At 38.2% G+C, this 284616-nt stretch overlaps 24 protein-coding genes across 56 annotated transcripts in view; 14 read left to right on the top strand and 10 right to left on the bottom strand.

Annotated features, from left to right (window-relative positions):
- ssrp1b (structure specific recognition protein 1b) overlaps positions 1-6080 on the top strand; it is a 12284-nt gene extending 6204 nt beyond the window's left edge. Inside the window, exons 11-18 of the mRNA XM_079847371.1 lie at positions 1260-1332; positions 2019-2151; positions 2533-2578; positions 2843-2966; positions 3110-3277; positions 3712-3809; positions 3971-4145; positions 5426-6080. Coding sequence (XP_079703497.1) covers positions 1260-1332; positions 2019-2151; positions 2533-2578; positions 2843-2966; positions 3110-3277; positions 3712-3809; positions 3971-4145; positions 5426-5491 — 883 coding nt within the window. The 3' untranslated portion in view covers positions 5492-6080. The remainder of the gene's footprint in view (positions 1-1259; positions 1333-2018; positions 2152-2532; positions 2579-2842; positions 2967-3109; positions 3278-3711; positions 3810-3970; positions 4146-5425) is intronic.
- Positions 6081-13443: 7363 nt separating this feature from the next.
- On the top strand, positions 13444-27197 carry p2rx3b (purinergic receptor P2X, ligand-gated ion channel, 3b). The gene is made up of 12 exons (XM_079860291.1): positions 13444-13757; positions 14304-14439; positions 20106-20177; positions 20312-20381; positions 22189-22282; positions 22366-22443; positions 22598-22739; positions 23398-23534; positions 23780-23873; positions 23959-24024; positions 25663-25740; positions 25833-27197. The coding sequence occupies exons 1-12, from the start codon at positions 13615-13617 to the stop codon at positions 25959-25961; spliced, it is 1239 nt and encodes a 412-aa protein (XP_079716417.1). The 5' UTR covers positions 13444-13614; the 3' UTR covers positions 25962-27197.
- A 1675-nt stretch (positions 27198-28872) lies between these two features.
- LOC307144842 (galactose-specific lectin nattectin-like) lies at positions 28873-30713 on the top strand. The gene is made up of 6 exons (XM_079847468.1): positions 28873-28911; positions 29049-29130; positions 29239-29381; positions 29517-29657; positions 29747-29861; positions 30090-30713. The coding sequence occupies exons 1-6, from the start codon at positions 28879-28881 to the stop codon at positions 30170-30172; spliced, it is 597 nt and encodes a 198-aa protein (XP_079703594.1). The 5' UTR covers positions 28873-28878; the 3' UTR covers positions 30173-30713.
- Positions 30714-35856: 5143 nt separating this feature from the next.
- Positions 35857-46647, bottom strand: LOC307144830 (uncharacterized protein). Of its 4 annotated transcripts, none has more exons than XR_013818836.1 (9): positions 46167-46647; positions 44952-45941; positions 44730-44803; positions 39812-40313; positions 39591-39675; positions 39302-39484; positions 39043-39146; positions 38202-38340; positions 35857-36759 (listed from the first exon to the last, which is right to left on the bottom strand). XR_013818836.1 is itself a non-coding variant. In XM_079847413.1 (7 exons), exons 1-6 carry the CDS (start codon positions 46185-46187, stop codon positions 39327-39329), a joined length of 1830 nt encoding a protein of 609 aa, XP_079703539.1. In that variant the 5' UTR covers positions 46188-46647; the 3' UTR covers positions 38471-39143; positions 39302-39326. The 4 variants fall into 4 exon arrangements, 2 of the variants coding, with proteins under 2 accessions (XP_079703539.1, XP_079703538.1); XR_013818837.1 differs by having other exon boundaries at positions 36136-36759; positions 39043-39143; XM_079847413.1 differs by lacking the exons at positions 35857-36759; positions 38202-38340 and having other exon boundaries at positions 38471-39143.
- Positions 46648-48572: 1925 nt separating this feature from the next.
- Positions 48573-49972, top strand: tmem187 (transmembrane protein 187). Its single transcript, XM_079864248.1, has one exon. The coding sequence runs from the start codon at positions 48636-48638 to the stop codon at positions 49404-49406; it is 771 nt and encodes a 256-aa protein (XP_079720374.1). The 5' UTR covers positions 48573-48635; the 3' UTR covers positions 49407-49972.
- A 205-nt stretch (positions 49973-50177) lies between these two features.
- LOC307154359 (type-1 angiotensin II receptor A) lies at positions 50178-54619 on the bottom strand. The gene is made up of 7 exons (XM_079864247.1): positions 54268-54619; positions 52252-52391; positions 51963-52152; positions 50939-51077; positions 50691-50855; positions 50524-50602; positions 50178-50433 (listed from the first exon to the last, which is right to left on the bottom strand). Coding segments are annotated over exons 1-7 (927 nt in total). The 5' UTR covers positions 54269-54619; the 3' UTR covers positions 50178-50220.
- Positions 54620-54897: 278 nt separating this feature from the next.
- On the top strand, positions 54898-58738 carry ndufs8a (NADH:ubiquinone oxidoreductase core subunit S8a). Its single transcript, XM_079849194.1, has 7 exons — positions 54898-54990; positions 55684-55740; positions 55858-55923; positions 56116-56205; positions 56308-56480; positions 56648-56776; positions 57920-58738. The coding sequence occupies exons 2-7, from the start codon at positions 55698-55700 to the stop codon at positions 58049-58051; spliced, it is 633 nt and encodes a 210-aa protein (XP_079705320.1). The 5' UTR covers positions 54898-54990; positions 55684-55697; the 3' UTR covers positions 58052-58738.
- A 1420-nt stretch (positions 58739-60158) lies between these two features.
- On the top strand, positions 60159-65489 carry stx3a (syntaxin 3a). 2 transcript variants are annotated; one of them, XM_079847466.1, is made up of 11 exons: positions 60159-60552; positions 61149-61223; positions 61311-61410; positions 61524-61598; positions 61699-61769; positions 61856-61964; positions 62077-62150; positions 63483-63617; positions 63759-63869; positions 64242-64327; positions 64399-65489. In XM_079847466.1, exons 1-10 carry the CDS (start codon positions 60523-60525, stop codon positions 64317-64319), a joined length of 858 nt encoding a protein of 285 aa, XP_079703592.1. In that variant the 5' UTR covers positions 60159-60522; the 3' UTR covers positions 64320-64327; positions 64399-65489. The 2 variants fall into 2 exon arrangements, with proteins under 2 accessions (XP_079703592.1, XP_079703593.1); XM_079847467.1 differs by lacking the exons at positions 64242-64327; positions 64399-65489 and adding an exon at positions 64030-64115 and having other exon boundaries at positions 60198-60552.
- A 65-nt stretch (positions 65490-65554) lies between these two features.
- Positions 65555-94432, top strand: kdm2aa (lysine (K)-specific demethylase 2Aa). 18 transcript variants are annotated; one of them, XM_079898489.1, is made up of 23 exons: positions 65563-65855; positions 76064-76202; positions 76310-76388; positions 76582-76628; positions 76737-76915; positions 77002-77108; positions 79953-80046; positions 81524-81677; positions 84439-84554; positions 84899-84922; positions 85038-85164; positions 85260-85492; positions 86715-86792; positions 87357-87608; positions 87705-87821; positions 88018-88104; positions 88309-88467; positions 88803-88829; positions 89875-91019; positions 91352-91515; positions 91645-91791; positions 91887-92102; positions 93234-94432. In XM_079898489.1, exons 1-23 carry the CDS (start codon positions 65805-65807, stop codon positions 93413-93415), a joined length of 3924 nt encoding a protein of 1307 aa, XP_079754615.1. In that variant the 5' UTR covers positions 65563-65804; the 3' UTR covers positions 93416-94432. The 18 variants fall into 18 exon arrangements, with proteins under 18 accessions (XP_079754618.1, XP_079754615.1, XP_079754607.1 ...); XM_079898490.1 differs by having other exon boundaries at positions 65724-65843; XM_079898491.1 differs by lacking the exon at positions 65563-65855 and adding an exon at positions 66206-67059.
- Positions 94433-94762: 330 nt separating this feature from the next.
- tcirg1a (T cell immune regulator 1, ATPase H+ transporting V0 subunit a3a) lies at positions 94763-108228 on the bottom strand. Of its 4 annotated transcripts, none has more exons than XM_079898656.1 (21): positions 108051-108228; positions 106893-107015; positions 106658-106736; positions 106327-106475; positions 106130-106225; positions 105977-106038; positions 104750-104876; positions 104575-104657; positions 104327-104420; positions 102508-102720; positions 102170-102320; positions 101853-101992; positions 101050-101207; positions 100087-100177; positions 99883-100001; positions 99552-99765; positions 99342-99449; positions 97206-97298; positions 96581-96701; positions 96316-96487; positions 94763-95578 (listed from the first exon to the last, which is right to left on the bottom strand). In XM_079898656.1, exons 2-21 carry the CDS (start codon positions 107007-107009, stop codon positions 95488-95490), a joined length of 2478 nt encoding a protein of 825 aa, XP_079754782.1. In that variant the 5' UTR covers positions 107010-107015; positions 108051-108228; the 3' UTR covers positions 94763-95487. The 4 variants fall into 4 exon arrangements, with proteins under 4 accessions (XP_079754782.1, XP_079754784.1, XP_079754785.1 ...); XM_079898658.1 differs by having other exon boundaries at positions 95186-95578; positions 106658-106709; positions 108051-108224; XM_079898659.1 differs by having other exon boundaries at positions 95186-95578; positions 106327-106427; positions 108051-108189.
- Positions 108229-115173: 6945 nt separating this feature from the next.
- On the top strand, positions 115174-116894 carry LOC307151908 (lectin-like). Its single transcript, XM_079860155.1, has 6 exons — positions 115174-115250; positions 115324-115402; positions 115762-115904; positions 116077-116217; positions 116408-116522; positions 116664-116894. Exons 1-6 carry the CDS (start codon positions 115248-115250, stop codon positions 116753-116755), a joined length of 573 nt encoding a protein of 190 aa, XP_079716281.1. The 5' UTR covers positions 115174-115247; the 3' UTR covers positions 116756-116894.
- Positions 116895-119996: 3102 nt separating this feature from the next.
- On the top strand, positions 119997-132841 carry LOC307174035 (uncharacterized protein). 2 transcript variants are annotated; one of them, XM_079897683.1, is made up of 10 exons: positions 119997-120227; positions 121442-121484; positions 121735-122031; positions 122118-122402; positions 127779-127999; positions 128443-128541; positions 129713-129838; positions 130124-130228; positions 130520-130656; positions 131057-131135. In XM_079897683.1, exons 1-9 carry the CDS (start codon positions 120093-120095, stop codon positions 130628-130630), a joined length of 1422 nt encoding a protein of 473 aa, XP_079753809.1. In that variant the 5' UTR covers positions 119997-120092; the 3' UTR covers positions 130631-130656; positions 131057-131135. The 2 variants fall into 2 exon arrangements, with proteins under 2 accessions (XP_079753809.1, XP_079753808.1); XM_079897682.1 differs by having other exon boundaries at positions 130520-132841.
- A 1005-nt stretch (positions 132842-133846) lies between these two features.
- tmem109 (transmembrane protein 109) lies at positions 133847-136210 on the bottom strand. Its single transcript, XM_079897722.1, has 3 exons — positions 135656-136210; positions 134900-135002; positions 133847-134811 (listed from the first exon to the last, which is right to left on the bottom strand). The coding sequence occupies exons 1-3, from the start codon at positions 135851-135853 to the stop codon at positions 134456-134458; spliced, it is 657 nt and encodes a 218-aa protein (XP_079753848.1). The 5' UTR covers positions 135854-136210; the 3' UTR covers positions 133847-134455.
- A 276-nt stretch (positions 136211-136486) lies between these two features.
- On the bottom strand, positions 136487-140712 carry LOC307174047 (L-asparaginase-like; the record flags this gene model as incomplete). 2 transcript variants are annotated; one of them, XM_079897702.1, is made up of 7 exons in its annotated part: positions 140600-140712; positions 139862-140004; positions 138167-138262; positions 137899-138059; positions 137165-137248; positions 136881-137043; positions 136487-136789 (listed from the first exon to the last, which is right to left on the bottom strand). In XM_079897702.1, the coding sequence occupies exons 2-7, from the start codon at positions 139994-139996 to the stop codon at positions 136688-136690; spliced, it is 741 nt and encodes a 246-aa protein (XP_079753828.1). In that variant the 5' UTR covers positions 139997-140004; positions 140600-140712. The 2 variants fall into 2 exon arrangements, with proteins under 2 accessions (XP_079753828.1, XP_079753829.1); XM_079897703.1 differs by lacking the exons at positions 139862-140004; positions 140600-140712 and adding an exon at positions 138583-138632 and having other exon boundaries at positions 136688-136789; positions 138167-138330.
- Positions 140713-141924: 1212 nt separating this feature from the next.
- tmem176 (transmembrane protein 176) lies at positions 141925-149093 on the bottom strand. Its single transcript, XM_079862287.1, has 7 exons — positions 148965-149093; positions 148688-148814; positions 143450-143560; positions 143237-143293; positions 142865-143011; positions 142643-142759; positions 141925-142245 (listed from the first exon to the last, which is right to left on the bottom strand). Exons 2-7 carry the CDS (start codon positions 148811-148813, stop codon positions 142219-142221), a joined length of 585 nt encoding a protein of 194 aa, XP_079718413.1. The 5' UTR covers position 148814; positions 148965-149093; the 3' UTR covers positions 141925-142218.
- On the top strand, positions 149072-152273 carry LOC307153124 (uncharacterized protein). Its single transcript, XM_079862297.1, has 6 exons — positions 149072-149294; positions 149879-149997; positions 150807-150917; positions 151160-151216; positions 151304-151444; positions 151672-152273. Exons 2-6 carry the CDS (start codon positions 149911-149913, stop codon positions 151777-151779), a joined length of 504 nt encoding a protein of 167 aa, XP_079718423.1. The 5' UTR covers positions 149072-149294; positions 149879-149910; the 3' UTR covers positions 151780-152273.
- Positions 152274-152589: 316 nt separating this feature from the next.
- On the top strand, positions 152590-161420 carry vps37c (VPS37C subunit of ESCRT-I). The gene is made up of 5 exons (XM_079862278.1): positions 152590-153088; positions 153500-153608; positions 155764-155935; positions 158170-158252; positions 159009-161420. Exons 2-5 carry the CDS (start codon positions 153516-153518, stop codon positions 159633-159635), a joined length of 975 nt encoding a protein of 324 aa, XP_079718404.1. The 5' UTR covers positions 152590-153088; positions 153500-153515; the 3' UTR covers positions 159636-161420.
- Positions 161421-161748: 328 nt separating this feature from the next.
- cd5 (CD5 molecule) lies at positions 161749-168770 on the top strand. Of its 2 annotated transcripts, none has more exons than XM_079862308.1 (8): positions 161749-161791; positions 162676-162871; positions 163414-163515; positions 165934-166323; positions 166687-166806; positions 167657-167707; positions 167785-167847; positions 168542-168770. In XM_079862308.1, exons 3-8 carry the CDS (start codon positions 163440-163442, stop codon positions 168622-168624), a joined length of 783 nt encoding a protein of 260 aa, XP_079718434.1. In that variant the 5' UTR covers positions 161749-161791; positions 162676-162871; positions 163414-163439; the 3' UTR covers positions 168625-168770. The 2 variants fall into 2 exon arrangements, with proteins under 2 accessions (XP_079718434.1, XP_079718435.1); XM_079862309.1 differs by having other exon boundaries at positions 163464-163515.
- A 3008-nt stretch (positions 168771-171778) lies between these two features.
- On the top strand, positions 171779-181856 carry tmem132a (transmembrane protein 132A). 2 transcript variants are annotated; one of them, XM_079848867.1, is made up of 12 exons: positions 171779-172239; positions 172745-172804; positions 173197-173411; positions 173510-173719; positions 174575-175071; positions 175169-175321; positions 176282-176477; positions 178246-178389; positions 178462-178664; positions 179787-180012; positions 180429-180620; positions 180712-181856. In XM_079848867.1, exons 3-12 carry the CDS (start codon positions 173343-173345, stop codon positions 181516-181518), a joined length of 2697 nt encoding a protein of 898 aa, XP_079704993.1. In that variant the 5' UTR covers positions 171779-172239; positions 172745-172804; positions 173197-173342; the 3' UTR covers positions 181519-181856. The 2 variants fall into 2 exon arrangements, with proteins under 2 accessions (XP_079704993.1, XP_079704992.1); XM_079848866.1 differs by having other exon boundaries at positions 171971-172239; positions 172745-172832.
- Positions 181857-192662: 10806 nt separating this feature from the next.
- On the bottom strand, positions 192663-200371 carry LOC307145577 (uncharacterized protein). Of its 5 annotated transcripts, none has more exons than XM_079848891.1 (8): positions 199900-200371; positions 199677-199771; positions 199290-199389; positions 199082-199185; positions 196263-196365; positions 195517-195590; positions 195312-195402; positions 192663-195026 (listed from the first exon to the last, which is right to left on the bottom strand). In XM_079848891.1, the coding sequence occupies exons 1-8, from the start codon at positions 200183-200185 to the stop codon at positions 194128-194130; spliced, it is 1752 nt and encodes a 583-aa protein (XP_079705017.1). In that variant the 5' UTR covers positions 200186-200371; the 3' UTR covers positions 192663-194127. The 5 variants fall into 5 exon arrangements, with proteins under 5 accessions (XP_079705017.1, XP_079705014.1, XP_079705013.1 ...); XM_079848888.1 differs by having other exon boundaries at positions 196263-196368; XM_079848887.1 differs by having other exon boundaries at positions 195517-195593; positions 196263-196368.
- A 2682-nt stretch (positions 200372-203053) lies between these two features.
- dok1a (docking protein 1a) lies at positions 203054-207154 on the bottom strand. Its single transcript, XM_079862858.1, has 5 exons — positions 206993-207154; positions 205987-206286; positions 205406-205478; positions 205026-205198; positions 203054-204159 (listed from the first exon to the last, which is right to left on the bottom strand). The coding sequence occupies exons 1-5, from the start codon at positions 207047-207049 to the stop codon at positions 203224-203226; spliced, it is 1539 nt and encodes a 512-aa protein (XP_079718984.1). The 5' UTR covers positions 207050-207154; the 3' UTR covers positions 203054-203223.
- Positions 207155-209217: 2063 nt separating this feature from the next.
- On the bottom strand, positions 209218-217640 carry paip2b (poly(A) binding protein interacting protein 2B). Its single transcript, XM_079853565.1, has 4 exons — positions 217490-217640; positions 216175-216332; positions 210015-210188; positions 209218-209916 (listed from the first exon to the last, which is right to left on the bottom strand). The coding sequence occupies exons 1-4, from the start codon at positions 217494-217496 to the stop codon at positions 209860-209862; spliced, it is 396 nt and encodes a 131-aa protein (XP_079709691.1). The 5' UTR covers positions 217497-217640; the 3' UTR covers positions 209218-209859.
- Positions 217641-219423: 1783 nt separating this feature from the next.
- LOC307145323 (uncharacterized protein) lies at positions 219424-232888 on the bottom strand. The gene is made up of 8 exons (XM_079848366.1): positions 232573-232888; positions 222897-223921; positions 221565-221887; positions 221031-221171; positions 220262-220387; positions 220112-220153; positions 219866-219997; positions 219424-219687 (listed from the first exon to the last, which is right to left on the bottom strand). Exons 1-8 carry the CDS (start codon positions 232629-232631, stop codon positions 219475-219477), a joined length of 2061 nt encoding a protein of 686 aa, XP_079704492.1. The 5' UTR covers positions 232632-232888; the 3' UTR covers positions 219424-219474.
- Positions 232889-277172: 44284 nt separating this feature from the next.
- LOC307149739 (uncharacterized protein) lies at positions 277173-279507 on the top strand. Its single transcript, XM_079856283.1, has 3 exons — positions 277173-277953; positions 278256-278538; positions 278758-279507. The coding sequence occupies exons 1-3, from the start codon at positions 277271-277273 to the stop codon at positions 279400-279402; spliced, it is 1611 nt and encodes a 536-aa protein (XP_079712409.1). The 5' UTR covers positions 277173-277270; the 3' UTR covers positions 279403-279507.
- The last annotated feature ends 5109 nt before the right edge of the window (positions 279508-284616 follow it).

Consider the following 284616-nt stretch of genomic DNA (forward strand, 5'->3'; position numbering starts at 1 on the left):
TCAAATTTTCAAACGATCTTCTTCCATGTTCCACAGAAGAAAGTCATACAGGTTTGGACTGACATGAGAGTGAGTAAATGATGGCAGAAATGTCATTGTTTGAGTGAACTATCCCATTAACACATTCTTCAACCATTCTGGTACGTTCTTTTTGTAAAAACGATACACACAACAAACATACTGCGCCTCAAATCTAAAACACATCACATTGAGCTAAAATAGAAAAACATATCTCGCTAAACAAGCTTTCCCTATTTAACATACTAAAGATACTTTTTCAACTGACAAATACTGCACCAGCCCATTTACACCAATGACAATAACTAACTGTAACTATAAAGTTTTCATTTTCGCTCTAATTTTATATGAATAGGTAAGTCCACACCACGGCTACAATGATAATGACACAGAGGAATGATTATTTCCAGCTGATGAATGATAAAAACATCGACATCCAATCAGAATCCACCCAGCTTTAAAGAGCTTGAGCATTTAAAGGTGTAGTAAGCAATTTCTGAGAAACACTGTTGATATTTGAAATTGACACCCAAACAAACACACTCCTACCCTCATTTCTCCACCCCCAAAATAACAAACGCGCTGTGCAACACATGCAATGACTAGCAGCTGGCGCATCAGATTGTCACATTACTATAGCTAATATTACAAAAACAGCATATCTTGGAAAAATATCAAAACCAATGTTGCTCAAGTATCGAGCAGGAAAAATGCGACCTCTGTGTCTGTTTTCAGGCTCCCTAACGTAACTCCAGCGCTGGGAAGCTTTTCCAATATTAACTTGGGTGACTAATTGTAACCTTTCTTCAATTATATTCCTCTGCCTTTTTCCTCTTTGGTAATATATCAGCCTTCTCTTTCTCTACAGTCTTTCTACAAATGTCCCGCTTGCTCACTCTCTCTCCTCCCCCATCACGAGCGTATACACCCCCTACTGCTGATTGGCTACAAGAGTATTGTGGTGCTCAGTCTGATCGGTCCGATCCACTTCTTTCTCCTATTTACACAACCAGGACTATGTACAAACACAATTTTATGTTTCTCAGAAATTGCTTCACCTATAAAGCAGCAGACGACATAACAAAAGTGCTCTTAGGAAAAAAATCGTCCATTGTTGTGGACGCTAATACAGTTATTGTTGTAGTTATCGTTTTTGGTGTGAACAGACCTTAACTCACTAAAAGAGCCTTCATCCTCTCTTTGTTTTTATATGTTCAATCTATCTCTACCTTCTTCTTCAGGGAAGAATATGGGAAACTATTTGACTTCGTCAATGCTAAGAAGTTAAGCATCAAGAACAGAGGCTTTAAAGAGGTACACCTACAGTCCTTTTTCTGTCCTATCAAGCACCACATAATTTTTATCTGCATAGACATGTCCATATAGACCCCTCACACAGTGGACGGACACTTATTCTACTCTTTGTGTTTGTTGTATGTCTGTATTGTGTTCATGTAGAAAAAGGTTGGTATTGTCCTGCGGTTTGGTGTCGGTGCTCCAATAACTTGCTTGCATGGTGTTTGTTTGCGTGTCACAATCACAACCCGAGTGTCGAAAGCATTCTCTCTTATCTTAGAAGGCTTAAAGCAGATGTCTCATCCACCAAAAGGTGGCAAGGCTCACTGGTTTATGATTTGACCAGGTGAACGCTGTGTTAAGATCACTCAGACGTCATTATAAGACTGCAACAGTATTTCATCTGAAATCTGTATTTAATGTTGTGGTCGCTTTACAAAAAAAACATGTGTACTAAACAATTCTGTGTGCTATGAACACAGCGTTGCTCAAGGGCGTGCTTTTGAATGAGTTAACACTGATTGCTTATATGAAAGTTCTGTATGTGTGTGTGAGAGAGAGAGGCCGGTGAGGATGGGAACATGAATGGGTTTGAAATCTGTGCTTGGAGAGGGTTTCCTGTGTCCGCTTTGTTACAAATACTAACTTTGCAATGACATGATGTTGATATTGCATTGATATCATTTTGATTTGTATTCTATCAGGGTATGAAAGGTAATGACAACATGTACAGCGACTCGGACGACGACCAGCATGATGCGTACCTGGAGCGCATGAAAGAAGAGGGCAAGATCCGTGAGGAGGCCAATGACAGTGACGACTCAGAGGGCGAGAGTGGTGAGTGGCCACTCAATCATTCTTATTTTATTAATGACTGTTTACTTGTTTTCTATAAGCTTGATGACTTATGCTAGTTAGGCTAGAATTGTTTTTTGCTGTGACATCGAAATTGGTGTAGAAACTTGTGAAATGTCAGTAGTATCTAAAATGTTGGTATCAAAACAACCTTATTTCCATGAAAAATAACTATATTGCGATGTATATATTGTTCTCATGAAATAAAATTACTCACATTGAGATGAGAATTTGTTTATATTTATTAGCCACACCTAGTTGCAACTGTATTTGGGTGTCATAAATTACAGCTGGCTTGGCTGAACAGAATATGTGTTGTGTGAGATAAATTAACATTTGAATTGACTTTTTTTCTCCCCCCAGATGAATCTTTTAATCCTGGAGAAGAAGATGATGATATTGCAGAGGAGTAAGAGGCTTTGCGTTGATCTGTTTGTGACTGCTTCAATTAGTGGTGCTTGCTGAGGAAAACATCACTATTACTATTGCTCATACTTGAACAAACTCATAACTTTAAGTATTAACAAACAAATTAGTAAAAAGTACCTTAGTATCAATGACATTTGATGCTAAAAACCACACGTAACACCCTAGTGTTAAGGGGGCAAACACACTTTCTTCATAAAATGAAAAAATCTGATACCTAATAAAGTCATATTTGTGTGTGTGTCAGGTACGACAGTAAGGCCTCTGCCAGTGAAAGCAGCGCTGATGGCGGGGACAGTGATGAAGACCGAAAGAAGAAACCAGCCAAGAAAGCTAAATTTGTAAAAGAAAGAAAACCACGCAAGAAAGAGGTGAGAAAAGAGAGAAGAGTGAATGATAAAATTTGTTGGTGACCGTTAGGGTTTCTATAAACTCTTTACCTAGCATTTATTGTAAGTACAAGCATTACAAGTACTTACAAATTCAGTGCTACTTTGTGTGTTCTTGTGTGTAGAAAAAGGCAAAGGATGTTAACGCCCCCAAGAGGCCAATGAGTGCCTACATGCTCTGGTTGAACTCTAGCAGAGACCGCATTAAATCAGAGAACCCAGGCATCTCTGTCACAGAGATCTCGAAAAAAGCTGGGGAAATGTGGAAACAAATCAGCAAAGACAAGAAAGAGGTGACTCTCTACCACATTCACTTGGACCTTCCACAATGTTAAAAGGATAGTTCATCCAAAAATGAAAATTAGCCCATGATTTACTCGCCCTCAAGTCATCCTTGGTGTATATGACTTTCTTCTTTAAGACGAATACAATCAGAGTTATATTAAAAAATGGATAGTTAGATAGATGCACTTTTATGGACTTCAAAACAGAAACTGCCATTATAAAGCTTGGAAGAGCCAGATTTTTTGAAAATATAACTCTGATTGTATTCGTCTGAAAGAAGAATGTCACATACACTTAGGATGACTTGAGGGTGAGTAAATCATGAGCTAATTTTCATTTTTGGGTGAACTATCCCTTTAATGCCTCAGATTGTTTTCTCCGTCTAACTGTCTTGGTATACTTTAAACTTGAACTGATACCTGTGTCTTGTTCTTTCCACCAGGAGTGGGAAGGAAAAGCAGAGGAAGCAAAGAAAGACTATGAGCGAGCGATGAGAGAGTACAAGGAGAGTGGTGGAGGATCCTCAAGCACCTCAAAAAAGTACTCAAAATATTCAAATAGCCTAGTCCTGCGGCTTACTACTTCAGCCAAAAATGAACATTCTGTCATTTACTATCTCGCAATCACCATTGTTCCAAACTATCATGTCAGCATTAATAATTGGCTATGTCTCACTCTTTTCCCACATTTTATTCCTGAAGGGAGAGGAAAAAGAAAGGAGGGAAGAATGAAGAAAAGAAGAAAAAGAAATCAGGTGGTGGGAAGGAGAAAGAGAAGGAACGAGCAACAGGCAACGACAGCTTTAAGAGTCGAGAGTTCATATCCAGTGAAGAGAGCTCATCAGAGTCAGAAAGAGGGAAGGGACGGAAGCGCAAGGTAACACTAACACACACTTAACAAAACTGTCTATGCAATGGAAACAGTTTCACTCAACAACGTAGTTACAGCAACAGCGTAACATAGTACATAGTTTAGAAGGTGGGTAACTTTATAGTTCAGAAATGTACGTTTTTAAAACTATATCATATTATGTACATCACATCTTGAGAAGTAAGGTTGTCAAACAACATCAAAGTATTGCCCAAATGTCAGGATTATGTAATATATATATATAAATTTTTTTTTTTTTTCAACAGACCTCAAAAACTACAAACTAAAAAAAGTCCTACAAACAGCAAATAACAAAGTATCGAGCCATAAAAACAATTTCAGTCATGTTTCAAAGTTACTATGAGCTGTTGAATAAAAAATAAAGCAAAGCAAATTCTGTCCAATTTTTAGCAAGAAAACTAATGAATTATTTAGATTTACCTCAAGAAGAATAAAAAAAATAGAGCAGTATGACTTTTAATAGTAAAACTTTACAATGAGGTTCCATTAGTTAGCATTGGTTAATGTAGTAGCTAACATTAACTAACAATGAGCTATGGTATAGTATTTATTCATCTTTGTTAACTTTAGTTCATAAAAATGCAAATGTTATATACAATATTAGTTCATGTTAGCTCAGATACCTTAAATAATATAAACAGATAATACTTTTGACTTTAATAATGTATTAGTAAATGTTAAAATGAACAAACTTAAATTAATAAATGCTTTAGAAGTGTTCTTCATTACTTCATAACTAGTTAACTAATGGTAACAAATGGAACATTATTGTAAAGCGTTACCAATTTAATAAAAAAAAAATATATTTTTAAATTCTAAATTCATTCATTGTTAATTCTAAATTTAGCAAGCTATTAAAATAAAATGATTAATTTACATTTTGATTTAAACTTTTACATTGAAAATTTAGATTAATATTTAATCATTAAAATTAGTTTTAGTCTTAATATGAAACATATATGTGTCTCTCTGCGTCCAATTGTACAGTTTGTTTTGATTTATCTGTGACACTGATTTTTTGTTGTTGTCATTTGTTTTTGATGACTGCTTTGATGCTCTCTTCTCAATTCTAAATTTGGTCCCATCCATATTCTGATTTATGCTGTGCCTGGTTTATGCATCCACAATTCCTGACACTTTTCTGAATTTATAATTTTATAGATTTTTTTAGATTTGATCTTATACCAGTGGGTATTAGGGGGGAAGTGTATTCACTGTATTAATTGTCTCCCTGTCATTCTCTGTTCCTACTACTTTTTATACAGGGGTCTGATGATGAAGAGGAAGCGGTCAGCACACCGCCAAGCTCTGAGGAGTCTGGCTCAGACTGAAAGACACTAATGAAAGACATAAACAGGGGGAGTGGAAAAAAACCCTTTCTTATACTTTTCAGTGTACATGACCTGATGAAATCCTGATAGTACATGCATTCAAAAACACTTGTGTATTTAGGGGCCAAGCACTGAAAGTGCATCGGCACCTCTTGAAATCATTGGCGTTCTTCTTCTTCTTCTTCCGTATGGAAGTATATGGCAGGCTCAGCTCATAGAACCGCTTGCGGGAAAGTTATGAAATTTGGCACACTGATAGAGGACAGTCTGAACAGTCACCATAGTAAATTTGGAGTCTCTAACTCAATCCCTCTAGCGCCACCAACTGGCCAAAGTTTCACTCATGTTTATGCTAATAAGTTTTGAACCGTAAGGGCTAGTAGCAAAATATATTTATGCCGAAAACATAGATACCAATTTTGCCATAGTCAGCTAAACTTCCTGTCCGCCATTTTTATTTTATTTTAAAACCTAGTTTTTCTAACTTCTCCTAGACCGTTTGTCTGATTTTCACCAAAATCGAATCATATCATCTCCAGACCATGCCGACAAAATGTTAATTTTTCGGATTTCATGCCAATAGACGAAACCGTTTTTGTATACCGCAGCAGCAAAGTTAAGGGCATGATGCCAAAATGACTATTCAGGCTTTATCTCTGCATTGCCTTGACATATTGACACCAGACTTTGTATGTGTCATTGTCACCTCACTCTGACCACACCACATCAATTTCGGAATTTCGCGCCACCTATTGATCGAAAGTCATAAACTGCTAAATCGTATTATTAGTGACTGTATATATTCAGCTATTTGCCTAAAATCATCTTAAAATGTCTTTAATTGCTCCTTGCTGCTGTTTGTCTGACACTCCCAGCCATGTTGACATGTCTTTTCGTCTTCTTTGAGCTTGGCTCCGATAATTGCTGCTTGCAGCTATCTTTACCTTTGGTATTGTTGACTTCAGTGGAATAGCTCACCAAAAAATTAAAATGCTGTTATTTACTGACCCTTATGTCATTTTAAACCTGTATGACTTTTTCTTCCTGAATGAAGACTGGAGCTTTCAAAGATGCAAAGACGCCATAAAAGCATAATAAAAGTCGCCCATACAACCAGAACATTATATTCCAAGTCTTGCAGAGCTATACAATAGTTTTGTGTGAGGAACAGAGAAAATGTTCACTGAATTCACCCTAGCTTTGGCTCATTCAGGAGAGAAGAAATAATGTCTTATTTATGAACAAATCATTCTTTTGAGCTATTTTCAATAAATCGGTTGATCCAGTTCATAAATAGGTTTCCGTGAATCGGAATTGGCATTTCATACATGTTTGGAACAACACAAGGGTAAACTATTCCTTTAAATGAGAGTGTATTCATTTTATCTTGTCCTGTACTTGTTCTGATCACTATGTTTATCTGTTTGTACAGAGATATTTTACAGTGCTGCTTTCCAAACAGAATAGAAACTGCATCTTTGACACATCTATTGAGCTTGCTCTATATGTATTTGCATTCAATGACAGTTATGAAAGACAAAAAATACCTTAAATGTAAAATATTTTTTTTACATTTGTATTCACCTTGAAACATATTTGATTTTGATCCGAGCTCAACATTTATTTTATACAGTATTTTGAAATGTTGTTTAGCGCACACATTACTAATTGTGCACGTTTGTTGATGCATTAAATAATCTACATTTGAAAAATATTGAATTGTTAAGAAATTTTTCTAATAATTATCTAAGTAATCATATTCATTTATGACATATCATGAAAACAACAACCATTTTCTCATCCACGTGCTCATGCTCATCATCCTCTGAAATGTAAGCGGAAATATTGTGGTTTGTAAGATAATGTGTTTGTAGAGCCAGTAAGGATTTAATTTCATTCTGGGAAGTGTATTGTATGTTACTGAGTAAAAAGAAAACAACAAATTGATTAATGGTCAGACAGCCCATTAGGCGACTACCAAGGGCGGCACCTTTTTGTGGGAGCAAATTTCCAAACTAATTTCACTTGGGAATCATTAAATCAGTGCCTTTTTTCAACATTTACTCACAACGTTTCTATCATTATGACACGTATCGCATTTTATGTTGTTTAGAAAGGATTAGAAGTGATGTCTGAGGCCTATTGCATGCATAAATTGCTTAAACTATTAAATGTATATATTTTGTTATTATTATTAAGAATACACATAGTGCCTCACCTTTACCAATCCAGTTCTATGAATCAAATTCTTCCAGAATTCACACACAAACACATACACACACCCATTAATGTTTCCTTCCTGTCTGTCTCTCTCCTCCTCTCCTATATGAAACCGAAATCGGTCAGATCCACGAACCTGTGTCGTGGTGTAAGAAGGCCGAATCGCCGAGTTATCCAGAGTTATCTTTAAATTAATATTAGTATTATTTGAAGTTAACATTATAAAATACATAGACCTACACCACAAAACTAGTTGAGGATAAATTCTTTACAAATTCCAGCGTTATGGACGTTACGTCTGCAGTCAAAACTTGAAATATAATTATATTTATAAATATAAACTTGAATAATTCTCAGGAAATGCATTTAATACCAATATATTGAAACGTCTGTTTATATATCCATACTCCCTTAAAGGTGCTCTAAGTCATGTTGGGTGACGTCTTCTTGTTGACGTTCGAAGTATTGTCAAACAAAACGGAGGCTAGCTCGACCCTCCCTCCTCCTCATATCCTCCACAGAAGATAAAATATTCATTTTATTTTATTTTTTGTGTTCGCATTTATGAGGAAAAAACAATGTTACGTGACAGTTCTCCGTTACGGACATGACCGCTCTGAAAGCGGCACTAAAAGTCTGCGTTAAAACTTTCACAGAGACCTCAAACAGAAAGCACAAAGCCTTTCTTTAAAGGAACACTCCACCATTTTTTGAAATAGGGCTTATTCATCATCTTTCCTACATTTAGATAGGTGGGCAAACACATTTTTATCTCAGTGCATGCATTGTTTTAGTTTGGCAGCGCCGCCGATAGCTTAGCTTAGCATAATGAATGGAATCCTTTGTTGCCAGCTAGCATGTCATGAGTAAAAGTGATGAAAAAAAAAAAAACAAAAAAAAACAAATTACTTCTTGTGGCCTGCATATTCACAACGAGTACAAATAGCAATGCAGATTAAGACTAGGCGATTTCCTAGGCAGATATTGACTTGGGACTATATTGTCATACCCCCACCCACCGAAAACAAATGCAACAATTTTTATAGAATAAGGGGTATGGCAAAATGACATGATAATTTGATGGGTTTTCATAGACAAAGCCTTCTGTTACCAGGTAGAACCAAACTCTGTTTTTGGTTTCAAGTTTAGACACCTGTCTAGTTTCATTTCCCATATTTGTTATTTTTACACGCACAACCAAAGTCATGAGTTTTCGCCAAAAGGCACACATACATTCAGCCAAAGTACAGAACGTCTTAGTACATTGTTGTTTCTGCAAGAAAAACGAATGTTAGTTAGCCTATGATTAATTAAAAAATCCATCACACTTTTATTTAATCAGTTGCATAAAAACTTTGGATTGAGTTTGGTCTTTTTTGAGAACGAAAAGTAAGACTGAATATCTCTTTGCTATCTGCTGTTTGATCAGACTACTACAGTCTGTGTTTATATAACTGGACCCTAATTCTTGAATGAATCACCTGAGTCAGTTCTTTTCCATGAATTGGTCAAAAAGGATAGCAAAAAGGTCTTATTTACTCACAACGGTGAATCGTTTAGGGCGGTTTCTAACTCGTACAACAAAACAAAACAGAAAGAACGCTGAAATAAGCGAATATGAACATACAGCCAAATCAAACATGCGAAAATGCACTAGCACAAGCAACTTGTGAACGAGACTAGGCTACTGCAGGTAAAGATATTTTCTGAATCTGTGATAAAACATGAAAACACTAAAACTACCGAAGTAGGGGTGCGTCTCATCAGGGATTCTTAGATTTATTTATTTGGCAGACATGTTTAAATCCAAATAACTCCTCGGCGGGTCTCCCTTGGAGATTCTGCTGTCTCAGGCGGGAGGAGCTAATTTTCACCCCCGCCCGGAAATATGGAACCTGTGGATTTGACCTCTGAGGGGGCCCAACTCATAGATGCTGGTCTCTCAACCGAGGTTGAAAGGAAACTTTACGCCCCGAAGTGGAAAGTCTTCACTTCTTGGTGCAGTATGCGACAATAGGATCCAGTTACCTGCCCTGTTGGTTTCTACAAGATCGCTTTAAAGCAGGGCTATCCCCTTCCACTTTAAAGGTTTATTTGGCAGCCATAGCGGCTTACCTTGCCCCTGTGGATAAGGCATCTTAGGGGAGGAACCCTCTAATAACTTGTTTCCTTTGTGGTACTTTGAAGCTGAAGCCTGCAATTTGAACCAGGGTTCCTGCTTGGGACCTGGCTTTTGTTTTAGAAGGCTTATCTGTGGCTCCATTCGAGCCCCTTGATACGGTTTCAGAAGACGTTAAAAACAGTTTTCCTTCTAGCTATTTCTTCTCTTAAAAGAGTAGGAGATCTTCAGGCCTTATCCCCCACTTGCCTTGACTTCAGGATGGTCAAGGCATTTCTTTACCCAAAACTGGGCTATGCCCCTATGGTGCTGACCAATGTACCACGGCTTATGGTTTTGCAAGTCTTCTGCCGTCCTCCTTTCAGAGATCAGGACCAGTAAAAGCTGAACCTTCTCTGTCCAGTAAGAGCGCTGGATACAAAAATCCACAAAGCTGCCCCTGTGGCGGAATTCGGATCAACTGTTTGTCTGTTTTGGATCACCTAAGAAAGGTCTTCCTGCTTCCAAGCAGACAGTCAACAAGTGGATAGTCGAGGCTATCTCTCTTGCTTACAAGGTCTCTGGTCACCTTTGGCTGTCAGAGCTCATTCTACCAGGAGTAGGACGGGCTCCAAGGCCTTAATTTCGGGTGTATCCCTTCAAGAGGTTTGTGATGTGGCGGATTGGTTTTCCTCACTCACATTCGTGAGGTTTTATAGCCTGGACCTGGATGCTGCCCCAGGTTCTCAGGTGCTTATGTCTTAGTTGTGCCACAGTTTCACACAGACAGGCACTTGTAAGTACAGTGTTTGGGTATTATCGTTCCCAAAGCGTCATAGATGCAGCGCGAGTTCCCTCGAAAGGGAACGTTTCAGGTTACGACTATAACCCTAGTTCCCTGAGAAGGGAACGAGATCATGCGTCGCCCTGCCATACTTCCTTCATCCCTGTGATAGACAGATGCTGCGTTCCAGTCCTCTTTTAGACACGCACTTGCGAACTTCCCTAAGCACTTCCCCTCGGGGGAATCCCTGCCGCCATTTTGAAGTGCGTTCCACTTGTGAAGTGGACGAGGGAAGTTTATATGGACAGACCCTCGTTCCCTCGATTTTGACCGAGGGAGCGAGTCTACTTCAAAAGTACACTTCAGGCACCTATATGTCCCACAATGCATGATTGTGACGTCCCCACAGATCTCATCTAATCATCACCACAACAAACAACTCTATGATATATTAATTATATATTTTTTTAATTTAAAACAACCCAAACACACCTATAAACATTTGTATGCTGCATTACACAAATTCTTAAAGGAAAAAAAAATGCAAATAATAAATCAACTCCATAGCTGATTCCAAGTGATCAAGGGCTTAGGACGTTCCAGTTCAGCCCGCCGCAGTTTCCGCCAGTAGTGGGCACTCGTGCAACGTAAGCAATGACGTACATCCGAGTGAACGAGACGGAGGGAAGTTAGCGAGTGAAGGGCATGACAATTTTGGACTGGAACGCAGCCTTGCTTCGGCTAATGGAAACTAACGCCTGTCATCCCTGATGTGCTTTAATCCTTTTCTGGTCGTGACGTCACCCGCCCGTGACGTTCCCTCTCGCCATTGGATTAGTGGACATACGTACTTCAGTTGCAATCACGCGGAGGTTCCCTTATCAGGGAACTAGGGTTACAGTCGTAACCTGACAATTTGTGTTACTTATCCAGTTATTTTGATCTTGTTTCTCCCTTACAAAAATTAACCATGGTTTTACTACAAATAAAAACAAAACACCATATTCTAGTTAAACCATGGTAACCCCAATTTATCCATGGTTTTGTTACAGTAACCACAGTTTAATAATGGTTTTTGTAAAACTGTGGTTATACAAATGGTAATCAATCTGCCAAAAAACATGGTTACTACACTTTTACTATAATAAAACTATGGTTAATTTTCGTAAGGGCTGGTTTCTGGTTTATGCATGTAACGTTAATTCCAATATCTCTCCCCTCCTCTGGTGCTATCCTTTCCCTTTAGTTTGCTTTTTTTTTTTCCATCACTCCCCCTATTCATATCTGTTACGTTTCTGTGAATTTTGTCTCTCTCTCAATCATGGCTCTCAAACCACTTTGCTCATTATTGCATTTGGCGCATTGATGACTTTGTTCATCAATTTGTATTGAGTCCCATCCATTTCCTCACTCTCTCTCCCCCCTTTTCACTCTGTACCTTCCCTTCATCTCAAGATCCTGTTTCAAGACAATCAAATCAGCATGAGACATCTAACACTTAACATTATCCTTGACTGATAGACATCTTCATATACTCCAACAGTGCATGAGCATAGCCCCACTCTGCTCCCTCTTATTCGATTTGGTCCTCTGTCATGCGTTACTCCTTCATTGTGTGTGTTTTTGTGGGGAAGCAAGTCCCAGATGTATTGTACTTATAGAGAGAGAGAGAGAACCACAGGTTAATGTTTCCACTCTCGGCCCTTTCAAGAAATGTTGCCTCTTAGTTGTGGTTAAAGTGTTTATGTGTTAGTGCCGGTTGTGGGATGCAGCCTAAATTTTGCATAATTGAGACTGAAGTTAGTCTGGCACTCTCATCCACCTGGACGCTTCAGTGTTAATGACTGATCTTTAAATTGAAGTATAAATTATAATATAAAATAAATAAATATAAATTTCAACTTGCCAAAGGTTTGTTTTTGTTTTGCTTTAATTTTGGGAAATAAATAAATACTTTTATTCAGCAATCAAAAGTGACTTTAATGATGTTACATGGGGGGGGGTGGGAGGGGGGTTAACGCATCATGTTTTCCACAAAAATATTAAGTGGCACAACTGTTTTCATGTGACACTATGGCTGCTGAAAATTCAGCTTTGCCATCGCAGGAATAAATTGCATTTTAAAATTGTAAAACAGTTACGAAAGTTATTTAATTTTCTTATATAAATATTATTAATTGTCATTGCTGTTTTTATTGTTATTTTGATTAAATAAATGCAATATTTGTGAGCAGATGTTACAACGTTTAAAACTACTAATAACTTTTTAATGGTAAAAGCGTAAAGGTTAATAAAAACATTTATATAACATTAGTAAAAAAAAGAAACTAATATTATTGCTACTAATATTATAAAATATTATTTTAAATTAATACAACTAATATTATTTCTGATAATATTATTCATATTATTTTTTACACAAACAACATTAGGGATTCTTGGGCCTCCAAGCATAAAATTGTCAATGCATAAATGTAAAAACCATACAGTCAATCTCATTAGAACATGAGAGTTTAGATAACACTGATATTGCAAATGACTATACGGTCCATCATCTCGGAAAAGATCGCAAAGATGTAATCTTTAATGCTACTCTAATGAGACGCTTTTTACTACTGCATAGAGCTTTCATGGTGACATGATGTGCGTCAGTCATCAAGATTCAGCTATTCCAGACCTCTCTGACACTAAACATCTAGCCTATACCTATACTTATAACATCTACTAAGAATGTCAAATGTACATTTTATATAACGGATAGAATAATTGAAGGACGAAGAAAAAGTAAAGAGGGAGGAGAGAGGGAGGGACTTGGAGGAAGAGAGATATTCTGTGAAAGCATCTGATCTCAAGATGTGGAGACTTTTTATCAGGGAAACAAATAAGGAAGATTACTGAAGAGATTTTTTGACTTTTATTGACAAAACGCAGGATAAAGCATTTGGACAGAATTATTGTCCACCAGGATTAACTAAACATTCATGCAAATACGTTGATACACTTGAAGTGTATTTTTTGTGAATGCAGCAGTGTTCTGGAAAAATGTGGAGCTGCATAACAGATTTCTTTACCTATGAGACGACCAAGTCCGTGGTGGTAAAGAGCTTGACCATCGGCATCATCAACCGTGTTGTCCAACTCCTCATCATAACGTACTTCATTGGGTGAGTGTTCCGACTCATTTGTAGCGAGATTTAAACTTGTGCCCAAATAAATAAAAAAACAAAACATTTTTGTGTTTTTAAAATTATTTAAAAATGTATTAAGCATTTATTCGCCTTAATGTTAATTTCAACATTTACGAATAGCCTACATTATTAAAATCAAAAGTTGCATCTGTTCTTATTTAACGGACCTGTGCTAATATGAACTAACAACGAACAGGTGTATTATAATTAACTAACATTAACAAAGATTAATATATTTCAATCAGCAATTTTATTTGTTACAGTTAATTTGAATAATTATTTTTGGACAATTAAATTACTTGTTTTTTCGTCTTTCGACTTGGTGACATAATTGATGTACAACGCAGTTGTATGAGACTAAAAAATGTTCTTAGTATATAAGTGCATGAAAATCTTACATTTTACATGCAGTTTTTTATATATATATTTGTGAGCATTTAACATTAAAGAAAGCAAAAATTGCTCTGTATTTCCGGTTTTCTTAACCCTCTATCTCCCCCTCTCCCCCTCCCCCTCCCTCAGCTGGGTGTTTTTGTATGAGAAAGCATATCAAGTGCGAGACACATCTATCGAGTCATCAGTGATGACTAAAGTGAAAGGTTTCGGAGAGTATAACAACCGGATCATGGATGTAGCCGATTATGTCACACCAACTCAAGTAAATCTCAAGTTTTAGAATACTTAAAATCATTTTGTGACCAATTTGTATTACAAGTGTGTGTGTCTATAACATCATGTTATGTGTGAGTTTGATGTCAAAATTGTAAACATAATTAAATCTAACAAAATCTCCCTTAGACATGTGAGGACCCAGAAAAAAAAAAAAAAAAAAAAGTTCTAAGAAAGTTTTGCTAATGTTCTCATTAAGTTATGAAAACATTATTTGTAAATGTTCTCTGAGCGTTCAAAATGTCCTGTTTTTTAAGCATTTTAAAAACCTTTTTCTTTTTTTGCGAACATTTGATCATTTTCCAAACATTAAAGGGATTGTTCACTCAAAAATGAAAATTCGGTCATTAATTACTTACCCTCCTGTCATTCCAAACCTGTAAGACTTGTTCATCTTCAGAACACCAATTAAGATCTTTTATAGGAAATCTGAGACCTTTGTGGCCCTCTTTAGACAGCTACAACTACCACTTTAACGCTTCAAAACGTTTATAAAGATATCGTAAAACTAATCCATATTAATTGAGCGGGTTTAGTCCAAATTTTCTGAAGAGACCAGATTACTTTATATGATGAACAGATTGAGTTTAGTCTTCTATTCAGATACACATTCATCAACTCACATTTTGGTTGTGGTAAACGGAAGATCAAGCATGTTTGCTTGATGTGCGAGAACCAATGAGGTTCATTCTCGTGTTACGCAACATGTTTGAGCTTCAACAAGAACCAATGAGGTTCATTCTCGTGTTACGCAACATGTTTGAACTTCTGCAAGAACCAATGAGGTTAATTCTCGTGTTACGCAACATGTTTGAACTTCTGCAAGAACCAATAAGGTTCATCTCATGTTACGCAGCACGTTTGAGCTTCTGCAAGAACCAATGAGGTTCATTCTCATGTTACGCAGCACGTTTGAGCTTCTGCAAGAACCAATAAGGTTCATCTCATGTTACGCAGCACGTTTGAGCTTCTGCAAGAACCAATGAGGTTCATTCTCGTGTTACGCAACGTTTGAACTTCTGCAAGAACCAATCAGGTTCATTCTCGTGTTACGCAGCACGTTTGAGCTTCTGCAAGAACCAATGAGGTTCATTCTCGTGTTACGCAACGTTTGAGCTTCTGCAAGAACCAATGAGGTTCATTCTCGTGTTACGCAGCACGTTTGAGCTTCTGCAAGAACCAATAAGGTTCATCTCATGTTACGCAGCACGTTTGAGCTTCTGCAAGAACCAATGAGGTTCATTCTCGTGTTACGCAACGTTTGAACTTCTGCAAGAACCAATCAGGTTCATCTCATGTTACGCAGCACGTTTGAGCTTCTGCAAGAACCAATGAGGTTCATTCTCGTGTTACGCAACGTTTGAGCTTCTGCAAGAACCAATGAGGTTCATTCTCGTGTTACGCAGCACGTTTGAGCTTCTGCAAGAACCAATGAGGTTCATTCTCGTGTTACGCAACGTTTGAGCTTCTGCAAGAACCAATGAGGTTCATTCTCGTGTTACGCAACATTTGAGCTTCTGCAAGAACCAATGAGGTTCATTCTCGTGTTACGCAACGTTTGAGCTTCTGCAAGAACCAATGAGGTTCATTCTCGTGTTACGCAGCACGTTTGAGCTTCTGCAAGAACCAATGAGGTTCATTCTCGTGTTACGCAACGTTTGAACTTCTGCAAGAACCAATCAGGTTCATTCTCGTGTTACGCAGCACGTTTGAGCTTCTGCAAGAACCAATGAGGTTCATTCTCATGTTACGCAACGTTTGAGCTTCTGCAAGAACCAATCAGGTTCATCTCATGTTACGCAGCACGTTTGAGCTTCTGCAAGAACCAATGAGGTTCATTCTCGTGTTACGCAACGTTTGAGCTTCTGCAAGAACCAATGAGGTTCATTCTCGTGTTACGCAGCACGTTTGAGCTTCTGCAAGAACCAATGAGGTTCATTCTCGTGTTACGCAACGTTTGAGCTTCTGCAAGAACCAATGAGGTTCATTCTCGTGTTACGCAACATTTGAGCTTCTGCAAGAACCAATGAGGTTCATTCTCGTGTTACGCAACGTTTGAGCTTCTGCAAGAACCAATGAGGTTCATTCTCGTGTTACGCAGCACGTTTGAGCTTCTGCAAGAACCAATGAGGTTCATTCTCGTGTTACGCAACGTTTGAACTTCTGCAAGAACCAATCAGGTTCATTCTCGTGTTACGCAGCACGTTTGAGCTTCTGCAAGAACCAATGAGGTTCATTCTCATGTTACGCAACGTTTGAGCTTCTGCAAGAACCAATAAGGTTCATCTCATGTTACGCAGCACGTTTGAGCTTCTGCAAGAACCAATGAGGTTCATTCTCGTGTTACGCAACGTTTGAGCTTCTGCAAGAACCAATGAGGTTCATTCTCGTGTTACGCAGCACGTTTGAGCTTCTGCAAGAACCAATGAGGTTCATTCTCGTGTTACGCAACGTTTGAGCTTCTGCAAGAACCAATGAGGTTCATTCTCGTGTTACGCAGCACGTTTGAGCTTCTGTAAGAACCAATGAGGTTCATTCTCGTGTTACGCAGCACGTTTGAGCTTCTGCAAGAACCAATAAGGTTCATCTCATGTTACGCAGCACGTTTGAGCTTCTGCAAGAACCAATAAGGTTCATCTCATGTTACGCAGCACGTTTGAGCTTCTGCAAGAACCAATGAGGTTCATTCTCGTGTTACGCAACGTTTGAACTTCTGCAAGAACCAATCAGGTTCATTCTCGTGTTACGCAGCACGTTTGAGCTTCTGCAAGAACCAATGAGGTTCATTCTCGTGTTACGCAACGTTTGAGCTTCTGCAAGAACCAATGAGGTTCATTCTCGTGTTACGCAACGTTTGAGCTTCTGCAAGAACCAATGAGGTTCATTCTCATGTTACGCAGCACGTTTGAGCTTCTGCAAGAACCAATGAGGTTCATTCTCGTGTTATGCAACGTTTGAACTTCTGCAAGAACCAATCAGGTTCATTCTCGTGTTACGCAGCACGTTTGAGCTTCTGCAAGAACCAATGAGGTTCATTCTCGTGTTACGCATCACATTTGAGCTTCAGCAAGCGGTTTATTCTCGCAGGTTCAGTTGAGCTTTTATGTTTGCTGATCAATGTTTATATGTGAATAAAAGCCTAAATTTAATCTGTTCATTGTGAAGCGATCGAGTCTCTTCAGAAAATTTGTACTAAACCGCACAATAGGTATCTTTTTGAAGCATTAAGGTGGTAGTTGTGTAGCTGTCAATGGAAGGACAGAAATCTCTCAGATTTAAATAAAAAAGATCTTGATTTGTGTTAGAAGATTAACAAAAGTCTTAGGGGTTTGGAACGACATGCAGGCAATTAATGATGGAATTTAAATTGGGTGAACTATCCCTTTAAGGGAATATTATTTAATGTTCTCTGAATATTCTGAAACAAATACTAAGATTTTAAAATGCTAAAATGTCAAAACTAAAATGTTTCAGAAAAAAAATGATTTGTAAATAATGTTTTTGTGTTAATGTTTTGAGAAAACAAAAAAAAGTCATAATTTACTCACTCTGGTGTTGTTCTAATGCTGTATGCCCTTCTTTCTTTTCGGGCCACAAAGAAATTAAATAAAAAACTTGTCCCGGTTGCGCGCGTATATATATTGGCAGTGAATAGAGTGGCGCAGGGATGACTTCAGAACCCGAAAGACTGATTCTCCACTGGTTCCCTCTAGATTTTCCTAAGGGTTTTCAATTTATGAGTAAAATAAAGCCTGTGGTAAACATAACTTGATACCATGAGACCATTGTTTACCATGCAAACTGCACACATTCACATTCCAAACTGTCTAATCTTAGACCCCTTAAACCTTAAATCTCACTATAAAAGCCCAAAGGAGCATCTTTTTTTGATGTCACCCCTGCACCACTTGACCACCATTAAACTTTAAAAAATATGCAAAATTATCACAGAATGGTCCAGTGAAGTCTTGTTTAGTCTTGATTTCTCACAACTTTGCACTTTTTCTGGCCGAGTCGGAGTGAACTGCAGCACAGAGTCACAGGCACAGAAGACCAATGGCCAAGGTCAGGATTTTGGTTAAATACTACATTACCTCCAGAACACTTGGAATATACGACACGTTACGCATTTGACCATTCTGTGATATGTTTGCATCTTTTTTCAAAACTGGATCCTGGACACTATTCACTTTGGAAGCTTGTTTCTGCCACAGAATAAAAACCTTTTAAAAGATAATTGCGACTTTTTATCTCACCATTGCGAGTTTAGGCCTACATCTCGCAATTCTGAGCTTTATTTTTCAGAATTGCAAGATATAGTCAGAATTACATGATATAATGTCGCAATTGTGTGTTATAAAGTCAGAATTGTGAGAAATAAACATGAAATTCTGAGAAAAAAAGTCAGAATTGCGAGTTTATTTCTGTCACAGGTCTGGTTGCAGCAAAGGGGAAACAGGATCTATATGCAGCAGTCTTTATTAATCATAAACTCAAACTTACAGAAATACTCACGAAAGCTAGGACAACCATGCTAACAGCAATGACGCAAGAACAAGCAACCAGCACGAAACTCAGACTTAAATACACAGAAAAACAAGAGGAACTAATTAGACTGATTAACAAAACACACCTGAACTCAACTAACACAATCAGTCCATAGAAACAAACAGGGAATGAAGGAGAGCTGAAGTAATTAACAGATTAGAAGACTTATGAGAAACTTAAACATTAACAGAACTCAAAATGTGACAATATATCACAATTCTGACTTTATAACTCGCAATTGCGACTTTAGGCCTATATCACGCATGCAATTATGAGATAAAAGTCTGAATTTTGAGATAAAAATGTTTATTCTGTGGCGGAAAACAAGCTTTCATAATTCACTCCCATTATACACTGTAAAAAAAATATTTTGAAAATTGTGGAAGCTGACAATTACATATTGGCTCAATAAATGACTTCCAAATAATTATCCCCATGCAAAAAGATGCATTGTACTAGCTTGAGGTCTTCACTTAAAATTAAAAATGTATATTCACAAACATATTTAATTGTGCTGTCAATCTATCAAGTCAAAGTGAAAAACTGTGTTGGCTGAATAAGTCCTACGTCCAAAAAACTGTAGGCCTATACGCAGAATTCAAATATGGATGTGGGAACCAGCCAGTGCCAAATAATACAGCCATTTCATTCCCAAGATAATACAAATATTCATTGTCACAAGTTTCAAGACGTTATGGACAAGCGCAGGTGGGTCATTTTAAAAACAAAATTGCCTTTTGTGGTCCGAAAAAGAAAGAAGGGCATACTGCATTAGATCAACGTTAGGGTGAGTAAATGATGACTCAATTTTCGTTTTAGGGTGACAGGTTAGCTCTGAAAGCACATTCTATTAACATTACTGAAAGAATACTTTCTCATAACTTTGAGAGAACCTTGGACAAAGTTCTGAGAACTTTCCTTGTTGGGGATGTTCTTACATGGAAAATCTATTCATAAATACAGTAAATACTTTATACTATTTTACATTCTAAAAAAGCTCATTAAGGGTGTTGGTTAGTTTATAGTAATTGTAAATAAAAACAATAGCAGTTAATTACACAGCATGTCTTTTTTTACACAATGTCTGTGTGTGCATGTGTCCACCAGGGGGCGTCGGTTTTCTGCGTCATAACAAAGCTCATCACGACAGAGAACCAAGTTCAAGGAAACTGTCCAGAGGTGAGTGAGGAAACTGCTTTGAACTACCGTTTTTTGAAGTAGCCTATACTGAAATCTGTCACGGTTAATGTACACTAATTTAATTGATTCTTGTCTGTGTGTGTGTTCATGTGTTTGTCTATGTAACTCTTCAGAGTGAGATGAAATTCAAATGTGACAATGACAGTACTTGTAAGAAGCTGATGTCAAAACCACCAAGCAATGGTAAAATTCTATTTTTTTTTTTTTTTTTTTTTCTATGAATAATAAAAATAAAGGAAATTCATTTTAAATTGGTTAGACCCCCTGTGGTGAAAATCAAGTTTTTAATATTTATATGTCTATGTGGTGTTTTTAATATGCTTTAAGACAAACCATGCGCAAATTCATCAGTCAACACCAATGCTGAGTATTTTAAAACGGCAGTGTACCAAAGACAGTCTAAAGAATGCAGTATTAGTGTGTGGGTGTGTGCTAATTGACTCTGTGCTGCAGACCGATCGCCGGTCTATGACATCAAAGTACCGCGAGAGTGATTAGAGAGCAGACGCCACCGTATGCTTTCGAATAGCTCTCGCGGTACTTTGATCACATCGTTTTGCACAGTATGGAAGCTTGTTTCCACCACAGAATAAAAAAATTGTGATAGATAATTGTGACTTGTTATGATGTCAGAATTACAAGATATAAGCTCACAATTGCTAGGAAAAAGTCAGAATTGTGAGTTTCTCACAATTGCGAGTTAAAAAGTCAGAATTGAGGGATATAAACTTGCTATTCTGACTTTTTTTCTCGCAATTGCGAGATATAAACTCACATATTGTGAGTTAGAAAGTCCAATTCTGAGGGGAAAAAGACTGACTTTTTTTTCTCAGATTTGCCAGTTTATATCTCACAATTCTGAATTTATAACTTGCAATTGTGAGGAAAAAAAGTCAGAATTGCAAGATTTATTGTCGTAATTGCAAGAAAAAAGTCAGAATTGTGAGATAAAAACTCGCAATTACCTTTTTTAATTTTTATTCCACTTTTTTTCTCAGAATTACAAGTTCATATCTCACAATTCGGACTTTATAACTCGCAATTGCGGCTTTATACCACTCAATTGTGAGAAAAAAAAAGTCAAAATTGGTTTAATCTCATAATTTCGAGAAAAAGTCAGAATTGTGAGATAAAAAGTCACAATTACCTTTTTTTATTTTTTATTCAGTGGCTGAAACGAGCTTCCATAGCGCAGCGCTGCTTCAAGTCGAACACACCTATTATTTTGCTGATTGTTAGAAGTCAGCTGTCTGACTCTGAGAGGGCGAACGGGAACATGGTTCGTGTTAGCAACACATTATTAGCTGTTTGATAACTGTAACGAGGTCAGTAATCGGCATACATTTAAACAGTTTAAACAATAACCAAACACGAAACGAAAGTAAAAGCGACAGCCCCTCACAGACACTCATTATAAATCACGTCATTCTCTCATGGCTCTCGGCTCTGCCCTGCTTGATACAAAAACGTAGTTAAGCCAAAGGCTAAACATATCAGTTACCGTTATGTGTCAACTTTTATTAAAATTCTGAATGGATTATATAGTCTAGAAAGCACGCAAAGACCCCCTTATAATCCCTTTAGAATCACTAAAATGATCGGGGGTTTATGTAAATTTTAGGGTTAGTGATGTCACTAACCCGGGAGGAATGTCGTGTAGTCCCTACCAGCCGTTTGTTGTAGTCCTTAAAAAGCAATTTCTTTAAAAGCAAATATCTCCCTTTGCTTTGAACTTTGAGAGTTGTAACTTTGCAGATGTTGTTTATGCTCAAACAGCAACATTACACACTAACTAAAGTTAGAAAAGTCAAATCATATTCAACCAAGGGATACAAATTTTTACTGCAGGGGAACTTTAACAGTTTGAGTGTTTCATTGTGGATTGTTTTGTTATATTGAAATGATCAAGGAAAAAACAATAACCTACTAACATTCTAGCAAATTTTACAGTCTATATGGTATGTTTTGATCTACTGGTTGTATCTCGAAGGGTTGCTGACAGGACGATGTGTGAACTTCAATAAGACCCACAAAACCTGTGAGATCAAAGGATGGTGTCCTGCAGAGATTGATGAAATTCAACCGTGAGTCCACTTTTAAATAAACAAACTAATATATGTGTGAATGTTGAATAAAAAAGGACTGATGGAGTTTTTTTCTTATTAAGAAACCCCATGATGGAGGTGGAGAACTTTACCATTTTCATCAAGAACAGCATTCGCTTCCCACGTTTTAACTTCACAAAGTAAATGCAATCAAACACAAAGACTGAAAAAATCTCATCATTATCATTCTTTTTTTTTTTTTTTACATAATCTACCAGTAAACCTTTTTGGATTATTTATTTTTTAAATAATGACCTTCATTGTTTCCATTAAATATTTCTCTTTTCCTTTCAGGGGAAACTTTTTGCCCAACATCAATAGTAGCTATATAAAGAACTGTCACTTCGACTTTGAGAGTAACATGTATTGTCCAATATTCAAAGTGGGTGATGTGATCCGATTTGCACAACAAAACTTCACCACTCTTGCTAAAAAAGTGAGTGTTTATTTAATTATTTTTAATATTTGGCTTTTTTGTTACTACCTTGCTTTCTTCCTTTCCTCATCTAATTTTATATATGTAAGAAATATTTCACAAGCACGACTTTTATACAACAGTTTTATATACAAGTATAAATATATAAACTAATGCAATTAACTCATATTAATATAAATGTGTTACCAATAAGTCAATAAACAGAAGTTTGGCCACGTAGTTCAAATGTTTTCATCCACCAATGGAAATAGTTTCAAAAGAGGCCAAATAAATACCTGTTTCATAAAAGTATCTAATAACTGTTAGCAAACATTACATTAGTCAACATTACATTTCAGACTATTTGTTTTTAAATTCTCAACACTGTAAAAAGTGATCAGTTGACTTAAAAAAGTGAGGAAACCCATTGCCGTAAAAAATATTAAACAAATAAATTTCATGCATAATTGAAAAAATTAAGTTATGTGGAATTGTCAAGTTCACATAACTTATTTTTTTCAATTACGCATTAAGTTTATTACTTTTATTTTAAGGAACGGGGTTTAGTTAAGTCAACTGATCACTTTTTACAGTGAAAAAAATTGCACCATCGTTATTTCTCTTTAAGTGCAAAAGTCAAATTGGATTTGTGTAAGTAATCTCTGTCTCTTTCTCTCAGGGAGGAGTGATAGGGATAAAAATAGCGTGGGTATGTGATTTAGACAAGGCAGATGATGAGTGTAAGCCCGCCTACTCCTTCACTCGTCTGGACGCCATGTCAGAGAAGACCACTGTGTCTCCGGGATACAACTTCAGGTTCTAGAAACTTTTCTTTCCACCTTAAAGTTTAATCAAGAATGTTGCAGTCTGCAGGCCTCTAATGATACTGCACAAACAAATGCCTCCAATCTCTCCACATACTTCCACATGTTTATCACACTTTTTGTAGTGGCCACATACTATAAAATATTACAAAAAGGCACCAAATCATTTGAAGTTGATAGCTTGGATAATCCTGTTTGAAACTGTATCCGCTAACATGTCTAAATCTTTGTCCTTAGGTACGCAAAGTATTTTCAAATGGAGAACGGAACTGAGTATCGCACTCTGCTGAAAGCCTACGCCATCAGATTCGATGTGCTGGTTAATGGAGATGTGAGTTCATTTTAAATTGTTTGTGTGTTTTTTCGAGCATTTTCTGCATCTGGGCATAGTTGCTCATTACATTTTCTCTTTGAAGGCTGGGAAATTTGACATGATACCAACTCTAATCAACATGGTTGCTGCCTTCACCTCTGTTGGTGTGGTATGTGTCTTCATTAATCTGCATAAACATAAAATAGCTCGTTTTCACAAAATGGATAATATAAATGGGTCACTTTTTTGGTAATTCTTAGAAAGTCAACTCCAAAATGTCAGCTAAAACATAATAAAATCAACAACAAACTAGAAAATAGTCAAATGGTGCAACCATAATAATTAGAGATCCGTTATTTTGTGTAGCACCAAAGACATAAAGAGTAGCTTACTCAAATTCACCATTTGCTTTAACTATTTAAGATGTAATTTGTAATTTCATATTAATGAGATGGTCACTTCACATTGCACTGCTGGCTTGCAGCATAGCATTAGTCAAAAACATTAATTCCATATTGTCTTAAAGTTTAGTAGATTATACTCAATAGTTATATCTGTGAACTTTATTAAAATCTGCAAATACATGTAAATATGTTTACAACATTTTTTTTATGTTGAATCAATACACGACTCATTGTAAATATAATGAACAAGCCAAAGTAATATATAAGTATCAGTTAGATCTTTGATTTCTACTTGCATGAATCAAGTACAAATGTAATATTTGTTTCATATTTTTAAGTTCACGTTTAGGCAAGGCAAGGCGAGTTTATTTATATAACACATTTCATACACTATGGCAATTCACAGTGCTTTACACAGAAATGAATTAAAATAATCACAAAATAAAAGGAAAAAGGAAAATTAAAACAGTTATAAAAGGAATTAAAAGAGTAAAAAGGTGATACATTGATAAACTTCTCATCTGGAAAAACACCGGTGTATCATATTTTTCAGAACTCCCAGTTTTACTCTGAGATTTTAAGATTTTGGTTACTCTGAACTTATTCAATGTATAAAAAAAAGTCCTTTTTTACTTTATTTACTATAATACTGTAATATACTATAATTTTGCTATATATACTATATATTTATACAAAATAAATTGTGTACAACATTCTAAAAAATCATTCAAATGATTCAAATAAATTCAAGCAAAACGCTTTCACTCATTGTCTGTCCTGCCACTAAGCACAAAACTGGCTTTTACCATAGTTCTGGCCAGTGCAAGTCAAATAATGAAGATTTGTTTATTTTAAGTATGTGAAATATGACCCAAGTGAGAAGTGAGCAAACCGCCCGGCTGGCCCTAGACCTTTAAGAACGATCGATCAGTATAGACATAATATACCACTGTAAAAAAAAAAAAGTTGCTGACTTTGAAGTATAATCAACTTGTATATTTAAGTTGTTTCAACTTAAATTACATTAAACTGACTTAAAAAATGAGTTGAATCTTGTATAACTTAAGATTTATTGTTATCAACTTATTTTGATGAGTTAAAGCAATGTAAACACATTTGTTAACTTATTGATCACATAATTTTAAAACTGCATACCCATTTTTTGTGTAATATATATTTACCTTTGTATATACATGTAACTATAATATTCATGACATGAATTTTGTCTCCATCCTCATCTTGAACTTGGACTGTTTTATCATTAATCAGTGCCAGACAGCCACTTGCTTCTTAATACAATATTTTAAAGCGTGTTTAATAATGAAATTAATTCATAATAGAAAATATTTCATACCTGTTAACCTCTTTAAGTAGACAAAACTGAGACTTTTCCTTTATTTTAGGGTACAGTGCTTTGTGATATAATTCTGCTGAACTTCTTGAAAGGAGCTGACCAGTACAAGGCCAAGAAATTTGAAGAGGTTTGCATTTTAGCAAGTCGCCAACATTACTACTTCTATCCAGTTATGATGACAATGAATGCCTCACTGCCTCTCTCTTGCTCTGTTTCTAGGTATCAGATTCACATAGTCAGAGCACTAGTTCATTCTACAGGTCCAGAGACCACAGCCAGCATTCAATCAAACCTGATGAGAAGTTCTCAACTGACTCCGGAGCATTTTCCATTGAACGCTATAGTTAATAGTGCCCACCACAGCGCTTGGGAAGGATTGCAAAAAAGCACTCATATTTGTTTCATTAATTCAGTAATTTACATACATACATACATACATATACATATTAAAGTTTTCCCCCATTAGCCATTACGAATATTTTAGAATCATCTTCAAATCAAATTAAACTTAAAAATGTGCCTGACTGATCAAATATCAAAAAAACATTCCTATTTTTTTGTAAATAATAGTATTAAGTAAATACTCAAATTCTGTTATGTATTCTCACAGTGTTAGCATGGCCTTTACACAACTTAAACATGGCCTTTACACAAGTTAAAAATATTTAATAATTCATGTGATTTAGTAGACTCCCAAAATGTAGCTATGCAACTGTATGTGTTTTTTATTTTGTGAATATAAAGGTATTGTAAAAGAGTATCACCCTCTCTTTTGGCCAAGTGTAGATGAAAATGTTTTTGCTTGATAAAAATTTTCTGAACTTTTCTAACACTGTCAGGAGTATTTTTGGTTCATTCTGTTCCCTGTTCAGCCGTTTGCACGACACTTTCAATAAAAAACTGAAAACTTTAAGCGTTTTGGCTGATCCATTTCCATGGCAACAGTGTTTTGGGGGCCTGAAAATACATTTGAAAACGGATTTTAAAGTGCAAGTTTTTGAAAACAATACCGTTATCATCTCCGTGTAAACTACAAAAATGCGAAATTGTGAAAAAGGTGAAGTCATGTGTATTACTTGTTCAGTTTATAGGCGCGTAGTTTTTCTTTACAAGGTGACCTCGCCAACTACTGGCCAGTCATGAATAATACACCATTTTTTAAATCATTTTTCGCGAATCCATATGAATGGGTATAGTTTTGACAACATTGTCGTCTGTACGCAAAAAAATGCAAAGGAAAAACGTTTCCATTTTTAGTTCACCATTGTTGTGTAGATGTACCCTGATTTCGTTCTGCTAGTTTGTTTCCATGGTTAATCATTAGCACACCTGTTCTTAGTTCTGTAAATGTTTCTGTATATTTTAGCCCTTAGTTCCCCTCAGTTCTTTGTTCGGTCTCGTTTTTGTATTATATGGTTGTTTTCTATGGGAGTTCTCCTCCATTTTCCGAGTTAATTTTTTTCTGTTATTTCCATATCGTTATGCAAACATTGTTAATACTTTATTTATACTACCAATTCTAATTTGATTGTAAATATTGATGCTCATGGGGAGGCTCAGGGCAATAAAAAACATGTATATGTCATTTCTGATATAAATTGTCTTATTTGAACTAATGGTTTACGACAGAGAAATGAGACTGACAAGATATCACTATCAACGACTGAAAATCGGATTTAGAAGTAAAATAAGGTCCCTGGTTAACTTTACTAGAAGGTACCTTAACATTTTTTTGTTACCAAGCAAATGTTCTTAAGAGTGTGTTTGTTTTTTGCATGTGAAGACTGCTGAATAAGTATTACAGTTTAAAAGCAGCAAGAAAAAGTGAGAAGTAGTAGTTGTCAAAAAAAAAAGTGTTATACCACTAGCACTTTATTTTACAGTCCTGTTCCTCGTGTACATACTATGTACTTATTATTGTGATGACAATAACTGTACTAAACCTGAACTTACCTAACCTTAACCAATGTATATTTGTATTATATTACCCAGTACTTTAGGTAAGAACTCTGTAAGTGCTTGTACTGTAAAATAAAGTGTAACCATTATACTAATATTGTCATGTGTGGCTGTACAAAGCGCACGACAACAAAGGAGATCAGCAAAAACCATCTTTAATCAGGCAAGGAAAACTCAGGAACCACGTAAAACACTGACAAGACAGGACAAAGAATTGAACAAAACAGGGAGAATATATACCAGACAAAATGAGGGAACTAATGAGCTAATCAATTGAATAAAAAGTGAATAATGATTGATCAAGGAAACAAACTGGAAACTAGTTCACACAGGAAAAGAGAACTAAAACACAAAGAACATAATCCTGACATAAGGAGAAATATAGGCAACATTTACTAAGCTAAAAAATCATATAATATGCTCTGCAGTCATTTTCTGAAAAATAATCAGTCTTTTATAAGTCAGACTAACAGTACAGCCATTCAGCATATGATTTCCATCATCGTGTAGTTGCAATGTGAAATGTAGAAGTTCAAATTTAAAGAGATCAGCAACAGTGTCAGTAACCACACGGCACAGTGGTATAACGGTCTAAAGGAGCAAGCTTGTTAGTAGATCAGAAGCATTAGGCCCATTCATGCTGGGATCAGATGTTTGAGCCAACTGCATTTTGATTGCAACTTCAACAACAACAAATTGTGAAATCTTTCACAATTATGTTGCATATTATATGTTAAAGGTGTTTTCCAAACCAAAATAATGCATCCACATCTTAATTTGGTCAATCTGCTCCACAGGTAATTTGTATTTATGTTGGCATGAAACGGAAGTTGCGACAGTCTTATCTTCCCTATTGTGACTTGTATTTGAGTGAAACGGCTTCTCAAACAAGAAAAAATGTAGGGTGGGACTTGATTTTGTCCATCGGGAATTGGTTGGATGTTTGGATGGTTGTGGTTTTCTATTGCTGTGACCTCTGACAGGTTGTCCTGCCCTTAAACTAAAGTAAAATCATCAGAGAGGGAAAGTTATTCTGATTAAAGATTTGGAGGGAACATACGTTATTTTTCAAAAAATATGATGTACACAGATAAATCATTTATAATAAATACTGCAGTATTCCATAAAAAGGAAGTGGATTTCATGGTGACAAATCATTCAACTTTTTTTTAATTTATTTTTTATTCAACGAAAACTCATGCTATGAGCTTTCATGTGGAACTCCATATAGACACACTGAATGCTGAGTAAGAGAAAGGGAGGAGTTGTGAAAAAAAAGTGACGGATTTAAGACAGACTAAATGTTATGAGGAGACACGGAAGACGAGTGGAAGGAGTGGTAAGTCCATTTTAGTACCATTTGGTAACCATTTAAATTATTTAAAAAAATAAGAAAAATAAGAAATTTTTCTTTTAAATGACTATTTTATAAAACGATATTGTAAGCTTCCACCGATCATGTTCTCTCCTTCACAGTGTGCAGCAGGAATGGAGATTTTTAGCTTTTTGTTGATGACGTTCCTTTTTGGAAGTGGTAGCTTCTTAACCATGGAGAGAGGTGCTGATTAAAATTAGGCTATTTCATTTATTTAAATATTTCATGTTATATTTTTAAAGAAAGTTTTTAACCCCCAAGGGCAAATTTTGGTGTGATGTTCACATTTAGATGAGGCTGCTGGCCCTATGAATCCCTCATTAGGCTGTATTTTGCCTAAAGCCTGTCCAATGACTGGCTATGAGAGTTGGTTCAGAGTGGGATCACACTGTGTCAAATACTTTGGCAATAGTCTCAACTTCACTGCAGCTGAGGTAAGTAGTGTCAGTGTGGGACAAAATAGACAACACATATTAAAAAGAAACTGACTTAATTATCTCCAAATGATTCATTCCTCATTTTCTATAAAGATGTTTCTTATTGATGTTGTTGCTCTTTCCCGCACACAGTTCAGCTGCAGAAGCAAAGCCCCTGGAGGACACCTGGTGTCAATGCACAACACAAAGGCTAATGGTGACGTGCTCTGCATTGTGATCAAGTATAGTCCACATAACCTGCGCATCTGGATTGGAGCCTTTGAGTTTTTTCAGGCAAATGAGACAGAAGTGATTTAAAAAGTACATTTTTCATTTACCTATAACCTTTACCCTAAAATGTTTGATCTTTGTCACTCTCTCAGTCTGGTAGATTTGTCTGGACTGACGGTTCCTCTTGGAACTATCAAATCTGGACACCTGGTGAGCCCAACCACAGATTCAGTTACAGGGAGGACTGCGTGGAAATGAACTGGAACCGTAAGCAAAAGTGTTTCTTTTTTAAAATATGCAGTTGTTAAACTTTTCATATTTCAAGTAGTTGACTTAGTGACAGGAAGATAGCCTACCACTGTCCCAATAATTGTTACTATTTATTGGTAAAATCACATAAGTTGCATGATTGGTATAAAATGTAACCTAGAATCTATCATGATTATTTTATTCTCACATTCTATGTTGGTTTGACCTTTTTCTGCTTTCTTTTAGATGTTGGCAAGTGGAATGACGATGCTTGTTATGTGCAGAAAAACTACGTATGCGCCTTCAAAGTGATGACAGCTTTGACTTAGACTTGCAGTAGGCTTAGACTGAACTGTTTTATCTGTCAATGAACCTTAAACATAACTTTGTGTTCAAAATTGTGAAAACAACATATTTTAAAATATGAATAAAAAACTGTTTTATAATATAATTGAGTTATTTCGAGTTTTTAAATGGTATTGCAATGGCTGTACCAGTGGATATTGTCTTCAAATACAGTATAAATTGGGGTACATATTCATTGGTGCAGGGATTATGTCAAAACCTTGAAGACAAATTCGCAACTGGTCTCCCTTGAGATTTTCCTATGGGGTTTTTCAATTTATTCGTAAAATAAGGTCTGTGGTAAACATAACATGAAACTAGGACGTTTTGTTCTACAATGTAAACAGCACACACTAACACCTCAAACTTTCTTTTGTTTTGTTTTTAATAAAAATAGCTTCAAAATTCATGTTTTCGATATGGGTGTGTGTAAGCTATGTTGTATGTTTATGTTTGCATTAGGGCTGTCAAACGATTAATCGCGATCAATCGCATCCAAAATAAAAGTTTGTGTTTACATAATTTATGTCTGTGTATGGAGTATAATTATTTTCTATATATAAATACACACATGCATATATATATATTTAAGAAAATGTGTTATTTATATATAAAATATTTATATATAATATAAATTATATATAATATAAATTATATATAATATAAATATATATATACACAGTATATACATGCAAATATTTCTTAAATATATACATGCATGTGTGCATATTTATATAGGCTATAGAAAATAATTATACACAGTACACACACATGTATTATATAAAAACAAACTTTTATTTTGGATGCGATTAATCGCGATAGTAACAGCCCTAGTTTGCATACAATACAGTTTAGCACAGACCTTATTTTATTTTACATTGAAAAAAAACACATTATAAAACCCCAAAGGAAAATCACAAGTCTTCCGGGTTTTGATGTCACCCCTGCATCACTCTTTTCTTGTCCCAATAGCCTACCTTTTTCTTTTAAAGGGGTGGTATGCCCTTTTCACAAGATGTAAAATAAGTCTTTGATGTCCCCAGAGTGTGTATGTGAAGTTTTAGCTCAAAATACCCCACAGATATTTTATATAGCATGTTAAAATTGTCAATTTTTGAGTGTGAGCAAAAACGCACCGTTTTGTGTCTGTTCCTTTAAATGCAAATGAGCTGCTGCTCCCGGCACAGAGGGTGGAGCTACAAGAGCTCATGTCCTTTTACCTCACACAGACATGCACTGAACATTTCAAAAACTTTTAGCCTTTTATGTTCAAACCGGATTCAGACAATGATGGAGAGACTCAAGAAGAGGTGACAACATAAGCAACAGGACGTTTCTGAATGGTTAGTTGGTGAATTTATGTAGCTTATGTGTTGTTATCTTCTAGTCATTGATTAGCATATTCTGTCATGATAATCTATAAATCGTGTTCTGGGGGCGGGGTTTATGTAAATTTTAGGGTTTGTGATCTCACTAACCCGGGAGGAATGTCGTGTAGTCCCCATAGACTGTAAAAAAATAGTCCCTAACAGCCGTTTCTTGTAGTCCTTAAAAAGCAATTTCTTTAAAAGAAAATATCTCCCTATGCTTTGAACTTTGAGCATTGTAGCTTTGCAGATGTTGTTTATTCTCAAACAGCAACATTACACACTAACTAAAGTTAAAAAAAGTGAAATCATAATCAACCACCCCTTTAAAAGTATTGTCATAACAGTGCACTGGCATTATCCCAGTTCTCTCATCAGCCACTAGAAGGGGCCATAGAAACTTATTTTGTTTCTCAAGATCATAATTGTAGTGGTTTTGGTGAGCTGAAATGCCATCTGTCTGTGCAAGTGCACCTACGCGATTCAATCAGGCTTCAGTATTTTGGAGAAATTTTTGTTTAGAATGCTGTTCGTGTGCGAGACGCTTAAAAGACACGAGAGCAATGGTTACAGGCTTCCGTTTAGCGTAGCGTGTGTTTACATTGAAAAACAATGGGAAAGTAGCGAAGTGGAATGGAAAAAGGTGTTCTATGTAAAGGGCCACCACATTCACACAGCAGCAGAATACAGTCCTGTCCTTAATATGCTTACGTCCGGTCCACACACAGTGTCAGACTCAGTATACGGTTATTTACGGGACTGATCACCGCATTCTATAAGCGAACTCACACCCGTAAATTTTCAGGACTCACAACAAGATGAGCTGTGCATCATCTGAACGTTCTAGATCCAGTCACTGTTCTCCACCGGAGCGGCTCCTGTCAGTTTTGTGGTCTATGCCGTGTCATGCCATGCGCTAGCAGTGGCGGTTCTAGGATTTTTCTGTAACAGGGGCCACATGTTACATTCAGGGGCCAAATACAGGGTACATTCAAGCACACAAAATAATTTATTCAGTACAGTGCAAATACATTTCGGCAGTCATTCCTTTTTCAAACGCTCTAATAAAAAATGATGAGCCAGTAAAGTTCTTAATGATTTTTTTCATTTATTTATACTGTGCATAAATGACACAATGCACTTCTTTCTGAATTCCACCTTTTAAGTTTCATATTCATGTCGTCGCTTATAAACAAATTATTGTTAATTGTTTGGGGGTGGAATTGCATCTGTGATCGTTGTGAAGAATTCTCCGGTTCCTCTTCTCGTCGACTATTGATGGGTGGGAATCTCTAGGCACCTCACGATTCGATTCGATTCAGAGGGTAACGATTATCGATTATTAACGATTTTTTTTTTTTTTTATACTACTTGGTACTTTTAAAGCAAAGTATTTATGATGACCCATAACGAACTTACTTCCTATATTAAAGGTGCATTGCGCAAGTCTCTGAGTTTTTGCAGAACTATGCCCCCTTCTGGCGACACACGAAACTGCAACCAGAGTTGAGCACGCGGTTACATGGAGTTTGCGTTGGGGTTTGTTTGGGATGAACTAGAAGCCGGTCTCTTTGAATCCATCTTCTACTTTTGCAAAAGTCGCTCGAGTTGTCTTCGCTGATGCGGATAATGGCGGCGAATACACAAACCTGCCAGACATAGCCAGGTGAGCGTGAACGCGCATGACGTCACGCCCAGTCGATTCCGTCCCGAACCCCTTTTATTTATTTTACTGTACAGGATTATAGAGGCAATCGCAGTGATCATAGAAGGGCTCATTCAGCCCATCAGGCAATTGTTTAAGTATGTATGGGTTAGAAAAACGGGTATTTTTAACATGAAAAGTTGCTTAATGCACCTTTAACTTTATTAATAAAACAAATGGAAGTGATTTGGCAAGTCAACTGTAAGGTTACATTTGCCAGCATTTGTCCCAACATTGCAAAGAACCAACAGGAAAATAAATGTGTGCCTGTACTAGCAGCATACTTGTAGTAAATTATTACAAACTTATTCTGAATCTCTGGCATTTAATAATAGACTTCTAACCAACATCCTCCTGTTATTTCCAATGAGCAATATAATCCTTCAGACAAAAAAAAAACAAAAACATTTTGCTGTAGCAAATTCACAAACAGTTTTCGTTCAAAAATATAGAATGATGTACCAGCAGCTCTCATACAAACATAATGCTTGTGGACTTACGCGCATATTCTGAATAATTAGTAACATACAAAGCCGCTCTTATTCACAACTAAATAATAAAGAGTTATGACTTGACATGTTTGCTGTATACCACAATCAAAAACAGCTTATATAAAAAAAGTGAATGAACATCTGCAGAGAGCACAGTCAAAATGTAACTTTTTGAGACTGGCATTGCACATATTGCAGGGCAGTATAGTAGGCCTACGTATCCAGTGTTCGAATTGAGGGGGGGCTGGGGGGGTCCGGGACCCCCCATAAGCATCAAGGGACCCCCCATAAGGCCCAAAAAAATTACCTCGGGGGGTCCCCTGGTTTTTCATTAAAACTAAAATAATAGAAACATAATTTATTAGGTAATATATTTTTTTTTAATCAAAGTATTGTGCTGCCGCTCCCATTAGAAAGTAATTCAAATTAGATTTGCGTCTGAAAAGACGCTCAAGTGCGCCACACCACACGCTGTTTTCTGAAGGAATTTACAGACTGTTGAATTTATAAACAGATACATTTTATTTATCATGGCATTTATACGCCAAAAATAGTTTTTTTTTTTTTTCGTGTTAATGATACGCACTGCAAACCCCTTGGGTAGGATTAGGGGTGTGGAGTACGTGCGTATTACACGCCATAAAGTGCGTATCATATGCACGCAAAAACTATTTTTGGCGAATAAATGGTACGAGAAATAAATTTCGTGCTATAGCCTAGATAAGCATTTTCTGACAGAGTCTGACAGAGTGGATTCTCATTTTCACCTCACGATGACGGTAAGATAATATTTCTCTCTTTTATGATTGTTTGGTAATTTACTGATCTGAATAGAATTTCGACATTAACGCTTATCCGGGACACGTGCGTGTGTTTTTTAAGGGACAAGTGAAAGAGAATTGTACTTGCCCAACCGGACAATTGCCCTGATTAAAACAATTTTCAATATCAAAAAAATAAAATAAGAAATAACGTATTCGGTTACTAACGTAACCTCAGATCCCTGAGAGTAGGGAAAGAGTATAGACTAGAGAGTAAAAATTAGGGAAAGAAATGCCCTTTATAAAGCTAAAAAAAATTATTCTGATAAGAGTGTTTTCCAACAGTGATGTAGTGAAACATTGACAATTTAAGTTTGAAGGGAGTAAAGTCTCTGTTTAGGCTGGAAATGTAATTTTTACAAAAGAAGAACTTTTATTTTAAATAAATCTTAATTTTAAATCAGCCTACTTCAGTGTGATATTTTATCATATTATCATGCTTAACACTGAGAATTTGAATAATTGAAATGAGATGATCAGATGCAGATAGCCTATCTAAATCAGAGAATATCATATAGGTTCGGGAGGTTGGCGGGTGGATTATTTATTTTTAACAGCAGATTCGGGGAACTCAAAGTGCACCAATTAATGAATTTATCTTTAAAATGTACAAAATTTTCTTCCGGGGGGGCATGCCCCCGGACCCCCCTAGATGTACCGAGCTCAACCCACACAAATACTCTGAACACTAAAAGTTAAGTAAATGAAATTATAGTATTATATGAAATAAATAAATGACAATATGTATATCATTACGTTTTTTTTTTTTTTTTTGGGGGGGGGGGACCCCCCAAGAGCTTTGACACAATTCGAACACTGTACGTATCTACGTGCAGATCGGTTTACAGCATATTGATGTTAAAACTAAACAATACAGAAAGCAGCTCTCATACAAAAAATACTAAATAGGTAATAATGAAATTGCCAATTTTCCATACGTAAGCTTTTAACGAAGAGAGTGCCGTTCGAATTTGGCGCTCAGCCATCATGCGTCTGTTATGTGCACGGGACAGACTGTCCGCGCACTGCACGTGCACGTCCGCTTTAGAGTTCCGCCTTTTGCGTTCCGTCAATATTACGTTATTAGAAAAAAAAAATATATATTTTTTTAGAAAATCGATTTTTGACATTTGTGAATCGATTCAAAATCGTCCACGTCCGCATCGCGATGCATCTAAGAATCGATTTTTTTCCCCCACCCCTAGGAACGGGGGCCAATCAGGGGCCAATCAGATTTCAGCAGGAGCCAGGGCCCCTGTGGCCCCGCCTCTAGAACCGCCCCTGGTGTAGGTCCAAAGCCCCTGGTGCACATCTGGTGTCAGTGCATAGTAAAGAGGATAATAATTACTTGCTCTGCCTTGTGAAAAAATTTAACCCAAGAAACTTTCTTGGAGGCTTTGAATTCTTAAAAAGACAGAAGTCTGAAGAGGTTCACAAATGGGGAGACCAAAGAGAAATGACTGAGTTGTTATTTTCTGTTTTTCATTGACATGCATCCACTTGCTTCATCCACTACCCAAACAAACTTTCTTTCTTCAGTTTTTATTTTTATTTTTATTTTTTAACTTCTTTCTCCCTTTTCAGTCTGGTAATGTTTTTTGGCTTGATGGTTCCTGGAATTATCACATTTGGACAAGTGGTGAACCCAACTGTCATAGATCGCACCTCTGTGGCTCTCTCCGATCACCGAAGGACACCATCACCGGAGTATTGAACTACATTTCCCATCAGCCCCGTACCTAGGTCTAATCACCTGCACAGATGCATCCACTTCTCCCCTCTATATAAACTGCCTCCGAATTCTTACACATTGCAAAGTCTTGTTCTGCCCCGGCTAACATTTCTGAGCGTTTACTCTACATTGATTGATTCCCTGTTATCTGACCCTTGACTGTTTATTGATTCTAGTTTCTTCGTCTGCCCCGACCTCTGCCTGGTATTGTTTATGATTCTGGATATCCTTTGACATTCTTAACACTGTTCTCCGAGTACTGCTTGTCTGACCATTCTCTATTAAATAATACTGCAAATGGATCCGAACGTCTCTGACTCTGCATCACACCAACCACATGTACACCAGCACGGAGGAATGCGTGAGAGGAACTGCAAAGGTAAGTATGGAAAGACAGAGGAATCCTATAATGGGTTATAGGATAATCACATTAAATTTAAACTTGATGTTATCAGCTGCGTTCGATACTATAGATCACATAATACTCTTAGATCGACTACAAAATTATACTGGTGTTCAAGGACAAGCATTAAGCTGGTTCAGATCATACCTATCTGACCGATACCATTTTGTCTATTTAAATGGAGAAAAATCGATCATAACTCCAGAAAACTATGGAGTGCCGCAGGGATCTGTGTTAGGCCCTCTGTTATTCTCAATATATATGCTGCCACTTGGAAATATTATAAGGAAACATGGAATTAGTTTCCATTGTTATGCTGATGACACTCAAATATATATTTCATCACGGCCGGATGAAAACGCTAAATTATCCAAATTGACAGTGTGTTAAAGATATAAAAGATTGGATGACGCGCAATTTTCTTTTATTAAATCCAGACAAGACAGAGGTAATACTTATCGGTTCAAAAAACCGCCCACAAAACCTCTCACAATACAACTTTAACATCGTAGGATGTCCTGTTACATTATCCTCTACAGTAAAAGACCTGGGTGTTACATTAGACTGCAACCTGTCTTTTGAAAATCATATTTCATATGTTACAAAAACAGCCTTTTTCCACCTTAGAAACATTGCTAAGCTACGTAATATGCTATCAGTTTCTGATGCAGAAAAGTTAGTTCATGCGTTCATGACCTCGAGACTAGATTACTGTAATGCTTTATTAGCCGGTTGTCCTGCATCCTCAATAAACAAGCTACAGTTAGTCCAAAATGCCACCGCTAGAGTTCTTACTAGATCAAGAAAATTTGACCATAACACCGATTTTATCATCACTACATTGGTTACCTATAAAGTTACGTATTAATTACAAGGTATTGCTACTGACTTATAAAGCCCTAAACGGCTTAGCTCCAGTTTATTTAACGGATCTTCTATCGCCCTATAATCCATCGCGCTCTTTAAGATCACTAAATTCGAGGCTTTTGGTCATACCTAGGATATCCAGATCCACCAAAGGAGGGAGAGCATTTTCACATTTAGCTCCAAAACTCTGGAATAGTCTTCCTGATACTGTTCGTTGCTCAGACTCGCTCTCCCAGTTTAAAACTAGATTAAAGACGCATCTCTTCAGCCAGGCATTCATATAATACTTTTAATCTTACAGTTAAATCCGGTCTCTAGTTCATAAACGCCAGAGGAGAACTGGCCCCCGACTGAGCCTGGGTTCTCCCAAGGTTTTTTTTTTCTCCATTAGGTCACCTGATGGAGTTTTTCGGTTCCTTGCCACTGTTGCCTTTGGCTTGCTCAGTTGGGGATACTTAATTTAATTAATCAATCATCAATACTATTGATGAGCATTACCAAACGTGGATGTTTTACACTAGAAACAAACACTGATGTACTATTTTATTTAATACTGTGAAGCTGCTTTGATACAATCTGTATTGTGAAAAGCGCTATATAAACAAAGTTGACTTGACTTGACTTGACTTTGGCTAAATTATTTATTATAGTGATATTGATATTGTACATGTCACTTTCCCTCACATTTTCAGAGGCTGGCAGGTGGAACGACGACTCTTGTGATGTCAAGAAAAACTACATCTGCGCCTTCAAACGACATGACACGCTGAAAGAAGACCATGAGTAGATGGAGCAGTTTTATCATCCCATAAAACTTTCTGAATTAAAGGATTTTCTATGCATCAACAAAAAAATATATAAAAACTGATTAAAATGATAATAAAGAACTTTTGCAATCAAAACAAGCACTTGATTTTATTTATTAAGTGTTTGCCTGATTTAGAACCACTAATTAAGAATACTTTAATACTTCAAAGTCATCGCCTTTAGCCAGGTTTTAAATACTGCAGAATTTCATAGGTTTCTCACAGAATTCTCACATTAAGCACAAAACTGAATTCAGGAAGTAGTATAAAAGGGAAAGGGATGGAAAGGAAAAAAACAATAATTAATAGCTTGTTGATTTACAGTTCATGAGCAAAATCGAAAAGCAAGCAAAGGACGCACACACACAATCTAAAATTATTTTACATAATAAATCTCATTATAATATGAAAAAAGACTATGATTTAATGTGCTTTACAGTTCATCAGCAGTTATAAATGAACAAGTGTATTATTAACTTCAATAACACAAAATTCCATTTTGCCTACATTAACATGATAAATCATCATATTTATGACATTTGTTATAAAAAGAATTGTTAGGGTGAATAAAAAAAGGTGAGTTATTTCCTAGCAAATAGGAAAATAGAACATGATCACCATTATCCACTGTAACATCTTAAATCAGTGCAATCCAAACTTACAGTCATTTCAGTAGTTTTTCAGTAAAACTTTTTCCACCAATAAATGTCCTTTAGCTTCAGTTTTGAATTTTCTAGTCTTTACAGTCAAGGTGTCCTTTAATCTGCTAAAAAAAAATGGAAAATCAGACATAACATTAATACAATGATCACATTACTTGATTAAATAATGGAATTGTTTTAGTACAAAATGGTCTTTCTCTATTTGTACCTTGCTGTGTTTTTTTATAGATTATTGTCTACTGTATGTGATTTTACTGACCTGACAACTGCAGATGATAGAGCAGTCATGGAGTGACGGCATGATCTAGAAACAGTGGTGAATGATGAGGAGGAGACTTGGAAAAGGGGATGCTGTTAAATGGTAGAGATGCACGGACAGGGGATTCATTCAGGATGTTTTCAGGAATCTCGTAGAATTTGGCATTTGACTTTTCTTTTTTTACTGAGAGAAAAAAACGAGAGTAACAAATCTGTCAGAGGTTTGCACATGTTCATTTCTCTCATTTAGTACATTCACTCCACCAAACCCTCCAGAGCGTTTTTCTCACCTTTTTTGGGTGGTTTGTTGTGGGGTCTCTTTTTGCTGAGACCAATTCGACTTTTGAGAGCAGAGTTGTCCAGCAATTCAAATGACTGAGAGAGAAAAAAAATAATATTTGTCATATATTCCACTTTATATCAAGTTACAGTTAAAATCAAGGTAAAATAATTAAGTCTCTCACATATTACATAGTTACTTTAACGACAGAAATACAGAAGTATTCCCCACCTTGACTGCTGAAAAGTTCATCGGCGGAGCATCCGATGACTTTCTTTTCATTAATTTAAAATCATTTTTGGGTATAATATACATATCCAAACAGTCATAGATGTCATCTGATTTCTTTGACTTGCAGTCTATCCCAGATGCCATTTGTTTTATTGCATTAGTTGTTAGCAGTGCCTTAGGAATAGCAAAAGTATTTGCATCCTGTCTTAAATGCAAGTCACTGTTTACTTTTGCTACATTGTCCTGTTGAGCATCATTAACATCATCTTGACTGTTCTTTATGTCCTCTGACTGGTCCTGCTGTGGTGTCAAAAGTGGAATATCGAGCTGAGTATCTTTTTCTGTTTGGAGAACATCATATGTCATTGGTTGATCACTGGTGTCTTTCTCTGCTGGACTGGTTTTGCTGGGCAGGTAATTGAGCCATTCTTTTCCTGTGAATATCTCCTCCATTAAGTTGATCGGTTCAAGATCGAGTTTGAAGTCCTTTAAGGTAAATGTTCTGTTCAGAAAGACAAGATATATTAGACAAAAGGAATCGCCGGTGCAGCACAGATGTCTACTGATTAAAATATTTATTTAAGGTGCATAACAATGAATGACTAACGTTTCGATGTAAAGTTACATCTTCATCAGAGTCCTGGATTACAGAAGCGCAGAGAACCTTCTTTTCAACAAGATATATTAGATTGTACACTCACCTAAAGGATTATTAGGAACACCATACTAATACTGTGTTTGACCCCCTTTCGCCTTCAGAACTGCCTTAATTCTACGTGGCATTGATTCAACAAGGTGCTGAAAGCATTCTTTAGAAATGTTGGCCCATATTGATAGGATAGCATCCTGCAGTTGATGGAGATTTGTGGGATGCACATCCAGGGCACGAAGCTCCCGTTCCACCACATCCCAAAGATGCTCTATTGGGTTGAGATCTGGTGACTGTTTTAGTACAGTGAACTCATTGTCATGTTCAAGAAACCAATTTGAAATGATTCGAGCTTTGTGACATGGTGCATTATCCTGCTGGAAGTAGCCATCAGAGGATGGGTACATGGTGGTCATAAAGGGATGGACATGGTCAGAAACAATGCTCAGGTAGGCCGTGGCATTTAAACGATGCCCAATTGGCACTAAGGGGCCTAAAGTGTGCCAAGAAAACATCCCCCACACCATTACACCACCACCACCAGCCTGCACAGTGGTAACAAGGCATGATGGATCCATGTTCTCATTCTGTTTATGCCAAATTCTGACTCTACCATCTGAATGTCTCAACAGAAATCGAGACTCATCAGACCAGGCAACATTTTTCCAGTCTTCAACTGTCCAATTTTGGTGAGCTCGTGCAAATTGTAGCCTCTTTTTCCTATTTGTAGTGGAGATGAGTGGTACCCGGTGGGGTCTTCTGCTGTTGTAGCCCATCCGCCTCAAGGCTGTGCGTGTTGTGGCTTCACAAATGCTTTGCTGCATACCTCGGTTGTAACGAGTGGTTATTTCAGTCAAAGTTGCTCTTCTATCAGCTTGAATCAGTCGGCCCATTCTCCTCTGACCTCTAGCATCAACAAGGCATTTTCGACTGCCGCATACGGGATGTTTTTCCCTTTTCACACCATTCTTTGTAAACCCTAGAAATGGTTGTGCGTGAAAATCCCAGTAACTGAGCAGATTGTGAAATACTCAGACCGGCCCGTCTGGCACCAACAACCATGCCACGCTCAAAATTGCTTAAATCACCTTTCTTTCCCATTCTGACATTCAGTTTGGAGTTCAGGAGATTGTCTTGACCAGGACCACACCCCTAAATACATTGAAGCAACTGCCATGTGATTGGTTGATTAGATAATTGCATTAATGAGAAATTGAACAGGTGTTCCTAATAATCCTTTAGGTGAGTGTATTTGTATTAACTAAAGTAAACAAAGATTAATGCAACAAATATATTGTTCATTGCATGTTAGTTAATGCATTAACTACAACATTAACAAATGGGACCTCATTGAAAAGTGTTACCATAGATTCAAACCTTTGTTGGGTTACACTTTATTTTGATAGTCCACTTTAGACATTCTGTTAACTAAGTAACTTTTCAACTACATGTCAATTAACTCTCATTCATTTGCAACTCCATGTCAACTCTCATTAGTATTAGTAGACTTTTACATAACTCTTATGTAAAAGTCTACTAATACTAATGAGAGTTGACATGGAGTTGCAAATGAATGAGAGTTAAGGTTTAGGTTAGTAGAATAAGTTGACATGTACTTGCAAATATAGTCAGTTACAAAGTATACAGTCAGCAGATATTAAGCATATCTACTCTAATGACCTCTAGTTGCCATGTAGTTGCAGTGTTTCTCAACCCTGTTCCTGGAGGAACGCCAACAGTACACATTTTGAATGTCCCTTAGGTCTTCCTTATCTGACCCATTTATTTCAGGTCTTGGAGTCTCTTCTAATGAGCTGATGAGTTGAATCAGGCGTGTTTGTTAAGGAGAGTTTGAAAATGTGTAGTGTTGGGATGCGTCTCAATCGGCTCCCCAGCCTCGTATTTCGTGAATCTCATTCGGGCACTGGTAAGGACAGTAAGGACCCTGCGCTCACGACACATGGCACTGATGACTCTATTTCCGGTGACATGACAACGTCCTCATTGTACAACATCACTACTGGTATTTATGAACAACTGCAGAACTGATATGAAATTATTTTCTTATTGTTACATATAAGTGCAAGTGCAGCCATAAATATTTCAGCCATAAATAATTTATAAATGTTAGCTATTATGTTCATTACTTTTGATGCATGTTTATGCTGAAATATAATTAAATAATGGTTCTTAAAAACATCGATTGCGTGTCATTATGTGTAGTGAGTTGGCTCACCTGTGTGATTTATGTTTTGTACTTCAGAACTTCCGTGAAGGGAACATAGTGAGCATCGATGCTCCCTGGTTTTCACGGTGCATTTTGGGACTTTTAAGGCAGCAAACATTTCAGTGCACTGGAAGAAATTTGTGATTGAGACAGACAGCACTTAAAATGGCAGACTCCCTGAACATTACCCTGACTACTGAACTAGGGAGCTGATTGAGATGTTGGTGTGCCTCCAGGAACAGAGTTGGGAAACACTGGTCTATAGTGGATTATCGAAATAAAGTGTTACCTGTCGTTGCCTCAAAATATGATACAGTGTTTTTAACAGTGGACTTTGTGTGCAACTTGAGATATTACCAGAGGCTATGTATTTCCACCATTTATCCATATTTTTTCCAGTTTTTAAGGGCCAGCCGTAGCAGATCTCTATTACAACATACATGTTTGTGTTTGATTTGTTCCATCACTTCACATAAAAGGAATGTCACAGAACTAGAAATGAGTTATAAATAGTTGGACTTCATAATACAAATAAGGAAGTGCTCTTAAAAAAAAAAAAGTTTCAATTGGAAAAAAAGTAATGTGCATATAACATTTAAACAAGTGGGGTTCTCAACTCTGGCCCTTGAGGTCCACTTTCCTGCAGAGTTTATGCAGTATTCACTCCATGTTGTAATTACAATAGTCTCAAGATGACAACATGCAACGTTATATTCTGGGCTGGGAATTATGCATTTCTATGGCACCACTATCAATGCCTAAATTAATATGCAGGGGTCACGTAGTATAAGTAGGAACTCTCGAACAATTCCCATCTTACAAGAAGTAATTATGAGCTCTACGAGGACGTGAACGCTTTTTACAAGTTGAAATCATGTAATTTAAGTAATTACGACATGGCGTGAGTTAAACTGTAATCAAAAACACGTGAACAAGCTAATCAATGTTTTCAGGATTACTAGAAAGATACGGCAGGTGAGTTTGATGAAGGTTGGAGCTAAACTCTGCAGGAAGGTGGACCTCGAGAGCCAGAGTTGAGAACCCCTGGTCTATATCACATGTGTCAAACTCAGCTCCTGGAGGATCACTGTCATTCAGAGTTTAGCTCCAAAATACCTGGATGTTTCTAGTAATCCTTTAGTCCTTGATTACCTGGTTCAGGTGTGTTTAATTAGGGTTAGAGCTCAACTCTGCAGGACAGTAGCCCGAGGTTGAGACCCTTACACTGAAAAAAGGTGTGTTGGATTTACACGATTTAATCATGTACATCGGCCCCACATGAATCATTTAAAGGGTTCACCCAAAAATGAAAATTCTGACATTAATTACCCTTATGTCGTTCCAAACCCGTAAGACTTTCGTTCATCTTTGGAAAACAAATGAAGATCTTTTTGATGAAATCTGAGAGATTCCTGTCCCTCCGTTGACAGCTACACAACTGACACTTTAACGCTTCAAAAAGTTCATAAAGAGATCGTAAAACTAATCCATATGAATTGAGGGGTTTAATCCAAATTTTCAGAAAATTTTACTTTATGATGAACAGATTGAATTTAGGCTTTTATTTGCATATTAATCAACTCACACATCAGATCTGGTAATGGAAGCTCAAGTATGTTCCTTCTCGTGTTACACAGCACGTTCGAGCTTCTGCAAGAACCAATGAGGTTCATTCTCGTGTTACGCAGCATGTTAAATTAAATCTGTTCATCACATAAAGCGATTGAGTCTCGTCAAAGTGGTTGTTGGTAAGGCTGTCAATAGAGAGTACAGAAATCTCTCAGATTTAATCAAAAAGATATTCATTTGTGTTCCGAAGATGAACGAAAGTCTTACGGGTTTGGAACGACAAGAGTAATTAATAACAGAATTTTCATTTTTGGGTAAACTATCCCTTTAAGATAAAAAAAAATAAATTAAGATAAAAATTCAAACTTAAATATCAATAAAAGTGAATTCACAAAATATGAATAAATACAACAATAGTAGGCTATATAAACAATATAAAAATAACACTGGTAAATATGTTTAGCATATCCCACCTGTTTAAGAAAACATATCTCCCCTTTTTTGGTGGAAGTGGTGGAACCTCAACTTCCATCTCCATGGAATTTATCTGCATGGTGATTCGTTGAGCACAGGGAAAAGTTAAATAGTTAAAACGCAGCTAACAAAAAAGTTTATCAGTTCCAACATTCATTGAAATTAAAGATCTGTCATACTTTAAGATGTATGAGAATAGAAGTATGATAAAGTAAACATACGGATTGTGCCTCTTCTTCCCCACTGTCTTGGATGCTCTTGCTGTCGGCGTTCTCACAATCATGTTTTTCTTTCAACTTTTCCATTAATTTATGAGTAAGATTCTTCATCTTGTTTTTCACTCCCTTCTTTTGCATTTTGACAAGAGAGTTCTCCTGTTCCACCCCCCCGAAACTCATATCTGAATCCTCCCATCCCAAAATCGCAGCAGCTTTGCTGAACCTTTTCACTGTATCTGCAATGTTTTCATATTCCTGGAGGTTTGACATGCTTGGAGCTGAGAGGGTTCTCTCCTCCCTACGCTTCTGGGCTAATGGATCTGAAGCGGATCTTGCTGTCCTGCTTGTGACGTTCACAGCAGTTTGATAGGTTACAACACTGCTTGTGTCCATACCAACTGCTTTTGAGGGACCACCACAAGCCTCATCTAGTTGTTCATGCTTAAACTCCATCTGTGCAGTGTCACATCTCTCTGAGGACATCGAGAGGAGAGGCATGTATGCAGATGATTGTTGAGACGGATTATATGCAGCTCCAGCCATGTGCTCCTCCACGCTTGGCTCTTTGTTGTTTTTGTCCTCCAACAGCTCACCTTCTTTTGGTCCCTGACTTGATTCTGCTGCTTGTGTTTGTATGGATAAAGAGATAGGAGGAAAACTCTTTCTCTCACATTCATGCAACTCATCTGGAGGCCCTCTGAACTCTTCAACCCCTTCATTTCCATCTTCTGTTGTAGAACTCCTTGTTGGTTGTTTCTCATCACCATCAGATCTGACTGTGGTATCCAAATCGTTCCTGTCTTCATTTGCTATACGTTCTTCAGACTCCAGAGATTGGTAAAACACACTTTGGGAGGTTGTATCTAGAAGTGCATCTGATTTGAAAGTACTTCTATTTGGACGGTGAACACGTTTTCTTGGACTCGTGTTAAGTTTCAGCAGCATAGACTGCAGCAATGAGATGTTATTCTCATGACCTTCCCTCACATCACTCTGCATGAAAAAAGACAATTAATGCTTTTATGTAACTATTTACCTTTTATTTCTTCAAACTTAGTTCTAGTATACTTTATAAGATTGTACAATAGCGACAGAGCATATTTAGCCTACTCTAATATATTATACAAACCATATATCATTTTAGATCTTTGTGTGCTCTTTAAGAACTTAAATGCGTTCTTGCAGATCTATATCTTGTCTTTAACAATCTTTTCATACCTTTGCTGTTTGTTCCTCCATAGTCTCTCATTTTCGGTTATCCTTTACATATCCTGCATTGCTTAATTATTTTGAAGAGCGCTAAAACTTAATCTGTCTTTTCTTTAATCCATAGAATAGCTCTTGCAAAACAGTTGTGCAACCAGTGTGGAGCACCTTGTTTCTGTGCTTCCCTCTTAGTCACTGCCTTCTCTCTGTCTTTGAACGTCCTTTTATAGTCTAGCATTTCTGTACTGCCAAAACCTGTTTTCTAAATCTTATCTCACAATCCATCTCCTCCTCTATAAATCATTTCAAAATGTGCAGTTTGTGCAGAAATGTAAAACATGGAGGAAGGAAACTGTAAAATATTAAGAATTAACTTACAGAATGTGTCTTGATGTTATGTTATTTTTCATAATCAAACATATCTCTAGTCTTTACTGGACTGCACGGAAGCAGGAAACATTTAACGATTTCTTCAAGAAATAAAATCCTGACTGGAAATGTTAAAGAATCTTTCTGTATTTGGATCTTGCCAGAAGGAAGCACATTGGTCTGACAAACTTGACAAACAGGAAAGTCTAGTGATCTGAGAAATTCCTTCCAGGACTTTCCACTTAATCTTTGAACTGCATTCTTGATTGTAAATGATGTCATGACTTCCACACATAGATATGTGCTCACACACACCCACACCAGTGAAAACACATGCTTACTGCATACACAACACTGCAGTGGGTTCTCAACCTTTTTGACACCAAGGTCCCCCATTGTCCACAACAATATTCAAAGGCCCCATGACTTTTGTTGTGATTTATAAGGATTTAAAAAATATTTTGTATTTTTGTACATTTCAACTCCATTAAATATTTATGAGTTTGTCAATATTATAAAAATGTATATTCATCACAATTTTAAAATTGGCTTCCATGTTCAAGACTGTTTTTGTAGTTTTGACAGTTTTAATTAAAATAAGAAATATATATATTTTTAGTTGTATTGTCTAAGTTATTATTATTATTAATTCATCTTGAGACCCCTGGGGGAGAACTACTGGCATACTGAATGAATGAATGAATGAATGAATGAATGAATGAATGAATGAATGAAAAACTGTTCTATGACCACATCAACTGGCATGTGTAATTTCAGAGATAAACATGATTTCACCAAGTACAAGGTTCTGGATCCATTCAGAGAATACTGGAACAACATTCCAATCAACCAATCAGATTTGAGGGCCAGGTTTACAGTTAATGTCAAGTTTAGGCTTACAACAAGGGTTAGGGGCTTCTACACATATTTTTTTCTCTAAGTTTAGGTTTAGGGCTAGGGATAGCATATTACTTGCCAAAATCACGGCGACCGTATTTAGAGTAGCATAGTTAGCCTATAATCTCAAAAATAAAGATGATAGACGCTCATTTCCATTTTCAATCCAAATTTCTGTAAATGTCTAATCATCTTTTTGGAAGTGATGAAAGTATACCTGGAATAGCCTCAGTGTGGCTGCATATTTTGGCAAATTCAGACTCATCAGGGTAAAGGCTATTCCATATAGAAAATGTGCATACTGTACAGTGTAGCCTACACAGTATAGCCCATGGACATAATAAATACATTTATTTATTATGTGTCTATGGTATAGGCTAGCCTACATGAAAAAATCATAGGGAAAAAATAGTAGAATGGTTGTATGCTAATTCAGAGAGTTCCAAGGTCACTGTGGCAACCAATGAAAGCCTACAGTGGTCGTCACGTGATCTAGATTGCGGAACACAACCACTGTTTTGTACTTTGTACCAGAGAATGTCTAAAAGGAAGAGAATTGGCACTCTCTGCTTACTTCCGGTTTCTGGACTGGCTGCAGTAACACGTCTCTGTCCATGCGGGGGCGCTCGCAGGCGAGTGCAGAATGAATGGAGGTCTATGGCGAAAAACCCTCAAAATCCACTTTTCTCAGGATATAATTTTTTGTCTAGTAATTTGAATGTTGTATTCGAAAGGAGATGCAAAGAAATTACACATTGCTGGGTGTTAGATTTTTTAGAGTCACTTATTTGGTTTAAAAAGTCTTTTAAAATGTCAATGACGTCAGAATGCTGACGTCATTAGCAGAATGCTAGCGTGTTATGGGCAACAACAACTCAACCTGTAAGAAATCGAAAAGAAATAAGTACTCGTTCATTCAACTTTCGACCTATAACCCATGTTGAACTTGCAAAACCTACAATAAAATCTGAGATTTCTCAACGGCAATCGGGTGAAAGAGACACATTTAGCCGTCTAGCCCCATTGACTCCCATTCATTCTGCACTCGCCCGCGATCACCTCCAGTGGAATTCTAATGGAACTGCAACCAAGATCGATACAATGGGGCTAATAGGAAGTGCCAAGGCTCTCCGTAGACGGGCTCTGTTTGTACACAATATCCCACATGTTTTCTTGCTGTCGCTTTAAACGGAATTGTATTTCTTTTTAAAAAAAATGACGATGTCAGCGGTCGCCCACGTTCTCGTGCCCTTCCTGCTTTGCATAGCGCTTGCAAACACTCACATTTTCGACAAAGTTTTGGTGGATGTCACTTATGATCACTATGCGGAGAAGAAAGTAGACGATCTCCCTGCCTTCTTGGCCATGCCGTTTAACTGTCTGATAAATTCAGGATACGTATTATTGGGAATCTATTGGATCTTGCAACGGATGTCAGACAGTAAAAACAGCAGTGGAGCCGCTTACACCAAAGACGTGTTTGCGCTCATGGCAGTCGCATATGGACCGGTGCAGTGGGTCCGCTTGGCCACCTTGGGGCGCGCGCCCGCTGTTTTGGACCAGTGGTTCACTTTACCTATTTTTGCGTGGGTGCTGGTGTGGTGTAATGTCATTGACCAAGGCTGGTCATCTCGTTACGCTTTAATGGTCGAATCGTGCTCCATCCTCAGCTATGGCCTGGCGCTCTTCCACGACCGAGGGTTTGAGGTAGCTCTGGGTTTTCACGTCTCCTGCGCCGTGTTCAAAGGCGTCCGAGCGCAGATGAGCCACGGAGATACGCAGTCCATGCGCTACCTGTGGTTGGCGGTGCTGTCCTGCGCTGGTTTCGTGGTTCTGAAGCTTCTGGATCATTCTCTTGCAGAGTACTGGGTGTTTCAAAATCTCACGGGACATTTCTGGTCCAAAGTTTGCGACATTCTGCAGTTTCATTACAGTTTTTGTTTTCTCACTCGCCTTAGTGAAAATGCACAAAAACGCTCTTCATAAATGCTCATACATGTCATTTAATAAGTAGCCTACGTACTGTGAACACAATACAACCGAATAATAAGGCAATGAACATATGCTATATTTTGTATTATTTGTCAGTAACATCATGTCACACTGACAGCCTACAGATTGTACAAATGTCTAATGATTTTAATGTGATCAACGAGTTTGTAAATACACACTGATCTGATGATCTTCTTTATCTTCCTGATTCATTTTAGCAATCCTTTTTTTTTTTTTTAAGGGGGCATATTTTTCCTAACATATAAAAACATGAGCCATTTATGTATTGGCTATTTGGACTGAATCCCTATAATACAGTATTTTATTACCTCTCTCTCTCTCTCTCTCTCTCTCTCTCTCTCTCTCTCTCTCTCTCTCTCTCTCTCTCTATATATATATATATATGCTATATATTTTGGTAACACTTTACTAAGGTTGAACTATCCATGAGCAATACATTTGTTACTGTATTGTTCATCTTTCTTTGTTAACGTTAGTTAATACAAATACAGCTGTTCATTATTTGTTGGTTACTTAACTACCTAACTTACTCTCTCTTTATATATATATATAGTTCCTAATAGTCTCATTTTCCAGTTTTTAAGTTGAAGACTAAAAATGAATGTAAATGCACAATATACAAATTAACAGCCTATTATTCTTGCCTTAACTTGACTCATTAAAACAACTAGCAAAAACACACTGCAATATTGTATCATTTGTTACAATTAAAAATCATAATATGATGCATTACAAAGTGTTTCACAGAAGAAAAAAACTTTCTTATCTTTTTGCTTGTAAATAATCTTCATATTTCAAGCTTTGTAATCCCAGTCAGCACTGGCTCTGAAAAAGTCGATCTCCTTTTTTTCCAGAACAGTATGAATACTGCTTCTCGGAAGTCTTTATTTGTGCAGTAGATGAATGGGTTTAAACAACAGTCCAGATACGCCATTACTGATGATAGTGATCTCAGCCATTCAGGAGAAGGGGACAGATCAAGCCTTCCAAGGAGAACCAACTAGGACAACAAGAATGAGCAGAATTTTTATGGACCAGAGAGGCCACTGAAAAACACACAGAACAGAAGATTTTTCCATTCTTTTCTCACCTCAGATACAGCAAATGGAGCATAGCAGAACAGATACAAGATCACCAGTAGTGGCGTGACAGAGGACAGATCATCCTTGCTATACAAACAGATAAAACGTGCAAACTGATATCACAGGAAATGACCTTATGAAAACCTCTGTGTTCACCACTTCCAACTCTACAAACCTGGAATACTCTTTCCCAAACCCTACACAAGTCAGGATGGAGCAGCAGAGTATGAGGAGAAATGGGATGAAGATGGAGATGGAGAACGCACAGAGGATGTAAACCAGCATGTCAGAGTAACTGCTCTCCCAGAACACTGCACACAGCATTTCAGCTGGATCATACCTGAACATGGGACGCAGAGTACAGTGAGAAGTTATGTAGATGCATATACAGTATTTGGAGTATCTCTGAGCATCTTTACCCACCTTATCCAGTCATAGACTACTGGCACTGCTCCAAATATAGCTCCAATGCACCATGATGCCACACATGCAACTGCCATGACAATAGACAGTATTTTACCTTTGGAAGGAATGCCCATAAATCTCTGAACACAGAGAACAGCTGAGGACAAAGAAGAAAAGAATGCTGTAATTGTGACATAACACTTTTTTATAGATAACTTGGAGGAGTTTAGTTCTCAGAATATTCACCTTAAATTAAATGTTTTTTTTTTTATGAAAACTTTGAAATTTAAAGTCAAAAGACTTGCTTCAATCATATTAAGAATTGTACCCCTTTTAAATAACTAAATATTTAAATAATAATAATTTAAAAACTTTTTTTATAATTAATTATAACGAATGAAGAAAAATCCAAAGCTAGGACAAAGAACTGTTGTAATTGTGACATAACTTTTTTTATAGAACATTTAGATTTTTTTAAGGCTAAAACTATAAGTTTAGATCTCTGAATAACTTCGCTTTCTAATTCAATTTTATTTAAAAAATACTTGAAAATAAAGTTAAAAGACTTGCCTTAATCATTTAAGAATTTTACCCTTTTTAAATAACCAAATGAAAATTAAATAACCAAATAAATAATAATGAAAGAAGAAAAAAATCCCAAGCCGAGGAGGAGGACAGAGGAAAAGAATTGTATAAATGTAACAATTGTTTTATATATAGATCATTTAGATTTGTTTAAAGTCTCAAACAAGGAGTTTAGCTCTAAGAATTTTACCCTTTTAACCTTTTAAATAATAATAATAAACATTTTATTAATTATAATGAAAGAAGAAAAATCTCAAACACTGGTATTGCTTGTAAGAAGTATTATTTAATCTTTCCTCGTAATATATCCTGTGTCCAACGCACCTGTCTGCACCCATTCAGTACAAAGGACTGTTTATATATTGTCCTTTATTACAAATGACAATGAAAGCAGTATTTGTAAAGATATCCCATAGAGCTATAATTAACTCTATAAATTGTTCAATGTCAGCCATACCTATACTTCCAATGGAAGAGGTGATGAAGGTGAACTTTAGCAGGCTCACCACCTCACACCAAGGTGAAATCTGACCATCACTCAGTACAGCTAAGAGGGAGCCACAGATTACGAGGAAGGAGCAGAAGAAATCTGAGAGCGTGAGACTGAAAAGTGGCAGCCAGTAAAGACACTGAAAATGGTCTTTACACTGTGAGAAAGCAGAAAATAAAATAAATCAAGGCATGAGGTAGTTCATTGTATTTGAAAACATTCTCTAAGGGGAAGAGAGAATATACATTATTCTTACCACTATTTTAACTATCAAAACCAGTCCATTTCCCAAAACACCCACTACCATCTCAGTTGTGAGAATGGGAGCGAGAACAGACTTCTCAATTCTGGACCAATAATTCTCCTCTGATTCCGTTATATTATTTGAAGTGTTCACTGAAAGGAATAAGATACATATTTTCACACATCGGAATCAAGAATCAATTTAGCAATGCAATTTACATACTTACAGCCAGGGCTTGACATTAACTTTTTTGCTCATCAGCGACTGTGGCTATAGTTGTTTTCCAAAGTTATTAGCCACTCTGCATTTTCACTGGCCACAATTTTGACATTGAAACAATGTGGGGAAACTGCCATAGCCTAGATATTTTTAATATTATCTCATAATTTGGCAGCAGGTTACTTATATATATATTAGGCTGCTGTCATTTTAAGACCTGATACCCATTGTACTGTTACACATGCATTTTCTTTCTCAACGGTTTACATTCACTTGAAAGTTAAAGCAACACTAAGTAACATTTTTTACCTTAAAATAATGTTTCCAAAATGGTTTCAGTGGTTCATCAAGTCGTAACAGGGTGAAAGGCACTTCTGGATTCGCTTTGCGGCCCTATATCTGCTAGAACCGCACTATGCAAGTTTGCCAAACCGGGTCGCGTTTCTGTAGTTCGAATGAGACATAAGAAAACTACAAATTTGACTTGCTTTATGTCAAGCGTTACAATAGTCATTATTTAGTTTTTCTTCGTTTCTGATGTCGCAATACGTCATACTTTCATAAAATCATGCAACATACTCTACCTTGTCTGAAGGCTGCGGTAGGCTAAATTATTTACGACAGCGGTAATGGACAATTCCGTTTCCAACCTGTAGGGCGACCGAAGAGGAAAAGTTCCTTAGTGTTGCTTTAAAACACAACTGACTGTGTCTACATGAATACTCGCATTTTGTTGTTCTTTTGTGAGTATTGGACTGTTTAAGCGCAATTAAATTACTCAGAAGGCGCCTTTATGTGCGCACATGAAATCTGCTAAAATTATTTAAAATGATGCGCAACCCAACGCAGAAATTCAAGCCATGTAACACCAGCAATATTCATCCGGAGCAAATTAAACGAGTGAGTAAAGGGACACGGGGTTTGTGTGTCAACTCATTGTCGGAGAGATGAGAGAGTATCTTTTCTGCGGAAAACTAGTATTGGAAGTGTTTCAGATATTTCAGTATGGATATGTATAGATATTTATATTTATGCATCTAATATTTTTGACAGCACTATACATTGCACTTAGTTTATTATTTCAGATGCCTTTTTAAGACTTGAAAAATATATATTATATATAAAATTCAACCTGCCAAAGTGACTAGTAGGAATGACTGCAGTCCCACTTTGGCTGAGTGTGTTATAGTTACGCGAAGATGAAGATAAAAGTGAACAGACTTTATTAAACGAAAGAGAACTACACCAAACTGAACATAAGCATTAATGAGAACCGTGAGAACTAAAACACAGGCATATATATGCTAAGTGAAAACAAAGATGATTGATTAACACAGGTGATTCCAATGAGGGAACTGATGAATAACCATATAAATAAACTAGAATGCAATGAGTAACCAAGGAGACAAACTGAGAACAAATGAGACATGTGATTGAAGGATACAAACTAAAAGTCCATGAGGGTGAAACTAAGAATAATCATGACAACTATGTTACTGCTGAAATCCACCCTCATTTTGCAGATGTTGTTGTTGTTAAAGTCAAGCCCTGCTTATAGTCTACATCAACCTGAGTAGGCTAAATAATTCAAAAGGAGACTTTCACAGTGATTTTGAGTTTGCCAAATAAACTTAAAAACCTCTTTAAAAAGAAGGTTATCCACGATAACCTTTTGTGCAATAGGTGAATGTTAAAGGTTCTTTAAGGAACAATCAATGCTTTAATTTTAAGTGTAAAACAGCATATTACATTTAATCCTTCACAGAATATTAGGGTACAGAGAATTTTGTTTAAAGGAGGTTAACTTACTTTGTCACCGAAGCAGAGACCTACAGATAAACCCAACGATTAGCATAGAAAAAGGAAAGCTTCACACTCGGCTGTTTTCTGGATATGTGATACGAGAGCACTGAACACCTTGATTACACGAGGAAATATAAGACGTCACAGCTTTCTTTAATTAAACTTAACCTGCTTCATTAAGCTTTAACCTTTGAACACTTATTCAGCCGTTTTCACAGTGACGGCACTAATGGTTGTGTGCAACAAAGCATTATAAGAGAAATCGTTTAATCCAGAAATCTTCATTTTAGGACTTTAAACACCAGCAGAACCCAAAAATGTAGTGTATAACACTCGTGTCTGTCTGAACTCTGAACATATTTTCAAAACTATGTTGTCATTATCATTGTACAATGCTGAAACAATGTTGACCAAAAAAAAAAAATCCAATGTTTGAGTGAAGGATCTGTTAATTTTAATAAAATGTCATATTATACAATTTCTCAAATAATATGATAAAACTACATTATTGAATACTTTTATGATAGTGGAACAATCCAAATCTATTTATAGAGGCCGTTTTATTAAATTTATTATTTTTAATTTAATATAATATTTTAATTTTGTATCCTTATTTGTAATTCTGTTCTGTCTTATATTTTGTAAGAGAATCTCACTTCCGGCGTTCTCCGTGTGCATTTCCACAATCGTCCGCTGTTCTGGTTGAGAAGGCCAAATAGCGACTGTCCGGTGAGTACGAATTGATTATTAAACTCAACTGTATTTTTTGTCTCTTTTTTTTTTTTTGTGAGCACGCAACGCATTTTGTGCAACCGATATAATTAATTAAATATTAAGAGGTCAAATATTGGTTTAAAGGTTATACGAATAATAGCAGTATAGTCATTGAAAGTCCTTGAGAAATCTGCCTGTGGTTAAGCTACTACAAACACTGCACGGGCAACATTTGCCTTCGAATAAATAACACTGAGTTACAGATAAGATTAAATATGTAAATACACATTGATGTCTTAATGAAACTGTGTAGTAAATGTGTCGAAAGCTAGTCTGCTTTACATGCTTGAGTTCGTGTCCTAAGTCAATTGCTGCAGTCCAAACAGTGCTTAATGCATTATTATGGACGTATTACATTCTGTCTAAAGATTAATTGATGTGTGGTTCTCAAATTAACCACATTTATGTAACTTATCTGCTACCTCGCGATATGAGCGGAACTAATGGTTTGGGGTTTTTGTTTACGTTCTGTAAGGGGAAGTAATTCATGGCACACTTTTGTGTAACTGCCAAATTGTTATTTTATTTTATTCATTCGATGTTTAAAAATTGTCAGTAGATGTCCATTAGAATGTTCAGTGTTGTAACTTGAGCAAAATACACATGAAGACCCCCATTCTACCTTATTATTGTCCCTTTTACCTACAGTGCACCTCACTGAGATGTCTGCTGCGTTACGTGTGGTCTACACCGTATCAAGGCCAGGTGGGGTTATGAAATAGAAGCATACGAATACAGTGGCATTTATGTATATCTTAATATGTGGTGATCAAAATAAAGACTTGGCTCACAGATGCGTGATGTTATGCATTTATTCCTTAGGGTCATTTCTGGCCAGTCAATGTCTTGCACGGCCTCTCAGCCTGTCTGCACACAGAGCAGGGATAAGTAAGTATTTCATAGTACAAAAACAGGATCCACTCTAATATACATTCTTAATAATAAAACCTTTTCCTATCACATCCCGGTTTTATGGAACCACGTTTCCGCATAAAATAAAAAAGATAATAGTGACTTTTAATTTCACAATTTTCTTCTCACAGTTGTTTTAAATTTTATACTCACTTTTTCTATATGCAGAGTATGTCAATAATCAGGAAGATGCCACAGATATGAAGTCCATCACGGACCGTGCAGCACAGACTCTTCTGTGGACAGAGCTGTTCAGAGGTCAGTAACAACATAAGCCTTTTATCTTCCATAAAGTCTTCACATAAATAATCCCGATTACTCAGAAAAGGTAGGAACCACCGGATATTTGTGTTGATGCAGGTTTGGGAATGACCATGAGCTATCTTTTCCGTGAACCTGCCACAATCAACTACCCATTTGAGAAGGGCCCTCTGTCTCCCCGTTTCCGTGGCGAACATGCTCTGCGCAGGTACCCCTCTGGAGAGGAGCGATGCATTGCATGTAAACTTTGTGAGGCCATTTGCCCAGCCCAGGTACACTCTTTTTCTAACTGCCCTTGTTCATCCTGATATATCATGACACTGTAATGACCAGCAGTAATTGCATGTATGTTTATTTATTTGCACATGTGAATAGGAAGAGTAATTACAAGAAAATAAAAGTAATGTATGCAAAGGGACACCCTAATTCTCTCACTCAGGCTATTACAATTGAGGCAGAACCTCGCGCTGACGGCAGCAGGAGAACAACGCGCTATGACATAGACATGACCAAATGCATCTACTGTGGCTTTTGCCAGGAGGCCTGTCCTGTGGATGCTATTGTAGAGGTGAGCATCTAGCAGCACACATTTCAACTGCTCATCCCGTCACTTAGTAGGTTGTTTAATGGGTTTTAAGACAACATGCCTTAAAGCAGAGGTGTTCGAACTGGTTTCTAGGAGATCTGTGGAAAAAAGTTTACAAAATTTATTTTTAGAGCTGTCAGAAAGATACTACAGCACAATATAAAAAATAAAGTAAGAAAAACCTAATAGGATATACATTACCATTCAAAAGTTTAGGGTCAGTAAGATTTTTGTAATGTGATCTCTTATGTTCACCAAGGGCGAATGATCAAAAATACAGTGAAAACGGTATTGTGAAATACTATTACAATTTAAAATGACTTTCTTTATATAAAAATTTAATTATATATTTTTTAAATATATTTTAAAATGTCATTTATTCCTGTGGTGTTAATCATTTCTCCAGTCTTCAGTGTCACATGATCCTTCAGAAATCATTCTAATATGCTAATTTGGATAACATTTATTATTATTATCAAAGATGAAAACAGTTGTGCTGCTTAATATTTTTGTGGAAACAGTGATACTTTTTTTTTTTTAGGATTCATTGATGAATAGAAATCGAAATCTTTTGTAATTTTCTGTATCTTTACTGATCAATTTAATGCATCCTTGCTTAAAGCTGCAGTCCATAACTTTTTGTGTGTTCAAAATTTATAAGCGAGTACATCATGAATCCATTTTCCAAACTGTGTTTTTTGACTTATCCTGAATTCCCTACGGAACACCTATAATAAGCGTTTATATTCGGACTATTTTAGACTGTGGAGTAGCCCATTACCTGTGTGACTCGTCATAGACATAAACAGAGAGAAGTAGCTCCGGTTCTTCCGCAAGACGCATGCAGTTCTGTTTATTAACCGCTAGAGCACCAAAAGTTATGGACTGCAGCTTTAATAAGAGTTAATTTGTTGTAAACAATCTTACCCCAAACTTTTGAACATTAGTGTATATATTATACAATGTGCATTAAATTAGTATTGTGATATTGTACAGCATGCAAATATTGCAGAAAATAAGCAGTGTACATGCTTAGGATGAAGCATGAATAAATTTGCCATATTGCATTGTACATGACCAGATTCCCTGAAGTTAATGTTTATCTCTACTCCTCTGTCTTTTCAGGGCCCCAACTTTGAGTTCTCCACAGAGACTCACGAGGAACTGCTTTATAATAAGGAGAAGCTCCTCAACAATGGAGATAAGTGGGAGGCTGAGATCGCTGCCAACATTCAAGCTGACTATCTCTATAGATAAACATGCTTCATGGACTGTCTACTCTCAACACAGTGACAATATAGTCTTCAACATGCTCTCTTACCAATAATCACAGTTTCAATTGCATAAGGAAGAATTGGTTTTAGACAGTTACAGTTGTGCTGATTGTACCTTTTCAATGCCCAGGGACTGAATTCTTTTCTGAAGATGCACATACTTTTTTCAACTTGGGCATACATATAGATGCTCAGTTCTGATATTAAGTTCACACATTCAAATAATAATAAAAAATACAGCAGCCTTGAAGTGGTGCCTCTCATTAAAACATTTCTCTGTAAATCTACAGCCGTCATTTGACTTTGAACATTCAGCACAACCTCACACAGAAACTGAGGTCAGTTGTGTAATAAGTGTCTAATGGCAGGAGAACCAAGTTGTTCTCGAAAACCACAAAGGATGACGCACTACTTTGAGGCCAATGTTATATTCTCATTTTGCAGCAGTCAATCCATCCTCCCCGTATTCTTCCTTCTTCCTTTCATATTTTGACCATCCAGTGGGTTTAAATGAAGAAAGAGTTGTAACAAACAAAAGCACTTCAGCAAGTGTTGAGTTTCTCACATTGTATCCTTGCAGGTAAAACATTTTATTTGTCCTTGTGAGAACTGTACAAAGACTAAATACTTGTGTACCGTATATAATAAATTAATGCTCTGTCCAAATCTTTCACAATCTCCTGCCTCTTCTTTTTAAATTGAAATATTTTGGACAGCTTCATAAAAATTATGTATATTTAAGATGAAGTTTTCATATTTTACTTCTTTGAATGTCTTTTTAAAGGGATGTGAAATCTTGGTTATCTTATAAAACCATAAATAAATGGTTATTTACACGTAGTAACAGTTCTATTTAGAGCCGTGTCTTCTTGAAGGACCGTTTTATTATAAATAGAGTTTAGGGATCTTTAATCCCGCCTTTTTGTTTTCAAATCTGTAACTGTCAAAGCCACCTCCTCATTACTGGGTTTCTGCTCAACGATCCAACTACACATATTGTCAACACACTCTCAACAGGTAAATGAAATGTCTATAGATTTTAACTTTCAAATTGTAACTTGTTTCCAATAATGACTTTTTCTCTTTTTAGTTTAACAGAACATGTGGCCAGCTCTGGAGAGAAGTGTCATTAAGTAACATAGATATTGAGTTTATCATCCATATTGTTAGATTTTCTTTATTACTTGGGTTTATGTATAAACATACCCAGTCACAAAAAATATATATATATTTTTTTTCCTTTTAACATTGTGAAGGACTTTCATACTGTCCATTTTTGCTACTTTTCTCCTTCATGAACATAATTATTTTTACATAAACAAATGAAAGGGACACACTGCAACTCTAAACTCAATTGTATAGGCTATTTCTTCCCAGATGCCGACACATCCCAGAGAAACTGCAACTCAATCACAAGACACAGAGGACTGTGAAGATATTTCACTGCATGGAACTTGGTCTCCATTACATTATGTTTATAGTTTGTGTTTTACTTCTAAAACTTTTTTTGAAATACATTCACACAGACACAGTGTTGTGGATATTATCAATCAGAGCCACAAATGAATGTCAGAGTGGTGGGTCCATGCAGAGACTGCATAAGGCTCATTTTACCCACACTTTCTTTTGCCTTTATTTACCAAATGTCTCCATACAGACATTCAGTAGGCCTACTTCAAAAGCAGATACATGGTGTGCCTTTGTTACAACTATTGTTGTAACACGTGTGCGCTTGTTTTTCTATCCCGGTGGGCACTTCAACCTGAATGACACTTTTTGCCTTTATTTACCAAATGTCTCCATACAGACATTCAGTAGGCCTACTTCAAAAGTCCCTCAATTTGCCCCAACCCACCTCGACTGTTGGATGGAAATAAATAGTTTTATTAAGTTTTTGTTTAATCATTTTTTATTTATTTATTTAACTACATTTATTCGTGTAAAACACGAATTAAACAGTTTATGTATAATAATTTGTTTAAAAAAGTATTCATTTATTTCCATTTTTATGTTTGAATTGATAACTCCTTCATTTTATTTTTAAGTGTCACTCCCGAGTCCTCCAGTCTGCGTGCGATCAAGCGCTGTTTGCATCGTTCTGTGTAATGGAGAAACTGAAGCACCTCAGCAGAGGAAGATTAGCTACCCGGCATACAACTGTTGCTCTAATCCGCTTTGAGAGGATAGACTTAGGACAACTACAAGACAGAAGCTATACTGCCATATTGTTTGTTTTTTTGCAATAAAAAAAAGAATATTTTTGAGTTAAAATAGGATATTTTTGTCTAAATCAATAATCCTTAACGACTCTATTGGAACTCTTAACTGGGAGTATTCATGCTGTAGTTAACATGTTTACTTGTTGTCCAGTCTGAAAACAGCGTCGCTGGAATTTTTTAGCTTCTATATTGACCATTACAGCTATTTGAAGTCTCATATTACATTGAACCGAAGATGAAGGATCGACTGGAACAACTAAAATCGGTAAGAGGATTTTTCTTATGAGTTATGATTTCAAACGGCGGCCTGGGGACTGAATTGCTACTGTTTGACCGTTACCTGGGAGGTCCTGAGCTCAATATTGACTAACTGGGTCTTTGTAGGGAGAGTTATGGTTAATTACGCGTAGATTATCTAGCTGCCAGTAATTACACTCATGATGATACACATAGTTTAAAAGGGTATTAACTGCCATCACGATTAATTTAAAACGCGTCTGACATTGATAGTTGAGATTCGCTAGCATCCACATCATCCTGACTTGTCATAGGTGCCAAATCTGTTTAAAATATCACATTTTGTAATGTTCTAAATTTTGAACATAAACTGCAATGGATTCTAATCTATAAATTTACTAACAAAAGCAAGTAATGGTTGCTGAAAAAAAAAAAAAAAAACTTAAACCAGACTAATGTAGTTTGCTAATCTTAGTTGGTCTCCCATCTGACTTGACCAGCCTGGAAGACCAGCTTAAACCAGTTAAGACCATCTTAAACTGGTTTAATATGTTTTTACACAGAGAAAACACTGTTTCTGCCAAGTTAATAAACTTTCTGCTTTGTTCCTGTATGTCAAAATAGAAGTCGGACCAAGCTCCCGATGATGTGGAAATTCCAATGGAAAATAAAGAATTTATGGATGAGTTCTTCACTCAGGTATATGTGAATTAACTACATTGTAAGAAAATGAAAGCGGACATTTGAAGGTCACAATTGGGTCATTTCTCTGTATGTGTTCAACAGATTGAGGAAATCCGCAGCAGTTTAGACAAGATTGATGAAAATATAGGCGAGATAAAGCGACTGTATTCTGTCATCCTCTCTGCACCTACATCAGACCAGAGTTAGTCTAATCATTTTTTTTTTACCTTTATTTTTAAGATATTTATCATTTTTCTCTGTCGTCTCCCCACCATGTTCAGGTTTTAAATATCTCTCATCTTATTTCTCAACTAGAGACGCAGGACGAATTGGAGGCAGTTACTAATGAGATAAAGAAACTGGCCAACAATGCTCGCAACAAACTCAAAAGTCAGTTTTCAGCTCTTGCATTGCTTGTTCATGAAAATATATCAATAATTGGACAATTTGCTACAGCACTCTTGTCTATAAATTTGGATTTTTTTGACAGGCATTGAGCAGAACTTGGCATCTAACACCGAGGAGAGGGTTTCAGCAGATGTACGGATAAAGAAATCTCAGGTAACCACTAGCTCTACCACAAGCCCAAAAGGATTTAAACTAGTTCGTTTTTTTTATTCATACAGTGTTTATCTCCTACATTTTAGCATGCCATTCTTGCTAAGAAGTTTGTAGAGGTGATGACCAAATACAATGAAGCTCAAATGGAGTTTAAAGAGAAGAGCAAAGGGCGCATCCAAAGACAGCTGGAGATCAGTGAGTGACAAGCAGATACACCAATCTTATTTAGGGTTTGATTTAAAACAAAATATCAGTATTCACAATGTTATATGCATGTTTAAGGCTAATGTTGGCTTCTGTCTTACAGCTGGCAAAGTCACTACTGATGACGAACTGGAGGAAATGCTGGAAGGAGGTAACGCTGCAGTATTCACAGCAGGAGTGAGTACTATTCTATATACTTCTCTCTGTGTGATGTTTTGTTGAAAGAACATAACTTGTCTGTATGTTTTTGAGCTAAAGGATACTTGTCTTACACTGCCGTTTAAAAGGTTGGGGTCAGTAAATTCATATATATATATTTTTTTTTTTAAAGAAATTAATACTTTTATTCAGCAAGTACACATTAAAGGGGTGGTATAATGTCCTTTTCACAAGATGTAAAATAAATCTCTGATGTCCCCAGAGTGTGTATGTGAAGTTTTAGCTCAAAATACCCCACAGATATTTTATATAGCATGTTAAAATTGTCACTTTTTGAGGGTGAGCAAAAACGCACCGTTTTTATGTCTGTCACTTTAAATGCAAATGAGCTGCTGCTCCCGGCACAAAGGGTGGAGCTACAAGAGCTTGTGTCCTTTTAACTCACACAGACATGCACTGAAAATTTCAAAAACTTTTAGCCTTTTATGTTCAAACCGGAGTCAGACAAAGATGGAGAGACTCCAGAAGAGGTGACAACATGTAGACAACATTTCTGAATGGTTAGTTGATGAATTTATGTAGCTTATGAGTAGTTATCTTCTAGTCACTGATTAGCATATTCTGTCATGATAATCTATAAATCGTGTTCCCGGGGGCGGGGTTTATGTAAATTTTAGGGTTTTACCCGGGAGGAAGCTTGTGTAGTCCCTACCAGCCGTTTGTTGTAGTCCTTAAAAAAAGTGATTTCTGTAAAAGCAAATGTCTCCCTTTGATTTGAACTTTGAGCATTGTAGCTTTGCAGATGTTGGTTATGCTCAAACAACATTACACACTAACTAAAGTTAGAAAAGTGAAATCATAATCAACCACCCCTTTAAATTGGTCAAAAGTGGCAGTTAAGACTTTTACATTGTTACAAGAAATATCTTTTTCAAATAAATGTTGTTCTTTTGAACTTTCCATTCATAAAATAATCCTGAAAAACTATATTACGGTTTCCAAAAAACCATTAAGCAGCACAACTGTTTTCAAAATTTAAAATAATAAGAAATGTTTCTTGAGCACCAAATCAGCATATTAGGATGATTTCTGAAGGATCATGTGACACTGAAGACTGGAGTAATGATGCTGTAAATTCAACTTTGCCATCACAGGAATAAATTACATTTTAAAATATAGAAATAGTAATAATATTTCACAATATTACATTTTTTACTGTATTCTGTTCAAATAAATGCTGCCTTGATGAGCATAAGAGACTAAATAAAAACATAAAAAAATCATACCGATCCTAAACTTTTGAACACTAGTGTGTGTTTATTATTTAAACAACTTTCTCCTTTTCTATAGATTATGGACTCTGGAATATCAAAACAGGCACTAAGTGAGATTGAGGCACGACACAAAGATATTATGCGACTGGAGAGCAGCATAAAAGAGTTGCATGACATGTTCGTGGACATTGCAATGCTGGTGGAGAATCAGGTACATGTGTTTGTCTTTTCTGGAGAATAAAGCAGAGATACAGCCCCATTTCGGAGGCCTTATGATTACAGCTGCTGTTTGATTCAGGTTGAACACCGGCCTATTATATATCCTCAGCATTTTATTCTAATCTGTCAACAGGGAACCATGATTGACAGAATTGAGAGCAACATGGACCAGTCCGTGGGTTTTGTGGAAAGAGCTGTGGCTGACACTAAAAAGGCTGCCAAGTTCCAACAGGAAGCACGCAGGGTGAGCTTGGAAATTATGAGGAGTAAAACAATTGTGTCATATAATAAACAACACTTTCACTTTATAGTTTATTTTCATTTATAAAATGCAGACTACCATTTGTAGGATTCTCAAATAGTGTTTTATGTTTCTTGCAGCAATTTTTTTTAATGTTTAACAGGTTTTATTTTTCATCATGCTTTGAGTTTCTTCTGTTTTCCTTCTCTCTATATTTCGGTTTCATCCCCATCTCTATATGTCTGTTCGCTACACCTTCTAAACTCTCCTTACTCTTCCTACTCTCTCCTTCCCAATCATCCTTTCCCCTGCTTTCCTCTGCTATTATTATATCATTATCATGCTGTCACTGTCCACTCACTTCCAACTTTGTAGAAAAAGATGATGATCATGCTGTGTTGCACAATTCTTGCGGTCATCGGTGGTTCTCTGGTGTATAGCTGGCTGACATAAGCTTCAAGGTAAGCATTCATAAAGCTAAATTCATAAACTCTATGTTGACTGTTTGTGAGTAACATCCTGTCTTTTTCAGGTGAAGACGTTGTCTAATCTACCAAGTCCAGAGTCTCTATCAAGAATCAAGAGAAGCGTCTTAGTGCCAGTGAAACATAAGCATCCCTACTGACACAACATGTTTTCCCGTGCTGGCTTATCTTATTTGGTCTTTTACATTCTTCCTGTCTTATCAGTTGGCCTTGCATTGTTAGAGGCATCATAGTATAATGTGATGTAAAAGCTAGCTGTCAATTTTAGGGCTGTGGTATGAAAAATAGCTTTAAAGGGACAGTGCACCCAAAAATGTAATTATTTACTCACCCTCATGTTGTTCCAAACCTGTATGAATTTCTCTCTGCTGTTGAGCACAAAAGAAGAAGATATTTTGAAGAATGTTGGTAACAAGACAGTTGATGGTAGCCAATGACTTCCATAGTATTTTTCCTACTATGGAAGTCAACTGTCTTGTTACCAACATTCTTCAAAATATCTTCCTTCTTTTGTGTTCAAAGAAATTCATACAGGTTTGGAACAACACAAGGGTGAGTAAATGACACATTTTTCATTTTTGGGCAAACCAACCCTTTAATTTATTGAATTGTTTTATGGGAATTTATGATAAAGCCCATGTATGATGATAAAAGATAAATAAGAGGTTACGTTTTGTTTTTGAAGCCTCAATTTTTTTTAACTGACAGGTGAAACATTTTACACTACCAATGTCAAATATTTTGTGCCCACTTAGTCCTTACTGGAAAAAAACAACAACAAAAAAACTTTAGATCATGTTTAAATCATGTTTTTAATTTAGTATTTGTCAAAATATTTGTGAGATTTTCAATGAGAGTGGTTCTGTTGTTACTGACCATTTACTTATTTAATGCAGATGAGTAGCACTTTTAGCACTGGTATTTTTCTCTTATGTAAGTGATAATAGTAGTATTGTATATTTTGGAGACACCTGAGTTTAATTATACAGTAGTCTGACTTGAGTTATTGTCTAGACTGAGTAGTCGTGATTAAAAGACCGAGGTGTCTAAAAATCTGTGTTATCCGTTCTTTCATCAAGGCTTAAAAACAATAAATGATTTGTAATATTTATTTATGTGATAAACTTTTCTGGAGTTGATTGTGACGTTGTGGTTATCGACAGATGTTTAGTCCAATGAGTTGCTGCGCGTTAGGTGACTGCTGACCAATCAGCAACTACTTCCTGATCGATTGGGTTAAACGAAAAGTTTTACCATGCGGAGTTACCTGGGGTCGATTACGGATGAAAATTCAATTTGTACAATTATTCAGAGTATTTCAAAACAGTTTATTGGACTCGAAGGAATGTCGAGGACTTCGTGATTACCTTATGTGAAGTTACACTGGGCTAATTCGAAAGAAAATGTAGATTTATTTCACCAGACGCCACAAGCCAGAGCTTTATATGCAGTCATGGACTGGACGTCCGCCGGCGATGGGACGCCAAGCCACGTAAGAGCTAAGGTACCTAAAAGCTATGTTTAACTAATCACTTATGAAATAAATGTAAAAAAAAACAATTTGGTTGCAGACATTTTGCCAAAACTGAATGAGTGTGTTGATATTTTCCATTTGATTGGTTGGCAACGCGAAGCTTACAGCACATGTAAGCCAATCTTTGTGTAGCTGTTTTGATCGACGTGCAACTCCAGCCAATGAGAGCATGGCTCGTCTAGTTTCTTGTACTATTATTTGTCTCTTAGTACCGCCTCCCTGTGAAGTGACAGCAGCATTAACCAATGGGAGTCAAATCGATGGCGTCGCATGTGTCTGTGATTGGATGCCAAGTCTGTAGCGGGCGGGGCTTACTTCGTGGTGTTTTTGTGACGATGTGAAAATGGCGGCGAATGATCTATTCTACTATATTAACTTTGTCGTGAATTCACACAGTGGAGCTGTCTGAATAAGGCTTACTTTCACTTAACGTTAGAATATGAAAGTTACCAGACGAGTCTAGACGGAGTGCACATTTTATTAGTAAACAGTACACGAGGACTATTTTGACCGCTGGATTTTCCCCACTGTGAGCCTGAGTTTAAGTCTTGTGGAAATGTTTTTATTTTAAACTTGAACCGAGATTAACGTTAGCGTATGTTGCTCGATAAATATACGCTCTTCATTTCTCGCCTCACTCTTCATGGGTGACTGCAATATTATACGTTGTACATATAAGCCGTATGTATAAGCAAAACCCACTATCTCTTTGTATTTTTTTTTTTTTTTTTTTTACCACTCGCGTAATATTTGTAGGCTGGTTAACGTTAGCTGGTGCTGATGCTCGTTCACTCTCCCCTCAGCAGCGCTTAGCTTGACAACCTAGCTTTCATGATTTTTATTCTTTTTGGTGTGAAATATAATACAAGAATTTTGTAGCGCGATGGTCCGTTTTTATGTGAAAAAAGCTGCGGACGAGTTTTCAACTATTCGAAAACAGCGATTCTTTTATCTAGGCAGTATCCATGTAAAGTGACGATATTTCGATTAGACAGACACTAATAAAGTGTCCAATGTCCATCGAGAACAGTTGAACTTGTGGCGGTTAATTCTGACGGGATAAGCTGACAGAGGCGCGTTCGCTGGCTCGCGACTTGCCCGTTCGCTGGCGGGCTGCGCGTGAGTCTTTATCCTGACAATGGACGATCCCAAACCGCGTTACAGCAAGCGACTGGTAAGTACAGCACAGTAGACACTTGGAAAATAAAACGTTTTGCTCTGGATGGTAGTCTGCAATGGAGTTTCTGAATTGAGAGCAGTTCGCTGATAAATTCCATTGCTGTTGAAATGTTTGCAGCGCAAGGTGTGACTGAAGAAGACTTATTTTCATTTTATGTTCTCCGTACCGGTTTAATGCGTCCAGATGTTTAAAAAAATTTGACATAGCAGATGTCATAACGTCATTTAAAGATTTCTTGAAAGCTTTGACAAGTTTTGCACTTTCATTGGAAAGGATAAATACAGTAGATGTTGAATTCGTGGCTGGCTTCTGACAGAAGGTCCACGTGACCAGCAAATGTGCAAGCAACCACTGACCATCACAGGTGCATGATCTGAAAACATTTCCATTTTCACATAACAAAATCTGTAAAATTATCAGAGTAATCCGAGTAAATTCACAAAGCGTACTTGCAATAAATTATGGTGATTAAAAACACCTAGAGATTTTCTAGTTGACACGGCTATTTCGTTGAAGATCTTGCAGATATCTAAATTCCCTTTGCCTCATCAAGAAGTTAAAGGATTAGTTCACTTTTAAAAAAAACTTTTGCTGATAATTTACTCACCCCCATGTCATCCAAGATGTCCATGTCTTTCTTTCTTCAGTCGAAAAGAAATTAAGGTTTTTGATGAAAACATTCCAGGATTTTTCCCCATATTATGGACTTCAATGGGACCCAAACGGTTCAAGGTCCAAATGACAGTTTCAGTGCAGCTTCAAAGGGCTTTAAACGATACCAGACGATGAATAAGGGTCTTATCTAGCGAAACGATCGGTTATTTCAAAAATAAATTAAAAAGTTTAAGTTTTATAAGGACAAATGCTCGCCTTGCTCTGTTCTGTGATGCGCGTTCGTGACGTCACGTAATACGCAATTACGTTGAAAAGGTCACGCTTGAAAAATTTCTGTCCTGAAGAAAATTTTCTTTTAGGCTTTTTAATATTAAAGCACCCAGGATACGCACACGAAATGGCCATTTTAAACGATAAACTGACACAAATACATTTGAATATGTGTATATGGTCCTCCTTCCGCACATTTGTAAACACGTCAAACGTGACCTTTTCAACGTAATTGCGTTTTACGTGACGTCACGAACAGAGCAAGGCGAGCATTTGTGCTTATAAAACTTAAACTTTTTTATTTATTTTTTAAATGACCGATCGTTTCGCTAGATAAGACCCTTATTCATCGTCTGGTATCGTTTAAAGCCCTTTGAAGCTGCACTGAAACTGTCATTTGGACCTTGAACCGTTTGGGTCCCATTGAAGTCCATTATATGGGGGGAAATCCATGTTTTCATCAAAAACCTTAATTTCTTTTCGACTGAAGAAAGAAAGACATGGACATCTTGGATGACATGGGGGTGAGTAAATTATCAGCAAAAGTTTTTTTAAAAGTGAACTAATCCTTTAAATACATTAGGGCTGCAACAACTAATCGATAAAATCGATAATAATCGATTATGAAAATCGTTGTCAACGAATGTCATTGTCGATTAGTTGGTCTGCTCACGTGACGGGGAGCGTTACTGATGACGTCACTTTCATGACAACGCAGTCACGCGAAATGGCAGAGAGTAATCGGAGAGAAATATCAGCACGGCAAGCAAAAACTGTATATTCTCATTATATGAAGATGTGAAAATGGTATAGTCTAGTTTAATTCAATGCTACTGTGTAAACAGCTTTGTTTACTAACTTCGGGACAGTCACACTAGATCTATTTTGTATCGAGCATCAGGTTGCGCAATCAGGTCGCTCGCAACATAAGTGATGGATTAAAATAGCGCTACCGCAGAAATGGGTTAAATTAAATGGTGTTTACAAAGTGAAGCACTAAATATAAAGGCAGTTAATAACAGCAGCAGTAAAATATTGTTTTTTAGTCACTGTAGTAGTCAGTGGTTTTCAGCGAATGCTTGTGCAGTAATACATAATTTTTCCTGTACTTTTAATCAAGCCTGTTGTCAGCTGCTCCATTCCGCTCTCTTTTTATAGCATTTGTCTACTATGTAAGGGATAATCCCGCTTATTACATGGCTACCCACCAAATAAATCAATAATTTTACACAAAATATTGATTTAAAAAGGAGTTTATTGATTTAAAAATGATTGTATTGCTTCCGCTAAAGAAAATAGTCCGTTCCGTCTCTACGGTTAGAATCCTGCGTCCATAGCAACGCTCTGTTTTTCTGGTGTGTTATACTTCGCAGCGGTCTGTTATCAAGAAATAACAGATCGCATTCTACATTGGAATTCAAAATCTGCTGCTTAATATCTTATTACAAACATGTTTGTGTCCTAATTTCATAATGTGAAGTTTATATGAGCAGCGCGACTCAATATTTTGTTTTGTTTATTTATATTTTGGATATTTAAAGAAGTTTTACTGTTTAAAAACTGGACACACTTTTGTGTTTGGGGTTTAAAATGTAAAAATTAAAGATTATATTAGTAAAACTCAATGTGTGGCTTTTGCACTTTTTAAAGTACACTTTTACACATAAATACCCTGATTTAGGGTTTTATTTAGTTATAAACAAAAATCAAATTGAATAAAAAAAAAAACCCTATCCGATTAATCGATTAATCGAAAAAATAATCGTCCGATTAATCGATTATCAAAATAATCGTTAGTTGCAGCCCTAAAATACATTTATTCTCTAGACTATATTATTATGCATTAAAGTCCTTATGGAGTTTACTTGCGATGAAACCTGCCAGTTATGAATGCCAGCAGCTTGCAGTGCATCATCACGATTGTGTAAAACTTGTGATTTTTTTTTTCCCCCCATCTTCTACACCACAAAATTCAATAAATAATTTATTAAGTCTATGTTCTTATATATAGTCCCCCCCCCCCCATCTTATTTTCGATTAAATGGTTTAATTCTCTTGATCCAAACTGACATGTCGCTTTAGCGCCATACACTTTTAATATTCATTTATGTTTTGGATTACCCCAACAACACCTCAGTCGTAAAGATTCTGAATGTTAGTCGTTGACACAATGGCTGTGTCCAAAATCGCATACTTTCTTGAGTAGGTACTTATTTTACTGCTAAAAAGTGCGTTCTTTACAGTATGAGTGTGTGAATGTAATCTGGACGTACTACATTCGCCATGTTGTCATTCTCATGTGACTTACCAACGCTTCACTGCCATTCACAAATCCCCTCCCGTGGCCTCATGGGATAGTAAAGTGTTCATCGAATGCATGCACACTTCAGATTCTAGCCGAAAGTAGGTCATCCAGGTATTTTTCGCCTACTCTTTTATGAGTACTGTGAATTCGGACATACTTATTTTATCACATACTGGTTTTTGCCTACTAGCCAATATATAGTAGGGAAGGATGTGATTTCGGATGCAGCCTGACACTTGTGCATACAGAAAATTATTAATTTGCAGTTGGTGCTATTGTTTAAGGTTGGGTTTTAGAGAATTTGTTGCACATAAATTAAAAGATCTCGATCAATGCGTTAGAATTTATCTCTAAAATGGTCTGAAATCATATTGGTGGTTTGGTTGTAACATTTGCCCACGGTAGTTCTCTGAAGAGCAGGATGGAGAAGTGAGCAGGATTTGAGAGATTGTTGTGTGCATGCTGTTTTTGTAGAGACTGGTGAAGTGGAGGATGAATGATTAGATTGGTTTAGCAGACCATGTGATCAGACATGCGGAAACGGGGGGAGGAGTGGGCGGGGGCACTGCAGAGGCGAAAGGATGACAGAGGAGAACAGACAGCAGATTTTCCCATTTTGAAAGAAGGGAAGAAATGCAGGGATGGAGAACGGACAGGAGATCCTTACGCTTGTTGACGGGGGGATGTTGTTGATGAGACGGAGAGGCAGGAAGAGGAAAAGCCAGCAGGAAGATGTGACACTGAAGGTGCGAGGTGTGTAGTGTCTCATTGCCCTCCACAAGGGCTTCCTCCTAGCGCACTGCGGTCTAGGGCCTCGCTTGGAGAGAGGGCGATCGAAAGCTGCATGTGGAAGGGCACAGAGAAGGTTTTAGTCCTGCCATCAGTTGCATTTTTTTTTTTTTTTTTTTCATTTCTCTCCTTTCATACTCCACTTCATCTTGATTGATTTCATCTCCCTCCAGTGTGGGGACACGTTGCTGTACAGGTTGTACTGTTTCACCGTGAATTCATATTTTTAGATCTTTGTTGTGAATGGAAGAGATTGAAAGATGCAATGATACAGCATAAGAGAGTGACAGATTGGCAGGGTTTGCCCTCAGGCCCAGGAATTTGGGAAGACTGCAGCATCATTGACTAGGGATGGGCACAAGTGCCTACGTACTCGGAAATGACAGCACTGATTGATCTTGATAACAACTGCATCTTTAAAAATGTCTGTTCTTAATATTGTGATCGTTTACAGTGCATTTTAGCAGTACCACACCATCTGATTGGTTAGAATAGGAACATTGTGTACATGGCGACATTGTTTGTGACAGGAATTTTCAAAAGCAACTAGACAGGACACATTTGATGTATTGGAACAGAACACGTGTCCTGAGGCACGGTTTTAAAAGTTGAACTGTTTTTAACTTGATACAGTGCCTTAAAGATGAGACCAATAATTGGCTGGTGTGATTGGACCTTTGTGTGCTAATATAAAGGGTTTTGATTGCATGTTCATAGAGGTGCACATGGTTCAATCAGGATATGTGAATGGTTTGGAGAAAATTTCCTAAGATGTTGCACAGTCATGCTAAAAATCATTTCATAGAATTTTTTTTTTCTTTTTTTTCTACGCCCCTCTTTTTTTCTCTCTTGTCGTTGAGAGGGTGTGATGACAGGGCTTTAGGAAGCATGTGATTGGCTAGTGGTTCCACATCACCATAGAGACATTGAGGGCAGAGGCAAGGGCGAGCAGAGGAGGGTCTTATTGTTTTGTTCATTGTGTGCCTCCTGTATGTGTTAGTCACCTGCTCTTGGTGATCACAGCATCATTAAAACGGCAAACTACTGTTCAAAAGTTTTGGGTTAGTAAGATAAAAAAAAAAAAAAGAAATTAATATTATATATTATACATATAATAATATTATAGCAAGGATGCATTAAATGTATCCAAAGTGAATGTAAAGGATTCTATTTAGAATAGAAGTAAAGATTTATGTTAGAGGTGTGCAAAATTGACGAAAAAAATAATATCTCTATTTTCTGGGATTTTGTCAGTAAGGATAATCAGATGATATTTTGCTGCGTGTGTTTATTGTGCTGGTACTTTGGCAGGTTTAGGACTGCCGTGGACAGCTGACTCCTGAAGTTTTTGTTATTCTTCATATTCTGTGCGGTGGTTGGTTCGCTTCAGTGACAGAAATAAAATTTTAGTTTAAATTTTTCATTCTTTTTGCATTTTTTACCATTTATAAGGGAATTTTTTCTTAATTAAATGTAACCTATGCATCATTTATTATGTCAAATTATTACATTTAATCAATAAATTCAGTTAGAACAATAAGCTTCTATAGGGCTGTTACCAATCAAATGAAATCCGTCTTTGCAATGCAGAGGAAACAGAAGCTGCATCTGAAGTGGATTTAGATGTATTTACACTGACTGTTTAATACAGCTCAGATGTGACATAAATGCATAAATAATGTTTTTATGTTTTAAAAATAAAATGTTGATATATGAAATGATTTTAAAAATGAAAAGATACTTTAAAAGGTACATAACACACACAGTTTTTGCCAATCTCATGTTAATCTTTAGTACCTATAGAGTAGTATTGCATCTTTTATATCTCCGAAGAGTCATTAATTCTATAGTTTTGGTTTTCAGATTTATAAAAGACAGATACAGCTGTACCGATTCTTTCCGAAAACAGTCAAGCTCCTGGAAGGCTTACTGTGGATGGAGCTAAAGAGTCACAAGCACGGAGTGGTTTTAGAATAAACAAATAGACACTTATGGTGGTCAGCTAAACAAATGTATTTAAACACACACAATACATCATTGCATTATTACTGGATAACTTTTGATTCACTACACGTTCGTGTTTAAATTCTATGCACTTGCACGCCAATTGCCAACAAAACTCAGACATTTGCTGCAGCTTTACTTACCGCCTGCGGTACTTACTTTTATTGCTGGAACCGCTCCATCTTTCAGTTTCAATTGATCTGCAAATCCAGCGTCGAACTGGGCCGACAACATTCATTACCAAAATGCCGGGAACAAACAAACACACTTGCACAATTCCGTTGATGCCCCGGAAAAACCAAATCAGCATATTAGAATGATTTCTGAAGGATCGTGTGACACTGATTCACTATTTTACTATATTTTTGGATCAAGTAAATGAAGTCTTGCATTGAACTACACTAACCTTTTCCACTGGTGGCACTTGCGCTACTAACTTTTTCAGTTACTGGCGCAAAACATGATTTGGTCGCACAAATTGTTTATAGTAAGCCGCTCTGGATAATAATGAACAATAATGAAACTGTATTGCATACAGATGTGCTTTTTATTTTACTTGCCATCTTTTAAACCACATGCCTTCTTGTTTTTGTTTTCTTTAACATTGGTTGGGATAGATTTACTGCAATAGAAAATACAGTACACAATAAAGTGCAAAATGGATTTCAACATGCTATGGTTGGCACAGATGGGCAGACTCCTGAACTCTTAAGTTCTTTCACCGATGTGAAAATTGTGGCCGATACCGATAATAACCGATATTAATATTGCTGTTATGACCGATATCGATATCTCTGTATAGAAAACAAATTTACTGATAATCAAATAAAGAGAAATTTTCCAAAACATTTTCCTTTTTTTTTTTTTTTTTTTTTTTTTACTTTAGAAATGACTTATGTTGGGCACCTTTACCTGTGTGCAAAATATGTCACACATGGGACACACATGCATTATATTGCATTGCATTGCATTGCATATAATGTGTGCTGGTCTAAAATTAAGAAACCCCTAGAAAACAGTAAAAAAAAAGGGAAAAAAACAAAACAAAAAAAACAGGTGTACAATAAAGATAGGCTACTTAATTTATTATTCCAATAACCAAATATGATACTAAATAGCACAGGGAAAAGAGCTTCTATTTGTGACGTGCTGTCTTTGCATTTGAACATTGCACATTTTAAACAGGACACGCATTAGCTGCATAAATGTTAGCCAATACAAACATATTTATAGAAAACAGTTGACAATGAATAGACAGGAGTCCAATAATAGCATAACGAATCACTTATTCTAAAAATAATATCAAGTAGGCTAAGTTTGACGAATCCGACATATAACGAGGGCTGTGTTGTAAAACGTCCGTCATTTAACGAATTTTAAAAACACGGATGGATAATACAATATGCTTTCCGACATTTTGACAGAAAAAAAACAAGCAAGAACAAAATTTAAACTATAGCCCGTCAATTTTCATTTTACAATCATCTTCTCTCTGTGTGCGCGCGCGTCCGTTTGTGTGAGAGAGAGAGAGCTCGCGAGTCGCGCAGATACAATGGTACGTTTTAATCTACGGTCGCGGGGCTGAAGCCAACTTGATGTGTTGAATGCTCAGAGCACGTTATAAAACGTATTCTTAAAATACACATTTCTGTTTTAATAAATGCTCATAGTAAATCATAGCATATGGCCTAAAACATAGGTACAAAAATAATCAGTGATACATTTGCGACCCATTAAAAATTTTGGTCGCAATGGCATTTCAAAAGGTCGCATATGCGACCATTTTGGTCGCAGTGTAGTTCCCTGTCTTGGAGAGCATTAACATCAAAAACAAAACTGCACCAACCCAAAACTTTTGAACGCTAGTGTATGTTGCCGAAATCATCTCTTACATTTATTTGTGCTACAGTGACATTTTTGAAAACATCACTTCTTGTTTTAAATACAATCCTAAATGCAACTTCTTTCTCTGTGAAGGATACATTTTTGAACAGAGCTTGTTAAAGAAGCTTCCTGAACTGTACTGCAACTCACCTGCCGAAGACACACTTAACGAATAGCTAAGACTGTACTGAACACACTTACAGACTGTTTCCAATGACTGGCGCAGATTTTAAACGCCAACTGAACACAACTGGCATGATCAGTCGTAAATATAAAATTACATTCATAATCGGCCTTAGGCCGTGTGTCCACTAAAGCGTTTTTAGCCAGTTGAAAACGCCTAGCTATGGGCGCTTGAGAGCGTTTTGCCAGCACAGCATTTTTTTTCATTTGAGATGCTTTGCTTGTTATGATACGGAATATCCGTGAAAGAGTTACTAGTATCTCATTTTGCACATATTTTGTGTTGATTCTATATTAAAATGTCGTTACAATGTAACTTATTTTCTCTGGGTCTTCTTTTACATTTATTTTGTTCCGTTATTATGCTTGTCATCTGTTGACGTTGAACAAGCAGAATGTGGCGGTTGGTCGGTGTGTTATTATTAGTCCCGCCCCTCCTCCACTGTGATTGGACGGTTGGGTAAAAAGTGACAGTGATGAGCGCTGCGTTTTACCCAAAGTTGAACATTCTTCAACGCTCAGGGCTTCAGCGTGAAAAAACGCTCATCGCCTCGTTACGCTCATGGCGTTTAAAAAAAACGCGGCGCTCGCTTTGAAAACAATTGGAAAAATACACTGAAACCACACCAGCAGTTCTGCTCCAAGACTCTCAACAGTGAATCCTTGTGCATCAGCATGATTTATGAAATTGTATTAATAGTTGCTGTGTGTGGGCTAGTGCTCATGATGGAAGTGAGTTATTTAGTGTAGTATATGTATGTGTATGTGTGAGATTGTGGGCAAGTGCATCTCTCAGCCCAGTGTAGGTGTGTGCTCAAATAGCCCAACAATTTGATGCTGTGGTGATTATACAATATTTCAACTGTTGGAGGGAAATTATTAATGTATGCAGAGAAATAGTGTTGTTCTGGCAACGGTTTTTCATTGTTTGATTCTCTTGTTTTACAGCGGTCTGGCACGCGGCGGCGTTACCAAGACGATGGCATTTCCGACGACGAAATCGATGGAAAGAGGACTTTCGATCTGGAGGAGAAGCTGCACAGCAGCCGCTTCAGCTCTGACCGAGTCAAACGCATGGAGGGCAAAGGTGATATATATAGAGTTGCAGTTCTTACGGGACTCATACGGGACTCGAGATATACATCATTATGGGGTGTGTAATTTAAATTTGCCTGTTTTTATTTGAATTTTTAGACCTCTCATATGAGTACGTGCAGAGATATGGGCTCCGGGACCCCATCATCTTTGAGAGACCTGATGGACTTGGCATTAAGTAAGAGATTGTCCTTTTTTAATCTAATTTTTCATGTAATTTGCTTTACTCTCTTACTGAAAAAAACCCCTTTTGAGTGTCTCATAGGCCTATGACTGTTTGTTTTTACTGTTGCTGTTTTGTGTCTTTTTCCTTCTCATATTTCAGGATCTTTATTTGAATCTAATCTACATTTGCTATGTTTCCTTTTCAGAATGCCGGATTCAGACTTTAGTGTGAATGATGTGAAGTTGTTTGTAGGTAAGTGTTTTTGTGGTGGAAATGATTAATTTGGTGATAAGGTGAATAAATCAGTGGTTCTGCTTTGGGATGCTTCAGCCTCTCCTCCCTGCTCATCTTTGTTAACAGGAAGTCGGCGGATGATTGACGTGATGGATGTGTCTACTCAAAAGGGCACAGAGATGTCAATGGCCCAGTGGAGGCGCTACTATGAGACTCCTCCCTCTCAGAGAGAGAAGCTTTATAATGTTATCAGCCTTGAATTTAGCCACACTAAACTAGAGAGCCTCGTCAAAAGACCTACCACGGTAGGTACCTTAACGCTTAGACGTGTCAAAAACACAAATATTTAGACCAGTCTTTGATAGGCAATTTTTTTTCCATGTTGTCACAGGTGGACATGATTGACTGGGTGGACAACATGTGGCCAAGGCACTTAAAAGAAAGGCAAAGAGATGCCACAAACTCTATCATGGAGATGCAATACCCCAAAGTGCAGAAGTGAGCATTTCTTTGATATTTCAGTATAGTTTATATTTATTCATGCTTGATCTCATTTCATCTTGTGAAGGCTTTAAAACAAAAAGGGTCTGTTCACCTATGGAGTTACCTTTGTGCCTTTTTTTAATGCAATCAAACATAATGTTTGAGAGCAAAAATAATATGTAATTAAAAAAACAAAACTCTTTACAGTGCAAATAAATCTTTGTTTTTCGTTTTGCAGTTTTCATCACGCATGCACAAATTTGCTCCCTGTTCTGCTGTCATTGTTTTCACGTCTAAAAACTTCGCTTGCGAGTTGAAAAGTTTTGGATTCCAGTGGGCGGTATCTAAGCACCAGAATGAAAGACCTGTTTCTATTGGTCTCTCTCGTTTAGCGCAATAATTCGGCCACACCCACTTTCCGGTCCCGCTGTGAGTCTGTCTCTGAGAGTGAGAGCAGGATTATGTCAGCCATCTGGCATCACAGAGTGCATTAGATAGAACTCAGGGTCTTAAAACACATTGTAATGCTCTAACGAAAAATACATTTTGATCATTTACAGTAACAATTTAATGGACCTTTTATGTAACTTAACATAATGCAGCTGAATAAGCCAAGTCATTTCGCAGCAGTCTTTCTCAGCCATGTTCAAGGGAGCGTTAAATATGGCAGTGGCTGATGACACACTAATGGCTTAACAAAATCCAAAGTTTTATTATATTTGACTGTACCAAGCTGTTTTTATGAGCTCTTGAACTCTACACAGGTGACGGTATAATCAGCTGCTCTATTGCACTTTCTGCCCAGTAGGCGCAGACTTTCTCAGCCATGTCCATTTGATCCTAATATACATTTGCTCACATTATTAAATGTATTTCTACAAAACAAAGCTTCTGGTGCATTGTTAAAATTAGCAGCAATCGGCCCAACAAAACTCACTTTAAAATATCTAAGAGGTTTTTAGAGCTTTGCAATAACGTCCGATTGTGATCTGAAGTGGAGGTAGAATGAGCCGAAATATATGACAGCTTTTTGTACTGGCTATTAAACCAAAGACCAGACATAACACTGGACCTTCAGCATTTCTCATATAAGCATTATTTATTCTTATAAAAATAGCTCAAATCACATGAAAAAAAAATACAATCAATGCATTTTTGTAATAGTCGATATATTAGCTTCATGTTTCATCTGTACAAACGTTTCTATCTGGTGTTTATGTATAGAGACAGAGGTTTACAGGATTTTTGTCATAAAAGGGTTATGCTATGACCATGTAATATGAGTGGAAGATCAGTAGTGAATCCTCTATCTGGGAGTCATTTGACCCGGAACAGATTCAGAGCGAGTGAGCGCTCATCAGATCTAGTAATTTAGTAGCCTAGAAATCTAGACGCACTCTAGCGGCAGCAAAATTTATTTTGCAGCCAGTGTGGTCTAGCAACTCTCCGTTGACTTTCGAGCTGGAAAAACTAAACTCAGGTCAGGCCAATCACATCGTGTATAGAGTAGGCGGGGCGGGCTTAACATAATGACGACAGAGATGCGATGGTTCCCTGCTACTTGAAAACAAAGAATGGCGGCTGCTGGAGAACAGCGGTCTTTCGAATCGGCTTTGGCCGCGACTCTGGAGGACTTGGAGTTAAGCTTTTCTTTGAGAAAAGAGCAAAGAATGGCAGTTAATTCATTTTTTAAAAAGGAAGATGTGTTCAGAGTTTTTCCGACTGGATACGGCAAAAGTTTAATATACCAACTAGCCTTCTTCGTTGCTCTGATTGGTTGTAGCGCTATCCTATTGCGTGCAGAGGGATTTTGAGAGACAACTGTTTATCCCGCCCCTCGGATTGAGCCGTGCCAATGGTGAGTTGCCAGATCTAAAATCTTGATGTAGATCTGGCTTGCCAGGCTAGTAATTTAGTGGAAAATTAATAGATATTACATTTCTTTTTAAATAAATATTAAGGAAATATAGGAATGCATCTATTTATTTTTTTTCAAAATGTGCACACTTTTGGACTAAATAATCAAATAAAATGGAGCAGATACAATTGAATATGTAGTTCTTGTTATTTCCTTTGAAATAACAACAACCAGTGGTTTGGTTTTGCATGTTTGATGTTCCCTCCAGACTCCAGACAGAATAAAATTACTGTTACTGTAACTCTTTTTTTTCTTTCATAAATCGAGGTCAATATGGAATCTAAAGTAAACAGGTCAAGAATAAAAAAGACTGTCATAGTAATAGCCTGCAGTGAATGTAAACAACAACGATCCCGGTAGCTAGAGATCTTTTAAAGTTAACTGGCTGTCTTGCTACATGCACTTCAGACTGTTCTTACATGGTTTATGGCATCAGACAATGAATTGTTGTTCTCCTTGATACAACCCTGCTATGTCAGACTCACAGTGGGACCCGTTAGTGGGTGTGGCCAAAATATTGCACCAAGTGAGAGAGACTGATGCTTAGATACTGCCCACTGGAATGATTGAAAATTGAAAACCCATTAGACTTGCAATGAATGACAGCAGAACAGATAGCAAATTTGTGCGTGTGATGATAAACTGCACAAAGAAAAATAAAGATTTACTAGCACCGCAAAAATTTAAGAAGCCTTTTTATTTGTAATCTATTTTTTAATTGCAATATAGTCATTTTTTCTTTCAAAACCATTTTGTTTTATTGCATAAAAAAGACACGAAGGTAATTCTATATTCACCTGGAAATAAGTCCTCTGTGTTGTTCCATTTTCTATCCTAATTATCTTCACGTCCCATTTCTCACACAGCTCTCTTTGTTCATTATTATATTTTAACAAAACAGTCCTCTTCCCCTATTTCAAATTTGCATGTTCTGTGTGCAGGTACTGCCTAATGAGTGTGCAGGGCTGTTACACAGATTTCCACATAGACTTTGGAGGCACATCTGTGTGGTACCACATATTGCGGGGCTGCAAGGTCAGAAAACATACACTACTGTTTAAAAGTTTGGGGTCAGTAAGATTTTTAAAATATTTTTGAAAGAAGTGTCTCATACTCATTAAGGCTGCATTTATTTGATTTCAATAAAATAGCTGTTTGCTATTATAAAATGTAATTTATTTACTATAGTCTTCAGTCACATAATCCTTCAGAAATCATTCTAATAAGATGATTTGCTGCTCAAGAAACATTTCCTATTATTATCATTGAAAACAGTTGTGCTGCTTAATATATGTGGAAACAGTGATACATTTTTTTCAGGATTCTTTGATGAATAGAAAGTTCAACTGCATTTATTTGAAATAGAACATTTTGTAACAGTGTGAAAGTCTTTTGTCACTTTTGCTCAAATGTAGGCATCCTTGCTGAATAAAATAATTAATGGTAAAATCTTACAATAAGGTTTGTTAACATTAGTTTACTACATTTGTTAACATGAACTAACATTGATAAACACTTTCACCTTAATGTTAATTTCAACTTTTACTATTTATTCAAATCAAAAGTTGTATCTGTTTTATATGATTATAGATTATTTAAATTTATATGAAGTCAAATTAATTGGTCCTGAACTAAAAAACTTGAAACTAGAAACAAAATCACTTTCACAGACCTTTAACTTGACTGTTCCAAGCTGGTGGAATGACCTGCCTATCTCAACCCGAGCCGCCATCTTCAAGAATCTGCTAAAGACACATCTCTTTCGCCAACATTTGACTCAATAATGCTAACACTTTCTATTAAAAGTGTCTATATGAAGAGTTCAGATGCAAAAGCCTCTAAGTGCCATCTGAAATTTTCTTATAGAATGATCATTTTTATCAAGCTTGTATATTTAAGTTCAATAATTTCACTTAAATGGCAATGCAAATTACCTATTAATTGTTATTTAAGTGAAATTACTTAACTTAAATATACAAGCTTTATAAAAATGATCATTCTAGAAGAAAATTTCAGATGGCACTTAGAGGCTTTTGCATCTGAACTCTTCATATATTTATCTATATCTATTAAATTAAAAAATCCTTGCTACGTGTGCTGCACTGGTCTAGCTGGGACTGGTCACGACATTTGCATATTGTTGCCCTATTGTTGATTTGACTGCTTCTATTGCTCTCTTCATTTGTAAGTCGCTTTGGATAAAAGCGTCTGTTAAATGATTAAATGTAAATGTAACAAACTAACAATAAACAGCTGTATTTGATTAACTAACGTTAACTTATGGGAACTTATTGTAAAGTTATTGAACAAATTTAAAAAAAAAATTGTTTCTCACTGACCCCAATGGTAGTGTACATGTGGTAATCATTGGGAAACGAGTTTAGCGTAGACACTTCAGCTCATTGATAATGCCAAATAAACTCTTGCGCTTTATATCTGATAATCAGTTTGCTGTCAAAATGCTTAAGATGTTTTTGGCCTAGATGAGCCTGATTGCATGTGTTTGCTACAGGTGTTTTGGCTAATCCCCCCAACGCCACAAAACCTGGAGCTTTATGAGAACTGGGTGTTGTCAGGGAAACAAGGCGACATCTTCCTTGGTGACAAGGCCACTGATTGTCAGAGGATTGAGCTCAAGCAGGGCTACACGTTCATTATTCCATCGGGTAAGCATGCACGCACATACACATTCATTTACGTGAAGAGAAAACTAGATTATTTTGTGTGTGGTTTTAGTTTTGAATGATTAGTTTAAGTTAGGGCTGTCACTAATGATTATTTGGTAATCACGTTATATAATTTATTTGTGGTATCAGAAACAGATCTAAGTGAGCAATAGCCTTTAAAATGACTTAAAATACACACAATAAACACAAGAGGCTATAATAATTGGTTCAAATAAAGCATCAAAAGTAAGTAATCCTATGGCTTTATTGAACAACACTTAAAATACCTAATGTAATATACATAATATAAACAATCCACGTATGTGCATTTTGTATTATAACAATGCCTGCAGAGGGTGGCATTGGCCTCGTGATTGTTGTTGTTACACTTTACAGCCTTGTTTAATATTGGCCAAACAACTTTTAATCAAATGTCTATTTAATCTTTAATATTTGGCAACTTTACAAAGAAATGCTACATCCACTGTATTTTCTTAAAGTGCCCCTATTATGGATTTTTGAAAATGACCTTTCTTGTAGTGTGTAACCTAGCTCTAAGTGAATGAAAACATCCTGCAAAGTCTGAAAGTGCACCATATATAAAGTTATTGTCTTTCAAAAGTAAGAGTTGACTCTGAGTCAATGAAATTAATCGTTTTTCAAACGAGTCATAATTAAGCCGTTTCACTGTGACGTCAAGACGAAACATTAGCATATTGCCCGCCCACTTATTGCGCGTGCAGACACCAGGGAAAACTTGAACCTCAAACCAGCAGCTGATTCCTGTTGATACTGGTCTGGATAGCATCATGTTGAGAAGACGCTGTGCTCTACAATGTGAAAGTAAAGCCAGTTTTTTTTCACTGCCAAAGGATGAGCATGTGAAGAATCAGTGGTTAAAATTAATCTTTACCACGATAACACAGCAGTATAATCCTAAACTTTTGCTGTGTTCCCTTCATTTTACTGACTACTGCTTCTCAAATCTCTGAGTTCAATGCAGGATTCGCAAACCGCTTGCTCTTGAAAGATGGTGTTCAAAATACTTAGTTTTGAGTTTATTGTGTAGGTCTCCTGCTAACTGGCTAACTCACATTATTACTGTCTTACTGAAATACTTCTGCTAATCAGTTGTGGGCCACTATTATCTAAAACTGTGTCTATTAATGCAGATCGTCTGTCGTTCTCACTACTTTGAGTAAAGATTAGGCATGGAGCAAGATCTGTTTTACCAACGTTATATCAGTCATTCACGCTAGAGCTCAGCTAATGAATACACTGTTATTGATAGTTTCCACATGTTCACCACAATAAATTAGAAACATACTCGGTAAATAAGTACAAGTAAAATAATCGGTTTGTTGATGGACATGCACTTGTTAATGCTGATGGTGAGGAATTACAGTTGCAACATCTCATAATGGACCTCAAACTGAGTAGTGTATCACTGAAACGTCCCGCTCGAGTCGTCCTTGCAATGGAGGTTCGGGTAGAATAACTAGTTCTTCCGATGTTTTATTATTGGACTCGCGCTCGCATTGATATGGTAAAATCAACGTCATTGTTCGTTACTGTGTTTAGTTTACGGTGTAGGAAGCCTCAGGACAAGCAGAGCTGACTTTATGGCAATGGCCGTTTTTGTTTTACACGGTAGACCATTCACAACAGACTGAGCCGTCTGGCCAATCAGAGCAGAGTAGCTTGAGATTGATTCATCTGACAAGTCGTTTGAAAATCACTGAAAGTCTGGTGATGTGCAAATGTATATTATGAGAAAATGTTTTTTGACCTTTGATTGATTTGCTTATTTAATTATTTTGATTTATAAATGAGAATGTATAACTCTTGAGTATTCCATTTATTATGTCTGTTGTGATGTTAAATAAAGCATTAAAAACTGAAGAGTATAAAGCCTATCACATATGCCCTCTTCAATAAGCCCAAAGATCACAGGTAAATATGTTTAGATGCCGGGAGAAATCGGCGTAAGGGGTAGAAACTTAGCTAAGTCGATCGGATTATGCTTAAGCAGTTTATGACTTTACTCCGATAAAGGAAAACGGGTTAATGCGTTTACAAGACCACATGCATTGTCGGGTTAAGAACGAGCATGTAAACAAGCTCACTTATTCTCTGAAATTGAAAGCAAGAACTGACCGAGCATTAACGGTGCATTCAGAGACGAGATGATTCTACCTCAACAAAAGCTGATAAAGGTAGCCTATATCAACATCTTAATTTAAGATAAACATCAATATTTCTTGTTTGAAGCTGCTTTTGATTTTCACATATGACTGATTTGTGCTGTGTTTGGACCTAAAGACTGTTATTAGGCCTGTATAATTTTAGTGATATTATTATTATTATTATTATTATTATTATTATTAATTAGTAATATTATGGAAACCCAAACAAACTGCACATTCAGAGCCTGAGTTCATGTAAAGCAGCTTTTACTGTGAACAGAGCCGCTCTGATTCACTGGATGAAACGTGTAACCTGCACGCACATAAACAGCCGTAGTGATTTCACAATAGCACTATGGTGTGATATATTGAGCAGCTTTAGAAAACGGTCTAATAATGCGGTTCAAGGATTCTCATCCGTGGAATGTGCAATTTCTGGTATTTTGCTGGTTAATAAACCTGGGTAAAGTGCAATTTAAGGATTTTTTTTTTTTTAAATAGACTATTTGAATTTAATCAAGGAATCATGACAGCCCTAGTTTAAGTTTTCTTAAATTACTTTTGTTTTGTATCAGGTTGGATTCATGCGGTGTACACACCAGTGGACGCGCTTGTATTTGGTGGGAATTTTCTTCATAGTTTTAACATCCCCATGCAACTGCACATCTCCAGCATTGAGGACAGGACAAGGGTGAGCCCAACATTTCACTGCAGTGGTTGCCATTTTTCAGTTCTTTTATAATCTCAAAAAGAACACGTCTGGGTCATATTTGATCCTAAGTTTAAAAGGTTAATAAGAAAATACACGATGCATTCGAAAAATGCATTATTTTGCTTTGTTATATTATCTTGATAACAGTAATCACTCATTTCCTCAATTATCATTATAAAAAGGGAAAATGCATAATTTTGTTACTTCAATCAAATTAATTGATATATTTCAATACTACAAATAATCATGGCAGTATTTCTTGTACTGAATTATTTTTATTTTTTTCTGATTTTAATAAAAACAAAACCTTTGTGTCCGGACAGGATGATTTTCCTAACTCCTTTACGGTAATGAGAATGTGATGTTTTTCCTCATAATTATTGGAAATTTGGTAGGAAAATATGTAAAAATTTTATGAAAATAATGTAACTGAAAATTGTAATGGTCTCTGGTTGTCCTCAGGTGCCTGCTAAGTTCCGGTATCCATTCTATTATGAGATGGGCTGGTACGTGTTGGAGCGTTATCTGTACAGCATGACCAACACATCACACCTCATCCCTGAGTTCCAGAAATACTCTTTGGGCATCGGTCAGTACATTAACAACATATTCACATCCACATAGATTTGCTTGTAATGAGCACAGGTCAGTTAAACTCTCTTTCTCTCTGATACTAATACACAGGTTTGAAGCAGGAAAGCTCGGGCTCTGAGGTACTAAATGGCCACACTAAAGAGGAAAGAGATGACAACAATGCTCCCTCTCCACCTAGTGGGCCAGGGGTGAAGCTTCACTTGACTCCCTTTGAGCTGGAGGGGTTGTGGAACCTGATAGGGAAGTTGGAGTCACTGCCCTCACACAAGAAGTGTGTGCCTTCAGGAATACACAATGCTGCTGCCCTGCTACACGACATACGGGTCAGAACTCACGCTCATAGTTTATTATGCTTTTGTTTTTTGGAAATGGTTATTCTAATGCACTTGCTGCCAGTGTTGTTTGTGAAGCTGTATCACAAGATATGTTATAAATGTGACTTGAGATACAGGATGTTATTGGAATTAGTTCATTTTAGGTTTTGTTTTATTCACACTGCCACTTTGTTCACTGAATGTCGCCAGTGGCTGGCAGTTAGGTCTCCAGTGGGCGTTCCCACTACTGGTTAGTAAAATGTAGGAATGACAGTCATGGATGTTATTCCACGTTTAGTTTTAGCTGCTAGAAAACTGATTCCTTTTCTACAACATTTTGGAGGCAAAGGACTAAATATAAATGAGTGGCTATTTATTTTTGGGGAAATCACAAGCGCCAGTCTACCCGAGTTCACAAAGCCAAGCCATTCATATCAACATATGTACACAGAGACATATAAATTATAGGAAAGTCGCTGACCGCTAAATTAACTTTCCATAACTAATGTTAAATAATGGAACCTTAATGTAAAGTGTGACTGAACAATAAAGAATCAGAACATATTCAAACAATATCTAGGGCATGTTGTAGTCCAGATTAAAATATAAAAATGTTTAAGTTTGAAATTTGGTGCTGTGATGAACACCATAGCGAATACTCTCAAAAAAAAAATCTCAATTGCTTTATGAAACATTTAAATACTGTTCAGTAGCCCAGCTGCTTTGTTTACGGGGTTACCGGGGTAACTGCTGCATTTCTGCTGTTCCATCAGCGCCATCTGCTGTCAGAGAATGAATGTGCACGTCTTTCACTCCATCCACCATGAGGAATCATATCATTATCATTATCATATTACCGAATACCGGCACATGTCTACCGCTGACACTCAACTACAAGACGTAGTGACGGGTCATGTGCGCTCCACTGACTTCACTCCTGTCCGTTGTCGCTCCTGAAAATCGCTGTTAATTTGCATAAAACCTTTTCTCAGCCTTTGTCACGTTGCTGGACACGCCTACATCCTGTCGCCAACGGTCAGTCTCACTCGTGTCGCCGGAAATCACCAGCTCTCCATTAAAAATGAATGGAATCATTTTTAAAAATGAAATGAATGTTGCTTTATCGCTGGCAGTGTGAACACCGCTTAAGGAGTCATTTTGAAATATGATGGTTGAAATATTTTGAAATATAATGGTTAGTGAAGAAAAATGTTTTTTCTCTCACTTTCAGGCGTTATTGAAAGAACATGCCAATGACATCCCTAAACTCTCTTACACGGGAAAACCCATTGTCAGATGGCCGAAGAGGGTAAGATCACAGAATTAGTTTCTTTAAATAAGTATTTTTAAATGACTTTACAGAAAACCCATTAAGTGAATCATGCAACTTAAAGAGTTTTTCTTTTCGTCCAGTTTTTGTTATTTGGTTTATTTTAAGCCATGAAGTGGAATAATGAATTTGATTAAATTTAGGAATTTCTTATTGTATTATCTGTTTTAGTCATTTATTTTGTCTTGATTTTAACTTAATATATGCTGGAACTAAATCATTATTCTGACAGTGATTTTTCATTACCGTGCTCAACACAGTGTTATTTTTCCCTTTTTTTCTATTGATTTTGGTGCGCATCTAATATGACCAGAACATTTTCTTTGTTGCTTGGACAATTGTGACTTCCTAAATAGTAAATAGGTTGATTTAAACAAATCAAGCTTGATTTAACTGCTGTCATTTTTGATGCATAATGTTTTTTTTAAAACAAAACCTTAAAATCTGCAGTTGCACTTTTTTTTTTATTCTGTTTGCTTACTCTATTCTAAACCCGACACCACACTGTAGTGCTTACCTCTCATTTCTTTTGTCTCTCCCAAGCCCCCCTGGTACCAGCCCCCTCCTCCCCCTCCACCTGTCATTCGTCCCAAGCTCTCAACCACACCCGTTATTTCACGGCCAGTGAAACCAGCTTCCAATATGTCGGTCCTGCGACGGCGCCGCGTGCGCTGTAAACGCTGTGAGGCCTGTCTACGCACAGAATGTGGAGACTGCAACTTCTGCAGAGACATGAAGAAATTTGGTGGCCCTGGCAAACTCAAACAGACCTGTGTACTGCGCCAGTGTCTCGCTGTGAGTGTCTACACATTGAGCATGGTTAATGTAGTCTTCCTTTGTTTGCTTATATTTATTAATATCACTTTCTGTCTGTGTGTGTTCTCTCAATAGCCTGGTCTGCCGCTCTCTGCTGTGTGTGAGATCTGTGAGGAAGGCAACCAGGAGACTAGTGAAGAGCTCATGGAGTGCTCCAACTGTGCTCAGATAGCTCATCCTAGCTGTTTGAAGGTACAAACATTATTACCACAGCAATTCAATACACTTCTCAAAATTCAGATTAATGTATATGGTGAGCGTAGTGACTGGAGGCTTTGTGGGATGGTTCAGCTCTTGTTGATATAAGTACAATGCCTATCTATAGTTTTTCCCTCTGTATTGTAATTAGTTTTACTGTTGAAAAATCAGTTTTCTTCTGTCTCTATAGACATCTGGTGAGGGAGTGGTGAACAAAGACCTTCCGAGCTGCTGGGAGTGTCCCAAATGTGTTTTCGGCAAAGAAACAGATTCTGAGGTAAGATTTTCTCACACCCAGATGTATTGTTTTTTTTAAATGAGGGAACACAATGAGTGTTTGTTCTAATGCTGCTAGCTTATGCAGGCTTGCATACATGCACAATCAATCACACCATGTAGAAAAATGCATGCGAGAGCTTACTGTGTTGTACACACTCCGATGTGCGTGTGTAACAGTAACGGCTGTTTTCCTGTGTGCCAGTCGTCAGGCAGCGGTGATGACATCACGGCACAGGATGGGTCAGGGGGGCGTGGGGGCGAGGGCGGGGCATGGCACGGGGTCGGGCGGCCCCCCTCTTCTCTCTCTCACGGGTCGCTCCAGAAACGGGCAGCAGCCCCTGAGCAGCGGCTCAGGAAGAGGGTGAGAGGCTCCGCCTTACTCACGCCACTGCTGCCACATGCACAGCCGCTCAAATCTGTATTCTCTTCTCTGCTCTCTCTCTCTCTACCTCTTGCAGCCAATTCCCTCTAATTTGTTCCACCTTTTTTGTGTCTTCTCTCGCTCTCTTTTTGGCCCACCCAGCCCTGTTCATCATCATCGTGCCCAATCACTGCTTTGACTTGCTTAGGGTTTCAGAATCAGCTTTGTGTTTGCAGTTTGTGTGATTCCATTCAGTGATCCTGATGCGTTCATCACTGTTCTTTCTTTTCAAATTCATATTTACCACAGTATGTTATTGTCATTCTGTTTTGCAGCTAAAATTGGAGGGTGGTAAAACACATGTAAGTTATATTTGTTTTTTGGAAGATTGTCTTCAACGGTGATTGAATGATTTTTTTTAAACTTCAAATAATAGAAACATTAAAAACACACTATGTTAAACTTAGTGAAATTTAGTAACATTTAAATAATTGTATACTGACATGTTGCTTATATGACAAGTTAGCAGACTTTTGTTGTGATAAATATAATTTAAAAAAAGTATTGGCTAGTTTTTAGGCCCAATTTCTGGATTGTGGTGCAGTAGGTGCCTAGCATTGGAAAAATATTTTATCATAAATTTTTATATGAAATGGTCCCATAAGCTACCTTCCCACCCTCATTATCGTATGATTGTCACTTTCCCCCATCGGGCACAACTGTCATATTGGTCGTGAAGCAGCTGTCAGCCTCCACTTATTCACCACATCTGAAAGAAAAAACAGTAGGTTTTCTAGGGCGAACCACCGTAAATAATTATTTTGCGCAAACTGCCTATTTGACAGAAACCGTTTTTAAAGAATAACATTTGACTGCATAAATATAGGTAATTCTCACACTTTTTGTTACATTGACTTCCATTCTTACGTGAGACAGGAAATGCAAGCTCATGCAAATTTCATTGTGTTCCAGTTTGGTGAAGTCAGACCTGCAAATTTTTAGAAAACGTAATCAATAGAAAATGTATCATTCACACCATGACATCTCTGAATTAAAAGAATGTGAACTTTAAAGCTGCACATTTGCAGTAAATATATATTCAGTTATATACTGAATTATATTTTTAGAAAAGGCGCTGAGTGTGATATATTACAACTGCTGCATTGTCCTCCGAAATTCTAGTGTCACCCGTGACGTTAGTTTTGATTAGAATTCATTACATTTGGTGATCATTGAAATAAAAAATTCCACATATGCATATGATTGGGACTCCAAGCAGCTCCTGCACTCTCTCCATTGCAATTGAATGACTTACTGTCTGTCGTTTATTGGAGATTGTGAAAAGGTGGATTTTTTTTTTTTTTTTTTTTTTTTTTTGTCTCTTACATAGTCTTTTCTGTCTTTCAGAAACGCAAGTCTTCATCTCTTGATCCTCGCGTGGCTAAGATCTACCGGCGACATGGAATGGAACATGATGATGATTCGGGCAGCGATGACGATGGAGATAGTGGCAAGATGTCGTCAGTCCGGGGTGGGGTCTCTTCATCCCGCCGAGGTTATGGAGCTGGAAGGCGAGGTGTTTGGAGAGGCTCCTCACATCGAGGGAGTCGAGGGGGAGGCAGCTTGGCAACAAGTTCGCTAAAAATGAGGCGAGGACTTGGGGCAAGAGGGGAGAGAGGTGGACGGGTTAGGTTACGAGGAGGATCCCAGATGAGGCGACGACGCTATGAAACGGAGGATGAAGATGATGACGACGACGACGATGATGATGATGATGATGAGGGTGATGATGATGATGATGACAGTGATGAAGAGAGGCATCTTGGCCGGTCAGATAAGGAGCATCGCTCAAGGAGACGGAGACAAAGAGGTGATGACTACGATGATGATGACGACGAGGATGATGATGAGGAAGACAGTGATGAACAGGACTTTGATGGAGAGGATGATGAGATGGAAGACTTAGATGATGGAGAGGAAGATGATGAGGATGGAGAGAACCAATCAGACTCTGATCCTGATCCACCTGTCTTACTTGTCGCAGACTTGAATGATGATCTGCTGAACGATTCCTACCTGACTGTGACCCTCCAGCGTCCTCCAAAGGCCAAACGTGACCCGGGCTCCATTGTACCCAAATTAGAGGCGGCTATGTCTCCCCGCACACCTAGCGGTCCTGGTTTCATCCAGCGCAAAACGCTACCCAGGACCCGACTCAGGAACAGTACCTCGACCCCTGCCGGGAATGGCCTCTCTCAGTCCAAAAGCGCCCACACTTCCGGCCGCCACACGAGGCGGAACTCCAACCAAGATGGTCGAGACAGAGACACACCGTCACCTTCCTCTATGTCTTCTCGTTCCTCTGTTTCTCCACCACCTCCTCCTCCAGCCGTCACCACATCTTCTCCTCCTTCTCTCCTCTCTCTTCCCTCATTCCGTGATGTTGGAAATGAGCGTGGCTGTGAAAAAGACATTTGGGTATCAGTGTTCCGCTACTTGGGTCGGACAGACTTGGCTGTGTGTATGAGAGTCTGCAAGGCTTGGTACAAGTGGTGAGTGTAGTACACCATTTTCTTTTTAATTTAGTGTTTGTTTGTTTTGTTTTTTCAGATAAAAGGCCTGTTCACTTTATGGCTAAATGAGCTCAAATATAAATTGCTTTGCGCTACATCAAACTAAATGAATTCATTTTAATGTATTTTAGCTGTCCATTTTATTATGTTTATAGATAGTTTATATAGCTGTCCATTCCGAACAAAAACAGGGTTGATTATTAGAAAGTGCGTGCTCATATTTCTTAAAATAAAAGTAATCTATGGTTCTCTTGATCACTGGGTTGGTTTTGCTCTGATCATTTGTTGTGGATCCTCCTCTCCTGCTGCAGGTGTTGTGATAAGCGCTTATGGACACGAATAGATCTGAGTCGCTGTCGGGCACTTACCCCCCAGGCTCTGTCAGCTGTCATTAAACGACAACCTGTGACACTTGACCTCTCCTGGACACCTGTATCAAAGAAACAGATTGCCTGGCTCATTCATCACCTTCCAAGTACAGTTTACTTATACAGTCTCAACTCTGAAATTGCCTGATGCTTTAATATGTACAGGAAACTGCTTAAAAATAAAATGTGCACCACGATGAAGACTAAAATACTCTTTCTCTCTCTGTTTCTCACAGGTTTAAAAGATTTAATAATGTCAGGTTGTTCTTCATTATGCGTGTCAGCGCTAAGTTCGCAGAGCTGTCCGGGTTTGCGAACACTTGACTTGTGTTGGGCCGTGGGCGTCAAAGATTCACAAATAAAAGACCTTATTGTGCTGCCAGGTGAGGCACTCATAATTATTATTAATTGGACTGTGTACAGCGTGAGTTGAAGTGAATCATTCACTCTTTCACCTTTACTTTCTCCTGTCACACAGGCAGTGAAAGTCGCAGTCGACTGAGAGGTTTGCTCACTCTGCGCTTGTCTGGTCTGGATATGAGTGACTCTACCCTTAAGATGATCGTCAGACATATGCCTTCACTGCGCCGGTTAGATTTGTCCCACTGCCAGGGGCTCACAGACCAGTCCATCAACCTGCTCACCGCTACTGGCTGCAACACTCGCAACACACTCAGACAGCTCAATCTTTCAGGTACCCCTGATCTTCTGATATTTGATCCCACATTTTTTTTTTAGGTTTTCCTTGTGGTGCCAATACAACACAACTGATTACTTGTAACTGGTGGTGCAAAAACAAAAGTCTTATAATGTCTTAAATTCAGTTTCAGATCAAATTAAGGGAAAAAAGTTGTAAATATTTCAATTTAATCAAATAAATGTCAGCGCTACACATTTCAACATAAAAAAGCACTGCAATGTTGCAAATTGCAATCAATGAATACGTGCATTATGCCAAGCGGTTGCTTATGCCAAGCGGTTGCTGCTGTTGATGAATTGTGACGATGCTTACTATATTGTAATAATGTTGTGGTTGTAAGCATTCATATTTCATCTACCTCATCTTTTTGAATGAGCAGCTAAAAGTAGTTTAGCATAGATTTTTCAAAATAAGAATCATAAGTACTATGAAGGTACACTATGTAACTTTTAGTGCTCTAGATGTTAATAAGCAAAACTGCATGCATCTTGCAGAAGAACATTGTAGCTGGAGCTCATATAAATTTTGTACATTCTGAACAAAAAATGTTACGTACTGTACCTTTGTCACGCATTATGCATATTACTTTTTTCCCTGGATATTTTTGGTTTCATACTAAACTCTATCTGGGATTTGAACAATGTAAAAAAAATGTTTAGCTTCTATGTGTGCTGCCCAGTCACAGGAAGGAAAGACAAAAAACAATTAATACATTCAGTATATAGATTTTAATAGTATCGGCACAATATTCCCTATTGCCATTCTACAAATTATGGCATCAGCAAAAATCCAATATCGATTAACCTCTAATTTGTATGATGTATGAATTTGTATGGTTTGCGGTATTTGCACATAAACCAATTTCAATACAAATGGATATATTGAATAAAACTCTTGTTATTTTTTTATTGCAGCTACCCTGTTTTGCATTTAAATGATTTATTTTGAGAGATTTTTTTTATGGGTTTGTTCCATATGGATATATACAATATAAAGATTAGATTTTTTTAAAAGATACCCTGCAAACAGTAATTACACAGAAATGACATATGCTCATATTTTACATAAGTCTTGATCAGTCTGGTACTCACTGATTGGTGGTTTTACTTTTCTCTGTCTCTCTAGGTTGTAATAAGTTGACAGATGCGTGTCTGTCCTATATGAAGCGATTATCGGCTCTGGCTCTGTTGGATCTGCGAGGCTGTAGGAATGTGACTCGGCACGGCTGTGAAAACTTCATCTCTGACCTGTCCTACTGCACCTTATTCTGTCTGACAGAGGACAAACTCATTCAGAGAATATCGTAACGTGCACACAAATACACACACACACATACACACATACATACATACACACACAGTCTCCGCACAGCTCTGCTTAGTGAGCTCACGAGTGCTCCATCCCACTCAATACAGGCTGATCTAGCCTGAACAAGAGGATGAGGCTGAAGACAAGAAGACGGCTGGAAGGATATGGCTGCTGTTTTACAAGAAGGGTAAAAACAGGCTGACCGGGAAGAGGTCATTTTCAGTGAGAATTTTATTCCCACAAAACATGAGACCAATCCAGGCACATCCAGTGTGTGGCTCGCTCTTCTTCTCTGGGCATTCAGCCTTATCCAAAGCGACTTCTTCAGAAGATGTTACTGATATGCTTGAAACTGAACTTCATAATCCAGTCTAAGTGGGATTTGGTGAACGAGGAATTGAAGGCTTGATCAGAGAATTCTGTCCTGGTGTGACCACTGATGTTTTGACAAATCTGGTGGCACGGATGAGTTGGTGTCAATGATAGGAAAATGACAGGCATAGCACGGCACATCCTGATAGTTCTCATCCGCCACAACTTGTTGATCAAAGAATGTAGTGGCAGCACAGGATGAATCTGAATCATAAAGACTTCAGCATATTGATCCAGATCGTTCACTCATGCTTTCTTAGTGACTATGTCTGAACGCAATTTTTGGTAGTTCAACCTCTCTGAAGGTTTTGCTGCCTGGATGTTTGTTGACACTTAACCCACCACACTAAGTTTTTACTCAATCGTACCAAACTAAAAATCACTCTTTATTTGTTTTCTTTCATCTGATGGTTTGTTCTTCTGCTTGCCGTCATCTCAAATGGCCAATTCACCTGCATTCTCCTGTCCTAGGAAGGGTTGCTCACAGTTTAGGCTAAAATGTTCATTTACCCTTGGAAAGCTATAATTTAAGTGCAACTTGTAGCAAAAAGGACTTTTTTGTTTCTTTTTTTTTAAATTGATGTTCATTTAGTTCAGGTTTTTTCATGAAAAAGATGGAAAAATAAAAAGTGGAAAGCAAACAAGGTGTTTGATTTTTGTTTATACTGCCTTTCATCAGAACGCATAATTGTTACATAATTAATGTATCAAGCTTAGACCTAACTTTCACTGATGCGTAAAGTTTATCATGCAGCATAAAAGCTTTTCAGGATAGAAGTAAAGCCACAATAATTCAAATATGACATTTCTTTGAAAATGGCGTATTGGTCAACTGTTTTGGATTTTTAATGGCCAGAGAACAGGGTTGCTGATCTACAATGGGGTCCAAAAGTCTGAAACCATGTTGAAAATCTTGTATTTTATGCCTGTGTTCATTTATGATATAAAATGCATAGTGAAGCATACACGATTTTGTATTAAGGAAAGAAAATTTAATAATTTTCACTGGTCGTCTTAGACTTTTGGATTCTTCTGTACAAATACGATGTGCACAAAATGGTACATTTACATGTATGCATTTTATCCAATAAATTGTATTCAGTGTATAAACTTTTATCTCACAATATCAGTTGATATATGGCTAATATATTACATTTTTAGCTCTTGGGTATTTAATCTTTCTTTTCTCAGTGAGCATGTACAGATTTGAAATATTTGCTTCAACTTTTTCCTCAATAGGATTCTCGTAATGTCTCAATGTTAACTCTGCACAACACCTTCACGGGCAAGAGTGCATTGTTTTACTTTATTCTGGAGTTTTCTTTTGCATTTAGACAAAGAAAAAAGGTAAAACTTGATGTGAAGGGGTTGTGAATAACCACGATCTTGAGAAATGTGAATATTGTAATTTCTTAGTTACAAAAACCTTTATTAGTATTGTGCATTTTGTAATTCATACATCATGATCATGACGAGCAAAATTATTTCACCCAAGAATGACAATTTTGGAGTCCAGTGAACATTCTTCCAAACATCTAATTTTGTTTTCCACAAAACAAAGGCATACAGATTTGGAACAACACGAGGGTGAGTAGATGAGAGAATTTTCATTTTAGTGAGTTAAAATCACCTTTTATTATTTATGCGATAATACATTCAGTTCCAAAATGAAGTATAAAACCATTTTTACAGGGAATATTTACATTTCCTCTAGATGCTGAATTGTGGCAAAGGAGAAAGGGTTGAACTTGTATCCGGATCCGCTGTAGAATTTGTTCTGAAACTCCACCCTGCATCAAATGGGAAATTACATTTAAATTTTTACTCCAAATGAATTTAGTTTCTTTCAACCGCACACACACACCTCCAAAAATTAACACAACTAGAGTTTTTCTTCTTTTTTTTTTTGTGATATTAGCTTAATTTGAAATATCATTTTCATATTCGCATGGCAGAAACCAGAGTTTATCATTTGAAATGTTTAAATCAAGACAACACAAGGATCATGCAGTTTCCGCTCGGATTTAATTGCCTCGTTTGAATATGATGCGAGTAAAAATATAAATATGTAATATAGTTAGATATATTTATATTTGCATATATTTAGCAAAATAATCCCATAGTTAGTTTATCTAGCTAATTAACATGCTGGGGCTTTCATTAGGTGGCACTGTTTACAAGCTGTAATACTGACCTCTTACTGCAGTTGAAACACTGATTGAGCGATTGATTACATGAGTTGTACTGTGTCTTTCAACATACCAACTGATGTTCATTCGTGCTTATTTACTATTAACTAGTAGTAAAGATCAGTTCATGTGGAGCTTGAACTGAGGCGCTACATCGATCTGTCACATCACACTTAAGAGCACCAAAACGGTATTTATTATTAATTATTATTAATTTTTTTAGCATTTTAATGAAGATGTTAATAAAACTAAATTAATATAATTTTAAGACCCTCGTGGGTCCCGACCCCCTGGTTGAGAACCACTACAATATTAAAGTTTTTTTTTAATTTTCTCACCAGTGCAGGCGCAGGGCGTGCAGGAAGGCTGACAGCCCCTCCATGACGAGCAAGATAGAGACCGTGAGCGTGGCGAAGATGGAGAAGATGATTGACAGCACCACTGATCCCACATAGCCTTGCCACGAGAGTGAAATTCTCATCACCATCACCCAGAGAACCTCCGACAGCTCTAACACACACAAATACAGAACTAGCTAAGCACAACAATTTCACCTATAAGTGAACATGTAATACGTAATGATGCTTGTGAGAATTTGCATACGTGCATGCGCGAGGCTGAGGGCCCAAAGTCGAAGGTACGATGCGGTGTTGGAGATGCACCCCAGGCAATACTCTATGGTGTGGATGGCCTGGTGCATAAAAACCTCCGTCCAATCAAACTCCTGTAATGTTAAAAAGACAAGCATACAGTATTTCAGTAGTTCTGCTATAGAGGAATGGAAAATTAACGCTTTCAACTCTGAATCTACCGGAATGTTACTCTTTCACCTCTCTCTTTACATTTACATATATTTGAAGAGTTCAGATGCAAAAGCCTCTAAGTGCCGTCTGAAATTTTCTTCTAGAATGATCATTTTTATCAAGCTCGTATATTTAAGTTGTGATTTCACTTAAATGACTATTAATAGGTAATTTTCATTGCCAATTAAGTGAAATTACTGAACTTAAATATACAAGCTTGATAAAAATGATAATTCTAGAAGAAAATTTCAAATGGCACTTAGAGGCTTTTGCATCTGAACTCTTCATTTATTTGGCAGACGCTTTTATCCAAAGCGCCTTACGTTGCGTTTCAAGGCACACATTTACATTCTTATCAGTTCTTTGACGCTTCTAATGTTTAGCTTAATTTGAGGAATGGTGTTATGATCTTTTCTTTTTCTGACCTGTTCCTCTGTTCCCCCTCCACCCTCTAGGTCTCCCAGTTGAGCGTTTATAGAGCTGGTGTCTCTGACTAGGGGGTGCTGCTCCTCCTGTAACTGAAAAACAGGGTCAAGACCTTTCGTCAGACACATTATGGGAGAAACTGCAAGAACACTCACATTTCAGCTAAAAGAGCCACATGCCTCGTTGGTAAGTACATCACCTGGTCGTTTTTGCTCCAGAATATGCTCATGCATCAGCTAGACCAACCTGATTTTTTCTTTTTCTTTACACTACCGTTAAAAGTTCGGAATTGGTAAGTTGTTGTTTTTTTAAAATAAGTCTCTTATGCTCACCCAGTCTGCATTTTATCAAATTATTTTTCAAAAATACAGTAAAATATTATTACAATTTAAGATAAATGTTTTGTATAAATATATTTTAAAAGGTAATTTATTCATGAATCACAAGTAACATGATCCTTCAGACATCATTCTAATATGATACAATTTAGGGTACATTTCACATCCACTGATAATAACAATTTTCTTTACAAAAATCATATTTTATCCATTAATGGAAAGCATAATCTCACAAATATTTTTTGCACCCTATGTTTCAGTTTGTTTGAATTTGCCTTGATTTCAGTTTTTGCAGTGTCTGCAACTAAAAATGGTTTACCACAACACCACATGACCAAAGTCATGTGGTTATTTTCTTTTTAGGTGGACATAGGAGTGTGACGGTTAGTATATAACCGTGAGACCGATGGTTATAGTTGAACACCGTCATTAGAACTCTATAACCGCCAAAACCGTGTTATTAAAATATTTTTACAAACATTTTTTTATCATAGAGAATGTTTAAATACTAATTAAAAACAAATGTTAACAGTCTGTTATTAATGGTCTACGTCATTTCCAACTGTATTTGATTCTTTGCCAAGTAGGCCTACCCCCTGACCGACCACCAATCATTTGAGATAGAAATAAAAGCTATGATATAGCCTAGTGATGTGCCATCATTATGAGATTTATTAAACAAATGAAAAACATTTGCAATAATAAACATTAGCAATGAACATTTGCAATCGGGAGACATGGTTTTTACCACTTAATGAAGTTTTGTTTTGTAAATCGTCAGACATGATTTTTACCACTTGCTTTTTAGAAAGCCTTTCTTTAAAGCGAATTTCGTTTTGTACAAATTGTATCTTAATTTTAATAAATGTTTAATCAACCAATTGCATGTATTTAATAAATAAAAAGCAAATATAGGAGACAATATAATAACCGTGACATTGAGGCTCCGATGCGCCGCGTTCACTTGCATTGCATTGTGAAGTTGAACTAGAGCGCATCTCATCGTAAATGAATGAAACTCAGCGTAGGCCTATGCCTCATACATTAGCATTAAATATCTTTGCTGCATCCTTTCTAGAACAGACAAGGGCTTTCTTGCGGCCCGCATCAGCAGAGCATTGCATCGTCCATAGACCGCAAAACAATCAGCGGATGGCGGGCGGGTGCGGCTTTGAAATTTGGTCAAAAAACATTGGTGCGGATGATGAGTTATGTGATGCGTTTGCGGATGAAATAATACCCCATCCGCGTATCTCTATTGATAACAACATTGAACACTACACAAATATTAATTTTATTCAAAATAAGTTGTCCTATAACAGACGAACGTCGCAACCCCCCCGGACGACGGTTATGTTACGAACCGTCACATTTGACTCACGTCATAACCGTCATCACCAATTCTGAAACCGGCACACCCCTAGGTGGACATTTTGAACACAACATTTTAAAAACCCCTTTACATTTTTTCAGTATTATATCTACAATAACCAATTGCCAGAGAGTATATTAATGGACCGTCAACTCTGTTACATTGTATGGTACGTTATTATAGTTTGCTATATTTTTATGATTTCAATTCAAATATATATTCAAATTTGAGGTTAACCTGATCAAGAAAAGAACGTGGTTGGTCAGACAAAGCCTGGCATTAAAATTAAGCGTCAAAATGGTGAAGTTGTCAACAAAGTTACCTGTTAAATAAGTTACTCTGTAAAGCCAAACTATTAAATTTTTTAAAATATTTTTTTTCTTACATCAAAGACGCCAGAACAGCCGAATTTCACCTCTGCTTACCGTTCTCCTGTTATTCCTGTGCTTGAAGTACAGGTAAAGCGGTTTTCCAAGTAACAGCACCGGAACTGCTAGCAGTGCCAAACACAATAATACTCTCTGCACTGTCACCTAAAGAGAGGGACAGGATGTGTATGAATTTGTCACAGCAGTAAAACTGTAGTATGATATAAAACATGTTACAAGAATCAGTGTACTGAATGAATCTCTCACCTGTCCTGGATAAAGTGGTGGGTTGTCTGGGTTCTCACCAAACACGAACATGTCAATGAAGTGGATCAGGATGCTGGGAGCGCGGTCTGAATCCTGAGGTCCAAACGCAATCCATTTAAACACCACCATGAAGACAAGGTACCCAAAAAGACACAGCATGAACACTAGCTCTGGAATCAACACCAGAAGCATGCTGCTCACATCCCCTGTGTACCTGAGGAGAAAGTGTCACATTAAAAGGATAAGAAAACATAAAGGAATAGAACCAGAATAGATCAGAAGTATAAAGCAAGTAATGGTAGACCAAAATTAATCCTACTGTATGACTCACATGTAGTTGAAGAAGGATAAGCAGATTCCAAAAGTCATATGGATGACCCCGATGATGACGGACATCTTCATCTTATAGGAGTTGAGGAAGGTGAGGTGGTTACTGGCAAGGCTCCAGATCTAAGAACCAGGAAACAAGATACAGTCAAACCCAAACCTCACAGTAAACTAGACACAAGCGGGATTTGATTAAAGGCCAGATTACCGGGTCAATGCCGAACGGATATGGTCCCTGGAATACTCCAGTTACGTTTGGATCCAAAGTGAGGTACTGGTTGCTCCTCAGAGTTTCGTCACTGAACCAGCCCAGAAGAAGGAAGACAAAAGTGAGTGTAAAATGAGAGCACATAGGCAAGCTGAAATGATGGATAATTGATCAGGTTCACAGAGTCAAAGTGCAAAGTTCACGGACAAAAGAGGTCCATTGTCTACTGTCAAATGTGTAGAGCTGTACAGCACAGCTCACAGAGAAGTTTTTCAAACCAATCAGCTTTCTGTTAACGTGACAAAACTGTTTGCGAAATCTGTGTGGGGTAATATTTCACCCTCCTGTGAAATTTAAAATCGCACTGATTCATATCAAGTTCTGTCATGAAACTCTAGATGGCTTGCAATCACATCACTCTCTATAGGGCACAGCTGATTGGTTCCTGCTGTATCAGTAGCCAATGAGTTCGCTGATACTGAATACTGATTATTTCTGAGATTTGGATGAGTGAGATTCGCTGTTTTATTGTATCCGAAGCTCGTGTAAAGGATCGGCCCGCTTCTGAACAGAGCCGGGAGCAGCAGCTCATTTGCATTTAAAGGGACACACAAAAACGTCGCGTTTTTGCTCACACCCAAAAAGGGCAACTTTGACTAGCTATAATGAATGATCTGGGGGGTCTTAATGCTTTTATTAACTTTTTTGGTTGAGAGGACTTTCAGGGGAGGGACGGATGGTCTTATGGGTTTGGAACGACATTAGTGCGAGTAAATAATGAATTGGGAAACTGACTAACAAGGAACTAAGCCAGTATAGTCTTTCTCTACAAAAAAAGATATTGAACATGTCCACCATTATTGCCCAGGAAGGATGGCCTTGTCCTTAGAGCACAGTTAAATCTTTTAGTTAAAATGTACCTTATATTTAACCTTTGCCTAGGATGTAATAGTGTGTGTGTACCTCCAGTTATAGTGCTGAATCATGGGTTTGAGGTGCCAGCCAGAGGAAAGAGGACTGAGTCCCTTACTGAAGCACTCATTATAAACAGCACCAGTATAGATGGAGAACAACCCCATCAGAAGGATCAGATACCTCCCACCAAACATCATACGCCAAATCTAAAAGAGACGCACAGAAAAAACTAACAAACTAGTTCTGTACAAACCTAAAGTACATTTACAGAAAATGAAGAAGAAAAATAAGGCAGACGGATACACTACTGTTTAAATTTGGGGGTCAGTAAGAATTATTTTGTTTAAATGTAAGACTTTTGTACGGCAAAGATGCATTAAAATGATTAAAAGTGACCGTAAAGACATTTATAATGTTACAAAACATTTTTTTAATGTTTAATTTAATTTAATGCTCTTCTTTTTAACTTTCTATTCATCAAAAATAAAAAATAATCAAAGCAGCACAACTGTAATAATGATAACAAGTTTAAGTTTCTTAAGCACCAAATCTACGTATTAGAATGATTTGTGAACATTATCTTAAATTGTAATAATATTTCAGAATATTACTGTTTTTACTGTAGTTTTGATCAAATAAATGCAGCCTTGGTGAGCACAAGATTACTAACTTTTGAACAGTAGTGTAAAATATCAAAGCTGAAGAAAGGTAACTTGTGTTGATATTTGTATTGAACCTAGAAAGTTCTTTAAAATAAAGAGCTTCGTATAGTATGTTCTATTTAAATGCCTTTTTCAGTCTTGATGGCAGCTGTAAAGATTATGATATGTACTGTGTAAAATGAAAGAAACCTCATTAGTGCTATTCCTCATCTTAGGGTCTCTCTCCTCCAGAACCATCCACAGAGCAGCCATTGTCATGAGTAAACCATGACCAACATCTCCAAACATCACCGCAAACAGGAAGGGAAAAGTAATGATGGTGTACACAGCTGAGAAGGGAACACACACACACACACGACATTTACCGTGAGAAGTTTATGCATTTTTACAGGTTGTTTATCTCAAGCAACAACCTCTCTCAGATGGACCTTTCTACCAACAACAATAACACTCTGTTAAATGCAACTTTAGGTAACAATGTCCATGTGACGGTGTGCGTGTGTTACCTGGATTAACCTCTCTGTAACTGGCCACACCATAAGCATCCACAATGTTCTGGAAGCTGGACGTGAATGCGTTGGTGTTAAAGAGTGTTGGAGGAGATGTGGGTGCAGGTAAACGATTGTAGAAGGAGTCTACACTGCTACCGCTTTTTCTCTAAGAAATAAAAAAGACAATAATACACTATTGTGAGATTCACTTTGAATGAGCGACCTTCGGTCCACTATTATATTACTTAGTCATCTAAAAAAGTATGACAACTGTGTGCACCACAATACCTAAAAATCAACATTTGACATCTGTGTGATGCATTTCGTGTGAAACAATTTACTAAATTTCTCACCGTTCCTTCTATCAGAGCGCTCTGGAGCAGAAGCAGTTTGGCCACAGGGCACCAGGCTTCTGCGATGAGACACTTGTCCGTGACTGAAGGGCTGCAGAGGTTAAGGACCGTCTGCACAGCTTTACACTTCTGCACTCGTATCTTCCACTGTGGCATCTGACACACACAGCGAGACAGCAGCTGCTGCATGTACTGCTCCGTCTGAGACAGCACCTGCAGACAGACAAAGGTGAAGTTAGAGAGTGGACCTGAAACTATTTTAATAACATTTTATTATTGTTTCGGTCACACTTTAGATTAGGGTCCATTTCTCTAGCCTGGGTTTCCCCATGCTGCCTTGCACGCAGCACGATTTTATTCACGCTGCTAGGCAGCCTGGATTCCATGGACCAGTTTTTCGCCTCAGCGAGGCGACCAATCACAGAACGGGGAGGGAGCAGCAAGACGATGACGACGTCTATGCGACACACCGAAGCAGTTTGTTTATATCTATGGATCCAACATGGCAGCAGACGTGAAGTTACCTTTCGATGCAGCCTTAGTGAATGCAAGTTTATTTCGTCTTCTTCCTCGTCGAATTTCTGTTGCTCTACATACGTCATCTGGTATAATTGAAATGATTGGCTATGAGCTTCGTGCAGGCGCATTTGATAGACATTCGTAGCGCCCAATAAACGGCTCTGGGCATTCGTAAACCACGCCTCAAATACGAGAAAATGAACATGTGGTTCCCAGACCACGTCTCAATGAGAAAGAGGTCTGACGTTAGCCAGGCTACCATTTCTCACTATTTTCTCAACTTTTGCCTCAAACTCCTATATAATGCTTATTAATAGTTAGTAAGATAGTTGTTAAGTTTAGAAATTTGGTAGGATCAAGTGATGTAGAATATGGTCATGCAGAATAAGGCATTAATATGTGCTTTATAACACTTAATAAAGAGCCAATATGGATGCTAATAAGCAACTAGTTAATAGTTAGAATTGGACCCTAAACTAAAGTGTAACCATTATTTCTTTACTTTTTTTTAAGAACGTACTGTGCACGATTCGTCAGTTTTATTGAAGTTTTTTTAATGTTTGTGTAAGTCTCTTATAAGGCTCTATTTATTTGATCAAAAATACAGTAATATTGTGAAATAATATTACAATAATTGAAAACTGTTTTCTATTTTAATACATTTTTAAATGCTATTTATTCCTGTGATGCAAAGCTGAATTTTCAGCAGCCATTACTCAACTCTTTAGTGTCACATGATCTTTCAGAAATCATTCATAAATGCTGATTTGCTGCTCAAGAAACAGTTCTTATTATTAGCAATGTTGGACACAGCTGTGCTGCTTAATATTTTTATGGAAACCATGATACATTTTTTCAGAATTCTTAATCGAAAGTACAAAAGAACAGCATTTATTTGAAATATATACTTTTTTTGTAATAATGTAAAAGTCTTAACTGTTACTTTGGATCAATTAAATGCATCCTTGCTGAATAAAAGTATTAATTTCTTTCCTTTTTTAAAATCTTACTCACCCCAAACATTTAAATGGTAGTGTATAATAATTTTTCCTAGTTGAATATCCTGTTTCACTTGGAAATGCATCAGATTATGAAAGATAAGTTAACTTATAATGTGCAATGTTTTGTTTAAAAAATGTATGCTTGTACCATTTTCTTTAAAATTAGTACCACTTGATATTTTATGTAATGTAATGAAGTTCATACATTTAAGTATGAACTATCTAAATACTTGTATGCTCTTATTTCAAAGAGAATGTAATTATACAAAATAAAAGGATAAAGGAAACATTTCAGTCACCGTTTTGATATCTACAATCCTGCTTTCCAGACCCTGAAGTATTACTTCTCTCTCCTCCAAGTCCTCTGGATACACAAAGGTGTGAGTGTGGAAACTATGAATAGAGAGATCCAGAATAGATATTACTCATGTATAAATGGAAAAGATGGGGGGGGGGAGGGAGGGGGGGTCACTGAAATAAGAATTATGTGATTATGAATGTGTGCTATAGTAAGCTATAATTAAATTTATATAAGCTATGAATGTACCAATCACAGATCTTCTTTACTTTCTGTCCAATCTGCTCTCCCCAAAAAGAGATCACAAAGACAGTCCACTGAACCATCTCTCCCTGTGAGCAGGAAAAACATATCATGTTTATGGCCAATTGACATTTTCATCAAAATTAGTTATCTGATTTATTTTAATGTAACACTCTCTTACAGTGTCTGGCACTTCCAGCCTCTCCTCCATCTCCCAGAAGTCTACAATGATATAACCACGACAGGCCCGCCATAGCAGTCTCTCAAACGATGGAACCTTCCATGGATGAACCACACCAGCGACAAAGCTTTGTAGGAAAAATGTGAATAACTTTATTACTTTAGTGTCTTGTTACATATGTGTTCACATTTGAAATGTGGAAATAATATTACAACTTATTCCCAAAAGATGCGCTCACATTAACGTTGGTCTGTGAAATTTTGAAGGCAAATTCTAGTCATTTTAAGTGGAATCCACTCGATTTCCCTGTGCAGTTTTCGTTCATGTTCACGCAAATTTGCCGCACTGACCAGCAGAAAGCTACTTGTCTTGAAAGCGAAACTAATGTCATGTCACTTTACTCCAGTCACATTTACTGTCGTTTGATCAAATTCCACTGGGATAAATGCAGTAATTCCAATAGCAATCCATGTATTTGGGTGTTTCTTGTGAGGACGAAAAAGGTCCCCACTCAGATTTCACTCATGTTTAAGTTGGTCACCCAACTTCGCCGTCCTGACCAACAGAAAGCTATTTGTTTGAAAGTGACTTCTGTACGAGCAGTGCTTCATAAATCTCTAGGCTATTTACAATACAGTGGACCTTTTTTGTGAGCAAAACTTTGCTAATAAGACCACGCCTTAACACAGTGTTTCCCAGCCTTGTTCCTGGAGCCACACCAACACTCCACATTTTCAAACTCTTCCTAATCAAACACACCCGATTCAACTCATCAGATCATTGGTACAGACTCCAAGACCAGAAATATATTAGTCAGATTAGGGAGACATCCAAAATGTTAGTGTACCTCCAAGAATTGGGAAACACTGCATTTACACATTTACATTTTCATCTCTGACTAGATTGCTAAGACAGGCATCACTATAATAATGATAGCTGCCCTCTCTATGTTAAGATGTGGGCACATTAGTGATATTCCAAAAAAATGGTCCAGTGTCTTCAGTCAATAGTGTAGAGATGTATAAAGCACAGCTCACTTTTAAACCAAACAGCTTTGAGTTCACGAGACCAACTTAAACGTGAGTGAAATCTGCATGGGGAAATGAATCACCCTTGCGTGAAATTCCTAAACATGCGGATTCCTATTGAAATTACTGGATTTCGCTCAAGAAATTATACCGAGCAACAGTAAGTGTGACTGCACCTTTAGATGGATATTGTCCTCACCTCAAGCGCATATCTTGTCTGCTGTCCAATAGTGCTGTGGTCTCAAGAGTTGGAGGTGGAACCTTTAAAGACATTATGAGAAGGTTTGGTGAATATCTGAGAGAGATCTCTTGGAGGTAAGCATGCTAAAAGCTGGATTTTTTATTTTTATACCAGTGAGGTTGGTAGTAAAATGCTCTGCTTCAGGACCCCTCTGTACTGGCTGAGCTGGATCAGCTGGTTATGTAGACTATCCCTGTTCCTCGACACCTAAATGCAAACTGGGTCAAGATCACCACTTGCACTAAATGTTTATCATGGAACACAAGATATTCATGATTTCTAAGCCTATTTCTCTTTCCTTCTCTCACCTCTTTGAGTTCTCTGGCAAGTCTCTCGCTCTCCTCCTCAATGGAGAGCAGCTCTCTTGGCTGTGGGGCTGATGGGATTGGCGTGACCGTGGGTAGAAGCCCTTTCAGAGGAGGATAGAGAGAACGACTGATCTCTTGCTCCAGATATTCTAAGGAATAAGGGTAGGGGAAACGTGTTGAGAATGAACACAATCAGGCTGCAAAGATTATACTACAACTCTTTGATAGATAATGAGAGTGCCTTAAAATAAAAAAGTGACTGAAATAACTATATAATACTTGCTGTAGGGGTAGCTGGTCACTGAAAGGTAAATATTTACTGGTTACATACTGAAAGTTTTCTCCAGCTCCTCGCATCTTCTCACTTCGGAAACAAACTTCCTCTGAAAGGCATTCACATTTGGGTTCAACTGAGAAAATTGGGTTAAAGAGAGACAGAACAAGAGGGATAAAGAGTTTATTGTAATATTGTGAGATTCTATTACAAAGTTGAAAACATTTGTACTGCTTAATATTTTTGTGGAAAGTGGAACTTTTGAATGCTATAATGTATCCATTAAACTCACATCTCTGAATTCGACTAAGCCCAACTCCCCAAGCTCACTGACGCAGTTGTAAGCCGAACCTGCCTGGAGGAAAAGCTGGACCAGACACATCTCTTCACTTCGGAAGAGGCTTCCCATGGTAGTCTGAAATAATGCATACAAATCTCAACAATAAACAATACAATGTTAACAGTGCAAAAATTTAAGTGCACTGTCCATATCTCCATTTCCATATCTTGCACATTTAAGAACAAATGATAAGTGTGCTTATATACAGTGTGACAATGAAAATAAAGGCCGTTATTGGGCATAGCGGCTACTTATTTAATATGGTAGCTTGTGCTTTTCCTAATTTTGATCCAAAAAGAGGATTGTACACTGAAGGTTTGCATGTGACAGTGGTTAGATGGTAATCTAATTGAGATTTCATAGGGGATTCACCCATACCCATGTGATGATTACCCTCATGAAAGAGAAACAGAACCTCAATTAGAGTCATCTGAAACTCATCTGAGATAAGGCCCCTGTGATCAGTGACTTACCTTATTACACATTATAAGAGAAATAGCAGAATTAAATGGATCTTATTGATAGAGGATCCTATTTAAAAAAAACGAGTCTTCTGATTGTTTCAGCAATTAAAATATAAAACTATTCTAAATGCTATGGAAATATGAATGCTCATAAAGATTTGTTTAGCATTGAATGAATATTTATTTAAACAGTTAACGTTACACGCGCTTTATAAACAATTAGCCAAGGCTACACAACGTATTGCAGCAAAGGCATTTCCTCGCTTTTACCAGACAAGCAAAGCTGTACAAAGAGACCCCTTAATTGTTTTCTAGGACAGTGTAAAAAGTATTTGCAGTGACCATTTTACACATTTAATCAAAATATGGTGTGGTTTTGTGAGAATTATAGGAATTATTCGAGTCTGTCGAAAAGCAGGCGTAACGCAGTCTGGTGGCAGTGTCCCGTTACTGCAGCATATGGCGTAACAACATAAACAAAACCCGACGACAGAAATGGGACATCACACAGTGAACTAAACAAACGCGATTCATTTGACTGTGGATATGTTTAAATAATAGGCAGTATTTACTTCATGGTTTCAATGAGGAGCTCGGTTTTACACATTAGTTCAATTCAAATGCGCATTAAAACTGCCGACCTTACCGTATGAGAGGCAAGGATCGATAAATCCAAGGCGATCGATGTTGGGAAAATGAATTATCCACAATTCGATCTCATGGTCGGTTGTATTGTGAGGCTCTGCGATGTAGGCTAAACAGCGGATCTTTGAGCTCGTGGCCGCTCATTACTCCAGCTCTAGTCATTGCCATGTGATTCAGCCAATGAATTAGAACTGTTACAGTAACAACACACAAGCCAAGAGCACATGCACGCAACATTTTACCTCTAAAACCCAATGAGAAGCTAAATAATGATGGAAATAAGGACGTTTAGATGATGATCTGATAAATAAATAAATAATCTCTTAATGTTTATTTATGTTTCTGCATGAGATACTGGGATGCACAACGGTAATGTTTGAAATGAACAGATTAGGAAAAATGTCAGCGCAATAATGTAATAAGCAATCCTCAAAAGTAAAGTAAAGTAATATATAATATTTGATATTATAACGTATAATGTAAAATATATGATATTTATAATATTATAAAATAGTATTTGAATTGGCTTGTGTATAGATTACTAGCCTGGAAAAATCAAAATAATCCATGATACAATTTCAATGTACATTATTGCATTTCTATCATTATTCACCAAGGTACTCAACAGTATGAAGCCATTGTTAACATAACAAAGTCAAAAACCAAAATCATTGAGATTAGTTTTAGGATATCATTCTTTTACTCATGTGGATAATGGACACTTTCAGCAGCTTGGATGGTTACCTATTGAAAGACGGTTAGTCTAAACTAAAAATGGTTCATAAAATAATTAATAATTGGGCACCAGTGTATTTTAACTCATATTTCTCTCAGGTTAATGTAAGACATGGACATTATTCTAGACAAAGTATGGATGTGAATCTATGTATAATATACAGGAATAAGTTGCCATTGGACAATGTTGGTTTTAGTATAAGAGTGAAGAGATTATTTTTAGATGGGATGGCTTAATATATATATATATATATATATGTATATATGTATATATATATATATATATATATATATATATATATATGTATATATATATGGGCCATTCTACAGAATTGGTGCAAACTGCTGTCCCTCATCCAAAAAACACATTTGAAAAGCATTTAATTATTAAAATCTTAGATGTTTACTAAGATCCTTCAATTATCTATTGAAACCCACAATAATATTTAAGATATCAGTAAGCTTTATATATATAAAATCATAATTTATGGGCTACTTTCAATTAGGAGGTGGCTGTCCCAAACCCTAACCCCTAAATTTCAACTTGTGAAAATGATATTGAATAATTTTTTGCAAATTTTTCCATTCTTGTTTTAAAAAAAATATTTTTGTTTTTTAAAAAAAAATGAAGTTAAAAAAAATATTTATTTTATATTTTATTTTTAAATCATGAAACTTTATCTAAAAAAACATGTCCCGCATTTTCATGTCACTACCAAAACAGTGAATGTTGTAGTCCATTGGCTGAGACTGATTTTAACCACACTCCTACATTTTTGATCAGGAAATATTCCTGTGTCCCTCTCTCTCATGTGCTATATGGTGAGTAGATTGATCCCATCATTTTGAGGTAAATGTGTTCTAAAGTCTAAAAATCTGTGTGTAACTTTAAGGAATGTCACTACCAAACTCATTTTTTCTGCTATTGAGTATTTTTTTTGGGATGTTATTCCATAAAATTTAGTTGTTATATGTGTTCAACTGTTCTGACCAGTGATGGCTAACCATGTGCTGATTAGCATCTTCGAGCTAGGCTCAAAAGTTATCTAAAATTGTCACTACCAAAACAGTCACAACCGAAACATTTTCTTGAAGTTTCGGTTGTGACATTGTTTTGGTAGTGACAAAAGGGAACACATAATCCTTTATTTGGAGGAATAAACTACATTTTAGTACAGTTATGCAAATAATTACTACTGTAGTATGTTTTAGTAGTGTTTTAGTATGCAATATTCTGTTAAAATTCTGTAATGTGATGAGGTTACAATGAATTACTTAAGGTTGCAGTCCATGATACTAGCTTAGGTGTAAGGTTGTTGTCAGTAATGTTAATTTCTATGATTAACTTGGCAAGGAGAATGACATAAAACACCAACATGCCTAAAAAAAATAGAAAAACTACAACAGAGAGACAGAGAGAATACAAACAAAGGTTGAGGGAAGACCCAGTGAAGTACGAGGAATACTTAAGGAAAGAAAATGAAAGAAATAAGAAACGAAGGGAAGAAGGAAAGTTGAAGAGTATCAGTGAATTATCTGACAGGGAGCAAAGACATGTCAGAAAAGCATGGAGGAAAAGACAGAAAAGACACAGGATGATGGTGAAAAGACAAAAAGAGATGGAGACATTTTGCAGGGCTTCCACACCACCTAGCACTTCCAGTGAGGGTGATCAGACACCAGTACACACACACACACACACACACACACACACACACACACACACACACACACACACACACACAGTTCAGTGGTTCTGGAGATTTATCTGAATGAGGAAAATTATTCTGAAATTAATGTATTATGTAAACACACACACACACACACACACACACACACACACACAGAGTTCAGTGGTTCTGGAGATTTATCTGAATGACTCATAAACAAAATGTTGAAAATGTGAAAATAAAACAAAGTGGTTCTGAGTCTACATTGTAAGTTGTTGTTTTTTTAGGAAGAAAAATCTATGAGCATACCTCTTCTCACTTGCACCTCAAGACCAAAGTATAGAATAGCTCGAGGTGTTCTTATAAGATATTTACTGTCAGATGTGTGTCTGCTATATGTACTGACTGCATATGTGCATCATAGTTATTTATTTATATTAACATAAAATGTGGACAGTCTGATTCAGCCATGGCAAACTAATTATTGTGGTCACTACCAAAACATTACTGTCACTACCAAAAATGTGCAGTCACTACCGTAACATGGGATGTTTTGTCAAAAATAAAGTATATTGAATTATCAACTAAGATGTTATGATAGTGTTTGGTTCAATGCATATTAATACTAATGAATCCTTAACTTTGAAATCAGTACGATAAACTTTATGCCTTCTACAAAGAAAGATTGGGTTCAAAATACAACAAATCTCATAAATCACACTTAAAATATTATTAAAATTATAATCTTTATTGATTTAACCAGTAAAAATATTTTTTAAAAATAGAAAAAATATATATTTATAAGGTAGATGTAAACAAAATCTTAATAGGTCATTATAAGCCTTCTTAATAAATTATTTAATATTGTGTTTCGGTAGTGACAAATTTGGGGAGAAGGAAAATATTCCAGCATTTTCTGAAAATACAATATGAGAATTAACTGCACAATTACTAGAAAAGCATACCTTGGATATTATACAATTTGCATACATGCAAAATTTGTGGGAAAAAACAAAAAAATTTCAAGATGTTTCCAACTCTGACTTTGCACCAATTCTGTAGAATGGCCCATATATGTATATATATATATGTATATATATATGTATATATGTATATGTATATATATATATATATATATATGTATATATATATATGTATATATATATGTATATATGTATATGTATATATATATATGTATATATATATGTATATATATATGTATATATAGTATATATATATATATATATATATATATATATATATATATATATATATATATATATATGTATATATGTGTGTGTGTGTGTGTGTGTGTGTGTGTGTGTGTGTGTGTGTGTGTGTGTATTTGTTGTGATATTTTGTGTGTTTGTGTGTATGGTTTGTCATGAAAATGTCTCGTTAAAAGAAAATCAAGGACCACAATGGAAATAAGCTAATGCAACTTTATTGTGTTATCCTTGAAAAATAAGTTGTTGCAATGTTGTATTACTACTTTTTATGTCAAAAAAACTCACACCTTTTATTTTCATTTACATAAAAAAGTAATCAACCTTGACGAACGTCCGTAAATGAAAGTGTTTCTTGAAACATCAACTGGTGCTTTTTGGACGTCATCAGGTTTTTGTTTGAGTTTATGTCCTTTTTGAGTAAGGGTGGATTTTTGAGTGCACTGTCATCACAGTATGACACACCCATAATACCCACATAGGCCAAAGTACTCTTACTTTAGCAGGCTTTTCAATGGCCAACTAAGACATTTCTGAATTTCTGATTTTTTTTTTACCATCCTGTGTATCCAAGTATACAACATGATCCAAGAATGTTACTTTCTGTTTTATATTTAGCTTTGCTTTGCATGAATACATTATCATACATTTAGGCATCTAAAAATGGGCATACACAAGACAGAGTTGATAGTGAACACTATTTCTAGCAGGTAATATTGAATGAGAAATTAGAATTCCCTAATAGGGAACCCATGTATGTATCCAATATACAACCCCAAATCAGAAAAAGTTGGGACACTGTACAAATTGTGAGTAAAAAAGGAATGGAATAATTTACAAATCTCACAAACTTATATTTTATTCACAATAGAATATAGATAACATATCAAATGTTGAAAGTGAGACATTTTGAAATGTCATGCCAAATATTGGCTCATTTTGGATTTCATGAGAGCTACACATTCCAAAAAAAGTTGGGACAAGGCCATGTTTACCACTGTGTGGCATCCCCTCTTCCTTTTATAACAGTCTGCAAACGTCTGGGGTATGTTTTACAGAAAGAGTGATTTATTCAACAAATTGGTTTAGGCTATTAAGAATTTGGTGCAGAGAATGGGCATTAGTGTTTCAACAATTCAGAAAAACTGGATGCATTGTGAAATTATTTAGCCCAAACAACCTGCGCTTCTGGCTCTGAGGCTGGCTTATCAGGTAAAACAGACAGAAGTGTGAAGAGGTTCCTTCTGATTATCAAATTTGGGCAACTGGTGAACCCGACCACATCTTCAATAAGGAGGAATTTGTGGAGATGAACTGGAAATGTAAGGACAGAGGGAACTTGTGAAAACCCCCCGAATGGTTTAGGATTATACTGAGTTTTAACTGAATGTTTAGCTAAAGCTGTGAGTTAGTAAACAAGCTCTCGGCTCTTCCTGGAAGTCAAGGGAGTATCTAAGGTCAATACTTTCAAGTATGAGGATATGAGATGGTTAATTCAGACAGAATCTCCTCCAGAAATTGAAGTGTTAACAATCATTTAACATGTATTTCATTTTATTTTATTTATGTTTATAACATGCAGAAGTTACACAAATCCATTAATTCACTGTCTCTCACATTTTCAAATATATAAACAATTCTTCAAATTCAAACATGATAATAATATTTTTTTGCAATCAAAATGACCAGTTGATTATTATTATTTTTTTGCCTGATTAATGAAATGAGAAGAACTAATGCTTCTTGCAGAATCAAGCAGCATTTTATCACAAGGGGTTGTGAAAATAAAAGCGATACAAAGTGACAAATGTAAACGCATCATGTTAAAGGTGAAGTTGAAAAAAAAATTAACAGTTGGGGAAAAAAAAGAGTCTTGAGTCAGAGTATGTCTAATGCAGTGAATTTGAGGGCAACACCCAAATGTTTACATTAAAGTTGAAGTAATTACAAATAATGAATGTCTCTACAGGAGATCTTGCAAGTTTATCATGCAACTTGATGAATTACATTTTTATGATCAGATTAAGTGACAAAGCCATTCTGAATGTGAGTTGCAGCAACTTTGGGTGGCAGCGCCAAATGGAGACAGTGAAAGATAACAACTCTGTCAGTAACCGCAACATCTCACGTTTTTGTCTAGTGTGGTAAAATACTAGCCTCTCTACGACAAATGTACAGTCTACAAAAATAGTTTTCACTTGACGAGCAAGCACAATGCCGATATGGGTTAGAAATGAAATAGGAGAAGGGTCATGGAAGTTAACAGAATAAGTTGCAGAATCTTTTTTTTTTACCATTAGTGCAAAAAACGTTAGTCAAAAGTGCATTACGACCCAGAATGCAATGAAAAGAGTGCAGAGGGAATGATTTAGCAAGACTTTATTAAGTCTTACACGTAATCGTGTTTAGTCGTCCTTTGGAAACGTAACTTTATTGTCCTCGGGGACAATAAAGTTACCTTGACCTTGTCCATGGGACAATCCTCCCAACTATCTTCTCATTCATTGCATTATGGTTATCCACTGAAATTTGAATTTATATGTTGATCTCTGCACACTGTAAGAAAAAAAAATTGGTAGAAAAATGTAAAAGGTCTGGCTACACGACATTTTAGGTCTTCTGAAACTGGAGAAGATCAAATTGTCACTTAGGGGGTCATCTGGCAGGTTCTATACTCAGTGGAGACCACTACTTAACTATCTAGATAAGCTGCCAGCTCGGGAAGTCTCTTTGTAGAGTCCCACTGTATGGTTACACTCCAACATAACAGATAACAACAGATAACTTGCTTTGATGACTGAGGAGTAAGCAGCAATTGATTGATATTTACTTTGTACAGTTAATGATTAGCACTAGCACCTTACATTGGTATTTTTAATTATTACTGTGTAGGTATAGGTGTATATAAATGTATGTATGAGTACATAGTTTTTTTTTTGTTTTTTTATGTTTAAGTGGATCATGGGTCTGGGGAGGGGGAGGGAGGCGGGCTGTTGTTCATTTAAGTTCATAAAAAAGAAAAGACATTGTATTCTTGGATGCACTTTATGTCTGTCTCTTGCACTTGATAAATAAAAGTTATATATATAAAAAAAATTGTAAAAGGTACTGGTAATTATCCATTACGGACATTTCTTTTAATCCTAAAACACAACACAATGCGTAATTCAAAATACAGGTACAAAAAAACCCTGTGAAAATTATTATGGAAAATCCCCTCATTAACAAAGTATTGAGCTATTTTACAGACTTCTGTATCTCTTGATTGTGCTAGTTTTAAATTAATGATTATATTTTAGCCTACATACCATTATTGTTCAAGATTAACATTAAGATTAAGATTAAGTATTAATGTTACTTTAGTAGCAATGCAACTGTAAATTGATTAGTAATTCAGGCACTAGAGGTGTAAAAACACCTTCCTGTGTGATGAAGAATACAAAAAACTGAAGATGTTAAGATTGAGAGAAGGGGAGGAGTTGTGAAAATGAGTGGAATGGAATGGAATAAAATAAGGTGAAACAGTTACTGTGAGCACAGATAGAAGGCAAAAGTGCAAGAACTGCAATGGTAAGTCATTTTCTTGAATGAACACTCTTTGTATACATTTTTATATATTATTTATATGGGCTTTTTTTCACAGGGGAAATCAGGATCTATAAGATTTGTTCTGTTGATGACTCTTCTCTTTGAGAGTGGCAGCTTCTTAACAGTGGAGAAAGGTAATGTTTAATTCAACAATATATTTATGTTGAAATGTCCTAATTTTACACTTTAAGGGTTTATATAGAAATCAACCCCATTGAACCTTTTTTCTATAAGAGTGTAATTAGCCCCATGTACCCCAATAACAATAAACTATAAGGCAGATATTGTTAACACAAAACACGTGACCACAATATATATTGTGTATATTGTTTATATAGATATTACCTGTTTTGAGTAAACATTGACAGCATTAGTAGATTATCAGACTTATATATTACAAGTTACACTTCAAACAGACAAAGAAAATGATCCACCTATATTTTAAAAGTGCCATATAGCTTAAAATAGTCTTGTGTGTGACTCTTTCATTTAGGTTTTGATGTTGACCATACTAATGCCACTTCGTGGTGCAGTATGCCTGAAGCCTGTGATGTGCATGGCTTCACTGATTGGTTCAAAGTGGGCCGCCACTGTGTCAAATACTTCTACAGCCGTGCTAACTTCACTGAAGCCGAGGTAGGTTATAGCACTTTTTTAAAAAATAGATTGTTGCATTGTTACACTAAAGATATTTAGTTTCAATTATCCTTCACATTATTACCTCCACCATTAAAAAAAAAAAAAAAAAAAAAAAACGTGTTGAAAAAATGTTGTGTATAGTCATTAAATGTTCTTGTTTCATACTCAGTTCAAGTGTAGGTCCAAAGCCCCTGGTGCACATCTGGTGTCAGTGCATAAAAGAAAGGATAATAATTACTTGCTCTGCCTTGTGAAAAAATTTAACCCAAAAAACCTGCGCATCTGGCTCGGAGGCTTTGAATTCTTCAAGGTAAAAAGACAGTCTGAAGAGGTTCACAAATGGGAAGAGCAAAGAGAAATTATTGAGTTGTTGTCATTTTCTGTTTTGCCTTGATGAATTGACATGCATCCACTAGTTTCTCACTACCCAAACAAACACCTTCTGACTTAATTTCTTTAGTTTTTTTTTTTTTTTTTAAACTTCTTTCTCAATTTCTCAGTCTGGTAAATTTCTTTGGATTGATGGTTCCTACTGGAATTATCAAACTTGGACAAGTGGTGAACCCAACCACATGTACACCAGCACGGAGGAATGCGTGGAGATGAACTGGAAAGGTAAGTATGGAAAGAAACTAGTTAAAAAAAACCCGAATGAGTTATAGGATAATCACATTAAATTTAAACTTGATGTTTGGCTAAATGATTTATTATAGTGATATTGATGAAGGTACATTTCACTTTCCCTCACATTTTCAGAGGTTGGCAAGTGGAACGACGACTCTTGTGGTGTCAAGAAAAACTACATCTGCGCTTTCAAATATAACATGCGGAAAGAAGACCAGGAGTAGATGGAGCAGTTTTATCTGAGTATCATCCCATAAAACTTTCTGAATTAAAGTATTTTCTATGCATCAACATAAAAACTTAAAAAAAAATAAAAATAAAAACAATTCTTCCTTAAAATGATAATAAAGAACTTTTGCAATCAAAATGATCTGTTGATTTTATTGATTTATTGTTTGTCTGATATATAATTTTGTAAATATACATTAAAGGAAAAGATTACTTTAAATTCACTAACCTTAATCTAACTATAGTTTATATGCTTGTGTTGGAAAATAAAAGTGGTTTATATCAAATTTATTATAAATAGATAACTCAAGGAAAACTTGAATACTTCAAAGTCATGCACCTTTAGTCAAGTTTTAAATAAGTTGAGGTTTCATTAGATAGAATTATGTGTGATATGAATTCACAATCCCCATGTGGTGAAAATCAAGTTTTTAATGTTGTTTATGTCTATGTGGTGTTTTTAATATGCTTTAAGACAAACCATGTACAAATTCATAAGTCAACACTATTGTTGAGTAACTGCAGTGAACCAAAGACAGTCTCAAAAACGCGGTTTGAAATCGCTGGTGTTTCTGGCGTCAAATTGCCTTGTAACCAATCACGTCAATGTGTGATCATCAACGAGTGGATCTCTGAGCTGGAGTGAGTGAGTGGGGGCGGGTCTAATTTGCATATTCATAAAAGCTAGAACGGCGTATACTAAATAAGGCAAGGGAGTTGCATTCAAGCTATTAAGGTATACACAATTCAAGGAAAAAACGTTTAATTGTATCATTTTGGTGATCAAAGATGAGTTTAAAGGGATCCAATGAAAATGATTACCTATTAATTGTCATTTAAGTGAAATTACTGAACTTAAATAAACGAGCTTGATAAAAATGATCATTCTAGAAGAAAATTTCAGATGGCACTTAGAGGCTTTTGCATCTGAACTCTTCACATATAAATGTGACCCCTAGGGGCACTCTAAAGTGCACAGTTTGAAGACCTAAGCTAGTAAATCCCAAACAGCGCTCCCCTTCAAACTATCTAGGCAGGTTATGTCCAATGAAGGAACAGAAATGGGACTGATGTAATCAAACAAGTAACTTTATTAAACACTAGACACAATATATACAGCAAATATTCCCCGTAGGTAACAGTAAACAAAATCTACAATAAAAAATAGTCACAGTGAATAAAAGTCTCATAATAAATGAGTTACAATAATACAATAATAGGCTGCAGTGAATAAAGTCGATTAAATAAATACTGTTCACATACACACACACTCCAACACTGCAAGAGACACTTCACACCAAATAGGCGTTTCACACTTCACACTAGTGAGCACTGCAAAATAAGCACTGTCCTCACAGGATACAGATATTGCACAATGCCCATAGGCCGAATAAGGTGATATGACTATTGCCAAACAAACAGGCAAGCAAAAACAAACAAACAAAACATTTAAGTCAGCAGGCTATCACTGGCAGGCCTCCACCCTAGGCCAGTTCCAGGTCCAGGTCCGCACAGGACAGTGGTAGCAGATTTCTGAGGCACACACATCATACATACATCCAAATAAATAAAAATAAAATAAAACAGAATGATTAAACCCAGGAAAAACAGTGGCTAGTTGGACAGACGAAGGCAATCCTCCTGTAATCACAAGCATAAATGGTTTATGATACTATGTTTGATAGCATCGTGACAGTCTAAATCAATATTAGATCTCTGATTGAAAGATAACAAAAAAAAAGGGGGTTAAATGAACTTACGTTTTTGAAACCAGCCTAGATGAATTAGAGCTATTGCACCGTACCAATAAAGTTTAACGGTGTGGATGACTAATAGCTGTGCACACTCTTGCCAATGTTGCTTCTATTCACAGGCAATATCAGACAGAAAACAATCAGCGCTATGTCAGTCGTTCTCATATGGCAACTCATCTGCGCCTAGAGAGCGCGCGCTATTGAAACGGGTCTCAGGTGCACAGAATTGAATGGCTGTGTGGTGTCAGAAACACAATTTAGCAACCCAGTTCCATTCATTGGGGAAACACCTTTAACCTCAGGGCTGTTGGGGAATTGCAATGAAATTTTAGGACTCTTTCTAAACACAAGGATTATGTTTCATTACGCTATCAAGTTATGGGTTTACACTGTAACATTCATATTTGTGCAAGTAGAGCAACAGTTGGATTTTTGCGTTTCCTTAAAGACGACTAAACGACTGTACCATCAATTTTGACCTGGAGGAGAATACCAGGGATACCGGCACTGTGTAAACGTGATAAACAATGTAAACATATTAATAAGAACAGCTGGTGTGTGGGATCAATATACAAGTCCACAAAAAAAAAGCAGTCTGGTACGTTTTGAGATACAACAAACAGATTTTTCTGAGTTATTGTCTTACTTTTATCTGTATAAAGTTATGTAAAATAAAAAGGGTTGTTGAGAAATCCACATAGACGAGACTATATAATTCGGCAGTGATTTATATTATAATAATATAATAATCCTTTTCTTCAACAGAGTCCAAAATTCAAAGTTTCAATATTCAGTGAAATCACAGAAGCAGTTTACATTTTTAAATGAAAACTGCTTTCTTGACCATCAAAATTTTAAATATAATTTGTATTCCAACAAGGCCAGTGTGTAGGCTATAGGCTATCCCTTCTACAAAGCATTCATGAGCATGAGCATTGCACTGAGCTAAGACTGATGCATGCTGGGATGGGAGGGGTCCTCTAGCCACGCCTCTCACTGTTACTTTGTTTATGCAGGCTTGACAGCCTGAATTAGGTTCGTCGTCTGTTATAGCTTGAGGAAAATATAGAAGGAACAGCTGAAGGCTGGAGCACTAATATAGATGGTCCGCATTTCCTCTCCATATTTAGTAGCATATATTTGGTTTGAAGAATAAAATTAATAAATTGGTACGTGCCCTTGCATTTATTTAAAAATGACTGATCAGGCCTATGTGATAAAGTAAAAAAAAAAAAAAAAAAAAAAAATTCAAAAGCTCAGTTAGTTTCGATAAGAAAACGAATAGTTTAACCGTCTAAACACAAGAAGGGAAAGGGAAAAGGTCAGTTATTAAAGATCACATTCCACACATTCAGGGAAAGAAAAGGTTAGGTTCGGCACTCCTACGTAAATCTAGGGATTATAGGGTATTTCTCAAAGGCAGGCATGAGCATGCTACACTTTCCATAATATTCTTTTTTTTTTTTTTTCATATAGGCTACTTATTAAAAACTTGCACGCACACATCAATCCTCACAAAAGCATCATCCATTACATCTTGACAAAAGAACAGGAATGTGCCCGGAGCGGTTTGTAGCCTATGCACGACCACAGAGGGGCTGAGTTAAACTACATTTCCACAGGACACACCTATTACCGACAACATAATTTACAGCCCTGGCACACGGTTAAATCCTACATTTACAACGGAAACGTCCATCATATTGATAGCATTGTAAGTACGCTTTGATCTTTCTCTATATCGCCTATCATCGTTGTTAAAATTCCGGAAATAATCTAACGCAGAAAACGCGAATGCTTCTCTTGTACAAAGTCGTTATTGTTGTTGTGTTTTTCATTTTGTTATTTTATTTTAACCAGGCGCCTAAAATGAGGATAGTTTGACAAACATTGTCTTGCAGATTAGCAGTTTGCATTCCCCGTTGCTTTTGGTGGCTGTTTGATTGGAAGCATGCATGGTTTCCGATTAAACCAAAATCGTACAATCACAGACAGACACATTTGCGTCTCTTACTTTCGTATGAAGTGACATTAAGTCGTCACCTGAATGTTTAATTCATTTGATTACTCGACATAACTAAATCTAATTAGTTTTAATTACGTGCATTCGCTAGTAGCGTAAAGATGAAATTGATGCAGATTAGTTAGCTGCAATTTATAAGGGCGTGTCCCAATCGCTGAACAGTGCACTAAAACCTTTTGTACTCTGTCCAGGCTATTTAATTAATTAATATATAGGCCTACACCGTATTGTAGGCTACCATACTTAAAGGGATAGTTCACCCAAAAATGAGAATTCTGTCATAATTGAATCACCCCCATGTTGTTCCAAACCTGTATGAATTTCTTTCTTCTGCTGAACACAAAAGAAGATACATTTTGAAGAATGTCGGTAACCAAACAGTTGATGGGCCCCATTGACTTCCATAGTATTTTTTTTCTCATACTATGGAAGTCAGTGGGGTAATTTGATCAAATTTTTGGAATTTGTATCAAATTTCATACATCTTAACATGATTTTTCTAAAACTTATGAATTGTTACTTATGAAATATAAATAACAATTTAAATGTTATTCGTACGTTTACTTTATAAAAAATCATTAAAGATTTATACGTTCCTTGACCTGAAGGTGGAGATTTTTTAAAATACTACAAATCTTTTTACTTGCTAGAAATTATGAACCATCAATCAGAGGGCAGAAGGCATGCAGAAGATTGTGTACAACAGGTTTTTCAGCAAAGTTTCGATCATGCTGATAATTTAGAGGCCTTGATCAAATATGATACCGTAGGCCCAAAAGCTGTTTTAACCAGTTTAAGACAATATGCTTGTTTCTAGAACTCTGGTTAAAACAATAAGGTTATTGTTTTAATGTAATATGTGTTCAGAATCTATCTGCAATATTAATAGATCATTTCTCAAACAGATGCTGAGTGTTTGGACCTTCCTAGCAGCTGCTATTTGTGCAGGTATGACAACATGTGCTTCTTACACACTAAAATAATCTTACTGAAGATGATTCTGCCAGGACATGTAATAAATTTAGTTCTTTAGAATCACAGTTGAATCATGTCATGCGTTATAAGACATATAAGACAAAAAAAGCAGTATATACATGATTCTAATTGCCCAGCAGTTCTAAAGAACTCCTACTCATCTTGTAATTCTAAACAACATCTCTAGAATATGAAACAACAAAACAAAAATTGTCTCCCTCAGTGCCAGTCTCAGCAATATCTCGAAGGGATCTAATCCATGGCCGTCAGTTGTTTCTGGATCTTCCTGAAAGGACAGCGAGGTTGGATTTTACCTCTGCTGATGAGAGAGATCACTTTACTATCTGGGAACATAGAAGCCTCTCTGTCTTGCCCAATAAACCCAGTAAAGGCCAAGTGAACAGCGCTAGTCATGGCTGGTCTTTCATAATCAGACAAGTTACGTTTGACGACGAGGGAACCTACACCCTGCGCAATCACTTTGGTTCAACCATCTCCAGTTATACAGTGAAGGTCAAGAGTGAGTAGTAATTTAAACCTCTATCTCAGAATAATATCTCTGTGACAGTCCACATATCCTCCCTGTTTTTTTTTGTTTTTTTTCAGCCAACAGGGAAATCATTGACCGTATAGCAGGTGAAAAACTGACTATACCACTGCTAGGACTCAAGCAGAGTGATGCCACGCTTTGGTTTTACAGCAATTATTCATCTGTCATCCTGGTGGAGGGTGGAGTTCCAGTGGGCAAGAAATACCCAGACTATATCAACCGACTTAAAGTGACCAGCGATATGATCCAGGTTCTCAATGTCAATGTGTCAGATTTGGGCAGATACGAGCTCACCGATTATAAAGGCAGACTTGTCTCAAACAACACAATGGTACTAGTGGGTAAGAAAAGACTTTCTTCAGTATATTTTAAATTTGTACACACACACACACACACACACACACACACACACACACACACACACACACACACACACACACACACACACACACACACACACACTTTTTACTGTTACTATTTAAATGGGGACATTGCATAGACTTCCATAGTTTTGCAATTTGCAGCTAGTAATAAATACTATAACTGTACCAGAAAACTTTCTGCATTAAAAAAAAAAAAAAAAAAAAAAAAATGCATTTACTTTATTTTTATAACGTTTTTACAAATGAGGACGTCCCCAAAATGATTTATTTTTGTCAGGTTTAGCTCACTTCTGGGTACTTGTGTTAAAGGGGTCCTATTATGCCCTTTTACAAAGCTTTGATTTTTTTGGGGGGGGTGTAATAGAATATGCTTTTATGCTTGATAATTCAAAAAACATATTTTCACATATTTTACATTGTTACAGCACCTCTCTTCCCAGTCTGGCCCGAACGTCTGCCTTTTAGTTCTGGTTTTGGTTTGCTCGCTCAGTGTGTTGTGATTGTGTCACGCATGGTTGTAGAACACACAATGATGAGGAATAGGTTCAGAAAGGTCTTTAATAATCCATACGAATAAATTCAGATACAGGCAGGCAAACAAACACAACACTGGCAAAAACGAGACTGCACCAAGAACACTGAAAAGACAAGAACTTATATACTGATGATGATAAGGGAACACCGCTGAACAGAATGACAACTCATATTAGTAACCAAGATAGGGTGACCACCTGCTAATAAGCCCAAGGGGGGACAAGGGGTATGTTTCTGAGGGACAATGTGGGACACTGCCTGGCGCGGCGGTGCCCCCACCCCACGGGCAGACTCACTGATAGTGGTTTACCCATTTCTAGCACATACCACCTTACATGGTAATAATGCCCTATTCCCCTAAACATGAGTAATTGCTGATGTATGCTCATGAATAGGCCAACCAATGTGTATTTTTTTTCTAAATAAAGATTCATAATATTTTGAACATTCAATGAATTGACAGATGTACTTCCACTTACTATTTAATTTTATTTATTTTTCATTACAATTGATTCACTTTAAATAAACTATAATATAAAATTATAGGATTAACAGGAATTGTAGTTGCTCAACACCACAGGAACAGTAATATATTTAAAAAAGTATTTAAAAAAAAATACGATTGACATCGTATTCCTCTCCATGTCCGATTGAGAAGGACGTTTTGCAAAGGTCACAAAAAGCCCTCTCGGTATCCCCCTCAACACCTTTCAGCCACAAATATTCATTTTCCCAGTCTTTCTTGTACCCACACCTTCTCTTTTTAATTGAGGATGGCGGTGCCTCTCAGACTCGGTCTCTTTCTCGAATTTTTCGAATTGGAAAGCGCGCATCTAAAAGTTCCTTCCCAGTGTGTCTGGTATGCGCGTGCGTGCGCTGTCATGACAACAACGAAAAAGTTGACAACAACCTAGTCATCAGCAGTTCAACTGAGGGGTTTGTGTGGCAACAATAGCGTGCTGAAATGTCAAGTAATGTTCGTTTGTCTGCTTGGGGCTCGAGGATATATAGAGCGACCAACTTTTTTTTGAGCAAGCATAGATTATGCGTGACACGGTCTCAATTTGCGGGACGCATGAATTGGGCTTCAAACGCTGTGCGCGCACGCGCTACGCGGGACGGGTGGTCACCCTAAACCAAGATGACAAACAAGTGGCGGGAACAGGACCTTATGAATACTAACTAAAAGTCAGTGAAAGTGAAACTTAGACCAACTATAACCAAAATATCCCTGAAAGATTGGCACCCCTTAACTAGTGTTAGTGAAATGTCACGCAAGCTCTACTCAGATGCAAATATTAAGGATGGCATCAATATCAAACCAATCCAAGCCTGATTCAGACTTAAGAATGTTAACAAACAAGAGGATCATCCAGAATGGATTTCATGCACTGACTTTGCAAGCAGGGATTTCACAGGACATTTCAGAGACATTTTTTTTTTCTTATACATTTTAGATACGATGTTATACATCATTAATCATGATATTTGTCTGAAAACTATGGCAATACAAACAGTAATTGATCACAAAACGCTGCTTAATTTTCCTTGCAAAAGCGAGAGCTTAAAATTGACTTACTACCACAACAAAATTAACAATTCTTCTGACTCGCACACAGTTTTCAAAACCTTCTCTTCATAATCCTTCTCTTCCCCCTCCTTCATCAGCCCTAACAGCTAATGACTCTGCCACATTCTTCATAAATAAAATAACAACCATCAGCGGCCAGTTTTCCATGCCACAAATCGGTACGCACATCTCACCAGCTAACACACACATTCTCCCCTCCTTCTCTCTGCTCTCGGAGGCAGAAGTCTCCAAACTCCCTACTACCTGTCCGCTTAAACCTATACCCACTCGTCTCCTTCGAGCCATTTCTTCTTCAGTTGTACCCACACTCACTCACATCATCAACACTTCTCTTCACACTGGTACCTTTCCCACAGCATTTAAGCAGATTCGGATAACCCATATGCTTAAGAAACCCACTCTAAATCTAGCACTTCTAGAAAATTACAGACCGCTATCCCTACTCCCATTCGTTACTAAAACACTTGAAAAAGTCGTGTTCAACTAAGTATCGACCTTTCTTGCACAGAACAACCTCCTGGACAACTACTGTTGTGGTTTCTCTCTTTTGTGAAATCACTTCTCAGAGATCTTTGATGCCAGAAATATTAGACTTTATTTTACGACAAAGCCGAGCATCTTCTGCAGAAGATAGCTCCAGATTTTTGCTCAGCTCAGAGATATATACATACCATACATCCTTTTCCAAAGATGGTAACACACTCTATAGATATTTTTGGGTAAAGGTCTTGTACCATGTGACATATTAGAATAGAATTCTCTGCTGCAACATTCCAGGCCTTTTTTCAGGCTTTCAAAAGTCAAACCAAAGTCACACAGAGGAAATAATAGTGTACAAATATATAGCTAAATTACTTATTTTCTAAATAATAAAATCTTCTACACTACCAGTCTGATTGATGGAAAATAAGATTCTGACATCAAAGATCTCTGAGAAGTGATTTTGCACAAGAAAGAAACTACAACATTAACCACCATATCCTCCTGTCAACCTTCAAGATGAAAAGCATCTCAGGAATAGCATTCCAGTGATTCAAGACTTACCTCTCAGTTAGGTCCTTCAGGGTGTCATGAGCCCCTTTCACACAGCACGATGATCCCGGCAAATTGCCGGGAAATTGCCAGAACGCCTTCTGTGTGAACGCAAACACGACCCGGGATTGATGCCGGCATCGATGCCGGGTTGGGGACCTAGTAACATTGCCGTGTTCAGTCCCGAAACGCGCGCTGTGTGAACAAAAGCCGTAATAATGCCGTGTCACTGATGACGCTGAAGCCGGGATCGTTCGCCAGCTAGTGAAACGGTACATAATGCGCAAGTTTATGATCGAATCAGAGAAAAAAAATGCACAAGCGTAGTTTCTCGAGAGAGAAATCGCAGCTCATAAGCAAACTTAAGACGCTGTTGAGACATTACAAATCACATCAATGTCATGTGTCTTTACAGGATTTTTACGGGTTGTGTGTGAACACGAAATTTCTGATTCTGGAAAATCACTGGCAGTGTGAATGAACCAAAATCAAACGATCCCGGGTCACTTTATCCGTGTATTTTCCGGAATCTCTGTGTGAAAGGGGCTATGGAAGGGTGAGGTATCTACGTCGCAACATCTAGCTACTTGGATGCCTCAAGGCTTAGTGCTTGGACCTCTTCTCCATCTACATGTCATCACTATGGTCTGTCAATCAGAAACATGGTTTTTCCTATCATTGCTATAAGGACACACAACTCTACCTCTCATTCCAACCAGATGATCCGAAGGTAGATGCTCTTATCTTGGCTTGCCTAACAGACATTTCTTGCTGGATGAAGGACCACCACTTCCAACTCAACCTTACAAAGACAGAGCTTCTTGTGGTCTCGACCAACCCAGCACTTCATCACAACGTCTCCATTCGGCTGGGTTTGCCAACCATAACTCCATCCAGGAGAGCCAGGAACCTTAGAGTTGTGATTGACAATCAGTTAAACTTCCCAGACCACATTGCTAGAACTGCCCAGTCCTGCAGATTTGACTTATACAACATTAGAAGGATCAGGCCCTTCCTATCAGAACATGCTACACAACTCCTTGTCCAAGCTCTTGTTCTATCCAGACTGGACTATTGTAATGTTCTCTTGGCAGGCCTTCCAGCATCCACTGTCAAACCTCTGCAACTGATCCAGAATGCTGCAGCAAGAGAGGTCTTTAATTAGCCAAAAAGAGCGCACGTCACACCTCTCCTCATAAAATTGCAATGGTTGCCAATTGCCGCTCGCATCAAATTCAAGGCACTGATGTTTGCCTACTGAACAACTACTGGCTCTGCACCCCATACCTTAACTCATTACTTCAGACCTACGTGTCATCCGAAAACTTGCATTCTACAAGTGAATGGGGCCTCGTGGTGCCATCTCAAAGAGGCACAAAAATATTTTCACAGACGTTTACCTTGACTGTTCCAAGCTCGGGTTCAACCTGAGCTGCTGAGTCTTTAGCCATTTTCAAGAAACTGCGCTTTTTCTTTTTCGAAAAAATCTTTTTCGCCAACATTTCTACTGTTCTTTATAAAAAAATGTGCTGCGCTAGACTAGTTGGGACTGGTCACGGCATTTGCATTTTGTTGCCCTATGTTGTTGATTTGACTGGTTCTATTGCTCTCTTCATTTGTAAGTCGCTTTGGATACAAGCGTCTGCTAAATTATTCGATGTAAATGTAAATAAATACTGTTCTGTTGCACTTTCTATTTATCAAAGAATACTGAAATAAATCTTGGTTTCCACAAAAATATTGAGGACAACTGTTTTCAACATTTTAACATTTAAAAAAAGTTTCTTGATCACCAAATAGGCTTATTAGATGATTAAAAAGTTCGTCGAGACAAACTTTAAGTTGGCTTGAGAAAGCCGGACCAGAAAGTTTGAAGAAGTTTAAAGTAGTTTAAAGTAGTTTGAAGGTTAAATTAGTTTAAAGTAATATTATTATTATATGATTATACGATTGATTAATCATATGATTATATGATTTCTGAAGGATCCTGTGACACTGAAGACTAAAGTACTGATGCTGAAAGTTCAGTTTTGCCATCACAGGAACAGTACTATTAGTATAAAAAATGTATTCCTGTGTCTGTGTTTTGCAGGATTATTCTAGAGATTTATGATGCATGCATTAGTAACCACTATTATGTTTTTTTCTTGTCTCATCTCTTCAAATGTTTCATGTAGATCAACATGAACGTAAAGCTGGTGAGGGTTTTTTAGCTCTACTGCTGCTTGGCATTCCTACTGGAATCTGCTGCTTCTGCTGCAGGAAAAGAATCTGCAATAGGTGCCGGACCACCAAATCACAAACAGTGGAGTCCAACAATACTGTACCAGTGTCCATACCTTGCAGCAACACAGTGACCAATCCTGTAGGTCCTATAGGTCCTGGAGGCCCTGGCCAGGTAACATAAATGTGAAGATTCTGTCTCTCTCTCCCTGTACTTTCCTGTATATATAAATAAGCACGTCCCAGCCAGGTTCGTCACTTATTTAGTTCCCCTGGAAACATTTCCGTTGTGGTCTGTGTAATTTGCAGCGCGTTTCTGTATTTGGTTGTGTTGTGAGTTTTTGGAGCACACGTGTGTTGTGAAACTGATGAAGGTGTTTTCTTAATTTGTGGGTGTTTTTTTCTATTTGCAAGTTTTGTTTTTCTATTTGCATGTGCTTTCTTCAGTTGCTGTGCATTGAGCTGTCTCGGCCACCGTACAAAAATGTATAAAAATAATAATAAATAACAACAAATTATTTTTTAACAGGATCATGCCAAGCAACATTTATAGATTTTAGTCCCTGTAGCTACTGTACATTGTAATGAATATAAATCATTTGTGGTTTCTGACCAAAGGGCAACATCGCTGGTTATCCGCCTCATCCAGATCAAGGACAGATTCATTATCCTCCACCAACAGTGTGGAGCGGACAACCTGCTATTTCTCCAAACCCTGTGAGTTCACATAGACAGAGATTTACATTTACTTTTATTCATTTAACAGATCCTTTTATCCAAGGACAAATAAAGAATGTTACAACACAAGCAGATGATCCTAAGGAAGCAGTAACTTTTTTATAGCAAAACTTTATTTTACTCAAAGTGCTTGATTACCTAGAAAAATAATGGAAAAGCAGTGCAGTGGAATGCAAAATGTTCTGGGTGAACAGACCTTTATAAGCTGGTTTGGCTGGTGGACCGGAATAGGCATGCAAACTTAAAGGGTTAGTTCACCCAAAAAAGAAAATTAGCCCATGATTTACTCACCCTGAAGCCATCCTAGGTGTATATGACATCCTTCTTTCAGACGAATACAATCAGAGTTATATTAAAAAATACCCCGGCTCTTCCAATCTTTATAATGGGCGCAATGGGTATATTTTCTTGGAAGTCCATCAGAGTGTATCCATCCATGATAAAAGTGCTTGAAACGGCTCTGAGGGGGTTAATAAAGGCCTTCTGAAGTGAAGCGATGCGTTTGTGTAAAAAAAATATCCATATTTAAAACTTTATCGACTAAAATAACTAGCTTTCAAGTTCAATGGTTTCTCTTTTGGCGTAAGTCGACTTGCGTATGGCCATCTGCCGGAAGCTAGTTATTTTAGTCGATAAAGATCACATCACTTCACTTCAGAAGGCCTTTATTAACCCCCCCGAGCCGTTTCAAGCACGCGTATCATGGATGGATACGCTCTGATGGACTTCCAAGAAAATATACCCACTGACTCCCCTTATAAAGCTTTGAAGAGCCAGGACATTTTTTAATATAACTCTGATTGTATTCGTCTGAAAGAAGGATGTCATAAACACCTAGGATGGCTTGAGGGTGAGTAAATCATGGGCTAATTTTCATTTTTGGGTGAACTAACCCTTTAATGCCAAAATTCAAGATATGCTGGTACACCTTAAACCAACATGAATTCCATGCTTATTATGCTGGTTTGCATGAGGAACCAGTATACCACACAAAACTTGATGCCAAAATTGATGTACTTCTTTTCCTTGCTGAAAAGAATATATATATATATATATAATATTATTTTTTTATTTTTTTAAGTGAGGGTTATATGTGCACTCTAAACTGAAAAAAAAAAAAAAAACGTTTTGTGCATGTTCTCTTTTTAAGGGCTTTCCTCCAGCGTATGTGCCTCAAAACCCTGTCTATCCTCCTGACTTTGGACCTGGAGTTCCCCCCGCTCAGCCTCCACCGTGGGATGCCCCTCCAACCCAGTACAACCCATCTGCACCTGTGGTACATCCAACATATGTTGCAGTTTTATTTAATTTTTTTTCATCCTGCATGTTAACATTTCTGTTTGTTTATTTTTACTCAAAAGTTTGCAAGTGAATATGTAAAAGACAAAAAGCAACACTAATTAGTTAAGCCAGGATTAGGCCATAGTTTAATAAGGACATATAAGTAGCTTTTATAAACGTCCCTTTGAAAAAAAAAAAAAGTATGCACATTAAGTCATTCTTAGTGTGCATGTGCTTGTTTGTGTATATTTTTGAACATGTTTACACTCTGTGTCCTCAGAACTATACGCCAGTGATGTACAGCGCTCCTCCTGGGCCTGAAGCCGCAGGGTTTAAGATGAATGAACCGCCTCCCACCGCACCACTGCTCACACCTCAACCTGAGGTAAAGCTTACACTTTTTGTCACAATCTGCGAAATCATTAAACGGGTAATGATAATTTTATTGTTTTCCCCCCCTACTTGTGAGTAAACGTTTTGGTGCAATCTTGCAGTGTTGTTTCTAAGTGTACAATACTCAAATGTTCCCGAAACTGTCCATTCCTTCTATGACAGCCTTTTTGTAATGTCTGCATTCATTGTGAGAAATTTTTAAACATAATGCAGAAAATGTGCCCAAAATTGCTTAAAATGCTCACTGACTCTCTGTCTCACTCTCTTACCCCTCTTTTTCTAGTCTCACCAGTCTGCTATGACCAGCGTTTCCATGAATATCCTTAACTCCGGTGAATCTAGTGTCCAGTTTGACATAAACAAAGGAAAGTCTTCTGGCAGCAACTTCCTTTAGATACTCCAACATCCTGAATTATCACTGTAAGAGAAACAAACACTTAGCTGTTGATTAGATTCCTACAAAACTCAAGCCTTTAAAAATAACTTTTTTTTTTAAATAACCTTTGATATTTTGAAAGGACAGGACATTGTTCTCACTGTGGTTAAATTTCAAATTTTAACTTTTATATTGATGAATACCTCAAACAGATCAGTCAGTGATGGTCATTCTCACTGTAAACAATAATAATAATTTATGTCTGGAGAATTAATAGGACTTAAAAATTGCTACTGCTATTTTTTCCTACCTCTTAATGTCACTCTCTTGGTGTTTAGTAGTAGGAAAGAAGCTGTTGAATGATACCAATGATACATATTTTACAGTTAGAAAGCTACCACCAGATTGTCAGCCAAATGTTTACATATTATACTCATGCTACAGGGACAAAAATATGAGGATTTGCCTTCTAAATGGGCTTCCAACGACACCCATTGCTGAAAGGTGTGCATATTGAAGCAGCAATGCAATATCCATAGACAAACTGGCAGGCATGTAATGGCCTTTTCTGAAGCTCACTTTCAACGGGACGGTTTACCCAAAAAATTAAAATTCTGTTATCATCTACTCAGCCCTCATGTCATTCCAAATCTGCATGACTAGAAAATAAAAGAAGATATTTTGAACTTTTTTTTTTTGTCTATACAATGAAAGTTAATGGGCATCAATAGTGTTTGGTTTCCATCATTCTTCAAAATATCTTGGGGTTCCACAGAAGAAAGAACTGGATACAGGTTTGAAATGGCATGAGGGAGAGAATTTTCATGTTTTGGGTAAACTATCCCTTGAAGGTGACACTAAGCTACCATTTTCACTTTTTCCATCCAACAGTCAGCCTTAAAAAAGCCATGTTCTACACTTTTGTGCAGAACTATATAGAATAAGCCATTAATTTAGTATGTTTTTGTACAGGTGTCCCTCTACTCTACAACATATATATACATTCTTATTATTTTTTCCAACTTTTGCTTTGTACATGCTTACCCCTGTCTCTTGAGAGGCATCTAGTTTTACAACTAAAAAACGGTCTTATGTAACTAAGATATACAATGTTATTTTTACCTGCTTAAAGAGCACATAGACCCCAGGAATTAGCTTCATATGCAACATCTTTACAGGAGGTGTGTGTATGTATATATATGTGTGTGTGTGTGTATATATATATACACACTCATATACGCACACACATAATTAATTTAACACATGTACACATTACTATTTAATATGCATGTTAGTGAATTCAAATGTATTAATGTAGGCCTACTGTTTTAGTGATTTTTCTAAACTAACACGAATAGCCTCTTTTCTGCATTTGCTTAGGGAATTTTCAAAGTGCTGTTAGCTGGAATTAAACAACAACTGCCTCAAACCAAAAAACATTTATACTTGAGTCTTGAATATGCATAAAATGTTATAGTGATGTAGTTTTATATTATAAGGTAAACATTGTACTTGCTCAATTCAAATGGCCTTCATATCACAATGGATATAGAAATATAAAAAGGCCTACCATTGTTCTGAAGTAAAATACTGTTATCAATTTCTGCCAACATGACTGTTTTTCTTACTGTTTATTATTCATATTACATGTTCTCTGTATGTTTTATTTTCTCAGACATCTAGAGCCAACTGGCAATGCCTTATTCATTGTTATACTACAGGGCTGTTGAATGCTTGAATCTGATTGGTTGAAGAACGTTCTAAGGTGTGCATTATTTTCAGGGAACCGCACGGCTAAAGTAGTTCCAGGCAGGTCTTGACTGCATTACAGTTCCATATCACTTCGCGTAGTTAACTGTAATAACGGAAAATAGGATACAATTCATAACAAGAAAAAACATTTAGCCCCATGCGCTTGATCTGCAATTTTCACAATCAATGGAAACACGCAGTTTAATTTTAATAAATAAAGTATATTCCTATATAATCAATAGAAAATTAAACTGAATATAGGCTAAATAAATGGATAGTCCTGCAGCATGGATTTTTATTGCAGATAATATAACAAATAAATAATTATTGATAGGCCTTAGGCTACTTGTTAAAAGGCTTTTTTTTTTTCATTTATTTGGCTAGTCTACTGTCATCTGTCAATAATAGAAAGAAAAAAAAATGAACGAATTAATTAAAACGAATTGAATTAATAAATAAATAATAATATTGACGCACATGCTTTTCTGTCTCATTATTGCAACATCTCTCTCTAATAACTGCATAAAGCCGAGCTGAGGACACACTTTAAGGCCGGTTATGAATGTAATTTGATGACTGATCATGCCCAAACGCGTGTTCAGCACGTTCAGTCTGTGTTCAAAGTCGGTGTTTAAAATCTGCTGCGATGAATACAGTCAGAGAATGTGTCAGCTAGTCGTGTGTCCCCAGCTTTAGTCTGCTATCAGTGGCTCAAACCTCCGTTACTAACTCTAAAATTATGTTTTGGAATTAGCAACGGAGGCATTGGATTAGATGCGTAAGAAATTAGTCCTACGTACAAGAGCGTTTTAATGACAAAACTTTACAAACGTCTTGAAATACATAATCTGAACAATGTTTCGAGGTGTGGTAACTGTAGTATAAGCGGAATAATTGACTTCAGGCCGTTGAATTATTAGAAAAATAATGCACACCCGAGGTGTGCTTCGCGTCGTGACCGCATTACCACCTCGGGTGTGCATTATTTTTCTAATAATTCAACGGCCTGTCGTCAATTATTCCTTACTTATATGTTGCATTATCGGTAAAGTAATTTTATTTTATTGTTACGCTTTAAACTATAATAATAAGAATGACAATAAACATGACTATATTGTAATAAATATTCATGCTAAGCTAAATTTCTAGCACATAGCTAGAATCGAGCATGTCCAGGATTGTATCAAAATAGACATTGCAGCTGCGATTCTCTTTTTATTCCTGAGGTTTCAATAAAGTCAGCATAACAAGAAAGATTCCTCTGGATTCAGCCAGTTGAAGGGGGTATGTAGAATAGGGTATAAAAAAGAAATAATTTTTTTTATAAAATGGAGTTTCTGGAATTTGAGCAGAAGATTTGCATCTGGTTCAGATTAAATGCAGAGACCAATTTTTCAGTTCGTGATTTCTGACTTTAGGGATTCATTTCAGGCCTTTTCTTCTCCTAACGAGCCATATAAAAATGTAGTGGATTGTTCTCATGAAGAATTCATTTATTGGACAGGTTTTGTTAACAAATGTATTATAATGAACTGATTAAATACATTTTGTAATGTTGCCCTGTCCATCATATCCATGAATAAATTACAAAGCAACAAAAACAAGATTATTTAAATGCAGCGTGAAGACATTTTGCAGTTCTCTGAATCTTAAAAGCCCCAGACACTGTAAAATGAACTTTTCTCTGTGTTTGAACATTCAGTATTTGTGAACAATTAGACCCCTAAAGGCCAATTCACACCACACAGATAAACGCCAACAAACACGTTTGTTGGGTTTTGTCCCCGTCTGCGTCAGGTCAGGGTTTGTTTTCACCTGACCGCACATGTTCAATCAGGGTTTTGACATGTGTCGAAATCCAATGGCCAACGTTTGTGGGATGTTAATTGGCCTTTAAATGCCAGATCCAGTTGTGCTATGGGACCAGTTTACTTGATAATCAATAATCTTTTAACTAACTCTTGAAATATTAATGCACTTGTGGTTGTATTGCGGGGGGTATCAAGTCACAATAACATGCTGAATTCTATCCTTGGATTTACAAGAGAAATGGAAATTAAAGTTACATCTGGTCTGGTGAGGGTTTCCATATCATTCCATTTTGCTTTTCTCCATCTCTCTTAGTCGTCTCTCCAGCATCTTGATTTTGTTTTCGAGGTGCGTATCTGGCTTTGCAGATGTTGCACCTATTCCTAACAGGACACAAACACACGCCAGGCCTGCTAATCTCATCGCTGTGGTTTCTGCAGAGGCTCCAGTATCACTGAGAATCAATCCAAACATGCCAATGGCAAAGGTGACCTTCAGCAGCCACAGAGCCTGCCTCACAGCACCCACAACCAAGCGCAGGATGAAGGATAATATCATGTAGGCCACAACAGCCAGAAGGGCCCACTGAGTGACAAAAATCACTCCCTCCGGAGTAACTTTTTGGAAAGGTAGCTTGGCTAGATAGACACATGGAAAAATGTACATGTTAGTATGTGCTTTGGTTTAAATGCATTTTAAGTAAAGATCTTTTTTTTGTAAAATTACCGTCAATTCCTGATGATTCCAAGATTTCCGTAACATACTGGATGACCGTGTTAAGAGCTGATGCCACTGCATCTGATAGCCACTTCACACCGCTTTGTAGAAACTGGTACCCATAAATAAAATACAACAGTGTAAATGTTTTTCCAGAAAAAGAACAACTCCACAGAACAGCACAAAGTCATCCAAAAAGCACCATTATGTAGTAATATCATATACAGGTAGCCCTGGAAAAGTATTTGGACACTACTCTTAGAACTGTATGAATTTCACTGCATTATCAAATTATCAAACCATATCTGCAAAGCAAATGACACAAGTTCTGCTTTTCTCAGAACTAACCTCACTTTTCTTAACCACTTTAAACTGGTGTCAAAAAGCTGGTGTCAGAGTCATTTCACTGATATTTCAGATCACTTCAAGTTCACACAGCTGGTTTATCAAAGTAACCCCATGTTTTCACATTACCTAACCTATGAAACATCAGGTCTGGTTTGACCACCAGAAGGTTTCCAAATATTACATTGATTTATTTGCTTTTAAAAACTAATACACCTACTAATACCCCAATACCCCCCCCCCCCCCCCAAAATAAAATAATAAATAAGTAAATGCATACTTTGTTTCTCATATAGCCAGCATTATTCATTGTAGGCCTACATGCTGTTTATGAACTAAATAGAGATATAGATACCAAAAAGCATTTACAAAATGGAAAATTCTGTAACAAAAGACGGATTTTCCACAATATCAGCTCACCTTGAGACACAGATTGACTCTGTTTTCGCCGACTGTAGAGACTATGCAACTGTGTGCTTCCTCCGACAAACTTGTGATGATGGACCGCACATTTTGCAGGGGACCAGATTGCTTGTCCCATTCGAAAGAGTGACACAATGGTATAAACTGATATGAAACTGAAAGTATAAGTGTTGTAAAATATAAACACCGACCCATTTTAAAAAGGTCACGTTAACTAGTCTACTCTTAGACAACGCTGGCGCAGAATTATTATGCGTGAGGAAAATGTTCTTCTCAAACGACGTGTTAAAGAAACAACTGGAAAACAACTGAACTGGCAACACAGTGTCCTACACAGAAAGACTCAAGACGCTGAATTCAGGCGTCTCCGCTTGGGGATTAGTATTAAGTTTTGGATGGGCTTTTTCCGTATTAGAGTCAGATACCTAGTCTTACAAAAGATGCTAGCTCTATCCACCAATAATAATAGTGGTTTACTAAACTAAGTAACTAGTAATGAGGTTTACTAAACTAATCCATGAAGCGTTAATTTTCCTCGAGCAAATGCCTGCTTCCTCTTTCCTTTCTGGAAGGAGGGGCAACCCTGCCGCCTACCGATGACTAAAGAGACTGTACGGTTTACATCATTCATAAAAAACGACAAATAAAATGATCCCATATGAGAATTGTGAAAGACTATTCTTAACTACGATTATAACTCTCGCAACCATGTTTAGCCTTTGGGGGAATTTTGAAAATGCCAGAAAAATTATGTATAAATGTACTAACTGAGCAGTGTACGTATACCAGTGTGCACACTATAAGCCAACATCATGACACACATTGGTACTGTCATAGATTTATTTATTATTAGTTTAGGCTATTTATTTTTCCTCCTACAAATACAATACAGCAGATTGAGAGAAAAATACAAATTCACAAATAAGATAAATTAAAAAGGTTTCTGATAAAATACTTTTTTTCTATTATTGTTATTATTATCATAACATTTTTTATTTGTGTGAATGTAAATTTTTTTTTAAATCTGCCTTAAACAGCAGATAGATGCATTGCGAAAAAGGGCTCAAAAAGAGCCATCATTGTGTCATTTTGAGCATTATCCATGGCTGTCTGACCCCACACATCTCTCACCTGGAGAAATGGAGAGAAAGAGTAAATCCAAACGTTTATCTATAGTGTCAGACATTTACCATTAACTGTCCAATAAGAAAGTAGCTCATACCAGTGGTGTGGCTCCATATTCCAGTAGTCTGCCGATCATAGATGTATCTCCCAGATAAACCGCCTCATGCATTACAGTGCGTTCATTATAGTCTTTAGCGTTCATGTCAACTCCTGATAGAAACCAAGCACGCAGCAGAGGGTAATCTCTGTTCTGTAGCGCTCTGTTGAGTGAGAGATTAAACAAAAATAAGCTCATTGACTCATACAATTATATTAATAAGAAACATGCATTGTGCTGTAAAGTGACATTTATGTGTGAGATACTACATGGTAAATGCTTACTGGATCATTTCCATGGCAATTCTCACAGTCTGTAGTTTAACAGTGACTCCTTCTAAGCTCAGGAGTTTAACAGCATGACACTGCCTAAAAGAAACACCAATACAGCTGTGATGATTAATTTATGCCCCCAATGTTAGTTTGAATTACACTGAGTGAGAATTCAGCCTGAGATAATATAGGATAAATGAGCTGCTGTCAGTAGAGTGCTGCAGGGATGACATGTTTTTGTAGGCCTAGTTCCCTCAACATAAACCCAATAGGATTTTTCTGGTATTGCAGAAAAAAAAGCTACGAGACTAACAAAAGTCAAGGTTCTTACACGTTTTGCACATCATGATAATCTTCACACATGAACACAACTTTTATGAAACTTGAAGTCTAAATACAATCGCCAAAAGTAAAAAGTTAAAGGCCATATAAACTAACTACAACACGAACGCATGACTTCAACGTCACTTCATCATTCATCAACGTCATCATTAAGCTTCTGACAACTTTTTCAGTTTTTATTTTAAAAATATTTTCCTAAAATTATATTATATTGCTAAATAATTTCTGGGTTTTGGCCGTCATCACCCCTACAGCAGTCTATAAAGCCAGACAGTGCGAACTCTAAATGGTGATGGTTGAATAAAAGTTGACGTTTTACTAGTCAAAAATGTCAGCTGATTTAACTAATCAATGCAGTTCTAGAGTCTACAACCCATTTGAGATCACGTGTGTACTGTATGTACCTGTTTTTAATGGCCATGTACATTGGGCAGTTTCCAAAGCGGTCCTTGTGATAAGGAGACACCCCCTTTGACAGCAAGAAATTAATCATCTCTAAATTCCCCAACTCACATGCTGTATGAAGGGGCGTGAATTTGTCATAGGTTTCACAACTGGCATCCATCTGAAGAGGATTAAAAAATAAATAAATCACTTTGGGTATGAAATAGGTTGGAATTCAAAATATTTGCTGTCCACATTTTTAGTTTAGGAAATGTGAAGTTTAGTAACCTTCTCTAGGAGGACACTTAGTGAGATGAAATCGTTGTTTTCCACAGCTCGGCAAGCAAAAGAAGGAATGATTCTGTCAATGAGCGATTTCCTAATCTGAGAGAGAGCAAGGTATAAACTCAAGCCTATGAACATATATTAATAAGTTGCATGTAAAGCCTACACTGTAAAAAATAATCCTGTTAAAAAACGGTAAACTACTGGCAGCTGTGGTTGCCAGCATCATACCATAAAAATACGGCGTGTTACTGTTTAAACATGCAGTTAAATTACAGTTTTATACTGTAGCTGACAAAACAATATTTAGCTGTTAATTTCAAAAACAGTAACATACCGTATTTTTACGGTATGATGCTGGCATCCACAGCTGCCAGTAGTTTACCGTTTTTTAACAGGATTATTTTTTACAGTGTAACTATACATGCTATTACTGATAAGGTGTAATTGTTCTAAATTTGTTTACAAATCAAGTCAGGCTAGAATCAAAGCTATAATGTTCTATTATAGGGGTCTGCACAGATATTCCTTTCAATAACAGGGGCCGTATTCACAAAAAAAAACTTGCAATAGTTCACCATTTCAAAATAAATAGTAACAAGGAATAATTCAATAATGAGTTCGCCAAACAACACATTTTTTTATGTGAAATGAATTTCAAACTCAAGCGGTAGCTAGCCTAGTGCTTTCTCTGATAGGCGGATTTCTCATAGGCGGTGTTCTGGATTAATGGGAGTGGCTTGTGGAGCTGTGCAAATGTGTTGCATTGTGGGAGTTGTGGTTTTCCATACAAATGTGCCCTAAAGTTACTTTCTGTCAAAAAGGCAACAAATTCGAAAATTTTAATACATTTCGACTACATATATGACCCACTTTCAATAAAGATCAATGTTCCCACGGGTGAAATGCTCCTTTAAGGCTAAAATTTGCTCCTACTGAGGAAATTTAGGAGCAACTCTTTAAAAATAGGGCCGTGTTGCTCCTAATTTTAGGACTGAAAAAATTGTCATCTAAGAGTAATTCACTTCATTTAATTGAATTCATTTATTTAACGCTAAAAGTAGCTCCTTAACCTAGAACAGCTCAAAAGTCCCCCTGAAGAGAAACTCAGAAAAGATCCAAAGCATGCCTGCTGTTTTCAATGAGCATTGCAACTGAGTAAATATATTGGAATATTACACTGACATCGACCTTTTAAAAAGGAATCACATGTATCGCAAAGGTGTTTTCATAGATTTAAACAGTCAGTCCATTTTGACTTTCTTTGTTTTATCTTTTGTGCTTCTGTATTTCCATCCTGATGTTCTATACAGGTACAAAAAGCATATGTGTGTGTATATATATATATACATAAAATGGTGATTGCATTTGATATAGTTATATATTTCTATCTTTATTTATCCTTCCCGCTGTCTGTCTGCTACACTGATGTATGCAATTTAAAAAAATCACATCATCCATAGCAATGAGGTCAACTCCGCCTCAATCTTATATTAGGCTAGGTGTTCCTTGGTAAACTTGCTTTTAAGAGTTTTGTGAACAGGTTTTAAGCTAAAACTCCTAACCAGGAACTCATAGGAGGACTCTTAGTGGTACAATAAAATTCTTTGTTAATACGGCCCCATATCTGTATAGTCATTGTGAAGATTCCAAACTATGAAGTAATTGGATACTGTATGCAAGTGAGTCTGTTCATGCCTCTACACTTTTGCCATGTAGCCAACGAAGTCTCAGCACTTTGCCCAGTCTTTGCAGGAACTTTTTGTCTCGGACCACCACTCCATCAATGATGATGGGCCTAAAGATATCGTCATCTCCCTTAGCTCTCAGCATCACATAAACTATGAGAGGGGACGGAAAGGAAGGTGAATTGTTACTTTAAAAAAAAAAAGTTCCAGAAACACTGTCATGCTCACAGGAAACAAAATCAATAATTTCCTCTTTTTTTATCACATCCCTAATTTGTCTTTGATTGGGCAAAACAAGCAAATGTCAATGGGCTCCAAAGAACATTCTTCCGTCACCTAACGTTACTCGAATCATTACACTCACTATTATTAGATTTGATGGACTACAAATCATGTGACGGTAGTAACGTTAACGTTACAGTACTTGTAAGCTGATGTTCCGATATAAGCTACCTTGACGTTACCACCTAACAGCACAACAACACGCTAAGGCAGTGGTCTCAAACTCAGTTCCCGGAGGGCCACTGCCCTGCAGTTTAACTCCAACCCTAATTAAACACACCTGGCCCAGCTAAACAAGCTCTCCAGGATTGCTAGAAACTGCTTTTGAGCTGGTTGGAGCTGAACTCTGCAGGACAGTGGCCGCACGAGCTGAGTTTGAGACCACTTCACTGAGTAACTTAGGCATAATGTTTTATCTTGCCCTTCGTTTTATAAAAATTCACGTGCCCTGTGACGAGAAACAAACCTTAAATCTAGTAGAAACTGATGTGTAATATATATTCAGCCAAAAAATAGCTTATTTCAGGGAGGTCCGTCAAGCCGTCTGTTGTTAGCAACGAACGAATTCTGGCTACTCCGGGGAACAGCTCATGAACAGCTCAGAGCGCATCTACGCCACGCCCACACCGGGAAGGAAAAAAAACAACAACAACTTGAAGCTGCCTCCTTGACATTTCTGTCCAAAACAATGTCTAAAAGTTGCTATGTGACAGGGTGTACAGCAAACAAGCTAAAACAAAACAGAAATTAGTTTTTAGAAGCTCTCGACCCCCAAAACCGAACGATTAATATGGCGTCAAATGGTGGACAAAACAGCGCAAGCGCATAAACACAGCGCGCAAGTGAATTGCAACAGTGTGAGCAACTTGACTAAGCTCGCACGTGAAATGTAAACATGCAGAACTCTCAAATCCCAAACTGGAGCACAAAAAATATGATTGTGCTCCAGTTTGGGATTTGAGTGCTGCATGTTTACATTTCACGTGCGAGCTTTGTCACGTTGCTCACACTGTTGCAATTCACTTGCGCGCTGTGTTTATGCGCTTGCGCTGTTTTGTCCACCATTTGACGCCAACAGGCGAGACAGAGCGCAACGTGTCATATTATTCTGAGAACTACGCCAACTGGAGAGTTAGCTTACAGAAATATAATATATAAAACTGTCATTTGGATATTTGACTTACCAGTGACAAAATGTTTATTGCACACGTAGTGTATTTTTAGTGCCTGCCTGATCGTCAGGATCCCACAATCCATTCTTTTCAAGCTGATGATTCACGTCTTATTGCTTGATGTAGATTCTAAACATTATTTCTTTTATAAATCAATTTATTTATTTACTTTTCCCTTTGACTAATATTTCGTGTGCCAAGCTTTTCTTCTGGAAGTTGGCAATTCGACAGCTTTAAAATCAGTCTAACAACTCGGAACTATCACATCACGTGATTATTCACGAGCAAACATCGTTAGCTAATTATTCTATGGTCTTGTTATGTGACTGACGAATGGCCCTGAACAGAAACGGTCTTGTTTTCTAGCAATTTAGCAAACATATACATTTAATCATTTAGCAGACGCTTTTTAGTGCCAAAAAGTGCTGAGACAAGTCCCAGTTAGTCTGGCTAGGCCAGGTTTTTATTTTTATTTTTTTATTTTTTTATAAATAAATAGAATAGAATAGAATGTGTTAATGGTTCAAGTGTTCATGAACAATGGTTAGTGAAAGGTCATCGGTTAGTGTTAATGAAATGATCAGAATTTATTGTAAATAAAATAAAACAACAAAATATTACCTTTAAACTTGAAATGTAACTTTAATAAAAAAAAACATATTTAGACGTTTATATTGATGATATTAGATTAAAAAAAATATACAATTCACTTTCAATTCATTTTCACTTAAAATACAACAACATTTCAGTGCATTGCATTCTTGCACAGCATTACATTGGTTAAGCAAAACCACACATATGAAGTGGATAGGTTAGTTTGAGGACCTCTGATTAAAATCCAGAAATGTGATACATGAGGGGTACAACTGTCATACATGAGGGTAAAAATGTCATTCATGGGATGCTCAGCATCCTACTCAGGATGTCTTTCACCTAGGGTCTGAGAGAAAGAGAGAGAAGAAAAATCAATACGGTGCATATTAGCAAACCGCCTTTAAAACACTTTGAATTTGATCCTAAATGTTCTTAAAATATAACACAACATTTCATAGTGTTTGTAAAAAGTTTATTGTTTCCATATTAAACTTTTTTCCTAATGTAATTCTGAATAGAAGTGCAGAAAAGAACACACGTTTTCATGGTCATTTTGCCAAAACACTATATGAAAACAAAACATTTGACATCAAATCCGATCAAGACTAAAGCTTTGTTTTTCTTTGGAATAAATCATCATTAAATCACAAGTTCATATGAATTATAGACAATACAAAAATCAATAATATAAAATATTTAAAAATAAATAAATAAATAAATAATAAACCATTTTTTTCTCTTACCACATAGTCCGTAAAGTTCCTCCTCTGATTATACAGTATAGCTGTGAAAGCAGAGGACAGTGCTGTCTGGACAATATTGACCACTGAGATGGTTATCTTCATTCCTGTGCTGAATCTCTGTTTTGAAGAAAGAGTACTTACTACAATATACAACTGTTTCATTTTCTTTACATAATAGAATATAATAGAACTCTCACATATGAGGGGGTATGAGATACATACAGTGGCATAATACTGTTGGTCACACAACTGGTCTGATCCTATATGGCATTTGGTTGCCGGATTGGAAGCAATGTCAACATAGTATAGGATAAGTGCAATAACTGAGATGATTATGGTCACAAAAGAGACTGCCAAGCAAACAGAGACCTAAAGACAAGAGCAACTTTCATCATTTTTGTCTTTTTCATACATGTAAGTGAATTGGACTTTGGAGACAGAAACGTATACACATGTGCCTGCTTTTGTGAAGCCTTTGTAATTGATTATTGGTCATGACTGAATTACTTTAGAATACACAAACTCTATATGCTGTATCTAGATTATGCCCTAACACAGGCTTGTTAGTCTGTCCTGTTGTAAGTTCAAACTCACTGTCTTCATGGTGGCCATTTTTTCCACTGCTATTGCAGCTATGCCTGAAATGACAAACTGTTTGAAAAAAAGGAAAGAATAAAGTTTAGTGATAGGTCCATGGTTGGTGGATATGCAGAATACTGTACATTTCACTGAATACTTTGTCATCACCTTAATCCATTATATAACATCCTAGGCTTATTACATCCTAGGCTTATTAGTGTGATTTACCATAAGGCCACTCCACCATGGCACACCAAAGTTAAGTATCATTGTGATCTCTGTAGAAAGCAGAGGCATAGAATAGGAGATGATCAGCAATCCTATTACTATCTGAGAGACCTATGAAAGACACAAAAAAAGCAAGAAAAAATGGCTCAGTAAGAAATTTGTGCATCTCAAAGTAAAATATATAACTGTATAATTCAGTTGACATGAAATTTCAATCAGTTTGAGCTGCTATTAAGTTTTTAAATTTGTAATTTTAAACCAAAATGTTCATTCTTCTATACCTATAGGAATACGACGCCTATCACTGTACACATATATAAGCTCCTTCAGTATTATCAGCAGCTATTGCGTTTCTCAGGAGCTAATTACCCTCCTCCATCCCCAGCTCCTCCTCTCGCCCAGTCAGGATTTGGCATTCTGATTCCCCTTGAATCAGAATAAATTATCGAATTATGTTGTACTTTAAAATCTTGAATTAAATATATTTGCAAACTTTCATGTTGGTTCTGTTCTGTTTACCCCAAGGGGGGTTATTGCTGCTCTCCCTGCTCTTATCCATGCTAAGCTGCATGGATGCGCAGGGAGTTCTTGCCGAACTAACCATTCCGCCAATCCAAACTGTATGCTAATTGCCAATATTTGACGGTAGTGTTCCTGACAGAAATATATTATGTTAGCACATTTTTCACATTTGACCCTCTGGTGCTCTTTAGTCATTTTTGACCAGAAAACTTTACTTCATCAGAATTGTACAAAACTTGGGAAAGGTTTTTGGCACTTGCATAAACATGATTCGAAAAGGTTAAAGGTATGGTACGCAATTTCGGAGAGGTTAGCAACAGCAAGCTAGCTTTGAAAGCATTAAGCCTTGTTTATACTTTTGCCTGGCTCCGCACCACGAGCTTCCGCTCTAAGTAATTGTTCTCTAAACCATCAGGAAGCAGCGGTGAGAAGTAAGGTATACATGTGACAATGTTTTTTTTCTATTACACTTCACCAAAACCACGCTACAAAAGAACCAAAGAATCATGTAAAATCCAGTAAACCCTGAGATTATTACGTGACATTAAAACTAAATATATGGATATGAGAACAGATGTATAAAAACTAAATTAAACAACAATCTTTTAAATATTTTCTAATTTCATCAACCATTATTATTTAATTTCATGTATATTTTTATTAAACATGCTTATTTCTGCTATTGAAGGCTCATTATGTAAATGTAAGCAATTAATTTGAACAAGCGCAAACTGTGTGCCTGTAAGATGGTACAGACGTGCCTGCTCGGCCAGAAACGGCTCGAAGTCATGCATATTCGGAAGCGGAGCCGCACGCAAAGTACAAGTTACAAAAAATGCCGTGCTCACTGATTTTCTCACAGTTAAGAGTTTAGAGTAAAACATGTTTTGGAAAATATATATTTCATAAAAACAATTTTGTGCTTTTTTTTTCACAATAAACTTAAAATTCGAAAGTTAACTTTTTTCAATTCAGCAATAATCTGCCAACTGTCTTCTTTAAAAAGTGACGGAACTTGTACTCTAAAGCATTCAAGAATTATGACAGTTTAAGTTGGAAATATTCAGGTCTGTGCTCAAACTGTGCATAAATGGATTACAACTAATTGTAAACTAAAATGTAGTAAACAATTTCATAGAAATAATAATAATAATTTAAAAAACTGTCATTTTTGACCACCACACAAGAGCACCAGAGGATTAAGCAATAGGGTATTGTCACAATTATGTTTAGTTAGTTTTGTTTTCATGGACTTTTAGTTTGTATTCATCTGTTGCCTGCTTCCTTTGTTCGGTTTCCTGTCACTCATCAGGGCTGCGTTCTGCCCCGACAAAACGTTGTACACGTTTTTTAAACAGAAACGGTGATGCGTTAAACACACTGTTCTGATGACGCAAGAGTTGCAACTATGGCAGCTGAGAAGGCCATTCTTTGTGTTCTTTGTGAAGAATTTTCTGAGCCTGATGAAGTCGGTATATGTTTAATACTACAAAATATGCCCGATGTTACAGTTACTGCACTTGCCGCCCAGAACAAAAGAGAACATCCCAATCGAGTGAAGGGATTGCTGAAACTGAAATGGAAGCACACATCTTACCTAATTCAGACTAAAACACATCTATTTAGCCTCACATACTGACTTTATTTGTAGTTCATACTGTTTTAATACCCTGTATTTTCTTTCTCATTTTTAGGAAAAGCACTTAATTACCATTGTTTATTTCTATACCAAATGTCATACACTTGCAATGAAGCTAAAAATATAAACAACTACATCATTATGTTGATATCCTATATTTTTACGATAAAACTTACGACAAACATGTCTTCTAATATCCTCAGTTGTTGCATCGAACACATTTGTAAATTACTTTCATTGAACCCATTGCGCGAGTTCACTTTAATACCGCGTGCTTTATATACATGTTGCTGCTGATTGGACTGCAGTTCTGACACACCCACCAAACAAGAGAAAACGTATCTCAAACCCCGTTGCACACCGGTGCACGCCGTTTCCAGGAAACATGACGTTCAACCCGGAAACCGTAGCAAAACGTTGCGCACCGTTTTGAACTTGAACGTGCCCCAGTTTCCATGGACACTCATTAATCATCACAGCTGTTTGTCATTGTCTCATTATCACTGTGTATTTAAGTTCCTCTGTGTGCTCACTTCAGTGGTCTGGTATTGTTAGTGTATTGTGTGTTACATGCTGTCTAGTTTCTACACTTTGGATAATCTGAGTCTACTTTGAATTTAAATAAAAGGACTTATATTTGATCTTCTCTGCCTTTTGTCTTCATCATCGGACTGAAAACGTTACAGAATACCAAACCCATAAAAGTATTTAATAATGGATCTTGTTTACCTTAATGTCACCCCAATGGGGTGCCCCTACAAACCCAACGGGGCAACGATTTTTGTTTCAGGGGTAGAGACCTGGAGGACTATGTGGAGGATTTTGCGAGGTCTACCGCCAGCCGACCTGGAGGAGTAGGTGGAGGATTTTGCGAGGCCTACTGCCAGCGCCCAGTCTCACTCACTATCCGTCAGACCGAGTGACCCAACCATTCCCTGCCACAGACATCATGCCTGAGCCTAAGCCCGCTACAGAGCCAGGGCCAGCAGCCTCGTCTGTCCCGGGAGAGAAGCATGAGTGCCTGTGGGAATTTTAGTGGAGCTGGAAGAGGAAGAATAGATTATAGATTGGAATACAGAGATAGCGCTTCCAACCCTGCCCACCCACAACCCTTCTCTGTCACTGGTCCCCTCCTGCACAAACATCCCTTTATCACCACTGGTCCCATCCAGCAAAGATTTGTCTTTGTCATCGCTGCAAGTTCTGTCCAGCACAGTGTTGTCACCACCATCCCTGTCTATCAACGAGTCTGTCAACGCACCCAACCTTCCTCTCCTGTTCACTCCACCAAAGCCAGCTATTCACTCGGCCCCACCACTGCTGGATTACTTCAGCCCTTCGGCTTCGCCATGTAACCCGGATCCGCCTTGGGACTCTGTCACCAGCTTCGCTGTAGAATGGGGATTTCCTGGCTCCGCCTCATCCCTCTGAGCCCTCAGCTCCACCTCAAACTGGCGACCAGTTGGCTGTTGGCTCCTTTCCCCCTCAGCTTCGCCCAGGACCTTCATCCCTTCACCTCCACCGGGCTCCCTTGTCTCACTGGCTCCACCTGGGTTAGTTGTCGCCACACCCTTGCCACGGACTTCCGGGCTGTCTTCTGCCCTACAGCCCTCCACCCCTACGGCTCCGTCAGACTCCTCCAACGCTCAGTCTTCACCGGGGTACTTGCTCACACCGGCGTTGCCTTGGTCCACCGGCCCCCAGGCTCCACTTCGGCCGTTCGTCGCCGGGACTCCGCCTTGGTGTCCAGGTCCAGCAACGTCGTCTCACTGTCACCTCTGTCAGTCGGGCTCAAATTACCATCTTGGCTCCTCCCTCCATCACTGCCATAGTGGATCACCTCCATCATGGCCATCTCCTGGGTCGCTCTGAAATCTCGTCGACTGCCTGTACCACCCTGGATACAGGCCACCATCCACTCCTCCATGGTTCCTCCCATCATCTCCACCATGGCTGCTACCCTGATCCCTGATCTTCTTCGTCTGTCTGTCTGCCCCTTTCACCAGCCCTTTGCCTTCTCTTCGCCCACCTCCAAAGCCCCCACCATCCCTCCCTCATTTCTTCTGTTACGGCACGAGGTCATGCCTTCCAGGAGGAGGCGTTATGTCACAATTATGTTTAGTTTCGTTGTCATAGACTTTTAGTCTTACGTGCTACATGCTATTTTGTTGCTGTTTCTACACTTTGGATAATCTGAGTCTACTTTGAATTTAAATAATAGGACTTATATTTGATCTTCTCTGCCTTTCGTCTTCATCATCGGACTGACAATGTTACAGTTATGAGTTGTCATGCCAAATTGTGAATATAGTCATGTAATCCTTTTAGTTCGTAATACAGAATGGTCTCTCCAGTGCCTTAGTGCTTTTAAAAATGTACATCATATATCTTAAAATATTAAGGACACAAAATGTTTTTGTTAATTAAAACTGGAATAGTGTATTGACCAATCAGAAGTCAAGACAGGAATTATCTGTTTTAATATGCTACATGGACTATTTGTAGTTTTTAATTTGTATTTTCTTTAACATAGCCTAAGTAATTATACTTGTATGGTCTATTTATTGGCCTATAGCCAAAATGGCTAGTGATTTAAAATGGTAAAAATGGACATGGGGCCAGAACTCCTGACAGCCATACTGGAAATATAGAATTTATGTTAACTCAGAGTTCAATAAAATTCTACTTTAAAGTATTATGCTTGTGCCCTGTTTGTGTTCTTAATTGCCATGCTCCTTGAATCATGAGCCCTAAGAGATTTGGAGGACTATAAAGATATTAGGCTATTTAAGATTATATTTTTAGGCCAGGTGCAAATAGCAAGGAAACAAAAGGATAAATTGGAAATATCCAAAATTGTGCACACATTATTTATTTGTTGCAAGCAAATCTACTGGTCTTTCTCCTCTGTCAGAATATATACATATATGTTTTGCTTTGTTAAGTTCATTCATGAAATTAAACCCACAATTGACTTTTTTTTTATTTTTTTAAATAAAGTATGCCAGAACACGTCCTGCGAGAATCTGTGCGGAGCCCTTTAAAATTAATGAAGCCATGACACGACGTTCACTCACCCCAAATATTTTGGGCTCCCCCTTCTCGATGCTGTCCCGCAAAGCTTTTTGTTTGTCTTCCAGCTTTTCCTCTACCCGACTTAAGCCAGTATTCACTGACAAGTCCGTCGTCACAGTCAAAGTCATCCTTCGTTTTCAAGTAAGTTAAGTTTGCAACAAGGGATAACAAATATACGACACGTATTTAAAGTTACAGTTGAGTAATGTCAGGGCCACAATCTCAGAGCGAATTTTCACGCACAGCAGAATTCCACATGAATGAGTGAGATAGGCTGACCTAAAAAGTCTGCAAGGATTCAGCTCGAGTCGATTCTTTGAGCTGTTTGTAGTGTGCTGGCAGGACCCTTTTCTTCTCCTGTTGAGCAATCTCGCCTATAAGTGCGCAATAATTCCTTATAAAAGATCTGCGCTTCTTTTTTTTTGTAGAATACAAAAAGAGTTCGACCCTCCCTTGCGTTTTTTTTAATGCAAGCATCGCAACGAAAGGGTGTCTGTCCAGCCCCCATCTCCCCATAGGAGCTTTTATTAAGTGTTTTCGAGCACTTCATAAACAGCTCTGTTCCTCTCTGTCACGAGCTTACTAGGATTCACAGAAACTACATTCGAGGTGAGTCGGTCGAACATTATTTCAAAGGAAATTACATTTGATAAGACAGTTATCAATAACATATACAAGCATACTAAGGCTACATATATAGTGTATTTTATGGTGATGTCCGAAACTAAAAAAGTGCACTTGAAGTGTGCAATGGTTTGCAGTGGTTATCATGCCTATTTGTGATTTTATGCTGTACAAATAAATAAATAAATAAATAAATAAATAAATAAATAAATAGGAAGGAGCTGTTTTGGACATCTGGGCAGTCCAGCTCTCTGAAGGAAATGAATGTAATGCAGTGAAGGTTTTTTTTTTTTTTTTAACCCTAAACCTCTTCCTCTGTGCTGTTGAGTAATCAGAATTGTATCAAGCTGTGCTGCTCTTCTCTCCAGCCACATTTTCTGTACTATATCCGCCCACTTCCTCTCCTCACAAAGATGTTTTTCTCCTACAGCATCTGTATTCCCGCAAAACGTTCCTTTAATCCAGGGGGATCATCAGATCATGTTTGACCGACTCTCTCACTATTATTTCAGACTGTAGGGAGCCATTATAATCATTGAACTGAACTTTGAAATGTTCCTATTTTTCAGTACCCCGGTTGATTTTTAGCTGACTGTTGAAGATGTCAAGCACTCAAACGCAGTCTGCTGACTCGGATCCTCCCAAATTTCACCGTCTGTTCAAGTTTCATGACCCTGAAGTGGTGGCAGTAAGTGGATGTGGGCCAATTTTTGGTCATTAAGGAAGACAGATAACTATGGAAGCTTGTTTCCGCCACTGAATAATAAATAAATAATAATAATTGCGACTTTTTATCTCACAATTCTGACTTTTTTTCTCAGAATTGCGAGATATGAAGTCAGAATTGTGAGAAATAAAGTCGCAATTCTGAGAAATAAAGTCACAATGGCGAGATATAAAGTCGCAATTGCGAGATATAAAGTCGCAATTCTGAGAAATAAAGTCGCAATTCTGAGAAATAAAGTCGCAATTGCGAGATATAAAGTCAGAATTGCATGATATAAAGTCGCAATTGCGTGTTATAAAGTCAGAATTGTGAGATACAAACTATTCTGAGGTAAAAAAAAAAACTTTGGACTTTATATCTCACAATTGTGAGTTTATATCTCACAATTCTGAGAAAAGATGTCAGAATTGCGAGATATAAACTCGCAATTATGTGTTATAAAGTCAGAATTGCGTGATATAAAGTCGCAATTGCGAGAAAAAAAGTCAGAATTCTGACTTTATAACACGCAATTGCGACGTTATTTCACGCAATTCAGACTTTATATCTCGCAATTCAGAGAAATAAAGCCAGAATTGCGAGATGTAAACTCGCAATTGTGAGATAAAAAGTCGCAATTATCTTTTAAAATGTTTTATTTTGTGGCGGAAACAAGCTTCCAGATAACGGGCTTGGGATCTTAGTCATCGTAACGGTTTGCTTTGAGATGTTTTTGTTGTTGAATATTTGTTTGAATTTTTTTCTCTCACCATATGTTTTCCCCTCTCTAGGTTATGGTGATATTACTAGGTTTGTTTCAGCTCCTCCTGACTATACCAACTTACAGCGCCAGCATTGATATGACATATATGTTTGTGTGCCCCCTCTGTACAGGTTTTGTGGTATGTTTATTTTATAACTACGATACAGTTATGCTTTGAATGATTGCAATAGTCTTATGATTTGCCAAAACGAACAAACACAAAATATATAAAATGAGCATACACAAAATAAACATTTACACACGCACACATAACATCATGTCCCAGTGACCCTTTTCTTCTGACAGTTGCTTTAATGTGCAATGACAATCCAACCTTTTCTTTTAATTCTGATGTTGTTGTTCTTCTTCTTCTCCAATTAGTCTGTGATTGCCGGATCCTTTGGAATGGCATCTGAAAGAACTCCTAGGAAAACACTGGTAAATTCAAGTAACTAAAGCTTTTTTGGATGTGAATTATTTTGACATACACATTAATAAACAATTATGTGGTTTTCTCTCTATAAGCTAAACATCTGTCTGATCTCTGGTATTGCTGGCCTGGTGGGGACACTGATTGGTCTTGTTCTGTATAGTTATGCTGCAAATACCTCTCTAGTCCTCCCTCCTTGCTCACATGGTTCTGGTTGTCCAGAAGAGGTTTTTCAAGTAAGTTCAAATTATTGATTGATTATGCCATTAGTCAGTTAAAAAAAAATCTCTATACCTAAATAAATAGCATAATACATGTTCTGTGCTGTGACTCACATTATTTTATTCAGCATTAATGGAGAATGTATTTAGGCAAAAAATCACACATTGTCGAATACTGTTATGTTTTTGCTAAATATAAACATCTTAACAACTCATAAAATGTTCTCTTTTTGTTTTGACAGAGTTTTTACAAAGCGATCTCTGGGCAGCTGTTGTTTTATGATATTGCAGCTTTGGTTCTTCATTGTTTCCTAACATTTTCTGCATTTAAAGGTCTACAAAAACACTGAGATCATGTTATACACCATATACTTATCTTTGTTCATTTTACGTATGAGCAATCTTAAAAATGTGAATTTACAATATTGTCATGTACAAAATACAGATTTGGAAGTTTTTTTTGTGTGAAACTGGCGACAGTAGCTTGCTATACACTGTATTTAACCCACTACAGCTCAGAACATAACTTTAATTGCTTGGCTACCACTTTTTAAGTAAAAATAATGTTTTGCCATTATTACAAACGGCAATGATGGTCTTTTGCTAATGAAACTCTGAAAACTCATAAAATCACAAAAAAATGAACAATGGATGTAACCAAAATGCAAAAATAAAGAAAAGGAAAAAAAAAGTGCAGTTTTAAAGTGCCTGTATTACAAGCAATACAATTATTTTCTACTGTGTCTCTTTAGTTATGGGTGTCTCTTTTCTATATGTAAATATGCAAAACAATTATTTTCTTGCTGCAATATTAAACTTTTATGTATATATATATTTAAAAAAACAGTTGTCTGTGTGCTGAAATAGTAGGACCAACCCTACTGCCATGTCACATCACATTATGGAACATTCCCGTCACATCGGGGTTTCCCTTTCAGTCAGCTAGGACCACACCATGTAATGTCAAAGATAGGGGAGCATAATGGTATTTTCACGGGAACATGCGAATGCCTTTCAATAGTATACATTATAAAACCTTTATATAATTATTTAAGCCATACTCTAAAACTGTGTGCGGTATTCCAGACAAGAAAGGTAAATTGTGTTTTAAGGTATTTTAAACGGATCTCACTTCCCTAGACAAAATCGACAATGGTCTCATCCAAAGATGGCCGCGATATCTGTCAATGAGAAGTGAAACTTTCCCTTAAGAATAGGAATATACACCGTGAATTAACCTTTATTTGCACTGTTTTGCTCGAAATGACATCGATGCTGTTTTACCGAAGACATATTCTTGTGTCTTTCTGAGTTGTTATTTCGTCCGACGCCGTTTTGTATTCAATAACAGCCCGCCTTGCCCAACAGCTCTCTTTTTAGTGAGCTAGCCGTCCAGCTAACCGCGGGGAGATTCCAGTCTCCTGGAATAATTTCGCGAACATAATTCTACTCTGCTGCGCTAAATAACGCGTGACACCTCGTGCCGATACTGCCTCGGGCGTGTTTCTCGCAGATAGCGGGTTTTAACGCTGAAGACGCTCGCGAGGTAGTTGTCAGTCTCAACGCTTCCGTCTACATCTTGACGTCACTCGCTTCCAATTAAGTTTGATGTTTTTCCATGAGCACCCTGCGGAGAGGACTTTGATTTGCTTGTACCTTGTAAGTATTGAGCTATTCTTTAAGATATAACAAGCAGTTAGAGTTAATCTTGGTTTCAATAGCATAATTCTTCGCTATACTTTAAGTAGTCCACTGTTAATGCACTGTCTGAATGACAGATGACTGCCATTGGTGGTCCAGATTACCTATCAGTCGTGGTTTCATATCCAAATTACACTTACCAAGTATTCACTGCTAGCATAGGTCATCTTAAAAGGATCGTTTACCCAAAAATGAAAATTCTGCCAACATTTATGCTACTCGTTGTTCCAAACCTGTATGACTCTTCTGTGGAACACAATATGAGATGTCAAAGCTATTATAGTATGATCGTATATTATGAATATGATGAGCTGGAATGTAATAAGTAAATTATTAGTACAGCTTAGTAAACTTATTGTTGATTTTCAGCTGTCCTAGCAAATCAATGGAGAAGCTTCAAGACCTCAGCCAGTCCGAGTTGCAGAATTTGCTGGACAACTCGGAGCGGGTGGAGTCTATGGCACTGGAGTCTGATGAGGTAAGATGATGATGATGGATTTTTGTTACATGAATAAGTTCACCCAAAAATGAAAGTTCTGTCATTTTTTACTCACCTTCATGTTGTTCCAAACCCATATAATTTTCCTTCCTCTGTGGAACACAAAAGGAGATGTTAGTAAGGGTGTTCATGCTCCAAAAAAGCCCTAGACCTTAAAGGAGAACTCCGGTCAATTTTAACATTGAGCTCATTTTTTTGTACATTTGGAGTGCTGTCAGTACAGAGAACAACGACAAAAATCGGTGTTGCCTACACCGTGTTATCCTCTTTTTAAAATTTGCACCCTGTTGACTTCAATGGGGCACGTTTTAAACCTGCTTTTAGCCTCTTAACATCCTTGATGTGTCATTACAAGTGCACAGGTCATGTGAGTGATTCCTTCAGAGTGAACACGGGTGAATCTGACTGCAGTAGATGTGAAAGATATGGATAAAAATGATGTTTATTCAGCCAGCGCTCATACCTGTATTTACATCCTGTTTTCGGTCGAAGTCCATAGTAATCGATTGTCGAGTTCACGCGCATGATCATAGGTACTAAACCAATGCGCGTGAACTCGACAATCGATTACTATGGACTTCGACCGAAAACAGGAAGAAAATACAGGTATGTGCGCTGGCTGAATAAACATCATTTTTATTCATATCTTTCTCATCTACTGCAGTCAGATTGACCCGCGTTCACTCCGAAGGAATCACTCACATGGCTGGGCACTTGTAATGACACATCAAGGATGTTAAGAGGCTAAAAGCAGGTTTAAAACTTGCCCCATTGAAGTCAACAGGGTGCAAATTTTAAAAAGAGGATACCACGGTGTAGGCAACACCGATTTTTGTTGTTGTTCTCTGTATTGACAGCACTCCAAATGTACAAAAAAATGTTCTCCTTTAAGTCCAACAGACCAAAGTCTTATCTACTAAAATTCTTCCTGGTCTGCCATACCGCTCAAATCTAAAGTTTGCAGATTAATGTTTGTTTTTCTAATGTTGATCGATTAAAAGGCCTTGCATCTTTAACCTCAGACCTACTGTTACACATTAGTATGCATAATATTTTACTATACTTGAACATAAAAGATATGTCAGAGCATTGGCGGAGCAGAATATTTTTTTTTGTGAATGATTGGTTTCTACTTCCATTATGAATGTGAGGTAAATGTTGTGTTTTCTCATCAGTATTTGAATAAAAATCAGAAAAAATAAATTAAGATTAAGTACTGAGACTTTGAACAGTCTCAAATAAAACACTACATTGAATTGATGTTTTTGGCCCTTAGCTATAAAAGTAAATGATCAGTGCTGCATTTCCCAAAAGCATTGAAAGCCTAAGCAGATCGTAGAGATCACTGGAGCCAGTGGTTTCTACGTTGTGCTTACATCATAAAAATAATATTTTTCAAAGTTGTAAATAAAGATTATTGGAGTATTTTTTACAAGAAAATATTATTTCATTTATTAAATAGATAATTTTATACCCAAGTTGGGCATGCCATAATCTTTAAACATGGCAGAGAGGAGAACGTTTGCTACTGTGACTGCTATTCTTTATCCGTTTTAACCGCTACACCGCCTTGTCGTTAAAGTAGTGCATATTTACATTTATGAATAATCATCTGAAGAATACTGTATGTTTTATACACAGCAAAAATAGCCTGTATTTGACCGAAATTCTAAAATTGTCAGCAAGCTGACTATCTAGATAGCATGGCAAATGTTTATATGGCTGCCAACGAATGGGACACCAAACATAATTTCGGTTTTAATAAGGTTTCCCCAATAAATAGGCAAGAATAAACCTGGTGTCCTGTTCATGATTCCTGTTCTTTCCGACAACAAAGCACTTGAACACGACAAGCTTGTAATCACAGCTTCAAAAGTGGGAAGTAGGAAATTTCAAATAGCACTTGAAGACAGCGTAAAGAAATCACATTGAATTGTTTCATATCCGCTCATCTCGGTTATCTCATCATTACTCAATAAAGAGATGACCACTTGTCTCCTTCGCACCAACAGCCATCGTTAAGTAAACGTCCCAGTCTTGACTGTCCTGCTGAAGATATATTGTCCTTGTGGACTTCATAATGCCTGCAGCATTGTAGTTTTTGTCATGTGTCACTATCTTTCTTCTCTTTCAGATTCAGAACATTCAGCTGGAGAGGGAAATGGCTCTGGCTGCCAACCGCAGTCTGGCCGAGCAAAACCTGGACATGAAGCCCCGTCTCGAAAAAGAGAGAGGGCGACTGGTGGAGAAATACACTGAACTGGAGGAAGTGAGGGAGAAATACAAACAGCACTGTGTCCTGAGAGGTAAGAGAAAAGAGGGATTGATTTGGGTTGCGAAAGTAAAGGTTTCAAAGAGACTGTAGGAATGAATGCGGGGTAAATTGATGTAAAATGAAGGGGGTGAGAAATTGATTGTTTTTAGAGCAGGTTTTCTGAAACCAAGAAGGAGAAGCGAGTAGTTTTGCACTGAGCCGAAATTACTCATGTTGGTAATGTGGATTTGTATTTTCCTAATTAAAACAGGAACCATTTGGGATTATCATGGAAAATAAATAAATTGAATATATTATAAACTGCATAGCCTTTTTTAAAAATAAAGATACAATTACCAAATCAACCAACATTTTCAGATTTCTTTTTTATTTAGTAACATTAATTTTATTCGCAAGACTTGAGTTTTTGTCATGTTTTCATAAATTACTTAATTTTCAATTTTTTTTCTTTCCTTCTGTTTTTGTTGTACAAGTTTCTGTTCAGCTGTAACTAAAAAGTGTATATCTTAAAGTCTTAAAGGGATAGTTCACTTTGAAATAAAATTTTGGTATGTTTTAGCTTACCTCAAGGGCATCCAAGATGTAGGTGTCTTTTTTTCGGCGCGCTTCCTGGTATGTGACGTGTACGCAGACTGGTGCATAGATATATATACTAGATGTCACACAGCAGGATGCGCGTGCGCCCTCAGATCACTTGGACGTGGCTGTGTATAAGAGGTAAAAACGATATAAATACTGTTCGTTTTCTCACACAAACCGCTCGTTTCGTGTCTTAGGCCATCAATGTGTACTTACGATGGGGAATTGTTTAATTTGGACGATGGGGAATTGTTTTAATTTGGACTCTGTGCATGCTCTTTGAGACAGTGACCACAGACCTGCATTAAATGACTGACAGACAAGAACGGTTTGACCTAAAAATATCAAAATTGAAACTACTGCGGAAAAAAAGACACCTACATCTTGGATGCCCTTGAGGTAAGCTAAAACATACCAAAATTTAATTTCAAAGTGAACTATCCCTTTAACCCTTTAACGGCCGCATCCGAGGCAGTAAGTTCAGCCAACTTAAGTTTTGTAAGTTTTAACCAACTTACAGGTTACAAAGTTGGTTGTAACAATGTGAGCGCTTATTTCATACATGTGGCCAAAATCGTGTGTGAAAGTATGATGTGCTATGCACAGGCTGTATTGTTTATGATTAGAGGACAAACACCAGACGGACACTCTTATCAGCTCCTAAAATACATTAAACATTAGCCTTTACAAACAATGTGTTTTTTGAATATGGAAAATGCAGTATTTATTCAAAGAACCATTTTTTTTATTCCCTTGCCCTTCAAACAAGCAGAGACGGTCCAAAATGTGTTCAGCACTTCATTCACTATTGAGCCGGGTGGGGCTGTGAGGTTTAGTCATAAGCTCTTAGTATAAAGCTATTTAGTATAAAGCTCTATTCAAGTTCTGGTATAAAGTAAGTAAGATTATGTTATTAACTGGCATTTTTTCCTAATCAAACCATTTTCGGAACTGTAATGTTACAGAAGGAACATTTGAACAGAAACGTTAAAATTCTGAGTGAAGTGTGAACCGATTGATTTTTTTTTTTTTTTTTAAGCCCTGATGGAAACTAATTTGAATATTCTAAAAGGGAAAGCTTAGGCATTGTGAAAAATAGGACGAGTTCATCTGAATGAACTTTTTGAAAGATTCCATTATTAGCACTGCTTATTAGCTCAGTGATTAAGTGAAATTAAAATTACAGTGTTCTTTCGACTTTTGTTCATACTACAGTTAAAGTGCACTGGCAGTTTTCACTGTAGTTTTGGGAACCCTGCGACCCTGATCTTTTGAACAGACACAGGAATTCTTACTGCGTTTCTAAAAAGAGCTTTTTGTTCAGCCAGAAAATCTTGTATATCTTGTGCATACATACGCCTGTCATTTAGTGCTGTTCTAAGAGCTTGTTTTGTTCAGGCACTCATTCTCCTCCCCCTTTTTTGCATCTGTGACATTACATCACACAGTTGCTATGTGTGGGGCTGGCCTCTTTCTTCTCTGTAGTCTCATTCTTCTTTCTTTCTCTCAGTTCATTCAATACTGCTTTTTCCTTTGTTTAAAATGATTGCACATTTCTAGCCAACTGATTTGTTTGCATACGCGTTCTCATTTTTCAAGTTACAATTTTCTGTTACAAGCCAGCCTATTTATGTATCAGTTCTCTCTCACTTCTGTTTCTCTCTCTCTCTCTGCCCCACTTTGCAGACAGTATCATGGGGCAGGTGTCCCCGGAGGGGCTGTTGTCTCGTCTGCAGACAGAGGGCGCCAACACAGAGGCAGAATCAGAGGTTGGTCACCATTTTTTTTTATGATCAACTTGTATTTTCTTTTGTCATTTTGATGTTTGCGTTTTCACTGCTGGTGAAACTGTCAGGGTTAAAAATTTGTGGATAAATTATATTTAAATAGGTTAAGTCTGGAAACCTTGATGCACTCATATAGTGTATTTTCATATACACTAACCATTCAAAAGTTTGGAAACACCAGGGTTTTTTTCCGGTTTTTTTTTTCTGTTCACCAGTGTAGCATTTAATTTAATCAAGGTATAACCAAAATAGTAATATTGTAAATTATTATAACTAAAATGAATTAGAATATAATATATTATAACAAAAAAAGAATGTGTTGATAATATTAAGATATTTTAAAATTAAATTAAATTTCATGTCATTCATGGCAAAGCCATCAATTCTGCTCCCAGTTGCATAAACATTGCCAATATGTTAAGACTGTGTCCTAAGTACTAGTATGACCAGCTAGTGGTTAGTCAAGATGCAATCAGTCTTACTTTTTAAGTTTCAAATTAGACCAGTCTACGTTTTTAAGTGACTGACTTAAATAAATGTGATTACTATCTTAAATAATACAGATTCTTTCAAAAATATAAAGTCTTAGTGTTTCCAAACTTTTGTATGTAATGTATATTTGTATTTGAAGTTTTATGAACTACCGACTTCCTGAGCATTACATAATGTTATAAAATTGAGACATTGTGTTACCAACTCCACGGTTTGAGGATTTGAAAATCACTCAATCTCTTTCAGGTTCTCGCAGATGAGTTTCTGGAAGGTTCGATATCACTGGACTCCTTCCTCGAACGCTTCCTTTCCCTCCGCTCTCTCGCTCACACGAGACGAGTGCGCATTGAAAAGCTGCAAGAAATTCTCTGCCAAAAAAGCAAAGGGATAGGAGATGCTACAATGACATCACAACCCTGTGCCAATCAGGATGCTGGATCATCATCGCCGTGGCAACCACAGCAGCCTCAGCAGCAGCAGAGCTCCAAAATCAATGCACCCTCCAATGCCTCCAGTTCTGCCCTCCCCTACTCCCCCTACCCCGTTGCTCCCCCCTCAGCCTCCACAGCGGGCACCACTAACCCTAGCACAGCGTTTCAGCCCTACCCCAGCCAGGGTGCTCCCTTCCCGCCATCGACAGGCTACTCTGCTCCCAGGCCTGCATTTGGTCCTCCCCCTTGCCCATACCCCACCCAAACCCCATTTCCTGCCCCACCGTTTGGGCAGTTTGGTCCCACGCCCGCCGCTTACCCCACTCCGTACCCGTATGGAGGGTACAGCTACCCCACAGGCCCCATTGGGCCATCAACCCAATCACCCACAGCTAGACCGCTTTATAGGCCAGGTTTTGGGGTACCACAGCCATACTCCTGAGCCACTCTGTGTGTGTGTGTGTGTCTGTCTTTCTCTTTTTCTCATCATTCTCCCTCTCGTCTCTTTCCCTCCTTTCTCCTCCTGCTCTGCCTTTTCTCTACCCTCAGATTTGTGGTTTGAGTACCCATGTCACATCCTCTTCCTGTCTGAGGCTTATAAAGACACTTGAGATTGAGCGTGTGCTTGTTTCCCCCAAGAAACTTCAGTCAGAGACTCTTAAACGGCTCAGTTTCTGTCCATTTTGAAGCATGTTTTCAAATCGGTTTGCAAAAATCTCTGAAATATTGATTATGTTCAATGACGAGATGCTTGTTTTTGTCTTCTGACGACATTGTGTTACAGCTCAGCCTTATTTGGCTGTTCTTTCCAAGCATTTTGTCAACATTCCACTGAGAAAAACACGCCACACTACATGGAAGCGTTACTTTAGCCGTAGTCTTATTCTCTTGTCTATATCAATACTTGTTGACAGCGTCAATCCAGAAAGCACAGCACCATTTTACATTCTATCACAGATGAAAACTCCTTAATAAAGCCAAGCTTATTCTTTATCATGAATAAATTGACAACTTCCACGTGTACTGATTTGAACTCCACATCAATGGGTGCAATGCGCCCTGTTACGAGTGCTTATTGTACTAATGCACCAATCAATCACTCCCAACCCTCTCGATACCTCTTTTGCTCCCTCTTTGTTCTTTTACACCCTCACACTCCATTTATTTGAAATACCGCTCGACACTGATCGGAAGGAATAGTCTCTAGTGAGGACAGTGTACTCAACAAACTACACTAATATTAAAGGGAAAGCGGAGAACAAGGGATATCAATATAGACATATCTATCTGCTATAGCACAGGATTTGGTGGGGCAGGTGAAGCATATCATAGCACAGAGCATATGCAAAGAAAATAGGCGCTACATAACATGCTTACGTTAGTAAATATAGCATTCAGCACCTACCGTTAAGGTAAAGAAAACCTTTTGTGGTAAAACTATGCAGACGGATGCGAGACTGCATATATTACACTTTAAATTTAGACACATTTGAGGCATTTGATGGCCTTGCACAGCCAGCCACCCTGTCTGTTTCAGAGAGGCATATTGCCATCAGAATCACAACGTGGTTCGGACTGGATTCGAATCGAGAGCGTTTCCTCTAATTTTGAGGTTTGATTTGAGCCCATCTTCAGATTCTTCCTCATAAACACCCCACTAGCCTCCAAATACAAAAGTGTAGGCCTACCCAACAAAACGGCATTATGAGGTGTTATTTAGTTCTGTAAAAGCCCCACCTAACAGGTCCTTGTTGGTCAACTGGAGGACCGTGCGAATCACACTAACACTCCACACTTATACAGCCCCGAACTCTTTGACAACAGATGCTGGGAGCGGGGCCTTCGAACTATCCACTTTAGAATAGGTGTGCGGGGGTCACTCTTTATTTTTGTACTTTAAAGCAATTCAAAACCAGAGGCATCCTCAATCAAGCCTCGGGTGGCTTTATCTAATTCATGAACTCAGTAATTAAGACTCAGGTTTGTAGCAAAACCCCCCACGTTTAGGTTCCCTCCCCAGTACCTAGAGCGAGGGAGAGGGGTGATACGACACGAGGATGAGAGGGGGAGAAAATGGGATGAAAATTTTATTAGCACATTGATTTGCAGCATTAGAGGAAAGAGATTCTATTGCATTGGTTGTAATGACTGTAGCCTGTTAAAAGTGTATTTTTATTTTTATTGTCCTTTTTTCGGGTGTGAATATTAAACTCTGAAGTTGATCTGATTTCTGCGTCGATTGGAATTTCTGACATTTCGTTGTTATTATAGTTGTAAAAGTACAAAAGTTTGGGGAAAAGAAATGAACGCTTTCATTCAGTGAGGATGAATTACAATTATTAAAAGTTCCACATTTTGAAGGTAAAGCCATTTATGATGTTACAAAAGATTTATATGAAAGATAAATGCTCATTTTTGAAATTTCCTGAAAGAATCCTGAATTTTTTTTCTATAAAAATATCAAGCAGCACAACCATTTTCAACATTGATAATAACAAGAACTGTTTCTTGAGCACCAATTCATTATATTAGAATGATTTCTGAAGCATCATGTTACACCGAGGACTGGAAAATTCAGCTTTGCATCACAGGAATAAAGTAGGCCTACATTTGAAAATAAATTAGAAAACAGAATATTACAGTTTTGATTGTATTTTTCATCAAATAAATGCAGCCTTGATGAACATAAGATACTACCTTAAACCTTACCGACCCCAAACTTCTGAACAGACTTTTGAGGATCACACAATGCCAGTGTTTTCAGAAATGTAAAAGACGAGAAATGGGAGCTCATTGACTCACTTTTGCAGGCTGTTTAAATTCCGTTCATATTGAATCATAGACGAGAGTTTCAAGAGGGTGTTGGGGAAATTTTTTTGTACAGGTACAAAGACCAGTCTTTACGGGCCTCTCTCCGACTGTACGATATGGTAAACCAACCCCGGCGACACCTGAGAAAGATCGAGAGAGTTGAGGGAGGGAGAGAGGCGTCTGGGAAAGATTGTGAATGAAAAGAAGATATGAGTAACAGTAAATTACATGTGGATATCGGTGGTTTTATAGCCTGACTGACTTGCCACGGCACTCGCAGTTGATTCCTACAAGCACGATTAATCATCTGTGCGAAACTGGCTTGAACATTTTCAGTGTGCCGTACACCGCAAGAGACTCATGCAGTTCCTGAATGCAAAAAAGAAAGATTTTCAGTTTTGAATATGCAGATTTTTTTTTTTTGCTGCTTTGTTTACTCCACCAACCATGTAATTTTTAGATGAAAAATGTTCAACATTTGTAAAAAAATTTTTTTTTTTAAATACGTATTTTTAAAATGTGTTAGAAATTGTAATTTTAAATGTTTTAACATTTAATATCAAGTTAGACAATATCACACTACTTATTACCTTTTCTCCTCCCACTTACCCATACTTGCCCTTTTTTCATACTTTTCTTCATTTTTTTTTTGTTTGCCGCTCTCTTTGAAGTGAGGAAGCAGTGCACTGTGCAATCAAACACACTTGAGAATAAAAGACACGCTCTATATGGAGGGAGAGAGAGAGAGAGAGAGAGACAGAGGATGAGGGCGGGGAATGAAGTAGTTCCACACCTCTGCTTATTTCCTTTCACTTAATATTTCTTGTCACTTGCTGCACACATTTGTTCTTGTCAGTCACAGGCAAGGTAAGATCTGATAATATATTGTTAAAAAGCTGGTTAGAAGTCGTGGTGTTTCATAGATGTTTGATGCTCTTTGATGAAGAAAACCTTCAAAACACTGTTGAAGCAGAGATGTGAAGACAGTTGTCAATTAAAAACAATAGCCGTACTGTAACATATCTAAAATAACATCATAAACAATCTCATTTAAAAGTGAGTCTGGTCTGTGTCAACAAATTGCCATGACAGTGTCATTGTAGTGAATGATAGGTTCTTGTTTATTGTGGCTGAAGTCACGGTGCGATTTGAAATCTTTGCCGTTGGCTACTGATAAAAACTCAGGCTAAACATTTAAATATAGTCATGCTTGCTTATTATTTTGCTTTATCTGAACCGAACCCCTAAAAAGAATGAGAAAAATTAAACATAATTGGTCCGAGGCTCAATTCAATCTAACAAAAAGCACCGGTTTCTTGTTTACCAAAGGTCATTCATTTGACCTCTGGGCCTGTTATAAGTTTGAGTGCTTATGAGTTTATTTTGTCTAGTTACTTTACTTTGTTTAGTCAACTGAAGTTAAATGAAGCTCTAAATGTTTGACACAACCTTCTGCCAGATGGAAAACTCTCTGCTGATGACTCTTGCGGCGCTCCTGCTCCTCGGTGTTCGTAAGTAAATTGATTATTCCTAAATATACTTCATTGTTGTGCACTGAAATGATGCATGTTACATATATGATCTGCTCTGCAGAAAATATCTACAGTCAGTTGGAGATGCTGATGTACAGTTAGAGTTTTATCCGTCTGTTTAATATTTTAATGTATGGATTTAATATATCAGCAAGACAAAACGGACCAAGGGACACTTAGTATTGCAATGACTAGAACAGTCAGATGCTTTCAGTCACAACATATAGAAGAACGTTTATAATGCAAAACAGTATGTTAACATTAGGGCCTGCAAGAATGCATTACAAAATTAGTGCAAGTGTCAAAGGTGTCCTCCTGATTTTACAGAATTTCTTGTAGTGTTTTTTATTATTCTTTCAAATTCTTACTTTTAATTACATATTTACTGGAAATTGATGTCAACATGAATATTTTAACATTTTTGCAAGTTATCTAATATGGTGATTTAACTAATTGGGTAACACTGGTATATGGGTCATCCTCGCAAAAACTCTTCTTACACGTTTCTTTATTATTCCTGAATTTTTTTTTTTCTGCACACTGCATACTTCATTCTTGTTTATTGCATAGTAGACCGTGTTACTATTTGTCATGTGCATGTCCAGTGGTAATGTTTTTTAGAAGTTATCCACTTTTTGTAAAGATGTCTTTCATTTTTTTTTTTTTTACAAAAATTGGCTTTGCCATAAAAATGGCAAAAATCATGGAGCAATTACTTTGCCTACTGTTAAAGAGGTAAATCCCACCAAATTACATTTTTCAGCCCATTGTCTGCTAAATAAATCATATCTTGTTAAAGTGCAATACACAATAGTTGACCATTTAGATTAGGAACATAAGAAGACATAAACAAAACCGTCGGAAAAACATTTCAAAAGAACAGATGTTTAACGCCAGCACTAATAAATGAGCTTTTGATATATTTTTGTTTTCAATCAAAAATAAATGTACTTTTTTTTTTTTATTATCAACAACGACACTAAATTATGAATCAGTGAAAAGTGAAAATCATCTTTTTTAAATTGTATGTAGTCAAAATATGTTTATGTGAATAAGCATAGGCATTGTCCATTAGATTTCCATATGTTTTAATGTCAATGCATTTTAAAATCAAAATTAGTAATATATATATTATTGATTTTTGATTCATTTTATGCTTAAATTTTATGTTTTTATACAAATACATAAATACAAAAAATCAACTATATATATATATATATATATACACACACATAATTTTGGTGATTTCAAATTGTAGATCCGTTAAGTACCTGATGGTGAATAGCCATCTATGTTTGCAGAGTGCAATAAGGATCAAGCAATCATGCAGTCAAATGTGCAAAGTGTGTGAATGCCTTCGAGCACAGTGCAAAAAGTGCAGGAGCGTAATGAGTGCAAATGATCCAGCTATCTGCTCTCTGACCTCAGTAACAAGCCGTTTTTATGCTTGAATAATGCAGAGCATGTCACATTTTTACATACAAAATGTCAAATAAAGTTCTAGAGCTCTTAAAATGTCAAATGTAAGAGAGATGTTATTCCGAATGGCGAGTTGGAGAATATTGGTAGCACACTGTATTAAAAATATAATATCACAACTAAAACGATGTCTTGCAATGTGATAAAATAAGAGCACAGAGCAGCATATCAACTGCAATCAAAATGATGTACATATACTGTCAAACGAAAAATTATTCAGACACCAGATATAATTTTTACCAGCGGGTGCAGGACACTATAGTTCATTTATAAGTGAGGATAGCAAAATAAAGTAAACTGTGACATATTATATCCAAAATATCTTCATACAGTGGACTTCCAGAAAAATGTATTAAAAAAAATGTGGGACCAAAAATAATTCAGACACTTTGACCTGACCATGTTTTGCTTAAGTGTTTTTTTCTTTAATTGCGAATGCGACCTTTTTACACCACAGACTGAACAAAATGAAGCATTGCTTGGTAACTGGTTGACCTAAATTGCTATTATCTAATTGTGTAGTTAAATTTAACAGCTGACAGCTATTCAGCCTAATTCATTTGTGAGACAGTCTAACAGAACGATGGCCAAAACCAGTGAAATATCAACTGATTTGAGTTCTTGTCATGTTTTATCATCATTTTCTAAACTATAGCGTATAAACTGTGATAAGGTGAGAAATGTTGAAGGTGCCTGAATACATTTTGGTTTGACTGTATATAATGTGAATTCTCTGCTGCAGTATTTTAATTAACTAACGTTTCTTTCATTTGCATTTAACACATTTTTAAAATGATTGGAATTGTATTTATTTTCCAAACTACACATTTTATGTGGAGAAGATCAATTCTGGTATTGCAACATTTTCAACATATTCCAACATTGTCATGAAAGTAATTGTGTGTTTTCCCTTTACAGGAGAAGGAACATCACAGTCTGAAACCCCAAACACAACCAACTCAACCTCCTCAACCCCACATGTCTCAACCCCCGATACTACAATACCCACTGCGGCCCCATGTCCGAAACCCATCCATAACACTCAGTATGTTCTGGCCCGGCTGAGGGTAATTCAGAAGAAGAGTCCGTGCGAGGGTCGGCTGTATCTGTCTTTCCCTAATCAGAGTTCAGCCCCTTTGTGCGTTAGCAACCACATATCAGACAGCTGGTGGAGTGAGCTCTGTAAGGACATGAGATGTGGAGACTTCAAGGGCTTTAAGACCACAAAGAAGGCTAATGGTCGTATACTCACAAACAACATGACGTTAATCAATGAAGACTGCACAGGCCTGCAAATCACTTGCGAAGGTACACTGTAAAAAATGATCAATAAGTTATGACAACATGTGTTTTTACATTGCTTTAACTCAAAATAAGACATATGAAACTTTTTAAAAAAGTTACATATTAAATTTTTTTAATAGTCAGTTTAATGTAATTTAAGTTGGTTGTACTTAAAAAAATTTAAGGTAGCAACTTTTTTTTTTGCAGTGTATGTGTGTGCGTTCTTTTTCTTTTCCAGAGAAGAGTTTTACTTCATACATTCTGTAACTGTGTGTTGGAATGTTTTTTTCTTTTCTTATCAGGTTTCATCGACAAAATAATTGTTTACGCTATATGCTGTCCATTTTGAATAACGAATCATTTTCTTTTCTTCCCACATTTTCTCAGATACTCTAGGAAGTGAGTTGGCTGCTTATAAAGCAGTAACTGGCATATTACTTTTCTTGATGTTGGGAGTCATTCTGTTTCAGTACGGTCAGCCCACATACAAAGCCATCCGCAAAAGATGTGAGTCAGTGAAGCCAACGAGCGTGTCTTTAATCTCACATTACCTATAAGAAATGTAAATGTTTATATATGCAGGCACATAGCACCATTCGAAATGTCTCTGTGTTTGCTTATATACAGGCCAAAAAACTAAAGTTTCATTGAAAATCTGGGCAACACTTTACAGTAACGTTCCATTTGTTAACATTAGTTAACTACATTATGAACTAACACTGAAAATAGTTCTAAAGCATTTATTTATCTTAATGTTAATTTTAACATTTACCAATACATAATTAAAATCATTTAATGGTCCTTAGCTTACATTAACTAACATTAACAAAGATTTATAAATACTATAACAAATGTGGGCTATTCCTCGATGTTAGTTCAAATTAGTTAATGCATTTACTTATGTTAACTAATGGGACCTTTTTGCAAAGTGTTACCAAAATCAGAAACCAATTTTTTTTAAAACAAGGAAACATGATATTATATTATTTGAGAGACTGATCATGTGAACTCTTTATACAGACAGTCAGATGTTCTTCTTCCATTAACGCACAAGAACTTTTGCTTGTAGAGTTTATGCAGTTCGAGTGAATGATCAAATTCATGTTTATTTTCAACTCGGTCTTACACTCAAATTGTTTTGCTTAGAATATAATTTGTAATAGCATTTTCACTATGCTGTAAAGCATTTGAATCCCACTTTATGTACTGCAAACCTGACTAATATCGATGCGGCTCTATACTTAAAAAAACACTGTTTGACACTGACATTTTCCTGTTGTTTTGCCACTGAATCTTTTTAAAAATCCAAAGTGAAATGCTCTGTCTGATTTGACTATTTTTACCTGGTTTGATGCAGTTTCACAAAAACGGGAGACTCGCTGGGTTGGCCCGACTCAGAGTCAGAGTGGTGAGTCATCTCAAACATTAACACATTCATGACTGGGTAGTGAGAAAGCATTCAGCATTTTCTCTTTCTTCTTTAAGTGTCCTATCACAGAGGTCAAGGTCCCCCAAACAACAACACACTCAAGAGACAATCCTTTCCTGGTGAGTCTGTCTCTCTCTCTCTCTCTCTCTCTCTCTCTCTCTCTCTCTCTCTCTCTCTCTCTCTCTCTCTCTCTCTCTTCTATTTTACCATTCTGAACTCTTTCTATTAATCTCTCACTCGCATTCATGTTCATTTACTTAATTACATAATGATGAATTGAGTATTATGATGTATTGGGATTTTCACTCAAATTGCTTTCATTCAAATCACGTGTGTGCTTTTTTTGGTTGCGAGATTGGATATGTTAGATTAAACTATTATATAACATAACATTTACTTTAAGTATCTAAATCATCGTCTATCATCATATTTGACCTTCTCGACAACAATTCAAATCATAATCTATAGATCTTTTTGGGGGAAAAAATCAATTAGTAAAAAACAACATTTTGTCCCAAATGACAGTAGGACTTAATTTATAATAAATATATATATTATGTTTATTTAATGTTTATGTAATGATTTAAAAAAAAAAGTTTTTGCTAATGTTGCAAAATTTTGGTAACAAAGAAGTTTGGAAGCCATATCAAATGAGCAGCTCATACAATGTTTAGTTGAATATGTGGTTCAACCTCCTGAGGTTGATGATTACTGACCATCTTATAAAAAAAAAAAACAATTCTTAAAAGTTTCAGACCATGCACACACTGGTCACAATTGTTCTTTTTCTTTTTTTTCCCCCTGTGCTGTCAGGTTTGGAGAGGCTGACGGTAAACACGAGCAGAGAGCCCTCGTCCAACCGAAACAGTGACTATGACTCGTACGGCTTCAACTGAAGGCCAGTGCTCGCAGACGTCCTAAGACCCTGAGAAGACCTCTCTCGTCAGTCTCATCTAGAATCAGCAGTCTTGTGTTGTGGGGATTTGGTTGGTTTGAGCTGTCCTAGTCGAGCAAGGTGTAAATATGTTTGAGAAGTTCAGCTGAGAAATTCATCTAGGATAGAATTAAAAAAATAAATAAATTAGTCTCAACGTAACTAGCAAAGTGCTTACTTTGTATTGCATAGCAGGCTTCATTTTATTTTATTTTTTTGTAATTACTAGATTTTGCTGTATAATGCTTTCTAAATAGCCCTCATGTCCTGAAAGACATTGGCTTTTTTTTATTTAAACAAGTGATTGATTTTTGTTTTTGTTTTTGTTGAGTTGGAGTATGAATAATTTTAAATAAACTAAAAAGAAAATCATTTAGATATTTTGTGGCTTTTGACTTGGGTGCAGAATCAGAGTGAAATTGGATATGCAGTAAATAAGTTGAATACTACATGATAAACATTCTAGGATGGTTTAGTTTGAGCTTTGATGAGAAATGTCTTCATCTGAGGTGACATGGATGTGATGTAAAGGTTGGAAGAGGGAATGTGCTGTTAATGCACAATTTTGCAGCAATGTGGTTTCCTGTCGTAATTCTATTGACTTCCTGTTTGTGTTATTTCTGTCGCTCATGCTCTAAATATACTGTACTCATTCTTTTCACTTGATTTCTTTGTCTTTCTTTCTTTTTGCCATTTCCTTCTTTTTTCTTTTAATATTTTCTCCTCTCTCTCTCTCTCTCTCTCTGACCCAGCTGACTTTTTTTTAATACTGCACTCATAGAGGATTTAAAATCACAACAGCTTAAAATCTTATGCCTTGCCTGCCTGATAATAACTAAGTGAAACTCTCTTTCTAAGTGTGCCAGTGAGAGAGAAAGTTAAAAAGCTTGGAGGGTTTTTGCCTAAACCTTTCCCCATCTCCCAGTGTGTGTTTACATGCATTCACAGCATTTCAGGATGGTTGTTTCAGTTCTGTTCATTATTTTTTGATTGCTTATAGTGGCTACCGCTTTGCAGACAATTTAGTCTCTCTTCATTGTGAGAAATACACAGCAGAGGGAACACAGCAGCAGGTTTGGTGGGAGAGAGAGTGTGTGTGTGTGTGTGTGTGTGTGGGTGGATAAGTGTCGTCTCCTCCTCATCCTCAGGTCAGAGTGAAGGATTAAATCTGTAGTTTAAATGAGGCTCCAGCAGAGAACAATGACAGATGACAACAGATTACATGCACAGATTAACAAAGAGACCACACTGGGTAAAATATCTAGTGCATCCATTCGCCATTTCTCTTTCTCTCAACACTTGTGACACTGACATCAAACCTGCTTGTTTCCTGCATTCAGTCGATTTCCACATAAATGTTTTGCATTATCCAACATAGCCAAACTGTTAATCCTGACTATTATAGATAATAATCATTCTGGAAGTCTATTATTCCCATCAGAGAGAAAGAAAATCAAAAGAAAAAATAATATTCATCACATGAGCTTAACTGAAGTTAAAAGTTTAATGGTAACACTTTATAAGGTTAATTAGTTCATGTTAATTAGCTAACATGAACTAATAATGAGCAATACATGTATTTATTAATCTTTATTAATGTTAGTTAATAAAAATACAACTGTTCATTGTTAGTTGTTCATTGTTCATGTTAGTTCACAATGTTAAAGGTATAGCGGAGGATTTTCCTGAATTTTAGAAAAGAACCGCCCTCTCCACTTTTTGAAAAAATGCACATGCGCAACACTCTACCTGCCCCCGAGAGGGAACGCCTATTCAACGTATGCACGAGCTAATCATAGCTTACATTAACTTTTACTAGCAGTGATTTTAAATGGATTTCTCCAAATAGCATGCCAAACTTTACCTGTCAAGTAGAAACTTCGCGACTGAGGCATCAGTGGGAAGCCCAACCTGTGTTTTGAGTGTGTGAATCGTGTGCACGAGCACGTACGACGGCCTTACGTAAACATATCACCAGAATGATTGACACTTAGGAGGACCAATAGTCTTGATGATCCACCTGGAAAAAGAAAATCCTCCGCTATACCTTTAAGTAAGGGATAATGTAGAGCGAGGCTGATCAGGACCCTGACGCGAAGCGGAGGTGTCTTGAATCAGCCTGAAGGGGTTGTATTCGCTATAACAACCGCCTAGCTCTACATTATCCTGCTTATTACATGGCTACCTACCAAATAAATCAATAATTTGACACAAAATATTGATTTAAAAAGGAGTTTATTGATTTAAAAACGATTGTATTGCTTCCGCTAAAGAAAATAGTCCGTTCAGTCTCTACGGTTAGAATCCTGCGTCCATAGCAACGCTCTGTTTTTCATGGCAACGGTGTGTTATACTTAGCAGTGGTCCGTTATCAAGCAGTGGTCTGTTATATTCGCGTCAGGGTCGTGATCAGCCTGTCGGGGTTGTAGCCTATTCACTATAACACCCGCCTCGCTCTACATTATCCCTTACTTAGCAAATACAACCTTTGATTTTATAATGTATTAGAAAATGTTGAAATGAATATAAACTAAGATTAATAAATGCTGAAGTAATGTTCATTCTTGTATTGTAAGTATTGTTCATGAACCTTATTGTAAAGTGTTAGTTTAATAAACTGTGCAAAAAGCAAATATTAAATATTGGCAATTATTGATGCCCTTAGAGAGTTTCAGTTTTAACCTCAAGTTAAATCATTGAATCATTGACTTAAATGAATTGAGCTTGATATTTATAAAAGTGAAAATTCAGCAGTTTTGCTTATTTTTAAGATACTAAGAGAGGAGTAATGAAAGGGTTGAGAAAGAGTTAATGATATTCTTAGGATTTTATGTATTTAGATATTCTTAGTGCTTAAGGGAAAGAGAAAGATTAGATGGAAAAAGAGACAGTGGTGTGATTAAAAACTTTTATTTTTTTCAGATGCATATAATGCCCTCATTCTTGCTAATAGGATTTTGTCTTTAATGTCGTCTGCAGCTTTTCTCCCTCGTGCATTTATCATTAAGCCGCTGAAATTAAACATTAAAAGCATTGAGATCCCATTTCTTTAATGTATGTTCAGAAACTCACCATTTGTGACAACATAAATTCTGTATGTTTAATGTAGAAGATCTGGGGAGAGAGTGAGATTAAGATGAGATAGGAAGTGGGTTTCGTCTTCAGATTTACAAAGGGTTACTTGGAAGGACGTCAACTATCTTTGGCCAGACATGTCCAAGAAATAAAGAGAGGAAAAATGGGGGAGGGTGAGAGAAGAGGATTATTTACCATTTAAAATGAATAAATCCGTATTGTGTGAATCCGGCAGACCAGCCAAAGAGGGAGAGAGAGAGAGAGAGTGACTGACAACTAGCAGTGCAGAGCTATAGATGCAAAGAGAAGAAACGACACACTACAATAAGGAAACAATGATTTTAAAATCATTTGGACAAAATTAAGAAAAAACTTCCAAAAGATAGATGCAAGCTTTCTGACAGAAGATGAAACTCTGTGACCAAAATCACACATTGGACTGAGCATGTCTGTGCGAGGAGAGTGATATCTTACTATCTGAGAATCTGAAAGGACCACTGAGGCAAGTACAAACTTTTTGGAAGTTTAATAGTGTCGATTGTTTTTGTTTTTTCTTTATATTATCTTATTTTACCTGAAATTAATAAAAATAAAGGTTCCAAAAGGGCAGTGATGCCATAGAAGAACCATCTTTGGTTCCCCAAAGATCCTTTTATTGATCAGGAACCATTTTTTTTCTAAGTGTAAAGACAATTTTAATAATCTAAACACCCCTATTTCACTATAAAGGAATGGAAATGTTCCATATATGTTAGAAGTTCATATGGAACATTTATATTAGAAATAGATGTCAATTAAACTCAAAACTCAATCAAAAAAACTCAATCAAACTCAAAAATAAAGAACCTTTATTTTTAAGTGTAGTTGATTTATAAGTATAGTATAATGTGAATTTAATGGATTTCAATAAAATAATTTATATTAATTTATAATAAATAATTTAACAAAAACAAAATTGCTCAACTATTTAATATTCAGAATAGCCTTTATTGTTTGCTGTGTTACAGGGTGTTATGGATGTGATGAGTCTTTCTAGACTCAAATTGAAGTCGTCTACTATGAGACTGGTAATCCTTCACTTATTCATAATCCTCTGTAAGTTTGACTTATTTTTTACACTCCCCCAAAACACTACATAACACACTTTACTTTATGTCCTTTAGCAGTGACATTTTTTTCTCTCTTTTAAATATTTTGGAGGGAAAAACTAATTCTGTAGAGCACTAGGATAAAGAAATTCTTCTTAGGTTTTTAAGACCAAATTTGAATTTAAGTGTGAGACATTTTTATTTAATTATTCAATTATGCCTATGTTTTTTTTTTTTTTTTTTTTTTGTAAATCAATCAAAGTGTTACGTGTTGTGGTTAACCAGGGAGAATATGAGGTGCTTAAACAATAAAGCAATTGTTACTAATCTCACAAACTAATAACCCAACTTCCCTATTTCTTCATCAAAAGCCCACTGTCAGACACCCAACTCCCCATCGCTTCCAGTCCGGGTCACTGTTCCCTCGCCATGGCAGTCTTTCCCCCTCTCTCAAGCGGATCTGGGCCTTCTCTTCACCAACTCCAGCCCCTTCTCTTCCACCCAATCCCTGCTCCTCATGCCTCCATCAGGAACGGCCTCCAAACCTCTTCTCCGTGCTACATTTGGTTCCTACACCATCACACAGGTAACAGTCTTGATTATGGTTAATGACCTTTATCTCAACTTCAAAGATAAATAATGTGAAGTTACTTATTCAGTGCTTCCACTTCTTGTCTTCTCAAGGTGATGACTGAAGACATTCCTCCTCTGACTCCATCTCTCACTGCATCGCTCCTTTCTAAAACCATTGTCAAAGAGATTGAGGGTGAAAGAGGAGAGCGGTTTGAGGTGCGAGTGCTGTTTCGTATGAGGGGTGATGTTAACAGAGGAACCTGCGTTACTCTCCATGCTTTCAAACAGACCGAAGAACAGAAAGCTTCCTGCATCACTCAGGTACTGCTGGTCAATGGCAGAACAAGAGTTCAATAAAGCAAAGAGTCAAACAAACCTCAGTGATCACTCTGACTCTTCCACCGTATATATATATGTCTGGTCAAAAGATGTATATTAAAATATGTTGTAAACAGTACAGCTGTTAGGTGTCTTGGTTGTAGTGAATCGCACAAACAGAAAACATTCTAGATTAAGTCTTTATAGCCTAGATAGCTGTAATTATGAACTCTGGTGAATAAACATTACACATCAACATAAATGCTAACAACGCAGAACAAAAAACTGTGAGAACTCAAGTAAATTTAACAAGCTTAAATACACAAAGGAGACTAATAAACAGAAACTGAAACAGGTGCGTAACATAATCAGTAACCAAGGGAACGAACTGTTGAATACAGACGGGCGGGCAGGGCAAACCAAACTAAGGGGCTGTTTACACGACACCTTTTTCAACTAAAAAAGTAAAACTTTTTATGCGTTTTGGACGTTCATTCACACGACAACGGCGTTTTGGGTGCCTGAAAATGGAAAGTTTTGAAAACGGGGTTTTAAAGAGCAAGTTTTAAAGCGGTCTCTGTGTAAACCACAAAAAACACGAATCTCTGAAGACGATGACGTCATGCACATGCGTATAATCGCCATCTAATGGTTTTCAGCCGTTTTCGCGGATCCGTGTGAATGGGGATTGTTTTGACAATGGTGTCGTCTGTACCCGGAAAACGCAAAGGAAAAACTTCTCCGTTTTAAGCATATCGTTGTCGTGTAAATATACTTCAAGCATAGAAAATACATTTCCAAACTTCTTCAATATTATTATTATCATTAATATTTAAGTATTCTTCATTTTCTTCACAGCCACCTTTTGGGTTGTGTGTGGTCACTCTGACACTTCCAAACGACTGGTTTGAGCCTAATCAGAACATCAAGGCAAACCTGGACCAGATTTTCAAGCAACGCCACCTGAGCAGAAACCGTTCTCGTTCTCGTTCCCGAAACCGTGGGAGAAGGCATCCATACGTACCAGGACGACTCAGGGCCCAGTCTGATAAAATTCAGCTCTACTACACTTCCTTTGTGTCCAGTCCTAAAGTAGGACCCCCTAGGTGTGCGGAGGAAGTATTACAGCAATCAGACAGGAAGATGTACTTTATTGGTCCTGTGGGACTTGAAGATCAAGAGATCAACAAAACCAAGCAAAGCGCTGCATGTTTAGATGGACAGGCGGAAGAGAAATTTTGGTTGGATTCCAATGTGCTAATTGTCTACAGCAAAGGGCCTTTACGTGCTGGACAACCAATCAGAGTGTCAGTAAACATGAGGGCAAATTTTAGTGGGGAGTCACTGACCATTAGGTAACATTAATATTATTGTATTACACACATTTGCTCAGCACATTTTATGTAATAATGTATTGTATATTATTGTTCACATATTTTTTTTCACCATCAGACTGAAAATGAAAAAAGGGTTGTTGTCTTTGGAGGTCCATCCCACCACAAACTCTGACCTGTGGATGGTAAATGTAGAGAGGACATCGGGTTCGAAACATGATGTTATTTCCATCACTAGCCAAAGCACTGGTACTCATCCAGACAGCACTGGGTAAGAGGAATAATTACTGACCCTACAATTAATCTGTACAAATCTATTTTACATCAATATGTAGCCATTTAAAAGTTTAGGGTCAGTAAGATTTTTTTTTTTTAAAGAAATTTATATTTTTGTTCAACAAGAATTAATTTAAGGGTTAGTTCACCAAAATGAAAATTCTATCATTAATTACTCATGGCGTTCCAAGCCCGTAAGACTTTCGTTTATCTTCTGAACATAAATTAAAATATTTTTGATGAAATCTGAGAGATTTCTGTCCCTCCATTGACAGTCTATGCAACTACCACTTTGACGCTTTAAAAAGTTCATACAGAGATCGTAAAATTAACCCGAGGTTTGAAATGTCATGACGGTGAGTAAATGATGACAGAATAAACCCTTTTAACTGATCAAAAGTGACAGTAAAGACATTTATAATGTTACAAAAAACTATTTATTTAAAATAAATGCTGATTTTTTAAAAACTTTCTGTTCATTAAAGATTCCTGGAAAAAAAAGATATCACACAAAATATTAAGCAGAACAACTGTTTTCAACATTGATAATAATAAGAAACGTTTCTTGAGCAGCAAATCAGCATATTACAATGATTTCTGAAGGATCGTGTGATGTGGAGTAATTCAGCTTTGCCATCACAGGAATAAATTCAATAAAAAAAAAAAAAAAAAAAAAAAAAATAGAAAACATATATTTTAAATCACAATAATATTTCACAAATCCACTCATGGGAATTAAACTGATTCTAAAAGCTCATCCATCTACAAGTCCAACTGTTAAAAGTACAATATTTAGCTCTAATAAAACAGTTTTGTAAGAAAATAACAATAAAAGTCCTTAGTTTTGCTTTTAAACCATCATCATCATTAAACACAAACCTGAAACAAAGCTAGTTAAGAATACTCTTCCATCCATCCTTTCATTTTTGTCTCTGCACCTTTTCTTCTGTTACAGCACATCTGCTCTAAGCCAGGTCTCCTGTCTTTCATTTGAGGCTTTACACAGAAACTTCGGCGTAGCGATGACTGTCACTGCTAGCTGGTGGGTGGAGTACTCAACACGCAAGTTTGCAGTTTCACCACACGGGGCAGTCACGAGCTTTTTCTCCTTTATCGACAGAGAAGTGATGGGCATTGCCCCAATCACAGAGGTATATCATAAATCTATTGCTAATTTCCATTTGCATGCAATAAATGATCATAGGGATCACCACTAGATTAAGAAGTCTCGATGTCTTCAGTTTAATATTCTACACCTTTCCCCATTATATCAACTTGTCTGAGTCTGTTATATCGGATTTATTTTACGATCTCTTTGTGAATGTTTTGAATAGACCAAATTCAGAGCAGCGCCATGATAGGTATGAAAGCGAGGCTGTGAGGGATAGCAAAACTCCTAGATCACTTATAATTTTCCACAGCTCATGTAGTCTGGGGTTTATTGTCTAGCCTTTACATTTCTCAGAAATATATTTTTGCTGTGTTTCATCAGCAGAACAATCCAAAAACTATGGTGGCCCAGTAGTACACAACACAACAAACTTTAAAAAGCAAACATAAATTTAAAAAGTACACAACACAACGAAATTAAGCCACAACACAACGGACATGCTCCAGACCACTAGAGGGCTCTCTGAGCGCGATAAAGTTAGTTTTCCTTGCCATTGTTCCATAGAGTCGGCGGTCTTAACATATCAATTCCACGATTAGTTTTAACAGTATGTAACTATTGTATATCGACATAAAATATTACTTCAAAATCACCTACATGAATTATAGCTGCGTATTTATACTCGATAATGGTTTTGACGCGCTACCACAGCGCATGATCCAACGTTTGGCAATTCCACCAAGTGGTCAAAACGTATAATTTATTATAATATAATTAGATAAATAAAAATAAAAACCATTTGGTTACTTGCAGATTACAGCAAGGTATTGGAACAATTTCACCTGTAATAAGTCAGTCTGGTCCTACCACAAGCGTTGGGACATGAAAATAAAAACCTTTAGGGTGAACTACAGTAGGCCTAATGTTTTTATAAAAAACAAATTGTGTACTATGCATACAGGGAGCTATTGGCACAATTTCACCTGTTGTAAGTCAGTCTGGTTAATAGGAACTACAACCTTTGAAACATGATAAAAAAAAAAACTTTTACAGATATTTCCTAAAAAATGATTGTTTACTGTAAATACATGAAGAGTTATTGGAAAAAAGTCAGCTGTAATGAGTTAGTCTACTACCAATACAATCAAGCTTTGGATTTTGAACATGTCTGTTTTTGAATGTTAAAAGTCATTTTAATTAATACAAATTATACGTTTTAACAACTTGGAGGAATTGGCAGACGTACCGCGTCAAAGCATTCTAGAGTATAAATGCAACTATAATGCACGTAGGTGATTTTAAATTAATAAATGCCGATATACAATGGCTACATACTGTTAAAACTAAGCGTGGTGTTGATACTTTTTTTTTTAGACTGCTGACTCTGATAGAACAGTGGCAAGGAAAACTAACTTTATCGCGCTCCGAGAGCCCTCTAGTGGTCGGGAGCATTTCCGTTGTGTTGAGGCTTTATTTCGTTGTGTTGTGAACTTATGTTTGCTTTTTAAATTTTGTTGTGTTGTGCACTACTGGGCATAAAAAAAACACATTAAATAACAGTAAAACCCACTGAAGAGATGTACATCTATCCCTCGACAGCCTCGCTTTCATTCCAGTTAAAAATCAAAGAATGCGCTGCTGTGAATAAGGTCTATTCCTTTAACTGACCTCAGAATGTCACGCCTGACCAATCAGAATCAAGCATTTCAGAGAGCCTTGTAATAATGTTTGATATTCAAAGTAATATGTGTAAAGAAGGTCAGGAAAATCACGGTGTTTTACTGAGATCCAGTTGTTTTTATTTGCAGAGCAACACAATTATCAACACAGCCATCTTGACAAGTCAGCCTGTGTCACTTCCTGTCATCGTCTTAGCGGTGGGTCAAGATGGCAAAGTATCAGATGTGACCACAGCGGTGAAGTGTCATTCAGCCAATGAAGACATCGTCAAGGTATATAAAGATTTCGGAGGAGGTCTGGTCTAATGCATAAAATATATAAACTCATCTGATGGCTCTTTTCAGGTTTCTCATGATTGCTCTGTGCTTTTTGTGGATGGGAGTGAATCAGGAAGGGGCAGCATCTGTGTGGAGCTGGAGTTTTCTTTGGGAACATTCAGTGGCTCTTTGTGCTTGGCTGTGTGGGCTCCGGTAGTTCCACTACGTGTGTCACTCTCTGACTCTGTCCTGAGTCCCATCAATGGCTGGAATTACTACAGTGAGAGCGGGTATGCAATATTTGGTTACACTTTACAATAACGTCCTATTCGTTAACTATATTTAATGCATTTCCTTGTGAAAAAAAACAACAACACTTTAGCATACTTTTAAAAATAGTACTTATTACGGAACTAATTTACTTTGCAAAATAAATGTAATATTTTCAGACACTTAATTGCATGTTAGGGATACTTCATCCAAAAATGAAAGTTCTCTCATCATTTACTCACTCTCATGTTGTTCCAAGACTTTGGTTAATCTTCGAAACGTAAATTAAGATATTTTTAATGAATTTTATTTTTTAATGTCCCTCCATTAAAGGAATAGTTCACTTAAAAATGAAAATTCTGTCATCATTTACTCACCCTCAGGTTGTTACAAACCTGTATGATTTTCTTTCTTCTGCTGAACACAAAGAAAGATATTCTGAAGAATGTCGGTAACCAGACAGTTGACTTCCATAGTAGAAAAAAATAATAATACTATGGAAGTCAATGGGGTTCATCCACTGTTTGGTTTCTGACATTCTTCAAAATATCTTCTTTTGAAACTTTGAAGATCCAAAAATGTCATATAATGAATCCTTATGAATTGATCTGATTAATCCAAGTCTTATGAACAGATTTAGACTTTTATTTACATGGAAACAATAACCAACACACATAAATACACGTCACACATGGTAAACACAGATGCTCATGTGTGCGTCACACGCTTGAACAAACCTCATTGGTTCTCACTCATCACTTTTGAGCTGCTGTGTTTACCATACAGTATGTGATGTGTATGCGTGTGTTTCTTCACAAGACTTTGAAGACGTGGATTAAACCGCTCGATTAATTCGTATTCATTTTACAACAGGAGGGTGAGTAAATTAATTTTCATTTTTGGGTGAGCTAATTTGAAACAGGCATGAAAATGTACTCTCTTGAAGTACACTTAAGTGGCTTTTTATTTCATTAATATTATATTATCTGCAAGTTTTCATAGTTTATGTTAACTAATAGTTAACTAAAGTTAACAAATGGAACCTTATTGTAAAGCGTTACACAATAAACTTCTGCAAACCTTTCAAATAGTGCAAGGTAATGGCATTGATCATAAGGAAATTGAAATGTCTATTTTTTTAGGTGCGAACCAGTTTATCAGAGGTCCGCCATACGGATTTTGGCACAATTCAGCGCCCATTCAGCAGCTAAAGGAGGCCAACCAACCTACATGCTCGGATCACCGGATTGGTTTGTGGATGTGACCGAACTTGTCCAAGACTGGCTGAGGATTGAAAACCCATATATTGCAGCTCTTGATAAACAAAGAAATCTAATTGGCTTGAAGCCTGGAATTACATCATTATATGTTGGTATCTGAATTTACTGTCAGAATGTTTGATGTTGCATTGTACATTAACAACCTAAAGGGATAGTGTACCCCAAAAATGTAAATTCTGTCATCATTTATGTCATTCCAAACCTGTATGACTGTCCAATGTGACACTCAAAAGAAAAACAGTTTTTTGGCCATACAATGAAAGTCAAAGGGGTCCAGTGTTGTTATGGACCCCATTGACTTTTATTGTCTCGACCAAAACTTAGTCTTCAGTATCTTCTTTTGTGTTCTGCAGAAGAAATAATGTCCTTACGGGTTGGAAACAACATGCAAGTGAGTAAATGATGACAGGATTTTTATTTGTTGGTGAACCATCCCTTTACATATGGACCTGTCTTGGTTCCTAATATCCTCCCCTAATGCTTCTCACATCTCTGTTTTTCAAGGTGATATCAAATCAGTGGGATGGAGTGCTTGGAAGAACTAATGTCATTGTAACCTCTGAACCTGTCACTCCTGGTGACCTCTCTGTTCAGTTGGTGGGAGGGCTTGGGCTGTCAGTTAATTCCAGCCCATCTCATCCGTCTATTGTCACAGCAACAGTGAATGCTCACAACACATTGTACAACCATGGGCAAGTAAGTATAGGGAGTACTACCGCTATTTTTAATACTATTAACTCTACCAACTTTGTTCTATTTCTAATTCTTTCTGCTCTTATTTTATTAGGAAGCATCTGTCAGTGTTTGGATCCAGTTTGATGACGACACAGCCCTACCGGTATCTGCCTTTAGTGGGATTCCCTTCGCTCTCCGGCTCTCCTCTTTGGCTGAGTCTGTGGTCGCTGTGACACCCGCTCCATCACAGCGCATCTTGGCTCAAGGTGATGGCGGAGGGCCTCTTGTGAAAGCAGAGCTCCTGGTTTCCACCTGTGAACCAGCATCAAACCATGTTGAAATGGAAGCAAAAGGAAGTGAAGCAAAAAGATTGGCTAAAGGCTCTGGCTGGATAAGGGTGAACCTGAACACAGACTTTTGGCCAATGGGAAGTGAGGAAAACAACTTTGAGATGCACGATGTGACTGATATGCTTGTCGACTCCAACAAGGATCTGTATGATAACTTTGAAGACCAGCAAATTATGGTCAATTCTACAAGTGAATATGATGATGGTAATGACATATTTAAAAGTAATGACTTGGAGCATGCGGTTTTGATCCCCAACCATGAAGAGAGTGTTGTGTATTTATCTCCTGGGGTGGAAAAAGAGAGGAAGGAGGTTAAAACTGCTGATAGACAAGTAGAGATTGGCATTGGAGCTGTCCTCTCTCTCCTTTGTCTTTCCTCCCTCCTTTTCCTGGTCAACTGCCTGCCATGTGCACTGAGAGAACAGAGGAACAGAGGAAGACGAGAGGGAAATGTAAAAGACACTGTGGAGGAGGATGAGGAAACTGAACAACAAGAGGAGAAAAGGGTAGAGGGAAAACAGTGTAGTGAAGTGGTATTGGGAAATGATGACAGAAGGGAAAGGAAATGACTTTTTGACATTCAAAATATCTTACACTGCCTATTACTTTGTACATCCTGAATAAGTCTTTACACTCACATATAGTATGGCCGTGTCATGCCGTTTTAGCTGCCGAGATGTGTGGTAATGTAAATTATATATTATTACTTAAGTTGTTTGCTATTATTGTTGTTTTGTTTTTTCTTTCAAAAACATTAATACAAGAAGATACAATATTGTGTTAATAATGCATTAGAGAAAACATGAATACACCGAAACTTTTTTATGATCTGAATCAAACTTAGGCTGCTTGAAAGGTTTTTAGACTTTTTTTTTACTATGCTTAAATAAAGGTGATTTTTTCCATTAAATGTTCATGTTCTTTTGCTAAAACAATGAGTTGGCAGTGTCATACAGATACAAATATCTAGGAATTTATTATTACCATAAGACTGATGTGATTCTTAATTTATTCATATTATCATAGTAGGTGGTAGAGTTAATTTACAACGTATTTATACAACGATAACTCATATATTTGCCATAAATGGTAATGCAGAAACTGTTGAATCAATCAACTATGTGTGTCAAACTGAATGACTACATATCTAATGTTCAACCTTAAATAATTGTTTGCATGGTTTTCGACCAGTTAAAAAAATAACATTGATCTCATTATGTACAATAACATCAGATGACCAACTGATTGCACCATTCCCTGGTGGTCTAGTGGTTAGGATTCGGCGCTCTCACCGCCGCGGCCCGGGTTCGATTCCCGGTCAGGGAACAAATGTTTTCGTCGTCCAACAAATACATTCGACGCAACAAATGTGTTAAATGATTTGCGCATCTGAACCTTTTACAATATATGATCTGAACAGAAACACATATCAGAGTGTTTCCCGATGTATGTTAATGCATTTGCTGTTTTGTCAAAAACAACTTTTAAATGCATTCTAACACACAAATTGACCGACAAAAATCTTCAAAAAGTCACCAAACCTACCGGTACCCAAATTCCTTAACCCGTAATGTTGCAGAGTGTAAACAGAACTCGTGTGCGGCAGAATGAGTCAATAAGAGTCATTACCACTGAACAAACGTCATGGACACAGCAGCAGAGTGGCGCAGCGGAAGCGTGCTGGGCCCATAACCCAGAGGTCGATGGATCGAAACCATCCTCTGCTAAATGTTTTCCACATTTAACTTCTTTTCCAGAGAGAGACACCAATATTTAAATCTGAGCTTCGGTTTCTTTTCTTTTCCAATTTCCTATTACCGGTATATAAATATTTCTAATGGTTTCAAATGGCGTGTGGTTCTCTGCATATATTTTAAATCACAATAATATTTCACAAATCCACTCATGGGAATTACACTGATTCTAAAAGCTCATCCATCTACAAGTCCAACTGTTAAAAGTACAATATTTAGCTCTAATAAAACAGTTTTGTAAGAAAATAACAATAAAAGTCCTTAGTTTTGCTTTTAAACCATCATCATCATTAAACACAAACCTAAAACAAAGCTAGTTAAGAATACTCTTCCATCCATCCTTTCATTTTTGTCTCTGCACCTTTTCTTCTGTTACAGCACATCTGCTCTAAGCCAGGTCTCCTGTCTTTCATTTGAGGCTTTACACAAACTTCGGCGTAGCGATGACTGTAGGCTACACTGACCTATCAATGAGCCTATTTATTGCATAGACAATATGGTTTATTGTCACTAAAAGTCGCTTGGAACAAAAGCATTCAGTAGGCTATAAAAACATTGATATATGGACATAAAAATAACCCACTTTAACATTTCAATTATTTCAAACAGCAACATAAAACATGCATATTCATTAAGGCTGGGAGAAATCGATTCACCTAGTGTCGCGATTTTTTATATAATATTACGATTTTAAAATGTATTTATTTTTTATTACAGAATATTACCGATATTAATTCAAATTAAATTGCTTTATTTTTGCCCTTGCTTATAGATGAGGTTGACAGAAGTTAGCCACTTTCGTTTCAACAGAGGATGAAAAAGTGTCGTTCTCTTTCATAGGTTCACTCAACGCTGCCGATAGCGCAGTGGGATATTCTCTGAATGTGCCGATTGTCTGAAGCCCTATAGAATCACGCCAATTCATTGGCTGATGGCGCCCGCGCAATCTGGCTCCGCCCCGACGCGCTTACGTCGCATCATCACATATTTGCGCGCGCCATCTGCTCCTCAGATTTCTCTGCCTTCAGAACGAAGCGGTCACGTTTGCCCTTCGCTCGTGATTTTTCTGAGCTCGAATTACAACTTCAGGATTATTCTCGGCGCTTCTGCGACTGTTCAAGCGGAACTCTGTTTCTCCTTACGGTGAAGTGCCATGGAATACCGACGCTGTACCCCGCCATGTGCTCGTTACATCGCTAACGACGACCCACACAGTAAGTGTGTTAAATGTTTGGGCTTTTCACATGCGCGCGAGGCAGTCATAGGATCGTCTAAATGCAAATTCTGTGAAAATTTGTTGCTCAAAACCCTCAAATCGCGGCTCGCGGTTTTTGAGAGGGAATCATTCGTCTCCCCCTGTCGCACTCCCGAGGCCTCTCGAGGATCCGCGACTTGGGGTTCGGATGTAGAGCTTGAGGATGTGGAGTTCGAGCAGACGAGCCCCGCTCTTTCTCTCCCTCCCTCCCCTCGGCACGCGCGAGGCATGCCAGTCGAATTTTCGCACGATTATTTGCGCCCCAAGAGCACGCGACGTGGTTTCTTTCGGGGTGGAGGATGTACTTTTTACCGAGGCCTCCGACTCCGAGGATTTCGGGCCTACTCTCGCCGACGAGGTTATCCCGCCGAGCGGCCAGGAAGCTCGGCCTACTGCGGCCTACGCGGAGCTCGTTGACGTACTTTCGCGCGCTACGGAGAAGCTCGCTATTGATTGGCCCGACGAGCCCCGCGAATCTCAGTCGTCGAAACTCGACGAGAGACTTCTCAGTGGCCCTAATTCTAGGCCTCAACGGAGAAAGCTGCCATTTTTCAGTGATCTGCATCACGAGATTTCCAGATCCTGGAAGCAGCCTTTCTCTGCGCGCCTCACTAATGCGGCAGCTGCTGATTTCACCAACCTAGTGGGTTCTGTGGAACAGGGCTATTCCGCCATTCCGGCGATTGAGGAGACTTTAGCCGACCATCTTGCTCCATCGTCCGCGCCGTCCTGGAAGTCGCGCCCCCTCCTCCCCTCTAAAGCATGTAGGACTACTTCCTCTCTCATTGGAAAATCCTACATGGCGGCTGGGCAGGCAGGCATGACCCTGCACACTATGGCCATTCTTCAGGCCTACCAAGCGGACGTCCTGAAGGAAATGGACGAGGGCGATGGCGTAACCCCTGAAGCGGTCAAGGAGCTTCGTAAGGCTACGGATTTAGCCTTAAGAGCCACCAAACATACCGCACGCGCTATAGGTCGCTCTATGGCTGGTTCTGTTGCGGTGGAGCGCCACTTGTGGCTTAATCTCACGGAGATCCGTGACAAGGAGAAGGTTTTCCTCTTGGACGCCCCCATTTCTCAAACAGGGTTGTTTGGTGAGGCGGTCAACACGGTGGTTGAGAAATTCCGCTCCTCCAAATCCCAATCGGCCGAGTTCAGACAGTTCATGCCCAGGAGGGCTATGGAACCTTCTGCTCCCTCCCCTGTTCGACCCAGAGAACGTCCCTCTCATAGACCGGAGTTCTTTAACAGGAGGAGCGAACCGGTGCATCCCCCACCTAACACGGTTTGGGGAGCCCGTGGTCGCCCGTTTCCCCGTCAACGGCCTCATAAGCGCCTCCAGATGAAGCGGTCCGACAAACCGACCGCTCCGGCGGCCCAGAGCTGTTCCTGACCCTCGGGTCGGAAAAAGGAGAGCTCCTCTGCTTCCTCAAGGTTGGGACAGACCGCGCAAGCGTTTCTGCCCACCTCCCAGCTCTCCTTTCCTTGCCCTGTCACCTTCGCCTCTCAGAGTGTCTCGAAGTGCAGGCCATTTTTCACCATCTCTACTCAGCCCGGCGCGGGAGGAAGGAGACGCTTTTTGCTTTCTCCCCTCACCCCCGACACTCTCTATAACTGCCGGTCGCATCCTCGGAGGCACTTTTCGTTTTCCTCCGGAGCAGGCGGACCTGGTCACCATGACCCCAGCATCGATGCCTCCCATCACGTGCCAGGACGCCAAGGGCTCTCCTGCACAGTCAACTTCTCTACCCCACGTATGTCAACACGGCACCCTCACTCAGGTATGTCGTCTGCATTACAACATCCCTCTTCCTCTTTCACATTTCTTTCAAGAATGGGAGCGCTTACCAGGGGTATCGTCTTGGGTTCTTCGCACAGTTCGGTTCGGCTACACTCTTCAGTTTTGCCGCAATCCCCCCTGTTTCAACGGGGTCTTTCCTACTGTAGTAGACAGCGCCACTCAGGCTTCTGTACTTCAGCAGGAAATTTCATCCCTCCTTCTCAAAGGAGCAATAGAGGAGGTTCCTTCAGGGAAAACCGAACGGGGCTTTTACAGCCGTTATTTCCTGGTCCCGAAGAAGGGCGGCGGTTTTCGTCCCATACTGGACCTCCGCCGACTGAACTTCTCCCTTTACAAAGGGAAATTCAAGATGTTGACGCTGAAAGCTATCATATCTCAGATTCGGCCAGGGGATTGGTTCGTGACAGTAGACCTAAAGGATGCTTACTTTCACATCCAGGTTGTACGGCGACACAGGCAGTTCCTCAGGTTCGCCTTTGGAGAAAGAGCGTTCCAGTACAGGGTCCTTCCCTTCGGCCTCGCTCTGGCCCCGAGGACATTCACGAAGTGTATGGATGCAGCTCTGGCCCCATTGAGGCTCCAGGGCATCCGTATTCTAAATTACCTGGACGATTGGCTCATTTTAGCCCAGTCCAGGGAGCTAGTGACCCACCACAGAGACATCGTCTTGAGTCATATCCAGTCTCTCGGTTTGAGGTTGAACTCGGAGAAGAGTGTTCTTGCTCCGGCTCAAAGCACCGTTTTCTTGGGGGTGAACATGGATTCCGTTCTCATGCAGGCCCGCTTGGCTCCTGCGCGGATTTCCAGTCTAATGACATGCTTGGCCCGTTTTTCGCTAGGCCATCATGTGTCTGTGGGCACTTGCCGCAGGATGCTGGGCCTAATGGCAGCAGCCTCCTCCGTGCTACCACTGGGCCTGCTCCACATGAGACCCTTCATGTGGTGGATGAAGCTCTCAGGGCTTCGGCCCTCCGGGCCAACCCTTCGCCTACTGAAGGTATCGCGCAGTTGCTTTCTAGCCCTGTCAGTTTGGCGGGACCCTCTTTTTCTTCGGAAAGGGGTCAGCATGGGTGCGGTATTTCGTCGCCAGATGATTACGACGGATGCCTCTCTCACCGGCTGGGGAGCAGTTTTCGAGGGCAGACCAGCGTGTGGGGTCTGGACTGGCGAGACTCTCTCTTGGCACATAAACTGCCTGGAGTTAAGAGCCGTTTTTCTGGCTCTGCATCTTTTTCTCCCTCTTCTGGAGGGACACCATGTAATTGTCAGAACAGACAACATGGCAGTGGTGTCTCATGTGAACCGGCAGGGGGGTTCTCGGTCGCGCACCCTAGACAGGCATGCGCGTCACCTTCTCCTGTGGTCTCAGAGCAGATTCCTATCTCTGAGAGCAGTTCATGTCCCTGGGGTTCTGAACCTCGCAGCAGATTTTCTGTCGAGGCAGAAACTCAGATCGGGAGAATGGATGTTGAACCGCCAGACAGTGGCCCTGATCTGGGAGGTTTTCGGAGAAGCGGAAGTGGACCTCTTTGCATCTCAAGAGTCGGCCCAATGCCCGCTTTGGTTCTCCCTGAGTCCCCCGGCTCCATTAGGGATAGATGCGTTCGCTCACCCTTGGCCAACGCAGAAACTCTATGCCTTCCCGCCCATCAAACTGATCCAGGCGGTCTTGGCCAGAGTGAGGGAGAGCGGAGTCCGCCTCCTCCTGGTAGCTCCGTTCTGGCCGTCTCAGCCATGGTTTTCGGAGCTAATTCCTCTGCTGGAATCTTCCCCCTGGAAGATCCCGGTCAGTGAAGACCTGCTGTCCCAGCTGCAGGGCAGGATATGGCATCCTCGCCCAGACATGTGGAAGCTGTATGTTTGGCCGATCAGAGGCCGTTAGCATTAAGTTCTGATCTCCCAACTGACGTTCAGGAGACCATTGCGAGTGCTAGAGCCCCTTCTACAAGGAGGCTATATTCCTCCAAATGGAAGGTTTTTGAGACATGGTGCTTAGCACATGATAGGAGCCCAGTTAACTGCCCTGTTGGTTCAGTACTGGAATTCCTGCAGGAGAAGTTTGCTTCTGGAGCAGCTGCTACCACTCTCAGAGTTTATGTCGCAGCTATTGCAGCACATAGGGAATCAGACGAGATTCCCTTGGGGAAACTAAGATTAGTTTCGGCCTTCATGCGTGGGGTTAAGCGCCTGAAACCGGCTCGCTCCCCTAGAGTTCCCTCATGGGACCTTTCTATTGTCCTAGAGGGTTTGACGAAGGCCTCCTTTGAGCCCTTGGAGTCAGCTCCGGAGCGGATTCTAACTCTCAAGGTTTCTCTTTTGTTGGCTTTGTCCTCATTAAAGCGGGTAGGAGACTTACAAGCTCTTTCTGTTAGCAAGTCTTGCTTGGACTTTGCTCCTGGCTTGGTCAAGGTTTCCTTGAGGCCGAGACCAGGGTATGTCCCCAAAGTTCTTTCCACAACTTTCCGCTCGCAGGTGGTTAACCTTAACGCTTTCCACCCTCCTCCATTTTCTTCTGAGGAAGATAAGAAGCTTAACTTGCTCTGCCCAGTTCGTTCTCTTAAGATATATTTAGACCGCTCAGGCGGTTGGAGGAAATCTAACCAGCTTCTGGTTTGCTTCGGTGCTGGCCGCCGTGGGCTTGCTGCATCAAAGCAGAGGATTTCTCACTGGGTCACAGAAGCTATCTCGTTGGCTTACGAGGTGCGTGGCTTGCCTTCACCTCTTAGCATTAGAGCACATTCCACCAGAAGTGTGGCATCTTCTCAAGCTCTTTTTAGAGGAGCACTTTTGGAGGACATTTGTGTTGCGGCAGGCTGGTCCTCTCCGCACACTTTTGTAAGGTTCTATAATTTGGATCTTGACATGACCCCGGGTTCCCAGGTTCTTTCTGTTTGAACTCATCTTGGTCGTTGTCTCATTTGTGTACCAGTCATGGAAAGCGCTCTAGCTTGGCGAGTTTGGTAGTACGTTCCCACTGCGCTATCCGCAGCGTTGAGTGAACCTATGAAAGAGAACGTCTCTGGTTACTTGCGTAACCTATGTTCTCTGAATAGGGAACGAGACGCTGCGTTAGCTGCCAAGCTCCTCGCGCTGCTGACAGTTTTCTTTTCGGCAGAGAAATCTGAGGAGCAGATGGCGCGCGCAAATATGTGATGATGCGACGTAAGCGCGTCGGGGCGGAGCCAGATTGCGCGGGCGCCATCAGCCAATGAATTGGCGTGATTCTATAGGGCTTCAGACAATCGGCACATTCAGAGAATATCCCACTGCGCTATCCGCAGCGTCTCGTTCCCTATTCAGAGAACATAGGTTACGCAAGTAACCAGAGACGTTACAGAGCTGCACAATGTATCTCTTTAAAAGATATCGCAACATTCAAATCTGTGTTGGCGCAGCTGCTGACCCGAAGAGAGTTGTCATGAGACCGCAGTGATAGTCAGCTAGATAAGTTTGAAAACCCCGTGATCTAGTGTTAGCTGAGGCCTGAGGGGCGCACGTCAGTTTAGGGGGCACGTCAGCCAGAGCTGTAGTGTGTGTGTGTATGTGTGTGAGTGAGTGATACAGACTGCTGTCTGCTGAACATTGGGTCGCAGGAAGAAGGATCTGAAGTGCCGGTGTTTCGGCAACAAAAACCCGCCGAACTGATCCGAAACCAGCCCAATTTCTATCCACCCGCCCAAACCCATTTTTGCCCGCAAAACAGATAGCAAAACCGCCCAATTGGCGGCGGTAACCCGCCCAATCTGGCAACCCTGGGTGGAGTACGCAACACGCAAGTTTGCAGTTTCACCACACGGGGCAGTCACGAGCTTTTTCTCCTTTATCGACAGAGAAGTGATGGGCATTTCCCCAATCACAGAGGTATATCATAAATCTATTGCTAATTTCCATTTGCATGCAATATATGATCATAGGGATCACCACTAGATTAAGAAGTCTCGATGTCTTCAGTTTAATATTCTACACCTTTCCCCATTATATCAACTTGTCTGAGTCTGTTATATCGGATTTATTTTACGATCTCTTTGTGAATGTTTTGAATAGACCAGATTCAGAGCAGCGCCATGATAGGTATGAAAGCGAGGCTGTGAGGGATAGCAAAGCTCCTAGATCACTTATAATTTTCCACAGCTCATGTAGTCTGGGGTTTATTGTCTAGCCTTCTTACATTTCTCAGAAATATATTTTTGCTGTGTTTCATCAGCAGAACAATCCAAAAACTAGGTGGCCCAGTAGTACACAACACAACAAACTTTAAAAAGCAAACATAAATTCACAACACAACGAAATTAAGCCACAACACAATGGAAAGTGTACAACCCCATGTGTACAACACAACAGAAATGCTCCAGACCACTAGAGGGCTCTCTGAGGTTAGTCCGATAAGGTTAGTTTTCCTTGCCATTGTTCTATAGAGTCGGCAGTCTTAACATATCAATTCCATGATTAGTTTTAACAGTGTGTAACTATTGTATAATATCGACATAAAATATTACTTCAAAATCACCTACATGAATTATAGCTGCGTATTTATACTCGATAATGGTTTTGACGCGCTACCACAGCGCATGATCCAACGTTTGGCAATTCCACCAAGTGGTCAAAACGTATACTTTATTATAATATAATTAGATAAATATAAAAATAAAAACCATTTGGTGACTTGCAGATTACAGGAAGGTATTGGAACAATTTCACCTGTAATAAGTCAGTCTGGTCCTACCACAAGCGTTGGGACATGAAAATAAAAACCTTTAGGGCAGTGGTTCTCAACTCCAGTCCTCGGGACCCGTTGCTCTGCACATTTTGTATGTCTCTCTTATCTGACACACTCAGTTCAGTTCATGGAGTCTCTCTTAACGAGCTGATGATCTGATTCAGGTGTGTTAAATAAGGGAGACATACAAAATGTGCAGAGCAGCGGGTCCCGAAGACTGGAGTTGAGAACCACTGCTTTAGGGTGAACTACAGTAGGCCTAATGCTTTATAAAAAAACAAATTGTGTACTATGCATACAGGGAGCTATTGGCACAATTTCACCTGTTGTAAGTCAGTCTGGTTAATAGGAACTACAACCTTTGAAACATGATAAAAGAAAAAAAACAAACTTTTACAGATATTTTCCTAAAAAACGATTGTTTACTGTAAATACATGAAGAGTTATTGGAAAAAAGTCAGCTGTAATGAGTTAGTCTACTACCAATACAATCAAGCTTTGGATTTTGAACATGTCTTTTTTTGAATGTTAAAAGTAATTTTAATTAATACAAATTATACGTTTTAACAACTTGGAGGAATTGGCAGACGTACCGCGTCAAAGCATTCTAGAGTATAAATGCAACTATAATGCACGTAGGTGATTTTAAATTAATAAATGCCGATATACAATGGCTACATACTGTTAAAACTAAGCGTGGTGTTGATACATTTTTTTTTAGACTGCTGACTCTGATAGAACAGTGGCATGGAAAACTAACTTTATCGCGCTCCGAGAGCCCTCTAGTGGTCGGGAGCATTTCCGTTGTGTTGAGGCTTTATTTCGTTGTGTTGTGAACTTATGTTTGCTTTTTAAATTTTGTTGTGTTGTGCACTACTGGGCCACCATAAAAAAAAAAACACATTAAATAACAGTAAAACCCACTGAAGAGATGTACATCTATCCTGTTGACTTCAATGGGGCAAGTTTTAAACCAGCTTTTAGCCTCTTAACATCCTTGATGTGTCATTACAGCCACAGCCAATGTGAGTGATTCCTTCGGAGTGAACGTGGGTCAATCTGACTGCAGTAGATGTGAAAGATATGAATAAAAATGATGTTTATTCAGCCAGCGCACATACCTGTATTTTCTTCCTGTTTTCGGTTGAAGTCCATAGTAATCGATTGTCGAGTTCACGCGCATGATCATAGGTAACTAAACCTATGTGTGTGAACTCGACAATCGATTACTATGGACTTCGACCGAAAACAGGAAGAAAATACAGGTATGAGCGCTGGCTGAAATAACATCACTTTTATTAATATCTTTCACATCTACTGCAGTCAGATTCACCCGTGTTCACTCTGAAGGAATCACTCACATTGGCTGTGCACTTGTAATGACACATCAAGGATGTTAAGAGGCTAAAAGCAGGTTTAAAACTTGCCCCATTGAAGTCAATAGGGTGCAAATTTAAAAAAAAAGGATAACACGGTGTAGGCAACACCGATTTTTGTCGTTGTTCTCTGTACTGACAGCACTCCAAATTTACACAAAAATGTTCAATGTTAAAATTGACCGGATTTCTACTTTAACTGACCTCAGCTATATGTACAATAACATCAGATGAACATCCGATTGCACCACTCCCTGGTGGTCTAGTGGTTAGGATTCGGCGCTCTCACCGCCGCGGCCCGGGTTCGATTCCCGGTCAGGGAACAAATGTTTTCGTCGTCCAACAAATACATTCGACGCAACAAATGTGTTAAATGATTTGCGCATCTGAACCTTTTACAATATATGATCTGAACAGATACACATATCAGAGTGTTTCCCGATGTATGTTAATGCATTTGCTGTTTTGTCAAAAACAACGTTTAAATGCATTCTAACACACAAATTGACCGACAAAATCTTCAAAAAGTCACCAAACCTACCGGTACCCAAATTCCTGTAAACCCGTAATGTTGCAGAGTGTAAACAGAACTCGTGTGCGGCAGAATGAGTCAATAAGAGTCATTACCACTGAACAAACATCATGGACACAGCAGCAGAGTGGCGCAGCGGAAGCGTGCTGGGCCCATAACCCAGAGGTCGATGGATCGAAACCATCCTCTGCTAAATGTTTTCCACATTTAACTTCTTTTCCAGAGAGAGACACCAATATTTAATTCTGAGCTTCGGTTTCTTTTCTTTTCTTTTTCCAATTTCCTATTACCGGTATATAAATATTTCTAATGGTTTCAAATGGCGTGTGGTTCTCTGCAAAGTTTTTATCAGATAAACTATCTCCTAATTGACGTGTGGTTCTCTGCAAAGTTTTTATCAGATAAACTATCGTCTACTTACTCTAATGGTTACAAATGGCGTGTGGTTCTCTGCAGAGTTTTTTATCAGATAAACTATCGTCTGTGTTAAATATAATCTTGGTTTTATGTACAGGCAAGTTATATAGATAATTTCAACATTTTCTACAACGCGTTGGAGATTTGGATAATTCAGATGTTGGAAAATACGAACCCTACCTTTTCGTTTAGATCCGCTTTTGGAGATCAGATTGTGAAAAAACAAAAACAATAAATATTTGCGCCCAACGTGGGGCTCGAACCCACGACCCTGAGATTAAGAGTCTCATGCTCTACCGACTGAGCTAGCCGGGCGGCTAATGCATAAATATTGATTAAAATATTCGATACAAATAACAAATTAGAAACACTATTGTATTATTAAGCGACCATTTAATTATATTCAATAACAATTCTTAAATTACTTAAAATAGCATACTTCTTTGGACTGCCAAACCCACTAATACAGCGCGGATAATGACAAAAAGAAAACCCAGATGGGCGATCTTTTATTATTAGTGCTCGTGCACCACCTGCTGTTCGCTGTCAGTATTACAATTCACGGACATTCAACATTATTTAGAACCAATAGAAGTTGCTAACGTAAGCGTAAGTTAGTCACTGGTAACACCAACACATCTTAATCTTACTATTAATGTTTCGGTTAATATTTCTTATACCCCTTTAAATTTAGATATTATTTATTCCAGGAAAATTATAATTAGTGATGGGAAACCGAGGCTTTTTGAAGCGTTTGAGTCTTTCATCAAATTGTGCCGAAAACCGGTTCATTACTCGAAGCTTTTAACACAGTGCGCATTAGCGACATCTGGTGGTCAGACTAGTTAGGACGATTAGGGCCCACGCACTTTAGGGGCCCCCAGAGATCGATTATATTAGTCGTAATGGGGCCCAACCTCATATTCTTTCATAGGGCCCAAAATTGCTAGCGGCGCCCCATAATTGATAAATGTTTTATGTTATAGGGAAGTATAGTGTTAAATCATTTAAATAAATAATGCCTCCTCGATAATAATTTCCCTTTTTATGCATCAGGTGGGGTCGTGAAGCGCCAATTTTTTCAAACCAGCTGTTCCAACCTTTCGATACTGCATGGCGTTTCGAAACTTCAAACGTCATCAATCACGTGGTATTGTCATTTCGATGCAAGCATCGGTACAGTGTGTAAAAACTGCGTCGGAGCATCGAAGCCCCGGTATCAACCGTCCCATCATTAATTATAATGATTCCTTTGACATTCAAAAAACCACTGGATTCATAAGAATGCATAAGTTGGAAGCCCTGCATTGTCATCAGATGTGTTTAATTATATCCGACTCCTCCACAGGAGGCTGACTGCTGATGTGTCTTGAGGTTGCAGATCCAGGCGAATCGTTTCCCACAGCGGGAACAGATGAAGGGTTTCTCTCCTGTGTGAACTCTTTGGTGTTTCTTCAGGTTGCCTGCCTCTGTGAACAGCTTCCCACATGTATCACACCTAAAAGGCCTCTCCCCTGTGTGCACTCGCTGGTGTGCCACGACATTGGACAGCCCAGGGAATCCCTTTCCACAGTACTTGCAAACGTAACTTTTCCGCCTACCTTTGTCCATGTGCTTTGGTAGATGCAGCCCAGCAAAAGAAGGCCCAGGCTGAGTTAAGTTGGACCTCATTTCGGGAATCACAGTGAAATATGAGGGGTTTGTTGTACTTGCGGTCTCTGTCTGAATCGTTTCGGGTCTACTGACGTGGCCTGATGCTTCAGTTTGGCTTTGTCTCAAAATGGCAGCTTGATTCCATCTTTCCTCTTCTCTTATAGTTCCCTCTGCTGCACCTGCATTCCTAACAGCACGTGTTTGGGTAGATGGCGCTCCATCCCGTCCACCTTTGGAGCTTCTAACAGATGATACAGTGTCTGACTGAACCAGCATACAGTCTTGATCCTGGTCCGACTCTGTATATGAGCAGGACGGATGTGTGGGCCAGTGTGTTAAGCTGGTTTTATGCTCTGCAGGTCTCTCAAACAAGCAGCCTATTCCTGACGTTTCAGTGGCTGACTTTTCATGGTTCTTGGGTGAAGTTCTGCTTTTCACCATGCCCTTGTGTACGTGCCCTGAATCTGTGAGAGCTGCAGTTTCTCCTGTTGTTAGACCCTTGCTAGGTTGAACAACAAACTTGTGGTACCTGTGCTGTTGAGAACTACTTGGGCTGGACTCCACAGTACCTGAATGTAAATATGTTCATATATTGTCAGAGCATTTTTAATTTGCAAATATTCTTAGCTCTAAATTCAAACTTTTTTCAATCTACAGTATTTAGTAAAATTGTTTAAAAAGTGTATATAAAGTGTAAATCAATATGCATTGATGGGTTAAACCTTCATCTGCTTACTTCTATGTATGCATGTATGTTTATATGTTGATGCCATGTTTACTTTATTATCTGCCTGTATAGTGACCTTGATCTTGGGATAGGCGCTTGATAATAAAACATATTATTATTTACTCACCCTGTATGTTTATCTGCAGTCCAGTGGATGGAGAAAAGTCGGTTTTCTGGCTTCTATCATCATTCAAATGGGAAAATTCCACGTCTATAGGCTGGAAACAATATAAAACTACATTTAATTTTTCACACACTCACATAAAGTGTCTAAATTTTTTTCTAGTTTTTTTTTTTTTTTTGCATTTTAATAGAACAGTAAATAAACAAACCTTTTCTGTTCCAGGTGCAACAGTGCTTTTGGCTGGTGAGGTAGAAAGTCTCCCACAAATTTCTGTATTTGACTCTGCTGTCCCAGAGGAGAATGAATGTTAATTTCAAAAGAGAATAACCCAAAAGAGAGTGAATGTTTATTTTTTTGACAAAAGATTCCAGACCAAAAGTATGTAGGCTAAATGTTAAAGGATTAGTTCACCCAAAAAAGAAAATTTCCTCTTCATACCAAATGTCTTGTTTGTATATATAGTAGTATGACCCTACAAGTTTGATTAAACCATCAAAATGTGAGAAAAAAAAAAAAAAAAAAAAAAATTTTTTTATATATATATATATATATATATATATAAATAAATAAATAAATATATATATATATAAATATATATATTTAAATAATAATAATAATAATAATAATATTTTTTTTAATATGAGGGAAGAACAAAACACTAAACTTAGTTAAGGTATTTATCTGACTAAATTATTTTAGTCAGGCAAACTACAGCTACAGGTTTTACTCTGTGGCATCTTATAGGCCTACTATGTGCATACTTATTTATTTATTTTTATTTTTTTAAACCCTAACAGAAAAACATGCATTTACTGCAAAATTATAAATATTTAGTTGGTTCTCTCTTGTTTTTGCATGGGTTCATTTCTTTGTATAACAGCCTGGCCAAAAATGATATATTCTACCATTCACTTAAGCAGCAATTCAATGACTGCTTTTTGGCCCTCTACTCACCATCCTGCACAATTATGGCTTGTGTCTGGCTTCTTTCCCACTGGTCATTTAGATCCTCCTTTATCACTATTGTTTCAGGTTCTCCATCTTCCACCTGTCCTTGCTGCTGAACACATGAAACAAGGTTTTGTTACAAGATGACCCTGGCTGGCACATGCAACATAAAGGTTGTGTATAAAGCTTTCACCGTCTAAATTATGTAGGAATTTCTTGTATATAAGGAGTTGTGAGGGTGTGTTAATGTTCCTAATATAACAAATTATAAACAATAACCTTAATTAAAAAACAAAAGTGGGAAAGTATTTATGCCACTGTTGAACAACCAGAGCATGATTTATTAGTAGTATTTAACAATGGTTGTGTCCTTCAGTGTGGTATGTGGAAGTAATCATTCCATCTTTTCATTAAACACAATTTCAGTTTTGTGAAAAGAAAAACCAGAAATTGTTAATGCACAGAGCTTCTGAATATTATTTAAATGTCTTCCCTGTCCTGAACCTCCCTGCCTACGGTCATTAGTTTTTATAACACAAATAAGAGACAGGCATTCTTCAAAAAACAAACACAAAATGAGTGCAGAAATGTTTATTTACACATGTCAAACAATTTTAATATACCCCAAAAAAAAAAAAAAAAAAAATGCTTGGAATCATTTCGACTAAGTCTCTTCACTTTTTCTACAGAACACCACAGCACAGAGCTTTACTCTGAAATTGTTAATTATATAAAAACACTTTGACTCACATCGCTATTGATCAAAAACAATGTAAATCATGTAAGGGCTCGACATTAACGCTTGTCCGGAACAAGTGGATTTTTTTGAAGGGGCAAATGAAAGAGAATTTTACTTGCCCGACAGGACACGTAGCCTGTTTAAAACGTCAATAACAAAAAAAACAACAACTATGGAATCACCTAAACGCGAGAATTATTCTGATTTTATTTCATTTAGTGTAAAAGGCGATTGATGGTGGATAATAACTAATATGTAACGTACGTAATATAACGGGACAAAGGTTCTCGAGGAAAAAGAAACTCAGTTAACATACAGCGGTAAAACTTCAAAATGTGAGTTTTTATATTTATAACATATGATACAGTTAAGCCACATCACACGACCAAGAGTGCAATTTTCCTGGACACCATCATACAACAGTTCAATAAACAAGTGGTTCATATTAAGTCACTTACATTTTAGACGCAATACTGACTTTTTTTTGTTTTGTTTCGGCAGCGAAAATATTTCCAAACAAAGATCACAGCAGAACCATAGCGCATCTCACAGCAACACTCAGCCGTGTTTTCATTACTGAATCAGTGTTTTGAACGAATCTGTTGAGTCAGATTCAATGACCCATTCATAAACAACAGCCTCATTATTGAATGAATCAGACGTTTGAATGACTTGCTCATTAAAACGGTCACCTGCCGTCACCTACTGGTTTCTTATTATACCTGTTTCTAACATTTCTTATTTGTATATTCAAAATATTTTTTAAAACAATTTCATAACATTATTTAATGCAGTTGTAATTTTTCAGTGTAAATGATTTCATTTGATTGGTACCAGCCCTATTGTGCCGTATTATTCTAATTACATTTACTGATCAAATTTAAGAGTTTGAAATGAAAGATGACGCATACATTTAATAAGATTAAGGGGAAAAAAGGCCTTTATAAAGGTAAAAAAAACAAAACAAAAAAACTCTGGGTAAAGATCAGAAATGCGCAGATATTAAATATGTCAAAGCTGATAGAACACTGATGAGAATATTGCTTCAGAATAAATTATATTTTTTCCAGACAAGCAACTTTTTTACTCCGACAAGTGAATGACTGATTTACTTGTCTGAAGGACAGGCACATGAAAAGGCATAATGTCGAGCCCTAATGCATATCATTTAAATGCAAGTCTTTCTCCAGAAAAGATATGATAGTGGTATAATACACACTCAAAGTCACTGATCTTTTCAGTAATCTAGTGATCATTTATTGACTCCTAGAGAAAGCAGTTCTTCTGCAGTAAACATATCAGGATGGTTCTTCTGCTGGTGGTTTTTGAGGTTCCGTATCCAGGCAAATGTCTGCCCACACTGGTTACAACTATATGGTCGTTCTCCTGTGTGGACTTTTTGGTGCTTTCTCAGGTTTCCCGCCTCTGAGAATAACTTCCCACAGGTGTTACATTTGAACGGCTTCTCACCCGTGTGAATCCGCTGGTGGATCACCACCTTTTTGGGGCGGTTGAAAACTTTGCCACAGTATGTGCACGCAAAAAGTTTTTCGCGAGGAACTCTGTCGTTTCTAGTCCGACCAACTCTCTGTTGGTTAAAACTGACATCTCTGAAATTGTGGTAGCTGTCCGTGCCCTGTGTTTTTGAAGATGTCGATGCCACTGCTGCAAAGCCACTTGACACCAGAGGCGGATTGGAGGAAGGCAAGAGGACCATGCTATCCTGATGTTCCACCCTCCCGTATTGTGGATAAACACGTGGAGCCTGGCTTTTCCCTCGTGTTACTTTCCTAGCCCACACAGAAATCTCTTCCCCCTCCTCCGCAGAGTCAACCTCTATGATCTCTGAACGCCGTACAGAGGCAGTGGATTGGCTCTCAGTCAATCTTGCATTGTTCACGTACACGCAAGATCGCTGCCGAAAGTCTGCATTGTCATTCCCTTGCATTAAATAATCCCTCATAGGACTGGATTTTCCATTCAAATCACACTTTGCTTCAGCATGTAATTCTATGGGCTCTTGTGAAATCCCCTTAACACTCTCAAACTCTGGCTCAGATTTTAGCGCAGTGTCAGATCCACTGACCTCCAAAGTCGGTAGCTGCATCCCAGAGACTTGATCATCATCTTTCACCATCTGAACATCTCTAAAACCAGCTTCTCCAGTCTGTGGTGGAGTATTTGTAACTTCTGAAAGAAGAGAAATAGTGTCAAGTCAAGTTTTAAGATGGGTATTATTGTTGGTTACTCAACCTCGTTTATAAAAGGAGGCTTATGTTCTTTCATCCACTCACCACCATCTCTGATGTACAATCTCTGCTGTGTTTGGTCCTCCTCAAACATCTCATCCTTTATCAGCACGGTGTTTACTTCTGATATTACTGCATCTCCTGTCTTTTGAAACGAAAGGAAATGTTTAATAAATCTGTATATGTATTAGGCCTACACTTGTAGATATATATGAAGTGTAGCTAAATATCTATCTATCTATCATTTGTCTATATAACAGTTCATCTATCTATTGTTTAATTGTCTATAAAAGTCAATCTATCTACACTTACTGTTTATTTGTCTATGATAGACTACCTATTTGCTGTACAATTTGTGCTCATTATTAAATATCACAATAAAAAGGTGCTAAATTGGTTATTGCGGTTATCATAAAGAGATAGCTTACCTACCATACTGTTACTTTCATTTCCAGCCTGCTGAGGAGTCGAGTCTGTCCCTCCACCTCTCCACAGTCCCGTGTTAAACTGAGCTCCATACAGGACGTCTGAATGTATGAAAACCGGAGAAACAACACAACACAGTGTACATTAACCACATAAGGCTTGATAGTTTATTTGGTGAGGCAGATACACTAGACAGTAGAAAAGCATGTGAGGTTTTATAGCAACACACCGTTAGATTGGTTCCTGTATTTCTCAGACAAAGCGGCGTTCACTTGTACTCGGTTAGTGCGATTCAGTGAACTCATCCTTCTCTCTGCAAACCCTCGTGCCATCTTAAGCTCCAGTATGTGAAGTTTTCTCTTCAGCGCTTTGTTTTCACGCTGACATTGAGTCATCTGTAAGTTTATAATCGCGTAGTCGTCGTCAACGAGTTTACATATCTCAGCCACCGCAGCATTAGCCAGCACCTCCATAATGGAAGCTAACTGCGTGTGGAAAGCGATGCGATTCGACATGGTAAACGATTAAGCGTCCAACAGCACGTTTCAATAAACGTTCAGTGTTTTGGGGGCTGAATAAAAATGATTTTAAAAAATCCGAAATTTACAGAAAAATCTTCAAAACATCGTGAGAATAACAATCAGTTGCTCGGGTTTTCACATCGTTCAGCACTTCCGGTCAGTAGTGATGACGTAAAAACCATAAAGACTGTTTTACAGCGCACGCCAATCTAGTGTCGACACTGCTTACTTAATACGTGTATGGGACATTCATCCAGAAACGTACATTTCCACTTATAAAAAATCTTGGGGGAAAAAATATCTTATTCTTAAATCTGAACGTTGAGTCATATGGAGGACATGTTCAACTATGAGAAACACATCATGCCATCTCAGCATATTTTTATGATTGAATAAAATACATTTTTATACGCATAAAATATCAGGCCCTGCACAGACATTTATGTTAGAATGGTTTCCTAATGGATTTCTTTGATACAAAAAACATTTTCTTATTGGTCACATATGTCCCTGATTGTATCTAACATGGTTTTGTAATTCCTTTAAGAAATATAAATAACTTTTCGGTCAACTGTAGTACTCAAAATCACAGAATACCCACTCATATAGTTGTAAAATAACTACCTATATATAAATACATAGGAGATTGTATTGTATAAATTGTATAAATACATAGGTTGTATAAATTGTATAAATACATAGGAGATTTGTATAGTGTATAATAAGGACCTAATTCATTAGAATATATTTACAGTGTAATGTCTATTTTCAAATAACGTTTTACTATGGCATGCGTTAAATACATATTATATGCAATAAAGGTAATAAAAAAATAACAATAACATTCATTTGTAAGGCCGTGTGATAGGGCCTGATGGTCGGCCATTTTAAACTGCCATTACTCAGCCTGCTAGCATGCTAGCATAAAAACTGTTAACATGCAAGCAAGGAATTTCAGTAACCTTTTTAGACATTTTTTGGATTCTGTGATGTTTTACCGTGACAGGGCCTGACCCTTTAACTCGTCTTCCTAAAAAAAACATACAAAAACAAGCTTAAAATCACCTGGGTCAAATGATGTCACTTCCTCTGAGTCATACCCTTAAAGGCATATTAAACATGGGGACAGTTGTAAAATAGAATTTATTTGTAGAATTTATATATAATTTCATGTTTCTGATCAATTGATGTGAATGATAACAGCTTAAACTTGCTATTGATAGAGTTTTTTTTTTCTAAATAACAGTTTTTAGCATAACAAAACTATGAAAGCTGTAGCTCCAATTTGGCTCAGGACAAGGACATGGACAGGATGAATAATGACAGAACCTAATGAATGACATATTCCTTTACAGAACAACTCACAGAAATCAACCATCAGCCACTTTTAGACATTTTTGGATGAAATATTTTTTATTCACTGTAACAATTCAAGGACAGCTAATGTACGTTTCTGGTAGAATGTCCCCCATAGTCTTAATACATTTGCTGAATTAATAAAACTGATCATTTTTTTGGCTGCTCTGTCAGTTATGGTTTGGTTATTTTTGGCTAAACAGCTTTTAGCCCTCAATTTCTGGATACGACTTTATTGGAGCGGATGAAATTGACCCACATTGGATTCAATACGATTCCCCAAAAATCACAATATGAAAAACAAAGAATCAGGTACGAACAGTAAACTTTTAATATCAACACTATCAGACTTATCATGATTTATAAAAATGTTTAAACCACTTTCAATAATATGCCAAGTAAGCTCACAACTTCACAAATGAACATGATATCGGTTTCATGCTTGTTAAGAAAATAAATAAATAGAAATGATCTTATTTGTATCTGTGTATCTTTTTCATTACTAAAAATTTGTGGAAAAAGCTAATCTTTTACCTTCACAGTGTAATAAGAAACAAACATAACACAATTTTAACTCCATGCTGTATGTAAGGGCTCTTTAACTCCAATCCTGGTGGGGTCAGTATTCTGCAGACTTTAGTGCCAACCCCAGTTTAATTTATCTATAATTTGTAAGTAATTCTGAACCCTGTGATATTAGTTTTATTGAGTGTGTTTCTTTTGGGATTTGTTAGAGTTAAACTCAGCAAGACACTACTATATTCCACAATGCTTGACTTTGCATGGATGTTCATGACCCCAAATGAGAAAAAGTCACAAAATTTCAGGGGGAAAATAAATCATAGGTTAAATATTATTTTCGATAGATTGAAAATAAAAATTATAGCTAATTTCTACCATTTGTGTCTAAGTTTTTTTTTTTTCAGTACTGAAAATAGTGTGGAAAAGCTCCTTTTTACCTTCACTGGGTAGTAAAAAAAATAAAAAATCAACAAATCCAGGAAATGTTTTCATTTTACAGTTGCCTTGGAACATAAAAATATGTGGGTCAAAATGACCTGCGAACATCAGAATCATAATAGAAATTGTGTGTATACTACAAAACACATCAGTGTATCCTCACTCTGCATGTTTATGACCCTAAATGAGAAAAAGTCACAAAGCGTTAAGAAAAAAATCATAGGTTAACCGGTATTTCCGACAACTCAAAAGTCAAAATGGGTCAAACTAATCCCCAACATCATACAAGGGTTAAAGGAGACTGTTAACTTCAAAACGAATAGTGTCTCAGTAATCTTTTATTAACTCTCATATAGTTACAAACCTGTTTTCTAACTGGATCCCTGAATTATTATTTTTTTCACTGGTATGGTCTGGTCTCCTGAGATTTTAACCATGTGCTTGCTCATATGAAGCATATATATATATATATATATATATATATATATATATATATATATATATATATATATATATATATACACAAAAAAATTTCTAAACAATTTTCAGTGTTACTCAATTAGAACATTTATTTTCAGTCATTATTCCACCATGTCCCGGTAGAATGGATTAATAAATTATGATATCGGTGGGGTGGGGTTGGGGGAGAATACAGTTTTAAATATTAAAAATTAAAAGCTACATGTTTGTGAAAAGATATTATATTACAGATTTAGTTAAATCATTCCAAGGTCCTCAGAGACAACGTCTCGTGTTTGGCTTAGCTTCTTTTCTTCGAGAGCCTGAGGAGTTTTGGGTGGTTTGTTAACTTTGCTGTAGATGGGTTGGTTCTCATCAGTCATTTTGTTTTGTTGAGAGCTATCGTTTTGGGTTGCCTGTATAACCTCGGGTACACTATAAATGGGCTCCTCAATCCTCTGGTCAAGTTTTTTACTTAAGTTTAGTGCGACATAGTCATACACCTCAGCGTACACAGGTTCTTGCTGCTTGTCGTTGTTCAACATTGTCTTGACGGCCTGACAGTCCATCGTGTCAGTAGGGTTGGCATGGACACAATTGTTGGGTTTTGGGCGGATAAAATCAGCAGGATCAGAATACACTGGTTCTGAATCATCCCTTTCAGGAGATGGGAGAGGATCTTTATGATGCGATGTGATGAGATCTGCTGGCTGTGATTCATGTCGGCCTAATATAATTACAGGATTTGAATACACGGGCTCAATCAAGCTACTGCCACTAGGATTTGAGTGTGTGCTTTTTAAGGAGCTTCTGCAACCTGCAGGGTTTGCATATACAGCTTCGGTTGAGCCAATAGGACTCGCAGGTTTTGTATGCACAGGATTTGAGATGTTTGGGCCAAGAGCATCTGCTGGATCAGGGTATAAGGGCAGTTTTGAGTCAGAAAGCTGAGGGCTGTTGTTGCCCTCTGTATCAAGCAAAGGAAAACTTTCAGGGCGTTTGGGCAGGGGTGAGCGAGGAGAGCGAGAACGTGGAGAATGTGGCGAGTGCCTGTCTCCAGTAACAGCAAGGCTCTTCTGTTGCCGAATAGCTGACTCAATAAGGCGGAGAATCTCTTCACTCTGCCTGGTCTCAAAGTTAAAGGTGCCAGGGCCTGATTCACAGCGCCTGCCTGCTTCTATAGAAAACACCATCTGGAGAGGAATAGACAGAACGTTGAAAATATTTGTATGCACTATTTGTACAAAAAATGTCATTTCAATGGAAAAATTATATAAAAATGGATGTTAATTGATTAACTTGATAAAAAAAAAAAAAAAAAAAAAAAAAAATATATATATATATATATATATATATATATATATATATATATATATATATATATATATATATATATATATATATATATATATATATGTGTGTGTGTGTGTGTGTGTGTGTGTAAGGTATACACATACATATATATTATGTAAACAAACTTTTATGATAAATGTGATTAAATCGCAATTAATCGATTTGACAGCACTAATTATAACACATTAAAGTATTAACATATGATTTATTTTAGTTTATAATATTCAGCAAGAGTATGTGTACCTTCACAGTAAATTACTGTTAAAATTATGTTGTTTTTTTGCTAGTAAAAAAAATGACTCGCCTTAAAATTTACACTGAAAAACATTAATAAGATGCTTCACATGGAGCCCCTCATGGGTTAAAAAAATAATAATTTATGGGAAAAAATGAGAGGGATAGGATTTTTTTCCTCCCACTTCATATTATTTACATCAGTAGTTTTGCAAACAAACAGAAATGCACCGAAATATAATTTTTCCTCCTGTCTCATTTTTCCCCATCACTGTGCTCTGGGGCTCTGTATTAATATATGTATGGTTATAATTTGTACAATATACATGATCACAATGCCGTCCTGTAGTAGGCCTACATTAAAACTTTTAGGCTGTATCTGCCAGCGTTTTGCCATGAATTTAACAGCATTTTTTTTTTTTTACACATCATCACGGTCCTGCACTTTATCAAGTCCATGGTTACAGCTGACCTTATCTCGCCCGTAGCGGCGCAGCAGCTTGTATGGCCACTCCATCACAGTCTTCCTGGTCTCCAGATCTTGTAGAACAAGTGTGTCTTCACCAGCTTGCAGCCAGTACTGTCCTTTCAGGCCACAACGAACTGAAGACTCATTCTGCAGCACAACTACTTTGAACTCACTCACTAAAATGAAAGAGATATTGAGATTAGATGATCAGAATTAATCTTAAAGTGTGATTCATTTTTAACCTGGTAAAATAAAGAATGAATGAATGAAAATTCAGAGTTCAGAGATTATATAATCCATTTATGTTTTAAAGCAGGTCTGCATGAAGGTCCGAATTCAGGAACATGACAGCAAATTGTTCTGATACATTTGTGTGTACTCACGTTGTTCTCTGGACATGTAGATCTGATTGTCCTCCATAAGTGGTACCGGTTGTGGAGCACTTTTAGTGTGTTTCTATGACAGAAAAAAAATATGAATACATACCCTAAACCTTTGAACGGTAGTGTAGGTAAGAGTTTGATGTTTTTGAAAGAAGCCTCTTAGGCTCATCATGCCTGCATTTACTTAATCAAAAATACAGTAAAAACAGAAAGATTGTTAAATATTATTACAATTGAAAATAACTGTTTAATATATTTTAAAATGTCATTTATTTATTTATGTCATTTAATTTTGAATATGCTAATTTGGTGCTTCAGAAACATTTATTATTATTATTATTATCACCACACATATATTAGGCTATAAGTTGAAAAGAGCTGTGTTTTTTTGTTTCAGGATTCTTTGACAAATAAAAAAAATCTAATCAAAAGAACAGCATTTATTTGAAATAGAAATACAATCTTTTGTAACATTATAAATGTCGTTACTGTCGCTTTTGATCAGTTTAATGCATCCTTGCTGAATAAAAGTATTTCTTTAAAACAGAATCTATATGCTTAATAAAATCCAAAACCCTCACCTGAAAGGCAATGCTACATATTATGTTCACCCATTCTCCACAGCTTTCTCTCTCTGCTGCAAACACCAGCTTCTTGTCCTCAGTCTCCAAACAGAAGGCAGCCATGTTTTCCCCTGGACAAGCCTCTGCATGTGGAGGCAGCTTGACGACACTCACACAGTCAGCCAGACGTACAACTTTCCTCTCCGGGTGTCGTCTGACCACCACAGTTGACCGTTCGTGAACGGCTTCTGATAATTCTAACCGTGCAATGCCATGCCGACTAGCCGGATGAAGGGCCAACCAATATCGCTTCCACTTCTGTTAATAACAAATAAAATATTATTACTTATATTCATCATTTCCCTAATGCATTTTTATGCAATATACCAAATGAAAGTTAAATTGTTTGACAAGATCCAGTCAGATGGATGTTCATCAGGTGGAACTTGTACTTCAGGTAAATGAACACACCTCTGGACTCTTTGTGAAAAAAAAAACACCTCATGTTGGAGGTACGGATGTAGATTACTCACTCAGCCAATCCCTAATTTACCTCACATGTGTGTTAGGAAGGGCCTGAGAATGCAGTACAACGTGAAGTGCACTTTCACAAGGGCGTGTTTTTCTGTCAAATGGAATGTGCCGTAATATGAAAATCAAGACCGAGACGTGCGCACCAAGTCTCAACTTGTAGTAGAGGCAGTTCCGTCTCATACCAGAACAAAACTTTACACCAGAGAGTTCATGGTAAAACATGCGAGCGCTATATATATATATATATATATATAAAAACCTTGAGCAAATACCATCAGGATTATTAGCCCTGCTTTATCCTACAAGTTTTAGAATATCAATATTAAGAGTGCATCATGCTAAACCGTTTCATAACCATTTTTATTAAGACTAGTTTTTATTTCAGCTCAGAACATTTTGTAGTTTTAGACTAGAGGATGACAAACAAAAACAAACGTCTCCCGGTTTTCAACGGCACAAAATAAACTACAATGTTCCGATGATGTCTTACCTCACCATGTTTCTGATGTTGTAGGTACACTTCACCTTGTTTCCCGCGTGTGTCCATGTCTATTTCCTTAACTCTGACAGCAAAAATTGCTTAAAAAAAAAAAAAAGTTTATACTTTTACAGCACAATGTGTGACCTCTTTAAACTGTTAAGACATATTACCAAGCCTATTACATGAGGTAGAGTAAGTGCAAACTTAGACTCCTCCTCTTAAAGAAAAAAAGGACAACCACTGTTTGATTTACAACAATATTCACTTGATTTGTATATGAATTATACATTTGAATGTTTTTCTTATTTCCTCAACTTACATCTCCGTTCGGTCTAATCAATGTAGCCTATAAATAAACATCAAACAGCTGGATAACCATGGCACACATTTTAGTTGAAAAGCCTTATAAAAAGTATGTATAGCCATGAGAAAATAAATGCTTAACTAAGATGTGTGCCATGGTTATCCAGTTGGTTATTTATACGTTTATTAGACCGAATGGAGATGTAAATGTTGAGGAAATAAGAACAACATACAAATGTATAATTCAGACATAAATCGAGTGAATATGTTTTTACTTTGTTGGACTATGTTGAACTCTTGACCATGAACCTTTACTGTACTCCACCATAAGCACTCTCTACAGTTGGGCATCAAGTATAAATAAACATTAAAATATGCTAGGTTTCACTATTTGAAATCATAAGCCCACATGGAATATAAAGAGAATTTAAAGTACAAAGACGCTGTGCACATAAACAATTTTAGTATAGGGTACAATCTCAACAAAACTAAACCTTCATTTATAGAGCACATTTAAAAACAACACAAGTTGAACCAAACTGCTTTGTGTCCAAAGCAAATATCAGAACTATGTACATGCTCAGACTGGCACACAGACGTAAACTCATACAGCCTTATAGACACACAATGTGTGTTAAAGTGAGCAATGGTCTAAGAACAGTTAGTCATTCATTCACATAAACACATCTTTCGCCCCCATCCTCCTCTCTGACATCGTTCAATTGTTGCACCAGCAATTGAATGCCAGATTATTCGGACAGCAGGAATTACCTACAGCAGTGTGCCCAGGCTCTTGAACAGCACTTCATCCGGGCTGCTCCTCATATCTGGTTTCACAACACACTTCTACAGACCTTCACTCAAACTTATACTGTAAGGGCACAAAATCTCTAATGCAGGAAACACAAGCCAGTTTTATGGTAAACCATCTGCTTGGATATATAAACAGTGTGGAAAGTCTCAGAACAGTACCTATGGGAAAAGGTATCTTGATTTTAAAATAATCATGGTAATCGACCTTAATAGAAAATTGAAAATAGTTATATAATCATCAACAGAATATGAATATCTTAGAGAATTAAGAAACCAGGGAAACCCACTGGGCAAAGAAACCAGAGAAGCGAGAAACTGGTACAGTACTCAAAAATAATGAAAAATCTGGAATGTTAATGTGAAATATTCTTAGCCCTTATAAGCACAAATTAATACAAAACCCATTTGATTAAGCAACACCAGACACATCTGTCTGCACAGTTATACCAGGGTAATCCAAATACTGCTCTAGGCAAACACATACTAAAATGTAAAGAGTTATACACTGAAAACATGCCTTTTGAGTGGCTTTGGACTAACGTTTAGGCTAGCCAGTCGATGGAGTAACATGAGACTAGACAGTGGGAAAATCCCTCATTTCAGTAGTCAACAAGAATCCCGCCAGAAACAAGAACAGCTACTGCTGACAATTTACAATATACTGCATCGCATCAGTCAATTAAACAAAACAATGTGAAAATAAACATTAAATTATTAAGGAATACATTTTGTAGCAGCATGCCTTTTTATGATATAGTTCAATTTACATTGCAATAATTATTTAGCTCACCAACTGATGCATTTAATAGCAATTTGCACTCTCAAAACTCTCAATATCACAAATGATCAACCCAGTTTGAATGAAACACTAACATCTCACTAGTCTAATACTGCTTATCTACCCTGAAACCATTAAATATAACATAAACCCCAAAAAAGGCTTTTGTTAAAGTTAAAATTGTAATATGCTCCTCTGGTATTCTTGACAGGATGTTAGTCAAAACAAAACTGGTGCTATGAAGCTACAGCATGTAATGAAGTAAAACTTTGGGATGAGAACTGTCGAGACTGAGGTTTAGTTTACATTACATAGAAAGCACAAACACAAAACATCTTCCAACATCATCAACCTGCTTGTTTTATTTGATTTTTTTCCATTTTTGTTAATGCATGTTGCACACTGTGACAGAACTTCAACGGAGGAAGGAAAAAAGAAACAGGAAAATGTTTCTGTGAAAATCCCTCAAAAGTTGTCAGCTGCCACCAGTTCTGTCCATCAAAGAATGGTCCACCTGTCAACAGTCCTTGTACTGTAAGGTTTCCTTTGTCCCAGCCCTTTCCCCTCCCACTCGTATGACACACACCTCCCCGCCAAACTTCCTTTTAAAGAAAATAAAAGAGAAGACAGAAAAAAAAGAAAATGGCAATGACACGGGGACAAACTGCTAGTCACTATCACGATAGTGGAACTCACACAACTGTTCCTCTGAGATTAATACAAAGATCTTCCAGGAGAACTAGTCACAATCTGCAGCGGTCCAATAGGAACATTACACGGAGCAACCCGTCCACGTTATACATGAGACAGACGGAAATAAAAAGCTTATAGAAGAGCATCCAGCACCCCCTCCCCCCACCCACAAGCCCCACCCCATCAAGCCCCACACAACCCCAGGAAGATTGAAGTATGTGTGAGGGTGACCCCTGGCCACCAGCGGTCACATAAAGTCTCTATAAAGGAGCCCCTAACTGGAGGGTCTCTAGTATTTCACTCCAGGAACAAACTCCTTGGCCTCTGGGTTCAAGCTGCTTTTGCGCTGAGAAAGAACAGAGATGAAGTAAACATGAGTACAATATCACAAAAGTTTATTTGAGATCTACAAAGTGGTTTCCTTTCAGGAAGGATGACACTTACTGCGATGTCTTCGGCGTTTCCGTCACTGACCGACAACCCGCTGAGCTGCTGTTGGATCTGCCCTACACCAGGGGGAAGGTCTCTGGCAGGAATGAACCAATCCTGATCCTCCTCCTCCAACATCTCCTGGAAACAGCGTTCAAGAAACTCCTGCTCCAAAAGTTCCTCTTCCACCTGCAGCAAGACGTCAAAAACACATCAAAATTTGTGTATGAAATTGTAAGGTGCCCCTTTTCAAGAGTCATTATGGTAACTTTAACTCGCTGTACAGTTAGATGAAGACAAACCCACTGCAAATGGATGTAAAAAACAAATTGAATTGCAAATGTGAATACAAATTAGACTATACTTGACGACAATATGGGATGTCAGTATTGGATCCACGCATTTCTGTAGGTCTCAATGTGACAGAAACCTAATATATATGCTGATGACTGCGTTGTTAAAGGGGTTGTTGGTGTTGGTGTTAGTGTAATGTTACTGTTTGAGCATAAACAACATCTGCAAAGTTACAACGCTCAAAGGGATATATTTTCTTGGCTTTTTAAGGACTACAACAAACAGCTGATAGGGACTACATGAACTTCCTCCCAGGTTAGTGACATCACCAACCCTAAAATTTACATAAACCCACCCCTGAGAATGTGATTTATAGATTATCATGACAGAATATGCTAATCCATGACTAGAAGATAGACACATAAGCTACATAAATTCATCAACTAACCATTCAGAAACGTCCTGTTGCATTCTACATGTTATCACCTCTTCTTGAGTCTCTCCATCATTGTCTGACTCCGGTTTGAACATAAAAGGCTAAAAGTTTTTGAAATTTGCAGTGCATGTCTGTGTGAGAAGGTAATCGAAGCTCCACCCCCTGTGCCGGGAGCAGCCGTTCGTTTGCATTTAAAGGGACAGACACAAAAAGGGTGCGTTTTTGCTCATCCTCAAAAAGTGAATTTTAACCAAGCGGCAACCTCCCCGTCTCTCTCTTGAAACCAACACGGAAGTGAGTTAAACTGCAATTCGTTGACTGGCCGCTTGAGGCTGATGTCAGAAGTGAGTCAAATCTGTATCTCCCCCATGTTAAAATACCTAATTTTACAGCAGAAAAAAACGTGTTTACAGCCTGGTGTCTGTATGTGGTTTTGGTCTATACAGCAAATTTTGCCCTTCATGACAACTGTGAGGGGGGTGAATTTTTTTATAACTCATCCGTTTAGTTGATTAATATTTAAAGTTCTGCATAATTAAGGGTGTGGCCACTTGAGTGACAGTGCCGGGTTGTGCTGATGTCAATGGCTGCTAGCCGTTTCGTCTGTTTTTACTAGCCGTCACTTCACCTCAGCAGTGTTGCTGCTGAACTTGCCTTCTCTGCAGTGTTTCGTGCTTTTTTTCGGGATTATTTCATACAATTTAATACACCCATTAAGTTACTTCGCCCACGGCTTAGGATTCCGTCGTTGTCGTCGAGTATCGTTCGAGAGAACAACCAGCGCTGTATTTGAGTTTTCCTCTGTGAACATTCACTAATGGATGTCTGACAATTTCGTTGCTTTTTGGAGTTTTCAGATTTAAAAACGTCAATAAAGGCTCGTTCGTTCTGCTCTCACGGAACAGATGGATTATATGCTTATGTACCGTCAGGTGAAATCATGCAGGCGTCGGCGCTTTCTCCGTTCATGCAATAAATGCACATCCTTGAATGAGCGCGGATTTTCTAGCGCATTTACTTGAACTTCATAGGCAATAACGTTATATCTATGGTTTAACCCATTTGAGAGGCGGCCAAAATCAGAATTTAAAATGGACTGAATAAGCTCTCTATGAACTTGACGAGCGATGCCGCGCTGACGGACCATAGACTATAAAAAAGGAGTGACTGACATGTAACGTTATGCACATAAATCACTGTCACACAGAGTAATCAGAGTAATCTCAGAGTAATATTAAGAGTTCCTGCATTATACATTTTCAACTAGCAGAATAGTACAGAATCACGATACACAGTCTCATTTGTAGCCGTGTATTGTACTGTCATCAACTGTCACTTTAGCGCGAGGCCCTGTGCAGTCGCAGACTTGGTACTGTCAGTTGCATATAACGTTATAGAATTACTTCCCCAGCCTGCATAGAAATAAACATATATCATATATGTTTATTATCTATGCCCAGCCTGAATTAAAAACTCGATTACGTCGAGCTAGGTGATTTCAGATACAGCCAGTAGGCGGGCTCTAATACAGCCAGGCTCCAGCTCACGCCCCGCCTCTGCCCATCCGGGAGTGACGCAAGGCCAAGATGGCGACGGCCGACTCCGCCCACTTTAGGCTTCAAAAATGCTCTTCAGAAACCTACGGGTGACGTCACGGACACTACGTCCATATTTTTTTACAGTCTATGATTTTAACATGCTATATAAAAATATCTGTGAAGTATTTTGAGCGAGTATTTGTTTTGTTATGGTTTGCTCATAAGATTTGGGTCATATTGCTCACACTAAGTGATTGTTATTAAAGCTAGATATTACACCACTCTACTATCCTATATACAATTATTTCAGATTTGTGAAGACTGGGTAAGGCTGTGCAACAATCAATATGCCCCTTTCCAAATCTGAAAAGATTGTAGTAAAGGTTAAAATGTATTATTTGGTAAGAGACCAAAATAAACAAGAGTTATGCATTTTGTTTGTCCTTTGTGTCATGTATGACTGTTGGGCATCTAACATAATAAACAATGTCCTGGTTTCACAGACAGGGCTTAATAAGCCAGGATTAGTCCTTACTTTTAATTAGGACATTTAAGTAGCTTTTTATAAATGTGCCTTAGAAAAAAACATTAGTGAGAAAGCAATGGCACTGACATAAAGATATGTCAATGCAAGTTGTTTTCAGTTAAAACAGCTCAATAATGCATTGTAGTTTAGGGCTAGGCTTAAGCCTTGTCTGGGAAACCGGTGAATAAATGTGGTATCCTAATTATAAAAAAAAAAACATTATTTTGATCGCAAATATCACAGAAAAAAAAAATCCTGGTGTGACTGTTCAGTGTCTCAGCTCAGTGCTAAATCAGATTTTGTGTTTATACAAAAATAATTAGTGGTTTGCATTACAATAAAATGCTAAGATCATAGATACTAATGATTTCTCACTGAAGCCGTTTTGGAGCTTGTAATTGATAAAGTTCTCATTTTTGACCGCATCACTACTGCGTGTGATCGCAAGCACTGCAGAAATACATTTTTCTCAGACTTTATTGCCTATTGTTAATATCATTATTGCTGCTGCTGTTACGTAACGTTTAAAGTGCCCCTATTATGCTATTTTAAATGTTCCTAATTTTGTTTTGTAGGACTCCGAGAATAGGTCTACATGCAAATAATGTAAAAAATAAAACACACACACTGTATATTACGGGTGCAACTGTACACAAACATGATGGTTCGGTATGTACCTTGCTATTAAAAATCACAATTCGGTACAGGAGCGGGGAGAACTAAAAATTGCTTCTTTTTAAATTAAACTTTAATAAAAATGTGTATATGTGTTTAAATAAATTCTATTATAAAAAGATTTCCAAAGGACAAAAAAAAATAATCTATTTTAGCTAATGCTGTAAACTTAGGTACACAGTGTACCCTTGTACACATTACTATAATATTGAAGGTTACAATTAACAAGAGCCCAAATTATTACATTTAGTTGCCATTTATTTTTAGATGCACACACGGCTGGTTTTGCGATTAACTTTGAAATCTTAATTATAAAGTAAATTTTCTACTCCAATTCATTTTTTAAATATAATCATTTGCACAGTAGCTGTCATAAATTTATTTTAACATACATTAAATCATCAAGACATTACTAACAGGTTAAGTAAATATAATGAATATGCTAATATAGTGAATATACGAAATGCTTCTCTCGAGAAATGCATTTCTCTAGCGAACTAACCTGCTGTCAACACAATGCCTAAATGTAATGCTACGTGAGATACTCAAACGGTTTTGATTTCTTTCCGCAGTCAAAACACTGGTTGAGCGATGTAAACAGAGCAATCGTCTCTTCTTCTGTGCATCGCCCTTCTGGATTGAAGTGTGGATCACCTCTGACAATGTATTCGCCGTGCGACTGCATGGACTGAACTGTAACGTCCGTTCCGTGCGGTTCAAATACATGTACAGTTATACCCCTACTGTACATTGCGCATCTCATTTCATAGAGTCTGAAAATGGTTCGTTAGAAGATTCAGTCTCTCTAAACCCCACCTTACCACCAGCCAATAGAGCTGTCACTTTTGTTAAAAATCCTGTTCGATTTGAGACATAAGTGTTCATTGAATCGATTGTAAAATCGATTTTCCATGTATAAAGACGTTTAAACGCCAAATATAGGCAAATCCACGGACAACTAACAGGCATTAGGACGAACGTAAAGAGGGTGCTTGAGACGCGCAAAAGTCAGCAATATTTCTGATGATTTACTGGCGTGAAGTTTCGTGCACAATGACAAACTGGAGTGCAACATTCTCAAAACAACTCGCAACAACTCAAAAAACAATAAGCAGAGTGGACTGCCATAACATCAATGAAAAACATTACTGCAGGTTTCAACATAGCTGTGTTTACGATTAGAAATGTCAAACAAATTTCGCCTACGTAGGCGATTGTAGCCCGTAGCCTGAATCTGTATGCATGAGACTATCTGAATACCGACATTCACTTTTTTGTAGTAAAAAGAGGCATTATGCAGAAATATAATTTGCTGTTTGTCAGAGCCTGCAGTTGCTGTGTGACGCGCGTTCGCTGCGAGCGTATCGTGACGAGCTGGACACGCTCCGAGAAAAGACCGTTAAAATCAACTCCCTATTTTCGTTTTCGAAACTTGTGTTGGTTGGTCCGATCGAGTGTGCAATCGATTTTCAAATGTAAAGTGACAGCCCTACCAGCCAACGCTGGTCTGATTCGTCAGGGATTTGTGAATCGGAAATTTCCCACTTCTGAAGATGTGATTACGAGCTCGCCGCATTCGTGCTTTGTTGTCGGAGAGAACAGGAATCATGGAGCACACCAGGTTATTTCTTGCCTATTTTTTGGGAAAATCTTATTTAACAGATAGTTCACCAAAAAATTTAAATGTTGTCATTATTTACTCATCCTCATTTTGTTCCAAACCTGTATGAGTTTCTTTCTTCTGTTGAACACAAAAGAATAACCAGACAGTAGCCACTGACTTCTGTGGTATTTTCTTCCCTACTATGGAAGTCAATGGCTACCGTGTCAACTCTCTGGTTGTGTTCTTTTGTGTTCAACAGAAGAAAGAAACTCATACAGGTTTGGAACAACTTGAGTGTAAAAAAATATATAGTTTTGGGTGAACTATCCCTTTAAAGCCAAAATGATGTTTAGAGCCCCATTCATTTAGCCTGGCTCCGCCCTCCTACGTACTTCCGCTAAATGTTCATTTTCCTTCAGTACTCCGTCTGGGTTTGCAGTATATTCGTGGGTTTTCTTCAGCCAAATTTTCACCTGTCCAATCAGCGAACAGAGGGAGTGGCTGAGAACGATGACGTTGAGGCTGTGCGCTAGTTTGAGTTGTAGGGTTACGTCACGACCAAACGTTAGCAATTGGTTATGGCAGATCCAGAGTGGCTCTGGGTAGAGCCAATAGTTTTAAACCTCAAGAGAGTACCCACCTTCAAGGAAGTTAACGCTTGTCAATGGAGAGCGGCCAGACTCTCTGTACAAATGAAATGTACGAAGAGTCTGATAGGACCAGGCTACCATTAATTGACAACCATACAAACATTCACTGTGCTATCTAAATAGTTAGTCACTGTGCTATCTAATAGCTATTTTTGCTGTGTGTAAAACATAAAATAGCCTTCAAATGATTATTCATATATGTAAATATGCACTTTAATAAGTTGATGTAGCTGTTGAGGAAATACCTAATTAAGAATAGCAGTCACATAAGCAATCGTTCTCACCTCTGACATGTATAAAGTTTATGGCATGCCCAACTCGGAAACTTGGTATCAAAATTATCCCAGAGCTTCCCAGTGGTAAATATGACTTGAGAGGGCGTTAATGTCCAATTTTTAACAAGGAAATTTGTATTTACATTAATTCCAGTAAGAGCAGCAGGTTCACACTGACCTGTCTGTTGTACTCCTCCTCGTTCTCCATCCACATGTACTCTGCAAAGGGGTTGGCATCCCCCTCCTTGTGTCCATTCACAACATTCTCATCCTTCCCTTGCCCGCTGCCTCCTCCTGGTGTCTTTGCTACCTCTGGACTGTTAATATCAGCAGGTTCTGTGGGTGTGAAATGCAATATTAATACTCAACCAATAATATAGTACCCCACCACACACACATAACAAAAGTGATGCCAATGAACATAAGACTTTTGGGACACTGAAAACAACTAGTACTGATAGCATGCACAAGTAAACCTAAATCATTATGGTGCACGTGCTAAATTAATTATTCAATAAGTATATAAACCATAATGCACACGCAAATGTAATTTTAAATGATTATCACAACAAGAAGGATTCGTCCCTCTGTGTTTGGATAATATTCTCTCGCGCACAAGCACAAGACTCGCTACCAACTTAAGACGTTTTATATTACAATGTGAAGGCGCAATTACGTTTATTGAACGCTTCTAATACCTTCGACACGACATAGTGCATAACTCACATGGTTTAAACATTATGTAACTATCTGTTACTATCCATCATAGTGTTGCATAAATGAGACAAAGAGGAGGTCAGTCGACACCATCTTTCTCCACATGGATTTGATTCATTGTAACGTGAGGCCTGGCTAAGGCTCCAGGGATAACTATCTATAGTATATAAACCATTATGAAAGTCTAAAATTAAAACAACTCCCTTTGCTTAAGATATTCCCTGCCTTCGCATAATAAAGTTAAACAATTGTTCTAACTTCACGTTTGGCGAGCGTGTACGTTACTATAACGTTGCTGTGAAGCTAGCGTTATGCGTGTTAGCTCGAGCCACGAGCGAGCCATATCAACAGCGGTCTTTCCGCGTGAAAAAAACATGTTGCCTGGCCCCAAAGAGTAACGTTTAACGGCTATTTTGCTTCTATCGAAGCAAAAACTGATTCTAGTTGTGTTAAATAGTTTTAAAGGCTTCTGTGTAGTAAGTTAAGAAACACGACGGATGCGTGTGTTAGCCACACGACTGCATCACACACACATTACTAGGCCTCCATGCACACTGCGCTTAACACAAACTCTGCCAAGTGAGCATACATGGGCTTAATTTGCTTTACATTGTATGTTAAATGTGCTAATTTCCTTATATTTGGCTACTCCACGCATTCAACGATGGCTACCATTTCACAACACAAAGAGAGATAGAGAGTAGCATACCGCATTTATAAAGTCAAAAGATTAGACATTGCTCCTTTCAAAGATTTGATCTGTTAAGAGGACTTACCCGGCATTGTAACGCTTCTGTCCCTCTAACTATCACCAAGTAAGTCGACTAAAAGAGGTAATTTTCCTGTTTGCAGCGACACCGTTACCTGGCTAGATTTCAAGCCTACGTCAGAGTGCTCATGTGGGCCTTTCACACAAACATGTCGCGCGCGCCCCCTGTCGGTCATCGTCGGTATCTCTGAGGCTCAGCGGGCACGGGCTGTAACGTCTGATACAGCTACACGGATTCAAGCGTGTTTGCAAGAAACTATCAATTTAAAGTGTTTAACGGAAGTGTTTAACATGCTTTGTAAAATATATTAAAAGATTAATCTTCTAAATTGACTTTTTTATGGATTTTTATCCAGGATAAAAGCTAATATATATATAAAAAAATCTATACATCTTCATAAGTCGGTCAATTTTATTTGACAAAAATATTAATATTGTTATTATTCATTTCTGAAAGGCATAAACAATTTGGAAGGGATTTACCAACATGGAAATTCAGTGGAAAAATAGGCCTTGTGTTACTTGGTTTCACGCCAACGTCTTGAATGCGGTGTGGATAGTACCGACTACCGAGTAGTAAGGAAATATCATTGTAAGCCTATCTCATGATGCTTTATCTGCATTGAAGATAGTATTTTATCTGTCCACTTACTGGGAATCGAACGCATGACCATATACCCGTTAAGCTACATTTGATTTTTTTTTCAGGACTTAAATGTTAGTATCATCAGCCCAGATTTGAATCTGATATATCACACTCACACGTTTAAAAATAGATAGAACAACCCGGCTGATTAAAAACAATATAGTACAGACACACTTGTAAATGCGAAACGAACCAAGATGAAAATTCAACATTGTAACTGTCCCTGTTTAATCGGAAGAAAGCAAATTATCTATTCTACTGGTCTGAAAACAACCTAAAATCCAAATAGGCAAGTGTTGATTGTCCAATAAAACCATATGATTTCAGTCCTACAGTATTTGTCGCTAAGATTTGCATCACTCCCTGGTGGTCTAGTGGTTAGGATTCGGCGCTCTCACCGCCGCGGCCCGGGTTCGATTCCCGGTCAGGGAACGTGTATTTTTTAAAGATGTATTGCTTGTGTTTGTATGAGAGGTCAACTTGAGTGGATTGTAGTGTCTTATAATAGAGGTAATATTCCCATTGGCACAGCTCAAATCTCACATTAATTGCAGAGGCCTGTTTTAACTTGGTACATCCAAAAATACGGTGCTCTTGTGTTCTTCTAGCGACCCCTAGTCTAATGCGTTCATTTTATGGGAAAAATGCATGAATTCAATGCATACATTTTCTTTGTGTGTATGTTCCATAGAAGAAGAAAAAAAACATCATGCTACCAATAAAATAAAACAAAATAATAATTTTCATTTTTGGGGGTGAACTATTTAAAACTGTGATTTTGGTTTGTCACCTCAGTGATCTTGACCTTTTTAACGGTCTCCAACAATTAAGATAATACAACCATGTCCTATAAGTATATGTCATTTTGACAATTTGATATTCAATTAATTCTACAGGGTTCCCACAATTTTTGACCTATTCATTTCAAATGACTTTTTCATGGCCTTTAGTTGATTTAGATTACTGGATAATGACTGAAAAAATCATTTTATGGATATTGCACTCACAATTTCTGGTCAATGAAATACCATAAAGCATAAGATAACCAGAATAATTTAATTCGGTTTTAAATTTCCATTACTTTTTCATGGAAGAATAGAATTTTTATTATTTACTTTCCCAGGCCTGTAAATCAGACTTTTAAAAATTTCTGATATTTCCAGGTTTCCCCATGCATTGTAGTGACTGTAGTTGAATATTTTGATTAAAATTTGTAATTGTTATCTTCTTCTTCTTCTTCTTCTTCATAAATATACAACTTTATAAAAAGTGAAAGACAAACAATAATATTCTTATGACCTTGTTTCATTGAATTTTATTACAAAGGTAATGAAAATATACCAAATTTAAGGGGAAAAACTTTGAGGGTATTTGGCTGAGTTGACCTCAGATGTATCTTTCTGTATATTACATCCTCTGCGGAAAGAGAGATGATGGTTGTGATAAAGACAAGGAATTTTTTGAGACCACTCAAATACAGATAGAGCAACAGAAGCAGATTCCATTTCTAAAACCATATGGATACTGCTCTTGCTCCAAAGGCACTGTTCAGCATCCATCTAGAAAACAAAAAACATCATAAATTCACTGATCTTTTAGACTCAAATACAGGTAAAAGAATGACCATGGAAATGAAGTCAAACTCTTTCATGTTTTCACATAGCCTATTTTTCACTTTTACTCCTTTTATATATGCAGTCAAAAATGTCTTTAGTGTTCTGCAACAGCACAGCTTACCTTTCCATTAAACACCAGAGTTCTGAAAACCTTTCCAAAGGGTTTTAGCAGCCGCAGCACTCCTGTTGCAGCACAGGGCTGGTTAGGTACATTACATACAACCAGCAAATGGTCCAAAGGCGTCAACAGCCCCTAAAGGACAGTGGGGACTTGTTGTTAAGAGTCATGGAGGATGGATGGAAGTTTGAAAAACTGTTTTTATTAAGCTTAAATATTTGAAATGTCTCAAGAACAAGTGATACTTGCATTTGACATTGATGGCCCCACAAAAGCATGATACACTGACACCTAAGGCAAAAGTTAATCAAACCCCAATAAGTAAATAAACAGAAGATGAAGTATTTATGCAAGGAAATATTCACTTATTTTCATCCATCTATAAGTAAGTTGACTCACAGGTGAACTAAGGTCAATGTTTTGGGACACCAGCTCTAAATTTTGCTGTCTCATATGAACCGGGATAGCAGAGTAAACCTTTACCATCTCCTGGGCTGAGAATTCAGTTGGAAGCATCAATAAAGCCTGGAAAACAAGCTGACATAGTAGTGCTGTATGTCTATTGATAATTGTTTTAGAAAGCATTATCCCAACAGAAATATGTTCCAAGAATGTTTTGCTAATGTTCCCATTATGATATAAAACTTTTTTCTGAATGTTCACTGAATGTTTTAAAAACACATTTTACTTGGTTATGTGAACATTAAGGGAACATTCAATTTTATAATTTTGCAAACATTATGGGAACGTTTCAGAGTGTTCAGAGAACATGCAATAATAACATTTAAAAAATAAATAAAAAACGTTTCAGGAAAAAACGTTCCATGAACGATGTATAAATAATGTTTCTGTGCTAATGTTTTGTGCATTATAAAATACCAGATGACTATGAAAGAACGTTCTGTTAATGTTACAGGAAGAACGTTTGTTTGAAGAACCTTACCAGAACATTATCCAAAGTTTAACGTTCCCTGTTAGCTGGGATATTTGGTCAAAAAATTCGGGAACACTTTAGTTTAAGTCCAATTCTCACAATTAACTAGTTGCTTATTAGCATGCATAGGCCTTTACAGATATTCTGTTTATCTTACAATTCATTTTACAACAAAACAGTACTTCGTAAAAAAATTCAATGAAATTTAAGTTTATATTCTAAAATAGCACATACCTTCTTCCATTCTAGACAGGTTTCCATGTCAATCTCAGTTGCCATTAAAACCTCAACAGGGTGACTAAATGGAGATGCCATTTTGATTAGTTCACTTTTAGAGTAGTCAAGAGAGATTCCAGACACACGAATTACACCCTTCTGTTGGAAAACACAGCAGCGATGAGGGGAAAAAAGTAAAGCTTTATTAAAAGAGTGTTGAGTTTGTATATTAAAGCACATATCTGTGCTGTTTACTTTCCGAAACATTTAAGTGTCCTAACAAATCACACACCACTAGAGGTCCCTGTCTCCAAATTTGTTAACATGGGACGGTGTTAGTTAGCCATAGACAGTATATAAACGGTGTTAGCGTGAACTATGTGTTTTCAGCCTGCAATGCTGAGACAAAACTGATAATTTAATGGTGGCATTTCAATAATGGTAGTTGTGATTACACTTTTAAACACCTTTAATAAGACTGGCTATTCTTATCATAATGATATTAATAACAATCACTTGTAATTCACTTCTATTACACCTGGGAGAGCTTACAGTTTGTGCTGATGTTTTTTCAGTCATCTTAGTTACTGGCATCTGAATGTTCATGGATTCAGTGGTTCCTTCTGATTTTGCAGACTTGACTGGAAAAGACTGTTGCTGACCATTTCTCATGGAATTGAAAGTGGTGGATCTGTGTGCAGAGGACAAGGATCTTTTTGCTGTATAATGTCTTGTTTTATTACAGCCTGTAGAGACAAAGCTGTGCCGTATGCTGCGTTTTGAAGGAAAGGGAAAACAGACTGAACCAGGCCTCCCCCTGGTGACATCAGCAGGCCCACGCTGCAGTCTCTTAAGGAAGGAATTGGATCGACTTCCTAAAAGGCATGAGAAAGGGGTTTAGTCAAACTCTTTGTCGTGAAACCTATGATACAGTTTTTTCAAGCTGTAGGCTATATTTCTGTAAGAGATAATGTTATAGTAGTGGAGCGGCTAAGTGATATAATCGTTCAGTTTATGATACAAGCGTGAAAATTGGCATGAGCAGTCTCCATGGGTCACTTGACAAGAAAATTGTCCGAGCCACTTGAAATTTCAAGATTTTTCATTTTTCAAGATGGCTGACACCTTAGTGGAACAGTTAAGTGATATAGTGGTTTATTTGGTGATACAAGCATGAAAATTGGCATGAGCAGTCTCTGATGGTCACTAGACAATAAGCCACCCACAGCTACTTGAAATTTCAAGATGGCGGCCATTTTTCAAGATGGCCGACACCTTAGTGGAGGAGTTAAGTGATATAGTGGTTTATTTGGTGATACAAACATGAAAATTGGCATGAGCAGTCTCTGATGGTCACTAGACAATAAGCCACCCACAGCTACTTGAAATTTCAAGATGGCGGCCATTTTTCAAGATGGCCACCACCTTAGTGGAGCAATTAGGTTCATGGCAATTTTCATGCTTGTATCACCAACTAAATGATTTCTTAAGCCTAATTGCTCCACTAAGGTGCTTGTATCACCAAATAAACCACTATATCACTTAACTGCTCCACTAAGGTGTCGGCCATCTTGAAAAATTGCCGCCATCTTGAAATTTCAAGTGGCTCGGACAATTTTCTTGTCAAGTGACCCATGGAGACTGCTCATGCCAATTTTCACGCTTGTATCATAAACTGAACGATTCTGCCAAACATAAGCACTTAGCCACTCCACTATAGTAAAGAAATAAATAAATACCATAATTTCTATAATTTCAGTAATTTGATGGGTAATTGTAATAATTTGATGTTCCGTTTTTCCAACCAACATTTTTAGATATTTTAAGTACAATAGCCACAGTTTAATCTGGATCATTGGTGCAGTTGTAGTAATAAAAACTCACCTGATGAATCTCTTAATCTTTTCAATGCTCTAGACTGGGTTGAGAAGTGCTCATGAATGTCCTCAGATGTGCTGTATCTTTTAGCGCTGAGAGATCTATGGGAATGGGAGGATGGACAGGATTGCCCATAGGGACTTGGTAAAGCAGATCCCTGCCATTCACCAATACTCCTTTGATCATGATGTTTCCCATGAGCGTTTGATTCCACCTGATCAGATGAGTTCCATCTAGCATGGCCATGATAAATGCCCTTTGCTTCTTTGCGTTGTTGGATGTCTTGTATAATGAAGGGAAGTTTCTCTGTTGTTAACTGGTTGTCTGGGAAGTGACTGAGTAATTCTAGGTCCTCAAAAGAGAGGCCAAGGCTGGCTAAAGCTTTGATTAGGTTTTCTGTTGGAAAACGTTGCGTTGCTTGTTGCTTTGGCTCTACTTCTTCAATTTGTGGTCTATCAGGAGAAATCATTGCTTTGGCTGTCATTGACTGGTACCGAGAACAGTCCACATCTGGTTTGAAGGCAAAGTGCTTGCCAAGATGGTTGGTGCTGGATCTAACGAGAGGTTTCTCAGATGTTGATAGTGGCACTTTTGTGTTACTAATGATGGGTATTTTCTCCTGATTGATCTCTTTTGCTAGAAGGTCACCACTCTCCTTATTCACAGTAACTGAATTAATTTCTGTGAATGATGATGAGGGGTAACTTTCCCTGTGAGGTATGGAATTCATGTTTTTTTTGTGCAATAGATGGGAGAGGGTAAAACCCCCTGGGGGCTGCATGTTCAAAAATGAGGATCTTTGAATGCCAGCAGGCTGTAAGAGACTTAGAGGAACAAGGGGGTTACCATAACTGCTATTATTTCCAGCTGCAATGTTACTAATCAGGTTCAAGACCAACTGAGCTTCAAGCTGGGCTAGTCTCAACAGGAAAGCTTGTGTTGTTCCAAATAGCGGTGACACACCGGTGAAAACACTGCTCATCTGAGACAAACACACTGGCCTGGTATTGATTTGAGGAGCATGTGAATGTCTGTGGGAGGAAAAAGATGTAAGAATAAAAATTTCTAATATTTCTGAATCATTCAGCCCATACATTCAGCACAGAGTCATTTTTCTTTTGTTTGCCAGGATCTAGAAATGCATTCAAAAATACATTCAAATGCAATTTATATAATGCCAGGTGAAAAAAAATGTGAGATAATGAACACTTTTACAAAAATGATCTTCTTCCTCAGAATTTGTCTTGCTTTTCTTTACAAATATCTACATTCTTAAATCAAGATACCTTACTCAAAGCAAAATAACTTAAAATATTAAGTCTTGTTTACTGAAAAAATGATCAAAATTAAGTGACTTCAGGCTAAAAACAAGAAAAATACCTGTCAGTGGGGTAAGTAAATTACCTTAATTTAAAGAGAAAACAAGTAAAAAAGAAAAAAAAGAAAAAAAGTTTTCCTTTTAAATTAAGTTATTGTTCTGACCACACTGACAGATATTTTCTTTCTTGTTACTCCGTTGGCAGAGATTTTTCTTGTTTCAAGTAAAGTCACTTAATTTTAATATATATATATTTTTCTGAAAACAACACTTATGTTGTTTTTAAGGATGTATATTGATTTATTGATTTATATGCATTTTGATTTAAGGATGTTTAGATATTTGTACAGGAATAGCCTCATTAAATTATTTGTCATAATCTTTTATTATTATTTCATACAAAAATAATATTTAAAATAACTGCTTCACTTCTTATTAATATTTGAAAAACTTGTTATTTGGTGTAACTCTCAAAAACGTAATGATATTTATGCATTAATAATTTATGATATTTGTAAAAAAAAATAAAAATAAAATAATAATAATATATATATATATATATATATATATATATATATATATATATATATATATATATATATATATATATAATCTTATATATATATTTATATATATCCTTGACAAATATATTTACAAACATCTTTGAAAACAATGATTAAGATGTGTGCATGTGTATTTTTTGTTGCTATTTTTACACCACATTTTCACTAAATTTAGTCACTAAATTGAAACATTTCCTGAAAATTATATAACACTTTTTCAAAACACTTTTTTTAGTAACAACAATTACTAAAAACACACACAAAAACTTTGCACACACTTTGCACTGCTCCCTGAATCGATGCACTTATTCATTTGTGGATGTTAACTGAATCTGTAAGTCAGCTATGCTGTTTACTTCTGAATATTATATTTCATTCTGGTGCGCTTAACGTTATCGTTACTGTGTAATAGTAGCCTATGCTATTCACCAATTAAACATATCTTATTCAGTGCGTTCACAGTCTCTTTCATGGGCGTCATTTGTAGTTGCCTATTCACAAACTGTTTGCTCAAGCATAGCGTTTTCTCGGAGCTCACTGTGTGCTTTCTACCATGCACAAATAAAAAAAGTCACTGAACTTTTGCTGTGTAATTGTAACAATGAGCACTCAAACACACCAAACCAACAATTACTAAAAACACACAAAAACTGATTTTGCACGGGCATTTTTTGCACTAGTCTATCTATAAATTACAGAAACGTCTGTCTGTGTGTCTCTCTGTCTGTGTGTGTGTCTGTTATTCGCATATCTCTCGAACCGTTAGTCCGATGGATTTCAAACTTGACAGGTGTCTCGTTACGGGCACGAGTAAATGCAGTGCCAAGTTTGACATTGTTTGGATGAGAAATGCAAAAGATATCGTTAAAAATACCAGTAAAAGAAGCACTTAGAAGGTTGTGGTTTAAAAATAAACATTCTGACATTAGAGGGTTGTATCAGTCAAAGAAGCCCCAAGAAGGTTGTGGTTTAAAAATAAACATTCTGACATAAACACTCAGTCAGCTACACTGTTTACTTCTGAATATTATATTTTATTCAAGGCCATCATTTGTAGTAACCTAGCCTGCTCCCTGAATTCAATGCGTTCACAGTCTCTTTCACGGGCACCAAACCAACAGTTACTAAAAACACACACAAAAACTGATTTTGCACGGGCATTTTGCACTAGTCTATCTATAAATTACAGAAACGTCTGTCTGTCTGTCTGTCTGTGTGTCTGTATGTCTTTTATTCGCATATCTCTCGAACCGTTAGTCCAATGGATTTCAAACTTGTCAGGTGTCTCGCTACGGGCATGAGTAAGTGCAGTGCCAAGTTTGATGTTGTTTGGATTAGAAATGCAAAAGATATCGTTTAATATATCGGTCAAAGAAGCCCAAGAAGGTTGTGGTTTAAAAATAAACATTCTGACAAAACACTCTGTCAGCTACACTGTTTACTTCTGAATATTATATTTTATTCACGGCCATCATTTGTTGTAACCTATTCATAAACTGTTTGCTCAAGCGTAGAATTTTTTCAGAGTTCACTGTAGCCTGCTCCCTGAATCGTCGCACTTTTTAATTTGTGGATGTTAACTGAATCTTTAAGTCACCTATGCTGTTTACTTCTGTATATTATATCTATCTATAAATTACGGGAACGTCTTTCTCTCTCTCTGTGTGTGTGTGTGTGTGTGTTATTCACGTATCTCTCGAACCGTTAGTCTGATGGATTTCAAACTTGACAGGTGTCTTGCTACAGGCACGAGTAAGTGCAGTGCCAAGTTTGACGTTGTTTGGATTAGAAATGCAAAATATATCGTTAAATATATATTGGTAAAAGAAGCACACACTGGCTTTTACCGCTCTAGCCGCTGGCCATTCCCCCTCTCACACTGCACACTGAGTGAGCACAGCGCAGGACCAGAGACAGAGAGGGTCGAAGAAAGCAGCGGAGCTTAAAGGACAAGTTCGGTATTTTACACTTAAAGCCCTGTTTACAGATCGTTTCTGATGAAATAGAACGGTTGAGATAAAAATGTGGACACATGCTGCTGTCCCGAGAATTTTAGGTTTATTTCGCTTCTCCCCCCCCCCACCTACACAATGGCAGCCTATGGGCACTGGAACAATCCTTCCTAAAACGCATTAAACTTTCGATTACAAAGACGTGAAACTCACCAAGTGGTCAGGGGTGTTCACTGGTATGCTCACACAAAAATCGCTGCAAAAGATGCTTTCCAACAGGTTTTATCGTAGTTTTTGTCCAACTCCATTGACTTGAATTGGATGGGCTGTGTGCGGTACGGTATTACTCCGCCGCTTCTTCTTCTGCTTCTTCTGTGTATTCAATTAAATGCCAGTGGTTTGCTTGTAATTGGCAAAGGTGCATTATCGCCACCAACTGGGCTGGAGTGTTTATTATTCAAGCTCTCAACGGAAGAATCTACGGGTGTGAGACGTTTGGAAAAATAGGTCCACAGTTTTACAACGAATGGTAAAACACCTGTTGGAAAGCATCTTTTGCAGCGATTTTTTTGTGAGCATATCATTGAACACCCCTGACCACTCGGTGAGTTTCACGTCTTTGTAAACGAAAGTTTAATGCGTTTTATGAAGGATTGTTCCAGTGCCCATAGGCTGCCATTGTGTAGGTGGGGGGGAAAGCGAAATAAACCTAAAATTCTCGGGACAGCAGCATGTGTCCACATTTTAATCTTAACCGTTCTATTTCATCAGAAACGATCTGTAAACAGGGCTTTAAGTGTAAAATACCGAACTTGTCCTTTAAGTAGCGTTTTCTCGGAGTTCACTGTGTAGCCTGCTCCCTGAATCGTGTAGTTCAATTTTCCACATTTATTGTATGTCATTATCAGTATCAGTATTTGCTTTCTACCATGCACAAATAAAAATGTCACTGAACTTTTGCTGTGTAATTGTAAAAATGAGCACTCAAACACACCAAACCAACAATTACTAAAAACACACAAAAACTGATTTTGCACGGGCACTTTGCACTGCTCCCTGAATCGACGCGCTTATTCATTTGTGGATGTTAACTGAATCTGTAAGTCAGCTATGCTGTTTACTTCTGAATATTATATTTCATTCTGGTGCGCTTAACGTTATCACTACTGTGTAATAGTAGCCTATGCTATTCACCAACTAAACTTATTCAGTGCGTTCACAGTCTCTTTCATGGGCGTCATTTGTAGTTGCCTATTCACAAACTGTTTGCTCAAGCATAGCGTTTTCTCGGAGTTCACTGTGTGCTTTCTACCATGCACAAATAAAATGTCATTGAACTTTTGCTGTGTAATTGTAACAATGAGCACTCAAACACACCAAACCAACAATTACTAAAAACACACACAAAAACTGATTTTGCACGGGCACTTTGCACTAGTTATTCAAATTACATTTATTGAAAAGCTTTTCCTTTCATCTAGGCCATCAATCCATGACTGGGGCTCAACGTTTAGCTTCCAAGCAAACTGTGAAATAGTTCTCAGGTGTTAAACATGCATAAACAAATACTTTAAAGTGTGATGAATGGACGACTATTCTCCACAGAGCATGAAAGGACAACTTCATAGAGGCTTTCACTCAGGCATGTGTTCACTTCATTACGTACTGTATAATTAATAACACTGTGACAGCATGTCCTCGTAACATGAGTAAGAGGTGAAAGACATTTGTCTAGTGTAAAGTACCACACAGCAGCCATAATTTCACAGCCACCATGGCTCCCTGCATGTGTGTGTGCACTCTTCTGGACAGATTTTTGAATAATGTGTCATCCGATAAATAATTATATTTTTAAAAGAGGGGTTGACAAAACCTGGATGACGCATTTAAAAAAAAATATGTTCAAGAGAGTGCACACCTGTTCACAGTTCAAACTTGGTTTAAAGGACAACAGATAATGTACAGTCACATTCAAAAATAAGTACCTTTATCAATAATAAAAATATCGTTGATTTCCTGTGAGAAATTAGGCTACATTGTTAGATCTCAGAAATGCTTTGCCAATCATGTTAACCCATGTGAAAAAAATAAGAGATAAATTGTGTTGAATGTGCACTTAGTGTGCTTAAAATCTTAAAGGTAGGGTAGGCAATGTTTACATAAACACTTTTTGTTATAGGCTACTCTATCTATTAACATCCTGATAGCAATCAGACTACATTAATCCGGATACATTTGATAACGGTGTTTTCGTTTGAAAACGCTCTCAGTCCACTAGCGTTTTCCAAAAGTTTCTCATCCATACCTGAAATGTCGGAAAACACTAAATTCACCTTACTGCGCATGCGTAAAACCTCACGAAAGCTCAATGAGATACAGACGAAAAAATAAATAATAAAGTTATCGCGCAATTCTTCTGGCAGGATCATTTTATTTAGCAAAATATCTCACCATTCACTGATGCGTCTAGGGGCCTGTTTCAGAAAGGAGGTTCAACCAACTCTGAGTTAAAACTTGAACTCTGAGTTGACTTACCCTGAGATGGGAAACTCCGAGTTTTCGGTTACAGAACAGCTGAAATTCACTAAATGTCTGTCAGCAGCATTTTTGGCTGAGGGAATTCCTGGAGGGACTTCAGAGCCAGTCACTCCCGAAGATCCAAGGGCCTTCATTAAAATGTAAGAGGTTTACATATGTGTTATTTTTTATAGGCTATTTTTGATATTTCCATTTATTTTACTTTGGGTTAGGATTTTTGTTGGTCCCAACAGATTCTGATGGTAATATCTGTCTTTTGGAGCCTCCTGTCCCAACAGAACCCCAGGCAGTTGTAAGTAACCTATCAATACACCAGAAATTATGACAAATAGTGTTATAAAGTGTACTCGGCCAAATGCTCATCTTCACAGGACGATGGGGATAAATAGTTTCTGCTGCCACAGAGAGGCCTATCTGTAGGCCTCTACAGAGGTAATGTTAATATTATGTGTCTACACATCAAACAATCTACACATTCTGATTTTTTCACATTTTTATGTGGAGTAGCCTAGAATCAAAGTTTAAATCTAAGTATAAACAGGTATTCTTATCTCTCCCTCCGCCCCCAGAGTGTGGAAGAACAGCAGGAGGACGGTCCATCAGCTTCTGTTGCACAGATCAACACAGTTCAGTGATTTCCAGTAAACGCCACAGTTTAATTCTGTAGAATTTGTTTAGAACTACATTATGTAACTCTAATCTACTGCTGTATTTTCAGTTGCCAGTTAAGGAGTTATACAGACTTCGTCTTATTAAAAAAATAGAAAAAAACAGCAGTAAAAATAGCAATATTTTATTTATTAATAAAAGATTAATTTTATTAATAAAAATGTACTGAAAGAATGAATGAGGTGTTTAAACACCACTTCCTCTTTAAAAAAGGGGAGGAGACCGAAAGAAACTCTGGGTTTACTGAAGAAAACCTGCTCCTGACCAGGTTTCCTGACCATGGTAACTGACTCTGAGTATAAGTTACCTCTCTTTCAGAAACGGGCTTGACTTACTCTGCTTTCTCAGGTTTAACATACCTCCCATTCTGAAACAGAAAACCCAGAGTTTCCCTCATTTCAGGGTTAACATACTCAGAGTTTTCACTTAACCTCCTTTCTGAAACAGGCCCTAGGTCACACTTACTCAGTGTGTTTATGTTTGGTCCGCAACTGCTCTCAGTCATAGCCTATAGCTATTGCCGCAGGACAGCAAATGTGAGTACATTTTCTGTCATCTTTGTAGGACTGTGATATGAAGAGTGTGCAAAGTAACATTTTAACAACAGTGTGAAAGTGAATAACACATAACAGACACAATACCGGTAGCCTATAAACATGAATATCTATTGGTAGCCTACAATATGCGTCACATGACTAAACTTATGGCATTGTTTTGCAATACCTCCATTTTGACAGTCCACACTACAACGCGAAAACGGCGTTTTCAAATTGATCCACTTTGAAGAGCGTTTTCAAAAAGGTTTGTTTTCACTAATAAAAAACGCTGTCTCAGTGTGGACATCACATGAATAGTGTATCTGAGGTTAGATAACAAAGATATGCTAGAGGCATTTATGCATTCTGTTATTGGAGAATTTCTTAGATAAGCTGAACAGCATCATATAATTTAACAGAAGATCGGCATGTTCCTGAGTGCGCTCTCAGATCCACCTGGCCTATAACTGAAATACCAAGTGTAACGAGAATCAACAACCACAAGCTTGCTTTCCTAATGAAATCATTTGAGCCTTCTCACTCTGTCTCTCTCACTCATCGGTCACACATCTATTTAGGTAAATCTTATTTTTAGATGCTCATCTGATGCAGGATCACTCCCAGAAGTTAAGATTCACATAGTCAACAGATTCAATAATTCAACAACTTCCTGGGACTAACAGCAAGAGATGTAATGAAAATGCAATTGATATGATCATAATTGCACTTTTTGTTTTTGTTTTTACTGCAGTAATGGTATGTTGCTCAGCAGATGGTGCTAAGTTAATAAGCTAATCTGATTTACAACTCCTGGATAGATATTCATCATGCTGTCTTCATTCCTGGAAGGTGGGGACATGTGAACAGCCCATGCTGGTCAGTCAAGGGCAACCCAAAACTAAGCATAAATACCTCTGAAGCACAACTTAGCACAATACCTTTGCTCTGTATTACTAGGATATAGGCTTTTAGTATATTCTGAAACTAGACCAGAAGTATCTATGTTGTTAACTCGTAGATATGTTAATGACCCAGCACCTCGAAAAGGCCAAACGTACTGAATTACAGAAGCCTCGCTTGAAAAACGCTGGTCTCTGTTACATCTAAATGCAACAACTGTAGAGGTGGGGGGAATCCTGTCTCTCTGGTACATGACGCCCTCAAAGAGGTTACCCAGATCAGTATAACCTCTGAGGTCTGTGCTTGAATATTTGAGCTATGTACCCCACGAGGAACTGTATTGGACAAGGTCAGACAGAGGAATCCTGCTTCACCCATACATTTCAACACGCCCCGCCACTATGCTAATGGTCTAAAATGTTTTGTCCAAAAATGCACTCAATAAAAAAAAGATATAATTGTTTATATTGTGGAATTAACCTTAATTGGCATAACCCAGGAATTGAAAGCAAATATCATATTATCCAGTTGAATATAAAGTATGTGGTAAACAAACTAAAAGTATTTTTTTGCAATGTGGGAATAAAACTAAAGACTTAACAGCCTGTTGTTAGCCCGTGGACAACAAGAGACAGCAAGATAACATGAATGCGACTTTGACTTGGGGACAAATTCAAGACCTTGACACACTTGTCCTATTTAAGTTCATAATGGATGTTAAAAATGGAATGCAACAGGTGACAAGATGTTTTCTGGGCATCAAAACAGATCACGTCATACATTTCTGTGCTTGTGATTAGTGACTTTTGACTGATGGCCTCTTATACTAGGTGTTGTATGTGAATTTTTTTTAGGACTGATTTTCATTTGAAAGTAAACAAATATATATTAAACAAACAAACAAAACCAAACTATTATTATGCATAATAATGCTATTTTTTTTCAGGTAAATGTATCTTGCTATCTGACTGCCACTGTTCTAACTAGCGATACATTTGCATAAGGAAAAGTTATGTATCAATGGATGTATTAACACCCATGTAATTAAAAAAGAAAAGAAAAAGATACATATATATATATATATATATTATATATATATATATATATATATATATATAGTAAATTTGAGGCAAAAAAAATCAATTTCGAGAAATAAAGTCATAAATATGAGATACAAAAGGGAGATATAAAGTTATCCCTACTCACATGTTGGCTTTAGCTATAGTTGAGCTGGAGGTTGTTTTCCTTTGGATTGAATTCTTCATTATTGGGTCAATCTTTAAACTTCAGATTTTTTAAACTGTTCCTCTTGATTAAGTATCATAGCACTTAAACACTAAAAACTACAAAGTACATCCAGATTATTGACTCCCAGAGCAAAATGTCTTTTGTCGCCTTCTGTAAATCTTATCCCACTCTTCACATGGCCAGACACACACTGTAACACATTCTTTTTCTCAGTATGTTTTCATCCCCCTGACCCTGCTCGCCCTGCCAACACCACCCCCTACCATTTCCTTCTGAGCACCTCTGCAGTCACACACTCTCTCTTACACACTTGATTATATTAACAATATTAAGTACACAATAAAACGACTAATGATCATCACTGTATTTTTAAGGATCAAGCACCAAAGTGTGGTTTAGCATGAATGACTTGTTTGTCTGTTTCACCCATTATTCTTATTCATTATTCTAATATCTATCAAATTGATAGTGGTTATCATCCCTATTCAGGATAGAATAAACAACTGTTGTATTGCCGTTCTTATACAAGGATGTTTTGCTTCTGCTTTGTGATCACAGGACTGAATAAAACAACTTCATTAAGGCTTTTAGTTCAAAAGCACGCACATTTTGAAAAATATTAATACTTACGCCACCTTTTTTGAAAGAAAATATTTTTTTTCTATTTATTTTCCTCTAAATCTGACAAGTTTTAAGTGCTCTCTCCTGTATCACTATACTGTTACTATACTGTTATCCTTTTGTAATGGATGAAGGCCAGTAAGAACTGTGGGTGTAAACGTCACTCCCCTGGCCTCAAAAATGCAACCGATCCTACTCAACCCACTCCGAGCTGGATTTGAACCGAAGTCCCCTGGCCGCAAGGCGTCTTTGTTAGCACACCTGCCTTCCACGCCTGAGACCCCAGTTCGAATCCCGCTTGGAGTGTGTCAAGTAGGACTGAGTAGGACTTTATTAGCACGCCCGCCTTCCACGCTGGAGACCCCAGTTCAAATCCCTCTTGGAGCGGGTCGAGTAGGACTGCTCAGCCTACATTTGGTGCCATTGACCCTGATGGGAGTGAGGTTAAGAGGGGTGAGTCTAATGGAAGTAGGCCAGTAAGAGCTGTTTGTGTAAACTGCACTCCCCTGGCCTCAAATGCAAATTTGCACGCCAGCCTTCCACGCTGGAGACACCGGTTCAAATCCTGCTCGGAGCAGGTTGAGAAGAACCGGTTGCACTTTCAGCCAGAGCAAGACTGGAACAGAAAACTGGAGTAATGATGTAATTGATGACATGTATCAAAAAAAAAAGAGTAGTATATCAGAATTAACAGTATAGGCAAAAACATTTTGGATGACCTGCTAAGTCTAGTGAGATTCTGAAGTGCGTTTCTGATGAACACTTTACTATCTCATGAGGCATAGTGGTAATAGGAGAGACATTTTAAAACACTGTCAAGTGAAACAACTGACACTGTAGGTCACATGACAATGACAAAATGACAAATGTAATGCGTCCTGGTTGCATTCATACTATAGAGAACAAACTTTTTTAACGGTTAAAGGTAAGCTAAACTAAGTTTAATTTATGAAAACTGTCTGCCTGTCTAATTAATTTATGGAAAAATGTCTACCAGTATGATAACATGTTTATGGGTGACCCTCTCCGAAAAAAGTACACCTACAGCAAATATCAATTATACTTCTGTAAATTCAGACTAAATGTCAAAATACAGGACCATCATTTTTTTATTCAAATATTGCACCTTTTCATAATATGCTGTTGCAAATATCAATTATTCATAAGCAAACGTCAATCCTATGCAAACACAATATGCATGAGCACAGACATTATCTTATGAACGGATAAAATAAAGTCAGACACTTTTGGTGGCTCGTCGTTGTTGGGATCAAATGAAACAATTCTTTCGTGTATTTTTTGCATGCTGTTTCATCAACCAAGGTATGACATTTCACACAATCTAATAGTGGCAAAATATTTGCAAAGTCTGATCCAGAAATCAGTCCTTTTTAGAAATTATGGTAACACTTTATTTTGATAGTCCACTTTAGACATTCTACTAACTATAAGTAACTTTGCAACTATATGTCAACTACCAGTTATTACAGTATATGGAGACTGTCAGCTTATTATCTGCTAACACTTTATTTTGATGGTCCCCCAACAGACATTCTACTGGCTATAAGTAACTTTGCAATTACATGTCAACTTATTCCACTAACCCGAACAATCTAATCCTCTAATGAGAGTTAGATGATATAGTTGCAAATTAATGAGTTAGTTGACATGTAGTTGCAAAGTTAATTATAGTATGGATTATCAAAATAAAGTGTAACAAAAATAATACAGTTAGTACTTTCTTTTAATTTGTATTAACTTTGCTTATATTTTTGAAAATCATAAAGAATAATAAAACAAATGACTATCTACTTAATTTCTGCTTCCCCAGATTATTAGAAGCATGTGCAATTCATCCTTTCAAAGCAACAATTCATTCTCAGTGAATAATGAAGCTCAACAGTGGAACTGCATTTGTCAAGAACAATTGGGCAGTCTTATCATTTCTACCATTGCAGCATTTTTCTTATTTTTGGGAATGCCGATCAATTGCTGGTCCCTCTGGGTGTTTCTTAAGATCATGAAGCCCAACTTTGTGTTTTCACTGAACCTTACTGTACTGGAGCTGTTTTATTGTTTTCTTTGCTTTATACAATTAATCCTTGCCTACAATGGTTTAATCCCAAACTATCAGTTGGTTATATTTTTTGTTGGTCTCAGCTGGACTGTCAGACCTCTTCTCCAGATCTGCATGTGCACTGAACATTACCTGGCAGTGATTCAACCACTGACATTCCTGAGATATAAGGGCATCCAGTGGAGGATTGCATTGGCAGTGGCAGCTTGGCTGATTGGAGTGGGAAACGCCTTAAGGCTCATTTTATTTAAAACAGACTTTTTTCCAGATGATGTATTCTTTATTCTTTTTTGCATTGCTGTGATAATAATCACCTTTTGCTGCGTCTCTGTCCTTCGTGCCCTAAAGCGTACAGGACCAGGACAACAAAAGAATGTAGAGATGACAGAGAAAGACAGATACAATAAAACTGACAGAGGCAGAGCTGTTGAGAACCAGCAGAAAAGGAAGGCCTTCAGAATCATCTCTAATATTTTAGTGTCTATTTTGATTTGTTACATCCCTCAGGTAGTAGCTTATATTATGCTCAAAGCTAAAGTCAGAAATCAGTTTTACATATGTACAGCTCTTCCAATTATTATGTCTGTCACTATGATTACTGTACCACTTTCACCACTAGTCAGGATGTACAGTGAAGGCCACCTGAAACACATCATGTGTTTTTTTTTAGGCTTAGAGAACAAATAAAAAGCAAATATGACACTGAAAAACAGATATATCAGAGCTTCATTTTTACAATTCTTTTTTATTTTTAGATTTTTTTAAAAAGGAAAGGGATGTGACAATATACCTGCTGGTGATAAATATAATGCAATGCGGTTACTTATCTGATTGCTTCAAATATTGTATAATAAACTGAGTTTTAAGCTTATAGTCAAGGAGTATTAAAGAGTAAACAAATAACATTTATTACATCTTAGTCAGGATAGTCAATACAATGAAGCACATATCTGAAATGCATGTGACAACTAAAGGAAAATAAAACTATTTTGAAAAAAACTATTTGTATTTTGAGTGTACAATGTCTGTATTGAATACCTGCTAGAGATAAATGTAATGCAATTTGTTGGTTTCACTCATTGATCAGCTAAAATATATAAAATATAGCTACTTTTCCAATCAAATTCACTTGTATGTTTATCTACATGGAAAAATAGTAAATGCATACTATTTGTGTCTTTTTATAATGCACCCTTTTTAAAGCATAGGTTTGACAAAATAACTTATTTTTGTCCTTAACATATTTGTTTATCATGTTTTACTATGGAAATAATTCATGAAGTATATTTACATATAGGCCTAACTGAAACAACAACTGAAAATAGTCATACATTTTTTTTGTCAATGATATTTGTGTGATATACACAAATGAAATCTGAGCAATTTCTGTCGCTTCACTATCTACACAAATAGCACGTTGACGCATCAAAAAGTTCATAAAGACATTGTAAAATTAATTCATATATGAATTGAGCACTTTAGTCCAAATTTTCTGAAGAGACACAGTTGCTTTATATGATAAACAGATTTAGGCTTTTATTCAAATATAAACATTCAGTAAGGCACACATCAGATCTGGTAAACGGAAGCTCAAGCATGTTCGCTTGACGTGCGAGAAAAAATGAGGTTCATTCTCTGTGTTACACAGCACATTTGAGCTTCTGTTTATGTTTGCTGATCAATGTTTAAATGTGAATGCCTAAATTCAATGTGTTCATCATACAAAGCGATTAAGTCTCCTCAGAAAATTCGGACTAAACTGCTCAATTTCATAGAGATTCGTTTTACGATCTCTTTATTAACTTTTTGAAGCGTCAAAGTCATAGTTGTGTAGCTGTCAATTGTCACAATTCTGTTCTGTCTGAGTGTTTTTTGTCACTGGTCACATGTCTTCCTTTGTTCTGTTTTCCCGCCACTCCTTGGTTTCCATGGTTACCCTCATTAGTTCATTTGTATCACCTGGTTCCTCGTTAGTCTTGTCAGCTGTGTCTTGTTTCCCTGATCTGTTCTCCCCTGTATTTAAGCCCTGAGTGTTTCAGTCTTCACTTGTCGGTCAATGTTTATGTTAGGTTCTATCTATGTTCTGCACACTCGCTCCCTGTTCTTTGTATTTGTCATTATTGAGAATTAAAACCTTGGATTCTGCATCTTCGTGTTCGCCTCCTACTTCATCCACCCAGGAAGCCTGACAGATTGACCGACCACAATATGAGCTGGGAGCTCGCTGGACAGATCGCGGCTTTGGCTCGGGATAGCCGCGATCTGTTCCAATTCACCTGGGGGTTTGTTCCTCTTGCTACCTCCTGCTCGCTGGATGACGAGACGATCAAGGCGTGTTACCGGCTTGGGGCCAAGGAGGTCGACCCGAGGGAGCTTCCAGATCTCTCCAGTCAGGACTGGAGAGAGGCACTCTCCAGTTGTCTGGAGAGAGGCACTCTCCAGTTGTCTGGAGAGCTTCCTTCCGTGGCACGCCATGTCACCGTCTGCACTTCACGTCTGTCCAGTCGAGCCTGCACTTCACGCCAGTCCAGCCGAGCCTGCACTTCACGCCAGTCCAGCCGAGCCTGCACTTCACGCCAGTCCAGCCGAACCTGCACTTCACGCCAGTCCAGCCGAGCCTGCACTTCACGCCAGTCCAGCCGAGTCTGCACGTCACGCCAGATCTGCCGAAGCCAAGGCAGTATGCGTCATGCCCGCCGCCCCTGAGACTGTGAGCGTCATGCCCGTCAAGCCAGAGACTTTCCGCCCAGTATCTCCTGTTCCTGTCCTCAGCCAGAGTCCGGACGAGAAGGACTTAATTGACCTTTTTTCAGAGCTTCCTTCGCCGCTGGTCCCGTCCAGCTCAAAGCCCTCTTCATCGCTGGTTCCGCCCAGCTCAGAGCCCTCTTCGCCGCTGGTTCCGCCCAGCTCAGAGCCCTCTTCGCCGCTGGTTCCGCCCAGCTCAGAGCCCTCTTTATCGCTGGTCCTGTCCAGTTCAGAGCCCTCTTCGCCGCTGGTTCCGTCCAGCTCAGAGCCCTCTTCATCGCTGGTTCCGCCCAGCTCAAAGCCCTCTTCATCGCTGGTCCTGTCCAGCTCAGAGCCCTCTTCATCGCTGGTCCTGTCCAGCTCAGAGCCCTCTTCATCGCTGGTCCTGCCCAGCTCAGAGCCCTCTTCGCCGCTGGTCCTGCCCAGCTCAGAGCCCTCTTCGCCGCTGGTCCTGCCCAGCTCAGAGCCCTCTTTGCCGCTGGTCCTGCGCAGCTCAAAGCCCTCTTCACCGCTGGTCCCGTCCAGCCCAGAGCCTTCGCTGCTGGTCCCGTCCAGCTCAGAGCCTTCTTCACCGCTGGTCCCGTCCAGCCCAGAGCCTTCTTCACCGCTGGTCCCGTCCAGCCCAGAGCCTTCACCGCTGGTCCCGTCCAGCCCAGAGCCTTCTTCACCGCTGGTCCCGTCCAGCCCAGAGCCTTCTTCACCGCTGGTCCCGTCCAGCCCAGAGCCTTCTTCACCGCTGGTCCCGTCCAGCCCAGAGCCTTCACCGCTGGTCCCGTCCAGCCCAGAGCCTTCTTCACCGCTGGTCCAGCCCAGAGCCTTCTTCACCGCTGGTCCCGTCCAGCACAGAGCCTTCTTCACCGCTGGTTCCGTCCAGCACAGAGCCTTCACCGCTGGTTCCGTCCAGCACAGAGCCTTCACCACTGGTTCCGTCCAGCACAGAACCTTCACCGCTGGATCCGCCCAGCACAAAGCCCTCATCGCTGGATCTGCCCAGCACAGAGCCCTCATCGCTGGATCTGCCCAGCACAGAGCCCTTATCGCTGGATCTGCCCAGCACCGAGCCCTCTTCACGGTCCCCATCAGCCCGGTCAGAGACTGTTTATAACCATCCTTCTCTGGTACCCGGGACTTTCCCCAAGTATTTTTTTTGGGGGGGCCAAAGGCCTCCATCCTGGCCACTCGAGGGACCACGGCCACCCGAAGGGGGCTCACCGCCGTGGTCGCCTGAGGGGACATCACCGCCCTGGCCACCCGAAGGGTCCGCACCGCCGTGGCTGCCCAAAGGGTCCTCACCGCCGTGGCCGCCCGACGGGTCCTCACCGCCGTGGCCGCCCGAAGGGTCCTCACCGCCGTGGCCGCCCGAAGGGTCCTCTCCGCCGTGGCCACCCGAAGGGTCCTTTCCGCCGTGGCCGCCCGAAGGGTCCTCACCGCCGTGGCCACCCGAAGGGTCTTCTCCACCGTGGCCACACCCACAGTCTGCTCCGCCCTGGAGGCTTCCTGCCTTGTCTCCCTTGCCTTGTCTTCCCCGTCAGCCTCCAGGGCGCCCACCCTCCCACCCCACCCCTTTGGTCTTTCTACGGCGCGAGGACGCGCCTACCGGGAGGGGGGAGTTATGTCACAATTCTGTTCTGTCTGAGTGTTTTTTGTCACTGGTCACATGTCTTCCTTTGTTCTGTTTTCCCGCCACTCCTTGGTTTCCATGGTTACCCTCATTAGTTCATTTGTATCACCTGGTTCCTCGTTAGTCTTGTCAGCTGTGTCTTGTTTCCCTGATCTGTTCTCCCCTGTATTTAAGCCCTGAGTGTTTCAGTCTTCACTTGTCGGTCAATGTTTATGTTAGGTTCTATCTATGTTCTGCGCACTCGCTCCCTGTTCTTTGTATTTGTGATTATTGAGAATTAAAACCTTGGATTCTGCATCTTCGTGTTCGCCTCCTACTTCATCCACCCAGGAAGCCTGACATCAATAAAGGGACAGATAGATTTTATTACAAATATCTTCATTTGCTTTCCGAAGAAAGTCTTATGGTTTGGAACGGCATGAGGGTGAGTAATAGCCTGACTACGTCAGACTTCGTACTTCCGCTCAATTTCAGTTCGCTTCTGTACTCAGTCTGAGATACCGACCGTTTTCCCCATTTTCCTCCGGCCTCAAAACAGCCGGCCAATCAACGAACAGAGGGCGGGCTGACAGCCGTGACATAGACTCTGATTGTACCGTGGATGCGCAGATTTACTTCACAAAATCTGCAAAAGTCGTTCACAGCCATGTTCACTCCGGTATTTCGCTAGATGGTTTTGTTTTCGCATCATACATGTGTTTACAGTGGAAGTTAGATGTGACTGAGCATGCGCATAACACACGCCATAATTATGTTATGTGATTGGCTTACGGGTAACCAATGATTTTAAACTTCAGACAAGGCTAGGTGAGTAAATGATGGATTGAAATTTTTGGGTGAACAAACCCTTTAACTTCTACCTGAAAAATTAATTGTAAACTGCTGCAATCGTATCAGTCGAATTTACAAATGCATTATTAGGTGGTATTTGGAAACTGTGCCATTGAATAGAATCAACTCCAAAGAATGATTCGTTCACAACTCAGACAATATTGGGTCTTGATTTCTCCACTTCAAAAATGAATGCCATGTTTTTCTGAAATGTCAGTCTATGGCTGCGTTCGAAACCGCATACTCAATGAGTAGGTACTTAATTTCAATGAGTACTTACTTAACGAGATTTGGCTATAAAGTACCTACTCTTTTAGCGCTCGTTGAGTATGAATGAGAACCGGACATCTGCCATGTTGACGTTATCATGTGACCTACGACGCGTTATCACAAGCGCAACAACTTAAAAGATTTGAACGACACGTTTAATTCATCTGTCTGTAAATATTATGATATTGATTAAACTTGCTCATTTTGTGGTCTTTTTAAAGAAACTGCTGCCCATTTATTGTGTGAGTAGGCCTACATTTAGGGTTGATTTAAGTTCTTATATTTAACCCTACTAATGTGACCCACCGTTTTATCCTTAAAGGGGGGGTGAAATGCTCATTTTCACTCAATCTCCTGTTAATCTTGAGTACCTATAGAGTAGTATTGCATCCTTCATATCTCCAAAACGTCTTTAGTTTTATTATATTTATATGTTAAAGATTGGCTGTACCGAGTCTTTCCGGAAAAAAACGAGCGGCTGGGGGCGGGCCGTGTGGGCGGTGTGCTATAGCTGTGCTAACTGATCTAACAACAACACAGAGAGACATTTGAAGTAGTTTACTCACCGTGACTGCTCGATCCTTAAGCATTAGACGATCTGCAAATAAGTCGATCTGGGCTTTGTTTATAAAACAATCATCGTCGAAATGCAGGGATTAGGGAACAAAGAGTCGTGCACAACCTCCGTTGATGCTTCGAAAAAACAAACTCCATCCACTATTCCCTTAACGCCGGGTTCTTTGGGAATCTGTGCAGGGTTGTCTTGCCCTGCCAACCAAAAACCCACTTCTTTGGTGACATTGACTTCCCTAAAAGCCGAGCATAGCGCTTTGAGGTAACGTACTGCTTTCGCTCTCTTCTCTCTCTGGTCTGCGAGTGCGCGCGCGGCCGCGGAGAAGTGCTCTTAGGACCCATATAAGGAAATTCCGCTCTATCTTACGTAAGACAGAGCCATACTCGAAAAAAACTTTCCGAAACTTGTGACAAACCGGAAGGAGTATTTTTGGAACAAAAATACTCCTTCAAACGTACAACTTAACTTTTGAAACTTTGTCCATGTTTAGCATGGGAATCCAACTCTTTAACAGTGTAAAAAACTCAGTATGCATGAAACAGCAATTCACCCCCCCTTTAACGATATTTATTTTTATTACGAAATCCCAAAATTGTCATCTCTTGAATATGTTGTTAATTTCTTTAGGCTATTTTATATCCAAACATTTTCATCCATAAGCAAAAGTGGCTTACTGCTTTGTTTTCCTCTTTTTCTTGTTAAATTTAACTCTCGTTTCATCCCTCAGGCCTATAAATAACAGAAAATGCATTTTTTTAAATGTATTATATAATTAATCATTTAAGAAAATATATATTGATATTCAACCTTATAGGTTTTTTCCTGTGTATAAAATCTCATAATATGTTTGCAAACCCATGATATATATATATATATATATATATATATATATATATATATATATATATATATATATAAAAATACATACATACATATACATACATACATTTACCTCACATTTACTCGACAGCCCTACCTAGAACGGTTTTCCTCAGCGTTTGTAATGTCTGCACAAAGGGAGATTCACCTTTGGAGAAAACTGTTGATTTTATACTCGAAAAATTTAAGTATCATTATTAAAAATTAATATTACCCCAGAATGAATTGCATTGCTATCCCAGCCCAAAACATACAATAATAACAACGATAAATGCTGATCAATTAATTATATTACTTTTTACTGTAAATTATATAATTCAATAAAACAAACAAAATGTCATGTATGTCATATGAAATAGCTATGCATGAATACACTCTAGATGTGTATATAGTGAACATCTACATTTTCATTCAAACAATAAATAAAGCATTAATTAATTGTATTTTATTTACTGACAACAATGAGAAATATTAATAAATTAGTAAAAGAATGAATCAAAGTCACCATCACACAATAAACAAATGCATATACAAGTCAACACATGAAACAAAGCTTTATTCAAACTACAATCATGTATGTAGACTACAGGCGCTGAACCCCACATCCTTCTGCCATCTCAACACAGCGGTTCCCATTCTGCGGCTTTATTCTGATGAATCAGCTGACCGCCAGAGGTGAGCCGTTCCTTCGTGCCTGAGGTTGTTGCGTGATGTGTTGTGCTTCACAATCTGAGGCAATAAGGGCAGGTGGAGTGATGGTGGGTCTCATGAGGGCAGGTGGAGGGTCTCGTAAGGGCTGGTGGAGTGATGGAGGGACTCGTCCATGGCACCATGCAGGGTTCAGCTCTGGGCTCTTCATCCTCAGTGCTCACACCAGTCTGCTGACATTTCAGATCCTACAAAATACACAAACATAACACAAAAGCAGTCATTTTAACAGCACAATGTCATTTGATTTCAGTATTATTTAGAAGACAAAAACGCTTTTTTCCACAAATGCCGCCATCATCATCTTCCCTTGCAGGTCCTGCTCCACCACAAAAGCTGTGCAGCAAATGCATAGAAATCAAGAATCAGAAAAGTGCTGTAATAGCTCTGTTTGAAATTACAATAATTAAAATAAACTACAACTTAATATTTAAATAGTTGTTGTTATTCATTTCTGTAATGTCACAAAGCCTTTGATGGCAGCATTCAGCTTCATGAGCCACTCTCCACCGGATAAACACATCTGTTCATCTGTCCCTGTAACATCCAGACCAGGGCCCGTATCCCTAAAGATTCTGAGAATCCTCTCAGAGAGCTCCTAACTTAACCTAAAAATTCCTTGCCAGGAGTTTTAGCTTAGAAGTGATTCCAGAACATTTTCAGTGAACTCTGAGCAAGGAATGGCTGGAAAATCCTATCTTAGTGAGGAGGTGTGGTTGACCCCGTTGCTAGGTATGAGTCATCATTTCAAAAGCCGTGATTGGTTGATCCTACAAGTTTGATGAAAATGAACTTTTGGTGATAATGAGCAAAGGATGTACCCTCAAATCAATAAACATAATTATACACTCTAATCTTATGCAGACTGTAATTGTAAATAATATTTCACATTCAAGAAAATATCTGGAAATGAATAGCAAGCTGTAGGGGTTATAGCCTAACATTAGAATCTAAAATATGTGAAAACTTAAGCTCATTACACCCTGTTCAAATAATAATTCGTGTCTTATTTGCTCATATTAATATCCTAGCTGGCATATTTTGTACTTTCACTCCCATATGGACCCCATTGAAAACAAGATGGCCTATCTCAAGGGGCTGTCCTTAATGAAGTAGAAATTGCAACGTTACAACTCAGTGTGGTCTTAACGAGGGTAACACGGCTCAGCTTTTATCAATGTCTGTGATTGCTGGCTGGTCTATTTATGAAGGCTTGTTAACAAATATCCTACAAACACATTTTGTGCAGCTGCTTAGGGGAACTCCTAAGCCACTAAAAGTCCTCTTCCCTGCTCTTAGCAGATCTCGCCTTAGGAGCCCTTTTAAGCGCTAGGAATCTTGAGGAATAGCTTTTATATTAACTGGGATTTTCGTGTCACTTTTAGGGGAAATTCTAAGAAAACGTCATGACTCTGAGAATTTTCTTAGAATTTGGCCGCTAGGAGCCACTTTTTGCACAAAAATTCTTTAGGGATACGGGCCCAGACTCACATTACCTCTGTGATTTATGAACTCAACACTACATTTACATGTTGAGGTTGTTTTAACTTTTTATCCAACATAAATGTTCCTTAATTTATCAACAGTACTAATGGACAAATAAAATAGATAACTTATGTTTAGTTACTTTATAGATTTGTTCTACATAATAGCACACATCACTCAGATGCCTATTTCATATAGTAATCTGCAATTCTTATAGAAGAGTTTCTTGCCAGATATTAAATAGACATTTAGTAATTGTATTTAAGATGTATACGGTTTAAAATGTATGCAAATCCACTTTGGAGACGTATGTGTCCTTACTGGAGCTTCTCTGTTAGCTATACATAATAAAATGTGATTTACAGCAAAATCACACATATATAGCGTCTTTAGGCTACATCTTCAACAATTCAACAGTTTACTGTACAGTAGTTCAACACGCGATCATTTGATTTGTAATACTCACATTTGAAAACAGTCTCGTCCGTCATCCTTTCCGTCACGTTCGAGTATGACCTATCCTTTTTCTTCTTTTTTATGACGTATCCTCTCGCGTGGCCTCCTGGGATAGAAGAGTATCCATCGTTGAACACTCAAAAATCTGGGCGGAAGCGAGTAAGCCATCCGGGAACTTCTCGCCTACTCTTTTATGAATGCTGATGTTTCGAACGTACTGCTTCCTTCACGTACTGTTTTCGCCTACTATATAGTAGGAGAGTAGGCATATTCGAACGCACTTAAGTCCGAATCTCGCGATAATTAGTACGTCACCCAGGTAATTCTCGCCTACTCTTTTGGATTCGTACATACTTTTTCGCTCGCCTACTCTTTTTCCCATACTAAATAGTAGGGAAGTATGCGGTTTCGAACGCAGCCTATATCAAAACACACAAATGAAATAACTAAAACCTGTGACCGGCGGGCCCAATTGTTCATGTCTCTTGTATCACACCAATCTCTCTTGTTTCAAACAAACACAGATGCCATTATTGATTGAAGTGAAATTGACCTCAGAGGACCTCAAAATTAAAATTAGGCTACTGTATTGTTGCAGTGTTTGTCTTGTTGCCAGGCCGATTGATTTAGACATTATAATGGACTTAAAGCAGAAGCTTTAAGATAATAGACACATATGATTACCACATAGCCTATTATTCATAAATCAATATTTCATGTCCATGTATGCATTTATTTATTTTGCAATAGCCACGTGATAAGCAGACAGGTTGAATGTACATTATCCCTCACATAGTGAGACTTGGAGGGCCAAGCCTATTGCACTACATAGACCTAAAATACATTACAATTTTGTTTATTATTTTTATTGAAATATTGTATTGTATGGTAAAAATTCAGTCACACTCTCTCTCTCTCTCTCTCAAATACACAGGCACATGCACCAAACATGCAGACACAAAAGTTCAAGTGATTCCTTGCAATGCCATGTTCAACAAATATAAATTAAAACAGTAGGTTTATTAGTATCCTGTTTATTATACTTTTTATATAGCCAATATAGTGTAGGAGGATTCACAACAATCTTCACTGATTTTGCATTCCATCAGTGAAGCAGAATGTGAAGGCTAAATTAGCAGAGCAATATCACAGCTGTACATAATATATTGCAATCCACACAATATAATTGGAGACATATCAGAGTTCAAAAGAGGACGAATTGTTGGTGCACGTCTCGCTGGCTCAACTTTGTGGTGTATCAAGAACTATGGTATCCAGGGTAATGTCGGCATACCACCACATAAGACAAACAACATCCAACAGGAATAACTATCGACGCAAGCTGTCTGAAATTGATGTCCAAAACCAATCATTTCCACCAAAACTCTTAGTCGGGAGCTTCACAGAGTCAATATTAATGGTCGGGCTGCTATAGTCAAAACTTTGGTCACTTGTACCAGTGACAAATATCAGTTTCAATAGTGCCTACACTGCAAATCTTGGGCTGTGGACAATGTGAAACATGTATTGTTCTCTGATGAGTCCAACTTAACTATCTTTCCCACATCCATGGGAGTTACAGAGTGTAGAAGCACCAAAGAAGCTGAACACCCAGACTGTTGCTGCCCAGAGTAAAGCACGGGTGGATCAGTGATGGCTTGGGCTGAAATATCTTGGTATTCTCTACTGTGCTTGATGTGCGTGTCACTGCCAAGGACTACTCATCCATTCTGGAGGACCATGTGCACCTGATGGTTCAAACATTGTACCCTGAAGTGTGTGCCGTGTATCAGCATGACAATGCACTAATACACACAAAAAGACTTGTGACTGAATGGTTTGATGAACATGAAAGTAAAGTTCATGCAAGTCCTGCACAGTCACCAGATCTAAATATGTTTGAGCAACTTTGGGGTGTTTTGGAGGAGCAAGTCAGAAAACGTTTTCCTCCACCAGCATCACATAGTGACCTGTCCACTGTTCTGGAAGTGGTCTCAAAATCCCTCTGGCTGCTGTGTAGGACTTGTATCTATCATTTCCAAGATTAATTGATGCTGTATTGGCCACAAAAGGAGGTCCTTCACCATACTAACAAATTATTGTGGTCTAAAACCAGGGCCCGTATCCCTAAAGATTCTGAGAATCCTCTCAGAGAGCTCCTAACTTAACCTAAAAATTCCTTGCCAGGAGTTTTAGCTTAGAAGTGATTCCAGAACATTTTCAGTGAACTCTGAGCAAGGATGGAAAATCCTATCTTAGTGAGGAGGTGTGGTTGACCCCGTTGCTAGGTATGAGTCATCATTTCAAAAGCCGTGATTGGTTGATCCTACAAGTTTGATGAAAATGAACTTTTGGTGATAATGAGCAAAGGATGTACCCTCAAATCAATAAACATAATTATACACTCTAATCTTATGCAGACTGTAATTGTAAATAATATTTCACATTCAAGAAAATATCTGGAAAATGAATAGTAAGCTCTAGGGGTTATAGCCTAACATTAGAATCTAAAAACTTAAGCTCATTACACCCTGTTCAAATAATGATTTGTGTCTTATTTGCTCATATTAATATCCTAGCTGGCATATTTTGTACTTTCACTCCCATATGGACCCCATTGAAAACAAGATGGCCTATCTCAAGGGGCTGTCCTTAATGAAGTAGAAATTGCAACGTTACAACTCAGTGTGGTCTTAACGAGGGTTTTGTGCCCCATTTTGTGCAGCTGCTTAGGGGAACTCCTAAGCCACTAAAAGTCCTCTTCCCTGCTCTTAGCAGATCTCGCCTTAGGAGCCCTTTTAAGCGCTAGGAATCTTGAGGAATAGCTTTTATATTAACTGGGATTTTCGTGTCACTTTTAGGGGAAATTCTAAGAAAACGTCATGACTCTGAGAATTTTCTTAGAATTTGGGTGCTAGGAGCCACTTTTTGCACAAAAATTCTTTAGGGATACGGGCCCAGGTGTTTCAGCTTCATTGTCCAACCCCTATACAGTATACCATATTATTGTCACATATATAAATGATCAAATTTTTCTAGCAGGTGTTGAATATACAGATTCTACTCTCTCAAATATTACTATTATATTCATAATGTCACATCATTTTGCTGTTTTGAAATCTAAAATGTAATAATCATTGAAGCTCTTAGATATTTCTTTTTTTCAAATTGTCTTATTTGCTTTTTATTTGTCCTCTAAGCTTTGATATACACATTATGTGCTTCAGATGGCCTTCACAATACATCCTGAATAATGGTGACATTATTACAGTAATCACAGAGATGGACAGACATAACGGGAAAATGTTACACAAATATGTCTCCTTATCGATATTAGCTATGATCGTAAAATAAGCTACTACGTGAGGTAAATAACAAACCAGGATAGACACTAAAATATGAGAGATGATTCTGAAGGCCTTCCTTTTCTGCTGGTTCTCAACAGCTCTGCCTCTGTCAGTTTTATTGTGTCTGTGTTTCTCTGTCGTCTCTTCATTCTCGCGATTGCCTGGTCCTGGACGCTTCAGAGCGCAAAGGACAGAGATGCAGCAAAAAGAGGCTATTATTACTGCAATCCAGAAAACCAAAAAGAATATATGATCTGGAAAAAAGTTATTTCCAGAGAAAATGAACCTCAAGCTGTTGCCCACTCCAATCAGCCAAGCTGCCGCTGCCAATGCAATCCTGCACTGGATGCTCTTATATCTCAGGAATGTTATTGGTTGAATCACTGCCAGGTAATGTTCAATGCACATGCAGATCTGGAGAAGAGGTCTGACAGTCCAGCAGAGACCAATTAAAAACAAAGCAAATTTATAGCTTGCCACTGAGAGATTATTAGTATCAATTAAGTCTACAAAGCTTTGAAAACAAAGCACTAGCTCCACTATAGTGACATTCAGTGGAAACACCAAGTTGGGGTTGACATTCCCATGGAGAAACAACCAGAAGGACCAGCAATAAATCGGTGTTCCCAAAAATAAGGATAATGCTGTAATGATAATAATGATACGAGTGCCAAAATATCCCTGACAATGGCAGTACATGAACCACTTTGGAGTCTCATCGAACATGGAGGTTGAATTGTCGATTTGTTCAGATGAATTACACATGGTTGTACAGAGCTGGGAAAAACAAAAATGAATGAGTTAGTTAAGCAAATTAAGTTCAAATGAACAGAACAACACATAATAGTAAGACTTGACAAAAGGTTGATATCAAATCTTGCATTTGGTGTGTGTGTTTTTAACACTTAAGTCAATAGAATTAAAAATTATTGAAAGAAACACTGTACCTCTATTGATGAAACAGCATGCAAAATAGGCTAAAGAATTTTCTCATTTGATCCCAATAGTGACAAGCCTGACTTTCATCTGTTTCATCTGTTCATGGGGAACTATAAATATCTGTGCTCATACAAATTGTGTTTGCATAAGATTATCCCACTCATTAGTGTGTTTATGAATGCTATTTGCTACAGAATATTATGAAATGTAAGCAAATGTTGGTGTATTATTTGAATAAGAGAGAATGAGGTAAAATGAGCACCCCCTGTATCTAACAAATTTTTGTAATCCAACCACATTCAATGAATTGTAATTTTCTATTTGATCATATATTGTAAACAAATGACATATTCCATTTTTCTAATAGATTAAGAATTCTTTGGATATGCAAATGGTAATGTAATAAGCAATAAGCTGCAGTCCGTAGGTTTTCCTCTTTGTCGCCATCTCTGTTCGAAATCTGCAATTGCAGAATTATCAACTTTACATGGGTTGTGCCTCGGCACTGCACAGCACGGATGAATCCAATGTTTTGAGGAGAATGTGTGGCTGTCAGTCACAGCGCCGGTGTGGATAGGCCTACTGTCATACAGAATAACAGATTCTACTTTTTGGAAGTATGACCAACATAAGAATTTTCACCGGAAAATGTCATCTGAACAAGTAAGTAACATCCACTTTGTTCTGACCAACTAAGGGAAAAACGCATTGCAGTAAATCACTCTGGTTAAATCTAACGATCGCTTATCATATCACAATATTCTCAAATTGTTAATGTTGACAACATCAGCATTGCGTGACTAATGCCATTCTGATATTTATCCTGTTTTCGCTTGGGCCCAGTTGCAGTCTCCTTTTTTCTGTATATAGCCACTCCGAAGTCTTTTGCATTTTACAACGGATGAATCTCCAGTTGTCACTTGTGATTGTCGTTTGAACCTTTCTGGATCCGCCATCAAATTGATAAGTTTAATTATACCAAGTGCTGTGAGAAAAGGCTATAAATCTCCACCTCCAACATCCTCACATGCAACATAACCTACTAGTCAGGACTCCTTCTTTATGTGTACAGATGTGACGTAATGACGCAAAGACATACTTGAATTTCCCACGGAAATCCACCAGTACCACTGGAATTAAACACATTATTACAAGCTTACCGTTTAGAATCAAGCTAAGGCTGTCACGGTTCATCAAGTATCTTCCGCTATGGGGAAATCTCTTTTCCGCGAGATACTGAAGCCAAAAATTATCCTTAATTTTGAAATAATGTAAAACGCGTTGGGGCAGCATGCAGGCATAGGCAAGACGGCTCGCGTGCCTATTGGCTGCCCTGCGGCAACTGCAGCAGCCTATCGAGAGAGGCCTCCGTGACGTCAGATCCAATGGGGGCGCTTCACGCCCACTACGTCACGTCCCGCCGAAACTCACGTGGCGTGGGCCTTATAAATATAGCTCGAAAGGCTGATTTCACTGATTTTTTATCTCTTCAGCGAAGCGCACGCATCGCTGGATCCGGAGAAGAAGCTGCGCCGTCTGAGAAAGTCTTTCAGCGGGACGAGCTACTGCATCTGAAGCCGCTGGCCGCGCCGCCTTCAGTCACCGTTCCTGCTGCGCTATCCGGCGTTATATATCCTTTTCTCCTCTACTGTGTTTTGTGTGTGTGTGTGTGTGTGTGTGTGTGTTCGCCGCCGCGACACACACTCTCATTGCACTAAAAGAGCCGGGCGTCTTTTTCAAGTTGCCCCTTTCCTGTGGCTCGTGCCGAGCCCCACTCAGCGACGGGGACCGCCATGTCATCTGCGTTTCCTGCCTGGGTGAGGATCATGCAGCTCTCGCGCTCGCTGACGGCGGCTGCCCTCACTGCGAGCTGATGCCCATGGCGACTCTGAGGACTCGCCTGGCATCTTCCACCGGGACTGCACCTCCGCCCGCTGTGGTGCCGCGCCGTAAAAGCGCCGTGCTCAGCGGGTCCTGGAACCTCCTCCACCTGCTAAAGCTCGCCGGTTCGCCCACCAGCTTCGCCGCCCTCTTCGCCCCGAGTTTCTCATTGACGGACAGCGGCCGCCTTCTGCCACCGCTTCCGTCATGGATGACGAGGAATGGTATTGTTTCAAATCCTCTGTTTGAGCCGCGCAAACTGCGCCGTTCACAAGGGATGTCACTTTCCGGCAAAAGGAGAAAAGAGAGTTTTAGTTCTACCGAGGCCGGACCAAACTTCCATTTCTCACACATTTCTCAGTCCCCTCTAAGTTCAGGCGACTGGAAATATAATATTGCAGTAAAACGAGCCTGTTATATTACACGCACGCCTGCAAACAAACGCCGACACAAAACATGACGCTCTCTGGCTACTCGCCCCTCTTCCCGCTCTCTCTTTCTCCCTTTGCTTGTGCCGCGCAAACTGCGCCGTTCACAAGGGATATCAGAAGGGGACGGTCGTGGGCTAGTTTTTCCTTACGTTACAGGAAAGCTACCCCGCCCCTCTTGCCCCGTTCGCACGCGTCGCCCTCCGGCTATAGGAGAGAAGAGTGTTTTTAGTCCCGCCGAGGCCGGACCAACATCCATTCTCACACATTTCTCAGTCCCCTCTAAGTTCAGGTGACTGGAAATATAAATATTGCAGTAAACAAGCCTGTTATAATACATGCACGCCTGCAAACAAACGCTGACGCAAAACGTGACGACGGTGTTCAAGTCTCGCCGCAACCAGACTTCCACCAAAACTTCTTGCTCGTTCAGTTCCAGAAAATGCGACTGTTCCAGTGTATTTTGCAGAAAACAAGCCGGTACCTCAGCCCGTTTGCCTGCACACAAACGCCGTTTCTACGGTGACCCAGATAATTCCCATAAAGAGTGTATTTTCTGGTATTCTGGCCACGGCCGATGGTGTTATTATGAGTGTAGCAAAAATGCCCACGGCCCAGTGTCCATTCCTACACACAAGCACAGCCCGCCATATTCAAGGGCTCAGACACATAAAATCGACTCGCGTCGATTGTGCATTAAATGTAGTGAATGTGCCCACGACCCAGTGCCCACAAACACTACACACTGCATGCCTCACGGTTTCTATAAAACGAAACCAAAGCACATACAGTCAGCTCAAGCCGACTGTGTTTTCAGTGTAGTAAATGTGCCCGCTGTCCCGCGCCCACATTCACTCACAGACATGACAAGTCCCACAGGGCTCCCTCCGCTCGCTCTCCCTCAGCAAACCGCCCTAAGGAGAGTCAAGCGCAGGCAGGCTGCCCGCTGTGATCAGCGCGCCCCCCGCCTCAAAACGGCCACGGCCGATGGTGTTATGAGTGTAGTAAAAATGCCCACAGCCCAGTGTTCATTCCTACCAAGCGGCAACCTCCCTGTCTCTCTCTTGAAACCAACACGGAAGTGAGTAAAACTGCAATTCGTTGACTGGCCGCTTGAGGCTGGTGTCAAAAGTGAGTCAAATCTGTATCTCCCCCATGTTAAAATGCCAACTTTTACAGCAGAAAAAAACGTGTTTACAGCCTGGTGTCTGAATGTGTTTTGGTCTATACAGCTAATTTTGCCCTTCATGACAACTTAATCCTTAAAGTTCTGCATAATTAAGGGTGTGTCCACGTTTGAGTGACAGGTGGATTCCCGCTGCTGTGGTCATAAGATATGTATTGATGATAGTAGCTATAGCATATAAATCACAGTAGTAATAGATATTATAAGTGTGCACACGAAACTACGGGATTACTGTGGGAGTTTTGATAAAAGGCTAGGTTACCGCTGATTTGAAACAATATAAGGATTAACAAAACACATTGACACGCTTGACAAACAAATACAAGCAACATTTGCACTCAGTCTTTGTGAACTGTAATAGGTAGCGCATCGCTGCCATGACGGTAGCTAAGCGCCCCGTCACAATCACTAAAGACACGAATATGTAATAAAGATTGCTGAAACATTCATGCATTTAAGGGTTAATAAACTCTGTGTACTGCACCTGGACTTTCAGCCTCCAGAGCTGAAATTCTGATATGGTAATGTATTTTCAGACACATATTGTAAACTGTAGACCAATCATAATAGATTGGGCCATCTGACCAATTAGAGCAGAGTACGCTCTCGGAAAGGAGGGGTTTAGAGAGACTGAATCCTTTTTGACCTCGAATGCATGTAAACATATTGTAGGAGACCTCCCAAAAAAATTAATAAATTAGGAACTTTTAAAATGAATATGAAATGTTAGAACGGTGTCCTTGACAAATTAATCTTCGGAACAACTCTTACTGTGGACAGTGAGGAATAATATTGACGAAGACAAGCTGAACAAATCATGCTCAATTCATTATTCTTGGGTAAAAAAAAACAAGTAATAAAAACTCAGTGAGTGTTTTAGCTCAATTTTCTGACGTCATGGGATCACAACACTAAGAGATAGTAAATGTTTTTATGGTTTTTTTTTTGTTTTGTTTTTTTTGTGTGCGTTCCCGAGATTAGACCTTCCTTAACATAATGCCGAAAACCCGAAGTCTCTAGGTGGTCTGGTTGAGGAGGAGATAGAAGTGCAAGATTGGTGCGCACAGACAGAACAGAAATCATGAGTTAACAATCGCAATTTTGTCCGTAGGAAAATTGCGCTAAAAAGAATTTTCAAAATGAATGAATGATCTATGAACGACCCACCTAAGGAGCAGATCATCTGGCAGGGATTGGAATTCGGCACAAAACTGGTAATTGAATCAGTGAGTTAACTGCTGTAATAACCAGTCTGCGTGATGCATAAATAAATCATAAGTTGACTCTACAAATCAAAAAGAATAATGATGATTATCAGGATTCAGGAATAATGCAAAACTCTAAAGCTAATGAAAGGTAATCTGTAAAAATGTCTGTAAAATAACCATGTTTATATAGTGTACAATTTTCTATTCAAATATTGCAAATAAGATTTATTTGCAACATTTTATATTGTGCTGTTGTAAATATCGACATTAATAAGAAAACTGTCATGAGCTAAAGAGCAGTGACAATTCCATGCAAATGCAATTTGTATGTACAGGTACATTTATAGTTCTTTAGGAACAGATGGAAGGCATTATTTACCCTAGTTTGCATGCTGTTTCATCAATCCAGATATGAAAACCTTTCCATCATTTTAATTCAAATACTTCAGGGTTAAATCACACACAAACTAACAAGAGGCAAACTAATCACCATGGCCACCGCCAAGCAACGCAACAAGCTGGCAAAGATAATCCGTCCTAAAGCCCTTAAGTAATAAACAGGAATAATTACCCTTTTGCAAATCACTAAAGCTAACGAAAGGCAATCTGTAAAAATGTCTGTGCAGAATAACCATGTTTATGATTGGGCACCATGATTTTTTTTTTTTTTTTTAATGCATCAAGATTTGTTTACATTAAATTATGCTGTTTTAAATATCAACATCATTATTGTTATATGGTTGAGATGACATGAGTAAAAGCAGGTATGCAAACAATATAGAAGGATATTTCCTTATGAACAGATGAAAGGCACTTTTGGTGGCTCATTGCTGTTGGGATTAAACTTACTTTGCTTGCCTAATTTTGCAAATCATAAAATGAATGAAACTGACTAATTTCTTATTCCCCAGCTCTGTACAACCATGTGTTCAACAATTCAACCTCCATGTACGATGAGGCTTTAATTTGGAAATGCGTTTGTCAGGGACATTTTGGCACTTTCTTAATTATTATTACTACAGCATTATTCTTCATTGTGGAAACGCCGATCCTTTGCTGGTCCCTCTGGGTGTTTCTTCATGGGAACATCAAACCCAACTTGGTGTTTCCACTGATCATCACTGTACTAGAACTGGTTTATTGTTCTCTTTGCTTTTTTGACTATATTATTACCAACTATTTCTCAGTGCCAGCCTGTGAATTGGTTATTTTTCTCATTGGTCTCTGCTTCTCCAGATCTGCATGTGCACTGAACATTACCTGGCAGTGATTCAACCAATAACATTCCTGAGACATAAGGGCATCCAGTGCAGGATTGCATTGGCAGCGGCAGCTTGGCTGATTGTAGTGGGAAACGCCTTAAAGGGTTAGTTCACCCAAAAATGAAAATTCTGATCATCTTCTCAGTTCTCTCGCATGCGTCGTGGCGCTCTCGTGAACTCACTCAGAGACCCACACAGAAGAAAATGAATAGTTGAATAAAGTCGTTATTTTTTTTATTTTATTTTTTATTCTCATTGCTTGATAAACTTAAGGTTGAGTCACTGTAGTCGCTTGGACTATTTTAACAATGTCTTTACTACTTTTCTGGGCCGGCAGATGCAATTACCTAGAAGCCTATGAAGGAGTGAGCCAGCTCTCAGATTTCATCAAAAATATCTTAATGTGTGTTCCGAAGATGAACAAAAATCTTACGGGGTTGGAACAACATGAGGGTGAGTAATTACTGACGGAATTTTCATTTTTGGGTGAACTAACCCTTTAAGGCTCATTTTCAGTGAAACTTCTTTTTTTCCAGATCATATACTTTTTGTTTTTTTGCATTGCAGTGATAATAACCTCCTTTTGCTGTGCTTTTCGTGCCCTGAAGCGTCCAGGACCAGGAGATTGAAAGAATGTAGAGATGACAGAGAAAGACAGACACAATAAAACTGACAGAGGCAGAGCTGTTGAGAACCAGCAGAAAAGGAAGGCCTTCAGAATCATTTTTACATAATATTTACCTCGTAATATATACTTGTAATAACTTATTTTATGCATATAGCTAAAATCAATGAGCATTTATATTCATGTACCATTTTACCATTGGTTCTGTCTATCACTATGATTATGGTGTTAATTTCACCTCTTGTAAGAATGTATAATGATGTACATCTGAAACACAGAATGTGTTTTTCAAAGCTTAAAGAACTCAAGAAAAAAAAAAACAGAAAATAAGAGACCATATATTTAAATAAAAAGTTTTTATTTCAACTTTTTGTTTTCTCTAATATTTATTTTTTAGAATTTTGATATATGTGACCCTGGATCCCAAAACCAGTCACAAGTCGCACGGGTATATTTGTGGCAATAGCCAACAATGCATTGTATGGGTCAAAATTATCGATTTTCTTTTTATGCCAAAAATCATTAGGATATTAAGTAAAGATCATTTTCCATGAAGATATTTTGTAAATTTCCTACCATAAATATATATGACATTTATTTTTGTGAGTGAATGCAGTATAATCGTGAACATAAATGGACAACTTTAAAGGCGATTTTCTCAATGTTTCGATTTTTTTGCACCCTCAGATTCCAGATTTTCAAATAGTTGTATCTCGACCAAATATCCTATCCTAACAAACCATATATCAATGGAAAGCTTATTTATTCAGCTTCCAGATGATGTATAAATCTCATTTGGAGTGTTTAGAAGTACAGAAAAGTTGAAATTATTCTCTTCAGGTGCTTCGTTGATATCTTTATATTCTGTTTTGGCCTTATTTTTCAACCTGTTCCGATTTTTCTGTACACCGTCTAATGTAGATGAACTGCCGCGCTTGTGACAGGGCGCATGTTTAACTGAAAGAACGAGCAGAGAGAGAGAGAGACCCGGTCGAGCGCACGCACTCTCTCTTCGGAGCCAGGCGAAAGTGTAAACAAGACACCGTCTCCAAACTAGACGCTGTCTTGCTCTCTCTCCCTCGCACATATTAATCAAAATAAATCGACACGGTGGTAAAAGGTCGGAAGACCAAAGTTTCATGTGTAAATACACACACCATTGCGATACATCCATATGAAGACGTTGTTCTGCAGGTTCGTCGTCTTCATTTTCATCTCGCTCCGGCTCCGACTCTGGCTCGAACATGTAAGGCTGGCTGGACAAGTCTTCCGTTGTTGACATTTTGTTAATAACGTGTGAATAAAAAGTTTCTGTGCCGCTAAATAATCGTATCTCTGCTATCAAACTACAAAAATGGCCGAACGGGGTGGAGTTGAACTGAGTGTCGCCTCTGCATCCTGGAGAGGGGGCGGGGTATGAAGTGTCTCAATTGTATTTAAAGCAGGGTGGCCGCGGGTCCTTAAAGTCTTAAAATGTCTTAAATAAAGTTTTCCTAATAAAAGGCCTTAAAAAGTCTTAAAATGCCTTAAATTCAGATTCAATAGGTCTTAAATATTTCTGGTCACGTTACCGCTAAAATTTCTCCAGTCTGACGGACCTAATGTCCGTCAAATAACCAGTTAAGCATCGAATCGCGAGAATGATTCAGATTTTATTACATAAACAGTAGGGGTGTAACGATACGCGTATTCGTATTGAACCGTTCGGTGTTCGGTAGGGGAGACCGGGGACAGTTGCAACAGGGGATGGTTGCAACATGCCATTTTTCTCCAATCAGAAACAAGCTAGAGTGATGACACTCATACTGAACATGCACAGTTAGACCCTCCCCCCACCAAGAAAACAGTAGACATATTCAACATCTGCTGCTGCATTTATTGAACAAAACTTGTTTTGGAGGTATGAAAGTAAATTTTTTCATTAGATATATTTTTGTCATACTGTCCTGAAATTTTGTATGAAATAATCAAAACTTACTTAGTTTGAATTATTGTTTTGTTGACTTCTAAGTGACATGGTTAGCATGTGTCAAAGTCAGTGTGTCTAGCAGGAATATGATGTTCTGTCATGGCTGATAGGGTCGGGGACGGTTGCAACAAATTATAAATTGCATGTTTAATAAAAGTTTGTTGCATTGCAAATTGTTCAATACTTCCTGTCTGACACTGAAATATGGAGAGATTGAATAGCATCTGTAACACCTGCACACTGAATCTATGTAGGACTATGTTCTACACATGAACAAACAAAACTCAATAACCGTTATTTGATAAATATGACTAAATAAATAAATAATAGGCTACAATAATATTATTGAAATAAACAATACTATAATATTATAGTAGGCCTAAAACAATGAATATTTTCAGAATTATATGCTCATTGAGACAAAAAGCTTAAGTTAATTAATGAAATTTAAGGTATTTTTAATCATGTTGCAACCGTCCCTGGGTTGTGTTGCAACTGTCCCCTGGGTCGGGGTCAGTTGCAACATCTGACTTCTTCCATTCAAATAAATACTGTGAACGATATGTCATATATAATCATCTTTAAATGGTATGGGTAATTAGCAGACAGATGCAAGTTTAATATATAAAAATTTGGTTGGTCTAGTCCAAATAGTCTCTGAGTAATTGAGAGAAATGCAAAAAGTGTTGCAACTGTCCCCGGTCTCCCCCTACGCAATTTCAAACCGAACGGTTCGTTGGACCATTTTTCCTGCCGACCAAATTTCGTTATTTCAAATGTAGGCGTGTTGTGCGTGGCAAGCGCGCTCATAAAGTAAGAGATGCTGGCACGACCACAACATTGCCCAACATCAAATGGCAAACTGTCACGGTTGGTAGATCCGCTGTCTCATTCTAGTCTGTGTGTTTACGTGTGTGTGTGTGAGTGTGTGGGTGTGTCTCAGTTCATTCATTGTTTCATGTGGGCGTTGTCACTGATCTCCCTATCATCCTGATCTGCGACAGCTGATTGTAATTATCACAGCCTATTTAATGCCCTGTCTTTCGTCCCATGTTTGTCAGATCGTTGTTTGATGAATCCCCGTCTGCGTGCCTGCTCCTGTTTGTTTTCCTCGTGTTTCGCCTGCACTGTGCTGGATTGGATTCCTCACTGCTGATCTCACCACGGATTCTTCATTGTCGATCTCACCACGGATTCTTCATTGTCGATGTCACCACGGATTCTTCACGGTCGATCTCACTACGGATTCTTCACTCACCCACTCACTGAGGATCGCCTGTCTCAGCCCCTGTGTCACGCTCTCCTGTTTGCTGTGTTCCTGGCGATCTCCTGTTGGCTGTGCACTGACGATCTCATCAAGAAGAATACTGTATCTGTCATTTACCCTGAGTGTTTATTACAAAATAAACTTATTGTGCACTCGCACTTGTTTCCTATCAGTTTGTCATTACAGAACGATCTGACCACCATGGAAGCAGCGAGCGCGGAGTCCTTCAAGGATTTTGTGGACCACAGTATCGCCAGGATGGATCAGCAACAGGAGAGTATCTCTAACACCGGACGCGCGGTTCAAGCGCTCGTGACACAGGTGTCCGGGCTCACTCAGCAAATCCAACTGCTGAGCCCTCCCACTGTGCCGCCCACACCGCCTGTTCCCCCCGTCGTGCCAGACGTCAGAGATCGTCCAGAACCACGACTACCTGTTCCTGAGAGCTATGCTGGTGAGCCAAACTTTTGCAGAGCGTTTCTCACAAAGTGTTCTATGCATTTTGCTCTACAGCCGAAGACGTTTGAGACTGAGAATTCCAAGGTGGCCTTCGTCCTTACGTTGCTGAAGGGGAGAGCAGCGTTGTGGGGAACAGCGGTGTGGAAGAACCAGGACCAATGCTGCGCCTCGTTCCACGCACTCTCCACAGAGATGAAGAGGGTCTTCGACCGTGCGGTGGCCGGCCGGGAGGCGGCCAGAAGACTAGCCGACCTGAAACAGGGAAGCTCTTCGGTGGCGGATTACTCGATTGAGTTTCGGACCCTGGCGGCGGAGTGCAAGTGGAACGAGGAGGCACAGTGGGATATGTTCCTGCATGGGCTGTCCGACCGTGTTCAACGCGAGATCTACCTGCTGGACCTGCCTCCTCGGCTCAACGGGCTCATCGACCTGGCTCTGCGGGTGGATGCCCGCATCAACCAGCTGGACCAACACCTCCCTCCCCGCCGCATCCATGGCGGAGTCGAGCCGAGGGGCAGCCTGGAGGAGAGCACGGTCGGACCCACCAACGATCCCGAGCCCATGCAGGTAGGGAGAGCCCGGCTTTCCCGGCAGGAGAGAGAAAGGCGGAGATCCCAGGGACTCTGCCTTTACTGCGGCGGCCATGGACACTTCTTACACTCTTGCCCGGTAAAAGAGCAAGCCCGATAGTAAAGTTGAGGCTACTATCGGGTGGGATCTCCGCCGGGAAGTCCTCACCATCCACTCTCCTGCCGGTAAGGCTGAGATGGGCCAACAGCACGCACACTTGCCAGGCACTTTTGGACTCCGGGGCCGAGGGGAACTTCATGGACATTCAGTTAGCTCACAAGTTACACCTTCCCATCTTGTCTCTTCCCCATCAGATTTCGGTCAGTGCTTTAAATGGTCAACAGCTCCCCAACATCTCTCTCTCCACTGGTCCCATAACCCTCATCACCTCTGGCAACCACGTTGAGACTATTCCCTTCCTCCTTATGGACTCTCCTGTCGCCCCGGTGGTGTTGGGTCACCCTTGGCTCGTCAGACACAATCCTCGTGTGGATTGGGGCTCCAACACTATTTCTATGTGGAGCGTGTCCTGTCATGAGTCCTGTCTTGTTTCTGCCTGTCCGTCTGTGTCTGTTTCTGTGTTACAGGAGAAGGCAGCGGATGTATCAAACGTGCCTGCGGAGTATCTGGACCTGAAGGAAGTGTTCAGTAAGTCTCGGGCTGCTTCTCTCCCTCCGCATCGTCCCTATGACTGTGCAATAGATCTAGTGTCAGGTAAGTCTCCGTCTAAGGGCAAACTTTACTCTCTTTCGGTTCCTGAGAGGGAGGCCATGGAGAAATATATTTCTGATTCTTTAGCAGCCGGATTCATCCGACCTTCCTCTTCTCCCGCGGGGGCGGGATTCTTTTTTGTGGGTAAGAAGGATGGTTCTCTGCGACCTTGTATTGATTACCGGGAGCTGAATAACATCACGGTAAAGAATACTTATCCTTTGCCGTTGATGTCTTCAGCTTTCGAGAGGTTGCAGGGAGCATCCATTTTCACAAAATTGGATTTACGTAATGCCTATCATTTGGTTCGCATCAGGAAGGGGGATGAATGGAAAACCGCTTTCAATACCCCCAGGGGACACTTTGAATATTTGGTTATGCCTTTTGGGCTTTCCAACTCCCCAGCGGTTTTCCAGGCACTCGTCAATGACGTGTTGAGAGACATGGTTGATCAGTTCATATATGTCTACCTGGATGACATATTGATTTTTTCTTCGTCTCTCCAGGAACACGTTCAGCACGTCAGACGAGTGCTTCAGAGGCTGCTAGAGAATGGGCTTTTTGTCAAGGCGGAGAAATGCGAATTTCATGCACAGTCTGTCTCTTTTTTAGGATACATCGTCTCTTCTGAGGGGATGCGCATGGATCCTGACAAGGTTAAGGCTGTGATGGATTGGCCAAGTCCAGATTCCCGTAAGGCCCTACAGTGGTTTCTGGGGTTCGCCAATTTCTATCGGCGTTTCATTCGCAATTTCAGCCAGCTAGCCGCGCCTCTGACTGCCTTGACCTCCCCCAGAACGACGTTCAGGTGGTCGGACACAGCTGAGGCTGTGTTCTCCAACCTCAAGAGTCGCTTCGTTTCGGCTCCCATCCTCGTCGCCCCTGATTCCACACGTCAGTTCGTGGTGGAGGTCGACGCGTCAGAGGTGGGGGTAGGAGCAGTTCTATCCCAGCGCGCGTCCTCAGATGACAAGATGCATCCTTGCGCGTTTTTCTCCCATCGTTTATCACCTGCCGAACGTAACTATGACATTGGTAACAGAGAGTTGTTGGCCGTCAAGTTAGCGTTGGAGGAGTGGCGTCATTGGTTAGAGGGGTCGGGGGTACCTTTTATCGTTTGGACCGATCACAAGAACCTTGAATATATTAGATCTGCCAAAAGACTCAACTCCAGACAGGCTCGGTGGGCACTTTTTTTCGGACGTTTTGACTTTACTCTCTCGTACCGCCCGGGTTCCAAGAACATCAAACCCGATTCATTATCTCGTATTTTTGATCCATCCGAACGCCCGGTTACTCCCGAGTGTATTTTACCCGAGAAAGTAGTTATCTCCACACTCGTATGGGAGGTCGAGTCGAAGGTCAAGACGGCCTTAGAAGGGGTAACACCTCCGCCCGGTTGCCCACCGAATCGTTTGTTTGTGCCGGAGGGGTCACGGTCCGACGTTATTCGATGGGGTCATTGCTCCAACGTGGCTTGTCATCCAGGAGTAAGTCGTACTAGCTACTTAATAAAGCAACGATTCTGGTGGCCATTAATGGCTCGCGACATTCACGATTTTGTTTTGGCTTGTTCAGTTTGTGCCACTGCTAAGACGTCTAACCGACCTCCTGATGGGTTACTTCGACCGCTGTCTGTCCCTTCTAGACCCTGGTCCCACATAGCGCTAGATTTTGTCACCGCCCTCCCGCCCTCTAATGGCATGACGGTTGTTTTAACCGTAGTGGACCGGTTCTCGAAGGCGGCACATTTCATTCCCTTGCCCAAACTACCATCAGCCAAGGAGACAGCGGTCACGGTCATTGATCACGTCTTTCGGTTACATGGCCTCCCGATGGACGTGGTTTCTGACAGAGGTTCCCAGTTTGTGTCCAAATTCTGGCGTGAGTTTTGTAGATTATTAGGGGCCACAGTCAGTCTGTCTTCGGGTTATCATCCCCAGAGCAATGGTCAATCTGAGCGAGCCAACCAAGACCTGGAGAGAATGTTGCGATGTTTGGTCTATAAGAATCCTTCGTCCTGGAGCCAACAACTCTCTATGGTTGAGTACGCACATAACTCGTTGCCAGTGTCATCCACGGGCCTTTCTCCGTTTAAGTGTAGCTTAGGATACCAGCCACCTATCTTTCCGAGTCTGGAACCCGAAGTCGCGGTCCCCTCCGCTCACGCCTTCGTCCAGAGGTGTCACCGCACATGGACTGGAGCCCGTGAGACTCTGCTCCATGTGGGGGCGCGCACCAAGGCTAAAGCCGATCGCCACCGGTGTAAGCCACCCGTATACGTCGCTGGTCAAAAAGTGTGGCTTTCTACTAAGAACATTCCTCTCCGCTCCGTGTCTAATAAGCTTGCCCCCAAATTCATTGGCCCGTTCACTGTCACCAAGATTATTAGTCCGGTGACAGTCCGCCTCAAACTTCCTCCAGCGTACAGGAGAATTCATCCCGCCTTTCATGTATCCAAAATAAAACCCGTGTTTCGTTCTCATCTTAATCCGCCTGCCCCGGTTCCTCCCCCGCCGCGACTCGTAGATGGGGAACCTACTTATTCGGTACATCGTATCCTGGACTCGAGACGGAGGGGACGCGGGTTTCAGTACTTGGTGGACTGGGAGGGTTACGGTCCGGAGGAGAGGAGTTGGGTACCTGCTCGAGACATCCTGGATCACTCCCTCATCGATGATTTCAATCGACAGGTAGGGTTGTCTGGGAACGCCAGGAGGCGTTCCTAGGGGAGAGGGTACTGTCACGGTTGGTAGATCCGCTGTCTCATTCTAGTCTGTGTGTTTACGTGTGTGTGTGTGAGTGTGTGGGTGTGTCTCAGTTCATTCATTGTTTCATGTGGGCGTTGTCACTGATCTCCCTATCATCCTGATCTGCGACAGCTGATTGTAATTATCACAGCCTATTTAATGCCCTGTCTTTCGTCCCATGTTTGTCAGATCGTTGTTTGATGAATCCCCGTCTGCGTGCCTGCTCCTGTTTGTTTTCCTCGTGTTTCGCCTGCACTGTGCTGGATTGGATTCCTCACTGCTGATCTCACCACGGATTCTTCATTGTCGATCTCACCACGGATTCTTCATTGTCGATGTCACCACGGATTCTTCACGGTCGATCTCACTACGGATTCTTCACTCACCCACTCACTGAGGATCGCCTGTCTCAGCCCCTGTGTCACGCTCTCCTGTTTGCTGTGTTCCTGGCGATCTCCTGTTGGCTGTGCACTGACGATCTCATCAAGAAGAATACTGTATCTGTCATTTACCCTGAGTGTTTATTACAAAATAAACTTATTGTGCACTCGCACTTGTTTCCTATCAGTTTGTCATTACACAAACGTAATGCAAGCGGAACGAAACTGCTCGTTATTGTGTGGTTGAAGGACTGTTTATCAGTTTGGACCAGTGCAGCGCGAGCCGATCGTGATCATGCGACACTGTTACACACAGCGCTAAGAGATCCAGTAAAGAAATCATTTGAATTCGCCACAGAAGTAATAACATCACTGCGAGATCTAGTGAGAAACATTCACATGTCTCCGTTATTAACGGATCAAACAGCGCGTGGAAACCAGGAAGAAACATTGTGCCGTGAATGAACTGCCAGAGTCCACAGATCAGCAACATTCACCATGGATTTACTGTAGTAACACTAACTGCAACCATGGAAGTTTGGCAGGAATAGTAGGCTATAATGCCTTCAAGTAACATTACGTCGGTTTTATTTTGACATTATGAATACAATTGCTGCCCTCAAATGTTAATCTGAACTAAAATAAACCTTTGTTTATAACTACTACAATATTACATTTCATTTTTTCCAAGGAGCTGTTTTGTTTTATATGCTCCTCTAGAATTGCTCAAAGTAAAAAAAAAAAAAAAATCAAAGTAAAAAACAATATTTATGATGTTAGTTTTAATAAAAAAAAGAATAAAAAAAATTAAATCAAGGAAATTTCTCTGGCATTTCTATCTTTTTACTGTATCAAAAACGTACCGTACCGAACCGTGACACAACTGTATCGTATCGAACCGAACCGTGAATTTTGTGAACCGTTACACCCCTAATAAACAGCTATTGATAATGATAATGTAGGCTTTTTTTGGTAACGCTGTTGAGGCTCGCACTGCTTGTCTCTGTGATAGATTTTATAGGAAGAAATCAAAACAAATGAGCATAACGGCAAACACAAAAAAACTCCCAGAAGAAACATACTGAGGTAAAAATTCAAAATGTTGAGTTTTTTATTTATAACATGTGATATAGTTAAGTAACTTAACATGACGGGAGCAATTTTGCTGAATATTCTCACGATTGCAAATGTTACATTGATTTTAGTTCAATAAACAAGTAGTGAATATTAAATTATTTCAATTACTTAGGTTAAATATTACATATACGCATGTAATATAATGTGTATTTCCATCACAGGTTTGGTCTTAAATTTCATTCAAAGTGGCATTAAAAAGGTCTTAAAAAGTCTTAAATTTAACTTGTTTATATCTGTAGACACCCTGTTAAAGAGACCGCACCAAAACGAGTTGCTCTCAGACGCACATCAGAAAAGGGGTAGAAAAGGGGCCTGTGGAGCTATAATAATGAGGAATTCAGACCCAAGCATTGCAGTTCCGCGTTATATAGACTACAAATGTATGATTTATATGTAAAAAGGAACGATTTAAAAGCATGATATGTCTCCTTTAAGAGTTTCAGTAAAACAGGACTGACCGGAGTCTTTTGCTAGAAAACTCTGCTAATAATAATTTATACCTAACCTTAACATGCTAAATTCAATGTAAACCTAAATTAAACATTTTAATAAATTTGTACTCCCACAGTAGCTTATTTGTTGCAGGCTACACAGAATAAGTTCTATAAATGAATAAAAACTAAATATAACAGGTTACCAATAATGGTATTTGCTATATATATATAGCCTATTTACTAAATATTACACTTGAGAACATTTTGCGATAGTTTTTTTATTGTTTTCATTTTTACTGCATTCTCATTGCATTATGGCTTTAATCAGAAGATGTCCTCAGAATGCGGACTTTTGAGCGATTCGAAACAGTCGTGAATCATTTTGTGGAACAGTATCCTAAAGTTTAAAGTTCAATGGGTCATATGGGGAAGGCAGAAAAGGCTTTAGATTTGGCCATTGTTGTTAGGGACTGATGAGTTCAGCTATCCCCTCCTGAATGACTTAAGTGTGTATGTATGTGTATGCACACCATAGCCTAATTTGTATGCATTATCACACAATATATTGTTGCAAAAATTATATTCATAAGCATGCAATAATAACATGAGCTAAATCAGATGGACAGATATATGCAAACAAAAGAAAAAAGGGAGTGGCCACTGTTCATAGTTTCCTATGAACAGACCAAACAAATAAAGTTGAAAATGCATGTTTGATAGCTCGTAGTTTCTGATCAAATAAAACAATTCTTCAGTATATTTTTCTTTCTCTACCATCAATTCAGGTATGACATTTCTTCAAATTTTAATTTGTATTATAGTCTATATTTAAGAGTTAACCACACAAATAGTCCCTTACAAAAAGTCTTCACATAGTCTCACTCCTACATTCTCAGAAAAAAAGGTACAAAAGAGGTAATCTTTCAAATGGTACACCTTTGTAGTATATTAGTACCTTAAAAGTACATATTGGTACCAAAATTGTACATTTTAGCAACTAAAATGGTATTATAACCCCTTTAAAGGGTACAGTCAGTGACAGCTTTTGTACCATTATTTTCTGGAAGTGCATGAAAATGTTTCTGTTTTTGTGGTTCATTAATTGAAAGAAAATATGATTAAAACTTGTGCACACTCATCCATTTTTATTTCCACAGCTCTGTTCAACCATGTGCAATTCTTCATTAATAATCTGGAATGCAACTATATTTGATTGGTTCTGCATTTGTGAGGGATATTTTGGCACTTATTTCAATCTTTATACTTCAATCCTGTGTTTCGTTGTGGGAACGCCGGTCCATTGCTGGTTCTTCTGGGTACATCTCTGTGGGGACATCAAACCCAACTTGGTGTTTCCACTGAACATCACTATACTGGAGATTTTGCATTGTATTCAATGCATTTCAGACATCATTGTTGTCAATTATCCCTCTATGTTGGGCCAGTACATACTTCACTTTCTTATTGGTCTTGGCTGGACTTTTCGACCCCTCATCCAGACCTTCATGTGTATTGAACAATATTTGGCAGTGATTCATCCACTAACATTCCTGAGATATAAGGGTATTCAGTACAGGATTGCATTGATAGCAGCAGCTTGGCTAATGGCAATTGGCAACAGTATGAGGCTTGTTTCCATTGGGGTATACTACTTTCAAGATCACATATTCTTTTTGGGCTTTTGCATTGCAGTGATGATAACCTCATTTTGCTGTGCTTTTGTCCTTCACGCCCTGAAGCGTCCAGGACCAGGAGATCGAAAGAATGTAGAGACGACAGAGAAAGACAGACACAATAAAACTGACAGAGGCAGAGCTGTTGAGAACCAGCAGAAAAGGAAGGCCTTCAGAATCATCTCTCATATTTTAGTGTCTATCCTGGTTTGTTATTTACCTCTAGTAGTAACTTATTTTTTACGCATGGCTAAAGTCAATAACCCTTCTTATATATGTCAAGCTATTCCACTAATTCTATCAATCACCACAATTACTCTGTTAATTTCACCGCTAGTCAGAACGTACAGTGAAGGCCACCTGAAACATATACTGTGCTTTAAAAAAAAAAATTGGATGAGAAAATAATCCACATTTATTAAAATAAAAAAGTGCAAATGCTACAAAATAAAATATTAAAAAGTGTATAAATAACATATTTTCTAACACTGTCCAACAGTAGGCGCGTTTCCATTACAGATTTGCGCAAAACTCTTGCGATTTTTTCAAAATGTCGACAGAAAACTATTGGGAAATGACGGCGTTTCCATTAACCAATGTTATGCAACTAAAACTTTGTTTTTTCCTCTCACGATAAGTCATTCCAAAAATCAGAGCAACGGACGTGGGTAGGTTTATGCATCTCAGCCACCGCACTGGCCATTATTATTAATCAAAGGAGGCGTATCCAATCATTAATGGTAAGGAAAGACTCTTATACTTGAGAGCAGCACATATGAGGTGCTTCTGGGTGTTTCTCCCTCATTTCTGCTTCGAGGTCTTGATTGTGGCATTTCTTTGAGGTTTAGAATCCAGTATTCCTGTAATTCTTCTGTCTATGATGAATTTAATAAAGAACTCCGTCTCGTATTCTGTCCAAACATACTGTGTCGTCTACGTCAGGTGACCTGTAAATGCGCAAAAACTGTTTCCATTGCAGTTTTGCGAAATATTTATTTTTCGTATTGCCTGAAAAACCACCTCATGCGAACGTAAAAACCTTTTTGCGATAAATGGGAGTTTTTGCGAAATTGACGTGTTTCCATTGGGCGTATTTTCAATTCGCAATTTCAATTTGCGCAATTTGAAGGGTAATGGAAACACGGCTAGTGACACTGGCAGGTAAATTTACAGCAGAAGTCAGCGTCTCTCTGGCTTCCCCTGAGCCCAATGAGATTTAACAGACCCCCTAAACTGCATGTGGTGGGTTTGGTGGGGAAAGTCACGTGAGAGGAGGCAATGCCTCCATCCACTATGATTGGTTATAATTGGATACGATTGGTATATGATTGAGATAAATCCCGACTCTTGTTTTATATGTGTTCGAGACTCGGTCACAATGAATGAACATGACATGAATGAACAAAATGATGACATTGATGGGAAGACTAATAAAAAAGTAGACAACTCACCCACTTAGATGTCACCGCTTCATGTCACGTCAAAACTTGAAAATACTCAAAACTCAAAACCTTCAAACTTCAAGCTTTTAAAACTACTTCAAAATGTCTGGCTTTCTCAAGCCAACATCAAAGTTTGTCTACAAACTTTTTAATCTAGTTTGTAATTTAATCTTTGTTTCGATTCTCAAATAGTCAAGACACTGGATCACTTTAAATTAAACTTTTGAAAACTTATAATCTTGAGTTTAAAATCTAAAAATTGTCATGACATTTGGAGAAATAATTTAAATTAACTTAGGGCAATTAAGTTTAACAGGTGAGATAATATTGTTTCCCGCCCGGTCGTAATCATCTCATGAAGTCTGTGTTTCTACTTTTGTTCAGATTTGTTTGATGTTCAATCAGTATCTGGTTCTGGGTTTAATTTGATCTCTTTTTTTTCTCTGGCTTAGGTTCACTGGATTCTTGGCATGTATGCCATTTAAAAATCTGTTCAACTTTATGTTGAGTTTACTCATGTTTAGTTGAGTTTATTTATGCTTTTAACCCTTTCATGCATAGAGGTCACTATAGTGGACAGCTATTAAAAAAGCATTTTCTTGAATTTGCATGGGTTTTGATGGCATAGTTGCACATCAACCTCTACAATGGATCCTGGTGCATCATCCAATACATTGCCATCAAGTGGCAAGCCATTGTGTTTCGATTTTTTCCCCCTCCAAACCAAGATGGCCAATGGTCAGTCAGACATGCCAAGTTGCTCCAGAATATTCACCCATTCCTTCTATCCTAGGAGACTCTTGTAGGTAAAAAAAAATATATATATATATATATATTGCAGCATCAAGCAATATCTAATGAGTCCTATCACAGTTAAATTTTCCAAGTTTTGATTTTAGATTGGGAGAAAATTCAGATTAATCATCTGTCCACTTTAATGGACCTCATGCATCAATGGCTATATTTCAGCTACAATTCATACTTATACTGTGAATGTTGTTTTTAAAAAAAAAACTTAATCTGCAGTAACTTTTTTTGACTGTAAATAAATGTATTTGTATTATTAGAATGTAATTTTCATTGACATCAAAAAAGTAATGTGATTACATGATGTGTGACTTGTAATGCATTACTTTACTTGTTAGATCAAAAAGTAATTAGCTTTACTTGTAATGCATTTCTTTACTCATAGCATCAAAAAGTAATCTGATTACGTAACGCACATTACTTGTGATTAATTACTTGTTAGATCAAAAAGTAATCTGAATATGTAATGCATGTTACTTGTAATACATTACTTTACTCGTAACATCAAAAAAGTAATCTGATTGCGTTATGCATGTTACTTGTAATGCTTTACCCCCAACACTGCTCATTTCAGATGAGATTGAAAACACCTGGGGCCGCATTCACAAATAATTTTAAGGCTAAAAGTAGCTCCTAACTGGCGAGTTTAGGAGCAACTCCTAAAAATAATGGGCGTGTCACTCGTAACTTTAGGACTCCTATTTGTTTTTGACTAAGAGTAATTCATGAAGCATTTTAGCCCTAAAAGTAGCACCTAAGCCTGGGACAGCTTAAAAGAAGTCGAGAGGACTCCTAACTCACTAAGACTTATTCACAAACCGCTTTTTGTGGTATTTCACGTTACGAGGTTTTGAAATGCGTAGGCTATGCGGCGGCTACAGGAGCTTCCAATCGCGAGGGAATAATTTTGCATTGTAGGCATAACTAGGGATGCACTAACGCCACCAACAACAACCAAAACTAGGCTACTCATTGCATGTCAACTAATTGTAACATTTCATTGTGAATCAAATTAAAATGTTCTTCTCTTTGCAAACGTAGGCAGAGGCATATAGTGACAGATTAATTCAATAATGTTGCAAAGATATTGCATCAATCCATATGTTTCATTAGGCTATAGGCTATTTGTTTTGCCTTACTCTTTATTCATTTAGGCTATTTATTCAGTTATTCATCATCTTCCGTCCTTCGCACTACTTGTGTAGCGCACGCATTCTCAGACCTGTCACCTGTCACTCATCATCGTAGGGGAGGTGTTCGGAATCATTCCCGCGTTACAATCATCAGCCAATCAAGGTGGTCACTTCAGTCAAGCTCGTGCATGAGTAATGACGTCATCCATAGCAACGAAGACTCATTCTTAGTTTAGGAGTTGTCATTTTTCTTTACTAAGAGTAGGTCTGAAAGGCGTTGTGAATAACTTTAAAGAGAAAACTCCTAGCTAAAATCTTTTAGTGCGATTTAGGAGTACTCCTAGTGGTAAGATAAAATGCTTTGTGAATACGGCCCCTGATCTCTAGGTTTTCTCAGAGGAGGGCTATGCTAGAAATGTGTCCATCTTGAACATACTCAGAATTATCAGCTAATAAGGGTAAATTGACATATGGTGCACTGGAGGGAGCATCTGAGTGGTATCCACAGTTGTACCTTGACAGGCTGTAGATATTTCTGATGGAATCATATCCTCATGTTCTTATATCAAAGATACGAGAAGTTCAACTTGTATGAAGTTCAATTGCCTTTGCAATATTTCGCATTTATATTTTTTGTTTATATTTTATAGTTTTCACATGATTTGATATTATTTTATTGATTGGTTTGTTAAATACACACACTATATCTGTTGAACTTTATATGATTATTGTATTATGTTCAATACAGTATCTCTTCAGTTTAAACCATAAACACACTGTCCACTCAAGTGGACATCTGAAAATCTCTTTGAAAAATGTGTAAAAAATAAAATAAATCAATCAAATCTTGTTTTTCATGCCCTAAGAGCAATAAAAACACATAGGAAAAAAATCCTGACTGAGGTTATCATAATTCATGGATGAAAGGGTTAAGGCAGAATGTGAACTTTCGTTTATAAGTTTAACCAACTGGAAATGTTCAGGGAAAAACATTAATTTTACATAAAACACATACATTACACACTGTAATATTAGTTTCTGTAAAAAAAAAAAAAAACAACACATACATGAAAATAATAAAACCTTTACACTAGCCTAGCCTTGGACTGTTTTAATGTAATAAAAAAAATATTTTAAATTATGGCCCATTTTATTACTACAGCTTTCTTCTAAAATGGTCCAGCCATGTATTATTAAAACAAAGTATGTCTACAATAACAAGGCCAGAATACAGGTGTTTTTGTAAATGCACATCATGATTTTCTATTCAAATGTTGCACCAACATTTGTTTGGACCTTCCCATAAATAAACTGTTGAAAAACAACATTATCCTTAAGAACACATTAATGACATGAGCTAAAATAAACAGGGACAATTCAATACAAAAAACAGCATATATGCCATCAACTATAAGCAGGTATTTACTGTAATCAGATCAGGCATAACACAAAATAGCATTAGTCCATTAGGCTACTTTACTTATGTCCTTTACTTTCCATTCTTTTCTTTTCTTGTCTTGTCTTGTCTTGTCTTTTCTTTTCTTTTCTTTTCTTTTCTTTTCTTTTCTTTTCTTTTCTTTTCTTTTCTTTTCTTTTCTTTTCTTTGTGTGCGTGTGTGTGAGTGTGTGTGTGTGTGTGTGTGTGTGTGTGTGGGGGGGGGGGTATAAATCATTCATAAATTATGTATGTAAAATGCAGAATGTTTTCTGTGATGGCTAGGTTTAGGGTTAGGGGATATAATATAGTCCTACATTTTTTTACGGTATATAATTTCAATTTACAATAAATAAGTGGAAACCCAAAAATTAGCTTGGAGCATCCTAAAAGATAGGCCTACTGTTGAAAAAAAAACAACAACTATATATATACACGGACAAATATGTGTATATGCAAAACAAAATAGGAGTGGGCACACATACATTTATATGTGTATATAGTTCCTTGGTGGATGAGGTGCTTTTGTAGCTTTTTTTTTACACGGTTTGAAACAGAGGCATGTTTAGTATCTTGTCGCTGTTGGGTTGAAGAACAATTCTTCAGTATATTTTGCACGCTGTAACATCAATCCAGGTAAGACATCTTTTCCCCATCATTTCAATTGACATACTTCAGATTTAAGGATTAAACAAATAGTGGCGAACCTGACCATCAATGTTTGTAAGTCGGACTATTAAATAAAACACTTTTATAATTTTAACTCCAGGCATAAAACACAAGAAATTAAATCACATGCTGTAATGAAAATAATATTTGATCAATGTAACCATTTCTGTTTTCCCCAGTTCTGTACAACCATGTGCAATTCATCCATCAACATCAACAATACAGATTCCATATTTGATGAGTCAGTGGACTGGTTCTGCTTGTGTGAAGGACATTTTGGCCCCTATGTCACTTTTTTGACTTCAATACTATGCTTCACTGTGGGATCGCCGATCCATTGCTGGTCCCTCTGGGTGTTTCTCCGTGGGAACATTAAACCGAACATGGTGTTTCCATTGAACATCACTATACTGGAGCTGTTTTTTTGCATTCAGTGCATTATAGACATAATTGTTATCAGCTATCCCTATCCTTCTCTGCATGGTGACCGTTTAGCCAACTTTCTTATTGGTGTCAGTTGGACTGTCAGACCTCTTCTCCAGATATGCATGTGTATTGAAAAATATTTGGCAGTTATTCATCCAATAACATTCCTTAGATATAAGGGCATCCAGTACAGGATTACATTGGTAGCAGCAGCTTGGCTAATTTCTTTTGGCAACAGCTTGAGGGTCATTTTCAGTGGGGATAACTATTTTAAAGATCACGCATTCTTTTTAATTTTTTGCATTGCAGTGATAATAACCTCATTTTGCTGTGCTTCTGTCCTTTGCGCTTTGAAGCGTCCAGGACCAGGCAATCGCAATAATGTAGAGATGACAGAGAAAGACAGACACAATAAAACGGACAGAGGTAAAACTGCTGAGAACCAGCAGAAAAGGAAGGCCTTTAGAATCATCTCTCATATTTTAGTGTCTATCCTGATTTGTTATTTGCCTCTGGTAATAACTTATTTTATGAATATAGCTAAAATCAGTAAGTATTTGTATTTATGTGAAATTGTTCCACTGACTCAGTCCATAACTATAACTGCTGTGTTTTTTTCACCACTAGTCAGGATGTATAGTGAAGGTCATCTGAAGCACATAATGTGCTTTTCAAACAATTAAAAGGAAAATAAGAAATTGAAAAAAGTGATGACAGGATCAGAATTGTATTTGACATTGTAAAAATGTAGCGTTTTCTTTTAGTGCTAGTCAATATAAAATTTAATCATTTGTATGTTACTGATTTGTCATCACAATGTACAAGATCTGAATCTAAATGTTCTCCCTTCCCACTTGGGCCACAAGAGGCCCCCCTATAACTGTCCAATTGATTCTTACTTGCAGGTATAGATAGATAGATAGATAGATAGATAGATAGATAGATAGATAGATAGATAGATAGATAGATAGATAGATAGATAGATAGACAGACAGATAGACAGATAGATAGATAGATAGATAGATAGATAGATAGAGCACTTTTTAAACGCTTTGTAATTCATTCATATAATTAAAATTGTAAGAGTTGTTGAAAATGGAAATAAATGTATTTTTAAATGGAAACAGTCTGGAAACATTTTTATGTCTGCTTTACCCTGCTTGCATCAAGTATGGATAGCACAAACACAACTGTGAACAAAGCAGATATGATTACTTAATGGTAAAATAAATATTTGTATGAAGTGGAAGCAGTTATAAACTTGTGAAAGTGAATGTGCTATATTCAAAACTTGTTAAAGGACAATGAATATATAGGCCTGTACAGGGTTTGAGATTAACTTTTTCACCCAATGGCCAATTTGGCTACTAAATTTGTAAGTTACCAGCCATTCAGAACTTCTACTACCCTAAAAAAGAAGAAGAAATTAAAAAGATCACTGTAAAAAATGATTTTTTGGTGAAGTAAATACTACTGAAAAAAAAAAAACAATGTAATTTACATGAAAAAGTTTGTTCAGGCAAGAATTAAAAAAACTAAGTAAATTCCATATCAGTAGCCTACTTAATACAAGCGAGTAGAAATTAAAGCGTAAATATCAACTCAATAAAATTAAGTAAAAATTACTCAACTTTTCTGATACTGGGGCATCATGCACTGGACCTTGAATAATTAATGAGGTTCATTTTTCACTGGTTTCCAGCTGTGTTTACACTGTTTTATCATTGCTTTTGTTGTCAGTATTAGTAACTTGCCATTTTGTGACATTTCGAGTAAATTTGCTGCTCAAAAGGACACATTCAAACACAAAAATGATCCATCAAATGTTACCGTCATTGTGTATTGTCTACCAAGTATTGAGGTCTTTGCATTCACATGATGCTTAACATCTGACATGATGTAATATAAATTACTTAGATAATCTAAGTAAAGCACATACTATAAATGACTGCTATAATTCAATATTATTGTTTGAGTGAAATGTAATGCAAAGGAATTTACAACTAAATCGATATTAATCAACCTTTTACTAGCCAAGTTAAAATGACTTATTTTCTTTGTTATTTTCACTTAACTAGGTTAAGTAAAGTTTACTTAATTCCATATTCCAAATAAATTTAACTTAAAGATTTCTAATTAAAGCTACTGATAAATATGTTTAGGTTTTTACTTGACAAATCTTTGTAAATTTACTAGCATTTTCTGAGTGAAAAAAGTTGCCTAGCTTTTTTCAAGTAAATCCTACTCCAAATTTTTTTCAGTGATTAAATGCGTCACAGTTTTTATATGTGTTTTATATATGAAGAGTTCAGACGCAAAAGCCTCTAAGTGCCATCTGAGATTTTCTTAGAATGATCATTTTTATCAAGCTCGTATATTTAAGTTCAGTAATTTCACTTAAATGGCAATGAAAATTACCTATGAATTGTCATTTAAAGGGACTATGTGTAGGAATTTCTCCCATCTAGTGGTGAAATTGTATTTTGCATTCAAACATATAATGCTCTCTAGCGCCTCACTTTTTCAAATGCGCGTTGCATCTACGGTAGCCCTTATGTACCAAAAAGCTATGACAGGATGTCTTCTAATAGCACTTCTGAGTTTTTCTTTGGGTGAACAGGTTTGTTATTTAAAACAAACTGAAACTTGAAACAATGAAAAAAATTACTGACTGTGAAAAACTTTAACTATGAAATCTGATTTTAAAATCTGGTTTTAACAGAAAAGAATTGTATTTGAAAATTACAGTGATAATTCATTCTCTCTCTTCCAGCATGTGCGCGCCTTTCTCTCTCTCTCTTGCTCTGCATCTCGCGCACGCACCTCTCTGTGTCTCTCTCTCTCTTGCTCTGCGTCTCGCGCGCACCTCTCTCTCTCTCTCTCTCTCTCTCTCTCTCTCTCTCTCTCTCTCTCTCTGCGTCTCGCGCGCGCACCTCTCTCTCTCAATTCAATTCAATTCAATTCAATTCAAAATTGCTTTATTGGCATGACTGTACATGTTACAATATTGCCAAAGCTTGGAACACATAGAATAATTATACAGTATAAAATTATAAAGTACAAAAAAAATAAAATATTATAACATAACTTAAATCTAAATGAACAACTTAAATTAATTGTACAAATTAACAGTGTAACAAATTATAATATCTGTGAACGTTTTACACCACAGTGTTTTAACATATACACACACACGTCACTGAAGGTCACTGTGGTGGACAGTGGGGAAACACACTGAGGTCAGACACACACATCACACACACATTCACCTGCTGTCTCTCAGGCTGTGGCACACACACACGTATCTGGCAGCCAGTGCTGCTGTCTGGCCCTCTCCTAGCAGGATCTTCATCTGATCTACTTCAGTCATGGCTGTAAAGTTCTATATTAGGTTAGTGAGTTTGCTAAAGTAGAGTTCTCTGACTGAACTGTATTTGTGACAGTGAAATGTCTCAAATTTCTCTCTCTCTCTCTCTCTCTCTCTCTCTCTCTCTCTCTCTCTCTGCGTCTCGCGCGCGCACCTCTCTCTCTCTCTCTCTCTCTCTCTGTGTCTCGCGCGCGCACCTCTCTCTCTTTCTCTCTCTCTCTCGCTTGCTCGCTCTGCGTCTCGCATGGCAGAGAGGAGCAGCGTTTTAATTCAGTTAAACACAGATATTATGTTGCTTCTCTAATTTTACATGCAAGTATAGGCGAAATCATTTGTCTTAATGGGTCGCGTTTCAGTCACTATTTCATATTAATTCCGTTGTTCTTTCTCCCTTTCCCCCCGTGAAAGTCAAGTTTGTCTATATCGCGAATATAAGACGACCCCCCATTTTCAGCCTATTTTTAGGACAAAACCCTCGTCTAATATTCGGGTATATACGGTAATAAAGTACACAACCAAGCAATGAAAAAAAAGCTTGTAATTACAGTTTTTCCCAATTGCTAAAACACAAAAAGTGAATGCCCAGATCAAAGCGTCAAAACCGTACCGTTTGCATGCATGTCTTACACACAGGCACCAAATGAATAAACACATTGTAGGCATTGCACTGCAAACAATTGTGCAACACACGGTGCAAAACACTACACACACAGTGTTGTATGTTACACACGTTGGAAAATGAGGAAACACTTTGCATACAGCACATCCATTCAATAATAAAAACACATGCGACAATAGCAACACCCCCGCACACACAGTAAAACACTTAACCGGTAATTGAACACCAATCAGTCACAGCTGTAGCACTATAAATAGAACTCAGGTATGCGCACCTGTCGTGATACAATTGCGAATATGGAGGCCGAAGGACCAAGGGGAAGGAGAAGACGAGGAAGAGACGGGGGAAGAGGGAGAGGAGAACGAGGAAGAGATGGAGGAAGAGGGAGAGGAGAACGAGGAAGAGATGGAGGAAGAGGGAGAGGAGAACGAGGAAGAGATGGAGGAAGAGGGAGAGGAGAACGAGGAAGAGACAGGGGAAGAGGCAGAGGAGAACGAGGAAGAGATGGAGGAAGAGGCAGAGGAGAACGAGGAAGAGATGGAGGAAGAGGGAGAGGAGAACGAGGAAGAGATGGAGGAAGAGGGAGAGGAGAACGAGATGGGGGAAGAGGGAGAGGAGAACGAGATGGGGGAAGAGGGAGAGGAGAACGAGGAAGAGACGTGGGAAGAGGGAGAGGAGAACGAGATGGGGGAAGAGGGAGAGGAGAACGAGATGGGGGAAGAGGGAGAGGAGAACGAGGAAGAGACGTGGGAAGAGGGAGAGGAGAATGGCACCAACCTGAACGGGAACCAGGCAGACGCACAACTATCACTGACGACATCAGGGCCACTGTGGTGGACCATGTCATCAACCATGGCCTGACTATGAGGGAGGCCGGGCAGAGGGTCCGGCCCAACCTCAGCCGCTTCACGGTAGCCAGCATCATTCGGACATACCGACAAGAAAACAGGTATGTCCTGAATTAACGCCAAAGGACTGCACAGATCCACACACAGCAAATTGTCTAGTGTTAGTGTAGATTTTCCAGTGTTACAGTAATTTAACACTTTTACAGTGGTTTACATATAAACCCTGGGGGAGTGTTACATAATTTGACTGTAACTCTGAGAGTGTTAAATTTGCGTTTTCAAATTTGCTGTGCATCAGCGTTCTGGCTGAATCTGGTTATACAGTATTTCACCACGTACAGTATGACAGTACGGGATGGGGAACAGAACCTAACCATCGACACTAATCATGCATTGTTTGCAGAACTGCCAGGCGACCTGCCGTGGGAGGGAGGCAACGAGTGTTCACCCATGCCCAGGAACTGGCCGTTGTCAACCTTGTGGTGGCAAACAACACCATCACCCTGCGCCAATTGCGTGAGCGCATCCTCGAAGACCACGCAATTTTCCACAATGTGCACAGTGTCAGTACGACGACACTCGCCCGGGTCCTGCGGGAACACCACGTCAGCATGAAACAACTTTACAAGGTTCCATTTGAGAGGAACAGTGTTGCAGTCAAGAACCTTCGCTATGACTATGTGCAGGTGAGTGCCACAGTACCACTACAATGGCAGTTGTGTGTTTACATGGATATATACCTTGCAGTCGCCCCCCTTCCATGGTTGGAGGGACACTGCCAACATTTTGGTGATATCCGAATGTGTCCAACCCAATCCACAGTCATTGTGCGACATTGTAGAGGCAGTACCGCTGTATTCAGGAACACAATAGTGACATTTTGGTATATGCATGTTCTGTTACAGACTGTCCTGGCCTTCGATGCGGCAGCGCAGCAACATGAGTACATCTACATAGATGAAGCTGGGTTCAATCTGGCAAAAACCAGACGTCGGGGCCGGAACATCATCGGCCAAAGGGCCATCGTGAACATCCCCGGGCAGCGCGGGGGCAACATCACCATGTGTGCCGCCATTAGTGGTCAAGGGGTCCTCCATCACCATGCCACCCTAGGACCCTACAACACTGCACACCTACTGGCATTTCTCGATGCACTACATGCTGTGGTCACACAGGACAGACCAGGGCAGCCCATGTTTGTTGTCATCTGGGATAATGTCAGTTTCCACCGGGCTGCTCTGGTCCGGGACTGGTTTGCCAACCACGACCATTTCATAGTGTTGCACCTGCCCCCTTATTCCCCGTTCCTAAATCCGATCGAGGAATTCTTTTCGGCATGGCGGTGGAAGGTCTATGACCGCCTACCACATGTACGCGTGCCGCTCCTGCGAGCGATGGAGGAGGCATGTGGGGACATCGAGGTGGGGTCGATCCATGGGTGGATACGCCACACACGGAGATATTTTCCCCGTTGCCTGGCAAGGGAAGACATTGCCTGTGATGTGGACGAGGTGCTGTGGCCCGACCCCAATCGACGACGAGATCCCTGACATGGACCTGCAATAGAAACACCTACACCAGATGTTCAATACTTATAGTAGTTCTGCACCTGTACACTGAGTTTTGGTTGTGGAAATAAACACGGTTTACAGACTACAAATGTAGGCAGTGTCTTGAGTACAGTTGACCTGTGTGTTGTGTTTGCTTTGACTGTTTATATTGCATGTGCATGTGTGTTTCCTATCGATCCGAAGAGGGCCTTTTCAAGTTAGAGTGTTACGTTTTGATTGCAGAATGTTATTTTGCATTGGCAGTTAGATGTTGATCTCCAAGTGCTGTGTCAAGAAATCTTGTGTGTTGAGTTTTGACACAATGAGCCAAATTTTTTATTTTGTGTGTAAGCAATTGAAAAAAACTGTAAGACCGTAACATTGACTTACCTGTCGAGAAGAAAGCAGGAAACTTCAGCGTCTCTTTTGAAAGCTTTCTCCTGCATTAGCTATCCCGACATTAACCCTTGTTTTTGTAATCTCCGGTCACGTTTCCTTTTACGGTCTATTTTGGACTTTTTCGAGATGAGGACTTCTTATCCTGTGACTCAGCATATGTATGAATGAACGGTGTATAACTGTGCAGTGCAGCCTTTTAAACTTGCCGCGGCAGTGACAAGCGCCTCTCTCTGCTCCTCCACTTCTGCTGGCTTCAGTCACGTGACGCTGGCTCTGAACGAAAACGCGTTGTGGAAACGCGTTGGCCTAGTACTTTTTGTCCCTCTCTGCTATTATAGTTTTTCAAGATGGCGGAACTACATGGAAGCCTCCGTGGACTTACCCATCTCATGTATATAAAGATAATAAATTCTTCGTTTACGAGGATTAGTCTGATCATTGGCATAGGTATTTGTACACCATTGAGGGCATATTTATGAATACAAATATTGATTTTAGATAATAAAATACCTAAAAAGCTACACATAGTCCCTTTAAGTGAAATTACTGAACTTAAATATACAAGCTTGATAAAAATGATCATTCTAGAAGAACATTTCAGATGGCACTTAGAGGCTTATATACAGTATATGAAAAGTTCAGATGCAAAAGTACATAAAAGTATTCAGATTTGGTATATATATACAGTGGTGTTCAGAATTGATGGCACCCCTGGTAAATATGAACAAAAATGGTTGTAAAAAAATAAACCTGCATTGTTTATCCTTTTGATCTTTCCTTCGCAAAAATCTAACCTTTCATTGAAGTAAAAGAATTGAAAATGGGGGGTAAATCACATTATGAAATAAATGTTTTTCTCCAAAACACGTCGGTAAACATGATTGGCACCCCTAGAATTTTTTATGAGAAAAATATCTCTGAAGTATAGTCTCATTAATATTTACCTTTATTTAGCACACCAGGGTGACTAGGAACATGAAATTGTCCAGCCATGACTTCTTGTTTCACAGGAGTTTAAATATGAGGAAACACAAAGGCCAAATTCCCTTAATCATCCATCACAATGAGTAAAACCAAAGAATATAGTTCTGATGTGCAGCAAAAGATTGTTGAGCTTCACAAAATATAAAGTGGCTGTAAGAAAATAGCTAAAGATTTGAAAATCCCCATTTTGACCATCAGGGAAATAATTAAGAAGTTATAATCAACTAAAGATGTTACGAATCTGCCAGGAAGTGGACGTGTGTCTATATTGTCTTAATGCACGGTGAGGAGGAGAGTTTGGGTGGCCAAAGACTCTCCAAGGATCACAGATGGAGAATTGCAGAGATTACTTGAGTCTTTGGGATCAGAAAGCCTAAAAAAAAAAAAATCAAACAACCCTTACACAACCACATGTTGTTTGGGAGGGTTTCAAGAAAAATCCTCCTCGCTCCTCCAAAAATAAACTCCAGCATATTCAGTTGTCAGACACGACTGGATCTTCAAAAGGGACCGGATTATATGGTCAGATGAAACAAAAAAAAAAGAGGCCTTTTTGGCAGCAAACCCACCAGATGAGTTTGGTGCAAACAGGGATAAAAAGTACCCCATGCCTACGGTTAAATATACTGCTGGATCTTATATGTTGTGGGCCTATTTTTTTGCTGGAGGTCCTGGACATCTTGTTCAGATACATGGTATTATGGATTCTAGCAAATACCAACAGATAAAAAATCAAAACCTGACGGCCTCTGCTAGAAATCTTATAATGGGCCGTGGTTGGATCTTCCATCAGGACAACGGTCCAAAACAAACATCAAAATCAACACAAAAATGGGTAACTGAGCATAAAATGAAGCTTCTGCCATGACCGTACCAGTTCCCTGACCTGATGAGTGGACTGAACTGAACAGAAGAAGCAGCAACATGAACTTGTGAATCTGAAGGATCTGGAGAGATTCTGTATGGAGGAATGCTCTCTGATCTCTTATCAGGTGTTCTCCAAACTCATCAAGCATTATAGGAGAAGACTCAGAATTGTTATCTTGGCAAAAGGAGGTTGCAAAAAGTATTTAATAACAGGGTGCTAACAATTATGGCCAGCGTGTTTTGGAGAAAAACATTTATTTTATAATGTGATTTACCCCCCAGTTTCAATTCTTTTACTTCAATGAAAGGTTAGATTTTTGTGAATTTTTTGAATGAAAGATCAAAAGGATAAACAATGCAGATTTATTTTTTATAGCCATTTTTTTATCATATTTATCAGGGGTGCCATCAATTCTGACCACCACTGTGTATATATATATATATATATATATATATATATATATATATACCAAAAATTTGTTTTAGGTGGACAGATCAATACAGTACAAATAACATGTAGGATGTTGGAAAATAGCAATGTCTTTTCTGTTAACCAAATGCTTTTTAATCTACGCTATTGCTTCAATGAGTGTGAACAGGCGCACCGTTATTTGTTGCTTGGTGAAGTGTTTGTTCAAGTAAGCCAGAAATGCGCAGATTCTGCACAATATGCTGTATTTAAAAGATCACGATGACTCACGAGTATTTGTGCTAAATCCACACAGAATTGGCTTACACAAACTTCCCCGGCAAAGTGAGTAAACATAGTAACACGACAAATTGGCTAGTTATTTGACAGCATTACCCGCCAAAGTAAATTTTTACCCACAATTGGCGGGTGTTAATTTCAAACCCTGGGCCTGTATATACATGTTTCGACTGTGCATATGCACGCATAACATATTTCGGATCAAGAATAACTAATTATTTTGTGACTTAAAATAATAAACACTTGTGTAGAGGTCATTTAGTTATTTGTTTCTAAAAATGGGAAGGGGAATGTCATCAGCATGACCGGTGTCTGAAGCATGTGTGACATGCAGGCAGTGTCTCATTCCCCTTTTCAGGGAACCAGTGTTACAGTCGCAACCTGAGATGTTCTTATTCGAAGTGCAACTTCGACTCTGCATCTTGGATTAACGCTATGCAGGAATTTTTGTTATTTACCGCCCTGAAAAATTTGAACCACATACATTTCATAAATCAGAGAATTTTTTTTTTGCAGGTTACTGTATGATGATTGAAATCGCGAAATGGCCTCAAACAATAACTAAATAAACTGCAAAATGTAATGTTTTCTGATACATTTTTTTCATGCATGGACTGCTTCTAACAGCGCTGCACGAGCTCATGGCGCCATCTGCGGGACACTATTAGCATGTTAGCCAGGGTTCAAAGCGTCAAATGCGAGTAAAAATCGCCGTGGTTAACCTTTATTCTACAGTACATGTACTTACAGTGCACTTACCAAAGAAAGTAATGGTAATATAAGGTAACTACATTACACTGTAGTGCCCCCCCCCCTACACTGTAGTTGCCACTGTAGTACAACTACATACACTGCAGTGCCCCCCACAAGGGTCATTGCAGGTCTTTAGACGCATATGCTGCCGCGATAGCGTCCACAATCCACCTAGACAGACTCTGTTTCGAGTTGGCGAGGCCCTTGGCGCGCCCACCGAACAAAACAAAGAGCTGCTCCGAGCGCCTGAAGGCGGCGGAACGCGTGACATAAACCCTTAACGCCCTAACAGGGCAAAGGAGGTTAACATCGACTTCGCTACCGGATCCCGGTAGGGCCGATAAAGTAATAACCTGCGCTCTGAAGGGAGTGCCAAGAACTTTGGGGACATAACCATGTCTCGGCTTGTGGATGACTTTAGAGTCATTAGGTCCAAACTCGAGACACGCGGCGTTAACAGATAACGCGTGTAAGTCACCCACACGCTTGACTGATGACAGGGCAAAAGCTTGGGCCAGTGCGTCCTCGTTCTTTGAAAAGAACGTTGGGTAATGAGCATTGTCTTTTGACGCAAATAGGTCGACTTTCGCTTTGCCGAAAAGGCGCCACAGCAGCTGGACTGTTTGGGAATGCAGGGATCATTCTCCCGGAGGAACGTTGTCCCTGGACAGTCTGTCTGGGCCATCGTTCAGGCGACCAGGCACATGCGCGGCTCTCAGCAAGAGCAGGGAGTGCTGAGCCCAAACGAGGAGGCGTTCCACCAGAGCATTGAGATTTCTGGATCTGATACTGCCCTGGCGGTTCACAGAGGCCACCACTGACATATTGTCCGTGCGAACCAGTACATGGTGGCCCCGCAGGCATGGGAGGAAGTACCTCAGCACATTCTCGACCACTATCATCTCCAGACAGTTTATGTGAAGGCATTTTTGACTGGCCAAAGACTGGCCTACCCTCGAAGAGGGCGCCCCAACCTAGGTTGGAGGCGTCTGTCGAGATAACCTTCCGGTACTAGATAGCTCCCATTGTCACTCCCAACTGGTACCATTCGGGCCGCTATCCAAGGCTTCAGAGCTGAAACGCAGCTCTGAGTCACTCTGATACGCAGACCGCCGGAAGCCCAAGCTTGGTGTGGTACTCGTGCATTCAGCCAGCGTTGTAGCGGGCGCATACGTAGCAAGCCCAGCTGAAGCACCGCTGCGGCTGAGGCCATGCAGCCTAACATTCTCTGAAAAGTTTTCAGGGGAACAAGGCTGCCCGTCCGGAATGAAGCGGCCTGGTGTCGAACACGGCGCACGCGCTGTGTCGACAGGCGGGCCGTCATAGACACAGAGCCCAGTTCTATCCCCAGAAAAGAGGCTGTCTGACTGGGCAGTAATGAGCTCTTGGTCCAATTGACCATGAGACCCAAGTTTTCCAGGTGGCTGAGAAGCAATGTTCTGTGAGATATTAATTCTATCTCCGACTATGCTAGAATCAACCAATCATACAAATAGTTCAAT

Source organism: Squalius cephalus (assembly GCF_949319135.1).
Source record: "Squalius cephalus genome assembly, chromosome: 2".
Lineage (NCBI taxonomy): Eukaryota > Metazoa > Chordata > Actinopteri > Cypriniformes > Leuciscidae > Squalius > Squalius cephalus.

What these genes read in the sequence shown, in the direction of transcription:
- dok1a (XM_079862858.1), bottom strand. Translation starts at nt 207,049, where the DNA reads ATGGACACACGCGGGAAACAAGGTGAAGTGTACCTACAACATCAGAAA. An exon ending in CTACATGTCCAGAGAACAAC is followed by an intron (nt 205,199 to 205,405) that starts GTGAGTACACAC and finishes CTTTCATTTTAG; the next exon opens with TGAGTGAGTTCAAAGTAGTT. An exon ending in GCCGCTACGGGCGAGATAAG is followed by an intron (nt 204,160 to 205,025) that starts GTCAGCTGTAAC and finishes ATTCCTCTCCAG; the next exon opens with ATGGTGTTTTCTATAGAAGC.
- LOC307144842 (XM_079847468.1), top strand. Translation starts at nt 28,879, where the DNA reads ATGAGGAGACACGGAAGACGAGTGGAAGGAGTG. An exon ending in GAGCCTTTGAGTTTTTTCAG is followed by an intron (nt 29,658 to 29,746) that starts GCAAATGAGACA and finishes TCACTCTCTCAG; the next exon opens with TCTGGTAGATTTGTCTGGAC. An exon ending in CGTGGAAATGAACTGGAACC is followed by an intron (nt 29,862 to 30,089) that starts GTAAGCAAAAGT and finishes GCTTTCTTTTAG; the next exon opens with ATGTTGGCAAGTGGAATGAC.
- LOC307144830 (XM_079847413.1), bottom strand. Translation starts at nt 46,187, where the DNA reads ATGGAGGAACAAACAGCAAAG. An exon ending in TGGAGGAACAAACAGCAAAG is followed by an intron (nt 45,942 to 46,166) that starts GTATGAAAAGAT and finishes TTTTTCATGCAG; the next exon opens with AGTGATGTGAGGGAAGGTCA. An exon ending in CAACAAACCACCCAAAAAAG is followed by an intron (nt 39,485 to 39,590) that starts GTGAGAAAAACG and finishes TTTTTCTCTCAG; the next exon opens with TAAAAAAAGAAAAGTCAAAT.
- cd5 (XM_079862308.1), top strand. Translation starts at nt 163,440, where the DNA reads ATGTTTGACACAACCTTCTGCCAGATGGAAAACTCTCTGCTGATGACT. An exon ending in CCTGCAAATCACTTGCGAAG is followed by an intron (nt 166,324 to 166,686) that starts GTACACTGTAAA and finishes ACATTTTCTCAG; the next exon opens with ATACTCTAGGAAGTGAGTTG. An exon ending in CAAGAGACAATCCTTTCCTG is followed by an intron (nt 167,848 to 168,541) that starts GTGAGTCTGTCT and finishes CTGTGCTGTCAG; the next exon opens with GTTTGGAGAGGCTGACGGTA.
- LOC307149739 (XM_079856283.1), top strand. Translation starts at nt 277,271, where the DNA reads ATGCGCACCTGTCGTGATACAATTGCGAATATGGAGGCCGAAGGACCA. An exon ending in ACATACCGACAAGAAAACAG is followed by an intron (nt 277,954 to 278,255) that starts GTATGTCCTGAA and finishes CATTGTTTGCAG; the next exon opens with AACTGCCAGGCGACCTGCCG. An exon ending in TTCGCTATGACTATGTGCAG is followed by an intron (nt 278,539 to 278,757) that starts GTGAGTGCCACA and finishes GTTCTGTTACAG; the next exon opens with ACTGTCCTGGCCTTCGATGC.
- tmem176 (XM_079862287.1), bottom strand. Translation starts at nt 148,813, where the DNA reads ATGACTTTGACTGTGACGACGGACTTGTCAGTGAATACTGGCTTAAGT. An exon ending in CATGGTGGAGTGGCCTTATG is followed by an intron (nt 143,294 to 143,449) that starts GTAAATCACACT and finishes TTTTTCAAACAG; the next exon opens with TTTGTCATTTCAGGCATAGC. An exon ending in AAATGGCCACCATGAAGACA is followed by an intron (nt 143,012 to 143,236) that starts GTGAGTTTGAAC and finishes TCTTGTCTTTAG; the next exon opens with GTCTCTGTTTGCTTGGCAGT.
- stx3a (XM_079847466.1), top strand. Translation starts at nt 60,523, where the DNA reads ATGAAGGATCGACTGGAACAACTAAAATCG. An exon ending in GACTGGAACAACTAAAATCG is followed by an intron (nt 60,553 to 61,148) that starts GTAAGAGGATTT and finishes ATGTCAAAATAG; the next exon opens with AAGTCGGACCAAGCTCCCGA. An exon ending in CTGCAGTATTCACAGCAGGA is followed by an intron (nt 62,151 to 63,482) that starts GTGAGTACTATT and finishes CCTTTTCTATAG; the next exon opens with ATTATGGACTCTGGAATATC.
- LOC307174035 (XM_079897682.1), top strand. Translation starts at nt 120,093, where the DNA reads ATGCACGACCACAGAGGGGCTGAGTTAAACTACATTTCCACAGGACAC. An exon ending in GTCCTGGAGGCCCTGGCCAG is followed by an intron (nt 128,000 to 128,442) that starts GTAACATAAATG and finishes TTCTGACCAAAG; the next exon opens with GGCAACATCGCTGGTTATCC. An exon ending in ACAACCCATCTGCACCTGTG is followed by an intron (nt 129,839 to 130,123) that starts GTACATCCAACA and finishes CTGTGTCCTCAG; the next exon opens with AACTATACGCCAGTGATGTA.
- tmem132a (XM_079848866.1), top strand. Translation starts at nt 172,751, where the DNA reads ATGGATGTGATGAGTCTTTCTAGACTCAAATTGAAGTCGTCTACTATG. An exon ending in CCAATGAAGACATCGTCAAG is followed by an intron (nt 178,390 to 178,461) that starts GTATATAAAGAT and finishes GGCTCTTTTCAG; the next exon opens with GTTTCTCATGATTGCTCTGT. An exon ending in AATTACTACAGTGAGAGCGG is followed by an intron (nt 178,665 to 179,786) that starts GTATGCAATATT and finishes CTATTTTTTTAG; the next exon opens with GTGCGAACCAGTTTATCAGA.
- kdm2aa (XM_079898477.1), top strand. Translation starts at nt 70,897, where the DNA reads ATGGAGAACGGACAGGAGATCCTTACGCTTGTTGACGGGGGGATGTTG. An exon ending in AGGAAGATGTGACACTGAAG is followed by an intron (nt 71,002 to 76,063) that starts GTGCGAGGTGTG and finishes CTTGTTTTACAG; the next exon opens with CGGTCTGGCACGCGGCGGCG. An exon ending in CCCTGCTACACGACATACGG is followed by an intron (nt 85,493 to 86,714) that starts GTCAGAACTCAC and finishes TCTCACTTTCAG; the next exon opens with GCGTTATTGAAAGAACATGC.
- LOC307151908 (XM_079860155.1), top strand. An exon ending in CTTCTTAACAGTGGAGAAAG is followed by an intron (nt 115,403 to 115,761) that starts GTAATGTTTAAT and finishes TCTTTCATTTAG; the next exon opens with GTTTTGATGTTGACCATACT. An exon ending in GAGGCTTTGAATTCTTCAAG is followed by an intron (nt 116,218 to 116,407) that starts GTAAAAAGACAG and finishes TCAATTTCTCAG; the next exon opens with TCTGGTAAATTTCTTTGGAT.
- LOC307153124 (XM_079862297.1), top strand. Translation starts at nt 149,911, where the DNA reads ATGTCAAGCACTCAAACGCAGTCTGCTGACTCGGATCCTCCCAAATTT. An exon ending in ATGACCCTGAAGTGGTGGCA is followed by an intron (nt 149,998 to 150,806) that starts GTAAGTGGATGT and finishes TCCCCTCTCTAG; the next exon opens with GTTATGGTGATATTACTAGG. An exon ending in GAACTCCTAGGAAAACACTG is followed by an intron (nt 151,217 to 151,303) that starts GTAAATTCAAGT and finishes TCTCTCTATAAG; the next exon opens with CTAAACATCTGTCTGATCTC.
- p2rx3b (XM_079860291.1), top strand. Translation starts at nt 13,615, where the DNA reads ATGCAGCAGTGTTCTGGAAAAATGTGGAGCTGCATAACAGATTTCTTT. An exon ending in ATCATAACGTACTTCATTGG is followed by an intron (nt 13,758 to 14,303) that starts GTGAGTGTTCCG and finishes CCCCTCCCTCAG; the next exon opens with CTGGGTGTTTTTGTATGAGA. An exon ending in CCACGTTTTAACTTCACAAA is followed by an intron (nt 22,444 to 22,597) that starts GTAAATGCAATC and finishes TTTTCCTTTCAG; the next exon opens with GGGAAACTTTTTGCCCAACA.
- LOC307154359 (XM_079864247.1), bottom strand. An exon ending in TTTGGGAAAGAGTATTCCAG is followed by an intron (nt 50,603 to 50,690) that starts GTTTGTAGAGTT and finishes CTGTTTGTATAG; the next exon opens with CAAGGATGATCTGTCCTCTG. An exon ending in CTCCATTTGCTGTATCTGAG is followed by an intron (nt 50,434 to 50,523) that starts GTGAGAAAAGAA and finishes TTGTTGTCCTAG; the next exon opens with TTGGTTCTCCTTGGAAGGCT.
- LOC307145323 (XM_079848366.1), bottom strand. Translation starts at nt 232,631, where the DNA reads ATGAAGAATTCAATCCAAAGGAAAACAACCTCCAGCTCAACTATAGCT. An exon ending in AAAAAACATCAGCACAAACT is followed by an intron (nt 221,172 to 221,564) that starts GTAAGCTCTCCC and finishes GTTTTCCAACAG; the next exon opens with AAGGGTGTAATTCGTGTGTC. An exon ending in CCTGTCTAGAATGGAAGAAG is followed by an intron (nt 220,388 to 221,030) that starts GTATGTGCTATT and finishes CTTGTTTTCCAG; the next exon opens with GCTTTATTGATGCTTCCAAC.
- paip2b (XM_079853565.1), bottom strand. An exon ending in AGGAGGAGTACAACAGACAG is followed by an intron (nt 210,189 to 216,174) that starts GTCAGTGTGAAC and finishes GTCTTGCTGCAG; the next exon opens with GTGGAAGAGGAACTTTTGGA. An exon ending in GAAACGCCGAAGACATCGCA is followed by an intron (nt 209,917 to 210,014) that starts GTAAGTGTCATC and finishes GTTCTTTCTCAG; the next exon opens with CGCAAAAGCAGCTTGAACCC.
- vps37c (XM_079862278.1), top strand. Translation starts at nt 153,516, where the DNA reads ATGGAGAAGCTTCAAGACCTCAGCCAGTCCGAGTTGCAGAATTTGCTG. An exon ending in TGGCACTGGAGTCTGATGAG is followed by an intron (nt 153,609 to 155,763) that starts GTAAGATGATGA and finishes CTTCTCTTTCAG; the next exon opens with ATTCAGAACATTCAGCTGGA. An exon ending in ACACAGAGGCAGAATCAGAG is followed by an intron (nt 158,253 to 159,008) that starts GTTGGTCACCAT and finishes AATCTCTTTCAG; the next exon opens with GTTCTCGCAGATGAGTTTCT.
- tmem187 (XM_079864248.1), top strand. Translation starts at nt 48,636, where the DNA reads ATGACGATGTCAGCGGTCGCCCACGTTCTCGTGCCCTTCCTGCTTTGC.
- LOC307145577 (XM_079848887.1), bottom strand. Translation starts at nt 200,185, where the DNA reads ATGTCGAATCGCATCGCTTTCCACACGCAGTTAGCTTCCATTATGGAG. An exon ending in TGCAGCTACCGACTTTGGAG is followed by an intron (nt 196,369 to 199,081) that starts GTCAGTGGATCT and finishes TCATGTGTTCAG; the next exon opens with CAGCAAGGACAGGTGGAAGA. An exon ending in AGCCATAATTGTGCAGGATG is followed by an intron (nt 195,594 to 196,262) that starts GTGAGTAGAGGG and finishes CCTCTGGGACAG; the next exon opens with CAGAGTCAAATACAGAAATT.
- ndufs8a (XM_079849194.1), top strand. Translation starts at nt 55,698, where the DNA reads ATGTCTGCTGCGTTACGTGTGGTCTACACCGTATCAAGGCCAG. An exon ending in CTACACCGTATCAAGGCCAG is followed by an intron (nt 55,741 to 55,857) that starts GTGGGGTTATGA and finishes TTTATTCCTTAG; the next exon opens with GGTCATTTCTGGCCAGTCAA. An exon ending in CTGTGGATGCTATTGTAGAG is followed by an intron (nt 56,777 to 57,919) that starts GTGAGCATCTAG and finishes CTGTCTTTTCAG; the next exon opens with GGCCCCAACTTTGAGTTCTC.
- tcirg1a (XM_079898656.1), bottom strand. Translation starts at nt 107,009, where the DNA reads ATGGGAAGCCTCTTCCGAAGTGAAGAGATGTGTCTGGTCCAGCTTTTC. An exon ending in TTGCCAGAGAACTCAAAGAG is followed by an intron (nt 106,226 to 106,326) that starts GTGAGAGAAGGA and finishes GTTTGCATTTAG; the next exon opens with GTGTCGAGGAACAGGGATAG. An exon ending in AGACAAGATATGCGCTTGAG is followed by an intron (nt 104,877 to 105,976) that starts GTGAGGACAATA and finishes TTTCCTACAAAG; the next exon opens with CTTTGTCGCTGGTGTGGTTC.
- tmem109 (XM_079897722.1), bottom strand. Translation starts at nt 135,853, where the DNA reads ATGGGTCGGTGTTTATATTTTACAACACTTATACTTTCAGTTTCATAT. An exon ending in GAGTCAATCTGTGTCTCAAG is followed by an intron (nt 135,003 to 135,655) that starts GTGAGCTGATAT and finishes TATGGGTACCAG; the next exon opens with TTTCTACAAAGCGGTGTGAA. An exon ending in GGAATCATCAGGAATTGACG is followed by an intron (nt 134,812 to 134,899) that starts GTAATTTTACAA and finishes GTGTCTATCTAG; the next exon opens with CCAAGCTACCTTTCCAAAAA.